The 256,913-nt window shown below is 43.0% G+C and overlaps 9 protein-coding genes, 1 long non-coding RNA gene and 2 other non-coding genes across 18 annotated transcripts in view; 3 read left to right on the forward strand and 9 right to left on the reverse strand.

Moving 5' to 3' along the window:
- Nucleotides 1-15,844, reverse strand: part of LOC114661698 (fructose-bisphosphate aldolase A-like) — a 16,297-nt gene extending 453 nt beyond the window's left edge. Inside the window, exons 1-8 of the mRNA XM_028814858.2 lie at nucleotides 15,700-15,844; nucleotides 1,656-1,774; nucleotides 1,340-1,551; nucleotides 1,081-1,135; nucleotides 821-981; nucleotides 638-721; nucleotides 380-554; nucleotides 84-283 (exon numbers count right to left, since the gene is read on the reverse strand). Coding sequence (XP_028670691.1) covers nucleotides 84-283; nucleotides 380-554; nucleotides 638-721; nucleotides 821-981; nucleotides 1,081-1,135; nucleotides 1,340-1,551; nucleotides 1,656-1,767 — 999 coding nt within the window. The 5' untranslated portion in view covers nucleotides 1,768-1,774; nucleotides 15,700-15,844. The remainder of the gene's footprint in view (nucleotides 1-83; nucleotides 284-379; nucleotides 555-637; nucleotides 722-820; nucleotides 982-1,080; nucleotides 1,136-1,339; nucleotides 1,552-1,655; nucleotides 1,775-15,699) is intronic.
- Nucleotides 6,733-6,804, reverse strand: trnag-ucc (transfer RNA glycine (anticodon UCC)). Its single transcript has one exon. It is a non-coding gene; the product is annotated as a tRNA-Gly (tRNA).
- A 6,869-nt stretch (nucleotides 15,845-22,713) lies between the features above and the next one.
- trnak-uuu (transfer RNA lysine (anticodon UUU)) lies at nucleotides 22,714-22,786 on the reverse strand. Its single transcript has one exon. It is a non-coding gene; the product is annotated as a tRNA-Lys (tRNA).
- A 6,739-nt stretch (nucleotides 22,787-29,525) lies between these two features.
- On the forward strand, nucleotides 29,526-63,844 carry LOC114661700 (serine/threonine-protein phosphatase 4 catalytic subunit B). Its single transcript, XM_028814862.2, has 9 exons — nucleotides 29,526-29,654; nucleotides 33,298-33,512; nucleotides 48,185-48,236; nucleotides 55,151-55,201; nucleotides 55,290-55,391; nucleotides 55,477-55,650; nucleotides 59,515-59,641; nucleotides 59,726-59,915; nucleotides 62,500-63,844. Exons 2-9 carry the CDS (start codon nucleotides 33,415-33,417, stop codon nucleotides 62,627-62,629), a joined length of 924 nt encoding a protein of 307 aa, XP_028670695.1. The 5' UTR covers nucleotides 29,526-29,654; nucleotides 33,298-33,414; the 3' UTR covers nucleotides 62,630-63,844.
- Nucleotides 63,845-67,082: 3,238 nt separating this feature from the next.
- On the reverse strand, nucleotides 67,083-74,880 carry tbx6 (T-box transcription factor 6). The gene is made up of 7 exons (XM_051935161.1): nucleotides 74,387-74,880; nucleotides 72,737-73,004; nucleotides 72,480-72,626; nucleotides 70,510-70,580; nucleotides 70,348-70,424; nucleotides 70,016-70,262; nucleotides 67,083-68,413 (listed from the first exon to the last, which is right to left on the reverse strand). Exons 1-7 carry the CDS (start codon nucleotides 74,554-74,556, stop codon nucleotides 68,026-68,028), a joined length of 1,368 nt encoding a protein of 455 aa, XP_051791121.1. The 5' UTR covers nucleotides 74,557-74,880; the 3' UTR covers nucleotides 67,083-68,025.
- A 5,844-nt stretch (nucleotides 74,881-80,724) lies between these two features.
- On the reverse strand, nucleotides 80,725-90,433 carry nudt9 (nudix (nucleoside diphosphate linked moiety X)-type motif 9). Its single transcript, XM_028814861.2, has 8 exons — nucleotides 90,088-90,433; nucleotides 84,097-84,336; nucleotides 82,895-82,984; nucleotides 82,698-82,784; nucleotides 82,372-82,483; nucleotides 82,116-82,262; nucleotides 81,534-81,618; nucleotides 80,725-81,422 (listed from the first exon to the last, which is right to left on the reverse strand). Exons 1-8 carry the CDS (start codon nucleotides 90,414-90,416, stop codon nucleotides 81,274-81,276), a joined length of 1,239 nt encoding a protein of 412 aa, XP_028670694.2. The 5' UTR covers nucleotides 90,417-90,433; the 3' UTR covers nucleotides 80,725-81,273.
- A 9,064-nt stretch (nucleotides 90,434-99,497) lies between these two features.
- Nucleotides 99,498-113,079, reverse strand: prodh2 (proline dehydrogenase 2). Its single transcript, XM_028814865.2, has 10 exons — nucleotides 112,730-113,079; nucleotides 106,627-106,820; nucleotides 106,352-106,478; nucleotides 105,822-105,908; nucleotides 105,646-105,726; nucleotides 105,383-105,529; nucleotides 105,104-105,270; nucleotides 104,883-104,993; nucleotides 104,715-104,803; nucleotides 99,498-99,808 (listed from the first exon to the last, which is right to left on the reverse strand). Exons 1-10 carry the CDS (start codon nucleotides 112,934-112,936, stop codon nucleotides 99,639-99,641), a joined length of 1,380 nt encoding a protein of 459 aa, XP_028670698.1. The 5' UTR covers nucleotides 112,937-113,079; the 3' UTR covers nucleotides 99,498-99,638.
- A 3,401-nt stretch (nucleotides 113,080-116,480) lies between these two features.
- On the reverse strand, nucleotides 116,481-130,799 carry eif3c (eukaryotic translation initiation factor 3, subunit C). The gene is made up of 22 exons (XM_028814866.2): nucleotides 130,634-130,799; nucleotides 130,019-130,123; nucleotides 127,348-127,413; nucleotides 127,070-127,259; nucleotides 126,805-126,930; nucleotides 126,191-126,245; nucleotides 124,498-124,622; nucleotides 124,293-124,417; nucleotides 124,047-124,215; nucleotides 123,866-123,969; nucleotides 123,002-123,143; nucleotides 122,780-122,905; nucleotides 122,602-122,695; nucleotides 122,126-122,316; nucleotides 118,708-118,932; nucleotides 118,263-118,626; nucleotides 118,013-118,172; nucleotides 117,865-117,930; nucleotides 117,674-117,761; nucleotides 116,913-117,078; nucleotides 116,748-116,789; nucleotides 116,481-116,650 (listed from the first exon to the last, which is right to left on the reverse strand). The coding sequence occupies exons 2-22, from the start codon at nucleotides 130,117-130,119 to the stop codon at nucleotides 116,574-116,576; spliced, it is 2,802 nt and encodes a 933-aa protein (XP_028670699.1). The 5' UTR covers nucleotides 130,120-130,123; nucleotides 130,634-130,799; the 3' UTR covers nucleotides 116,481-116,573.
- Nucleotides 124,546-127,802, forward strand: LOC114661705 (uncharacterized). The gene is made up of 2 exons (XR_003717900.2): nucleotides 124,546-124,687; nucleotides 126,931-127,802. It is a non-coding gene; the product is annotated as an uncharacterized LOC114661705 (long non-coding RNA).
- Nucleotides 130,800-136,797: 5,998 nt separating the features above from the next.
- si:ch211-180a12.2 (cell adhesion molecule 4) lies at nucleotides 136,798-213,555 on the forward strand. Of its 7 annotated transcripts, none has more exons than XR_007936339.1 (8): nucleotides 136,798-137,055; nucleotides 142,581-142,919; nucleotides 149,343-149,642; nucleotides 149,770-150,060; nucleotides 153,529-153,624; nucleotides 153,849-154,232; nucleotides 163,653-165,733; nucleotides 213,452-213,555. XR_007936339.1 is itself a non-coding variant. In XM_051934411.1 (8 exons), the coding sequence occupies exons 1-8, from the start codon at nucleotides 137,004-137,006 to the stop codon at nucleotides 211,571-211,573; spliced, it is 1,479 nt and encodes a 492-aa protein (XP_051790371.1). In that variant the 5' UTR covers nucleotides 136,806-137,003; the 3' UTR covers nucleotides 211,574-212,112. The 7 variants fall into 7 exon arrangements, 6 of the variants coding, with proteins under 6 accessions (XP_051790372.1, XP_051790373.1, XP_051790371.1 ...); XM_051934411.1 differs by lacking the exons at nucleotides 153,529-153,624; nucleotides 153,849-154,232; nucleotides 163,653-165,733; nucleotides 213,452-213,555 and adding exons at nucleotides 208,616-208,688; nucleotides 209,675-209,770; nucleotides 209,983-210,366; nucleotides 211,557-212,112 and having other exon boundaries at nucleotides 136,806-137,055; nucleotides 149,770-149,987; XM_051934412.1 differs by lacking the exons at nucleotides 153,849-154,232; nucleotides 163,653-165,733; nucleotides 213,452-213,555 and adding exons at nucleotides 209,983-210,366; nucleotides 211,557-212,112 and having other exon boundaries at nucleotides 136,801-137,055.
- Nucleotides 201,740-221,300, reverse strand: LOC114661708 (uncharacterized). The gene is made up of 7 exons (XM_028814869.2): nucleotides 220,834-221,300; nucleotides 214,612-214,680; nucleotides 213,463-213,798; nucleotides 212,141-212,291; nucleotides 202,905-203,095; nucleotides 202,290-202,404; nucleotides 201,740-202,199 (listed from the first exon to the last, which is right to left on the reverse strand). Exons 1-7 carry the CDS (start codon nucleotides 220,868-220,870, stop codon nucleotides 201,854-201,856), a joined length of 1,245 nt encoding a protein of 414 aa, XP_028670702.2. The 5' UTR covers nucleotides 220,871-221,300; the 3' UTR covers nucleotides 201,740-201,853.
- Nucleotides 221,301-228,475: 7,175 nt separating this feature from the next.
- On the reverse strand, nucleotides 228,476-240,919 carry LOC114661709 (kinesin-like protein KIF22). The gene is made up of 5 exons (XM_028814870.2): nucleotides 240,456-240,919; nucleotides 240,163-240,266; nucleotides 236,010-236,210; nucleotides 235,700-235,759; nucleotides 228,476-229,440 (listed from the first exon to the last, which is right to left on the reverse strand). The coding sequence occupies exons 1-5, from the start codon at nucleotides 240,772-240,774 to the stop codon at nucleotides 229,369-229,371; spliced, it is 756 nt and encodes a 251-aa protein (XP_028670703.2). The 5' UTR covers nucleotides 240,775-240,919; the 3' UTR covers nucleotides 228,476-229,368.
- Between the last annotated feature and the right edge of the window lie 15,994 nt (nucleotides 240,920-256,913).

Below are 256,913 nucleotides of genomic sequence, written 5' to 3' on the forward strand. Positions count from 1 at the left end.
GGAAAAGAAAAAGCGAGAGGAGCAGAGATGAGAAGGGGGTGCAAGCCGACTGGGCATGGTGGGGTGGTTTGGCGGAGTCTTACCATGGCCCTCTTCATGTACTCTTCCTGTGCCGCTTTAGCGTTCTCCTTCTTGCCACTCCAGGCTTTGAGCGCGGAGGCCTGCAGGGCACGGCCATAAGAGAAGGTCAAGGCCCAGGGCTTGTGCAGGGGGCACTGGTTGATGGCACTCAAGTTCATGGAGGCTTCCTCCTCGCTCTGACCTCCAGACAGGAAAGTGACTCCTATTGAAGAACAAACAACAAGAGGAAGTGGGACAATTGGAAAGGAGCAAGGGGCCAAGCTGGCAGTAAAATGCTCACCACTATGGGACATCTAACCTGGCACTGCTGGTGGAACAGTGCGGCGCAGAGCAGTCACTGTTGCCATGGCGATCTCCTGAGGGGCATACTTATGGGTGCAGGCATGGCCAGCGGTCACCATGTTGGGTTTGAGCAGGGTGCCCTCCAGGTAGACATGGTGGTCACTCAGAGCTTTGTACACTGCAGCCAGAACCTACATAGGCAAGACAATAGTGGGTAAACGTGGCAAATGGGGCTAAAAAGATACTGCCAACCATATGGCACTTTAGACCTCACCTTCTCGGTGACATACTGGCAGCGCTTCAAGTCATGATCTCCATCGGGCAGGATCTCGGGTTCAACAATGGGGACGATGCCATTCTAAGAAGAAAAAAAAAAAAAAAGGGGACAGGGTATCAGCTAACCATCCCCTCTGCCATAGTGGTGTACATCTGGTGGCACTCACGCCATGTCACTTACCTGCTGGCAGATGCTGGCATAGCGAGCCAAGACATTGGCATTCTCAATGATGGCCAGGTTGGAAGGTGTGGTGGGGGTGATCTTCAGCACACAGCGCCACTTGGCAAAGTCTGCCCCATCCTTCTTGTACTGGGCGCACCTTTCAGAGAGCCCATCCAGACCTGAAGGATCCAAACGATGGGGAAGAAAAAATACAATTATAAAAAAACGGTAATACTAGATAGAGTGGCAAAAAATCAGAGTCAGGTGGGCATTCTCACCTTGGGTGGTGGTTTCACCATTGGTGCCAGCCAGGGGGACGACACCTTTGTCAACCTGCAAGACAGAGAAAGTGAAGAAAATAAGAGTCACTGGCAACAAAGGCAATTGGTACCAGTGACCGGCAACTCCCCTGAAAATAAAAGGAGGAGGTCCTGTGCCAAGCAAGATGGCTTCTTCACCATTCAATGTCCAAACTCCACCCGAAAAGGCTCTGTACAAAAAGTTAGGAGTGCCCTGCATAAAGCTTACTGGACCTACCTTGATGCCCACAACAATGCCCTTGTCCTTGATGACCTTAGGGAAGAGCTGCCCAGCGTCGTTCTTCTGGTAGAGGGTCTCGTGGAAAAAGATGACTCCTCCGATGCAGCCCTTCATGCGGTCGTCGGCAGAGAAGAGGATCTGGCGGTAGAAACGGCGGTTCTCCTCGGTGTTCTCCACGTTGATCTGCTGCATGCGCTTGGCCATACTGCCTGCAAGTCAAAGAGGGCAAGCGAGAGAATAGAGGGTGAGAGGAGCGGGTTAGAGCTCTGCCAACACCTGCCTCCCAGTGGCGAGATTCCAGGACGATCCTTACCGGTGGACTCATCGGCTGCCAGGATCCCCTTTCCGGGGGCGACGATCTTCTGGGCAATTTCTGAGAGCTCCTTCTTCTGCTCTGGGGACAACGCTGGGTATTCGTGTGGCATTTTGACGCTGCAAAGCAACAAGTCTATCAGATAGATGTCTCCTCAACTCTCTGACCCATCTATTTGTCAATTACCCTTCAGGACATTCTGGGTGTGGGCCCAGGGGCTATTAATGGCAAGGGGTCTTTTCACCAATACAAAGCTCAGTGAAATAGACGACCAAAGGGGACCACCTGAGAAAGTGATTTGAGTCCCAAGGCGAAGAAGAAAAAAGAAATCACGTACTGCATCCAACAACCCAGGACTCCGTGAGCTGCACTGGTAAGAGTACAATCAAATCTCTAAAGAGGAGAAGTCATCCAGGGGTCTGTGGGGGTCTGGCATAAGCAAGCTGAGTAACTGCTCAGGGCACTTTGTAACGAGACCTGCTTCTAGCCAATTTCCAAAGAGTGCCATGTGACCCGGACCTGTCCCCCACAACCTAAATGAGGCCACACAGCAGAGGTGCCAACTTCCTGCTCAGTGTCACCCACACTTACGGCGCTACTGTGTTGATAATTGGGGGTGGCAAAACTGGGCAGTCCTTGCAAATTGGCACAACCCACCTAGGGAGACGGAGGAAATCCGAGATGACCAAGCAAGAGAATTAATAAGAGGAGGAGGACGTGGCTGCAGATGCGCTGGAGGGGTCTGCGGTGTCAAAGAATGCCCTTTGCCAAGGTCACCTGGGCCTAATAAAGCACAAGTGTGAAGGGCTATGGAAAAACTGGGCATCAAGGGAGAGGACCAAGAAAGAGGTGGTGGCGGAGGACACGCTAGGTAGAGACCAGCAACGATCAGAATACCAGTAGAGACCAGTATGTGGTGCTAAAAGGGAAGGAGGCAAAACTGGGAGGTCAGAAACAAATCAGCTATTACAGCGAGGAGATGTGGTGAAGTCAACTCAGTAGCTCAGAACTCCACAATGTGTGCAGACCTGAATGAGGAGACAGGCGGTGATCTAATCGGCTGCACCACAACTTTCACCATTTTTTATTAATTTCAAGCGGCACTCCTTCACTTTAGAGAGTTTGAGTGGCTCAAATGTGAAGAAGTTTGTCCAGACGGAGATTAATGGGTTTTAGCGAGCGAACGAGCGAGTGAAACGGGAGTGGAGACGAGGCCAACGGGGAGAATTAGGAGATGTCAGCTCAATTTCACGGTTCACTGTGGAGATGCAGACAGGGGAGATCACTTCGTTGATAACGTCCGGAGCAGACCCAAGACTACCCCCCCCCCCCCCCCCCATTGTCCATCCACAATTGAACAACGAAAATGGGGCAACAAGTGACGATGTGGAATGCGCCTGAGAGAAGTCAACTGCGGTACTCCACCGGACCCGTAACCTTCAGAACCGTTTAATACGCAACTTCCATCAAAAACGGTGGATTTTTAGGACGAAGCGGCGTAACCGTTTGGGGGTGGGGGGGCGAATCTTCCCAAAGAGAGACACTGCGTCACAAACCGAGCCGTGGGTGTCGCACTCGTGTCAAGCCGCGTGTTGTCGGGGGGTAGCTTTGGTATGGTGGGGGGGGAGCGCACAGGAGCCACAAGTGCGGCACGGACGCAGCAGCAAGACAGACAGGTGGCAGCTGTCATTAACTGTTCATAAACCCCAACCTCCCTCCACACCACCCCATTCCAACGGACCGGCATCTTGAACCTTCAATCTAATCGCGACCCCCCCCCCCCCGTTCTCGGATTCCCACCTCTTTTCCTCGCTTTCTCTAACACGCCACGGAGGGGCCGGCCGGGTGCCGCGTAACCCGATCCCTCCGCTCTCACCTAACTGTCGCCCTTGCGCCTTCAGTGACCTTGCCGAGGATGAGCAGGAAGCTGCGGCGACTTAGACGAGAAAGGCAGAGCGGGATGAATTCTCACCTACTGAGGGATAACGCCGGAGTTCTGGAGCGAAATGAAGCGCGCTGCGATGTCAGCGAAAGGTCCAAAAGTGGTCCTCAACCGGAGATGTTGCAATGAGGAAGGAAGGCGAAGAGGAGGAGGAGGAAAAGCAGTAGGGCGGAGGGGTGGGGCTGATGATGAGAGGCTACGACGTCAGGGGGCGTGGACGTGAGTCAGGCAGAGCGGGATAGGCCGGTGGGCGGGGCAGTCAGGATGAGTGGGCGGGAGCAGAGGACGAGTCCCTGTCTCTTCAAGGACACGACGTGAAGTGCGAATGTCGCAAAAATCAGCGACACCTCGACGTCAGACAGAGAACGGGCACAATCTGTTCAATGCGGGACTTCAGAAATTCAAATCAAACCTCTAAATGACACAAACTGCGGTCCAGCTATGTGATGCTTTTCACTCGCCAGTCCTGCTGGTCCATCGGGAAAACTCAAAATTTCATACACAGTTAAAAATGTATTAGCGTGGCGCATTTTATAACATAATCCAGTAGTATGGAAAGGATTTGGGAAATCTCCATACTTCACTGCCATTTACTTTCACTCATTTATTTAACCCTGAGGCCCTTGCCAGCGTTAACATCCCTGTGATTTATAATCATCTGATGGATCCGAGTTGTATTCTTCAATGCTTTGTGAAGGAAGGCCTGCTTGATGGATGAAGATGAACGAACTTTTTATTTCTTGCATGTCTGTTCAGAACACAATTGACAAGAATACAATGAAATAAGAGACAGGACCAGCCAGAATTTGAAAGTCTAGTTGGAGGTGTCCAGAACCCACACGTCTGATGCCCAACTAATGACAAGGCCCCTAGACCTGTGAACATCTCCGATATCAGCATTATTGCATTTTGACCATTTGAGTGAACATCGTGCAAAACCATCCTGGGCTGCACATCAGACTGTAAAGAATAAGGGCGCAGGTTCACCGCGAGTTAATATGGCCAATTCACAGAAGACAGGTAGAAAATCATGGATACAAAGTATTTGGTGTAGTTGGCAGGACGAGAGACAGACAGAGGTGCTGTCATAATTGAGATAGCAAATACTCCATATATTATATAGACAGAGCGTGTGCTACTCTATAACAGATGGCATTATATAAATTAATAGGTAAATAGATGTGAAAGGCACTATACAATATAACAGACTGCAAAAACTAATAGAGGTGCTGCCGCCTAATGGGCACTATATAATTAATAGATGGATGTGAAAGGCACTATGACAGATAACTGGAGAGCACTGTATACAAGCTAGACAGACATGAAGGACATTTTATTGTTTATATTGTATATGCATAACATTAAATAAAGGAAACCGATAGAAATAAGACTAACGCAGAGATAAATGAAAGGCACTATATAAGAGATGGAGGCCAATAGTGATGGACAGATGTGAAAGGCACTATGACAGATTTTCCTTTCATCCATCCATCGATTATCCAACCCGCTTTATCCTAACTACAGGGTCACGGGGGTCTGCTGGTGTTACTATCATGGTTATTGCTATTAAGATACATAGCTAAACGGATAGAGGAGCTTCTGTAAAATCAAGAGATGGCAAAGGCACTACAGACAGACAGAGACAGACAGATGTGCTTCTATACAATAGATAACAAGGTCACTGTATAATAGACAGATGCAAAAAAAAAAAAGCACTATACACTAGGCGGATATGAAAGATGCTACATGCTACACTGAAAGGTAAATAGATGTGAAAGGCACTATATGATAGAATGACGTGTAGGGCACCATATACTAGAAAAATGCCTTTCTAATACATGCTGCCTTTCATGGCTATTGGTGCGGTCATTGAGACAGATGTGGACTTTTTAAGGCTACTCTGCATTTCTTGCACCCGAGCCTTTTGAACTCGTATATGCCGATAACGGTCACCAATAAAATGTGCGCTTATCCGGTTTTCAGAAGTGCAGTGGATTTACACGATTGAGTTTAAAGGGTTTGTTGGGGAGTCCTTTACGATATACTCGCTCTCCGGCTGTGAGAAGTTAGGAAAAAAACAAAATAGGGAAAAAATCATCTTCAATTCGTCAGGTGTGACGCACCGATGAATAAAATTCTGATTAGGATTTTCCTTCTGCAGATGCGCAGATGAGACAGACCAGTCGTCGCGTCTCTGATTATCTTTTCTATTGCCTTCCAGTGGGGTATCATCTTGATCTACTTTTCGCTATTGGCCCTCCGCATGCTTCCTTCGATCGGTGTTGGGGAAAAAAAAAAAAGAAAAAATTGTATTTAACCACGTGTACAGATATACATATAGATTTATATAAAAGTTACAACTTTCTTCATACGGCATCCCAGATATCCGTAAAGAAGGCGAGCGGGCCGGGCGGGAGCAGCATCATCATTCTGCATCCTTTGCGGTAAATGGAGGCGTGGCTACGCGGGTATGGGGCGGTCCTGTCGTGTGGGCGTGGTGTCTTCCGCGGACGTGACTGCCTGCACCGCTGCACCACTTGATGCTGTTCCGTGCAGTAACCGCAGAATGGAAGCACATCCGTGGCAGTGATGCGTTTTACATCCGCACGACTCTGACCCGGAGTCTGACGTGTTGTAGGCGCTTAGTCACAAAGGCTCTCTGCTGCGCATGGGGCGGAGGATGTGCGTATGCAAAGCACCGAAGGAGCTTCCTTTACCTGACCGAGAGAGAGGAATGGAGGCTCAGGCCGCTCCTCTTCATGCGCGCTCTTGGTCGCCTGGTCTTGTAGCGACTTGCACAAAGGCCTTAGTCACGCTGCTGCAGTGTTTGCCAAGAGGCTTGTCTGTTTTCCGGTCCCAACAAAAAAGGCAGTGTTTAAGCAAAGCAAATAATCTTTGTTTATAGCATTAAGCGTCTTCCACCGTGGACACTGTTGCATTTCGCTTTACCAACACAAGATTTTATAAAAGCGAGCCGAGAAGCTCGACAGACTAAGGAGATCAAAAAAATAGGACTATTCCTTCCGCAAGTTTTTATTTCAAATGAAATCCCCCATTCTGTGGAGACTCCATCCAATATTTAAGTATAAAAATATATTTTTAGATATGTTAAATAAAAAAATAAAAAAAAACACTTGCGTTGGCCGGGAATCGAACCCGGGTCAACTGCTTGGAAGGCAGCTATGCTAACCACTATACCACCAACGCTCGCTGGAATGATGTCTGAAACTTAACTATACAAAGGACATATCAGTACAGTAGTATTGTATAGTATAGTCGTTACTAGTAGTGTTATGGATACGGCTTTGTAAACAATACACAAACTACGTCACGTCACAAGCACGGTTGCCAGTCGTCCCGTTTTGAGCGGGATTGTCCCGAGTCCAGACAAATCGAGTCCCGCATTGCCACTGAAAACCGAATGAATAAAACGCGTGTAGAAAAAAAATCTTAATACGAATTTCTATAATGAATATTAAGTGCATTGTTAAATTTTTGTAGATAGCCTGGCGTACCACCTTTTACGAATAAAATCTAACTGAACTCAATCCGAGTGTTTGACTCGCGCGCATTCGTATCGTCGTGCGTTTCTTGTGCTCGCGAGTAATTCGTTTTGAAAGTGAAGCGACACTGATTAAGACTTCGACTAACAAGGTATCTACAAATGTGCTTTATTATATATGTCGTATTATATGAAACACGTTACAAGTTATATCAAACATACCCGTATCTGTGTTGAAAGAAAAATAACTGGAGGTTAAATACAAACTGCGCAAAATGTTTACCGCATAATCGTGTTAGTTTAGTATGCATTGAAATATTGCATTAGTACTCGTACTAAGTGCTTGTGTAAGTAAACCAAGTAAAAAAAAAAATCAAGATTAATCTATTTTATACGTTCTCTTCTATATATGAATTATTTACATACATGTATCTATAATTATAATTTCATTTTTGTCTACCTTTGTTCCTTAACATCTTTTTGTGGTCGCTCGAAATGGTGGCTGTGATTTTGGAAATCTGGCAGCCCTGGCCGTAGTTAACGCTTGCAACAAATCAAATGGATTTTGTATACAATGGAAGAATATAGTTCATTACTTAATTTGAAATCGTACGTGTGCTAAAGTATTATATCGTCATCTACAGGGTCCCTGGAATAAAACAAATGTGACCTATGGTAACAAGTCGACGGATCTTCTACAACCCCCGACGACTTTGTGCAGTGCCCCTCATAGCTAAAGGTGCATTAAATCAAGGATCTGACGGGTGATCAAACTTAACGTGGACAGTTTCGAGCTGTGCCCTCGTTTTTGTGACAATCGCCGACATGCGCAGCTCAAGCTCTTTTGTCCGCGGGCCAAGTGACGTCGGTGCGCGTGCACGGCCGCGGTGTCAGCACCAAGTCCGGCGTTCCCGGTTAGAAACGAGCACTGCAACGCTAACACGCTAATTCTTAAATGGATTATTTGAAAATTGATCTCAAAACACGTTCGGCTAGGCCTCATAAGAGCCCAGGGTAGCCGGCTACGGCACAAGTGTGTCTTTTGAACGGCGGTTGGGCAAATTCTGGCTCCACGCTCCTTTTAAACTTCCATTAAGTCATTAGAAAAATCAAAGATGGAAATGTAAGTGATACAAAATGAAAGGTGCTGGCAGACTGGCCAAGTGCCAACCTGTAAATTGCTGCTCTTGCTCCAGTACTTCCTAAGTGCTTTGTAGATATCACCGAGGCTGCCAAGCTCATCGATCCTTCACTTTTCTCCTTTTGCTTTTGTCCATTTCTCCTTCAGTTCCAGCCGACCCCCTAACCCCCCCTGCAAAGTTCCTCTCTTATTCCCGTCGAGCTGTGTATGAAGGTCATGTCTAAATTTAGGAACCCATTACATTTTTGGAACAGCTGCACCCGGCTATCAGCTCGCCTCTGGTTGTCGGAGCTCCTCACTCCTCATCAGGCCAAGGCCAACAGCCGGGCTTACAGTTCTGTGATGTGTCACAAGTGATAGCAGTGACCGCCGAGTAGAGGGAGAGGCGACAGGACAAAATAAATAATAATTAGCAAATCAGACTGGTTTATAACCTGCAGAATACAAAACACACGAGCAACTGCAACAACACTCGCTCATGCCAGGCAAAATGCCACGAGCTTGATCAGTGACACTTGACGGATTTCAAAACTTGCCCATGTTACTGTCGTGCCATCCTGATTAATCTTGAAGCATCTGGAAACGCCACATGCGCACCGAGCAATGACAGACGGTCTACGCAGAGGAAGCCAATCGGGGTTGAGGACTTGTGGCATCAAGATATTAGATTATGGGTGAATTGGAAAATGCCCATCATGCCAGCTTTAAAGGGTTAAGAAGCTGCATGCCCAAGTTAGGAGACAAATGTGGCCAAATAATTTTGAAGTGGGTCTGCCAGGCAACTCCTGAGCATTCCACTTGAGAAATTCAAGACAAAATGTCACTGGAAGCTCCTTGGACTTCAAGAGGGTCTTATTTTCATTCCAACCAAATTCTGTCAGAGTCTTGGCTTCAGTCTCATTTCAGAAATGATCTCCTCAGTATCTCATGTTTGGAACTTTAAAACCAGATACAAATAAAATATTCAGGGCAATGAAGCTGCGATCAACAAACCTAGCTCACAGCTCCAGGAATCCGAGTCTAACTGTCATCTCCGCAGGGTCTGCACGTTCTCCCCATGGCCGGGTGCTCCACCAGAGTACTTGAGGTTTCATTGCCTGCTGTGATTGTGTTAATGGAGACTCTGGACAAGTGAGGGCATCCTGGAATGGACAAGCATGAAGTGCAGCCCGCCGGTGGGGAGACATGGGCTCCTCACCACCACTCCAAGCCTGAACTCAACCATGACAATAACAGTGCATTATAATAATGCATATATAAATAAAATGCATTATCATCATTGAGCCCACCTTTCCCATGTAGCGTCTCCACAAAACACAAATGTTTGATATTAGTTTGTAACCAGTGTTACTCATTTGATCTTTTTTTGTGTTAATATTCCTTTCGTACCCGTTTCCATATTTGTGAAGAGAGTCAAGTTTGAGAAAAACACACACACACACACACACACACACACACACACACACACACACACACTATCCACCTTAATAAAAGGATGCGTGTCTGCGTGTCCATTCCAGCTGATATGTCTGTCATTCAAAAAGTTGGTGCATAACAAATATTTTTAGTAATAAATCACATTTGCCATTTCAGCAGATGGTGCAAACATCCTTAAGAAAAATGTCTGGCATTTGTCAATCCAACAGATGGCGCATCACAAAAAAAAAAAAAAAAAATCCAAGAAAATCTCACATTACTTGTGTTTGGGGACTGTGAGCATATGCCTTGTGTGGATTATGTGACATTTTTATTAATATATTGTTAAATATAATAAAAGGATACATTATGTGTCTGTGTGTCCATCCAAGTGTTGTGTCCGTCATCCCAAAAGATGGTACATAAAACCATTTAAGTAATAAAATGCACCACATTTTCATTGCCAACAGATGGCACAAACATTTGTAATTAAATGCATTACTACACACGTATGATGCACCATCTGTTAGAATGGCAGGGACATCACAACCAGATGAATACAGGTACCTTTTATTAATGTGGACTAGCTGTGCTACTCGTCTACAATGGTTTGAAATCTAAATAAATCAATGTAGACCTCCATGCATTCAATGTTAACATTTGCAGTGCACCATCTGTTGAAATGTATTTTATAATGCATGAGGTAATAATTTCTCATTCCAACAGATGGCACATAAACATTAACACTACTTTTACAAACCCCATACCAAATGGCATATAACCAACACTCACTACTCAAGTAGTTAAGCCTAAATCAATATACTCCTAAAATTGTACAATGGTAAGAACTTTCATCCGGACTGAAATTTTTCATTTTTATGTGCTATTGTTCTCAACACATTCTTACGCGCACACACAACGGGTAATGAGATAAGCAGACAGAAATGGCTCCAAAAGTACTCAAATCATATTCAAAAGGAGCCTGAAACATTACATCATCAGTTTAAATGAAACCTTGAAGCTGAAAATTGGACCTGATCCATATCAAAAATATAAATCGCACACATTTTTGTGAAGATTTGAAGACAGAAATTACTTGGAATGAAAGCCAAGCTTTTTTTCATGCAGGTAAAGAAACAGCATCACCCTCACCATGCAGTCAGTACTTTTTTACATTTTTAAAATTTCCTTTTCAGAAGATGCCACCACATGTGTCCGTTACACTATTAAATATCAAGGTGCCAAAGCGGTTCTTCAGAGTGATGTGTAGATGCCATAATGGGTGTGCAGAAATCTTAACTGGGATGAAGAACTAAAATCTTACCTGGCCCAGAGACCACAATGGAAGGACAGCATGGATGGAGGTACAACCCGACCAGCATGACATCTAATTGTGATCCCAGTAGGGGATAAAGACTAATGCATGGACAGGGGACTTCATCTACTGAAGACAAGTCACACCCCATAGGACAGGTGGCAGTGCCTCTCTGGCATGGTCCCAGGTTGGGCACCTGTAGTTTTGAAGAGCAACCCTGTTGGATTCCTTGGGTGCCACCAGAGGGCGCTGCTGGCAGAAGTTCTCCACGTTTTGGGGAGCTTCCACGTGACCGAGAACTGCTTCTGTGGTGCAAGGCTACGACTCTTGGGTCCAAAAAATCAAAGATGCCACCTCACCTTGATCAGGGAGTCAGCATCGAGAGGCAGAGGAGGAGTGAGGTTTGTGGTACTTCATTTCTGCTTACCTGTGTATTAAGTTACTGTGATTGATGAACGGGACAATATTTGAACCTGCAACTGAGTTGGGTGGGATTGTGTCTGAGGTTTGGGGCTCAGTGGTGCCCCCTACTGGTTACAGAGGCCGTAATCGAGCCATTTTTGGTTCTCAAAAGTTTTTGAAGGTTCTAGGAGGAACTTATTTACATACACAACAGGTTCCATTAATAGGTAGGAAAAGATACATTTATGAAACCTCAAAAGGGTTCCCGATTTTCAAAGGACCCTTGATGCATACAATCATACAGGCTCGGTTCAGATGCTCTTGATTTGTTAGTATCCTGCCTACTACACATTAAAATAAGACTTCTATTTTGTTCACACATTAGAAACTTTCACAAAGCCCCAAGAACCAACTACGTATGTAAAGAAGTCTTAACAGAATGAAGCAGATCTTTTTCACGCAAAGGCTCTAGCAACTGTACAACCCAGTAAGAGGCCATTAGAGAACCAGGATTTAATTAAGAGTGTAATTCTGCATGCGGCGATTGGCTAAATCAGTGACACGAAACTCTGCGGCATCTCGAATATAATCTGGATGTACAAAATCAAATGTTTATCTGTTGGTTTGTCTGCTCCTTATACAATCCAGTTGACCCATCTGCACCAAATTTTGCATAGTTGCCCTTCAGGATCATACGGGTGGGTAGATAGACGACTTTGGGACCCAAAATTTTGATTCTTGGAGGCCCAGTGTTGTTCTCTCTTGTGTGCTGCAAAGCACTGCCACCTGCTGGCTCAGAGCGGGTGAGACATCCAGACAGACAGAGCTGGACAGGACATACCCGGACAACCCCGTGCGCTGCGTCCGTCCGATCTGCTGACAGAGGGTGTTGGGTGATGCTAATCGACAACACAAAGGAGAAATCAAAGGATCGTTGTATAATTCCTGCTTGGTCGGCTTTGTTGAGGTTTATTTGGAATTTGAGCACTGCGAACTGGCCATCTTGAACTAAGGGGACGAGTCAGGCATTTATGGTTAAAACTAAACAAGGAGTTACAGCAATTCTGCAATCCAATCGGACCCAAAAAACAAAAAGTTCTTGACTCACGAGAGCAGATACATTACTTGAGAGGCAGGGTGGATAGGAGAGCAAGCAAAAAGAGGGTCACCTTTTAAAAACGGTGCATCATATTCTTAACCCATTCTGCAAATAAACTCCGATAAGTGACGATAGATCGAGTAGGGGGCTTTGCTCCATGCTCACTTCACTTAACCACACGCACTAAGCGTCTCTGCCTCTCGCGTTGTGAAGCACTCCTCCGAAACCCCCTCTTAAACGGTGATACAATGGGAAACATACATTTTTTAACCTCCTCTCTCAATATCTATCTATCTATCCACACATCAGAAGAATAATTGAAATAGCCAACATGGTGCATCACCGATGCGTCAACGGCGTGGACTGTTCACGTTCTCTCTGTGCACGAGTGGCGTTTCCAACCCACATCAAGGACATGCGCGTTACCTGCCGTGCGCGAGGTGAAATCAGATTTGCGCGCGTGCACGTGTGGTCAGTACAGTGCTCTTTGTGGTCACTGCAGGCAGGGCCGGCGTTTCTTTTTTTGCGTCCATATAGGCTATAAGCTTGTTAGTGCGCCATGCACCGGCTATTCTATAGCTTATAACCCGTGCGGCTGGATCCCCACCCCAACCAACCCCTCGAATGCCTTATCCGTCTTAATGGTTTCCCCGCACCATCCCGAGCTGATTCTTGCATCTCTGTGCCCAATGCTGTCCCACACCGGTTATGCCGAACAGACAAGGACACCCCGTGAGAAGTGACGCGTTTAACAAGTCGATAGCGGGGGTGCGATAGTCCTGTCCACAAACCTAAAACTGAAGGGGCGGTCGCGACCCGTACTACGACCTCTGCCGTCGTTGTTGTTCTTGACATTTGCTGGTTGCTCCAGGGCGGCTCAGCTTGCAAGCGCGCCCATCAGCAGCTGAAAGGCAAGCCGTAGTTGGCAGAGCTCCCCTCGGGTGCAAATCAAATTATTTTAAGCCTGCGTGGAATCGGAGGCGAAAGAAGGGGTATGGAAATTGGACCAAGATTTAGAAGAGCCCGACGCCAAAATAGTTAACCAAAAAAAAAAAAAAAATTCATTTTTAATAGTTAGTGGTTGCACGATTCATGTAAGTGAACGTTTTTTGTTTTATTTGCCAGCTGTTTAGAGTCACTACAACTATTTGAGTAGTTTGTTCCGCAATTGCAACTTTACACTTACGGATTATTAACGGTTAATGAAAAGCCCCCCGTTACTGGGCTCGAGTTTTCATTCTCACATTTAATTTCTGTCCGTCTCTGGGTGTGGATTGGGGCTTTAGTGTGGTTTACGATTACCAATCTTAATTGTTTCTGTGATAGAAGGGATCCATTCTGATTAAAACAATAACATTTGTAAAGTGTTCACTGAAAGTGAAGTCTTATATTCAAACTTCTAGGCGGGGTCCACGGATGCATTAAATAAATCTTCGATAAAAGTTTCCTCAGTTTGTTAATAGTTAATGAATGCAATAAGGACTCAAAACACAAACATTTTGTACATCAATTACGGATTGGTTTGCAGTTTTATAAGCATCTTATTAGAGACCACTCCATCTTCTACATTTTGCATTCACGGTTTTACTCTTTAACAGGTCTTATAAGCGCGCCTGTCTGTAAAAGTGGCCCTCAAACGGCCACTTAAACGGGTGCAAAGACGCGCGCGTGCCCGCGTCGTGAATGCGCCGCTAGCCCAAAACCAACCGCAAAAGTGAGGAGGTCTGAACCGCAGACGGATCGCCATGGCAAAATCTCTCTTTGATGAAGTAAATAAGGAAAAAAAAAATGATAAAATTCTGCAACTTTACGATCCAAATCCATCTATTTTATAAATGCGTGTATTCAGAGCAAGAACGCAAGGAAGTTGGAGCCAAACCTTGCGAGATAGAAGTAACACCTGGGCTGGCGTCGGGAGGTGAACACACACACACCGGAGCCAGTTTGATATTGACAGCCCACCTGCACGTGTTCTAGAATACCTAAATATTTCGCCATGCTGATAAATACATATCTTGTTTAAAAATAACCCCATTTATTTTGCCATAAGTACAATAAGCAGACAGGGGGAAACATTTCAGTATCATTAATGGAACTTTGTCATGAAGGACACTACAGGTTGATAACTTGTGTACTTTTTCGTAACTTCAAAGTGTTAAATCCTTAGATTATGCTATAATAGAGACTGAAAGGCACTATATATTAGATGATCTGTGTACTTTTTCATAATTTCAAAGTTGTAAACCTATTATTGTACATGAGAACTAGGTTATACTATGAACAATTTATGTAATTTGGGATTTAATATAAATATCCAACAGTACAGTTAAGACTAAAAAAAAAAAATAAATGGCTTGTCAGGATCACCCAAGCAGTGCCGGTCGAAGCCTGTAGGTGGGGTAAACGGACGTCCCCCTCGATGTCCGGCGCTCGCGCTCCTTCGTGTATACTCCATGAACTTTAAGGAGCGCGCGCCTCTTGGTGTACGGACCGCGCGCGCACACACTTATTTTCATAAACTGTGCCCAAACAGAGTTCGACGACCAGGAGTCGGAGTTAGGGGATGGTCCCCCTTGGTGCCTGCAGCAGGTACCCCATAACTTTCATTAAATGGCCCCCCACAGATTATGCCGTTTAATGGATTAACCGGCCCTAACCCCAGCCTTAGAGTCAAACTCCGCCCATGCATAGAACGCACATATTTGGTATAAGAGGTTGGGAGCATGCGCCGATTTGAAATCAATACAACATAATTGTAATAAAAAAAATAAAATTCAATTAAACCCGTGTGACACGTGGTCTTAGACGTTGTAATCATCAGTTTAGACGAGAGATTCGTTTCCGTTTACTTACCCGTTTTAGAGTTACTGCCACGCAGTTTCTTCCATTTTTATAAGGTGCTGTGGACTCCATTTACACATTTTTTAAAACGAGCCCCTATAATGCCAAATGTTCTCCCCGGGGACTAATAATGTTCTCTCTCGAGATGCTACAATATTCCCATTCCAGGAGCAGAAATTAAAAAAATAAAGCTGTGCACTACCGGGGCATATTAATTTAGCAGACCTTAGACCCCAAAATTCCGTTACAAAAGTGGGAATAGAGTTTAGTTTAAATCGGCATATAAATCCTCGAATGGCCTACTTCTCCCCTTTTTTTCTTAATTATACTTATTTAATAATTGTATATTAGCGCCGTTCCCATTATCCCATCTATCATCCCCTTACCTGAGTGTGCAGGAGGCGGACGAGCGGCGGATATCCCGAGTGAGCTGTGTGCCGGAGACGGGGCGAGCTGGGCTGGTGCTGCTCTTTTAAAGGGGGGGCGGGCACAAGGTGCTGGGTACGACTGCCGGACACGTCTATATTTAAGCGGGCCGGTTGACCCTTAGCATTTGAAGTGCACTGCTAAATATACGAGGTGTGTAATGTGAGCCCGCGTGACATTACACGGATGAGGCTGCTGGGTTCAAACTAGGCTTTGAGCAAAGGGCAAGGGGCTTCTGGCCCACACTGCAACTCTGATTTTTTTTTTTTTTTGGACGGGCTCATGGATCTTCACATAAATTCATCCCACTAATGTGACTTTCAGATTATCAATTTGCGGGGTGAGCAGGAGTCTGCCTTAAGTGCGGACGGCAGACGTTAGCAGTCATTAACTTAGAGAAGTGTTCAATTAAAAGTGAGAATTGGGGTTTAACGCGGTGATTACGAGAACCAGCGGCCATAGGTACCCTGACTGACAACAAGACACCTCTGGTAGTTCTCAATTAAACAACGGGCCTGCGTGAAACTTTCATGATGGACGCAGCCCTCACATGTCTCTTTAAACGCTGATTACTTCGTTTATTCCTCCCACTGATAGATAAGAACATGGGAGTCACTTGTTGGACGCCGACTTGCTTTGTGCCCTTTAGCGTGGCATCTCCGTGACCCGGCTGTCACCTCGGGTCAGCGACACGTCTAGAAATACACGCACGTAAAAACTGGCAAGACTGAGGGACTGCAACCAACAAATAAACAAACAAATAAACATAGACATAAATAAATTAGCAAATAAATCAACTGTGCTGTGGGGTGTGTGTTATGTGCACAGACCGTGGACTTGCGCTGATACGGTTTGTTATTTCGCACTGTGGCTTCAAGGTTTGTGTCGCTTTGCAGAAAGGACTTCCTCCTCCAAGGTCAATAAAGTACATCTAGATAGCCGTCTGTGTTATACAGTAGTGACTTTATCATCCAGCTAGCTATCTCTGTGACTATCACACAGGGCACTCTCCGTCAACTGTGTACTGCGCATGTCCTGTATCTCTCTGCCTTCGATATAATGCCTTTCATTGCCATCCATGTTTTTGTGAAATACATAGTGCCTGTCCTATCTGTATCAGCTACAGTACATCTGTCTATCTATCTATTATATAGTGATTTTTATATCTATTTCTAACTATCTAGACAGTTATACAGTGCCTTTCATATTCATCACTCTACTATATATTGTCTTTCACATATCTTTCTATTTGAATGTTATATAGTGACTTTCATAAATATATATTACATATAGTGCCTTTCACATTTAGAATAATGCCTTTCTATATCTATGATATAATTGTCATTAACTTCCATCGATCTCTCCATGTTTCTAGTGTGTATCCATTCATCCTATACAGTGCCTTTTATATACTGTAGTTATTAATGAATATTATTTTACATATAGCTATTATATAAAGCCCTTCATATTTATTATCTATCTATGACACAGTGTCTTTTCTACAGACACATCTATTAATAGCGTCTTTCACATCTATCTATCTATCTATCTATCTATCTATCTATCTATCTATCTATCTATCTATAAAAAAGAAACTGAAGTGATTTCAGAGCATTCAGAACTAATTGTTAGGATCACAATATGCGAGCACAGTTGGAAACCCATTAAGTGTAAATTTTACACAAAGGTTAGGAGGTTTTCTTTGCACAAAGAACCACAGACACATGGAATAAGTTACAAAGTAGTGTGGTGGAGTGTAGGACTTTAGAGACCTTCAAACTTTGACTTGATGTTACTTTGGAAAATCTTGGGTATACTAGCATGTTGGGCTGTATGTGCTACTGTCTGCAGTTAGTATATCCTATAGGAAATTAAAGAAACAGAAGACACCTTACGTAAAATGTATAATAAATGAACAGATCTCGAGTCATTACAAAAATGAAATTTGAGCAGCAATAGCTTCTCATGGCCTTGAGAAATGGATTACTATGGGGTGCTCTCCAGACCTGCTGGAGGTAGTGGTGAGTCGATCTATGTAATTTTATGTTTCTGTCAACTATACCAAGGTTAATATCTATCTATCTATCTATCTATCTATCTATCTATCTATCTATCTATCTATCTATCTATCTATCTATCTATCATATAGTGCCCTTCACATCTATCTATCTATCTATCTATCTATCTATCTATCTATCTATCTATCTATCTATCTATCTATCTATCTATCTATCATATAGTGCCCTTCACATCTATCTATCTATCTATCTATCTATCTATCTATCTATCTATCTATCTATCTATCTATCTATCTATCTATCTATCTATCTATCTATCTATTTTATAATTATATAGTCCCCTTACTATCTTATTATATAGCAGCACCTCTGTCTGTATGCCTGTCTATCAGTGATTTTGCCAACTCTTTATTATATAGCAGAATCTGTTTATTAATCTATCATATAGTGCCTTTCACATATATCTATCCATCTTTCTATTGCACAGTATATATATATCTGACAGTTATATGCTGTCTTTCATAACTATATATCAATAATAAAATGTCTTTATCATCTGTCTGTCTGAAAGTTATATAGAGTCTGCCCTAACTATCTTTTATATAGTGTCTTTTACCTTTATCAGTCTTTCTATCAATCTAACCATTATATAGTGCCTTTCCTCTCTATCCATGATTCTATGATATAGTGCCTAGCCACTCATCATATTTACAAACTTTTATTTCTATAGTTATTACATAGTATTTTTCAGATCTAGCTATTCTGTAGTGCCTTTCACATTTATTTATCTATTTATTTTATAGCCCCTTCCAGATATTTCTGATAATTATACAGTGACTTTCACATCTACTTGTCTATCTACCTGACAGTTATATAGTGTAAGGTGGAGTGTTGGCACTGAGGCTAAAGATCAGTGCCAGCAGTCAGAAGATTGCCAGTCTGAATCCTGTAAATACCAGATGTGACTTTACTCCGTTGAGCCCTTGAGTAAGGCCCTTACCCTGCAGTTGCTTTGTCCTGGGTATGCTGTTAACCTTCATCCAGGCCTACAAGCAGGTCCTCCAACTTGCAGGGAACACTTGGGGGACTGGTGGCAGGATTGGCACTCCAGCCACTGTAAAGAAACCTCATAGTGTCCCAGTATGGTGCTGAGGTGTCACCCACTGCACTCAGGTCCCAATCAAGGTGGCTCATCATGTGCTGGGTGCACAGGCTCTCAACCTCCTCTCTCTCTCTCTCTCTCTCTCTCTCTCTCTCTCTCTCTCTCTATCTATCTATATAGTGTACTTTCATATCTATCTGTTCATTATATTGTGCCTTACACATCTATCTGAAAGTTATATACTGTAGTGTCTTTCATAACTGTCTATTATATTGTGCCTTTCACATGTATTAATATTTCTTCCTAAATGACACTATATAGTGCCTTTTCTTTTTTCTCTCTCCATGATATAATGCTTCTCATTTCCATCTATCTGTCCTTATTTCCTTGATATCCATTCATCCTATATAGTGGTATTTTTTATATAGCATTTTTTACATCTAGCTATCTATCTTATATTGCCTCCCATACAACAAATATGCATTATATAGTGCCTTTCATCTTGCTATAAGTAACTATAGAATGTATCGAAGAAAGGCAATATATAGCAGATATACTGACAGAAGTGAATATATATACTGTACTTTTATGGATATAAACTGTTTTAATCCGGAAGTATTTTTTTTATATATGCTTCATTAATCCTTTGAAGCTTTGGGGTCAGAGTGCAGGGTCAGCCATTCCACAGCGTCCCTTGCTTGAAAAATAGCATGTGTGTGTGTGTGTGTGTGTGTGTGTGTGTGTGTGTGTGTGTGTGTGTGTGTGTGTGTGTGTGTGCGGTATGGAGGAGAAGTTCATGTAAATAAAGGCGCAGACGTCGACTTGCCCGGGCAGTTCAAGCAGGCACCGTTTTGCGTGTCCTTTTCTTGTCTTAACTTGTTCGGTTGGTCCAAATTTGGCTACTGTTCATAGGCCATGGCGCCCTCTGCTGGACAACAGGACTGCGCCCGAATCTTGAGAGACGATCTTTCACAAATTATGTCACGGACAGAGGTTCGAATCCCGCTCGCGGCACATTGCTGAACGGAAGAAAATATCTCTAAAATAAAAATAAAAAAAACTTTCTTGTCAACGGAATGCTGCTTTGAGTCCTGCATCGCAGGTGTAGTTGTTTAGTTTTCTTTTTGATTAAACAAAACCCTTTACTGAATGATTGATTTGTCAAAGGAACACCTGAACAGCAAGCACAGTTAAACATTACACTTAAACAAACTGCCTGCCTATTTATTCTATTGAAGCAGGATTACAACAAATAATACTGTAATGCATTTCACTTACTTATATAGCACCTTCACCGAGCTCTCAGATGGCTGCACGGATAATCAAAAGGGGTACAATAAAAATGAAAGCACAATCAGAATGAATAAATTATAGCGCACAGTCTTGTCTTTGTATGTATTTATAAAATTTGGGAAGTAATATTTTGTAGCTGATGTTGAAAATAATTATTTGGAAATGTTGCAAATGTATTTTATAATTACATAGCACTTCATATTATAATTATTATTTTTTTTAAGATTATCCTGTAAAATGAAACTATGATTAAGCAATTCACCAACGTTTATTATATTTGTACATTATTTTATCTTTGTTTACACATTTGCACATATATTTAATAACTGTGATAAACTGCACCAAGAATAAAAAAAAATCATTTAAAAAAATGTGTATATGCGTTTATAATCCATTTAAACTACCAGATTACAAACAAAACGTCACATTGATAATATATGAAAGGGTGGCAAAACAACAATAATCAATACATTTATGAAACCTTCAACAAAATTAAATAAATATACAAATAAATAAATAAATAAATAATTGATAGATAGATATATAAATATGGGTATTTATCTCCACAAACCGAGACTCGTGAATAACATTTTTAGAAAGTTCAAAAAATTTTGGTAGCCGACATGAGCCACGATTGGCCAATTCTTGGTAGCCTACCGAGACGTCATTGGCCGAGTCTTGGTAGCCGAAACGGGTTGTGAATGGTCAAATTTTGGCCCGAGCGTTCAATTCTTGATAGAATCGTGGTAGTGAAAAGGGACCTGATTGAAAATATATACTGTATATACTATATATATATATATATATATATATATATATATATATATATATATATATATCTATACTTCTTCTTTCGGTTGCTCCCGTTAGGGGTTGCCACAGCGGATCATCTTATATATATATATATATATATATATATATATATATATATATATATATATATATATATATATATATATACATACTGTTCTACAGCACGATTAGAATCGTCTGCGTCTGAGTATTAAAGGTGTAGGTCTATTTTATAAGCATATTTTATAACATCAATGTTAATATAGAGTAGGCCTATAACTATAATTATTATTCTGTATTAGCATTGATATGAACGATTTGTGAAATTAGTGTTAAGTATAAAAAATGAAACAATGATTATACAATTCAATGTTTATTATATTTATACATTATTATATCTGTCTTTACACGTTTTGCACACATATTTAATAAATGTAACAAACTGCACCAAGAATGGTTAAAAAATCATTTAAAAATGTGTACGTGAATATAAATATATCTGCACAAACCGACACTCGTGAGCAGGGCCGGATTTTCCTATAGGCTAACTAGGCTTCAGCCTAGGGCCTCAAGATCAAGAGGGGCCTACATTCAAATTGTTAGCAAAATTTTATTATCTCTCATGTAATTTACAAACTTAAAAATGGAAGGTGAAAGGGCCTCATAAGTGGAATAGCCTAGGGCCTCTTTTCATATAAATCCGGTCCTGCTCGTGAGTAACATTTTTAGACAGTTCAAAAAGAAACGCAAATCGCAACACGTCTGTTTGCAGACTCGAACAAGCTTTTGCAGAATACATTACTGTAACTGACAAGAGGCTGGCCCGCCCTTTCTGAGTTTTGGTAGCCAACACGAGCCGTGATTCGCCAATTCTTGGTAGCCGACCTAGCCATTATTGACCAATTCTTGGTTGCCGAACCGGGTTGTGAATGGTCAATTCTTGGTAGCCGATACGGGCCGCGATTGGCCCGAGCTTTTAATTCTTGGTAGAATCTTGGTAGCAGAAAGCGATCTGATTGGTTTTCGCTACCCAGAATTACCTCGACTCATGGCTGCTCGGAGGCGCCAGCCGCGAGTGTTTTAAAGTCATTTACTACAAAAAGACTCGGATTAAGTTCGAATCCCACTCGGACCAGACTAGTTTGTTGCTTTTAAGAAATTGAATATAAGTATTTAAGTATAAGTAAAAAAATCATTATTCGTTATAGGCGCTTCATATTAAAAAGTGAACCCTAAGTGAAAATGTGTTTTTAATATATATCCTCGTTTAATGCAAAAGTGTAGATTTGTAAAATAATGACAGGATTATGCATTATACATGATACTCATTGCATGCACAAGGATATGGAAAAAAGATGATCCGCTGTGGCAACTCCTAACGGTAGCAGCCGAAAGAAGAAGAAGATGCACAAGGATAGTCTTAAATGTATATTATGATTAAAAAAAATAAATAAATACCTAAAGAATTACAATAAGCGTAAAGTTGACGGAAGAAAACGTTGACAGCCACGAAGATCATTCATTTGGTTTCTTGCTACAACAATTACTTCGATTCATCGCTGCTTGTTCGTGGCGCTCGTGTGTCTTATGAGGCCGCCGACTTCTGTAAATCGCTGCAGGACAGTCTATGAGAGCCACGTGCGGCCTTTTACTGCAGATGTAAAGTTCAGTTTACTCATTCTCTGCAGAGTAGCGTTTTGTGTCGATATAATTAACGTTAACAAGTCAAATAAATGTTTCATTAAAAAAAAAAAATCAAAAATCTTAACCGCCCGAACAGGGACTTGAACCCTGGACCCTCAGATTAAAAGTCTGATGCTCTACCGACTGAGCTATCCGGGCTCTGAGAGTTATAATAATTCATTGTCTATAAAAAGGTTTTCAAAACACTACTTTCGTTTTTTTATTGGATTGTTTTAATTTTTGCTTTAGTAAATTATTTCCACACTTACAAATGGATTATTAAATATTTCCGTACTTTCCGCAGTCTGCTTCCTCTTCTCTGTCAGTCTGCTTAACTGAGCGGTGGTGTCGCATTTTCGGATCCCGGAATGACGCGGGTCTCCAGGCTTTCATCGTAGACTCGCTGAGACAGACGAGTGATAAAAATGTCTGGAGACAACCAGGGATTGAATTTAACGTTGTGCAGCCCATCGTTACTGACTTCACATCCAACTCAGCTCGAAACACTGCAGAAGGGGCTGAAGGAGGCTCAGAATACGACTAATCGGGACGCACACAGCACTCTGTGTCCCTTAATAGCCGCATTGACAATAATGAAGAATAAAAGACAGCAGATTATATATGGCGACCCTCATTTTTTCCCCCTAATTAGCAGGACAATTTGAATTGATTAATATTAAATTCTACATGTATCGCTTCTCATTTTATATGGCAGTGAGTTAAGTATGATAGATTGATTTATCACCCCCCCCCCCCACACACACACACACACATACACACTAAAATGGCATTTTTTGTACAATAAAAACGAAATCAAGATAAATCTTGTCAGAAACTGTTCCACGTTAATTAAAAAATTGCAATCTATACAAAGAAGGGGATTGGCTCCAGCAGACTCCCGTGACCCTGTGTTAGGATATAGCGGGTTGGGTAATGACTGACAAAGAAGGGGAAAACAAATCAGAAACGGTTTAGTGAAAAAGGAAACATAAAATCCTATAAAACCTGGTGGCATTTTTAATACACAAAATCTGCAGTTTTGGCAGAGGTGTGTAGACGTTTTATATCCCCTGCAGATAGGTAGACACTTTTATCTGTCCATATAATGTATATATCGTGTATCTAGATAAATAATAAATAGATTGAAAGATAAGAGAGTGAAAGATACTATATAATTGTAAAACTGATTAAGAGTGAAAGGCACTATATGATGGATAAAGACAGTGAATGGCACTATAGATAGATAGATAGATAGATAGATAGATAGATAGATAGATAGATAGATAGATAGATAGATAGATAGAATAACGTATTTAATAACAGTTCTAAATTATTTGTTTACATGTACCTTTTTTTTTCGTGTCCTTAACATTCTGCATGTATGACGCGTGCGGTTATTCCTAAATTTAGAACATTCACCGGTATGCTACATTGGTTCGACCTGCTTACGAGCTACTTTAAGTTAGCTCGCCAGCTTATTCCCCTCTGATGCCCACTGCACTTGTTCTCAATCCGCCCCTCAGCTACGGACTGCACCGCTCTGGTCTCTTCCCGCGCCCAATTCACATTTTCTGTGATCGTCGCGCCTCCATTAGGACGCAAGCGCTACGTCACGATGATTGACAACCAGCGGGTCGCACCCACGTGTTCCAGGCGCGACCTCATACATCGGCGTTGCGCAGCGCGCCCCCAGAGCGGAAGTTGCATTTTTTTCTCTCCGGGATTAAGACGGAGAGATGTTTTATTTTATATCTGTCACGCCTCTGTCGTTTCATATTGGGTGAAGAGTTGGCGTTGTCTATCATTTTTTACTACTGCAGAACTTGCTGCTGAAAACATCGTAGCTTTCCAGATGCTTAGTAGATCCCGTCCACCAAATGTAAACTTCGTGTAATCTTTAAATTACAATTTGCAGTAATCAGAAAGCAGCTTTCTGCTATTAGCCCTGATTTGCAGTTAATGTTAAAGATGTGGCTTGTGTCAGAATGGGTGCCTTCATTACAAAACTAGCATAGAATACACAGAAAACTCTAGCAGATCCCAGAGGCCCAGCTGCGCACTGTTGCTTTGCACCTGCCCACTTGTTTGGATAGCGTGCCATGGGGCAAAGCTACGGCCCAGAAGCCATGCCCCCCCAAAATGCTTCTATGTGATTATTGTTAATCGTTAATTGTGAATCATTTGAGGTCCTCACCACTAAGGGGACCAAACCACAAACTAACTTGTGCTCCACTAAAAGTTTAGAAATTAAAAGTGGCTTGCCCACCCAATTGTTTCCCAAACCTCTCCACTTTGCAATTCCTGCCGTCACTGCTGCTGTACCATCTTGACTATCTGTAGGTACCACCACAGCCCCCTCTCCCTTCTCATCTCTTGCCTCTCTCTCTCTTTCTCTGACTTTGTAGACCCTCCTAATTCACTTTCAGATTTCAGGATCTGTTTCCCACTGGCCTGACAAGACTTTAAACCCAATCCCAGGGTCACTTCAGGGGTGTGGGTTGGGGCACCATTTTCTTTGGAGCGGACCCCATGATTTTGCACTAATCACTGTTCTGAGACACTCTATGTAAATGTTTGCGCTTGTTTCAGCGGCCTTCTTCTTAGGGGCTTTCTGTTTTGAAACATGCCATCATTTTTGGTTGAACCTTTCCTGCAGTTTAGTGGCCGAGTTTTCCAGTACAATTAGATTGTCGGCATATAGCTAGAACTTCTCTTCAGACAAATGCACTGGCTGCATCCATGTTAATTATTAAAGATTAATATACCGAGACAAACCCCCAGATGTGTAACAATATGGGTTTCAAAAGATTTCCACTTCTAACTGATGTTTGAGCTCCTTCATAGATCTGACAACCCGCCTTAATTTTTCTGAAATTTCTTTTCTACTTAGACCCCACCACCTCTCTTGGTATTTGGTTGAAAGCTTTCTCTAAATCAACAAAGGTCCAAAATCCATCCATCCATTTTCCAACCCACTGAATCCGAACACAGTGTCACGGGGGTCTGCTGGAGCCAATCCCAGCCAACACAGGGCACAAGGCAGGAACCAATCCTGGGCAGGGTGCCAACCCACCGCAGGACACACACACACACCAAGCACACACTAGGGCCAATTTAGAATCGCCAATCCACCTAACCTGCATATCTTTGGACTGTGGGAGGAAACCGGAGCACCTGGAGGAAACCCACACAGACACGGGGAGAACATGCAAACTCCATGCAGGGAGGACCCGGGAAGCGAACCCAGGTCCCCAGGTCTCCCAACTGCGAGGCAGCAGCGCTACCCACTGCACCACCATGCCACCCAGGTCCAAAACCGCTTATTATTATTATCATTGTTATTCCCTTCCAGTATTCTCCCCGCCTCAAAATGAAAATGGCGCCAGTTTCATTCCAATCTTGCACTCTGCTCTGTTACCTTTCATTTCCTGCTTTAGGATTCTGGCAGGATGAACCACGAGGTGGGAAGTGGGAAACCACCCTAGATGGGATTACAGTGCATTGCATGGAGCAGTGAGCACTCATTCATACAAGTCAGTGTCACCCATTAAGCTAATATGAGGGCGGTTCCCCAAGAGGCGGGGCCACCTGCCAATCATCGTCAGGAACTGCCCATCGCCCTATAAATCCAGAGGGTCTTCCACAGTTCAGTTCACTTCATTTTGATTGTGCTATGGAGTTGTTGAGTTTACTTGTGTTTCTTTGGTTTATAGGATTTCTGAATTTGTGAACCTTATTGCTCTGTTTTTGACTTTCTTACTGTAATTTGGACTTTGTTTGCATTGCACTGCCTTAATGTTTTTAGGCAATTCCTTTGTTTCTTGTTATTGAAGAGCATTTTGTGAAAACAAACGTCTTATTTTATAAAGATTCAGTGCTTGCCCCCTATTACTAGCTGGGGTTTGCCGGTGATGTTCCCCTCTAGTGGGCAATTTTTTTTTTGGAACTTATTGGGATTTAGGTGCTTTGAGACTCCCAGTTCATGACATACTGTGTCCTCCAGTTCAATTTAGTATTCAAATTGAGCTTAACAGCAGTGCTTGAAGTAGTACCGGCACCTCTTCCTATTTCTACTTAAGAGTGTTGTATTTCAGCCAGTGTTCCTCCTCAGACTGGGGTGCAAATGCCATATTTAGGTCTATTACGTCTTATTATTTAGTGTCTTTATGTCTAAGCATCTTTTTTTATGTTCCATGGGTTCTGTGGATGGTCCCTCAAGAGGGGGGGGGGGCACCTGACCATCACCTTCAAGGGTTTACCCTCAGCCCTAAAAAGGCGGGTTCAACCCTCAGTCCCTTGCGGTTCATTGTGAATTCACTCGTGGAGTGGTGAGTTCCACTGTGATTTTTCTAAGTACTTTGTGAACCTGTGCACTTTGCCTCTTGGATTTTGCGTCAAGACTTTCTTCACCTTTTGTGCTCTTTGGGAAATCATTTTACCACAAACCATTTTTGTGCAAATAGATCTGTTTATTCTATAAAGGGTTTTCATTGTCTTTTATTTCTTTTTCTAGCCAAGGATTTTTGGTAATCCCCTCCCTCCCATGTGGTATTTCTGAGTCATTATTTGGTACTTGATAACCTGCAATGTTTCTGTGCATACCCACCCACAGGGGACCCTTATTTGATCGAATGTTAATCAAAAAGTGAACTGTGAGGCTCATTCTACATCTCGGTTCATTGAAATTATAACTATAACTTGGATCTTAATTGTTACCTAAAAACTTAGAAATGACTTCTCTGAATGATACCCCAAGCTCTCGTTCCAGGTCGTTTATCACACCATCAAATTCTGCATCACAAATCATTTTTCTAATGTCAGGGTTGGCAAAAATACCCACTTTCAATTTAATCTCAAACAAACCCAGAAACCGTCGGGACAAATCCATAAAACATTCTCCATCTTTTAATACGGCTGTGACAAACTGCCAACCTAAATATGAAGGGGTGGCAGAGGCACTTGATCTGGATTCTGGATCTTGTTTCCTTTTCTGGTGTCCTTTTGGTGGTGGCGCATCTACTCAAAGCACCGTGATGTTCCAACAGTGATGGATTAAAAGCCAGAAGTCTGCATGACCATCATCATGAAGTCCTTCTGTGAGAACCCTAAATACAAAGAGGACTATTTCATTTATGTTAGGTAGAATGCCCAGAGGGGACTGGGTTGTCTCATGGCCTGGAACCCCTGCAGATTTTATTTTTTTCTCCAGCCGTCTGGAGTTTTTTTTTGTTTTTCTGTCCCCCCTGGCCATCAGACCTTACTCTTTTTCTATGTTAACTAATGTTGTCTTATTTTAATTTCTTATTTTGTCTTTTATTTTTCTTTTCTTTATTATGTAAAGCACTTTGAGCTACTTTTTTATGTATGAAAATGTGCTATAGAAATAAATGTTGTTGTTGTTGGATCCACCATGCGAGGTCTGAAGATGTTTTTGGCATTGGCCATTCCTTTTGAACCCAGTGTCAATTCTTGGCTTTGCTATCCAACATGTAGATAAAAGCCAAGCAAAATGACCCCTTTTATTGGCTAACTAAAAAGATTAAAATATGCAGGCTTTCAAGGAAACTCAGGCCCCTTCTTCAGGCAAAATCCTGAGTTGCCTTGAAAGCCTGCATATTGTAATCTTCTTAGTTACAACAATAAAAGGTGTTGTTTTGCTTGGCTTTTCTCTACATTCATAATGGCTAACATGGTACAACACCCTAGTACTACTATCCAACATGGAAATTCTGATTTGATTTACTTTCGTATTTATGTAAGAACTCGCAGAATTGAGTAAAAAAACGTATTCTTGCTTTGAGAAAAACTGTACCAGGAAAATATGATAAAATGATGCAAATATTTCCAGACCCCAAACACAGAAGACATGTTTTCTTTTGCGGCTTCAACAGTTAACATGTTTAGATTTCAATGTTCTGGTGGCACCTTGTGCCTCGTAAGGTTGCATTATAAAATAGTACTTTATTTTAATTAATAGAAAAGGCTTAACTTTAGAACACAATTTCACCTGGCAAATTCATATATACCATGTTTGAGGAAAAATAAATTAACTTATACCATATATACCAAACGTATCCTTTGATAAATCTAAAGGGTTCAAGAATATGTCCTCTTTCCGGGTCTTTGTGGTGATTTTTTAATAATACTTTACTTTGTAAAATTTCAAAAAAATTTTAGACGTTAAGAATAGTTTTGAATTATGCAAAAACTATAATCTGATTACACAAATGTTTAATTTATCACATCTGGATGTAATTAATATAGGCTCTCGGTTATTTTGTGAAATTTCAGTTTGCATTTGTTCTCTTTTTTTGTTTGTGGGTTTATTTAAAGCTTTGAAAAATTCCTTATAAGTAATAAAATGATGCAAAAAAAAAATAAGATTATGGCCATCAGTATTATATATACTTAATGCCCTAACTCAATCAACCAATATAGGCCAACTCTGATCACCAGGTCTAAATAGAGTAGAAATAAGAGGTAAATCACCTGTTCCACCTTACGAGAAAAACTGACCTTTCAGGGGGTTCAAAATCCTTACCAGAGCACCCGGATTCAGCCAAAAACTCAGCTGGGTTTATTTTCTGAGCTTTAGGCCTTTTCGGGGAGCCATCTGTGGGTCTTACACACTTCAGGACCTTTCTTAGGAGAGCAGGGACAACTAAATTTTTGTCGCTCTATCTATCGAATATTCAACACTTTAAAGTTGTTTTGCTGTGAAAAAGTAAAAGTATATTAATAACACAATGCTGTCATGAACACAAAATGACTAAAAAACCAAAATGAAGAATAGCTTACGCAGAAGAGTCGCGAATGATTTTCAAGTCGTGCATGACGTGCGTCACGATGACTCGTGCCCAATGGCTCCGCCTTGACGGTGACGTGCGCGCCCCCACGCCTGCCGTACGCGCGGCCTAATATTGGTATCGTGCGGCGCGCTTCCACAGCGGAAGCTGGGGCTTCTCAGAGTCGTTGTCGTCGAAGTGGCGGTGAGTGCGGACTCCGAGAAAGTTTCCTTATTTCAGAGGTAAATATTTAAAGAAATCCAAAAAACGGCTTCGAGAATGTAGCGGTGCGGGAATGCATATTGTGATTCCGGCCCGTGGTGCGACGGTGTGGAGATAGTGGGACTGCGCTTGAGCTGGGTTTTGTTCCAGGGGCCGGTCGGTTAGTCGACAGAGCGCTCGACTCTTCCTGTCGTTGCGCAGTAAGCGTTTTGTCTGAGGGTCCTAACCCCCCTCCCCAACCCCCATTTGTTTGTCACTTTTTTTCTGCTCAAGCCGAGCTCGTCGGAGGGAGAGAAGGGCTGCGTTCTTGAGTCGCGTTAGTTTGAGCCCGGGCTTTACACATAAAGAAAGAGCCTTTCAGCCCACTTTTCGAGGCGCCGTTTGGCGGGACGAGACAGTCAAAATCTTCTTCTGCCAGGTGCAGCGAATCCTTAAAGTTACAGGCGAAGAATCCGTAATTCGAAGGACGTTGACACGTCTGTTGTCGAAATTGGGGTGGGGGGGTCAGCCGCTTTTCCGCGCTTCTCGCGACATTCTCTCATTCAACTAGGAGGTCATTGGCACACGAGGACGGGCGTCCCATCCAGGATTAGTACCAAGAAAGGTGATCGTCCGTGACTCGCGGTGACACAAGTTCAGAAATATCAAAGAACTTTTAGTCGTGTTCATTGAGGAGCCATCGTATAAGATTAGAGCTGTAAATGAGTCCACTGGCCTCTTTAAGTACAAGCCTAAATGTTCAGTTTGAGGTCACTCTTTCTTTCAATAGCAAGGTTGCTTGTATTTCTAAGACATTTTTCCATCACCTTACTAATCTATCCAAACTGAGATCATCCATGTCAGTGCAAGCTGCTGGTTCATGCTGTTATTATCCCTTTAAACCCTCTTGTTTCTTGGTCTCCCAAAAAGACCACCTGGAATAGAAGTTACAGTACGTCCTAAATCGGGCTGCATGTGTACTCATTAATGCACGAAAATATTCACACACGTTTTTTTTTTGTTCCCCCTACATCAGTTTCCAATTAAGCTGGGGGTCCGATACAAGTTTCTGCTTCCCATGTACAAGTGTCTTGCTGTCACAGCACCCACATGCCTTCAGGACCTACTTACTCCAATGGCTTCTGCCATCTGTCTTTGGGCTGCACCTGCTAATAACCTGATTGTCCTGTGGATAGACCCTTGTACAGTGGCAGATCGAGCCCTCTGCTCCATTGGTCCATGGCTATGACATAATTCTGGGGTCTCGCCAGCAGGGAGTCTTTTTTAAAAGATTGAAAACGTATCTTATTCAGTATGCTTTTTCTAATTTATATATATGTATGTATATATATGTGTGTATGTGTTGTACCTTTTCAAGTTTGATATGTTATTTCACTCTTTTTTGCCTCTTTTCTATATTTTAATATAAAGCACTCTTTTTAATGATGACATTGTTTATACTATGTGCTTTATAAATACAATGTTTTGTTGTTGGGGCTGATTTTTAGGATATACTTCTACCTTCAGTGATCCTGCACAGGGAGAAATACGTGAATTGATATTTTTGATAAATCTTGAATGTGGCAATTTTCATTACACACACTTCACCCCTGCATCCAATTTAATTTTGCTAGTTGAAAGGTCCTCCTTCAGGTATTTGTTCAAAGTCAGATTTTACATGAATGCAGTAATTGCCACTGATAATTTCTTCATTTCCTATAAGACCTGTATTATCTGTTCTTTATTTGTCTTTTGTTTATGGCACCATCAGAAGGTGCTTTACAAGGCTCACAGGTATACAGCACTCATTACAGGGAGATAAGCTGAGTTTGAGTTGAGCCCCTTTTGTCTCGACAGATCTCATATTTTACTGTGGTGTACAGGGAGTTGACACCTGTAGGCTGCCATGGTGCCAGGGTGTATACTTTAAACTGCCTTTTATACCTGCAGAGCAAAGCGTCATTTAGTGGCTGCTACAAAACTGTGTTAGTTTTACTTGGGGTATTCACTTTGAAGACCTGAGCATGGAGCTGGTATTGTACAGTATGTAGTAGTTGATCCAATCAGCTTAGAAGTTTAAGGCAAAATTCAAGACAAAAGTGTGTGCCACATTCTCCAAGCTTGGTGGGAACGATCTGTAGTTATTTGCGTTCCTAAGACAAGTGTGTGTCTTTAAAAAAAAATAAATATTGTTAGAGTATGAGTAACTCTTCAGTTTAAGTTCTGCAAAAATGCATCTTTTGCTCTTAAACAGTATAACGAAATGAAGAAAGGCTTCTTTTGATCTTCATAACACTTATAATACATCAGCCGGTAAGTTATTCTCTGTGCTCTCTGACATATTGATATGGTGGTAAAATTACTTGTTAATATGAAGGATTCACAGGTTCTATGCTAAATATGTAATAGCAAGAGAAGTATGTCTCAGTTAAGCCACCTCTGACCACTGCAGAGATGAATTAACACTTTACTGATGCTTTACAAGTGTTATGAGGAACCAAAGAAGTGTACATTAAGGTCTAGTTTCATAATACTAAATGAGGAATGGGTACATTTTTGCAGTAGCTAACCTGGAGCATTTCCAAAGCATGTGTCTTTGGGCACACACACACATATTCACCTGTAACAGCGCACTGCAAATACACTTGACTTATAGTTTAGCATTCGTTTGCTCAGAGGTTGATGCGCTTGCTGTTCCTGAGCAGCTCTTCTTTTCACCACCCTAGCAGCCCGCTTCTTCTCTTCTTTCGTCGGCATCTTCGCGTTAAACTTGATTACGTCAGTGTTTGTGTTACAGTTACTTAGTGCGTTTTCTTTCATTTTTCGCTTAAGCTGACATTTAAGTCTTCAACCTGCCTGAAGAATGATTTAAGATATGAAGAGTTAGGGGAAGTGACAGCGAAGGTGGTGATAATGAGAATGGCACCCGTACGTATGCACTGCACGGCAGTCCTGCTGACCGCTGCCGAGAGTTGATTCTACAATAAAATAAAAAGAGGAATAACCTTGGAGAGGTCAATCATCACCCTGAAAGCGGACAGTAGATGTCACGTAGTATATGTGTACCAAATTTCAGGTCAATAGGTCAAACGGTTTGTGTGTTTATTTTTTTTTTGTTCTTTATTTCGCCTTATACAATTTCTTGTATTAGGAATTTGTTAGTTTTCGCATACCCCTTGGGGTCATAGCGCAGGGTCAGCCATTGTACAGCGCCCCTGGAGCAATTACATGTTAAGGGTCTTGCTCAAGGGCCTAGCACAGTAGGATCTCTTTTGGCAGTGATGGGGATTCGAACCAGCAACCTTCTGGATACGAGCACAGATCTTTAGCCTAAGAGCCACCACTCCGCCCCAAAATTATTATATGTATATAAAGATATATTTTGATTTGATGCACTTTAATTTCTGAAGGGAAACTGTCTTTTTGCATTTCCATTTTACAGTACCCCTGGTGCAATTTTCATACAGTCCCATCTTGGGATGTCCGAAGCTAACTATTGTTCCAGAAACAATCGCCTTGACCTGTGGTCTTGATCAAAGTTGAGGCTTTCACAGGTTGCATCTGATTGCTTATTTATGATCCGCCTGTGTCAAGCATTTCCTGTTTACTTTTGTCATTTGCAATTGTTTCCTGGAAATATTTACCCTTCTCTCCTTGTTTTTTTGTCTCCCTCTTCCTTAACAGAGGTCTCCCAATTTTCTACTTGCTCCTGTTTTCCTCACTGCCTTTTCTCCCCCCCTCCCCCCTTCCTTTTGTACTTTTCTGCTCCATCTTCACTTGGACACATCCGTCCCAGCAGCCATGGCGGATGTCAGCGACCTGGACAGACAAATTGAGCAACTCCGCCGATGTGAACTAATCAAAGAAAACGAAGTTAAGGCCCTCTGCGCTAAAGCCAGGTGAGGAGCAAATTAATGCAGTGCTGTCATAAACACGAACACTTTTAACCCATCCTTCCAGTTTTGAGACCCCCTGCAGCTATTGTGTGCAGGAAGACTGCTAGCTTGTGTGTTGACTGTCTCTTAGTAATTTACTGTTCACAAACATTGAACTCTGGAGTGGCAAGGCAGCAACATTCAAGGCTGAGGGAAGTGCATCAGCAAATTAGGAGACTGTTAAGAAAGAGCGAGAGAAGTTTGGACAGTGAAAGTGACTGGTGTGACAAGTTTCTAAGTGTTGGGTGAAAGGCACTGGGTCATGAAGTATACAACACACATAGGAAATGCAACAGTGTGGAAATGTGGAGTACCGGCTGATTTGATTTTTTTTTTTTGGTATTGCATGGATTTCTGTTCTTTAATTTCAATGTACCTTTGAAAGTCCGAGAGCTCAAGGCCGCTTTAATGTGTGGTAATGATGGTGGTGCCAATTTTGTGTGATCCCAAGTGAAAGATTGTGTGGTGTTTTTGTGTATGTGGCTGTAAGATTAGATGCCTGAGGCATGCACGTCTGTCCACTTGTCACTGCATTTTCTGTGTGCTCCTCACCTAGTGATGCACCTGACTGGTTTGGAAAGTAAGGCACACTTTGTGTCGGACTGTTTATTTGGAGCTAAAGGATTTTGGTTTTTTTAGTAGTTAGTAAAGCTTGCCTTCTACAAACCACATCATTTTTCTTGTGGAGTGGATAACACAGTTTACAGTTTTCATGATGGTAGATGCTGGTGTTTCAATTGGTGCTAAAATTTTGACTTCAGCATGTGGAACCTAGGGAACGGCACCAAAGTGTATTGTTGGATGAGAAACAAAATTAAGCAGCAACAGCAACAAAAAAGTGTCAAGGGCTCGGTCTTCAAGAACTCTGCTCAAGATGGAGTTCTGGTTAAAACTGACCCTGCTGTTGTGGTATTGTCAACTTTGGTAGCGGTGGAAGGCAGAAGGGGAGGAGTTGATGATCAGAAACGGGAAGTGACGTCTCTTCCCGCAGGAGTAAACTCCTCCATTCTAAGGAGATGGGAAATTGTGGTGTTCTGTGTGTCACATCAGTTGTCTTCCCCATATCCTTTTTATTCGGACCCGAATTTTTTTATATATATAAAATTTTGTGTGTGTCTATTGATATGGATAGGGTTAAATTTTCAGCTTCAAAACTTTAGATACATTTCTTTTCATGCTCCCTTGAACTGTGTTTGACTGCTTCTTGGAGTGATTTCTGTGTGTGTGTCTGTATATGTGTGTATTTCTGTTGACGGAACGTGAACTATAGTAACAATAACACAAACAATGAAAACTTTCAGTGCAGTTTACTCTAGAAGCCTATTTCATTTAGAGTTCCTCATAAGTATTGTATGTGCCTATAGTGAGGACTCGAGCAAAATGACCCCTTTTATTGGCTAACTAAAAAGATTACAATATGCAAGCTTTTGAGCTTTTTACATTACATCTTGCCTGAAGAAGGGGCCTGAGTTGCCTCGAAAGCCTGCATATTGTAGTCTTTTTAGTTAGCCAATAAAATGTGTCATATTGCATGACTTCTCACTACATTCATTTTGGTTAACACGATACAACACCCTAGTACTACAGACATATGTGCCTATGAAAAGGAAAAGTGTTGTGATGGGTGAAAATCTCATAATCGCAACTTATGTTGAGAAGTTGTGCTGAACTCCGCAGACTTTCTCCACTTACACATGCAACCTGTGCAGATATGGTAAGACATGGTATAATTAGTAAGACACCTGCAGATCTGTGAAAAACAATGTTCACAAATATTAAGATGCAGAGTGCTGCAGCTAGTAGACGTTTAAACATTTGATTTATTTTATGAGTTGTAATGCAGTAACAGCCCTGATGGAATTGATGGCCTCACTTTTGTGTTGTGAATGAGAGTGGACCCCGTGTCTGTGTGGGTTTCCTCCGGGCGCTCCGGTTTCCTCCCACAGTCCAAAGACATGCAGTTTAGGTGGATTGGCGATTCTAAATTGGCCCTAGTGTGTGCTTGGTGTGTGGGTGTGGGTGTGTTTGTGTGTGTCCTGCGGTGGGTTGGCACCCTGCCCGGAATTGGTTCGTGCCTTGTGCCCTGTATTGGCTGGGATTGGCTTCAGCAGACCCCCGTGACCCTGTGTTCGGATTCAGCGGGTTGGAAAATGGATGGATGGATGGATGAGAGTGGAAGTGAGCACCTATTGTTTACGGTTCAGATAAAATCCAAAGTTCAGAATTCTGATAAAGTGAAACAGCGATGGGACAAGTGCATGGGCATAGTGTTGAAAAGCCGTGGGTGGTCGTCCGTCCACAAGTGTCGTCTTCTCTTACAGTGTAGATTTACTAATATGGCCTTGTACATAAATCTGGCCCTTGACAGAAATAAGATTGCATGCAAAAAGGATGTCATTAGTCTGTTGCTATAAACAAGTAGGCCGGTGTTTGTTCATTCCAGATGTCAAGCTGCTGCTTATATCTGCTTGTCTTTTACTCTAGCAAGCAAAGGTCTTGTGATATTAAGATAACGTTCACACTAGGATATCACTGTCTAATACAGTGGCCCAGTGGTTTTTAAGGTACTTTCAAATGTTAATGTTTATCTGTTTTTGTATAATGAAACTTGATTTTGCATCAGAAATCCAAGCTTTAGGGGCCACGTGCTCACTTTAGATGGCTTGTCAAACGTAATCTCTCAGATCTTGAATACAGTTTTGGAGCAGTTATTCTTCACCGACTGGGCTAAATACTGTATGTCTGGATCCTGTCCTGTTTTAAAAGATAGAGAGGTTGTGACAGGAGGGTTCAGTAAGCTTTACTTAATAAGGATTTTTATTATTTTGGAACAATATTTTAAAATATTGTAATGGTATTAGCAGTTATAATAACTTGAAGTCAACTACAAATCTTTGGGCCTTATTAAATTAGGGATGGGGTTCCCTCAGTCACCTTAATATTTTTTTTTCAGCAGCTCTGAGCTAATCAGCAGTTAAACAACTTTGGGACAGTTTTGACGAGTACGGGCCATTTGGTCCAGCAGGTCTTGACAATCTCGCATCTACTGTTTGGATGTTCTTATTTTTTAGTTGAAGCTGTAGTTTTTCATCACACTTTGCTTGCTCCCTGCTTTGAATTTTATTCACAATTTCTTGTCTACTTTTAAAAATCATTAAAATTTCAAATGTAATGGTTTGTTATTGCACAGTACTTGGAATAAAGGTGTCTGCCTTTTAAATCCTAATAATGCCAGTTGGATGGAATGCTGACTTTGCAGCGCTGCAGTGCTCATGCTGTATGCGTGCTGTTTGCTTTACGTGGTTTTTGAGAGCTTTGCACTTTAACCAGACTTTATTTCTGTCTGCCTGATAATGGGTTGTGCTGAATTCTCGTACAATTGGGCATCTGTACAGATTAACGGTGTTCCTCGTCTTTGGTCGTTCAGGCTTTATTTTGAATGGCACCCATTAACAGTACAGTTTTTGCAGTGTAGTGGCTTTATGTCTCTCAGTTGCTGTTTTTTACAGCTCACTTCACTGACTAAGTTGAACTGGCATAAAAATACAAGCTTAATGAAAGAGAATATTTGTTATCTAAGGGATTTGCATTGTCGACATCATGAAGGTTAAAAAAAAAAAAAAAAATCCCGTACAGACTAAAGGGGGACTTAACCCTGGCCTAATATAGGCTTGGCAATCACGGGGCTACCAGCTGCACAACCAGAAAAGCAACACAGATGTGCTCTTTTTTTTTTCCTCCTCTGTGTAAAATATCGTAAAAAGCAATAGGGCAATACTATCTCGTGAATTTACACATTGTCCGAGTCTTACAAATAACCATTTAAACACTTGCAGCTTCATCAGTAAGTTATTACTGTAGGCTTTAATTTTCTGGTAGTGCCCCCTGCGCCTATAGCCTCCATTGTAAAGCACCAGTGCAGACAAAATATATATATTTTTTTAAATTTATAGGCAACTCTCAACTTAAGAACACAATTTCATATGGCAAATACATATATACCGTGTTTATGAAGAAATTACTTGAATAATACCAGGCTTACCCTTCAACATTTCTCTTGTCGGTCAAATTGAATTTTATATAATTATATTAGGGGGCTTCACTTGCCAAACCCTGTGTTTGGTTAATTGGATATACAATTTCAAAAGCTTTTTTTTTTTCTTTGGAATTGTTTGTTTCATTATTTGCACTTTTACTTTAAAGCTTCATTAAAAACAATATTTGGAATTTATCTTTTCTTCAAGATCGCATTGAATTTTGATTCCGTTTTTGGAGACACATTGTGACAACGCAACGTATAACTGCCCGTGAGTGAATATTGTTTCTGTTTCTCTAATAAATGTTTTCTAATGCTTGTCCCTATGATTTGTTAATTGTCGTAGCAAAAGCACTTCTCACGGTAAACTGTAAACATTTTAATATGAATGGCATATCACAATCTCCTTTGGTGTCTAATATTATTTGCGGAATATATACATCACCTTTCTTGTCTCCTGTTAAAATTTACATCGCTTCTCCGTGATCATAAATCTACACCTAACCAAATTGTGTATTCTTTGAAATTAAATTTGTCGTTACTTTAACTGGTGCGGGACCACAAATTCTCATAGAGTATGGTCCATTATTGTGTAAATCCACGTTTTGTGCATTGAATGATGCAAAGGTGAAAAGATTTTTTTTTTCCGACTCTTTGCCTTTTATTTCTGACCTCAATTTGTCCTGCTATTTTTTCAATTACACCTGGTTCTGATGATTAATTACCTTTTGTTTGCGCTAATGTGATCTTTACTATGTTTTGTTTTTTTTTTTTTTTTTTGATACTGTAGCGACTGACATAATAAAGTGTCACAAAAGTTTTACTTGAACAATCGCCGACTTCATAACCCCAAACACAACTGTCTAGCACCCTCTCCAACCCCTCCTCTCCCGGGTCTCACCCCCCTTTACCGCATCAATCAATACCCCGCTATCAGTCTTCTGTGCTGTACTCAGTCCTCCCTTCAATTGAACCTAACAGCCAATTAAAACAAAAAAGGCTTCAACCTGGCAGGGACGCTACAATACTTTCGAATTTTACTGCTTTCATATTCTGTACCTTTCTCTGTGTGTGTATCGCGCCATCGTTTGTTTGAGCCTTTCGAATTCCACTGCTTTCATAATCTCTTGTCTGCCTTTTTTTCTCCAACGCTTTTGGGCCTCTTTTCTCTGCGCTGCTCTTTCTTCTTTGTTTGGTCATTAACGTTTCATCTAGAACGTATTGTCCTTATACGCTTTATGTGCTGAGAGCACAGGATCTGTGTGTGCTACGTGCTTGGGACAATCTCTTGGCACCAAGTCTCATGTTAACGGTCCCCACAAGACGCTCCGTGGCCAGTGTTTTATCTCGCGCGTCTTTTAAGTGTCTTCTGAGAAGATCACGTCTCATCACCCTGCTTTTCCTTTCCAGGATTTTTTTTTATAATGGAGTGATATAATTTATATAGCAGACTTTAACAGTAGTAGTTGTTGTTGTCCCAAAACAACTTTATAGATTTCTGCCCACAAAGCAGATCTAACATGTCAGTGTCAAGGAAAGGGGTTAAAAAATAAAAATAATACAATTAAAAAAAAAAAAAAAATAGACCATCAGGTGTTAGCACTGCTGCCTCTCAGTAAGGAGACCAGGGTTTATGTTGTGGTCCTCACTGTGTGGAGTTTGCATGTTCTCCCTTTGTCTGTGTGGGTTTCCTCCTACAGTCCAAAGACATGCAGGTTAGGCGAGTTGGCGACCCTAAATTGGCCCATGTGTGTGCTTGTTCTGCAATGGACCAGCAACATCTCCAGGATTTGTTCCTGCTCTGCACCCTATACAAGCTGGGATTGGCTCTAGCAGATCCCTGTGACCCTGCTCAGGACTAAGTGGTTTAGAAAATGACCGACTAACTTACAGGTCTGACTAAACAAACTTTATTTAGCTGAAAGTGTGTCTGAATCACAAACCTCTGTAGAAAGGGTTACTCTATAAATTGGGTGCTTCATACGTCAAAGCTTTATTACCCGCTGTGGCTTTTTCAATTCTAGGGACCACATGGTATGCTGATCCTTGTGATCGGAGCAGGTGGGTGGGATTGTAAAGAATTAAAAGGTTAGTCAAATATTGAGGTCCAAAACCATGCAAAGCTTTTATATCAAAGAGCTATTCCGAGTGATACAGAACAAAATGAACAGAAGGAAGACATGACGGCTTGACGACACACTGGTGCCATCTTGGTCATCATGTTGGCTATTATTGGATGTGTCTCAGTTGTGGTTATAACTTAAGTGGCATCGTGCCTTTGTAGCAGCTTACCCCACAGTGTCAGAGCTGCTCCTTTTCCTGTTTTTTGAATCGAGACTCGACGCACACCTTTTTTTTTTTTTTCTTCATTAGTTTTTGGGTCCATCTTCATGTATGTTTTTATACTTTTGCTTTTTTTGTCTTAAGGTATCTGTGCTCATAATGACGTCTGAAAGTTTGTTTTCCCTATGTTTTAGCTTTTCATACGTGCAGTACTTTGAATAACACATTGTTTGTAATTCTGCTTTATTAATAAAATTTGCTTGATTGCAATATCTTCTGATCAGCGCAAAAATTTACAGGAAGCCAAAGTAAACACAAAAGGTTAATATGTACATACAGTGTTTTCTGATTCTGATGAGCACTCTAGCTGCTGCATTCAGATCTAACTGATGTCCTTTAAGGGACACTGAAGTGTAGCCAACCAAGCAAAGTGTTACAGCCATCCAGTCAAGTAGTAATCACTGCATGGATACGTTTTTTGGCCACATGGAATGGTGGCACACTTTTAGGTTTTATAATATTTCTGAAGTGAAAAGTTTATTTTAGAAATATTTTTTACTTGGATTTTAAATAAAAGATCAGAGAGTCTATAGAGATACTGAAGTTTCCTACTGTACTGGGAATAACCTACAGAGAGTCTAACGACAGATGGGGATTGTACCGATGGCAGGTTTTTAGTGGCTTTTGAGCCGAGCAGCAGCACCTCTGTTTTGTCCAAATTCAACAAAAGAAAACTGTAGCACTTCGCAGAAACAGGGGTGAGGAGAATGTCGGGTAAGCCGATTTATTACAGTCTAATCTCGTTTGCGGTGTCTAGTGCCATGATGATGTGCTTAATGCTTGCATCTGCAAGTATGAATTTCACTATACTCTATACACATGACAATATTAATACTTCAAAGTTACTAGAAATAGTAGAAGTGCCAGATGTTAGAGCGTTACAGTAATCAAGACCAGAAGTGACAACGGCATGAACAGCTATGCACTGCGTAATGTCCATTCAGGCAACCTCTAACTGCATGTTCGTCTATCATCTTCTTAGGTTATAACAGTTCAGAAATCCCAATCGGAGAACGGGACATACTATGTTTCTCTGAAAATGAGACCGGGTCTTATATTAATTTTTACTCCAAAAGATGCACTAGGGCTTATTTTCAGGGGACGTCTTAAGTATTGTCATAACTCCATATTCCAACCTTGAATTCCAGCCTGAATTTCTTGCTACTCCAGCCGCTTTTAGGATTTTCCCGGATCGATGCGCGTGCTTCGATGTTTGATGAATGGTTCGATGTGGTGAAGCGAAATGCATTCGTGGTGCTTTTATATTCAAGCGTCGCATAATCCCCATTGTAATGACACGATACGTTTTAAAAGTCTCACATACCATCTTCTGAGCCGTCTTTTTTTTTTTCTACCTTCACAATAGCATCAGAATGTATTTAAGCCACAGAGAAAAAAAGAACATGGTGAAATTGTCTGTTTATATTCTACTGACTTCAAAGAAGACAACACACAATCTAATGCATTTCCGGATACATTACAGATACCACAAATAGATACTTTTATTGTAGAGGAATTGGATAAACCTCTGGCGCGATCAGAATTACTAGATGCTATAAAGTCACTTCAGAAAGGGAAAGCAGCAGGCCCTGATGGCTACCCTGTCGAATTTTATAAGAAATTCTCCACTCTGCTAGCTCCCCTCTTATTGGCAACATTTACAGAAGCTAGAGACAATCAAATTCTACCTCAAACTTTTCGCCTAGCATTAATCATCTTTCCAAAACAAAACAAAGACTTATCACAATGTGCATCATACAGACCAATTTCACTTCTGAATGATGATATTAAGATTCTCTCCAAAATCCTAGCTACAAGGATGGAGAAAGTGCTGCCTTCGGTAATATCACAAGATCAAACTGGATTTATTAAAGCCTGACACTTAGCTTCCAATCTCCGACGCCTGTTCAATGTAATATATTCATCTGCAAAGACAAATGCCCTGGAGATATTATCGCTGGATGCAGAAAAAGCATTTGATATGATTGAATGGAACTACCTTTTCACTACATTAAAGAAATTTGGGTTTGGCCCGAATATTTGTGCATGGATCAAACTACTGTGTACCAATCCAGAAGTTTCAGTTTGTATTAACAACATTTGCTCAGACTACCTTAAACTAGAACGTGGTACCAGACAAGGATGCCCCTTGTCACCACTGCTATTTGCAATCACCATTGAACCACTGGCAGTTCACTGTCGAAATGCTTATCAGATAAAGGGGATTATCAGAGAAGGACTGGAACAGAAAATTTCTCTATATGCAGATGATATGGTACTGTATATATCGGACCTACAAAATACTATGCCTGCAGTCATAACGGCACTAACGGAATTTCAAAAGGTCTCTGGTCTCAGAATTTGAATAAAAGTGTGCTCTTTCCAGTGAATTCTCAAGCATACAATATTAGATTGGACACTTTCCCTTTTATTATTGCAGATCAGTTTAAATACCTAGGGGTAAATATCACAAGTAAACGTATATCTCTTTATCAATAAAATTTCGCCGTCTGTATGGAAAAAAATTAAGCAAGACTTGCATAGATGGTCAACCCTCCACCTCACTTTAGCAGGAAGAATTAACGTTGTTAAGATGAATATCCTTCCTAAGCTTCTCTTTTTATTTGAAAACATTGCAATATACATCAATAAATCATTCTTTAAGCAATTCGATTCAACCATAACGTCATTTATTTGGAACCTAAAACATCCACATATCCAAAGAGCGACCCTACAAAGACCTAAGACAGAAGGTGGCATGGCTCTGCCTAACTTTAAGTTTTATTACTGGGCAGCAAACATACAAGCTATAAAAACCTGGACACAAATAGATGAACATACACAGGCTTGGTCAGCAATAGAAGTAAAATCCTGCAGTACTTCTTTATATTCCCTGCTTTGTTCCCCAATAAACCAGACAAGGATGCCCCTTGTCACCACTGCTATTTGCAATCGCCATTGAACCACTGGCAGTTCACTGTTCAGTTCAGCAATATACTAATAACCCAATTGTGCTTCACTCACTCAGAATATGGAACCAATGTAGAAAGCATTTTAAGATGGAGAATCTTTTATCTGTAGCACCTCTGCATGAGAACCACCCTTTTCAGCCTTCGCAAACATATGCAGTTTTTAATATCTGGAAAACATTTGGGATTAAATTGCTTAGAGATCTTTATATAGACAACATCTTTGCATCCTATAAACAATTACATTCCAAACTGAATTTTCCAGCAACACATTTCTTTCACTATCTTGAAATTAGAAGCTTTGTCAAACAGAACCTGCCCGATTTTTCCCCATCTCCCACCTTCCTCTATGCTGTAAAAAATATTGCTCAGTCTTGAGGACTGCATGAGGCCAGCATTTCTGCAATATATAAAAATATTTTACAGTCCCTCCCTTTCAAACATCCAAGAGGACAATGAGAAAAGGATCTCTCACTCAACATATCAGAAAAGGAGTGGAAGGTAGCAATGCAGAGAATTAATTCGAACTCCATATGCGCAAAACATACAATTATTCAGCTCAAAATTATATATCGAGCACATCTGTCTCACTTGAAATTGTCCAAAATGTTTCCAGGGCAAGATCCAACTTGTGAACGCTGCAATCAAGCTCCAGCCTCACTGGGTCGCATGTTCTGGGCCTGCACCAAATTAACATCATTCTGGACTAGAAATGTTTAAGTGCCTTTCAGACAGCCTTGGTGTCCCAATCCCTCCTAACCCACTAACAGCTGTGTTTGGTGTCCTTCCAGATGGGCTTAAAGTGGAGAAGGACAAACAAACTGTGATTGCCTTCACTACAGTATTGGCACGCAGACTTATTTTGTTAAAGTGGAAGAATCCTAACTCTCTTCTTTTAAGTCAGCGGGTAACTGATGTTTTATATTATTTGAAATTGGAAAAAATCAAATTCTCACTTAGAGGATCTGTGCAGAACTTCTTCAAAACCTGGCAGGATCTAATTTATTATATTTTAGAATAAGCTCTTAAAGCACTGAGGAAGTAGAAGTAGATTCTCTCCCTATTTCTTCTCCATTTATCTGTATCTGCCTATTACTCTTCAAATTATTTATTTTTACTATTGTTAAGTTTTAGTCCGTTGGAAATGCTCTTTCTCAGGGGTGGATTTGTTTTCAAATTAGTTTGTAAATATTGATCTATTGGTATGGAATGATAACAATAAAATTAAAAAAAAAAAAAATTGTTTTGTTATTAAAGTGGAAATTTCCACTTGAACCTCAATGTCCACTTTAACCTCATAGTTTATTTTCTCATTAAAGCAGACCGTCGTAGATGTCATCTTCAGACCAACCCAGTTGTTAAACACTATGTGCTTCTGAGGCTTCCTCCTGAGCTAACAGCAGCACTTGCCACACGGAACACATGACATTTATAATATTCCAGCTCTCTGCACATTTAGAATCCTTAGATTTGTACTTGATACCACTTTCATGATGAAATGCATTAGTTACATATGTTACATTTTACAGATAAATCGTTAACTTTGTTTAAATAATAAATACTGTTAATAGCTACACATGTGGGGATGACACAGTGACAGAGCGGTAACGCTTCTGTCTCGCAGCGAGTCACGTCCTTAAGGAGTTTGCATGTTTTCCTGGTGTATTTCCACAGTGTGCTCCATTTTCCATCCAAAGACATGAAGGTTTGGGGATTTGGTGACGCTAAAATGACACGAGTGTATGTGTGTGCTTGTGTTCGCCTTGCGATGAGCTGATGTCCCGTCCAGGGAATTTGTTTCTGTATTGCGCCCGATGCTTGCTGGAATGGGCGCATCCCTGGATTGATGGAGGTAATCCTTAAACATCCTTTTCAGAGATATTTTGGCAAGGTGTCCTCAGAATTTAATGGGTGTTTCAGGCACACATGTCACATCACATGAAGTATCAACCCAGCCTTAGGCGCCTTGCTTTTCAGCTGCCGATCTTGAGTAGGTCTTATTTTCGGGGAAACATGGTAGCGGACGTAACCAGTCGCAGTGAATTCGACACATGTATCTCAAGTAAGTTGTATACAAAGTGATTGGACCGCCAGTACCGTACTGTACTTTCTATTGTTATATTAATGTGACCTTTCCCTACTTACAACTATACACTGTTATATGGTGACTTTTTATGCTTCAACTCCTAGGCGGCAGCAGCACTCAGTCTCGCATATTGTACATGTTTGGAGCGTTTTTGTGTTCTCTGTGTTTAGTCAAACCAGCTACACTACTCTATCCCATACAGCTTTTAAGTACTGTATATAATGTGGTGTTCACAGAATGTAACATGGACGTTAAGCAGTACAGACCTGTATGTCCTTAAGAAGCATGGTCTGTAAAGAAAGGTCTTAATTGCGTTGCCGTGCTTTGTATTTTAGGAATGTAAATGGACAATATTAAGAGGTTATTCTAAGTTTCTGGTGCAACTGGGGAAAAGCAAACCGTGTTCTGCTTCACCTGTGCAAAATTGGTGGGTCTTGATGTACCCCAAAGTGACTGAAGTGTTAAATTTTATCACTTTTATGGGCATTTGTGCAGAAACAAATCTGTGATTTGTGATGGCCAGCTTGCTGTACGGTGCACATCCTCTACATGTGGCTCTGAATACTCCAGTATTTCTCTCTCTTAATGGTAACGTTGTAATGCAAGACACAAGGCCTGGTTTATGTTATCTGCAAGTCCAGGTTGCTAGGATACCCGTGCTTGTGCTCATGGCAACTTCATCACCTTGCTGCAAAATTTGCTGCATTTATTGAAAGGGTAACAATTAAAATGGAGCTGGCAAGCAAACGAAGTCGAATGGGTAAGTTTCTCTAAAGTTTGAATGTTGACTGGAGTGCGTGCCAACATGCTGTGTAGGCGCAGAAATGAAAATCGGCCTGCAGTAGGCCCAGGTGCCATTGAGGTGACAGATGTTTGAAGCACAAAGTGGCTGTTGCTGCCGCCCATGTTCAGTAAACCCAGGGGAGTCTTAACAGTGCCAGCCAACACACACAGACACACACGCACACACTGCTCATGTACGTGGGGGGCGAACTCTAGAGAATAAAGTCAGCCATACAGAGAAGGTAAGGTGCAGCAATATTGAGTGAAGGTTGCATGTGGTGTCCTTGGAGTGCACCATGTCAAGTGAGGAATGATGACAATAGTAGTGCTCATTGGTGAGAGCTTTTTGATTTAATCCTCACAATTTAAATTATGTTGGCAAGTAAATGCTTTTATCCGCAAACAGGGGTGACCAAGTGCTACATTACCGATAAAATGTTCATGTAATCCCACATAGTAGGTACACAACAATGATGTGGGCTGTGAAGTGCTTCTTTTGACAGATTGGATGAAATTCTTCTAATAGTGTGGATATTTGACGACGTGGCGTGGGGGGAGTTGTACCGGTATAATGAAGATTAGCTGCTGTTCTAGAATATTCTTCTAGTTTATCAAACCTTTGAATTTTCTTCATCTATCACTATTTGTTTGCCTTAAACTTTTATCAGGATTCATTTATCGCATTTCATTCCCCACTCATTGATGTAAAGACCTTTAGATAGATAGATACTTTATTAATCCCAAGGGGAAATGCACATACTCCAGCAGCATACTGATAAAAAACAATAAATTAAAGAGTGATAAAAATGCAGGTATAACAGACAATAACTTTGTATAATGTTAACGTTTAACCCCACACCCCCCCCCCCCCGGGGTGGAATTGAAGAGTCGCATAGTGTGGGGGAGGAACGATGATCTCAGTTTGTCAGTGGAGCAGGACGGTGACAGCAGTCTGTCGTTGAAGCTGCTCCTCTATCTGGAGATGATCCTGTTTAGTGGATCCAGCGGATTCTCCATGATTGACGGGAGCCTGCTCAGTGCCCGTTACTCTGCCATGGATGTCAAACTGTCCAGCTCCATGCATTTAAGCATTTTTGTATAAATACCAGCAGTCCAGCAAGCTGGTGTGAGCATGGCAAGGCCAAGTATGGGTGGTGGTTTCAAGTAAAACTCATAATTAATTTGACTGAAATTACAGGACATCGATAGGGGAATTCCTGTACAAGTGCCATACACAAATACTTTTGTCTTGAATTTTAATATACCTTTATATTCCCTATAAAAATACCTTATAAAAATCTTGCTTCCATTGGACTCCGTAGTGGTGGAAACGCATTCTCTGGAATGATGTATCAGACTTCACTATCTGGCCGTCTGATGTACGAATCTGGGTTTGGTGGGCACCAGGAGAACACGACCTCCAGGACAGCATAGTGCCTACTGTAAAGTTTGTAGGAATAATATTGCAGGGTTTGTGCTCACCCTCTTGGTTCTAGTGAAGGTTACTGTTAATCTTACAGCAGGCAAAACGATTTTAGTCAATCGTGCTCTTCCAGCTTTGTGGGAATAGTTTGGCAAAGGCTCATGTCGGTTCTAGCTTGACTCTGCTGCTCTGCACAGAGCCCAGATCTCAATCCTGTTTAACACCTTTGGACTGAGTTGGAATGCAGATTGTGAGACACGTCTTCTCGTCTTAACCTCGGTACCTGTCCTCATAAATGCTCTTTTGGTTGAATGGGCACAAATTCTTACGGACACACTCCAAAATATTGTGGAAAGCCATCCAAGAAGAATGGAAGCTGTTAATGGTCGGTGTCAACACCACAGTAGTCGCCATTGGTTTTGGAATGGAATTTCCAACAAGATTCATACAGGTGTGATGGTCAGGTGATCACAAAGTGTTGGCCGCATAGTGTGAGTTGGTTCAGTGATGTTACCAGATGTACTTCTGAGGTGACGGTATTGAGTAACTGTAAAAGGCATTCCTAAATCATTCTGCGTGATTCCATGGTAAAAGTTACCAGTGTTGTATGGTAACATTAACCTTAATGATGATATTGTGTCCTATCTAAATAGGGCTTATGTATGGCTGTGGCCTCATGTTTATTCAGTTTAAGTTTATTAACATTGTGTATTTAGTAGATGTCATTGCTCCAAGTGATGTACTAGCTCAGGATTCGTCACATTTATATGTACATCCTGTCCCTGGTGACTGTACAATGGAAGAAATGGTTTGGAGTGGACAATAATAAGCATGAGACTGTGCTTGTTGATTGGTGATGACCTGAAGTTTGCAGGTTGCTCATTTCTTTCTGAAGTTAAACCCCCTCTTGGTCTCTTCAGATTGGCACAAAACAATTTACATCTTCACCTGACTCGCATCCTTTTCTTAATTTAATTTTTCTGTTCTGTTTTTCAGAGAGATTTTAGTTGAAGAAAGTAACGTTCAGAGGGTGGACTCCCCTGTAACGGTAAGTGATTTACGGAGGACATTTGCCATTCTGGGTGGAACTGTAACACATTTTACTTTGAGGGATTGGATAAGAACAAAGATGGCAGCAGCCATGCTGTTCCTGCCTCTGGCACCACTTCTAGTGAAGGAAATGGAAATACTTTGAAAGTTTTACAGTAGCAGCAATGCATTCTGTTTGTTTTTTTTCCCCTGGCAGAAGTGTTGGACTTTCCAATTAGTGCAGTTTTATGAAGGCATTTGTGGAGAGTTTGAAGTAAATTTTTATGAACTCCATCTAGGATTTTGACCGCCGCATTTTCAGGCGCAGATTATGTTATCATTTCCATTTGTTTACCTGAGTTTTGTGGAGCATCCACATCACATATTAAAGCTTTTTTTCCAATAACATTTTATTTATTCATAGGTGCCTTTCTATACACCCAAAAACACCAAACAAATCGGACAGAGTGATTGTAATCAAAGAGAGAAAACAGTCTTAAACAGAAGTTTTAAGTTTAGATTTGAAAAGTGAAAATTAATCAATATTTCTAAGCTCTGATGGTAATGAGTTCCAGAACTCGGGAGCAGAGCAACTGGATGCTCTGCTCCCCGTGGTGGTAAAATGGACGAAGGGGACAGTCAAGTGGATGAAGTAAGAGGATCTACAGGTGTGTGAGGGCATGGCAACATGAAGGAGGTCAGCCAAATATGGAGGGGCAAGGTTGTGGATAGCCTGAAATGTTAACTGGAGAATTTTGAAATCAATGCAGACTTAACCAGAAACCAGTGAAGTTGCTGCCAAGATGGGACTCATATGGTGAATAAGAGGGGCTTCTAGTAGTAATTCAGGCAGCTGAGTTTTGGACCAGTTGAAGCTTATAGAGGAATTAGCGAGAGAGTCCAAAAAAGAGGGAATTGCAATAATCCAGGCGTGAAGTGACACGGGTTATGAACAAGGATAGCAGCGTTGTGGGGAGTGAGTGATGGGTGAATACGATTAATGTTAATGCAGGTGGAAATATGCAGACCGGGAGATGTTATTGATGTGGGACTGAAAAGATAGAGTACTATCAAGGATGTCACCCAGACTCTTGACCTGTGGGGAAGGTGAGACGGAGGAATTGTCAATAATGATGCATCCTGTGAAATAGGCCATTACATGACTTGGACACTATGTAAACACAATGTTACTTTATATACAGTACTTAGCAAAGCTGTAAGTTTACCTGTATTGACTGAATAGCCAGGACGCTGTACGCATTCGGTACTCTAGTTCAACTATGGGAGCCATGATGCACTTTACTGTAATATTTTTGAAAGAAAATTAGAGAGAACACTGCAACAATCAATGATATACAAGATTGGGTGCTGCTGCCTTTGAGTTGAAGCATACAGTGTTATACAGTAAACATTACTTGTAAGTAGGGAAAGTTTACATTAAAATGATAGTACACTGCATACATAAACCAGTAAAGTAAGCATTCATTATGACCATAAAGACATACCCTGTATGTATTATAGGTTATATCTGCCAGGTGTAAAATGATATCTATATAATATACTGTATATGTGTATGTATGTATATTAGTGCTGGGCGGTATACCGGTTCATACCGAAAACCGTTTTTTAATTTTTTTTATGATATGGATTTTTCTTGTACCGCAACACCGGTTTAAATTGCCTTAACGACGTTCGGAACGTGGCGCAACGGGAAACTGTTCAAGTGGGGACCTTTTTCACTGCTACACCGCTAAACACAGATTTGTTGCACTAGGGCTCTTTTTCACTGCTACACCACCAAATAGTGCCGCGCGGTGAAAATGGACAGAGAGCCGAAAAAAAATTAGTCACGTCTGTCGCCTGGAGATGCTTTAGTTTTAAAAGGTCAGATGTGTAAATACTGTTTCTATACTACTGGATAATACTGCAAGCCAAGTTGTACTTTTTTATTTGTTTTCAATACAGTGTAATGTACCTGGGTACTGTGTAATAGTGTGACGACATTTTGACTTTATTCTCGACATTTCCACTTTAATCTTGACGCTTATGACGAGAATGTATTCTTTTGACTTTATTCTCGTAATTTGTCATTAAAGTAGAACATCGTAAACTAAACTTCATCGTAAAATGAATATTTAATTTACTAGATTTTCTCAAACCCCGTCATAAGTTATATAGCACGTTAAATGCTTTGTGTTAAGTGATTCGTTCAGAGATGGGCACAACTCTGAATGGAGGGCATAATTTAACATGTATAACGAAGATATTTTTAAAGTTCTGAACACTCCGTGGGCTAAGTTTATAACTAGTTTTAATTTCACAAAGACGTTTATCGTGTGGTGATTGGTTATGTGGTGAAAGAAAAAGGAAGGATAGGAACTGGGGTTTTGGTAGCCTACGTCAGATAGAGATAGCATGCATGCAATAAAGATAGCCCGCATAGAAGAACATGCACTGAATTCTGTGTTCGTGTCTCCGACCAGCAGATCACAAACCCAACATTTACACAATATTTCAGTTAAACCTGTGCGATAGCTATTCATACATCCAGTTTTTTGGAGCCTCGTCACACCTGCCATGAAGTTCTCTACACTGAACGTACACCTGGGGACCCCTTACTGCGAAGGAGCAGCACTACTGCCTCACTACCGTGCATGTGTAATACCTGCTTTAATGCATTTCATCATGAAAATGATATCAAGTATTTATCTTAGCATTCTAAATTTTCAGAAAGCAGGAATATCATGAAGTGAATGGATTCTGTATGGTGATCGCTTAAGAAGCGTAGTGATTAACCACTGGGTCGGGGAATGTAACACAAAGCATTTAATGTGCTGCATTAATTTATGACGGGGCAAATTAAGTAATTGATTAAACATTGATTTTAGGAAGAAGTTTAGTTTACGACATTCTACTTTAATTATGAAGTAAACTATGAGAATAAAGTGGAAATGTCGACTTTAATCTCGACATATAGTTTGTTTTTTTTCTTCCCAGTATAGCTTAGCTTGAAGCAAGGTCCATATTAATGCAGTTTGCCTAAATGATGGTTCAGCTGGTAAAGATGTCATCACCAAGTTGCACTTGTTGTATTTTATTTTAATTTGGTGAATACTGTGTAATGCACCTGGGCTTGAAGTCTTGAAGTAATAGTGCAACTATCAGTAATAATACTATTATTTATTAGTTTAAATATTATGCAGTTTAATGATGATAGTTGTTTAAAAAGTCACTGTAACGTGTCAGTGGACAGAGATTAACATTAACAGAAAGTATAGTTGGTTTACAAAAAATATTTACTATTTATTCCTTTTCTAAGACATATTCAGTGTAATACAATTTTTGACAAGCACTTCTGGATATTTTACTAAGTCTAAATGCCTCTTTGTATGGTTGAAAATATGTTGTCAAAATTATAGTTTGTTTTTGCAAAATTTGTTCAATAAAAAGGTTCTATATTTTGACTGCATCTGTCATGCAATGTATAAATGTAATGAATTATTATTATTATTATTATTATTAGTGCCACCCCCTTGAAAACTATCACTTTATGGGGCAATGCAAAACTGTATTAATACTTGTGTGCACATTAAAATGTTTTTTTTTTTTTTTTGTACAATGTACAATACTCTTGACAGTGGAATAGGTTATTCTTAGCCAGTAATTGCAGTGGAAAATGTGGTTAACATCCACTCATGCATGGGGAAAAAAATACCGTTGAATACCGTGAAACCGGGATAATTTAGAAAAATACCGTGATATAGAATTTTGGTCATACCGCCCACCCCTAATGTATATATGTGTATATATAATATCGAAATGCCACTGACTCACTCATCACGAAATCTCATGAGCCATGAGGACTTGAAATTTGGAATGTAGGTTACCCTTGGCTCATAGGTGCTTGCTAAGAAACAGTTTTAAAAATTTTGTGGCCCAAGTGCAAAATTTTATATACTTTTTTTTTTTTAGACCTGTTTGTATGTCTGTCCGCTTTTCACGACAGAACTACTTAATGGATTTAGATCGGGTTTTTCTCAATAATTTGAACATTCCGTTAATTTTGCAACTTTTTCATTGTGCTGAGTATCATAGTTTGCTTGTGGTACCAATTTATTAGCGCAAATCCAAGAGAGACTCATCGGGCGGCAGGGCGGGCCCTCCTCGCTCGCACGTCTGCCTCAGGGCATAACCTTAACTCTGCTTAGTTAGCGAATGAGAGAACTACTTGATGGATTTAGATCTTTTTTTTTTATTATTATTTTCTATAATTTGCTTGAACGTTCCGGTTGATTTTTGCAACCTCTCTCATTGTACTAAGAATCATACTTCGCTTGCAGGAGCGATATATTTGCGCTAATCCAAGACGGAGGCTGCGGGCCAAGGGGAGAGGGAGGTGAGACGTCGGGAGTGGGCGGGGCCTCCTCACTGTCCTGTTTCACTACTACGTGGGTGAAGCCACAGGGGATGGCTAGTTGCTTTATATGCAAGAGATACCTGTGCAGCATTCAGGAAGCTGTTGCATTTGCTATATCTGGTTAGATCTTCTACGTCCAGTTCTCTGATTGGGATTTCTGAACTCTTAATATAACCTTATGGGGCCATGGGCATTGCCCAAATAGACACCATGTGGTGCATGCCTCTCCATTATATTTTATCATATGTCTTATAAAGTGCATAGAATTCTGCAAAGGCAGGCCACTAAATTGAGGATTTACTGTATCAGGGTGGTTTAATTTTAATGCACTTCCCATTTTTCTCCACTAGGTGTTATTGAGTGTGTGATTCTTTATTCAGCCCCAGAATTTTGAAAGGGGTGTACTATAGTGGTTTTCAAGCTCCTTACCGAAGACATCTGTCACTGCAGGGTTCCCCCAACCATTATTTGGGTCTTTTTCACTCAAATTGACCTCCATGTTTCCTTGTTTGATTAGCTTTCTTTTTTTCCCCCTCTTACTACATAGTAGCATGGCATCCAGACATTTCTAAATTCCTTATAAATGCATAATACTGCATTCATTTCAAATGCCTAATGCTTTTGTCTTTATTTCCATTAACTCACTTTTTGGCTTTGGAGATTACGACCTTAGTCACACCCTAATAATGACAATAAATGACAACCATAGTAGATACGTTGCCAACAATAATGAATGCTGAATCCTGTAACTTCCACAGTATCGGACCCAGGTGCGCGGCTATCTGGAAACGACGACTTAAATCACCAGAACACCTTAGAAAGAGGAATGAAAATCATGGTGAGGATGATGAAAACCTTAAAAATAAAAACCATACAAGTTTACTAAACAAAGTTTTAGAATTTTTAGATTGGTACCAAAGTGCAGAGGCCTGGGGAAAAAACAGCAATAATAACCTTAGTTAATTCAAGTAGGAGTCCAGTTAAAAGAGGACAAAACCTGCAGCTCCAGGGACCTCCAGTACTGAACTTGAGAAGCAGTGACATAGGGGCTTGAGGATGTTATTTATGCTGTGTTGACTTTATTGGTGACTCGTGTTTGATCTCCACGTAGCCTTCTCGATTCAAAGCCGGTGTGGTTCAGTTCACTTTACTAGTCAGAGCACCCAAGTTTTCTTTTTTCTGAATTTTATGTAGTGCGTCCCCTGCACACCATGCACAAGAGAAATTTAGGGTTTTTTATAGTCTAAAAAGGGCTTCACTTCCTTGCACTGAACTGTGAACGTCATGACCACTTTAGTGCACACTTGAACATTCAGCCAAGGTTCTTGAGTATCCGTATTATTTTATCTTATTGTGTTTCTTGTAACTGGTTCACCAGTAAATGCATTTGCAAACTTTGCAAAATAACCCACAAAGATTTGTTTAAACAAACCGGTATTAATAACAGTTTTGATCCATATGACATAAATGGTACCCAACAATATCAGTCCATTAACATTATCATTGACAGCAAGGAAAAGGGAAAACTCCAGTCAGCAACATCCTTGGAGAAAAGTAAACGTCTGGTTATTCATGGTCCGTCATTACAGAGAATGTCCGTCCGTGTTGGGCTGTTCAATATGACAACCGTATCTTTACATCTGACGATTCCAAGGCTCTTCCCATATCTCGGGTTTTTCTTCTCCAAGTGCAGGAAGACATTTGGGAAGTAAAGTGGTGGCAGTGATGCTGAATTCCTTTTGAACCAGGAAGTTGGAGTTTTTAACTGGAACGTTCCCACAAGTCCGATTTCCTATTTGGAAACTCTGGTATGATGTGTCAAGTTTGAATTTCTGACTTCAGATCATAATGTCAATCCAAAATGGCAATGTACACCGTGAACTTGAGTGAAAGCTGTAGTATCGTACTGTTTATTAGCACTTCGGTCAATGGGTGTGTCTCATTAAATCGTCCATCTTCTACCTGTGTTTGGCAGAGCCTGAGCTATTTAAGGCTTTATATTCATAGTAGGAGGATTTTGAAATCTTCTTAAGCTTGACTGGAAGCCAGTGAAACAGTGCTAGGGTAGGGGTTACTGTATTTTGATGGGATTGTGGTTCTACTTGTGAAGTTTGGCAGTAGACTCTTGAATTAGCTAAAAGCTGCATAAAAAAATCATGGGACCAGCCAGTGAGTAACTCATTTGCAGTAGTCCGTCTTTCTAGAAACAGATGCATGTATTGCTTTTTCGGTATAATCTTTATCCTCTGTGTCCTCCTTTTGTATATTCCATTTCTTCAGTGAGCACCATTCCAGGTTTGACTGTAAAATTAACTACTTTTCAGTTTATTTTGACACATTAGTTTACATTTCTCAGTGACTTTCCCAGGTTCACACTGTAAGGTGAAAGCAGGTACTGAGCTGGCCACTTTTTAGGTTAAAGTCTTACCAGCATAGGCACTGGGCCATATTGGCCCTGTAAAGGCAATATAAGAAAATTACCAGTCTGGCTAATGTCTGCTTTTCCTCTCTTTTAGGTATGTGGAGACATTCATGGACAGTTTTATGATCTGAAGGAGTTGTTCAGAGTAAGCATCTCTGTGTCTTTTGAGCGATTGTAACACGGTGTTTAGGGGACTATTAAATCTTAACACTGATGTGTTTTTTGACATGTAGGTAGGGGGAGATGTTCCAGAGACTAATTACCTCTTCATGGGAGACTTTGTGGACCGAGGGTTTTATAGCGTGGAAACATTCCTGTTGCTGCTTGCACTCAAGGTAGGTCCATAAGTGCCTCTTGCCAAATCTGTGGATGACAAGATTTTGAAAGGCTTGCTTTGACACGTGGCTTACTCTGTTGCAGGTGCGATATCCAGACAGAATCACACTTATCCGTGGTAACCACGAATCCCGGCAAATCACACAAGTTTATGGCTTCTATGATGAGTGTCTGAGGAAATACGGTTCAGTCACTGTATGGAGATACTGCACGGAAATATTTGACTATCTCAGTTTGTCAGCTATTATCGACGGAAAGGTATGGCTATGGTCACTTTCTGTCAGTCCTCATGCAGCTAAAGTCTTTCATAGAGATACACTACTTAGTCATTTTAGATCTCTCTCTTCTTTCTCTGTGTGTGTGTGTGTGTGTGTATCTATCTCTCTATATCGATATCTATCTATATATCTATATATCTAGAAGGATGGATGGATGTCCATGTCAGCCACAATAGGTGCAGGTTTTTGTTCAACCTAGATCAGTTTTTAATTGGAACTCTTATTTACAGAATGACACAATGTCTTTATCGGAGTTAAAAAAACAAAAAAATTCCAAATCTTAAGATTTTACTGTGTCCTCCTGAAATATTATTTAATTACCTGCTAATAATTTCATGAGTAAAATAGATTCTTTTTAGCACAGGGTTTCTTAAACGTTTTCTTGTCGCAACCCATTCTTACCCCTTTTTTAGTGTCTATGAGATCCATTCCTTGTTGAAAGCCCAAACGATTGTCCATGACGAATCTTGGATCATCATCAGACCGTGTAGTATGGATATGGTGTCGAGCATGCTTCCCCCTTGAGTAATTGTGCATGAGCATTAGACACCTGGTTGTGAGTGCCCCCCTTTGAGTATTGGGAATGGTTGCCCGGGATGATAAGCAATTGACATTGCTCCGACTATTGTCCTTGATTAACTGTTTCAGGGCGAATGTCGATTTTTGTCAACATAACGGGTTGAGGGCGGATGTTGACCATGAGTAGAGGGAAATGATCAGCTGTTAACATTGACAAGAGTCACCCTTAGGTTATTGGTAGACCCTCTTTGCTTGGAGGACTGTTAGACTTGTTGACTTGACGTCAAGTACGTGCGTGTACATGTGTAGCAGAGAGTAAACAATATCTAGAATGTCATCGACATCTGGCAAGAGAGTGAAGCAAATGCGCAAAGAAAAACACTTGATGACGTTTTGCGTATATTATTTTGAATTTGACGTGACTTATCGGACTCTGATTTTGGTGCAAGTGATCTGGAGGTGAAGATCTAAAACACAAGTGAGGTATTGGCATCAGCTGAACAGTCCCCAGCTAATCCGTCATCACCGCTGTTGCCCTGGCAGCCAGAGACCTCTAACATGTGGCACCAGGGCACTGCATGCAGCAACAGGCGTTTTTATGTTGATTTAATGTGAGAAACTGTTGCTTTGTATGCTTTTCAAAAAACTTCCTGACAGCAGCTCGCCGCTTGCTGCCTCCCCAGCACTGCCGCTGCAGCAGTCAGAGATCTATGAAACACACATCGACCGCGCACCGCATGCAGCAGCAAACATTTTATGTTGATTTATGTGAGAAACAATTGCTTTTTGGGAAAACTTTTTTTTTTTTTTTTTTTTTTTTTTTTTTTTTTTAGAAAAATATTCAGCCCTGGGAGAAAATTAAAAAATCAACATTCAGAGTTAATTGACCCGTGGTGATCCACTTACAGTTGTGCTTGAAAGTTTGTGAACCCTTTAGAATTTTCTATATTTCTGCATAAATATGACCTAAAACATCGTCAGATTTTCACTCAAGTCCTAAAAGTAGATAAAGAGAAACCAGTTAAACAAATGAGACAAAAATATTATACACGGTCATTTATTTATTGAGGAAAATGATCGAATATTACATCTTTGAGTGGCAAAAGTATGTGAACCTTTGCTTTCAGTATCTGGTGTGACCCCCCCTTTGCAGCAATAACTGCAACTAAACGTTTCCGGTGACTGTTGATCAGTCCTGAATTTTCGCCCATTCCTCCATACAGAACAGCTTCAACTCTGGGATGTTGGTGGGTTTCCTCACATTTACTGCTCGCTTCAGGTCCTTCCACAACATTTCGATTGGATTAAGGTCAGGACTTTGACTTGGCCATTCCAAAACATTAACTTTATTCTTCTTTAACCATTCTTTGGTAGAACGACTTGTGTGCTTAGGGTCATTGTCTTGCTGCATGACCCACCTTCTCTTGAGATTCAGTTCATGGACAGAATGTCCTGACATTTTCCTTTAGAATTCTCTGATATAATTCGGAATTCATTGTCAATGAAGGCAAGCCGTCCTGGCCCAGATGCAGCAAAACAGGCCCAAACCATGATACTACCACCACCAGGTTTCACAGATGGGATAAGGTTCTTAAGCTGGAATGCAGCGTTTTCCTTTCTCCAAACATAACGCTTTTCATTTAAACCAAAAAGTTCTATTTTGGTCTCCTCCGTCCACAAAACATTCTTCCAATAGCCTTCTGGTGTGTCCATGTGATCTTTAGCAAACTGCAGACAAGCAGCAATGTTTTTTTTGGAGAGCGGTGGCTTTCTCCTTGCACCCCTGCCACGTACACCATTGTTGTTCAGTGTTCTCCTGATGGTGGACTCATGAACATGAACATTAGCCAATGTGAGCGAGGCCTTCAGTTACTTAGAAGTTACCCTGAAGTCCTTTGTGACCTCGCCGACTATTACACGCCTCGTTCTTGGAGTGATCATTGTTGGTCGACCACTCCTGGGGAGGGTAACGATGGTCTTGAATTTCCTCCATTTGTACACAATCTGTCTGACTGTGGATTGGTGGAGTCCAAACTCTTTAGAGATGGGTTTGTAACCTTTTCCAGCCTGATGAGCATCAACAACTCTCTTTTTCGGAGGTCCTCAGAAGTCTCCTTTGTCCGTGCCATGATACACTTCCACAAACGTGTTGTGAAGAGCAGACTTTGATAGATCCCCGTTCTTTAAATAACACAGGGTGCCCACTCACCTGATTGTCATCCCATTGATTGAAAACACACTTCAAACTAACTGCTAATCTTAGAGCTTCACATACTTTTGCCAGTCACAAATATGTAATATTTGATCATTTTCCTCAATAAATAAATGACCAAGTATAATATTTTTTGTCTCATTCGTTTAACTGGTTTCTCTTTATCTACTTTTAGGACTTGAGTGAAAATCTGATGATGTTTTAGGTCATATTTACGAAGAAATATAGAAAATTCTACAGGGTTCACAAACTTTCAAGCACAACTGTAGTAAAACATCTGGGACCCATTAAATACAAGAGTAACTCGCAACTGACCCACAGTTTGACAAACTGCTTTAGCATTTGCTGCCTGAGATTCTGTTCTCTCGCATAGTAGACAGATAAAGCACAATAAGGAAAACGTTAATGTATATTAAAAAGGAAAAGCAAACCATATTAGAGGGAAGTAAACAGAAAAAGATGTCCATGAAAGACGTGATCAGCAGTTTATGCAAAAGCTCATCGGACGCACCAACTCCTATAATCGGACTTCACTGCTGTCACATTTGTAGCGTGCTTGGGACACTTTAAGCTGGTTGCCCATTACATGGTTTCTAATTTGAGGGGATGACAAACTCGACAAGTGCAGTTGCAGAATCTTGTGACTGTCAGGATTTTGGACTGCACAGCTAGGAATTGCAGCTGGATGACATCTGTTGTGATATGTTAAACATGAGCCCAGCCTCTCTCCTGTTTGACGTGGTCCTCGTTTCCTCACGACCACATCGTATGTCGTTATACTTACGGCTGAAGTGCATGTTGTTTCAGGTAATGCAAGCACAAGCTGTCCCTAAGACTTGAGACCAAATCCAACCTATTTTTAATTTGTCAGGGCGAGTCGCAGAGCAATGTGGCTGGTGGTTTAGGGAACCTGTAGCAACTGCCCTGTACTCGCGAAGATCAAGTCGATGAAGTCAGTGACTGAAAATCGCTGGAAAAGTCATGTAGTTTCACGGGGGCTTAAGTGTAATTAGGCTTACGTGGCTTGAGGCACCTTAAAGCTTTGCTAATCCAATGGTACAGTTTGGGTTCCTGCCCTTTAGTCTTAGCCTCTTTTCCTTTTTGTTTTAACAGATCTTTTGTGTACACGGTGGCTTGTCCCCCTCAATCCAGACCCTTGATCAGATCCGAACAATAGACCGGAAGCAGGAGGTGCCCCACGATGGACCAATGTGTGACTTGCTTTGGTCTGACCCTGAAGGTGAGTTGCTTGTTTTGAGAGTCCCCATATGTCTCTGCCATCTGCTTTCTCCTGCTCACTTGGCATTTTTTTTGTCTCTTTCAGATACGACTGGGTGGGGTGTGAGCCCCCGCGGTGCCGGCTACCTGTTTGGAAGTGACGTCGTTGCGCAGTTCAATGCTGCCAATGACATAGACATGATCTGTCGAGCTCACCAGCTTGTCATGGAAGGCTACAAATGGCACTTCAATGAGACGGTGCTCACTGTCTGGTCAGCACCCAACTACTGCTACAGGTAGGGTGACAACCGGGTGTTCCTGACCCCAGCATGAGACTTTTGAGGGGCTTTGGGGTGGTGCTTGTTTGGGCGTATTCTCAACTTGTGGCTCCTTCTTGTACTGCTAATCCTGTAGTAATATATCATGAGTACAGTAAAGCCTGTGTCATGATGGTGGTAGCTGTAAACTGGGTACCCCATTGTAAAATCCTTCTGCTTTAAACCCTAAAAGCTGGATGGGCTATGAAGCTCGGCTTTTCACATCCATACTCCAAATGAAAATTGGGCCCTTCTGCTCCACAAGAGGGTTTTGTGCACCCTGATCCCACCTGAAGCTAAGCGTGTTGGGTCACTGCTGGCAAAGGTGTTGGTGAGGCCAGCCAGGGGTTGCTTACCCAATGGTCTGAATGTGAACCCCAGTGAAGTGATGCTGTAAAAATGGCACAGGCCGTCACATGAGATGTTAAGCCGAGGTCCTGACTCTCTGTGGTCATAAAAGAAAGCCCGGGCATCCATCGTAAAGAGGAAGAGTGTATCCCGATGTCCTGGCTAAGCTGCCCTCCATGGCCTGGACATTCCGGACCCCTTAATCATTCCATCTCTAATTCTCTCTCTCTCTCACCAATTCACCACCTAATGGCTCCTATGTGGTGAGCACACTGGCACAAAAATGGCTGCCGTCACATCATCCAGGTGGATGCTACACATCGGTGCGTGAAGTGGCTCCCCAACTCCCTACAAAACGCTATACAGTGAGGAACATAAGTATTTGAACACCCTGCGATTTTGCAAGTTCTCCCACTTAGAAATCATGGAGGGGTCTGAAATTCCCATTGTAGGTGTATTCCCACTGTGAGAGACAGAATGTAAAAAATAAATTCAGGAAATCCCATTGTATGATTTGTACAGAATTTATTTGTATTGCACTGCTGCACATAAGTATTTGAACACCTGAGAAAATCAGTGTTAATATTTGGTGCAGAAGCCTTTGTTTGCAATTACTGAGGTCAAACGTTTCCCGTAGTTCTTGTCCAGGTTTGCACACACACTGCAACAGGGATTTTGGCCCACTCCTCCACACAGATCTCCTCTAGATCTGTCAGGTTCCGGGGCTGGCAGTGAGCAACACGGAGTTTCTGCTCCCTCCAAAGATTTTCGATTGGATTTAGGTCTGGAGACTGGCTAGGCCACTCCAGAACCTTGATATGCTTCTTACGGAGCCACTCCTTGGTTATCCTGGCTGTGTGCTTCGGGTCATTGTCATGTTGGAAGACCCAGCCACGACCCATCTTCAGTGCTCTGACTGAGGGAAGGAGGTTGTTGCTCAAAATCTCACAATACATGGCCCCATTCATCCTCTCCTTAATACAGTGCAGTCGTCCTGTCCCCTTCGCAGAAAAGCACCCCCAAATCATGATGTTTCCACCCCCATGCTTCACAGTAGGGATGGTGTTCTTGGGATGCAACTCCTCCTTCTTTTTCCTCCAAACACGGCGAGTGAAGTTTAGACCAAAAAGTTCTATTTTGGTCTCATCTGACCACATGACTTTCTCCCATGCCTCCTCTGGATCATCCAGATGGTCATTGGCAAACTTCAGAAGGGCCTGGACATGTGATGACTTGAGCAGGGGAACCTTCTGTGCAATGCGTGATTTGAAACCATGATGGCATAGTGTTCTACCGACAGTGACCTTTGAAACTGTGGTCCCAGCTCTCTTCATGTCATTGACCAGCTCCTCCTGTGTAGTTCTGGGCTGATTCCTCACCTTTCTTATCATCTGTGATACCCCACGAGGTGAGATCTTGCATGGAACCCCAGTCTGAGGGAGACTGACAGTCGTCTTTAGCCTTTTCCATTTTCTGACAATTGCTCCAACAGCTGATCTATTTTCATTGCTGATTGGCAATTGCCCCGTAGCCCTTTCCAGCCTTGTGGAAGTCCACAATTTTGTCTCTGGTGTCTTTTGACAGCTCTGTGGTCTTGCCCATGGTAGTAGTTGGAGTCTGACTGACTGTAGGGTGGACAGGTGTCTTTAAAGAGCTCAGACAGGTGCTACTAATTAAGATTACTAAGTGGAGTAGAGGTGGACTTCTTAAAGGCAGAGTAACAGGTCTCTGAGAGCCAGAATTCTTGCTGATTGCCAGGTGTTCAAATACTTCTGTGCAGCAGTGCAATACAAATCAATTCTGTACAAATCATACAATGGGATTTCCTGAATTTATTTTTTACATTCTGTCTCTTCACAGTGGGAATGACACCTACAATGGGAATCTCAGACCCCTCCATGATTTCTAAGTGGGAGAACTTGCAAAATCGCAGGGTGTTCAAATACTTATGTTCCTCACTGTATCAGTGTAAAGAATTATTATTAAAGCGTCAATTTGAGTAAACATTTATAAAGTCACAGGCGTCCTGCTCATTTTCAGATTCACGGTGGCCGATGGTGACGTTTTTAACTTTTGTGCAGTTTAATGACAAAGGAGAACCCCAGAAGATGTGGAGGAGGTTGTTCACCTTAGCCCTGGAGGTGTGTGTGTGTGTGTGTCTCTCGATGTTAACGCACTCAGTGTTTGCCTCCTATGTTCTTGCTCTTCTCTACAGATGTGGCAACGTGGCGGCCATCTTGGAGCTGGATGAGCACTTGCAGAAGGAGTTCATCATCTTTGAAGCTGCCCCACAGGAGACCAGGGGCATTCCTTCCAAGAAGCCAGTGGCGGACTATTTCCTATGATGTGCTGAGCCAACCCCCCTCAAGCCCCCTAACTCCCACCACCGACCCTTTATCCTTCCATCCTTGAGTCATCTCTCCAGACGCTGCACAAGTCTCGCGTGACGGGGACCACCATTGCCCCCCTTCTGAACTTTCCTCAGAAAAGTGACCACACAGACCTCTCTCTTTCTCTTTCTTTTTGGTCCAGAGCTGGGAAGTGGCACCCTGGACCCCCCATCCCCAGCTGTACCTCACTTGCCCTACTAGTTTTTATACTCCTTTTGTATTGGTGTCACAGACGCACACACCCTTGTGGTTCCCCTTTGAAGCCCCTCTCTGTCATCCCTATAGAGCCCCCATGTATAGGGGTGGTGGGGGGGGGGGGTTAGTAGGCTCGGGCGCTTGTCTTATTTAATTAAACGCCAGGCCTGGGATGCACTGATGCAGCGGCTCATGTTCAAACACGTCAGTTGATGGTACTTTCCGGAAGGGGCCGTGGTAGAGCCCGTCCGTGACTCTCGTGGTGCCCCTCGCCCGCCATCATGTTGGTTTGACTCTCGACGAGCCTCGGCTTCTGATTCAGGTTGGTCAGTTCTTCTCGACACTTGGTTTTGATGTGAACATTTTGATCACAGAGCCTGGAGGGGGTGGTCGAGACGACTTGATGTGAACGGAGCTTCTGCAGGGTCTCGGCGCGCCTCTCTTACGAAGCGCGTGGCCGCCATCGTCACTCCTCACCGCTCTTTTTATGGAAATGGCGACTTGTAGTTTTCCACGTGCCTGCTGTTCAAGTAAACGCCTGTCGAGCAGTTATGGACCAAGTTGGTGGCACTGGTGAAGGTGCCCTAGCTGTTTTGTGATCATCTGCCCCTCCTTGTGACCCCTGAGGGGTAACTGGCCACCTTTCAGTTTTTAATAGAACCCCCCCACACACACACGCAAAACACCCTGTTTTTTTTTTTCCTCCTCCTCATATCCAGCAGAGGGCGCCTTCATTGTTTGAAGCTGACCAAAGGAAAGCAAGTCAGTCGGATGAGAGGATCTCGAGTCCCCCCTTTGGACCACCCTGGTCTCTAATTTTATATATAAAGTCCATTCTTCTTTTCTATAACACCAAAACTTGTGGTTCTTGGTCTTTTTTTGACCTCGTTTTGGCTGTGATTTCCTCCCACTAGAGGCTACCTCTGCCGTGTAGGATGTTTGTCTGTCTTTTTATATATAAATATGTTGAAGTCTGTTGAGTGTCGTCTTGGTTTTTTTTTTTTTTTTTGGTGGGATGTTGGGGTGGGGACAGAAAATGCCATTAGAAAGATCCCCCAACCCCACCATCTCTAAAACAGATTCTCCTCCCCTGCTCGGGCTCATTTTGTTTAATGCTGTTCTGTCCCCTGTGTCCGTGCGCAGGTTGCGCTGGTGTTAAAGGTTAGCACTGGAGGGGGGGGGTTCAGGGTTAATTTTCACAGAATAAAAGCAACTTTGAATTTTTATTTTTTTTTTTTTTTTTATATATTTTGTACATTCGATGGCTGTTTACATGTAGTGCGTCTCCTCCTGTGGGCAGCAGAGGGCGCCGTTGTGCGGGTGTAGGTCTTTGTGCGCGTGCGCTCTCTCTCGCTCGCTCTCTCTCTCGTCTGTGTTGTTTTCTTTGGTCCTTTTGTAGAGCGGGTGGGCAGCTGGGTGGAGGTTGTCATGGTAACCCCCCGTTTTCATTCCTTGCCCCCATCCCTCAGTGTGATGTTTCAGATTGCCACCTCCAAACCCGAATATTTCTGGTGGTCTTCCTTTACCCTTATGAAAATGTGCTGTAAAGGGGGTGTCTTTATGGTAGTCTGGTCTGGAAGGGGTTCGCTGGTGCGTGTGTACCAGTCTACCCAGTATCTCGGTTTCAGACAGTCCAGTCTTCCCCAATTACTAGCAGTTACTATTGAGAGAGTAAGAGAATGCAAACTGGACAGCAGAGTGTGGACCGCGAGTGTGTACCAGTTAGCCCAGTATCTCGATACCAGACAATCCAGTCTCAGTTTGGTAACTGGGGTTAAACTGGGCCAGTGGTGGGCACTGAGAGCGTAGGAGAGTTCAGACTGGATTTCAGGACGTTGATGTAGGAGTTGGTTATGGACAGCGAGTGTATACCAGTCAGGCCAGTGTGCCCAGCATCCCCTTATCAAAGGGTCTTGTTTCCCCAGTTAACTTGGCGGTGACTTGACTACTGGCTGTCGAGATGGTATGTGGTCTCTGAATGCTGGTTTGGTACCCTGGACGAGAGGGTGTGGGCATAAAAGTAGGCTGGAGTCTGTTACGGGTACCAGGAGTACACCAGTCAGTCCAGTGTCACCCAGTAGTAGGGCAGTAACTTGACCAGTGGATATCGAGGGCATACTGGAGAGCTGGATTGGCAGGGTCTGGTAGTTGCAGTAAACTGGGGGTCTATTATGGACAGCTTGTGTGTTTACAAGAAAGTCCCAGTTTATCCAACATCACTCCAGTCTCCCATTCCTATTGTTTTAACTTGACTGGTGGACATGGACAGCGTTGACCAGTTTACCCAGTTTCTCAATATCCATGTCCAATCTCCTCTCTTAGTTTGATCTCAGCTAGGCAGACTGGACCCCTGGAGAATGAGAACTGGACAGTGGGCATTGGCTGTTAGACAGAGTGAGCCCAGTTAAACCAGTATCTCAAAATGAAGACAATCCAGTCTACTCCAGTTCCCAGTGGTGGGCACTGAGAGTAGGAGAATGCAAACTGGATTTCAGGATGGCGATGTAGCAGCTCCAGTCTGGTATGGACAGTGAGTTGGCACCAGTCAGTCCAGTTTCCCCAGTGTCTCCTTATCAACAGAGTCTTGCCTTCCCAGTTAGCACGGCAGTGACTTGAGCACTGGGATGATGTGTGGACTCAGAATGCTGTCTGGATGGTAAGTTGGGGCTGACTGGTGCACTCTGGGTGCCCAGTTTGCCCAGCATTTCCAGTCTCTCGAGTTTGTAAGGTGACGAGTGAATGTTGAGAGTAGAAGCAGCTTGTAAATCTCGGAGGCCAACTGGATACCCTGAGTGGCAGGGTGGGCAGTTAGTGTACCAGTCAGACCAGTATGTCCAGTGGCGGAGAGTCCCCAGTGCGTGTGGCAGCGGTTTGACTGGTGCCTATTGAGATGGCTGGCAGACTTTAAATCCTGACTGCTCTGCACACTGGACGTCCTGGATGGGAACTGAAATGGAAACCAACTGGCCCAATGGGCAATGGGAGAGCTGGACGCTGGTTACTGGACAGAGTGGTCTGAGTCTGTGGTGGATGGGGTGCAGTCAAAAGTCCAGTTTACGTGGCATCGCCTTAACTTGACGGACAGCAGGAGCCTGCAGCTCCTGGATGGCAGGTCATGGGCACAACCTGAAGCTGGCACGGGCAGACTGGGTTAGGTGGCATCAGTCCAGTTCTCCTCTCTTGATATTGTCGTAACTTGACCAGTGCAGATGGAGTTAGAAGCCTGCAACGCTAGAAGGTCAGATGGCACAATGTGCACAGAGGCTCGAATGGATGGTGCGTACCACCACAAGGTCCAGTTTTCCCAGTAGTTCAGGACCAGGCTGTCCAGTCTCCTCTGTTGTTGTCCAACCCTGGTCCAGTCTACTTGGCTAAGATCAAACCAAGAGAAGGAGAATACAAACTGGACACCAGGCTGCGGTTAAGTGTGTACCAGAAGGCCCAGTTTATGCAGGTAGTTGGGTACCTGGGTAGACTGGACCAGTGGGTTTCATGCTCACTTGACAGCCGTGTGTGTGGAAAGAATTTGTTGCCTGAACTGGACAAGGTGACAGGTATGCTGGCCAAGCAGGTGCGCTTCAGCTAATGTCAGTGGGCACCAACCAGGAGGATGGACAGGTGGTCCAGTACCAGCCAAGAAAGGTAGAGGACCACCAAATGGGCCCAGTATGGACAGACCACTCAGCATGGAAACTCTGCTACCAAGGTTCTCTGTTCTCTGGCACAAAGACAATGGGAGGGTAAAGCCTGTATGGAGTTGGCTAGTTATGTGGTGGCACTGGGGGCACCACCGGGTGCCTCCTTTCAAATTCCATCCCTGTTTGCATATGCCCTTGGCATCGTGTAGAGGGGGGATTACATTGGGTCAGTAGATGACTGAAAGGGTGGGTTACCCTCTAAGCCTCGTCCGCTGGTGGTGCTCGGCCCACCCTACTGTACAGACCCCCCACCCATCAGGAAAGTATTTTTCCACAATATGCCATCTCTCCTTACAACATGGCATTCATTCTTTGATGGATGAGTGCCAAGCAAGTCTGGCTGTCTAGCTGTGCCATGACGCTGGTCACCGGGGTTATTCAGATGCCACTTGTCCTTCAACTTTGTTTCACACCCCCAGGCTGCCAGTTCAGTTCTCACCTCTGCTGCACGGAGGGACCCTGAGTGCCTCACTTGACTTGTGCTCAAATCCAGCTGTGCCCATTTAGACCCCCCCTTCCACAAAGACGGTCAAGCCAACTATAAAGTGGTGATGACAGACCACCTAACCCTGGCTGGCCTGCCAGTCTGGCAGTGGGCACCCACAGATGAAAGGAACATTTTCCAGCCTTTAGTGTTCTTGGTATGTGTAACCCACTGTGAGCAGCCAGGTGCCATTTAATATGCCACCCTGCTGCTTTACCACACATTAACATGGGGTCTGCCAACCCACCCAGAGCAAGGCAGCCTGGCAGCTGTGCCCACCAACACTGATACTGCTCAAACAAGCGCATTGTGAGAACACCATTTATTGTATATAGCGCCTTTTACAGTACACACCCACCCAGAAGCATTTTATATAAAAGCATTTATTATACAGGGCACAAATGTGCCCAATGCCCCACCCTTCATGTCAGACATCTTGGTTTTATTTTTATGAAAGTCCTTAATAGAATTAAGACCACTGGTCATCCGTGCCCATCTCATGATGTCCGTCTCCATTTGCACTCTGTCCCAAATGGCATTAATCCACATTGGCATGGCGCTGTGCCACTCCACATGAGGCTGAGCTGTGGGGGTGACGGGTGTGTGCCTGAGCAAACTGGGATATTCAAAGCCCCCCTGGCCGCCCCACCAGGTGCAGTGCCTGCCCTCGACATTTGCTGGCATGTAGGTGCTAAAATCCTCGGCTCCCTTTATTGACCACTTAATTGAGTCACTTGAAGAGACAAATGGCACCCGGAGGTGACAAAGTGGGGCTTCAGCTGTCAAAACACGAGGCCTTACCTCCCCTCTGGTCGGGGGTCTGCCTTCTCATCCCTTGGAGTGACCCACCTCAGATTTGTAGATGATGCGTTTTTGCCACCAGCCCAAGTGGCAGGGCAGAGTGGCATCTTATTTTAGTCCTAAGTGGCCCCCATTGAAGGTCCCGGCAGGTTTGGGGTCCGGGGTCTCTAATCTCAGAACATGGGCCTGCTGACGTCGAGATAGGGCGCAGTGGGTGGGGTGTAGAGGTGCCTGAAGGGCAAAGAGAAGTCCTGGTAGAAGGGCCTCGGGTGCGCATGTGCCGAGTAGCGCAGGTCGGCATAGCTGGCAAACGGCTCATGGTGCAGTCGGGGGGTGGCATCGTACCCCTGAAACATAAACTGGGGGCCGCCACCCGGCCTGAATCCTGATAGGTCTGCGGCGGGGAGCTCCTGTGGGCTGGAGCCGGGGTACGCTGGCATCACTTCGGCGGTCACTTGCTGCGACTCAGCTGTGTAGCTGTCAAAAGAGGACGGCAGCATGGCTAACTGGCAGGGCGCGGGGTCAGCAAGAAGTTTGGGGTCCGCCTCGGCCTGAGAGGAGCTGAAATGATAAAAGGAAAGGAACGTGTTAGACGCGCTCAGAAGTGAAAGCCCACCTCGCTGTAAGCTGGACGTCCAGGACACGCAGGCACTCCCTCGGTAGACGGTGCCCAACTTCAGCTGCCAAAGTCCAGTCTGGCCACTGGAGCGGAGCTGTCCGCTTTCACACCAGTAGGCTAGGTGGTCACTCAAGTTCACCAGACCAGGGTGGCCACTTATTTGAGAAGACCACACTAGATGGCCCACTCTACCCAGAGGACTTTTACGATTTTCAGTTCACTACTCTCTCTACTGTCCTGTCCAGTTAAACCAGTTCTCCATACCCAGTATCTCACTGGTGGCCTATATGTCAAATGGTCACTTTGGCCAGTCAGCATACTGGGCTGTTCACCCAGTAACTGTGTGCCCAATTAACCATAACAGGCTGCCCAATATGGCCCGTTCAAACCAGTCCACTTTAGTCAGGGTCTTAATGGTGGGTTTTACTATTGTGGCCATACTGGGCTGCCCATTCAGGTCAGCTGACATACCAAATCTCCTGCTTTCACAGTGCCAGGCCCATCCAGTTAACCTAGCCAGTTGGCACACTAGATTGTTCATCTTTAACATTCTCAGTTGACCAGGTGCCCAGTTGGCATTCTGATTTCTGGTTTGCTACACCAAATACTGCCTTGGCCAGTCCCAGTTCACCCTGTCCTCTTTTCCTTTTCCTCCCAGTAGTGGACTTTCCAGTTAATGTTTGTCTCCAAACCAAGCTGTCCATTCAGGTCAGTTGGCATGCTGGAGTTCCTGTCTGCCCACTTGTCACAGCACCCCATCAATCCAATTCCCCTGTCCAGCTGGCATACTAGGCAGTTCACCAACACATTCTCAGAAACGGGGTGTCCAGTAAAGCCAAGGTAACCCCAATAAACTCTCCGGTTGGCATTCTACATTTCCAGCACTGCCCTGTCTGCTCATATCAGTCCACTTCGCCAACATGTCAATCTGACGATCTCCAGTTTACTGTTGTGCCCAAACCAGGCTGTCCACTCTGATCAGCTGGCAAATCACATTTCAAGTATAACCAGGTCAGTCCAGTTAATCTTACCAGCTGGCAAGTTCACAGCAGTTGTCTGTCCAGTTCTAAATGATTCTCAGTGTGCCCAGTGAGTCCAGTTATCCAGCTTGCCTTTTGCATTAAAACTAAGATGTCCGTTCAGTCCAGTTGGCATATTATTGCTCTTGGCGCTGGCCTGCCCACCTTCCTAGTATCAAATTAGTGGCTTACTATGGTTTTACATCCAATGATTTTCACAGTGGCAGACTACCTGGTGATTATAGCATGGCAGGCAGTCCAGTCTACCCAGCTGGCATACCCGGGCATCAATGTGCTTTCTAGACGGATTTCCCAGTAAGGGGGTCTCCATTCAGCCAGTTAACCTTCCTAGGGTGCCCACTTTATGTTCACTCCTGCTGTTCTTGGCCTTTCCAGTCAAACCAGTTAACATACCAGAGATTTCAGTACCTCACCACCCTCAGTGGTAAACTTCTCACAAACGTTTGGGTCGTCCACCTACAAACCAGGATGACCCTTCTCATCCCCCTGTGGACCCCGACTCACCCTGTCAGTAGGTTGGTGGTCTCCGCTGACTGGACATCCAGGAACCCAGCATTGATGTCGGTTGGCTGCGGAGAGACGTAGGGCTGCTCGGCCCCCGTGGTCAGAAGATCCAGGGTCCCGGCTGCTCCCGGAGCAGAAGTGTAGGAGTCTGTGGGCGGCAAGTCACTGAGGCCCAGGGTGGGCAGCACAGGAGGGTCCAGGATTCCGGTCGAGTCACACGGGTCACCCCTGGACATCTGTTTGCAGACTAGACAGACAGAGAGAAAGATGCCAACATGAGAGAAGTTCTGGGCAGATGGACACCTGAGGAGCGACACTTGGCAGAGGCTTACCGGGATCAAACAGGGATTCCGTCTCGGTGTCCGACTCGGGGGTCTTCGTCTTTCTTTTGAGTCGAGCTTCACGCTCCCTGGAGACAAATGTTTGAGAGTGAGAAGGCAGAGTTAAGAAGGTGAGTGGACGTTCGGCACGGACACAATGGACACACCACCTACTTCTTGCTGTTCATGCCGTGTTCTCGGAATCCTTTAGCAAATGGATTACTTTGGATCTTGAGCTGAGTGACCTGAAAAAGAAGGACAAACCTTTCAAAATTGAGAGGAGGAGGAGGACGGTGGACTGGTGACCACTGTGTGATGGTGAACATGGTGATTTATGAAATAATGTTAGGGAGGATTAGGGTGGGATACAGGAGACAATCCAGCAGAAAGAGTGGACAAGAGAAAGGAAAATGGACAAGGTCTGGGTGCAAGTGGACAGATGAGAAAGAGAAGTGGAATGGGCTGGAGGACTGGACAAGCAGATCATGGACAGAGTGGACCACCCATGAACCAGAAAGGATATTGGGACAAACAAATGGAACACGTAAAGGGAATGGAGTGAGACGTAGGACACAAAGTGGGCTGATGGACCAGACGTGATTCATAAAGGACAATCAAGAAACTGAAAGAGGAGACTGGGTGGGCAGAGAGGACTCAACACGGTGGGGAACGTGGTCAGTGAGGGGTGAGGCGGGACAAGTGGAGTCAAGATGGAGACGTTGGCTGGAAAGGGAGAGTGTGGTGGAGCCAACAGAAATAACTCACTGGACGTGTCCCTTAGGGCTGATGAGCCAAAGTAGTGGTGGACCAGGGGAGGTGTGAGTGGCCAGGGTGGTCTCAGCATAAAAAGCATAAAGGGACACGGTCAGCTGGGATAAGAAACGTGATGTGGGCAAGATGATGATGATGGTGGAAATTCCAGATTGGTCAGAAAGGGAGAATGTGTGGCAAGATGGACTAAAGAAGGGGGTGGGTGAGGCGTGGTGGGCTGGTGAGGGGGAACGGCCAAAAAGAACTCGTGAGAAATGAGAGTGGGACCATGAGCTGAGGTGGACTGGACGTGTGAACTCACCAGAGTGGGACAAAAGGAGTGACGATGTGAAGTGTAGGAGACACGGTCAGTGGGATTGGACAAACTGGTGTGTCAGGGTTAAGGCCAAGTGGACAAGAGAAGGAAAGATGGCGCTGGACAGAAAGGGAGAAAGTGCCATGAGGTGGCGTGATGGGCCAGTGTGAGGGAACGGGGCTGGGGACAATCTGAAGATGTGGATGATGTGAGACAACTCCCAAGAAACGTCCCACATAGTGCTGGTAGGACGAGGAGCAGGATGGACTAGAAAGGGTATCAGGACCCTGTGCTGATACGACATGTCGCTGCACCCACCACGTGACAAACTCCTTCAGGATTCCAGATTAGCACCCGAGTGGACAGCCAGCCATGTGACAGGTGGCACCTCAGCACCCCACCACAGTACTGCCAATGGAATGAGACAGTGGGAGGGTTTTTTTATGGTGGTAGGAGTGCCAATCCTGCCACCAGCCCCCAAGTTTTCCCTGCAGGTTGGAGGGCACTACTTGCAGAGGTGGGTGCAGGTTAATGTCATACCCCAGGAGGTTAAGGGGGCCCAACACAGTAGAGACACTTCTGGGGTTTACAGTATTTGAACCGGCAACCTTGCGATGGTCTGCACAGACCCCCGGCCTCAGAGCCACCACTCTGCCCACTTTAGAAAGAAAACAGAAGAACTGGTTTAGGGGTCAGGGGTCAGGGTGTTAGCAGACCAGCAGACACCATGGACAAGACCAGAAAGTATGAGGCATGGTGGACTTGGACGGGTGGGCCAAAGTGGAGTGACAATCTGAAGTGACAGAAGTGAGGGAGGTGACACTGCGCTGCTAAAGAGTGGACTGGACTGAGATGGGGACGGGGGACTCTGATCAGGGTGGGCTGGACAAATAAAATGGAGAGGAGCAAGAAAGGGGATACAAGACAGAGTGGGCCAAAATGAAGGGGCGTGAAAGAGAACAACGCTGGACACGCATTAGGAGAACAGTGGGGGCCGGGATAAAGAGAAGGACAGGACAGAACGGACCCCCATCACCATTAGAGAGAGAGGGGGGCCAAGCTGAGGAGGGACGCTCACCTTCTCGTTCTGGTAGGCTGTCACCGTGACAAACGTCGTCTCTGGGAAGCTGAAGGAGGAATGACCGCCCCACCGGCGGCTGTAGAGGTCACTGGCCTGGACGACGTGGAAGCGCGCCTTGTAGCGGTGAAGGGAGTGCAGGATTATCTGTAGACGGGAGCCAAACGGGCAGGTCAACATGGCGGTTCACGGCTTTGGCGACATCCCCTTAGCAACCCGAGACCACCCCATAAACCCCCCTCCAACATTAAACTTACGTGGCCTTGCGAGTCCAGCGTGTTGTTGGTCAGCTTGACCCGGTGGAAGGACACGCTGCGGCTCATCCAGTGGCTCCCGGACGCCGGCGAGTCGGGGTGAATGTAGATGCGGTCCGGCAGACGGGGCTCGGCTTTGCCCACCGCCTCCCACCTGTCCCCCTGCCAGCGGTAGCGGGAGCTGTCCACCGGGACCACGTCCATCAGCAGCAGGTATTTAGAGTTGGGGTCCAGGCCAGAGATGGTGATTTTACACTGGGGGAACATGCGCCTGGTGGGACGAAAGAGAGAAGGGGGGGTCACGAACTGGTCATGTGTGTCCTTGTCCTTTGGCCAGTTTAAGGGCTGGTCCTTCAATTACTGACCAGTCTAACGTTGGCTAAACACTCACCACCCTGAATCACTGGCCAGGGTCACCCAGCTTACCGTCCAGTCTAAAGTACATCCATTGTCCAGCTGGTCATTCCAGACTAATGCCGACCCAGTGGTCAGCAGCAGGTCCATAACCCTAACCCTACTCTGCTCACCAGCTCGCCATACCAGTTCAGTGCCCACTTTATAATACCCCTGGCATCATCGACTGACTGGTTTAATACTCACTTAGGCTTCATAAAGTGACCACTGGGTCACACTTGTACTTAATGGACAGTGTGTGACACCTCCACCCTTACCACTGACCAGCCCAGCAGCGGCTGACCAATCCATACTGTCCAGTCTACAGTAGCATTAGCTGCTGGCCAATCAGCTGTCTACTGACCAGTCATGACATTACATTTCTGTCCACTGCCATGCCTGCCATCCCACCCGGACTCAAGTCCAGTGCAGCAATGGCAGATTGGGTCCATCCTGCACCCAGTGGCCAGTCCCAGCAGTCCAGTGCCCAGTTCATCAGCAATGGCTGACCAGTGAGTCACACTTGCCCAGTTTCAGCACACCAGTCAGTCACCTGCAGTTGTAGCCCACCAGTCACTGTCCAGTGTAAGCCGAGGTCCATTCAGGTGTGACACTTCATTATCAGTCGCTGACCACTCTGCACCGTCCAGTGTCATTCATGCCCAGCGCCCGCCTGGTAGTTACCAACCAGTCAGTAATATTAGCCATCATGGCTCACCTGCACACGCTGGAATACCACAGCATCACTAACTGACCAGTCAGTGGCCCGATGACCAGCTCACCAGTGACGTGCCACCCATTTTCACAGGGCGCCCACTCCTAAGTCGTCCATTAAACAAACCCGCACACGTCCTTAACATTAAGAGCAGAGGACAGTGGTGGTTAGTGATGCTGTGGTCACCACTGGGATGTGGAAAATAAAAGAGTTTGACCCCCAAAGACATGCAGTCACAGCACTGACCGCTGTGCCACCAGGCTGCCCACTTTACATTCAGGCTGGAGGACAGCACTGGCACCGACTGCTCAAATGCCAGTCCAGATCTCCCTGGTCAGTTGAATGGCTTACACTGAGGCCTTCTGGACAGACCTGTCACCTGGTCACCACTGGGTCACCACCTGACCAGCAGCAGATAGTGGGCACCTTTCAGTATAATGACAACGTCGGTCAGCTGGCTTGACCTGTCCAGCTCTTACTGACCAGCCTCCAAACACTCGCTTTGGGCGCTCCTCACCACGGCCCAACTTTAGGCGGTCACTCACCGGCCAGACTTGGTGATTATCATCTCCGTCCCGACGCTGCTGAACTGCTTCCAAAGCTCCAGGTTGTCCAGCTGCACCTTGACCGTGCCAGGCAGGCGCCCAGATTCTGCCGTCATCGACCCTGGAGGCTTCAGAGCCAACGACACCGCTGGGGGGGGCGGCCCGAACATGGCAGCAGCTGCGGCAGGTGTGGGGGGCTCACACTGGGCCGGGAAGAGGGGCTCGAAACGGGGCAGCGACGGGGCAGGCTCCAGATCTGCACGCAAACAGAGAAAGAAATGAAATGGTGGGCACTGCCAGGCTGACCGCAGTGATGGGGGCCACTAGACGGGTTGCAGTACTCACCTGTGTGATATCTGTAGTGCTCTGGGACCACCGTCGCTGAGTAGGGGGTTAGCGTAGCCCCCCGCAGAGCTGGCCTCACCCCAAAGGGGCTGCCAAACTGGGTGTAGAAGTCGGGCTGGAACATGGCACTGAGGTCCACTCCTGATGTCCGGTGGAGGTCTGGCCGTCTGGGAGCTCTTGTCGTCTCTCTTGCTGTCCGTCTGAGTGTCCTCTAATGTCCTGCTTGCCCTCTGGAATGTCCGTCTGTCCACTTGTCCTTCAGTGTCCCCTCTGTGGCTACACTTGGTTGCTTTTTCACTCCTTGCCTGTCTGTCTGTCTGTCTGGCTGACCGTCTGTAGCTTGGAGTTCCTGCTCACCCTTTGTCTGTCTGTCCACTCATCAGTCTGGGTCACCTCTGTGGTCCAGCGCGGTGTGAATGTCCGTCTGTGTCTCCTCCGAGTTCCTGCTGCTTGCCCGTCTGGGTGTCCTTGGAGGTCTTGGTCACTCTCCTATTGTCTGCCCGTGTGTCCTCAGGGGTCTCCGCTTGCTCTCTGACCCTCTGTCTGCCTTTCCCTCTGTGGTTCCCACTCGCCCTGTCCCAGACTTCTCAGAGGCGTTGCTCGTTCTCCTCTTGTCTGTCCTGCTGGACCCTCGGAGTCTCCCCTGTGGTTGTGCTCAGCCTGTCCACTCGTCTGTCCGAGTCTCTCCTGCGGTCACTCTCTCTTTCTCTCTTGCTCTCTGACTCTTCGTCTGTCTCTTCTTCAGGTCTGCTGTGCCTTTATAGGTGACGGCCGCCTTTTGAAGTCTCCCCCAAACTGTTCACACTTCCCCTCTGCCCACCCCCGTTGCTGCCCCTCTCTCTCTCTCTTTAGTGACTTTATGGCCCGCCCCAAACTGGGCTCAAGATGACCTTTAATGGAGCGGCCAGGTGCTAATGTGTTGATGAGCTAGAAAAACAAGGAGCTCAGGGTGCAGGACCACGAGGAGCCATGAGGAGCTCCAGTGTCTGACTGCTCGGGACGCACTGGAGTAACGGGGAGGAGGAGCGACTAGTGAACTGGAGCCACTGGTGTGATGGGGAGTGCAAGATAAACTGGGGATACTCGCACCAGCAGCTTAGTGGTCCTTGAAGGGGTCACTGGGGGCTGCAGCAGGACTGCTCCGTGCCGTAGGTGGGGGTACAGAGAATATTAATAGGGTTCTGGACATACAGGGAGTGATGCACTGGTTACACTGGGAGTGGCAGCAGCAGGATGGCTGGGTTGGGGGGTACTGGTGAACTAGACAATATGGATTTGCAGGTCTGTGGCCCCTGAAGAAGCCGTAGTGGGCTGCAGCAGAAATTAAAGGGTGTACTGGAACTGCAAGCAGATACACACTGGTTACACTGGTACAACGGGGAACAGCAAGTGTAGAGAAGCAGCAGTGGGATGGCAGGGCACACTATAAACTAAGGGGAGTACTGGACCCAGTTGGAGCCACTGCACTGGTTAGACTGGTGGAACTGGGAGTGGCAGCAGCAGAACGGCTGGGCTTGGGAGGCTCAGAATCAACTGGGGATACTGGTGGACTGGGCCAGCAGGCTGCAGCAGCTTAGTGGTCCTTGAGGAACTTGCACGGTGTTGTAACAGAACTTCTCAGTGCAGTAGAAATTAAGAATGCATTGGTTGCACTGGTGTAATTGGGATGGCAAGGTAGGGGGTACAGGATAAACTTGATTTACTGGTAAACTGGACCAGCAGAGAGCAGTGGTTACTGAACTGGATACACTGGTGTAATGAGGAGTGACAGTTGGGTTTGGGGGTCCAGGATAAACTGGAGATACTGGTGAACTGGACCAGTAGGCTGTAGCCGCTTGAAGGAGTCCTAGGAGGCTGCAGCAGAAATGAACAGGATTCTGTACCCACAGGGAGCTGTGGTCACACTGGTATAACTGGGAGAGGCAGCAGCAGGATGGCTGGGTTGGGGGGTACTGGTGAACTGGAGCAGCAGGCTGCTGCCCCGAGGGTCCTAAATGAGACAGAGGGAGGCGGCCCAGCGTCAGGGAGACTTGTGAATCCATGTGTTTGGTCAAGAAGGGCAGGGGTCACACATGATGGCTTATTGAAGTGACAAGTGTGACGAGGTGTGAGGGACAGCGGGGGTTTAGAGATTCTAATGAAGAACACGGTAGAGCGCCCAAGTGCCAGAGGGTGAGATCAGGTACGGCTAGAAAAGCAGCTCCTCCATACATGGCATGCCTGCTTACGTACGTTCATACAAGAGTGGTCTTAGGTACCAAGATTAGTGGGCCTTTGGAAAACTCCGCCACCTCCATACGAAGCTGTGCACAATACGACAGAAAGCACAAAGGGCCGACACTAAAAGGCACTTTCTACAGGATGAGCGAGGGCCGGTCGTGTGCCGATTAGCAGAACGCAAGTAAGAAGTTCACAGGCGACGATGACGAGCCCCTGAACAAGTCGGCACCGCTCTGCTGTTAGTTAGGCTCGTTTTTACCACTACTTATATAAATAAATAAATAAATAAATAAATAAACAGTATTACATACACTGATAAATCAAAGACATTTTTAAAAAAAGGTCTATTTCAGGCAGAAAAAAAATAAATTAAGAAAGCATCAAAAATGAAATGGAACACCAACAGCTTTATACACATCAGCATGGCAGGGACGTTCACCGTCAGCCATCTACACTCTCATCCAATGCCAGTTACATTTGGATACAACTGGTCAGACCACCATAGGGGGCACACAGTGACACTGGTGGGATTTGAACCCACAACCTTAACCACTACACTCCTCTGCCTTCTTGATTGACCAGCCACCCCAAACCTTCCATCTTTGTACCCCTCTAATCCAGGGGCAGGGGCGGCCCATCCCAGGGCAGACACACCACCAGGACAGGCCAGCCGTCCATCACAGGCAGTTCACAGACAGCAGCACTGCAGCCGGCCATGTGAGCCGTCTGAACTTGGATCATTTCAGTCACGACAAGAGCTGCAGACACACCAAGTGAAGTTTGGACTTTATCTGGTTTGTAAAAATGAGGGCTGGGGTGGGCAGATCGGTAGGGGGCGGCCAGATGCTGGGAGGAAACGGCCATTTTTGTGTTTTTGTTTTCTTTCTAAACATTTCACATTTGGACAGAAGATGAAAGTTGCAGGCTGAGGTGTGACCCCCTACCAAAGCAATGAAGAGGAGGAAAAAAAGGGGGTGGGGGGGCACTAAAAGAAGGCCAGACTGGGGTCAACGCTGACTAACTGGGGGTAGGCTGCACAGCAGAATGAAATTGTGTTACCCACCTGACCCAAGCTAGGCTGCACAGTCAATGATTGTAAATACGGTACCAAAGTAGAGCCCAGGGCAGTGGACCACCAGGGTCAGGGGAGACCGCGATTACGAGGGTGGAATGTTTACGTATGGATTAAGAAATTCAATAATGGTCAGGCAAGTGTTAAGCAAGAAGGATGAGTGGGACCCACAATATCACTGAGGGAGTCTGTCCGTACCCTGATGCTGCCACATCAACAGGGATTTCAACCCCTGGTACACCTTCAGACCACAGAAGCATTTCCCAGGTCATGGGGAAGATGAATGAGCAACATAAACAAAACTATTGAATTACTATCATCTAAAATTCTCTGCCATTGACAGGGTGCTTAGGTGTGAGAAGAACGCTATCCTTACTGAGTGCGATGACAAAACAGGCAAAGGGATATTCTCGAAAACTAAGCATGCTGGATAATGTTTGATAGCACACATTGCTTTTGTTCCAAGGACAGAACATGAAAAAAATTATATATATTCATATATATACACTGTGTGTGTATTTGTACATATACACTGTATAGGGTGGCCCAGATCTAATTATGCAACTTGTGATGCAATGTAGGAAAACAATGCAAGACAAAAGAATTGTTTGAAATATCTTGTAATAAACAAATGCAGGGCAGGTACTGCCATCTGTCAGCAACAAAAATAAGTTTATTACATAGAGAATTCACAAAAAATTAAGTTATATAGCGTAATGAAAATTGCATAATTAGATGTGGACCCTGCGGTGGGTTGGCACCCTGCCCGGGATTGTTTCCTGCCTTGTGCCCTGTGTTGGCTGGGATTGGCTCCAGCAGACCCCCGTGACCCTGTGTTCGGATTCAGCGGGTTGGAAAATGGATGGATGGATGGATAGATGTGGACCACGGTGTGTGTGTGTATACACACACAAACCTTGTAATACCACTTTTCTTTTTTGTATATATATAACAAAAATGTATGACTATCTGCACTGGAGAAATGTTAAACATTCAGAATTGGGTTCCGATGCCAGGTCTTTAGTGTAAGGAACTATAAAACCACACAGCCCTCCTTTACTGGCACACTTATTGCTGGGCCCAGAATTGTTTAAATCAAAGAAATAAACCAAAAAAGGTCGGAAGAGGAAAAAAAAAAAAAAAAGAAAGAAACCCCCCCCCCCCCCCCCCCCAAGAGGACTACATGTAAACATTAAAGGGGACAGCTGTGTGCACATTGCTATTAAACAGAAGGGTCTGGCTGGGGCTGGCGGACTCCTAATAACACATGCTGCATGCGGTATTACAAGTTTATCTACATTTTCACTAGTTTTTCTTTTAAAGATGTTTTGTATGTCAACATTTGGAATCAAAACAAATTACATTACAATTTCTGAAGACAGATATCTGTAAAGCGAAGTAAAGATCTCCCATCAAGTGTTGTCATACTCTTGAGCTCCACCAGGAGAAAGAGCCATTAGAAGCATTTGGTTACCCTTCACAGTGCCTCGGGGTCCTGTGTTTGAAATCACTAACAGTGGTCTACATTTGTTTTGGACGAAACTTTCGTTTTTCTACATTCACCTCAATTAAGAAACAGATTAAAAAACGAAAATATTTACCTTGTCATTTTTTAGGGTCATTTTTGACATTTTTTTTGTGATCAATTCAGTAAGCACAAAACAATTATTGCAAGGGTGGGGGGGGGGACGACACCACAATCACTACCCATGTCAAGGTACACCCCCTGCCACATCATCTTCCTATTATCAATCTGTACAAGGGGTCCACATACAGTGGGATTAAAACGTGTGTGGACTGAAGAGAGAAGCCCAACCTGAAAGGTTAAGGATTAAGTTTAGCAGCACAGCACAGACCCCCAGCCAACCAGCTTCCCCACTGGTTGATGATTTTATTCATCATTTACTGTAATTTGTTCACAAATAAAAATAAAAAAGTGCACATCCTAAATGCCATCTTTTCAGACCGGAAACGTGTACAGGCTTTTAGGAAAGTGCATGAATTTTCCAAAACGTTATCAAAATGCCACATTTAGCACAGTTGCCAACTTGCCACATATTTTGAATGCTGCTATGCCCTTCCGCTTAATTTTACCCCAATAGCTACTTCAATGTGTGCTTTGTTGTTTCACAACCCCTAAAAACATCCTGAATGTCATCTCTTCCAATAGTTAATGGCTAATCAATATAAAATACATCTGGGGTGAAAGATCTGACATTCAGGGCACCTAAGCAGGGCTCTTAAAATGGGGTCCAAAAAAAGACCCATGAGACACAGCATTGAGAGCCAGCATTTGAGGGTACAAAAGAAAAACTTCACATTCAATGCAATTTCTTTAGTCCACGGTACTCCAATGTGTACCCTACAGTAAGCACAGCACCAAATTCTCTCAGGGACAGTGAAATACATGTTTATACTTGGCGAGCACAAGGAAAAAGACCTTCCCCACTAACTAAAGGCAACTCCGATTAAAAAACCAACAAAGCACCAGCACACTGATTAAAATAAAAGTTTACCAGTAGATATCACGCCTTCTACACAGAAGACTTTTAGCTTCTGTATTCATTAATTCACCCTAGTAATTACCTAAAACTCTTCTAATCCACACTCCACTCCCTCCATCTATGAATTATAAAATCTGCAGTAAGAGCCCTCAAAAGTTCCGAGGACGTCAGAGGGAACTGAAACATCAAGGCTTGGATGAGAGGAGAGAAGAAGTTTATTGCCTGCCATTTGTTGTTGAAAAAGTAAACAAATAAAACATTTAAAACTTACAGAACAACATACATCTTTCCTCCTTGTGTTACACTGAAGTCATACAAAATAATTTAAGAAAGGTAAAAATTCAGATAAAAAAGCATACAATAATCACAAAAGCTAAAAAAGAAAACCCTCTTGACAATCTCTATCTGATTTATCTTGTAACATCATCTTCAGATTTAAAGGAAATTACAAAAAAAAAAAAAAATAGTAACAGACTGGTTTAAAAAGGAAAAAAAAAAAAAAAACACACTAAAAACCAATAAGAACCAATTCAAGAAGGCTCCCACCAGTAAACCAAATCTTCCTTCATTCATACAGCTTGCATTCGTCACTCTTTCAGCCTGGCACCCCTGTGTGTTCTACAGCAATTATGCAGCATGGCAGATAATTGACTCCCCTATCTATGTGTAGTCGTGACATGCCAGTTACATGGTGTTGCTCTAAAAATCAAAAGACGTGTAGATTCTAGTAAGTCCTAGCAGTTCTGTCAGTGCCAGTGGGCATGATGATGAAGGGCAGTGGCCTTGATGAATTCTAAGTGGCTTGCATATAAATGAAGAGAACCATCAATGTCCACCCATTTCACCTTGCCTGCATCATCGCCAGCCTCCAGAGGAATCTGGTCCATACAAGAACCTACAAGAAAGAAACAAAAACTCAACCACGGGATCCAAGACTTCCACTTTCCACCATTCCCCTCTCTGCTCCTATTAAGTACACCACCCCACCCCCCAAAGCCAGCCTCACCAGAATCATCATGGAAATTCATTGCAACGGTCTCCATCCAAGCATTATCTGTGTTCCTGGGATCATCTACATAGCCTTCATACACCTAAATAAAACAAAAAGGTATTGAACTGAGCCACAACTCCCAAAATAAGAATCTCAAGTGTTTGTTTATTCAAATCTCTTGGTTGCTAGACTGGATATCTCAAGGGATTCCTCATAAAAATCTCATCGTGTATCGGGAACAACAAGGCTTGTTCAGAAATGGTGCATTCAAGGACAAAGTCTGCTGTAGACCACAGTAGCCAGAGCGCAAAAAAAAAAAAAAAAAAAGAAGATATATATAGTTTAATAACTTTACACTAAGTGCAAGTGCACTTAAGAACAGTGTGCCGGACTCATAATTAGCCTTTTTAAAACAAACGAACCTAACACAACATATTCAAACATATCAATATAGTGGAGTAAAATCCAAACTCCCAATATACTACATCAAATGCATTGTAAAAATGATCATTCCATATGTAAACAACTGCAATTTGATTTAGGAAGAAGACAACTGAAAACAGGCCCGTCATTCTGCTCCGGTTTCTGAAATGTTACCTTAAAGGCTGGCTTGCTGAAGAGCTCCCTGAGTTGCTCTTTTAGCTTCTTTCTCTCCTCACCAGATTTTTGAAGCAGATTCAAAGCCTCCTCTCCAAATTCACGCCGCAGTGTGATAGAGACCTTCTCGCCTGCATCCACCATTCCCTGTAAAAAGGGGGCAGCTACAGTTAAGCATCAAAAGCAAGCCACGCATGTAACTGGTATTCCAAACGGGTGTGGACAAAACCTAGCAGAAGAGTGAAAATGCACTCACTCCAGGGATAGCCCACTCTCCACAGTCTTTCCGCCGGATTGACACAAACTGCAAGATTGGTTTGCCAGAATGAGAGTGTAGAACCTTCATACTGTCTCGGTCTCTCTTCCATCTGCCAAGAAAAGAAGGGGGAAAGTTCAGAACCCCATCACAATTTTTTAAAGTTTTAATGTCCAGCCTGTTACTTGATCTTTGATGCAATTTACATTTGTCAGGCTTTGGACCTGGCACCTCCAAAATAAGACATACTCTTCTATTTTAGGAATCAATAATTCTAATACTTTGGCCAAAAACAAAAAACCACACATGGTATAAGAGTAACTCACCTGGTAATAATGGGGTCACCTGCATGATTGGGACCCCAACGGCCCAGTAAACCTCTACCTGTTATCCCAGTTCGTCCATGAGGGTTCCTGTTGGAAGCCAAAGGGAAATAACGAGCTGTTGAGTATACAATTGCAATCCTGCAAAAAACATAAGCTGACCTCTCTCCTTGGGTGTCATTAGGTTTTGAATGGCATACCTGGGATAGCCTTTCTCAGTCTGATACTGCCCCTCGTAACTTTGCCTATCCACTTTCCCATCCAAATGGTTGAACTTTGGGCTGAATTCTCTGTGGGGGCAAACACAGTATAAGCAAGTCACCTGACATAACCAGGTTATCAGAGGACAAAGTGATGAAAGAGTAAATAAATCTCAAACTAAACAAGTGTAGCAGTTCCTATAGTTGATTCTGTTAAAAAAAAACATGTTCTCTCTACTTTCCATAAAAAGAACAGTTCAAGAATTTAATTCATGCAAAGTAGTGGCAATAATACAGAGAATGAGGAAAACTGGAATAGAGCTGGGGCAGAAAAAAATAAAAGGAAGCTTTAGGTCAAGCAGTGTAAGCTATTGAAGGCCATATCATAAAGCACAATACAGTACACAGCAAACAACAAGATTATTCAATGAGTAGATTTCAGAAAAACTAGTGTTTCTTTTAAACTACATTTACCTAATTTTCACTTTTAAATAATGTGAAAATTAGCTGCAATAAATTTAGAATCTATATTCATAGGAAATGAAATGCACATCCTGCGGTGGGCTGGCGCCTTGCCCGGGGTTTGTTTCCTGCCTTGCACCCTGTGTTGGCTGGGACTGGCTCCAGCAGACCCCCCACCGTGATCCTGTAGTTAGGATATAGCAGGTTGGATAATGGATGGATGGATGAAATGCACATCCCAGGGTCACACTAGTGTCACTATATTTATTCAATGAGTTTATCTTTGTATAGTGTTCTTCACAGCGTGCAGGCTCAGAGCACTGTAACATTTTCAAAGGTAAAATGTGATTACAAACTTTACAAATTACTCATGACATAATGTATTAGCAAAGATAATGCTTTGTTTAAATATTCAGTACATCAAAGCAGTTCCAGATTGATTAACATAATGGAGGCTGACAACATCTTTCCACTAACATCATTAAACTTTGGCCAGGTGACAACAAAGGAAAACAAATGCTAGTCAGTGGGGATAGCGGGGAAAATAAACCTCTGGGGGATCCATAAAGTCACAGCCAAAGTTCGACACAGTCACTGTCCTACATCTTCCTGAAGCTGCTCATAAAGCTTTCTCATCATTGTGTTAAGAGAACACATCTCATATCTTATAGTAAAGGATCTCTCGCTGTGTGGTTCAGCTGGTAGACGCCGCTCCATCTATAAAACGAACCATTACTCACCCAATTTCAGGGTCAGCCCATACAGGTCTTTTCTTCACTGTTTCGTCTGTGTGTGGTATGGGTTTGTAGTCCACAAATGCCACCTTCCAGTTAACCTTCTCATCAGGAACTGGGAAGCGCCTTATATCTGACCCTGGGTATACTGGGCAGCGTGCCTTAACGTGAGGTGGTGACATGGCACAGGTGTTGGCTGATGTGGATTGGTGGAGCCACGTGCTTAACTGCACACACGCTGAATGCCTATGAAGCAAACAAAGATGGGAGTGATCAAGCTAGAAAAGCCAGTCTGACGTATTTTTAACCAACCCCAAAATATTTAGGCCATATGTGCTGGAGAGAAGGCTGTGTCATACCCAAATTCTCCTGTCAGCTATATGCATTATGAAAATATTGCTAAATAGCAAGAGATGCCTAAAGTATGTTAGTTCAACATAATTAGTTATGGTAATGTAACAAGAAGAAATCCCTTTAACACAGGAAAAAAATCTCTAGCAGCTGAAACAAACATTAACCTTAAAAGAGAGGACTTTACTAATTTATTCCTTTAGACCAGGGGTCCTCAATCACGGTCCTGGAGGGCCGCAGTGGCTGGAGGTTTTTGCTCCAACCCACATGTTTAATAAGAAACACTTACTGCTCAAGTAACACTTCTGCTTCACTTTAGTTGTCTCACTCATTAAGATTTTGAACCCTTATTGCTTATTTTAGTCTCAAACAGCTGTATTCTCTGTTTTTAACTGCTCCTAATTAGCAATAACATGCAAATGACAAGAGACCAGCATTTCTCCATTTACCTTGTTACCATTTACACCTGTGTGTATTTATCATGCACTATTGGGTTTAATTAAATACTTGGAAGGAAAGTGAAGAGAAAAAATTGAAAGACTGAGAATTACTCATCCATTTTAGCTTTCATATCATTAGGATGATATCCTTAGAAAGCGGAACAAAATCCAGGATATGAGAATTACCTGTCAGAGCAAAGTTAATTTCATGGCTTTTTAGTGCTTTAAATTATTGGCAAGAATTGCTTTCTAATGAAGCAACCAGGTTAGAACAAAACTCTGCAGCCACTGCGGCCCTCCAGGACTGAGATTGAGGACCCCTGCTTTAGAATGATATGAATAAGAATATGTACTGGCAATATACAGAATGGATGGACAACCAGTTCCCAAGATCATGGAGTTAAAAATCTTATCTTTACTTTTATTATGTAAATTAACAATTTAATTTCTGCATTCAGTAAGTAAGAACTTCTCTGAAGAAAGGTGAGTAAACAAACACGGGGAAAGCTTTTTGTGGTTTTCTCCGATAGTTAAACCCAAATGTTTAATAATTTTGTATACTTGTGCTGTGTAATGTTTTAGACTACTTTCCCTACACAAGAAGTCATAAGGCAACTGGGCACCAAATGCATTTTGCTGCAACAACCTAGAATATCTCAAACACAACTCACTAATACTACTTTTCTGTAACCCAATAGCCGATTAAGCTCATTTATTTACACATTCTTCCATCAATTTTCTATGCTCACGTATCATATAACAACTCAGTAAAGGCAGAAATGAACCCTACGTGGCGTGCCAGGTCGGCACACTCAGACACACACCTGCACTTACTCATACAAAGCCAAGTTTTGTGGTACTCTAGTTAACCCAACATGCAAACCTTTGCGATGTGTCAAAAGCAAATTTGAGGGAAACAACAAAACAACACACACACACACACACACACACACACATATCCACCCGATACCCTGTGTACTCCCAATGGTAGAACAACAGTGCTGGCTCTCTCTGCAAAGCATTACATCATAGAGGGGTTGCAGAAGTGTTTTGTGAAAAGGAAAGAGTCATGATGAAACACATATCCCTTTGCAGAAAGTGTGTTACCACAAGCACGTTACATTATATTTTTACTTCCCACTGATACATCAGGAGTAAAAGTAAGCCCAGTCAACAGAACAGCACAATGGTTAGAGGGGCTGCCTCACAGTTCAAGAGTGTTCAGTTCAGACTTTGGCTTTGTTTTAATGATTTCCTTCTGAATGCATGGGCTTTCTCCAGATATTGCGGTGTTGCTTCCATGCCACAGACATAAGCGTGTCAGGCAATCTGACATCACTAAAGCTGGGCCTGAATAGCAGTTGTGCAATGAAAGTGGCCAGGGTTGTTTTCTGTCTTGCCATTGTTGTTGAAGTTCTTTAGACTTGCTATAACAATAACATTTAGTTCCTTTTCCCCAGCCACACTTACCAACTCATACTGTGGAATCCCAAGGCATCCCAAGGCCATTTGGGAAATACAATCCTCCCAATGAGCCCTAGGTCTTCCCCAAGGTCTCCTCCCAGCTGGTAGTGCCCGTAAAACTTCCACAGGGAGGCATCCACATCAGATGCCCGAACCACCTCAATTAGCTCCTCTTGATACAATGGTCAGCGGCTCTGCTCCAAGCCTCTCCTGGATGGCTGCCCTTCTCACCCCATCTCTAAGGGAGAACTCAGCCATGCTGCGGAGAAGGCTCATTTTAGCCGCTTGTACCCACAATCTCATTCTTTCAGTTATTACCCAAAGCTCACGACTATAGGTGGGGGTGGGGATGTAGACTGGCTGGTAAAGCGAGAGCTTTGCCTTCTGACTCCGTTCCTTCTTCACAACAACAGATCAATAAGTCTAATGTTATCTTCAGATTGTCAGGGACCACAGAAAAATGAAAACTCCAGCTGGCTGGAGAAAATAAACCTGCAGAGGTTTCAACTTTCAAGGGCAAATAACTGCCCAGCCCTAACTGCGCATTCACCAAACCTGATTGTTACTGATTTGATGCTCATGTCCTAGAAGACTTGATGTAGCCCCACAATTTCATTTAAAACAGGGATCTCAAACTCCAGTACAGGAGGGCCTCAGTGGCTACAGGTTTTCATCCTAACCCTTTTCTTAATTAGTGACTTGTTTTTGGTGCTAATTTACTTCTTTTGAATTAATTTTAATTGACTTGCTTTTTAAGATTTGTTCCTGAACTTCTTCATCCTTCTTCTGATTTGCTTTATTTCCTTCCTTGAATGGCACCCAAATAGAAATGAAATGAGAAGTGAGGGAGCCAACAGAAGACCAACTAAGTCAGGTCCTCAAACTCCAACCAGTTCCTTAAGATAGATAGATAGATAGATAGATACTTTATTAATCCCAATAATTAGACGGCGATTGTTGTTGTTAATTAAACTCGTTCTTTAATTCCGTGACTTGCTTCTGCTCTTATTGTGTAATAGCAGACATTTCTGAAATTATTGATTTTCTCTTTTCTATGAGCACTGGGGACCTGAGCAGATCAACATTCCAGAGACCTTCACCTTTCTTTATTTTCAGATATCGCATGATGGACACAGTTTGTTGGTCATGTTTTGGCTCATTTTGTATCTCATTATTGTTTAGCATCTAATTAAGGATAAAGAAACAATTAAGGGGTCAGAGTCTTCAAGAGCAAGTCAATTACAATTAATTCAAAAGAAGTGAATTAGCAGCAAAAACAGGTCACTAATTAAGAAAAGCGTTAAGATGAAAACCTGCAGCCACTGAGGCCCTCCAGGACTGCAGTTTGAGATACTGGAATTAAAAATAACTTACAGCTAACGTAACATCCTGCTAATCGAGTTAAGGGTCATTGTGGGTCCAGAGACTATTCTAGGAGCATCTGATGCCAGCCAACACAGATTAGTTGCGTATTCTAAACAAATTCCAAAATTCACATCACTAGGATGTACCCAGGTGTGGGGGGTAATGGGTTAGGGGTTGAACTAAATTGGCAAAGAGGAGAACATACAAAGTCTGCACAAAAAACAGGGCATGGGAGTCAAATTCAAGATGCTAGCTTTTTGAGAAAGCAGTGCTAAAAACTGTACCACCCTATAGCCAGTACCTAGTTATTTATAAGGACCATCTTCTTGTTCTTCTTCTTTCGGCTACTCCCGTTAGGGGTTGCCACAGCGAATCATATTGTCCGCATAATGAGTTGCCCTTCCTGATGTTACCCTCCCCACCATATGGCTCCAAATAAAAAAAATTTAAGAATAAATGTTAAGAGTATGTAACAATAATGAAGAGCAGACCAAACCACCACTCTTTAAAAAAGCATCACAGTTGTCCAAACCTCAGCGTAACAAGAGGCAAAGCAGGGCAGGGCAGTTCAAGGCAGTAGAAGTAAACATGAGAGGCTTTTAAAATATTCAAACATCACAAGGGCACAGAGAAGGGAAGCAATAAGGTATTAAAAAAATCAAGTTGGTGTCAATTCTGATTGACACTGCAAACAAAAAATAAAGTCGCAGGAAAATCTTCAGCTTTAATTGAAAAATAAAAATGGCAGCATGTGAAGATACTTGAAATTTTAAGGACTTGAAGCACACTGTAGTTTTTCATAAGTTGCAAACTTCTGTATGAGAGTTGGAACTGCAGCAAAGGTAAGCAGTAAGCAATACGTTATGTTTTAACACTTAGAGGGTCAATTACTGTCCCGTGTACGGAGTCCAGTGAAATTCTTGCTCGTTTGTGATAAAAGACAGCAGTAGTCAGGCTGCTTTGCAACAAGGAGACCAGGGTTCACGTTCCCATGTTCTCCCGGTGGGTTTTCTCTCACATTATAAAGAGGAGTACTTTAGCTGAACTGGAGCTGTTCAAACTGATCCTACCCCGAGTGTGTGTAAGTGTTTTCACCCTGTGAAGCACTGGTACTCTGGTCAGGTATTGTTCTCGTCCCTGTCTTGCACCCTGCGACTACTGAGATCGCCTGCCCCAGAGCCCTGTCCTGGATCAGTGGGTTAAGGAGATGAACGGTATTAAACAATGAACAACAGCAGCTGCAGCTTCAGTTTAGGGGAGAGAGACCACCTCCTCTCACCCCCTGACTGTAAAACAGTACTGTGGTTTTCGAGCATCTCTGAAGTTGAACATTACATCTGGATGGATACAAATGGCATGGGCTTCCTCCCACACTTTAAAGATGTGCACCCTACTTGAACTGGAGTTATTAAAACTGTGCTACTTTTCAGTTGTTTTTAATGATATTTTGAGGCTTTCATTCCAACCAATACCTGACAATCCTGTGGCCGGCCAGACTGCGGTTGTCCCCCTGAGCTGATCACACACATAATCCAGACAGAGGAGCAGCTTCAGCGACAGACTGCTGTCACCGTCCTGCTCCACTGACAGATTGAGGAGATCGTTCCTCCCCCAAACTATGCGACTGTTTAATTCCATCCGGGGGGGTAAACGTTAACATTTAACATTATACATAGTTATTGTCTGTTTTTCACCTGCATTATTATCATTCTTTAATATTATTTATTGTATCAGTATGCTGCTGCTGAAGAATGTGAATTTCCCATTGGGATTAATAAAGTATCTATCTATCTATCAACAATGAAACTGCTTTGTTTCGAGGTCTTTCTGAGTGAACTCGTTGAATGGGAAAACCGAAACCGAGAAGGAAACTGCAACTCTCAGGGACACAAAAGTGTTGGTCTCCGAGCAACTAAACTCCCACACTGACATGAAGACACACATCACGGCCGATGAGATGATACGCGGCTTCACGTCAAGGGAGCGGAGCTCGGCTTCTCTTTACGGTTGGTGTGTTTTTATGATCTCAATCACCAACGCCATATCAACTCTACGCTGCACTTTGACACACCTTGCGAAACGTGCAAATTCGGGCGTACGGGTATCAGACACCTCTGTGCACACCGTCCACCACATTAAACAATTGTTCAAATTTAAAGAGGAATTGTATCGTGAAGTGCAGAGTCCATCATTCGGATGCTGTATGGACCAGGAACTCCCACGGGCTGTCATCAAGGAGACTTCCTCAGTACGAAACAAGCGAGGATCGTCAGTGACTCCTTTGTGCTAATCTCACCTCTAAACCGCCCCCCACCCAACACGAAGCCGGGGCTGATCGTTTTTTAAAAAAACTCTCTCGATCCACGGTGACACTCACCTGTTGTCTTTGGCCCAGCAGGATCCCAACACACTAAGCGTTAAGCCGAGAACGTAACCCGACTTCGTCCTCCTCATAACCCAGGGCGTGCCCAGTATCCAAGAGACACCGCCAAACACCAGCGGAGGGCGGCGCGTAACTGCAAGAAATCGATAAGAATCAACATGGGATCCGCCCGCGGCAGCTCTCAAGGAAGGCGCGTGGACAGCCCGCCAAAGCCGTGTGCAGCAGCGCCATGTTGGGTGAGGGCGAGCGAGAGGCGGTCTGAGCCAGCTGTGGGGAGTGAGGCGCACGCGCACGCGCACCGCGGCCATGTCGAGTAAGGGCATGACACAGGCGGCTCGGGACGTCCGCTGTTGAGATGTCAGGCGTCACGTGGGAGGCCTTTTAGCATTTAATCACCTTGATTCAAATGAAAATCCAAACTGCTAAAGAAACGATTCATGCCTTTAGAAATTTCGCAATCAAAACAGGCTGAGTAAATGTTAAAACGGCTTGTCATTATGATTAAGGGTTTTTGAAGCCAAGTAAACGGAATCTATTTCACGTCATCCACACGTAATCTTTATGCAGCATCGCTATGAGCAATTGAAGGCCTGATTTTGCTTTTCCAGCTCAATTAAACAAATACAACTTGTTCAGCAAGACTTGTTGGCCATCTCTATTGTTTTTCAGAAACTGGTTAATGAAAATTATCTTTGTGGCATTGTAAACAGTGAAATAAATGATCTATCTATCTATCTATCTATCTATCTATCTATCTATCTATCTATCTATCTATCTATCTATCTATCTATCTATCTATCTATCTAATCCTGCCTAATATACCTAAATCTATCTATCTATCTATCTATCTATCTATCTATCTATCTATCTATCTATCTAGTGCTAAAGTTGAGTACAAAAACTTATTTTTAAATGTTCAATTTCGGCTGTTAATTTGACTGCAATTATGTACTAATTGTTAATAAAGGTCTATTCAAAATTTAAAATTATCTATCTATCTATCTATCTATCTATCTATCTATCTATCAATTATATAGTGCCTTTCACATCTCTATGTTTTGCATGCAGCGGCCTGGCCCCATTTCCTTTCACTTGCTTGCTCAATCTCCAGTATGATGTAATGGAAGTCGAGATAGTATGCAATGCGATAAAACAAGCAGGCCATTGTTTTAGAAATGCAGCTGATTAAGATGTTAACTTTGAGAGATGTTTATTTGAGTACAATCGAGTAAGTTCCATTTTTGAGCGGTGGGTCTTCCTGACTTTGATCTTATAATTGATCAATGAACAAGTTTCGGTGAAATGATGGAGACACCTGCTCAGTCTATGAAGTAATGACGGCCAGTTTTCAGTCCATTGATGGACATTACAGTATGTAATGGTGGGGAGAACTGATAGTGTTTTGTGTAGATGGTAAGAGATGTAATATGAACTGATGCACTTCCCGGTTTGGACACTTGCACTGTGGTCAGGTCTCTTTGTTTTACTGCGGTGGAATAAAGACTTTTCTGCACTTCCATCTGGGCTCTGAGACTGCCTTCTGTCAATAGTCAATCAGCCCCTGAGAGCACTCAGATTTAATTATTAATGGAGCCCATTTTTCTGTTTTCCCTTGGATCTGTCACTGACCTTGTAGAGCACTGCAAAGAGGCCTTGCAGCAGACGATATTTCTTAGTATCGCTGTATTTGGGCTGGCATCTTTGTACAAATTGGTCACATACGTGTGCCTTTCTTAGGGACGCACATTGAGTTGGGGACAGGAATTGGTGGGAGTTGCAATTTTATTGTCACGTGTGGAGAGTGAAATCTTTACCTGCACCTTCACCCACCATATAATCAGTCAACATTTCATTTTCTGGAAGAGAGAACACAAGTTGGCTTGGCTGATGGTGTGATTTAAACAGCACAATCGAGTAACAGTAATATTAATTCTTCACTATATCATTTTTAGATTTGGATTGGCTCCAGGCCCTGGTGTATGGAGTAAGATTGCTGTCAAAAATAACTCCATCATTCCACCATTGTGGCACATGTGTAGTAACAAAACTCGATTGTTTCTTCTTCGATAATGAATGCCTCCTGCATCCAATGATTGATAGATAGATAGATAGATAGCAAAGGTGCATACACCCGATGAGCCGCAATTAGGGTGAAATACATGTCATGTACTCTTTGTATTATTTGGCAGGTACTGTATAGTCACATGTGTGATCATTGGGGCAAAGTTGTTTCCCGCCAGAACACAAGAGGGCGCTGTTGTCTTACACCTTATCTCTTTCTACTTCTGCAGACAGGAGGACTGACAGCTTCAACATCTATGACATCACTTCTGGTGTTATACTGCCTGGAACCTCCTGCCAGAAGTCCTTATCAACGGGAGCCCCATCATCCTACAGGTGCCCCAACTCTTCTAGATAGATAGATATGAAAGGCACTATATAATAGATAGATAGATAGATAGAAGTGAAAGGCACTGTATAATAGATAGATAGATGGAAGTGAAAGGCACTATATAATAGATAGATAGATAGAAGTGAAAGGCACTATATAATAGATAGATAGATAGATAGATAGATACTTTATTAATCCCAATGGGAAATTCACATTCTCCAGCAGCAGCATACTGATACAATAAATAATATTAAATTAAAGAATGATAATAATGCAGGTGAAAAACAGACAATAACTTTGTATAATGTTAAATGTTAATGTTTACCCCCCCGGGTGGAATTGAAGAGTCGCATAGTTTGGGGGAGGAACGATCTCCTCAATCTGTCAGTGGAGCAGGACAGTGATGACGTATTTTTGATAGTTTGTTCACTCTTGAGAACTGAAGCAAGCATCATTTTCAGAATCAATTGTAATTTTCTAAAGTGCAAGCCTAATTTTCACGTGTGAAATGTAAATTTGACTTAAATTATTACGAGTTATTTTTTTCACAGTGATCTTACTCCATACTGGTGACTCCAAATTGAATGACGTCACCTCGTGTTTTCTAGTAATAAAGTTTCTGAGTGGGTTTGGAGTTGGCTGTCCTCTTTTATCTTCGAGGTTTGCCTTTACAGGTTTTTCCTGGTGCCGCTGTTACATAACAAAATGGACGGCTTTGAAAGCCCCTGGTCAGGACATTTTCCACCTCTCCAGGTTAGACTGGAACTGCAGGTTTTGTTTGTTTCCAAAAATGCTGCTGTTACCTCAGAGACTTGGCGCATCAGGCGATTTTTTGATTTTTTTTTTAGTCAACTAGGATTGGGTTATGTTGCCTTCATGTTCTATTGGACAGATGGGAAATGCCACACTAGCGTCCAACAGATCTGCAGCTCCAAAAATTTGGAACAAGCAAAGAGACCCGAATTCTCAGAGTTGGGACGTAACTCTGATTTGCACCTTGGTTAATTTTGTCAAATAAAAAATAATAACCTGGTCAGCCTGAAGTGCCACTTTTATGGTTACATTGCATTTGTCATTTGGCCTGTTATTGCAGACCATCTAACAAATTAACAATGAAGCTTGCATCTCTCTGGAAATTCACACAAACACACTGAAGTGGGAAGGTGAAACATCACAAAAACTCTGATAGCACATGAGAGTAGCATTAGAGCACAGAGAAATGATTCTAACGTATGACCTTATTACTACATCAGTCTGTTTTGTGTAAGCACGCAGTCCAGGGGTGTCCAGCTCTGATCCTGGAGGGCCACAATGGCTGCAGGTTTCCATTCTAACCCTTTTTAAATAAATGACCATTTTTGCTGCTAATTAACTCCTTTTGCATTCATTTTAATTGACTTGCTTATTTAAGACTTTAACCCCTTTTTTGTTTCTTTTCTTCCTTAATTAGCAACCAAAAAATACATCAGATACAAAATACATGACCAGCTAACCCGTGTCCATCATACAACATCTGAAAATAAAGAAAGGCGAAGGTCTCAGTAAAGCTGATCTGCTCAGGTCCACTAAACACTTTCCTGTGGTCGAAAGAGAGCACCAGCAAGCCATGGAATTCAAAAAACGAGTTCAACGAACGTCAAGAATCAACTTCTAATTAAGAAAATGGATGGAGTTTGAGGCCCCCAACTTAGCTGGTTATCCGTTGGCTCACTTCACATCTCCTTCTTTTAAACGAAAACAAGAAGCAATTCTGAGAAGTGTTAAATAATAAAGGCAATCAAGCTGAAAGGAAAAGAAGTCAATTAATAGCAGGGATTGCTTACTGATTAAGAAAGTCGCAGGAAGGAAAATCTGCAGCCACCGCAGCCCTCCAGGATCGGAGTTGGACACCCCTGGCTTAGTCCAAAACAAGTTTGCAGGGAGCCCAAGCCTGGCATGACGCAGGACCCTGCTGTGGTTGGGCTGCCATTCTACTGTATTGCCGTGTCCATTAATGTGCACTCCTTCATTCATTAACCACTTTAGAGATGCCACTTTGCCATTTTTGGGATGGAAGCGGAAATCAGAGAACCTGTAAGTCAGGGGTGTCCAACATCCGGTCCTGGAGGGCTACTGTGGCTGCAGGTTTTCATTCAAACCCTTTTCTTCATTAGTGGCCAGTTTCTCCTGCTAATTTACTTCTTTTGTTTTAATTTTAATTGTCGTACTATTTAAGACTCGGACCCTTCAGTTATTTCTTTTTATTTTCTTAATTAGTAGCCAAACGATAATGAGATACAAAACGAGCCAGCTAACCTGTGTCCATCATTCAATAGCTGAAAATGAAGAATGCTGATGGTGTCAGTAATGTTGATCTGCTCAGGTCTGCAAAACATTTGATAATGTTCTTAGAAAAAGGAAATCAACAGTTTGGGAAATACTAATAACAAGTTTAATTAACAAGAATTGGCTTCTTATTAAGAAAGTGCTTGGAGTTTGGGTTCTCGGCTGGTCATCTGTTCGCTCACTTCATATCTCATCTTGTTTTGGTGCCATTTATTGCATAAGAAAATAAGCAATTCGGAGGACTGAAACCTGAAACAACAAGTCCATTAAAATGAAGGTAAAAGAAGTTAATTAGCAGCAAAAACGGGTCACTACTAAGGAAGAGGATGAGAATGAAAACCTGCAGCTGCAGTAGCCCTCCAGCACTGGAGCTGGAGACCCTTCCTGTAGGTGGTCTCAGATAGGGGCTGCGGATGAAAGTCATGAGGCAGCAGCACAGACGACTTTTGGTAAGTTTAAGTTTCTGGAGTTTTTAAACCCTAAATTGTATTTCACCTTCATGGGTGACATGGTGGTTAGCACTGCTGCCTCAAGACCCGAGGGATATGAGTTAATTTCTCGTAACTCATATGGTGCCAGGTTTCTCCAGCTAATGTGATGTGCCCATTAGTCTGCTGTCGATATGGGCATACAGTATGTGTGTCTCCTGCTACCGTTGTTCCAAAAGAGACTTTGGCACCTTTCCATCTTGTAATGCACCGAGTGGGCCCAAAAATGAATGGAAGAATTAGACATCAAGCGTACATGTATCGGGAGTGTTGTTTCTTTGTCTTCTACTTTGGTTTTTCTTGAGATGATAAAGGCTGGGTTAGGACACACAGAGCGGTCTCATGGAGGACCCAAATATGTAACCACTGTGGAAGGTTAGCCTGGACACGAACAGGCGGACTCAGAATGTTCCAAAACACACACACTTTATTTGCAAAAGTCCAGCACACAACACAGTGCCCTGCACCAAACACCCTAGTCCAGTCCGTATCTCTCTCTTTCGGACGTCTCCTGCCACCTTTACTTCTCTCCTTGGAAGCTTTATCATCTTCCTCCCGACTCCGGCTTCCATACTTGAGGTAGGTGGACTCGTTTATAGCCACCCGAATGTGACCCAGGTGCTCCGTGAGGGTCACACTTCCTGGTGTGGCAGAAGTGCCGCATGAGTACCCAGAAGCACTCCGGGTGTCCCTGGAATTCCTTCCGGCAGCACTTCAGGGTGTGGTGGAAGTGCTGATATCCAGGGCTCCACAATCCTCTGGGCGCCCCGCTGTGGTGTCCACATGCCCCAGTAGGGTTGAGCTTCCTGTGGCTCCCATACAGACCAGGGTGGCTGCCCTCTCGTGGTCTGTGGGAGGTGTAGCCCCTTTCCCAGTCCTTCCAGGTGTCCTGAAATAACCCCCGGCTGTCCGCCACATCACAAAAGTGGAACTTCGGTAACAGAATGTCTGACCATTGCTGGGCCCACCTGATCAATTGAGATGTGCCAGTCTCCATCTGTTGGCAGGTCTTCAGGCTGTCAGAAGTATCTTCTAGGGAGAAGAAGTTTGTCCTGGTGGACCAGATCTACAATTTTTGAACTAATGCATGCCTATATTGTCATTATATTTTGTTGAACCTAACTGACAGTACCAGTAATCTGTCACTTTATAACATCTGTTTTTATGGATTGCCTCAGGATGTGCTGATTTTCTTATTATTTGGAGTGGGTGTGGTGGGCAGTGCATACTACCAACCTTGGAAAAACTGAATTTTGACAGCCAGCCAATCAAAGGTGTGTAATATCCCATGTCACGGAGCCCCACGCAAAATTTGAATATAAATATGGCTTGTCTGATGAGAGGAGGAGAGGGCAACAGTGAAGACAAAAAGGACATCAGAAGAGGGCTAAGGTGACGTCAGAAAAGGAGACCGAGAGACGTGCGACCGTTTCATCTGAACGTCGGCGACGACATCTTATGAATGACACTGACTGCCAGATCAAATCCTTCCAATCCTTGACATTTTTCATAAGCTTTTTCTAAAGACTATATATATCCAGACTTTGCTATCTATGTTTTCTTTTATACTCTCTTCTACTGGTTTTATTTTTCTTTAATAAATACTACATTGCTGTTAAATTTCTAAGCTTTGTCTTTATATGGCGAGTGGTTGAGGTGATAAAGTGAATATTGAGAGCACCTGGAGCAGTAGGAAGTTTACCGTACGCTCTGATCCACGAGGTTTTGCAGGCTGAGGAGGGGAGCGCCATCCAATATGGAACGCTACGGTAAAAGTACAACATCGTTGGTTGATAAATGGCCTATAGCCATGTTACGCCTTTGCATGTTTAAATATATTCTTGGAGACCAAAATAACATTTAAGTCTGAGTTATATCTAAGATGTGATACGTTGTTCATGCCAATGATAAGCAAGTCTCTTGAAGTGCTAAGGCAGGGGTGTCGAACTCCAGTCCTGGAGGGCTGCAATGACTACAGGTTTTCATTCTAACCAACTTCTCAATTAGTGACTTCTTTTGCTTTAGATTTAATTAACTCGACTCAGACCCCTTAGTTCTTTCTATTTCCTTGAATTAGAAGCCAAACAATAATGAGACACAAAATGAGAAAACAGGTGACCAGCTAACCACATTATCTGAACATAAAGAAGGTGAGCGTCTCGGTAAGGTTGATTTCTCAGGTCAATAATCAGAAATAGAAAATCAACACATTGGAAAATGTCTGCTGTAGCAGAATGAGAGCAGCAGCAAGCTATGAAATTAAGTAACGGGTTTAATTAACAGCAAGAATTGGCTTCTCATTAAGAAACTGGTTGGAGTTTGATGTTGAAGTTTAGCTGGTCATCTGTTGACTCGTTTCATGTCTCATTTCTGTTTGGTTGCCATTTAATGAAGAAACAAATCAATTCAGAGGCCGGAATCCTTAAAAACTGGGCTATTAAAAGGAAGGGAAAAGGAGTTAATTAGCAGTGAAAACTGGTCACTGATTAGGAAAAGGGTGAGAAGGAAAACCTGCAGCCACTGCGGCCCTCCAGGACTGGAGTTGGACACCTGTGTGCTAAGGAGTGACAGGCAGTGCATGTGTTATTCATACAGCACTTATGTGGATGTGTATACCTACAGTATGTGTGTACACTATATTGCCAAAAGTATTGGGGCCCCCCCCCCCCCCCAAATCATTGAATTCAGCTGTTCCAATCTCTTCCATGGCCACAGGTGTATAACATCGAGCACCTCGGCATACAGACGGCTTCTACAAACATTTGTGAAAGAATGGGTCGCTCTCAGGAGCTCAGTTAATTCAAACGTGGTACTGTGATAGGATGCCACCTGTGCCATTCCTCGCTACTAAATATCCCACAGTCAACTGTGTGGAAGCAATTGGGAACAACAGCAACACAGCCACGAAGTGGTAGGCCACGTCAAGTCACAGAGCGGGGACAGCGCATGCTGAGTCCTTCTGCAGAGTCAATAGCTACAGACCCCCAAAAGCTCAAGAACAGTGCAGCGTAGAGAGAGAGCTTCATGGAATGAATGGGTCTCCATGGCCGAGCCTGACATCACCAAGTGCAATGCAAAGCGTCGGATGCAGTGGTGTAAAGCCCACCACCCACCACTGGACTCTAGAGCAGTGCAGACAGGTCCTCTGGAGTGACGAGTCTGGGTTTGGAGCTTGTCAGGAGAACGGGACTTGCCTGATTGCATTGTGCCAAGTGTAAAGTTTGGATTATGGTGTGGGGTTGTGTTTCAGGGGTTGGGCTTGGCCCCTTAGTTCCAGTGAAAGGAACTCTTAATGCTTCAGCATATGAAGCCATTTTGGACAATTTCAGGCTCCCAACGTTGTGGGAACAGTTTGGGGATGGCAACATGACTGTACACACGCACCAGTGCACAAAGCAAGGTCTATAAAGAAATGGAGGAGCGAGTTTGGTGTGGCTTCACAGAGCCCTGACCTCAACCCGACAGAACACCTTTGGGATGAATTCGAGTGGAGCCAGGCCTTCTCATCCAACATGAGTGCCTGACCTCACCAATGCTCTCCTGGTCACAAATTCCCATCAACACGCTCCTACACCCTTGTGGAAAAGCCTTCCCAGAAGAGTTAAAGCTGCAAAGGGTGGGCCGACTTCATATTAAAGCCTATGTGTTAAGAGTGAGGTGTCATTAAAGTTCATGTGTGGGTAAAGGCAGCTGTCCCAATACTTTTGGCGATTATACTGTATGAGTTAATCTTAAGGTGCGAGTGTAACGTATTTGGGTAGTTTGAGGGTAGTAGTACGATAATACACAAGTTAAATGAGTATGAAAGGCAGCAGCTCATCTCGCTTTGTTATTTTGCCACCATTTTCTAAATGCTTGAGTGTTGATCCCAAATGTACACCAATGCTTTGTTGTGGTAGCAGCCAGTAGACATAGTGTCCCAATGCCTGAGCGTGATCTTCATCCAACCAGGACACGTTATAAGTTAAATCACCATTCCCAAAAATGAAATGCAATCATAGCAGTGAAATGGATGGGGGCAGGAAACACACATTGGCTTCATATGCCAGTGAAAAGGGTGCCAGGTGACCCATCAGCTGCCCTTTCATTTCTCTGATTCTGTTTTTATCTGACGGATGAACACCACACACCATGAAAGCTTCTGAATTCACTTGCTTACTAGAGTTGAAGCAATATATGGCAGATACATTGTTGCTTGCTCATTTTTATTATTTTTATTATTTTTATTTTATTATAAACATGGCCATCATTTCTTGTAGTTTACATCCAAATGTCCCAAAAGAAGAAGATGGAAAGGGAAAGAAAACAGCAGAACACCCCCAGTCTGCTCCCGAGTGGTCTTAGGTGCGTTTCAGCAGCCGCCTCCACAGCTCCCTCCTCAGCAGGTCTCTCTCCTTGCGTATCCCCTGCAGCACGGTCCGGTTCTCCTGCGCACGTCTCACCAGGTAAGGCAGGACATCATTTATGGGGCCATAAGGGATAGACTTGTAGATAGCAAATCCGTGTTGACCTGCAGTGTGGTTAATAAAAAATGGATAAAACAGAATTGGCCTCACTCCTCTGGACACTACTGTGAATCGAAATGTAGTCAACAGGCAGAAGATGGCGGAGCAGAGAAGGGAACAAGTGTGATGGAAGAGACTCCTGAAGGAGGACTGGCTCCCCCCAAAGTCTCCTGGGATTAATAATAATCATAATTCTTTATGTTGGTATAGCACTTTTCTTACTACTCAAAGTGTTTTTACATGAGGAGCCACTTCAACCACAACTAATGTGCGGCATCCACCTGAATGATGTGGAAGAATAATTGTAGGGTTAGCATAGCATTCATCTTAAATTGCGTAAAGGATTAATAAATGTCAGAAACCTTTGCAGGAATATCAGGAAAACAGATAAAGGACAAGTAAACAACAACATGTACCAAAAGATGACTAAGAAATCAGCAGATGTCCTGTAAACCAGAATGGACAGTCGTGATATGCACAGAAATGTCAAGGGTGGTGGCGCAACTGAAAGGTATAAGAAGAACCAGAATCTTAATACATAATTCGCCTGCCTCCTCACTCACTCACTCACTCACTCACTCACTCACTCACTCACTCACTCACTCACTCACTCACTCACGTCCGTCCGAAGCCGAATGCGCAGTCGCCTTCTGCGCAGCTACCCGAAAAACCTTACGAGACCGACATCCAACCCCAACATCGCGGCAGGAGGCGGATTTACGGCCGCAAAAATTCAAAGAGAAAGGCGACTTTGATTAAAGCTCTAGAGGCCTGGAAGGCGATTTCGACTACAGCTCGAGGCCTAATTACGCATTCATTCAATACACCTATATCAGGTTTGTGGTGCTTATACTTATTAGTATTCCATATTGTACTGGAACATTCATCATTCAATATTATACTATAGGCCTGGAAAATTCATCAACTAACAGTACAAGCCTGTACAGTAATGAGTAAAGCGGACTATTATCATTACAAAACAACTTCTTTGTTACTTATCATTTGTTCTTCATACACTGCTGACACAAACTCGTGCCCATTTCATCTTACGTTGTCGAAACAGGCTCTTTGTCTAGTAGAATATAATAGACTTTTATTTTATAGAAGTCATTTGAGTGTAAACCAACAAACCAAGCAGAGTAAATGTATACATTGATTGGCATTGTATGTAAATTCAATTGTATAAAACATGAACTTCTATTCTTTGTTTCTCTGACCAGGCTGTAACAGACTTGCTTCTGATGAACGATCCCTCTGAGGCATTTTGCCAAGGAGTAATTAAAAGACACCATGAAGAGCTCTGCTCCTGCCTGGTGACTGATTTGTCCTGTTAGGGGATGTTTCTTTCTATAATAAGATGTTACATTTCTACCACAATGATGCGACAGCAGCCATTTTATTCCAGCCCGTTCACCACACATTAGCTGGTGAAGGGGTGAGAGATAGTTAGCCAGTCAGAGACAGGGGGTGATTAAGGGGGCCAGAATGATTAGGATGTGATGGGCAATTTAGCCAGGACATCGGGATACACCCTACTCTTTATGATGGGTGCTCCGGGACCTTTTATGACTGCAGACAGTCTGGACCTCGGTTGTATGTCTCATCCCAAGGACAGTGCCAGATTTACAGATTTTCACAGTGTCTAAGTCACTGGGGCATTGAGATCCACACATTCAGACCACAGGGTAAGTGCCCCCCTTGCTGACCTCATTAACACCTCTTCCAGCACCAGCCCAAGTTTTTCCAGCTTGGTCTGAACGTGCTGAGCTTCAGGTGGGTGACGTCTTCTGATCTGTGGATTGGCCAGTAAGGGGGAAGGCAGCTTGTTGGCCGAGGTCTCCAGGACTCTGAACAAATCTGAATCCTCATATGTGATATCATCTATTCTGGCGCTTAGCTTCATAGCTTCTACTATTACATTGTATTCCCGAGGTGGCCAGGACAGACTGACCATCTCGAGCTGTGTAGAGGAACACTTATGTTCTGTTTCGTGTGTTGTATTTACCCCATTTTTTGACATCCATTGCACGCCTAATCTACTGTACCTGGAAGGGGGTCTCTGTCTTTCTCTCTCCCTCTCTGAATTGCCTTTCCCAAGATTTCTTCCATTTTGTTCCCTACAAGGTTTTTTTTTTTCTTGTCTTCTTAGAAAGTCAATTGGGAGGGGTTGGGGGGGGATTATGCTGTCAAAAGCAGGACCTGTTAAAGCCCACTGCAGCACTCCTTGTGTGATTTTGGGCTATATGTGAATTTCCTCTTGGGGATTAATACAGTATCTATCTATCTATCTATCTATCTATCTATCTATCTATCTATCTATCTATCTATCTATCTATCTATCTATCTATCTATCTATCTATCTATCTATCTAATCCTGCCAACTATACCAAAATCTATCTATCTATCTATCTATCTATCTATCTATCTATCTATCTATCTATCTATCTATCTATCTATCTATCTATCTATCTATCTATCTATACAAATATATAATAAATTGTTGTTGCTGTTGAAGTGCATGTGGTATGGCTGCAGGAGGTAACTAGAAAGGCAGGATCTGACGATAATGTTCTACATCTATAAGGTACCAGTGGCCACTGAAGCTCTGAGGCTGCGCTGGAAGCCTTTCCACAGTGAGACTCCCTGCATGGAGTTCATCCCTTCTGAGGAGCTGGCGCTCTCTGCTGGACACAACTGCAATGACATTGGTTTCAGGTACAGAGGACGTGAGTTTCTAGGTGAGATACTGTTGACATGTTACATATTGATCAACACATTAAAGTAAGAATCTCACTGTTTTCTGTTCATGTGATGATAATGACAATCCTATAAAATCACGATTGTGTAAGACGTGGGAGGCAGGAAGTGGATTGGACTCCCTTCCCGTGTCTGGCTGGGAGGCACAGGAAAACAACGGACCTGAAAAGAGGCAGGAGGTCCTCTGCATACACAGAGATTGGGACATAAGACACCAAAAAAGGAAATGGTACACTGGCATTCTGGCAGGAACCAACAGAGGAACATTACCCGACTGGGAAGCCCGCATGAAGGAAGGACAGAAAGAGCAGAATGATTACATAGTCTCCCAAACTGCTAGATGGCAGCATCCCTGGGGACGGGTACACCCATGGATAACCACAGGGTATGCTGTGGGTTGTAGTGCTGTAGAGCAATCCTGTGGAGTTCCCTGGGTGCCACCAGGGGGTGCTATCTCAAGCTATGCTCCATGGTCTCTGGGACTTCTGATCGACCCAGAAGTGTTTCCATCGGGAACTGGACGTACTCTCAGGTCCTGCCACATCCAGGTAAGTCGGAGTCGGGAAGGAGAAGGACAACACTCACCTGGATGTGGAGGAGAGCATGAACAAGTGAGAAAGAAGTACCGTGTGCATTGGAGACCATCTGTGGGGATTATTGTATAATAATGACATATTTAAACCTAAGACTTCTGTTTGTGGCTGGCGCAGTGGGTAGTGCTGCTGCCTCGCAGTTAGGAGTCCCGGGTTCCCTGCGTGGAGTTTGCATGTTCTCCCCGTGTCTGGGTGGGTTTCCTCCCACAGTCCAAAGACATACAGGTTAGGTGCATTGGCGATTCTAAATTGTCCCTAGTGTGTGCTTGGTGTGTGTGTGTGTGTGTGTGTGTGTGTGTGCCCTGTGGTGGGCTGGCGCCCTGCCCAGGGTTTGTTTCCTGCCTTGTGCCCTGTGTTGGCTGGGATTGGCTCCAGCAGACCCCCGTGACCCTGTAGTTAGGATTTAGTGGGTTGGATACTAGATGGATGGATGGACTTGTGTTTGTGTGGTCGTCTCCAGTGTTGTGCATGAACGAGTTCCAAAGATGGCCTTCATTGACCAAGCTCATTCTTCTAAGAACTGAGAACTTAACGTAACGTATTTGTGAGTGAAGAACTTGAACGTGAGCTCAGTTCAGTTTTCAGTGACATTCTGGATCTGGTTTAGGTCCTGATTAAACGTTTTACCTTACCCTGCAATGTAGGGGTGGAGCCGAATCCAAATACGGTTTTCTGATAAGCACAAATAGTGGATTTTTATGAATATTTATTTCATTCAAATTTTTTGCCATTTATTCGTATTCGGAAAAAAATAACGTCAAATCAAATTGGTGCTGTTTGTGTCTGCCGCTGACACGAGCACGCGGTGAAGCTCTGCTTTCGCTTTTAGGAAATCGCTTGACTCCGCGAGGCCACTTTAGATTTTCCCCATTGAACATGCAATGTGTGACATGAATTTTGACCGGCAGCGTAATCAGTTAGCTCACCTACGCGCAGGTCACGGTTTGTGTCACGCGGTTGGTAATTTCTATGTATACGTGCATCTATTTCATTTCTTTTTTGACCGGGATGGTATTAGCATATATGGTTATACGTGTTTGTTGCTGGGTATAACTCAGTAAAGTGTATTTAAATACAAATGTCTACATAATTATTGTATTTTATTGAAGAACACTGTGACAGTCTAATATAAGGCATGCATGAACTAGTTCAAAATTGAAATTGTGAACTGTGAACGTGATTTTATTCATTTGAATCGGTGTGAACTGAACTTTGAGTGAGTTCTTGTGAGGTGTGAACTTACACAATGTTGGTTGTCTCTGAGGTTTGCAGCACTGCAGCGCCCTCTACAGTCCACAAGTGCTACACAATGAATGAGGCAAATGGCAAGAACATGTGTGGGCTGACAGTCCACACCCGGGTACCTTCACACAAAGTCCCTCCCTCATTTTAAAATGGCCTATCAGCCTGACCTGGATGGAAAGCATAGCACCCTGAGGAATCCCACCGACGGATCTCAGGAGCTTTGAACCGCTTGTGTCACCATAGCAAAGGCGTTCGGTGAGTAACCTTGGAGCCGAAACACTTCACAACATTCAAACCCCCGCACGATGTGGCTTACCTAAAGTCAAAGAGACGTGGTCACACATTCCCAGCAGCTGTCCAAAGCAAACCGAGCTAGCATCCTTCGAGATGCCCAGAGCTTTCATCCTAGAAGAGGACTGATGTTAGTTACCAGGGATCTGGTTACACGCATACTGGAACCTTCCGCAAGGTGTCCGACACTGACCTATCAATGGCGTGCTTGACAGACTCCTCGTTGTGAGTGGCCACGATTAAATTGTACCACTTCCCGTCTTGAGCCGCCATCTCAAGCATCCTGTTCAGGGATTTGTGGTAGCTACAACAGACAGAAGCAGGTCCCCTCAGTCCACTTCCATTCACAAGTTGTCCGTGAGAAGCAAAAAACGGTGAAAGGAAGAATGGAAATGTAAAGCAGTGGAGCCCCACCTCCGATTGGTGTCTTCCCACGATTTGTGGACAGGATCTGGGTAGCCCTGCTCTTTGGCGAGTTTCCTTTCTTTGTCCATGTAGGCCCCTCTAACCAACTTCACCCCGAAAGCAAATCCCTCTTGGGCTGCAAGGTCCAGATCTTGAGACAGCAGTGAGAAGGAGTCCTGTGGGTGAGGGTAGAAGACGCGTTAGCTGGTGACCTGTCTAGTATTACTCACCTGAGGCCCATTCTCAACATCGAGGAAATTCCTCTCCCCGCGTCACTTTTCTCAAGACCTTTAGATAGCACTGATAGGTGTTCCAGATCCAGGGCTCCGACCGGTTAAACTTCTTCATCATGGCTAAGGTCACCAACGTCAGGGTGGGGTTAATGTAAGTGTATTCAGCGTCCACTAGCACTCGGACCTTGTGCTCTCTGGCATACTAAAGAGGAGGTAGAGAAGAGTTTCTGTTTGTCCTAGAACAGACCACCTGAAGGGAGATGCAGCCGACATAGCTGACCATCCTCGATGGGTGGTCTCCGTGCCATTCCCTCTCACCTCTCCAACACGATTCAGCCGCCTCATGGCACACAGGAAGTGCTGCGTCTCACCCTCACTCAGACTTGGGAAGTTGACGTCCTACGATGAAGGAGGACAGCAAATCAGGCCTGGAGGCTTCCGGGATATTCAACCTGATGGGATCACCCTTAAAAAATGAAATGATTGCAGCCTACCTGGCCCTCCAGAGCACGGACGATGCAGTCCAACCCAAAGTGCTTCTCCCGGAGTTGGCTGTCAGTGAGGAGCATGGTGATCTTGGTCTGGAGAAAGACAGAAGGAGACGGAAATGTCCATGGAGTCGAGAGGAGCTCTCTGGAGGTCCACATAATGGAGGGATGCCCTAAAACCATCTCATAATGACTCCAATTTATCATTAGTAGACCACACAGTGGTCCCTTATAGGGACAGAAACAGTCCACACCTGAAGACTTCCTTTGAAACCCGTCCCCATCCCACACATTCACTTTAGTTCAACTGGGGTCAGCTTCACAGACCAGCAACTCAAACCAAACAAACCCGCCATACCCTAATGGAGGTCTTACAGCTATGAGTTGGCACCACCAAAGAGTGGAGAGTTCCTTGTAGGCCAACTCCCAGGAACAGACCCACACGTCTCAAACTTCCTTGAAATCATTCAGCCGAGAGTTGCATCCGTAGCTTTGCATGAAAACACAACAAGCTCCCCACATGGCGTAGCACTTACACACAGTTCAGCACTTAGCAGGGCCGTGACCTTCAGCTGCATCATGGGATACGTAACCTTGGAGCCACTGTGCGAGATCTTCACACATTCAAGCATGGTCTCCAAATTCTGGTTGTACTGCGACTCCCTGAAAGTAAGCGGCAAGAAGCAAAGAGGAGGAACACAAAGAAATGATGGAAAACCTCAAACCAGACGCATGTCCCTTTAGATACTAGTTCACAAAAATATAAAAAATAAATAATACAATGTCAATAGATGAGCGTGGAGTGTCCTACCCTGTCTTCATTTCGCCGAGGTCCTCCTCAATAGGCACGGCCAGCATTGGCCTCATTCCCATCATGCTCAGCTTCTCCATTGTGAAGCGAATCTCTGGCATGGTCTCTCCAGCTACAAACTGACCATAAGCTGTGGACTTCATGAGGAGTGCGAACAAGCGCTGTCTCAGGAGTAATCGAGACACCTCCATCAGCTGGGCGAGACATGAAGAGTAAAAGAGGAAGAGAGAAAACCAGGATGAGCGTTGGGCGTTACTGCAGACAACCCACAAGTGAAAGGGTCAAAATACCCATAGCTGGGACAATGGATAGAACGGGACCAGAATGTGGAAGGAAAGGTCATCAGGACCTGCAGTGGTTAATGTTGAAGGTGGTAGGAGTAGTGCAGGCCTCCAGGGGAACACAGATCCAAGACTACCATTTCAACCATTAAGAAGGATATCAGGGAGGCTAAAAGTCAGTTGGAGAGGAATAGAGCAGATAAGGTGAAGACGACCTTAAGAGATTCTTTAAATAGTTAGAGAACAGTCAAGGAGGAGGTGAAGTGCTTCAGAAATACTAAAGGGGAATTAAAAGATACAGACAGTGAAATAGCGGATGCCCTAAACTTGCATTTTTCTGGGGTCTTCACAAGTGAGCAAGTGGATAACCTCAGAGCAGTAACAGGGACTACTAAGGAGGAACTGAGGGATTTGGAAATTGTAAAGAGAGAAGAGCTGCTCAGATTAAATAAGCTGAAGTCAAACAAATCACCAGGAGCAGATCATATTTATCCTCAAGTTCTTAAGGAGCTGAGCGAGTGCAGATATTTGGCACATATGTTTAGGAAGTCACTGCGCACTGGAGGGGACTGGAAAATGGCAAAGTTCATCCCGTTATATAAAAAGGGTGAGTGGGCAGGTCCAAGCAGCTATAGGCCAGTAAGCTTAACATGAAACATCACAGGAAAATGAATGGAAGGAATTATTAAGGAGGAGATTGAGCAACACCTGGCAAGGACAGGACAGTCAGTGTGGGGTCAGAAGAGGGAGGTCGTGTTTTACTGACAGGCTGGAATTCTATGAGGAAGAAACAAAGGAATAAATCAAAGTGGAGCAGATGAGATTATTGATGTGGACTTTCAGAAAGCATTTGATGAGGTGCCACATGAGAGGGTGGGCATCAAACTAAAGGAATTGGCAGGTCAGGGTGTAGGTGGGTGCAGAATTGGCTCAGACACAGGAAGCAGAGGGTGATGGTGTGAGGAACGTCATCAGAATTGGTAGATGTTAAGAGTGGTGACCAGCAGGGGGCAGTGCTGGGGCCGCTGCTATTTTTAATATATAGAAATGATTTAGATAGGAATAGAAGTAACAAGCTGGTGAAGTTTGCAGATGATACCAAGACAGATGGATTAGCAGATCATTTGGAATCCGTTATATCATCACAGAAGGACTTGGATAGCAGACAGGCTTGGGCAGATTTGTGGACGATGAAATTTAATGTCAGTAAATGTAAAGAATTACACATAGGAAGCAAAAATGTGAGGTCTGAATACACAAAGGGAGGTCAGAAAATCGAGAGTCCACCTTATGAGAAGGATTTAGGAGTCGTAGTGGACTCTAAGCTATCGACTTCCAGACAGAAGCCATTAAGAAGGCTCACAGAATGTCATGTTATATAGCACCTTGATGTGTGGAGTGCAAGTCACAGGAGGTTCTGCTCATCTTTATAACACACTGGTGAAGCCTCAGCTGGAGTCCTGGATGCAGTTTTGGTCTCCAGGCTACAAAAAGGACATAGCAGCACCAGAGAAGGTCCACAGAAGAGCAACTAGACTGATTCAGGGCTACAGAGGATGAATGATGAGGAAAGATTAAAAGAGCTGAGCCTTAAGGATATGAAGAGGAGACCTGAGTGAAGTGTTTAAAATGATGAAGGGAATTAGTCCAGTGGATCGAGAAGGTGACTTTAAAATGAGTTCATCAAGAACACGGGGACACAGTTGGAAACTTGTGAAGAGTAAATGTCGCACAAACATTAAGAAGTTTTTCTTTACACAAAGAATGACAGACACTTGGAATAAGCGACCCAATAGCGAGGTAGACAGTAAGACGTTAGGGACTTTCAAAACTCGACTTGATGTTTTTTTAGAAGAAATAAGTGGACAGGACTGGTGAGCTTTATTGGGCTGAATCGGCCTGTTCTTGTCCAGAGTGTTCTGAAGACTCGCATGACAGAACAAAGCAAGATCATCCATCTGTTTTCAGGACTCGCTTCACCTGTTTCAGAGATGCAGGGAGTTGACATCTCTCAGAGTAGCGTCGGGTGTAAGGCAGAGACCAACAGTGGATGGGACGCAAGGCGATTCGAGGGAAGCCCCTCACGTTGGGCCCATTTACAACCATTGACCGATCTTTGAGATTAAATTGGAGTTCCAAGAGAGGACCGAGCAGAACAGGGAAGAACGCGCAGGCACTGCACAGATAATGGAGGGGCTGAGAAGCAAATCGTTTTTAGCTCCTGTGAACGATCAGCCCCCCTACACACACATAGGCACAGAGACACACGTGTAACACACACCCTTTTGAATTCTTCTCTTTCTCTCTATTTTCTCCTCCGTGTAACTCTGTCCACCACCTCCCGACTCCAGCTCCTGGAATGGACTCTTTTATGGATGCACTCTGATCTTTTTCTGGCAGTACACCCAGGTGTGGTGGAAGTGCTGCAGTCCATGGCGCCCCCTGGAGGTGACCACGTGCCCCAACAGGGTTGAGCCTCCCTGCTCCAAGCCCGTGTCCCCGATGCAATCCAGGTAGGCTGCCCTCTCGCGTCCCGGTGGAGGTAATGTTGTGGATATGTTCTCTCCTTTGGTCCTTCCATCATCGAGGCTTTCCGGCCTGGCGAGGGTCCCAGCCGTCTGCCACACTACACATCGCGTCATTAGATGTTGGCGAGTTTGCATATTTTTTATTATTATGAATGATGAAAAGAGGAAACATTTAATGGGACGTGCACTTGTCTGGAGAGGGTGGTGCAGGGTGTTGTCGCTCTGGCAGTGACATGGGTACACGTGTTGGCATACAATTCTCCAAGGGCGTGAGTGGGGTTTGGATATGGCATTTCATGGGTAGAATGGGAGGGTCAGGGTTGAACATTACCCTCCATGCACCTGTATCTTATTTTATTGCAAGTCTACAACACTACTACATTCATTATTTTATTTTCTTATGTTGTAATCCATATAAGTAAAATGGGTTGTGTCCGTCTGTCACAAGATTGTGTTGCAATTACACATGAGCCACTTGGGTCAGAACCCTGATTTTGATCTTAGTCAAAAGCTTATGATATGATAAACGCAAACCATCACAAAGTTATCAGAGTTTGTGTCTTTCCTGTGCCAAAGTGCACAGGCAAACTGATTGAGAAGGTTGCATGGTGAAAAAATAAAGAGAATCATATGCAGCTGCTGAGTGTAAAGCAAATTGCAGAAGCCGATTTCATGACTAGAAGAAGCACAATGACAGCCCTGGCATCGGTTGCACGCAACTTGCAGTTACTAATGAAATGTGGCTGGTGGCAACCTCACGTAAGTTCTGGGAGTTGGCGTCTTTCTTACAGCAAAAACTGCATAGGAAAATGGATTGATGGGTGACATCTGCGAAGCGTGAAGCAAATTGCAAAAGCTGATTACGTGGTAGGAAGAAAGAAGAATGACAGTCCTGGCATCGGCAGCACGCAACTTGCCGTTACTCATCAAATGTAGCTGGTGGCAGCCTAATGGAAGGTCTCGGGTTTGGCATGTTTCTTATGGAAAACTGCATTGGCAAACTGATTCAGAAGGTGAGGTGGCAGAGAGAAAGAGAAGAGTAGTGACATCTGCTGAGTGTGAAGCAAATTACAGAAGCCGATTACGTGACAGGAAGAAGAAGAAGGACGGAAGCCCTGGAATCAGCTGTGCGCAACCTGCTGCTACTTATGAAATGCTGCGGGTTGGCAACCATTGCAAAGTTCTCGGGATTTCTGTCCTTCTAATGATAAACTGATTGAGAAGGTGACATGGTGGAGAGAAAGAGAAGAGCAGTGACATCTGCTGAGTGTGAAGCAAATTGCAGAAGCCGATTACATGACAGGAAGAAGAAGAAGGATGGAAGCCCTGGAATCAGCTGTGCGCAACCTGCTGCTACTTATGAAATGTGGCAGGTTGGCAACCATTGCAAAGTTCTCGGGATTTCTGTCCTTCTAATGATAAACTGATTGAGAAGGTGACATGGTGGAGAGAAAGAGAAGAGCAGTGACATTTGCTGAGTGTGAAGCAAATTGCAGAAGCCAATTTCATGACTAGAAGAAGAACAATGACAGCCCTGGCATCGGTTGCACGCAATTTGCAGTTACTCATGAAATGTGGCTGGTGGCAACCTCACAGAAGTTCTGGGGGTCGGCGTCTTTCTTACAGCAAAAACTGCATAGGAAAATGGATTGATGTGTGACATCTGCGAAGTGTGAAGCAAATTGCAAAAGATGATTACGTGGTAGAAAGAAAGAAGAATGACAGCCCTGGCATCGGCTGCACGCAACTTGCTGTTACTCATCAAATGTAGCTGGTGGCAGCCTAATGGACGTTCTCGGGTTTGGCATGTTTCTTATGGAAAACGGCATTGGCAAACTGAATGAAAATGTGAAATGGCAGAGAGAAAGAGAAGAGCAGTGACATCTGCTGAGCATGAAGACAAATTACAGAAGCCGATTACGTGATAGGAAGAAGAAGAAGAATGGAAGCCCTGGAATCAGCTGTGCGCAACCTGCTGACACTTATGAAATGTGGCTGGTTGGCAACCATTGCAAAGTTCTCGGGATTTCTGTCCTTCTAATGGTAAACTGATTGAGAAAGTGACATGATGGAGAGAAAGAGAAGAGCAGTGACATCTGCTGAGTGTGAAGCAAATTGTAGAAACCGATTATGTGACAGGAAGAAGAAGAAGGACGGCCCCTCCATCGGCTTGGTGTAACCCCGCTGGTCCTCGCAGATGGCTGGGGCTAGAACATTAATCTTGGGTGGACCGAAGGTCTCCATGTTTCCGAGTTAACTTTGAGGTTGCATGTGCATGGAGTGTAATGTTTCATACCACTTGCCCAGTGTTTTACGTTGATTGTTAGTTTAGTCAACCTGCATGTTCCTATTAAAAGGTGGGCCGGTGGTCTGCGTATTTTCTAGTATTTTATTAGTTATATTAGGTTGAAACCAATTATCCCTGAAAAACACCAGGCCTGTTTTACAAAGTATGTGGCATGAAACGTTACACTTCATGCCCATGTCATTGATTGTTCCGTAACTAAATTACGCATCCACGTGTCATAGTGACACTTAAGCCAATCTCAGCAAGCACTGGGCACAATGCAGGAACAATCCCTGGATGGGACGCCAGTCAATCAGAGAGGGTGAACACACACACACACACACACCGGGGCCGATTTAACATCAGCACACCACCAAACCTGCATGTCTTTAGGCTGTTGGAGCAAATCTGAGCACCCAGATACGGAGAGAACATGCAAACTCCACACAGGGAGGACCGGAGACTTGAACCCTGGCCTCCCGTTACATTAAAACCAACACTCCCTGCACAAGTCTGCATACGTATGTGATACCAAACCTTCCACCGCGTACATTTTACTGATGCCGTACCAGAACAAGATTCAAAGACCTCCTTGCATTTCGCTCCCACACCACTGCACCACTCACACCTGGCACCTGCCATCTTATAAATGGAAGGCCCTGAGGATTTCACTGAGGATCTCTTCAGCCTTCCAGCAGTCTAAGTGCCAGCCACTCTTCCTCACCTATGGGCAGCTGATGCCCACTGAGATCAGACAAGAGGGGATTTCATTTCATTGCAGGGCCCCTCTGATGGGCCATTCACGCCTAGTGAGCTCACCTCAGGTGGGTTTGCTCTGATCATTCACACCTAGTGACTCTCCCAGGTTTAAGGTTGGGCTCCACACGCCGAGTGCATCAGGCACTGACGGGGTCACCATTTCTCTAGAGACAGCTGTCCCCTACCTCTGCAGATCCCTAATGTAACCATCCCTTCCTCGTGTAACTCCCCACCTGCTGCCACCTTACCTTCATGGAGTTGTTGACCAGGAAAGGGAAGGAGCACATCCTGAAGACCGCCAGCGCCCGCAGGATCTCCCGGGTCTGCTTCAGGCGAAAGGCATGGCCGTCCTCAAAGCTCATACTGACGGCCGCCTCACCGCTGAGTGTGCGGAGGCAGAGTGGCGCAAGCCGGGAGGAGAGTGCCCTCCACGATGACACCGAAAGCAAGTGCATCTCGTCCACTCGTCAGCGTGAATTTGGGCTCCGGTCTCAGCTCAAATGACAAAAATGAGGCAGGAGTGGCGTCGAGCTGAACAGGAGGGGCAGGTGCCTCTGGGACGGTCCCAAAGGGCAGGAGAGAGAGTGCGAAAAAGAGAGAAAGAGTGAGAGTGGCCTCGGGGTGATGGCCTCGGTGGCCGGGTTAATGAGTGAGCGATTAAGCAAGTGGAGACCAAGTGAATATTTGATGGAGAGAACGCATTGTGAAACTGTCTGTCCCATCTTGAAATGAAGACGCAGGGCTCACTTCACTCTCGTGGATTGTGCGGTCAAGTCCGAGGCGAGCGAGATGTCCATCGGCTGACCGGCAGGTTGACGGTTTTTAAACTCTTTATTTGAAAGTGCCTGTAAGACAGATGTGCTGGGGATTAATATTTAATGCTTTGATAATTGGTTGTAATATTGTCCTTTGAGAATTACAGAGTGACATAAGGAAAGAAACAACTTTCTTTAAACAAGTCTTCATCAGCTCCCTCCCAGGGCTTTAGGGGCCCTGTAACCGGTCTGGCAGGGGTGCTTTGTGACGAGTCTGTGCAGGACATTCGACGATCCATAAACTGGCCAGGCAAGTCTGAGATGAAAGGGCAGTCCACCGAAACAGGATGGAGTGGAGTGGAGTGTTGAGGTCCTGAGGTCAAGTCACGTCAAGTGGCTTCAGTGTCATACCATCCAGCATGCAGCAGATGGTGGAACAAAACAACAGGACCGTGGTGCAACCAACACAGGACAGGTACAGAAAATAAATAAATAATAGCTAAGTGAACAGAGAGTAATACTTGAAATAGATAGCAATACATAAATAATAAAACAACAATAGTAACAATCGGCGTGGGCCACTCTGTACCATGATGCACCATCTATTGGAATGCATTGTGTAATGCATGTAGTAATCAAATGTATTACATTTTGCATTCCAACACATGGTGCCTGAAATAGTTGTAGTGATAAAATGCATTGCCCTTTTCATTCCAACAGATGGTGCATCGCACACATTCCTAGTATTGCACTCTTCATTCTAACAGATGGCTCATCACAGACATGAGATAAAATGCATCACATTTTTCATTTCAAAATATTACTACAGCTGTTTGTGATGTACCAAAGTGCATTGCATTTTTTTCATTCCAACACATGGTGCATCACAAATGTTCCTAGTAACAAAAAATAAATCCATTGCCTGTTTCATTCCATCAGATGGTGCATCAAAAACATTCAAAGTAAGAAAATGCATTAAATGTTTCGCCCCAAGATATGGCACACGACAAACATTTGTAGTAATAAAATGCATTGCATTGTTCTTTCCAGCAGCTGCAGCATCACAAACATTTGTAGTAATCAAATGCATTGCATGTTTCTTTCCAACAAATGGTGCATCAAAAACATTTGTAGTCAGAAAATGCATAGAATTTTTCGCTCCAACATATGGCACATGACAAACATTTGTAGTAATAAAATGCATTGCATTTTTCTTTCCAATAGGTGGCGCATCACACACATTCCTAGTACTGCACTCTTCATTCCAACAGATGGCTCATCACAAACATTTGTTGAGGTAAAATGCATCATACTTTTCATTTCAAAATGGCACATCAAACAGCTGTAGTAATAAAATGCATTGCATTTTTTTCCATTCTAACACATGGCGCATCACAAATGTTTATAGTAACAAAAATAAATCCATTGCCTGTTTCATTCCATCAGATGGTGCATCAAAAACATTCATAGTAAGAAAATGCATTGAATTTTTCGCTCCAACATATGGCACATGACAAACATTTGTAGTAATAAAATGTATTGCATTTTTCTTTCCAACAGATGGCGCATCACAAACATTGTAGTACTAAAATGTCCACAAGAGGGTGGGAATGTCCAATAAACAAAGGCAAGTGGCCAGTGTAAAATTACAGTAAACTGTGCAGCGTATGGCCATGTTATTGGGAGTGTCACATCGGCTGCCATCCACAAGGCTGGAGAGATGTAAGGCATATCTGGTAAGCAGAGGTTCGTAAAAGCTGACACAATCAAAGCAGATGGACCTATCAATGCAACATAAGTCCATTTTAGTAGACGGCCATTTTGCTCAGCTGGTTAAATTGTATTATAATAAGTCAAAACAACCAATCGCTACAAGACATCGGGCCCTGAGCATGTGGCATTAAACATTACCCTTCATAACGCATAACTTATTGTTGAAAGGTTAATTAGATCACTATTACTACACTATGCTACGTCAAGCCTGTTTAATGATTTTCATGGTCAGGGTACCAAGGGCCAACTGAAGTCTGGAGAGTTTCCAGTTTGGAGCTGCGCCTCTGCAGTTTGTAGAAGTTGTCTTCCGGTGTACACTGGAGCAGTTTACAGCCAGTGTCAATATGGGGAGGACAATCAGCACTTCAAAATCTGGCATCATAGTCCTCTGGTGGAAAACAGCACCAGACTCCTATAGCTCAGGGCCGAGGAGCTGCTCAAGATGGAGGTCTTCAAGCACCCTGGAGTCTTGATGCCAACCAACCAATTAAAATGGAGCAGCCAGTTTTGCACACAGGAGCAGATCACATTGGTGAAGTGAGAGTCAAGTTCACATATCCCATTACTCACCTATGGAACAGAGGTCTGTGTAGTGACCTAAAAGAGAGAGCTGGTGGGCACAAGGGGCCAAACTGCAGTTCCTGGGCTCAACCCCCAAATGACAGAGCGATGAGCTCAACAAAGCGAGAGGGTCTTCAAGTGGAACCACAGCTGGTCTCCGTTGTCATGGGACCATCTGCGCTATAATAAACTTCAGGGTGGACCCTCGCCAGGCAAAGCTAAATGAAAATAAGAATTACACTGAAAGCGTTTTAATGGCAAAACAAGCAATCCCTCTCGTAGATGTCATTTACATTAGAATTGGGATCTTTCAACATGCCAGTCTACCCTGTGGTGGGCTGTCTAGGGCTTGTTCTTGTACCAGGTTGGGCACGTATGTTGGTATTGCATAGTGCCATTCACAGCAGGAACGACTCCAGGCACTTTACAGGGAAGTTCAGTAACAGATCATAGTCATGGCTGCCCCTCATGCCACTGCTGAAGATCCCATTGAAGTTATTTCTTCCACACAAATCCCCCCCCCCCCCAGTTGATCTCACAGAAGCAGCCTGCCTTAACCTTTATTCCCAAAGCTGGCGGCGTCACCTACATCTGTGACAAATCCAGCAGAGAGGAATGAGGGGGTTGGGATGTGGGCACAGAGGCCTGAGAACCAAGCAGGTGGTCAAACAAGCAACTGATAAGATGACCATACAGAGTCAACTGGGGGAACCCGGGGTGGTTGTGTGTTGATTCACTTTATACTGGAAGGTCTGCCATATAATGCCAGCTCAACCCTCCTTTTTCTTTGAATGGGGTGGCAGTTACATCATTGGTTTGGTGAAGCCCAGCACAATGGCAGTTGCTCTTCAGGAAGCATCCATTTAGAAACTGTTGGTAAACAGCAGCAAGGAAAACAAAAGGCAACTGCGACGTTGTGACATCTTTATTAATACAGTGAAAGCAAGAATCTGTGAAAGGTGAAAGAAGATCAGCTCACGACCTGGTAGCCACTCGGTAAGATTCATCTGTAACTACGCTGGTAATCTCGCTGGTAGTCTCTCTGGTAGCCCTGCTTCTGCTGGTATCCACCTTTTTGATCTGCAGGCAAAACAAATCCATTAATACAAAGTTCTTAAGCAGGGTAGACAATAGAACATCAAGAAATATGGTGAGGTGGGCACTGCCAAGGACTCACCTCTCTGGTACGACTGCTTCTGCTGATAGCCTCCTTTTTGATCTGAGAAGAAGGAGAGTATTGAAAACCATTAGCAGGCTGGTCTCACATTTTACCCAAATCCAAGTTCTGAGCTGCATGTTCACAAAGCAGTGGGCTGCCCTTCTTTTGAGGACCATGACCTACCCCTGCTGAAGTATCCTCCATAGATGCCCTGCTTGAGGTCAAACACTCGCTCATTGTTCTCCACAAGCCCACCGAGCTTCTCGGCCAGCTGTAAGGCCATATTTTGCAGTGATGTGGGCTCCGTGCGGTGCATGACGACGGTCTGAGTGGGCTGGTCCAGGGAGGCCTACAAGCAGAAGCGGAACAAACCATTGGATTACAAAGTCCAGTATTAAAGATGCTGTAGGATATGAACACCCCTAACAGTAAAGGGGAGTTGAAACTCCAAAAGCTGTGAATGGAGACAGAGGATACGCACTGTGCGCCCTTTGAATGTGTCCAGGTTGTGTCTCGCACATGTGCAGTGAATATGTGTACTCTGGACCATACATGTCCATGCAACTCGACTACTCACAAAATTAACATCACGCAACCCTCAAAAAGTATAAACCGGCATTAAGCACCAAGCAAGGGTTATGTCACTAGACAACTTCTAGGTGGAGGGGATGCCAAACTTGACAACTGCCGTCTGCCAATTTACACAATTAGATATCTCCAATTAGTCCACCCCTGCACCTTAAGAAAAAATAAATAAAACTTGGGAGTCACTGGGAGTGTCACAGGTGGTTATGGTGACGTGCTGTGACAGTTTCTGACTTGGTAAGGTTATGTAAATGATGGCAACAACTGAAAACTTGATGGAAAAGTAATGTAATGTGACATGGGCTGAAGCAGAACTGCAGGCTCTGAAGGCGTCACAAACTAACAAGGCATTTTCATACCATGAGCTCCTCATTGATGATCATCTTGCTGATGATGCTGTGCACGGTGTGTAGCTCCAGATGGAACATGTCTGCCAATATCTCCATACTGCACATAAAGACAACAAAAAGAAATTCAAACATATTCTAGATCCTCCTAGTGGGCCCCACTTCCCAGTGTGAGTTTCAACTGTTCATGGTCCCCCATTTACCTTATGGAATCATAGACACTGCTGTAGGTGAAGAGATATGTACGTAGAGATTCTTCCTGGATCTTCCTGCAGAAACAGAAAGAAAAGGATGATGCCGAGGAATTTAGGAAAAGGTAGCTTCTCGCGAGATCAGGATGTGGACACCTACCTGACCAGCATCTCACGGACACGCTGTGCCTCAGGGAAGAGGTCCCACACTTTGCCGTTCATTTTTTCGTTGATGATGTAAGAGTGGCAGATCTTCCAGTCACCCATTTTCATTGCCTTAGAAGCAGCCACGACATGTTCCCTCATGCTTTCTGGGGGTCCTGAGAAAGAATTTGGAGAACAGAACTGTAGTGGGCCCCTGGTGCTCATGAAGCCACCAAATCGGACTTGACACTAGGCTGAAAACTCACCGAGCAGAGGCTGGCGCTCGCCTACTCGCAGCTGGTGGTGGAACTGCTTGCTGATCATACGTCGGCGAGCATCAAACTCATGAGCGGCCATATAAGGGATCTCCAGCAGCATCGCAGACACCAAATAGACACATTCTAGCAGTTCTAGGTTGATGTGCATATGGAAGGGCACCTGACGCCGCTTTTCAATCTTCTCCTGCTCTGGGTTTCTCTCCTGCATGTTGCGCATCAAGAGGCCTTGGCCCAGCAGTTCTTTTGCACGTCCACTGGACTGGATGTCCAACAGAGCATTGTGGGCATCCTTGATCATGCCCTGTCGAAAGGCACAGATGCCCAGTTGTACCATGGTGCGATTATATAGTATCTGCAAGGACAAGAAACTGGGAGTTAGAGGGGGGGAAAAACTGAAATGAACAAACAGCCAGCACTGTGACCCTTTACTCACCTGGACAGGTGGGTCAGCATGCTGAATATTGTCCTGCAGGTGAGACATGAGCATTAAGTCTCGAGCCTGGTACCAGCGGTTGTGCAGAGCATGATGGTATATGTGACACAAGATGGCGCAGGTGCGGATTCGATCTGTACGGTCTTTGGCATAGATGAACTTGCAGAGCCTGTCCATCAGAATAGAACTGTCCTCCCCTTCATTCTCCGCCTGGTCCTGTTCGGACTGCAAATCAGTGGTGGTGGTGGTGGGGAAAGCAGAGAAGACCTCAATTAAAGAAGTACAACTATAGCGCCTTAATTAGCAAATCAAGAAACCATCCAGAATAATACAGCTGCTGGAAAAAAGGAATGTGCAAGTGAAGACAAAAAATAAATAAATAAAATGAGGACCTCAAACACACACCCCCACCAGTAAATAAATCTTCCTAATTCGTACAGCAGGATGTCCTAGTGGAATTAAATTCTTTTATCACGAGATGCCAAGAGTTAATCTTGTTCTTTTTCAGTTGGTGTATCCAAGTTTTTGAGTGACTGTTATGTATTATTTTGCCCCATTTAGGATTATTTCTGGCACCGTGCAATTTGCCTACAGTACTACCAATTTAAATGCAGACTTTTTCTGCAGTTTCTAAAAACTACTTGAAGACCAGTTAAAGAGGATCAGCCAAGACCTCTTCCTATATATACTTTCTGAAGCATGCATCTAAATTCTAACACGGCAAACGCTGTAAACTTACCCTTTTCTAATCAAAGAGGCCCTTTTTTTAGTCAAGAACAATATGTATAAAAGGCATTAATCTGTAATTTCAATTTCTACCAATGTGACACTGCTTATTGTTTGCTGACTCTTATTGGTACAGCATGTGACGGTCCAGGTTAGCTGCATATGCCGTTGTGCCCGGGAAGCCTCTTGAACCAGACTGTCACAGAGCACCTTACCATAAATAGGTATGACTTACAACATAAAATACAGCAACAGTATATGACATGTTGTATGCTGCACTATCAGTCAAATGTTTGCGGAAACATGTTCAGGTTTATGATAGAAATACACCTTTTTTAAATCAAGATACATTTAAATTGGCGGTCATAATGTTGCAACAGCTATTAATGCCTGAAATGATTTGATTTTTAAGTTATTATTCAAATATCACTGCAATGTCCCATTTCCAGCAGCCACTCCAAGACCATTAACTTCTCCTCAAGGCCATGTCACATTATGAAATTTTTCCAGCAACTATCAAATGTAGTATTTATTTACATAATCTTGGCAAATCAGAGGCAATTGTTAGCACACTCCCGTGAAACCAGTCGCCTAATGTGATAGACCCATTGACTTACTCCAACTACCTTATAGTGTGCAACTTGCTCCGATACAACTAAAGACAATATTGGGCCCATTTGATTGTAGGGGCAGGCTCAGTGTGACAGAGCTGCCAACCAAGGAACACTCATCCAGGAATAAAATGCATAAAACTGAGCAATGAAGAATAAGAAGTGTGGTTGTTTTAGACCTCTCAAGGTTGATATTTTATGTTTTGCATACTATGACAAAATTGGGCAGAGATTGAAACAACTTGCTGCAGCCATTAACCTTTCATAGAGCACTGGCTCCATCAGGAAGCACACTACTGGATATCAGAAAAAGGGACAAGTACAACTGCTCTAGTACGTCAGCACTTGTCTGCAAATGTGACATGGGCAGCAACACAATAACCAACTGCTGCCAGCAAATCTGACATACCGAGACAAGAAGTTGCATAATGTGAAACTGGCTTTAATTAGTCATGTATAAATGGTAGTTGGTTATCAGAAAAACTTTGAAGTCGAACTGAAACCTGTTATTCTGGTTCACATCCTATTGCCATTTACAATGGACAAAATGAAACAGCTAAAGGAGTTGACTATTAGGACACTGAAGAAATGGCTGCTGAAAATGGAGCTTTGCCGTGTGAATATTACATTTAAAAAATTTAATGAATAAAGTACTGGCTGTAACACTGAAGGGGTATAGCTTAAAAAAAATTTCATTACTGTGCTTTTCATCAATCAAGTTATATCTGTGATCCTGTAGTTAGGATATAGCAGGTTGGATAATGGATGGAGTTTTTATATATATTTGTATAGTTTATTATGTACGTGTTCTTCTTAAGTTGGCATATGCTGGATTTATGTCCAAGTGTCTGTTGATGGCGTTTTCATCCGATAGCCAAGATTCGGCCAACTCTCTGGCACTTTTAGTACTGGCCTTAAATTTTACTTTTACATTGTCCCAGTTGAATGTGTGTCCTGTCGATTTAGTATGTGCATAGATCAACGATAGTGCGCCCTTTCTTCTGACGGCGTTGCGATGTTCCTGTACACGTGTTGAGCTTCTTTTTGACGTTTGTCCTATGTATACCGCTGAGCAAGAATTGCATGGAATACTATACACTGTGTTTCGTGTTTCGGCTGTCGATTTCTTGTTTTTAGCATTAAAGAGGACTGTGCGCAGATTGTTCGTGGGTTTGTGTGCTATTCTGATGCCCCACTTGGTCAGGATGCGCGCTGTGCCTTCTGACACATTGTGGTGATAAGGGAGTGAGTGCCAGGTGGGGTGGGGGTTCTGATTTAAGTCGATTGTTTGCCGATTCATCTGGCGTCTGCTGTGTAGGCTCCGATTAATGAATGTTTTTGAGTATCCGTTTGAGGTGAAAAGGTGGAAGAGATAGCGTCTCTCATTAATTTTTGTTTCCTTAGTATTACAATGAGTGTGGACTCGTTTGAATAGGGTTTTCACGCAGCTCCATTTATGAGATACCGGGTGGTTGCTGGAGAAGTGTAGAATCTTGTCTGCGTAGCACTGTTTGCGGTAAACACTTGTGGTCAGGGTGGCGTCACTATTTCTTTTGATGTAAATGTCCAGGAAGCTGATGTGTCGGTTCATTTCTTTTTCCATTGTGAACTGGACTGCAGGGAATATTGTGTTATGATTGTAGAACTCATTCAGCTGGTTCTTTCTTAGTATGACGAATGTGTCGTCTACATAACATATCCAAATTTTGGGTGTAATCTGGGATAAAGCTATGTTTTCAAATCGTTGTATTACCAGTTCCGCTAGGAGTCCTGATAACGGTGATCCCATTGGCATGCCTTCTTTCTGAGTGGAATACTTGCCGTTGAAATGAAAGTGAGTTTTTTTGGCAAAGTGATATTAGGGGTTGTAAGCTCAGGAATAAAAACTATTTTATGATACGTGATTCTTTTTTCTCCCTTCATGGATCTCCAGCTGCAAATATGCAAACCGTATCACAGACCTTCTCTTCCATATATAAATAAATGAATACAGCTACCATCCCAAATTCACATGGTAAAGTGTTTATAAAAGGTCCACAATCTTTAATTCTCCATCACCCTGTGAGGCTCCACTGACATACCTTGGACTCCCCCTTCTGGCCAGCAAGGGCCCTGTTGTGTGCTTTGTAGTCAAACTTGTAGTATGTATGCATGATGCGGCGTAGGTACACTCGGCAAATCTCCTCTGTGCTCCCCTTCAGCTCCAGGTACTTGAGTAGCCTGTCAATTATTTGACAGACCCGAGATTCATCCTTCAGGTTGTCCACATACTCTGAGGGGGAGGAAGTGACAGTGACAAGACCGCATAAATGAACTCCAAGCCAATTTGCATCAACTTTTTACCTCATCATTTATTTTTTCTGTTGTAAAATTAAGGAAATATGCTCTCTTCTCACTGATAAATGGCTGTATATCTAGTTATACTACATGTTTGCACACTTTTACAGTATAATAAATTACTAGCAATAAAAAGGGTTGCAAACTTTTTTGTGCAACTCTCCTGTAGTATAGTTTACAATGACATACAACTTAGTATATTAAACTCAGAAGATCTCACCTTGAGAATGAGGGTCAGTGTTCTGCATTATTTTTGTGAATTCTTCATCCATCCTTTCCACAAGAGTTAGAATACATCCCCGAACTCTGAATGGCTATAGAATTAGTGGAAAATGTTGGGGTTAACAAGCAGACCAGTGGTGGCTGCAGGAATAACTTGGGTGTGGTAGAAGACTTACTTGGTCAGAAACGGCAAGACTCTCACTGTCCTCAGCAATGTTCTCACCAATGAAGATGTTTGAGTTGTCAAAGAGGATGTCCAGCAGTTCATTGATGCAGTCCAAGCATTTCCCCCACATTTCCGGCTACATAACAAGAAGTAGGTTGCAAATTAGTGTGTCGTTAGAGCTGCCCCTAACCTTCTCTCACTGATAGATGCACATACAGCACAGAGTCTCTACCTTCATGTATGCTGCCAGGTTGGGATTGTAGTCATAAAGAGAAGCAATGATGTTAAACCTGATTTTAACCAGAATTCCCTCCCCAAGGTTGTTCTCTGCAGCAATGGCTGCAAGGCAATGAAGGAGTTCAATCTGAGCAGCTCTGAAAAACAAAATAAAAACACATAGCTTTTAACCTGGCAAGGATTAAGACGTCTGTGTGACTGAAGTTCTGGAATCAGGAAATATTTACACTGAACCTTAAAAAGGGTAGACTCAATGCATTAAAAGAGGACAACACAAACTAAGTGAATGGTTGGATTTTGAGTTGCAAACTACAAAACCCCACCACAGCTTTTGGACAATGATGGGAACACAAAAAGAAAGAAAAATGTCAACTCCAGTCAAAATTATGTGCGTTTGTATATGACAGACTGGGACTAGGCTTTTGCTCTTACCATGGCTTTCTAGGATCACTGGATTCTTCACAGGATTCCATTCAGTCTTAATTTAGGGGGTTTGAAAGATACAAACACCATTTAGTGAGAGGGCACATTTCTCCCAAGGGGTAGGTCCCATAACATATGGCAAAAAAATTTTCATTTTCAAATTTTCCTGTATGACACACTTCACAGGATGCACTCTTGTAAATGTACAATATTAAACCCCATATCTATACATTAACACATTAACTTGGTAAACACTCAAAATAAGTACATTAATTGCATATTAAGCTCTGCCTGAGGAGGAGGAGGAGGAAACAAAAGTCGATTTTGAAGAGTAAGGAGAGGAGTCTGGAGATACCCTCAACATTTAACAGAGTTCAGGGACAAAAGTGTACTTGACGTGTACCATTATTTTTTACTCGATGAAGAGCAGCTTTACCTGTCAGTCCCCTTTTTCCCTCTGGCCTGCAGGATTTCATTGAGCTTCTTCAGAACCACTGGAATGTTGATCTCCGTTCCCTTTGCAAACATATTGCGCTTCTCCTACAAACAGGACAAGCAAAGATCAGATCCACCAAACTGACGGTCCACAACAGACCCTCAACAATTCCCTAGCTTACCTTAACCAGGGGGGCACCTCCCTCAACTTTCTTCCACTCGCCTTCACCTTCTCCTTCCATGCCCTCCTCATCGTCTTCCTCTACCCTCCTCAGCTTGCGGTCCTGCTTTTTCTTTACTTTGTCCTCCTTCTTCTTCTCTATCTGCCGCCTATCCTCATCAGTGGTAGTCCTGTGAAAGATGGAGACAAGTTGAGGAAGGCAACTTCCACCGATGGCTACACACAAAAGGCAAAGGAGGAAACTTACTTCTTAAGGAAGCGCGAGGCTAACGATGTATGCTTGCCTTCATCATCATCACTCTCAGAGTCTGAGTCATCGCTGTCTGAGCCCCAATCTTCATCATCATCCGAGTCTTCCTCATCCTCCTCATCCTGCAGAAAAACACCACTCCTTAGATGTTGGCAAAAAATTCTACTGACTGTGCATAAAACCAAGAAGTTTCTTTTATTACCTCAATTTTCTTCTTTCTTAGGTCAAGGGCAGGCTCGGCTCGTTGTTTTTTGAGGAACGCACTAGGAGACATTCCAACATCATCGTCATCATCATCTTCCTTATCATCCTCACTTTCATCAGACTCTGAAGACAAAGTACAGGAGTATCTTTGTATCACCAAACTGTGGCATGCCACGGGCACACAGAAGGTAAAGGTAAACTTTATCATTTATCAGCTTACAGTGGATTCACTTGAAATTGCAGAAAGCTGCAAGTCACTAGGTGGGATGATATCTAAATCAGCACTGAGATTTTCCAACACTTTTATAAATGTAACAATACTGTGCATAAAAAGCGCCCTTCACATTGGAGTCTCTCTCTCTTCCCATCTGAAGCCTCACTTCAAGATAATAAAGCCACTTACCCAGGGCAAGTACTTTAGTGAAAACTATTGTTAAACTAATGTTGTAACATCCTGCTGGAATCCAGGAAAACTTGACTATATTGAAATTAAAGAACTGTTGTTCTGTTACAGCGCATGTTCATGTTTGTGGGATCTTCCTGCTGCAGTGCACTCGACTTAGCTGGTATATATTTTTAACACTGATGTTTTGCAGTAGCTCCACCATGTGCCGACCAGCACTTCATTGCAACTATGCACCTTTCAGAGTAAAGTAGGTTTTAATATGCAGCTGAGTGAAAAAAAACGAAGACATGAGCTACAAAGAGTTTTCAAATAATTAGTAGTAGATATGGTCTGTTCTCCGGTTTCACACATGGACTCAGACTGATAGTGTTTGTGATACTGAACATAATGTGCACGGTTACGACTACTTTTTGATAAGTAATAGGTTATTATTACTACTACATTTAACATTACTTTTTCTATGAGAACAGCAGCTCATTAATACTGCTAGTTAGTCAACAAACCCTATGCATCTGAGACACAATGTAGTGTAGGACAGGGCTATTGACGTTTGTAACTTAGCAAACAGTTTACAGCATATGGTTGGTTTTTTACCTTTTTAGTAAAAGAACCATAGGAGAGTCAAAAACTACACTGTTGGATATGGCTACTCTGTTAATCAAGTTCACATCAATAAACCATGGTATGAATGTATAAAGATAATGATTTTCACCTTGGCAGAAATTTATATTCATCAGCTGTCCACTCAACCTCTCTCTTTTGGATTATTTTTTTTTCCAAATGTATGTGTAGATAAAAAAAAAAGCTCATTTACTCCTTCAGAAAGGTTTTTTTAAGCTTTGCTAATTTAGTGGGCCTCTAGTGATGTTCAAGTGGTATTCTGCCAGTGCACAGATAACCATACTGTTATACTATAAAATAATTACCGTTTTGGACTTCCTGCAACATTCAAGGTTGACTGAACTTCTTCTTGCCTGGGTATATATTCAGTGTCACTATCTTGTCCACTATTTACAACTTATTGGGATGTGAATCTACTAGTCCTAAATGGAGAGCAGCTGCTCTAGAGTAAAAACTGGATTCTGTCCTACCATGCAGGCCCTTTCTAAATAGTCCATCACCTCTCCACAGAGTATTCCTGCTGCATTGTCCGTTTCATTTTTAGGGATTCACTACTATACTGTGAATGTCCTGGATCAAACTGGGGGGAGTTTTCACTTCGGTGGATACTAGCACTTATGATTAACTTATTACTGCCTCTGAAGTGTAATTTTCAGACACGTACCGTCAGAGTCATCTTCATCACGTTCCTCTTCCTCATCAGCTGACTGCTCTGGATTCTGAGGGTAATAAACAAAGTAGAGTTAGGCCCAAGCATGACAGGCGTTCTTCCTTCCAAGTCCACAACCACTCATGTCCGAGAGGATTTTATCGCGTTTGTAATCAGAGGCAATACTTGGGACTAGATGTTCAGGGTGAAGAAACATGTAGAAATTTACCACCAAATAACTGGGTAACACAGTAGCAAGAACCAACCTTCAAAAATGTCTTGCTAGCCACTCTGGGCTCAGACTAATTTTATAAATTTAAACATATATTGGACTAAAAAATACATAATTATGGCAGAGAATCTTAAACCATAAAGATCCAAACCAAAAATACTTCTTGTTACCATGAAAATTGAATATTTCTGTTGCCTGGCAACAAAGTTTAAATTCAGTTCTCGATTGTGTAACACGTTATTTGGAGGTTTCTAAGATAATATGCACAGCCCTGCTAAAAGGACGGGCTACATGCTACTACAAGTGTTTGCAGGATCTTGACCGTTCAAACAATATGACTCATGGTTTTAGCATAACCTATGAGAAACTGGTTATGCTCTGCTTAAACTACTCTTACCTCTTTGTAGCGCACAATTTCAGCTTCATAATCTCGATTATACTTTCTGATTTTTTGCCGCAGTGTACTGAGTGCCTTGGCATTGTTCTTGTTCATTTTCTTTTTTCCTTCTTTGTCTTCCCACAGCTGACAAACGACACAAGCAAAGAAAAATCATAATGAGAGAAAGTGGAAAGGCAGGTGGTGGCGGCCCTCTGATTGTAAGTATAATCACAACTTGCCATCAGAGGGCCTACTTTCTGCAGGAAAAAAAGGAGGTCCTCACCTCATTGAGGTAATCTTCCAGGTCTGCCAGCAGTCGAATGTAAAATGTTGGAACACCCTCCTTATCCACAACTGTTTTGGATTTCAGGAAGGCCTTACACAGCTGCTCAAACTCCTCCAAACATTTTGACACATCCCGAATTTTCATTGCATTCCGAATAGTTTTGATGATGTTAGTGAGTTCCTCAAACCTGAAAGACAAACAAATCAATTCCAAAAAATTCTCATTTAAGGGCAATGGAGCGATAAGTGCAGGACATGGTGTTTTATCTCATTTACCTCTTATCTTTAGTGCTGCGGACCACCCTTTTCGTATCCTCCTCATCATCACTCAGCAGCACAGGCCTGCAATGCAGAGATCATTGTAATATAAGAACAATACTTCATTACCTAGCTCTTTTCAGAAATAGTATAAGGCACAAACATATAGAAGTAAAAGTCAAGACAAACTAAATTCAAATAAAGATGGTGTCAAGCAGGACTGGGCAATATATTGAATCATTTTTTATCTGATTTGAGATTTAATAAAAATCAATATGAAGAGGTCAATATCTTGATGGACAACTTCTTCTGAACATTAAATAAAATCTGCAGACGCCACCGCATTTTCTAAGTGTGTCTACATCAATTCTGCTGTTGTTTGTCTTGGGGGTGATGGGCGTGAAAAAAAAAAAAAAAATAGAGCGAGGATCAGAAGAAATAAGTGTTAGATGGTTAGCTCGACTGTTTGCAAATGGTTTGGTTTTTACCCCCAATGACTCTTTATGCAATACAAACATCTGAATGCAGAACACACATAATGAGCCATAATACAACATATGTGTGAATTATCCAATGGATGTGTACGGTGTAAACAATATTACAGATCATTTTAATTTTGATTTGAATTTTTATTTAACACGTGAACTGATCTTCCTAATTACAATAATGGATATTCAACAAATAGTGCATTAACTCTGCACTAAACATTTACACTTTTGAACCCGCTATGATTATTCACAGAAGTCAAATATACAACCATATTAGTTTCTGAGAAAAGCTTAGTAATATTGTTTTTTGTCAGTATGCTGCTGCTGGAGTATGTGAATTTCCCCTTGGGATTAATAAAGTATCTAATCAAAACTTAAAAGAAGTGGTGAGGCGGGTGACCTTCTGCTGTTATGCACCTAAAATCTGGAATAGCCTGCCAGTAGGAATTCGCCAGGCTAATACAGTGGAGCACTTTAAAAAACTACTGAAAACACATTATTTTAACATGGCCTTCTCATAACTTCACTGTAATTTAATCCTGATACTCTGTACATCTAATTCATTATAATAACTATTCATTCAAAATCCGTACTAACCCCTACTCTCTCTTCTGTTTCCTTTTCCGGTGTCCTGTTGGTGGTGGCGTGCGCCACCACCATCTACCCAAAGCACCATGATGTTCCAACAATGATGGATGGATTAAAAGCCAGAAGTCTGTATGACCATCAGCATCAAGTGACTCCGTGAAAAACCCGAACTACCAAGAGGACTATTTCATTTATGTTAGGTAGAATGCCCAAAGGGGACTGGGTGGTCTCGTGGCCTGGAACCCCTACAGATTTTATTTTTTTCTCCAGCCTTCTGGAGTTTTTTTTTGTTTTTTCTGTCCACCCTGGCCATCGGACCTTACTCCTTTCTATGTTAATTAATGTTGTCTTATTTTAATTTCTTATTTTGTCTTTTATTTTTCTTCTCTTCATTATGTAAAGCACTTTGAGCTACTTTTTGTATGAAAATGTGCTACATAAATAAATGTTGTTGTTGTTGTTAATAAAATACCAATTAAATAAAAACCTAGAGGATTTTATAATCCCTAATTTTAACAGGAAGATGTTACTTCTCTGATCATTGGGACTGAAAGCAAAGCAAAAGTAGCTGAAATGTCTAATTTTTCACTGAAATACCATCTCCCTCCTCAGAATTTCAAACACCCCCTTACAGATTCTTCCTTGGTGTTGACTGTGTAAAGCACCAAACTATACCTCAGGGAAATAAGGATTCAAAAAGCTGCAAGAACACAGAGTCTGGGCACAAATACAGTACTTGCTATGGTGTTAATGGATAAAAAATAAAATACACCTGCATGCATCATTCAGATTATTATAAGAAAGAAAAAGGACACTTATGCAAATACATAATTTAGCACCATTACAAACAATATCATAAAACAATGTGTACATAATAAACACAAGCATTGTGATCTGTGAGGGAGTAAATCAGAAGCTTGGTCTTTCTTTACAAAACGGTCAGAAAGTGAGAGCACAATGTTCGCCGATAGAAAGAGACGGCAGCAAGGTACTCAAGGTGTTGATGAATGAAATACATGGAACATACTGTATATACTGTACAATGGAAACTCACGACTAACTACAGTAGATATAAAACAAAAAGGGGGCGATTAGGTTTCTTTGAGGCATAGCATTTCATGAAATTGTTCAATCTTGGAGAAAATTGGTCTCATTTGCCAACATTTCATTTTATTATGATGAGCAAATGTAACATATTTTGTCCTCCATATAGAAAACATGTATATACATGTTCATGCAGTGCTATATTTTAATTTTTATGGTACTGAATAACATTTTTGGTCAAAATAATTACAATATCAAATTTTGCCCAGCCCAATATTCCATAACTTCTTCCGAATGTTAAATTCATACAAGACCCATCAAAGCTCACCAATGCTGTACTGTAAGAGTAAACGGGTGTCATGATGGTTAATCTAGAGACCTGAGCAAAGCTGAATTGATGAATATCAAGATTGCATTTCACTGGACGGACAGACCGGTGTCATTGATAACGAAACAAAATGCAATGTCTGGAAGTTGACAAAGAGGAGAAGCCGAAAAAGCAAATTAACAAGACTAACATCCCCACAGTCTACACCGACCCCCGGTCTGATGGCCCCCTGTAAACTTACTGCTTAGCGAAGGTGGTCCCCACTTGCTTCGGAATGACTTCATCTCCTGACGAGGTCTCCTCAGACTCGCTGTCAGAGCCGGTGGCGAAAAATCGCGACATTATTCTGTCAAGACAAGAAACAGTTAAATGTTACATACACATCCTTTTGACGTTGAAACGTCTTTACCTGAGAAACATTTGCTGAAAATAATAAAATCGTAAAGGGAGATGAGAGTCTTCAACGGTTTCTTCTTTAAACGTACAAAAACATACAAATTGCTGAATTGTATTTTTTCTGTGTTTTATCACAGACCCGAGGCCGTTTATTTTTTATTCACAAACAGAACTACCTACAGTATGTTATAAAAAGGCAACGATAGTTTGGCACATATTTTGTTAATAGTAAGTAAATTTGGTTTAGATGCTGGATGTAATACAAACATATGGCATTAACAGACTACAAATAACAACGGTGCCTGCCCCCTATTTTTCTGACACGTTTTCTGAGACAGGCCGCACTCGCATCCAGCCGCTCGCCTCCAGTCCAACTCAGGAAGGAAGCTTCACAGCAAGCAAAACAAAACTGCTAACCATACAGCAGATACAAAATCCCAAACACAAGCTATGCTCTCACCCTTTCCTTGCAGCTTCTGTTCACTCCAGGATTTAAAAATGCGTTAACGTCGCAAATAAAACTTCAACGCCACAATGAGTGTGGCTCTCCCGGCTTTGGACGACGGGCTTGAAAGGGCGGCTATCGTGAAGCACCCTGGGAAATGTTTTCTGATACGCGCATTAGTCGTAATCACAAAGAGCTGTATGAGGGTAGCAAACGGCAACAACCAGAATGCATCTCGGTTTCCGCTATGAGGTTTCACTTTCTGAAGGTTCGCTATCTCAAGACGAGAGGCTCTGCGGTCAGAACTGCTGCTCATAGTGTCAGACTTCTGGATACAAATTTGTCTGTGAGGAATTTGGATAATCTTCCTGTTTTTATGTGGGGTTTCCATTTTTAATTGTTATCTATATGTTGTGATATTGAACATTGATTTTTACACCGACTGCTGTTAAAGTTCAAGTTACAACAGACTGGTTTAAGGTTTATTGTTTGTGTGTTACCCATAATCAGATTTGAGAATGCACTGTTATTCTTCTTCTTCTTCTTCTTCTTATTATTAGTCAGCCAGTTAATCAGTCAGTCATCATCCAACCCGCTATATCCTAACACAGGGTGACGGGGGGGTCTGCTGGAGTAATCCCAGCCAGCACAGGGGACAAGGCAGGAACAGATCCCAGGCAGGGCGCCAGTCCACCACAGGACACACACAAACCCACATACCAAGCACACACTAGGTACAATTTAGGATCTCCAACGCACCTAACCTTCATGTCTTTGGACTGTGGGAGGAAATCAGAGTACCCGAAGGAAACCCACGCAGACATGGGGAGAACATGTAAACTCCACGCAGGGAGGACCTGGGAAGCAAACCCAGGTCTCCTTACTGTGAGGCAGCAGTGCTACCACTGTGCCACCGTTATTATTGTTATTTTGCATTTTCTTGCACTGCTGGAAAGCCAGCTTCTTGATCAATCTAATTTCTCTGATTTCTGAAAAAAGCATGCAGTCTAAATCTTTGGTGTAGCCAGGCTGATTACTGCGTTACATACTCCAGACATTTTGAATTTTTGCATCTTGCTATTGTTTCAAGACAAAGACAATACTACAAGTGCAAATGCAGAATTCTTAAGTCACTGTGATATCAATTTTTAAAAGTATAGGGTGTTTAAGTGCATTTTGTGACAGCTGAGCCCATGCATCCTGGAGGACTGAGGACCAAGTTGTTGTGTTGTGTTGAGTTTCTGAACACCTCCAGAATATCAGGTGTCTATAACACAAATGATACACCCGGGGACACTGTTGATGTTAAAAAAATATAATAATAACATAACATCTCATCTTCCAAACCCACTTATCCAGTGTCTTCTATCCAAGCAAGCATTTGGCAGAAGGCACGGGCAACAGTTGGCGAGGGTGCCAGTCCATCAGAGGGTGAATTCACACACTAGAGCCAATTTACCTAACCTGAATGCCTTTGGATGGTGGCCAACAAAACACAAACACACACATGTAGAACGTGTAAACTCCAGGCAGGGAGCACCTGAGACCTGAACCCGTGTCTCCTTGTTGTGAAGTGGCATCACTATCACTGTACCACCATACCTCCCATCTTGAAGGCCATATAGTCCAGCTGAAGCTCACGGGTACTACAGCCTATCACAGCAGCATTAGCTGGACAGAAAGACAGAGTGCTGGTCCATCTCCGGGTCTACTCATACACACGTCCACACTCACATGAAGTTAGAGATGCCGGTAAATCTAATTTACGTTCATTCTGTCAATATTATCACTTGTACAGAGCAGACGCAGTGCCAGTATTAGGCCTGTGTAGGCCTTTGCCCACACGCTTCTCTCATTGGCCCATCCTGGTTTGTAACTTAACCTTAACTTTATTTAAATAAATTTCTTTAACAAATGCAAATTAGTCTATACTGCATACATGCATTTTAAAATATATCTCCACAGATTTAAATATCAATTAATTAAAAACCAACACAGCAAAGCTGCCAGTGTTACTTTATTACTGTAAGAATGAATTTAACTCTTTTAAAAAGTTTTTGGAAAGTACACACAGTACATGGAAAGGCATTTTAACTGCATATGTTTACCTAACAAAAATAAGACAGGACTTTAAATTTTGGGTGGTATGGTGGTGCAGTGGTTAGTGCAGCAGTAAGGAGACCAAGGTTCACAGCCCGGGTCCTCCCTGTGTGGAGTTTGGACAGTTGGAGGAAACTCACACAGACACACGGAGAACATGCAAAGACAAGCAGGTGAACTGGTGACCCTCAATTGGCCTGTGTGTGTGTTTGCCTTGTCCAGGGTTTGGTCCTTCTTATGCTTGCTGGGATAGGCTCCAGCCCCCTCTCCGCAACTCCCGTCTGAAATAAGCGGGTAAGGAGGTGACTTTAAATTTTATCAGTCACAACATCTGACAGTAGCAAGAGGCTATCAGCTCGCACCTTACTGAACTTAGTAGTTGTGCAGTTATGGCCTGTTGGAGGGAAGTGTGAAGAAGTAAAGATAAACGTCAGTGATGTCTCTGACAAGCAACCCTTTAACTTTTATAATGTAATGAAGTGTCTGATGTTGTCCAATGAATTCATTGCCAATCCACATGCCATCTGCTGGCATGCTCCAGCCTCAGGATCAATGAGTATTACTACTTTACCTTGAGACTTCTGTCTTCCTTACTCCAAATCCTCTGGCTTCTTACCTGAAATGTGGGGATGTGATGGTGGGCTCAGTGTGAGGTGGTCCTTTGAGTGCCTGAACAGCTCACTGAGCCACACAGACAATGACAGAACAAGGAGAATAAACCCACAACACCTTATCCGTGATGTGCCAGAGCTTTTCACACCCCCATAATATACACATATCTCATTCTCAAACCTGTTTAATCCAGCTCAGGGGATTCTTTATAAGTGGAGGGGGGGGGGGGGTATCTGGGGTGTCATTGAAAACATCTGCAAAGAATTCCAGCTGCTCAGTAGGAATTTAAGAATGTTTTATTGGGTGTGTGCCAGTGCCGTTACCCAGCTGGGATGCCTCCGTAATGGAAGGACCAGGGGGAGATGGCTTATGAAGGGTGCTACCTCCCCCGAGCAGCCCGGGGGGGGGGTGAAATGGCTCCTAAGATTCCTACAGGACTATATGGAACTTGGGATTTGTGGGCTCAGCCCTGTTGGGTTCCGGGGGTACTGCCAGGGGGTGCTGCAAGAACTACAGAGCCCTATTTCATCAGGGTGCCGCCACACCTGGGAAGACTTCAGGATCTCGCTAACGTGCCAGCTGGAGTACACCCAGGTACAGCGTAAAAAGTGCCACCGGCCTTCATTCGAGGAGCGGGAGGACAACACTTGCAGGGCCATCTTAACGTATGGGCACGCTGGGCAGATCCCCACGAGCATAGGGGCCCCATGCTAATCTATCTATGTATGTCCACAGTGCACTGCTTTGCACCGGTGGACTATAATGCTGTTAAGATGTCCCTGAATGCTTGCGTGGAGAAGAGAAGAGAAGAGTAACAAAGCCAAGGGCCTCGGCGCGCTGTGCTGTGTGTATACTGTGGACTGTGCTGCAGGTGTGGAAAACTTGAGTAACGTTTCCCACGCTAAAATAAACTCGTGCTATGCAACACTTGTGCCTGTGTCCGGGGTCTTCACGTGTTTGGATCGACTGGAGCGCCCTGCTGGTCACAGGTGGTAGATCTAAAGAACAACATTTATTTCTATGGCACATTTTCCTATAAGCAGTGCAGCTCAGAGCGCTTTACATCACGTCAAAGAGAAAGTTACAAGAAAAGAAAAAAAAACTAATAGGATTAAGTGAGATGAAAGAACATACAGAGATGTGTTTAGATTTACAGAAGCAACAGAATACGCGTGTGATCTGCAAATAAACAAATACAGGACACAGAAAAAAAAAAGAGCAAACTACAAGTTAGGCCACTAGAGGTCAGTGTTGCATTACAAACGTGTTAAAGTAAAGGAAAGCGCAAACTCAAAGTAAATAAAGCTTTAGATCAGGGGTCGCCATGTCCGGTCCTGGAGGACCACCGTGGCTGCAGGTTTTCATTCTAACCCTTTTCTTAATTAGTGACCAGTTTTTGCTGCTAATTAACTTGTTCTGCCTTAGTTTTAATTAACTTGACTCAGACCCCCTTAGTTCTTTCTTTTTCCTTAATTAGCAGCCAAACAATAATGAGACACAAAACGAGCAAACAGGTGACCAGCTAACCACGTTATCTGAACATAAAGAAAGGTGATGGCCTTGGTAAGGTTGATCTGTCAGGTATATAATCAGAAACAGAAAAATCAACAGTTTGGGAAATGTCTACTGTAGCAGAATAAGGGCAGCAGCAAGCCGTGGAATTAAGTAACGGGTTTAATTAACAGCAAGAATCGGCTTCTCATTAAGGAACTGGTTGGAGTGAAATTGGCTGGAGTTTGAACCCCCAATTTAGCTGGTCATCTGTTGGTTCGTTTCATGTCTCGTTTCTGTTTGGCTGCCATTTAATGAAGAAAAGAACGAATTCAGAGGACTGAATCCTTAAAAACAGTTAATTAGCAGTGAAAACAGGGCACTCATTAAGAAAAGGGTTAGAATGAAAACCTGCAGCCAGGACCCCTGCTCTATATGACCTCTTAACCTGTAAAAACTGCTGATACAAACGTTATTATCTGCACCTAACACTAAGGCGAACATCATTTCTTTATACTGAAATGCTAACATTACATTTTAAGGAACGTAATCTTTAAATGTGTAACAGATAGGCAATACCAGAATGCAAAATTTCACTTCCTTGCTTTCATTCATCGCACACTTTCTGATAGATTGACGCAGCAATGGCAGGTCCATTAAAGCCACGGCCATATTTAGTTCTTTGTCGCTGATCCCTCACAATGACTGCTTGAGGTCTGCGATTCATGGACATCAACAAGTGCTGAGGGTCTTTTCTGGTGATGCTCTGCCAAGCCTCTGACGCAGCCATCTTCAGTTCCTGCTTGTTTCGGGGTGCTTCTCTCCTTAAGTTTTCTCTCATATGGAAGACTTGCTAAATTGGATTTCATTTAGGCGGCTAGCTTGGACATTTAAGAATTTTCCATTTCCTAGCTTTGCTGTATTGCCTCAGCTGTATGTTTAGGTCTTGTGTAGGATGAAGTGCTGTCCAATGAGTTTGGAGGCCTTTACTGAACCTCCAGCAGATCAGATGTTTCTCTACGCCTCAGAATTCATTGAGCCAATGCTGTTGGCAGTTCCATCATCAATGAAGAGAAGTGTGCCAGGACCTGCCATAACACCCCCAGCACTGCCATGTTTAACAGATGAGGTGGTCTGCTTTGGATCTTGGCCTGTTCCTTCTCATCTGCACATCACTCTGTTGAGGTTCATCTTTGTCTCGTCTGTCCACAAGAACTTCTTCCAGAATTTTGCAGGCCCTCTGAAGTCCTTTTTCACAAACTGCAATCTGGCCCTCCTTCTTTTGTGGTTTGCATCTTGCAGTGTGTCCTCTGTGTTTTTGTTCATGAAGTCTTCAGCTGTTAGTCATCTCTGACACACACACACACATTAGCTCCCTGAAGACTGTTTCTGATCTGTCAAAGAGACGTTTGGGGCTTTTTCTTGACTATAGTGAGGATTCTTCTGTTATCAGCATTGGAGATCTTCTTGGCTAACCCCTTGGTGGTCTCATCTCACCCCTTGGTCCCTTATCTTAACCAGAGGGTAACTGGGCAGAGGTTTTGGGGGTCTTCAGCTAGAATCTATCCCATTAGAGTTAACACCATGCAGGTACTTGGAGCACCAGGATGGAGGCGTCAGACTGTCTCTCTGCAGCTGGACTCAATTGGAATAACTGGGTTACTCACAGAGAAATTTTCGGGTGTTATCTCTGCTTCTCTAAGGGTCTACTAGTGGAAAGCAATCGATTATTTGGTTGATATGTTTTTAAAAATGACCCAATGAAACCGGGACAAAATGAAAGGCACCCCGCGCAGATGCATCACATTGTAGTTGAGTTGGACTTCATTTAATTTTAGCCCGACACATCTTCCGTAGTGCCCAGTGACGGGTGAAGCTGCGCGATGTTGCATGGAGATATCCCTTTAAGAGCCTCTGCAGACCTCCGGCTGGAATGGAAAGAAACACAAACCCCACCCGACCCTCTAATCTCAGTTTCGTATTCCCCGTCTTGGGAAAAGAAGAGTACGGAGTGACATGTTTCGGTAAACCCCGGTGCCCAGGAGTGCTTTACTCTCTAACTGCGCGACCACATAACGTTCACCGTGACGCGCTGAGAGAACCCAGAAGCAGCGGCTTCCTTTTGTTCCTGAAAATTACTCGTAGGAGTGCAAAGTAAAACAAAAACTAAAAAATAATCTGAATGGCGGCACGAGCAGCTGAGCTGGTGGGACTGCTGACTGTCCTTTTTGAAGGTAAGTTTCAAGTGGCAAGTCCAGCAGTCCAGGCGCGGCTTAAAGGCGTGCTAGCTGGGAAATCCGCGGGGAGAAGCGGTCGCCCCTGGCGGTATTGATAACAAGTCGATCGATCGATGGTTGGAGTGGCGTGGGCGTGGGGGTCAACGTAAACATTTGCTCGAGCCCCTGGGCCCTGAAAAACAAAAACCCAAAACAGCGTCGGTAACATCTGCGTGCGGCAACACAACGGAATGCATGAGGACTGCATTTGTTATTCAAATCAGCTCTCTGCTTCAAGTCTCCCACTGCCCGCCACATGCAAGATAGAAGCGGCCTCCGACCTCAGCCAAGTTTCACTTACTCTTCAGTGGTGGAAACGGACGGTCCTTTAAAAGATATGGCGGCCTGCAATGTGCGATCCGTGCGAAACGACTTACTTATAGGTGCACCGATGAACCAAAACGAGACCGAAAGAACTGTCTGGCGAACTTGGCCACCGAATGGAAGCTTCAGCTTGGGGGTGTCATTAAGAACTTTGCAAAACGGCAAAATAAGCGGGACAATAGCATCGCCCAATGTACGATGTCCAGCCACTATAATACCACACACTGAAATACATTCCTCAAAGCTGTTTTAATTGTTCTCTTCAAAGTCAAATTCAATTACTCAACCAGCGAAACTGTTGAAGTAGCTGTCATATACAGTAGATGGGTGGTAAAGAATGATTTCTTCTTCTGCTTCTCCTCCTCCTCCTTCTTCTTCACTGTAAAAAATGTTTTGTTGGATCAACCTAAATAAATTACTTCACAAGGTAACAAGCAATGTAATTGATTTCTTTCAAATTTTAAAAAGTATCTGAGTAAACTTAATTCATTTGAGTTTGTTTTAACCTTTTCAAAAACTTGAATAAAAGCAAAAAATGTATTTAGCTCAAACCAAATTACTTTAAAAACTCAAATTAACTGCGGTGGGCTGGCGCCCTGCCTGGGGTTTGTTTCCTGCCTTGCGCTCTGTGATGGCTGGGATTGGCTCCAGCAGACCCCCGTCACCCTGTAGTTAGGATAGCGGGTTGGATAATGGATGGATGAACTCAAATTAAAATTTTGTCCATTATTGTATTCACTGTAATGCCAACTTAAATTCTTAATTGGACTCAACTAAATATGTTCTTTATATGGTGTTGAATTCACTGTTTGTTAGGGTGAAATTGTTTTTAATAAAACAAACCACAACAATGTTTTGCTTTAAACAATGGAAACAAATTTATTTTAAAATTAGTGCTACATTTTGTACAGTGCCTTCAAACATGAAACATGTTTTTAAACTGATTCAATGGTGGTGAATGTTACTGAACCAGCTATAGCAAAACTCTTTTAGATTTATTACTGAAAATTTGCAATACACAAATCAATTTTTTGCTCATTCCTTGAACATGTTTTTTCTGTAAATATTCAGAACAAACATTTCACAAAAAATACATATATATACATACATATTAAATACACAATATATTTTATAAGCTTTTCACAAAAAATGTTTATAAATTATACATAAAATATCTATTTGAAATAATTTATATATACATATATTAAATACACTTTATATTTTGAACATTACGTAACATTATATAGTATACATAAAATATATATATATATATATATATATATATATATATATATATATATATATATATATATATATATATATATATATATATATATATATATCACAAATTCGAGGCAGAGTCATATAGAGGTTTGGGGCAGCCACCCGTATAATTTGTTTTCCTGTCTGCAAAGTTGTTTCTTTTCAAAATCAAACAGCACTGATGCGCACAAAACTGAGTCCAAACAGAACTGAGGGAACAGGGAAAAGGTGGAGGCTTTTAAAGGGGGGAGACAGGAAATGAAGTCAAAGGGGTCGGGCTCATGTAGGTCTTCTGCCATTGGTGCGGCCCGGACGTGACATCACAAGGGTCGGAGCTGGCAAGGTCTCCAAAGCAATTTTTTGCTTTAGACTAAATAGAAGAAGTTACATTAAGCGACAGCAAGGTTTTTCAATTTGAAGTAAGGCAAAAAGTTACGTTAGGTGAACAAACATATTAATATAGTTCATTACAACTACTAAAATTATCTTAAATCAAAAAGAGCTCTTTTTCTCTTTTTAGAGTGTGCTTCTCCTCCTTCTTCTTCTTCTGCTTCTCCTCCTGCTACTCCTTCTATTTCTTCTTCTTCTTCTTCTTCTACTTCTTCTTCTGCTTCTCCTCCTCCTTCTCCTTCTTCTTTCTTCTGCTTCTCCTCCTCCTCCTTCTTCTTCTTCTACTCCTTCTCCTTCTGCTTCTTCTCCTCCTCCTCCTTCTTCTTCTGCTTCTCCTCCTTCTTCTTCTGCTTCTCCTCCTGCTACTCCTTCTATTTCTTCTTCTTCTTCTTCTGCTTCTACTCCTCCTCGTCCTCCTTCTTCTTCTTCATCTGCTTCTTGCCACTTGAACACTCACTGTGGAGGATACACAACAAGTTTTGGTAAATTTGATGACAACAACAGAAAATTGGGTTGTGAAACTACACACCACAAGACAGCCGAATGAAATTTCTGACTTGACAAGATGCAATCGGGCATCACAGCCCTCCTCATGCTACATTTGAAATGACAAGCAGATGAAGCTGAACTTTTGGGAATTTTAAAGACGGCGACTTTAAAATGAGTTCATCAAGAACACGGGGACACAGTGGAGAACTTGTTAAAGAGTAAATGTCACTGTGACTTTGGGAAGTTTTTCTTGACACAGAGAAGCACAGACACTCAGAATAAGCAGCCAAGTAGAGTGGTAGAAAAGGAGGAATTTAGGGACCTTTGAAACTCAACTTGATGTCACTTTAGAAGAATTAAGTGGACAGGACTGGTGAGCTTTATTGGGCTAATATTCTTCTAATATTCTCATGAACTGTTACAGCCTCTGAAGTACGTCTTTCACGCTGACGTTTAGCCACTTTGAGTTTGGGAAGAGTTTCTTGACACAGAGAAGCACAGACACTCGGAATAAGTGACCAAGTAGAGTGGTAGACAGGAGGACTTTCAAAACTCGACTTGGGGGCTCCGCCACGGCTCCCTTCGCTAGCCAAACCCCAGGTTTGATTAATCAGATGTACAATTTAAAGGGATTGTTATTTTCATGGGAATTGTTACGTATGCATTATTTTCACTTTTACTTTTAAACTTCAGTTAAAACAATATTTGGAATTAACTTTTCCTCAAGATTGTATTGAATTTTGATTGCGTGTTTGGAATTTCATCATGACAACGCAACATATAGCTTCCCGTGAGTGAATATCGTTTCTTTCTCTCTAATAAATAAACTGAATTTTTTGAATGTTTGTCCCTGTGATTTGTTAATTGTCATAGCAAAAGCTATTCTAACAGGAAACTGTAAACGTTTTAATACGAATAGCATATCACGATCTCCTTTGGTGTCTAATGTTATCCCCTGAAGATTTACTACATTACCTTTCTTGTTGACTGTTAAAATTTTACATATTAGAATTGTTCAACCAATTTTGATTTCCACTAATCTTGTCCCATTGCACAGCCCATTGCTACAACATAAATTACGAAATAATATTACGATTGATCCTTCTTTCAACAGTAATTCAAGGATAGAAGACCAGATGGTGTTAACGGTTGTAGATATTCTTCATGATATTGAAAGTTGATGTTTTTTGTCTTCCGTACCATCACCACCAACTTTTTCAGTACAGTCTATTGATACACATTTAATTAATTTGCTGTGTAACCAATCAAAAAATTTCTCGTTAATTCGTTTGACTTCATCGTTTCTTTAGATGAATTGGTGATTCTAAACTGCATCTTCGTAAGTGTGTGTGTGTTCATGTTCATAAGTAAGCCCTTTAATGGATTGGTGTCTGTCCAGCTTAAGTGCCAGAATGCACCTGATGACCGTGGTCTTGTTTGAAAATAGTTGTAAGTATGGTGTGTCATGAAAGAATCTCATGGCCAAAGTCTCAGTCTCGCGGGACTCCTTCCAGAAAGTCTCTTCCAAAAGTCACGTCTCGTCCCTTGATTTATTTATTATAATAGAGAGAAATAAGTGAATAGGACTGGCGAGCTTTGTTGGGCTGAATGGCCAGCTCTCGTCCAGATTGATCTAATGTTCTAATGTTCTAACTCATGATCATCCAGTTGATTCTGACATGGCTTAAATGAATTGGTGACCCAATAGGTTTGCACCGTGAAGACGCGATGCTCAGTAATGTACACCACCATCCTGATGAGAACTCGAGTGACTGAGTGAAGGGGTCCGGGCAGTAGGCACCCAGAAATTGCAAATGGAGTTTAAATGTCGTGACGGCTGTCTGGCGCTTACTTCATCGCTCTAACGCAGGGCTATCCCTGCTTGTTCGAAGCTCCGTACACTGAGGAGCACATTGCACGTTGTTTCGTTCAGATTGCTTCTTTCTAGCGAGAGGTATTTCAGAATATTCAGGGCATCTTTCGAGTGCATCTCCCTGTATTTTTACTGAAATGTTACATAATCCACGTGGATGATGTTTAGCATTTGGTTTGTAATGTTACAGAATACACGTGGATGATGTTCAGGTAATAACTAATGCGTTGTGAGGCTGAGGATAAGTAGGGGCCTGTCAGTACAGTTCTGTCCCGGGCCCTGACGTGCACAGAGGTAAGTCAACAGTTATCCCCACTTTTGTGATCATTTTATTTGCTTTCCCCGTATACACGTGGAGGTATGGTGTGCCTGTGGTGACAGTGATAACGTTCCAGTCCGTTTCTGTTGTTGTTTTTTAGGAGTAAACACGGCCATTTGCACCAAAGTTGAGCAGAGTGCAGTGATCCACTGAAGATGGATGGATAGACGACTCTCTGCACCATATGGACGCAGTGTTTTACCACAGTGGACTGGTGAAGAATGGATCGAGGAGTTCAAAAATGGTCAGACAAGTGTGAAGTACAGAGAAGGAGCGGGACACCGGTCCATGTCCGCTACACATGATTCCGACTGACTGACGAGGATTTCAGCTCTGTGGATCATCTGCTTGTTGCTCTTCTGTGGTGCCAAGGGAGAGAGGAGCGGCCATGTTTACTCTTAGAAAACATAAAAGGCAGGCTGACTGGTCAAAGTCCAAACGTTACCAAATAACAGTAACACGGCAGCAGGAGAATCGACCGCCATTAGCAAAGGGAATGTGTGCGGCCAGGGCACAGACACTACAGCTATCATCCGTGTCATAGCGTCATTCAGACCACGACCAGTACATAAATTGTTACTCGACATCTTTTGTTAAATTATTTGCAATGACTATCATAGAGCAAATGTTCACGTGGAATAGCAAGCCTTACATTTACATTTATTTACTTGTCCAAAGCGACTTACAGTGCAAAAGAGTTTGTAATAATTGGATAACCTTCATAGATGTATATGGTGTCTTTCAAGGTAGTCTTCATTCCCAGCGTGCAGTCAGAATGTGGTGCCAGCCCAGACTAATTGTTGGCTCCTTGTCCTCTTGTTTCAGTTCACAGAAGCTTGGAGCTGCAAGTGTCTACCGTGTCTCCGGTGGAGGCCCTTCTTCATTCGGATGTTGTGCTGCCTTGCACCTTCTCACACGGCAGCAGCACGCTTAGGATGGACCTGCTGGCGGTCATCTGGAGATGGGGTGGCACTGTGGTGGCCAGCTATGGACTGAAAGATGATCTGTCCACGCCCAGGGCACGCCTGTCTGACGCTGAGCTGCGCCATGGGAATGCGTCCCTCCTTCTCAGCAACATCACCATTGCTGACCAGGGCCTGTACGAGTGCAGCATCATCTACCCCCCCGATCAATCAAATGGCATTGTGGAGCTCAAGGCTATGAGTAAGTAGAGTCCCTCATGCCAGCCTACCTAACCTCTAGCTAGCTCCATTGGCCCTGCAGTGTCCTCGGTTTACTCTTAGCTGTGGGTGCGCATGTGCAGCCTGAACTTACCAGTTTAGTGTTGGAAAATGAGGCCAGCCTTTATTTTAATTTTATTTCTTTAAATCAAGCATTTTCACGTCATGCCTTTTCCCAGTTGAGACCGTGCATCACATGCTAGCAAAGGGGCAAGAAAAGACCAGGACTGTTCTTTCCATTAAAGTTAGCCTCAATAATTTGAAAGAAAAAAAGGAAAAATATCAATATGAGGAAATTATCGAGCATAAGACATTACGCAACATCTTGACCTGATCTGACGGTGGTTAGAGCTACTGGTGGACCCGCAGTGTGCAGTTGAAGTTGTGCAGTGTGTGCGTGTACGTCGTCTCCATGTTCCGCCCTTGTGCTTCCTGTTGCTCACTCAGTCCTTGAGTCTCACAAACTGGTGGTCTGCCTGACAGAGAGTCCATCATCAGGACACCACAGGCTCATCCACCTTCACATATCTCAGCTGACCCCTTAACTGGGATGGCTGGATGGTATTGAAAGCACATGAGAAATCAAAAAAACATGCCCATAACATGTCCCGGTGAGAAGAAGCCTCATACAGCCGACAGACCATTCCACCCTCCACTCCAATCTTCATCTGATAGGCAAACCGTAGTGGGTCCAGGTGTTCTACCACAAGAAGACTCATATAGTCCAAGAGCAGCCTCTCAAAGGTCTCCATGATGTGAGACATAGTCATTAGGGGAAGAGGTGCCTGCCTTCTTTGGAACAGGAACAATGCAGGATGTTTTCCACAGCAGCGACACTTTCTGGAGCCTTAGTAAGGAGCGAGGGGCAGCATAAAGCTGATCGAGCACAGGCCTGAAGATCTCGAGGCCTGACTCCATCTGGTCCCACACAGCTTGTCCTGTCTGTCGCTTCCTCAGGTGTCTCCTTATTTGGTCTTCAGCTACAGACAATCCACTCAGAAGGTCAGAGGCGAACTCATCATTGGCCATTCCAGTTGAATGTGTCCAGACTGGAGCCAAACCAGAGGAGCACTGCGTCCCTCTCATACCAGGGGATGTAATGTTCAGAATCCCCAGTCTGCCCCAGCCCATCCATTATTCTTTTACCTCGACTTGCATAGAAATCAATAAACATCCCGGCCAGGTAGGGCCTCCTGTCCCGTTGTCCTTCTTAACCCGGCAAGAGTTCACCCTCAATCGAGATGGGGACACTAGTCCATCTAACATGGCACTTTCTCTGGAAAATTCTGGTATGACGCCTCCAGAATGTTCATGCTAAAAATGCCACTGGACCCTGATTTTCAGAATTACTATGGCGGACCCTCACTGTTATTGTATAATAAGTTCATGGAGACACAGAGGGAAACAGGTTAAGGGAAACCTTTACACTAATACTTGAATGTTTTGTTCTTCACACAGAGCTCTTTGGACATTAGTGATCAAGCAGTAGTGTAGATGGTGGGATTTTAGGGGCCTTCGATTTGATGCAACCTTAGAAGAAATGAAGTGAATAGGACTGGTGAGCTCATTGGACTGAACAAACCGTTCTCGGGAAAATTGTTAAGTGTCAGCGTGTGTTCAGGTGGTCTCAGGAAGGCCCAAATTGCTGCCCTCAAATGTTGAAGGAGAAGATCAGACACCAGCTAATGGGGAGTCTCGTTCTGGCATTTCCTTTGAATGGTTTTGCCTTTTGAAACTTTACCTTTAAATAAAGATGAAGTGACCTCAGCACACAATAGCTAACAGCCCTCTGAGTGAGTTCCTCATTTCCCACCCATCAGAGTTCATTTTTCTTTGTAAGCATTTAACAGTTTGGAAGTTCTGAAATTGCTGAATTATGTTATCTATGACAAAATTTTACAGAACTGATACTTTGATGTCAGTTGATAAGTGAGGTTTGCATCAACCGACACCCGGCACATGGAAAAACAATCCGATCAACAGTTGTGGACACTAGGGGGCACTGCTATGACACTTTAGACAAGTCCCAAGTTACAAAATGTCAGGACTCAAGATTCAATACAAATACCTTCAAACGGGCTTTTTTCTTTTACATTATTTAAATCTTTTGATCCTCCTCCTCCATGTCTGGTGAGACGGATGCAGTTTCCTTTTCAGAAAGGACCAGGAAGCACTTCCAGAAATCACTTCCAGTGAAGTGAAAGTCTTAATATAACTCTGACCATGTTACTGTGCAATCCAATGTCATGGAAATAACTTGTCACCTTATATAGGGGGCTTGCCTTGTTTAGATTATTTAGAAAACATGGTCATAGCGAATAGCACTGTCCCTTAAGGCCATGTTGGATTCAATGACTTTTGCAATGATTTTGAGCCACAGCCTTCATTTACATAATCTTAGTGAGTTGGTCTTGTGCTCCCGTGAAGGCCACTCGCATAGTCCAACACCTCCAGTGACTCGCTCCCACCAGTTCACAACTCACTTGGACAGTCATAGGGGGTGTTGTTACAACTGGCAGTCCCAAAGCGTCAAGTCCCATTAAAAGCACTTCCAAAAATGACCACTAGAGGGGGATATATGATCAAGAAACAGCTAGTAACAACGCATGGGTTGGGTGAATGCGCTGATCCACTGCCGTCGGAGGTGACGTTTCACTAATTATGGACATCAGGCCACGTCCAGTTATGCTGGAAGCAGTGGCGTAGCCGGGTGGGGGGGGGAGGGTCGAGGGGGGACATCTGTCCCCGGGCGCAGCATCCAGGGGGCGCCAAATTTCCCTTCCCCATTAGGCAAACAGGAGGTGGGCGCGAAATTTTCAGTTGTCTCCAGGCGCTGAAAACCCTAGCTACGCCTCTGGCTTGAAGTCCTCTGCATGACGGAACACATTTCAAGCAAATAACGTTTATAAAAATGTTCTGTTCTTCTGTTATTGTTTAAATAAAGACTTATTGATCCTTTGATTTGAAATTAATGTTTTAGCATTAAAATTTGAACTGTTTTGTTACCAGAGGAGGTAACACTGGACATATTCCTGTTTGTATAACTAGGGGTCTTCACCCCCTGCTCACTTCGATCTCAAACCCCCCGGCCTGTGCTACGTGCCTGACAATTCTCGTCTCTGCCGCTCGCGTATGTGAATTTCACTTTCACTAAACAACAAATCTAATAATCCTCGCGGATACGCCTCTTCATTGGGAAGAAACACTACTTTTCCTGATGGCAACACGAATTAAACGATGTACAAGTTTAAATCCGAACAATATATTCAATCTCTTTTCACAGTTCCATTATTTCACAGAGTAATAATTTCCGTTTGTTTGCACTAATGCGATCTTTACTATCAGTTTTTTGAGACTTTTGAATTTTCGTACTTCCATTATCTCTAACCTGCTGTGCATGTGTATCACGTCAACGTTTTTGAATTCTTTACGACGTTCTGCTTTGTCTTCTACTCTTTGTCTTTTATTTTAGGCCCCAGGCCTGGTTAAATCTCTCGACACAAAGACTCATATCTCTCTGAAGTCTCCAGTCACAGAGAAAGCCCACCTTGTCTGACAAACGGGGTAAAGTGGCGTTCAGCCTTCACCTTTTGCTAAGCACAGCATGGTGTGACCTTTGCACAGTCTCACTTGCCCACCAGTTAACAAAAAAAAAAAAGAAGCTGGACAAAAGTTACCGGGTGCCTCGGTTTGACATTTCCTTTAGTTCTTTGTCTTTTGACCGTTTCAAGAAGGTTATTTTGAGGTGGCCACCGTGGCACAGTTATGGTTAGTGCCATCCGCCTCACAGATGCAGCATTCTGCTTCAAATCCTGCCCTGATGTGCCATCTTCTTGAGGCGGTGTGAGCTCTGAGAAGGACTTGTGAGACATTACAGGGTTGTGCCCAATGCTGAGGGGGTAGGCTCTGATCCCCTGAGCCCCTGAAATGGATGGAGCAGGCTTGGAAATGTTACGACCTGATAGATCTTTTTCAGCACCACCTGTTGGATTAGCTTTAGTATTGTTTCTCAGATTAATGGAGGGGCATGGTTTTGCTCACACTTATAATATAACATAACATGACATGACATAACATCCATCCGTCTATCTCCTATTCCCACTTATCCGGGGCAGGGTCCCTACAGCTAATCCGGACAATCATTGATCGCACACTTGGACAGGGTGAACACACACGGGCCAGTATAGCAATGCCATCCCCCCTACGTAGAGTGTCTTTGGACTGTTGGGGGGCAACTCGAGTACTCAGTGGACATGCGAGCTCCACACAGGATGCAAACCCCATAATTTCATGTTGCTAGAGAGCAGCACTGCCAGTGCACCATCATGCTGTCCTAATGGTAGTATTGACGTTGTCCAGTGAACTGCTTACTTCCATGTCTGACCTTCATGTTGTGTTATGGCCAAGATTTGTTGATTTTCCTTTATGGCACCTTCTTTGTTTGTTTTAGCCGTACCACCGTGTGATGTATCCTGATGCCTTATGAGCCTTAACTCATTTAAAAGTCCTTCTTATGTCAGGTACAGAGCAAAGAAAGATGAATTGTCTGGTGCTGCAGGCAATCGAATGGCAGACTGGTTTGTGGTCACCATGAACTCTGAAAGGTGAAATGAAGATGATATTCAATTATGAGTCAGTAAGCTCCCCCAATACCTGGCAGAATCTGTGAAGATTTAATGAGGTGCCACATGAGAGGTTGGGTATCAGGGTATGATATGTAGATGAGTGCAGAATTGGCTCAGACACCGGAAGCAGAGGGTGATGGTGTGAGGAACCTCATCAGAATTGGCCGAGTGGTGACCAGCAGGGGTCAGTGCGGGAACCGCTGCTGTTTTTAATATATAAAAATGATTGGGATAGGAAAATAAAGAATAAGCTGGTTAAGTTTGCAGATGATACCAAGACAAGTGGACTGGCAGTTAATCAAGAATCCATTGAATCATCATCATCACAGAGGGTCTTGGACATCAGACAGGCTTGAGCAGATTTGTGGACGATGGAATTTACTGTCAGTAAATGTAAAGAATTACATGAAGGAACTAAAGATGTGAAGTCTGGATACACGATGGGAGGTCTGAAAATTGGGAGTCCACCTTATGAGAAGGATTTAGGAGTCATAGTGGACTCTAAGCTACCAATGTACAGACAGTGTTCAGAAGCCATGAAGAAGGCTGACAGAATGTCAGGTTATATAGCGCCTTGACGTGTGGAGTACAAGTCACAGGAGGTTCTGCTCAAGTGTTACAACACACTGGTGAGACCTCATCCGGAGTCCTGGGTGCAGTTTTGGGCCCACCAGACATAGCAGCACTAGAGAAGGTCCTGAGAAGAGCAACTAGGCTGAATCAGGGCTACAGGGGATGAGTGATGAAGAAAGATTAAAAGAGCTGAGCCTTTACAGAGATGAAGAGCAGACCTGCCTGAAGTGTTTAAAATGATGAAGGCAATTATTAGTGCAGTGGATTGAGACGATGACTTTAAAATGAGTTCACCAAGAACACGGGGACAGAGTGGGGAACTTGTTAAAGAGTAAATTTCGCGCAGACATTGAGAAGTTTTTCTTGACACAGAGAAGCACAGATACTCAGAATAAGCAACCAAGTAGTGCGGTAGACCAGCAGGAACCTTCGAAGCACAACTTGACGTCATTTTAGAAGAATTAAGTGGACAGGACTGGCGAGCTTTGTTGGGCCGAGTGGCCTGTCCTCGTCCAGATTGTTCTAATATTCGTCATGAACTGTTACGGCCTCTGAAGTACGTCTGACGTTTAGTCACTTTGATTATTTTTTCGGAGTTTGTGTCTGCATTTCTTGTTGGTTTTCGTTTGCTTGTTTTGAATTACATTGCAAATCCTGAGGTTCACTCTGCAGCTCCATGGTAAATAACAACACTTTAAAATACTTTATTTTATTTAATCAGAGACACAAATCAGGTGACCTGAAGTGCACTTTACTCCATAACATCATAACATTCTCAACGTCACTTAATCCATCCCTGGATCATAGGGAGCTGGATAGCATTGGGCGCAGGACAGGAAACAGCCCAGGATATGACACCCACACATCCGGAGGTCTCATTGACACACACACCCATAATCACACTGGGGCCAGTTGGGAATCGGCATATCCTTAGGAATTTTGAAGGAATACTGGAAAACCCAGAGGAACACTCACATAGACACAGGGAGAACTTGAACGCTCCAGAAGGAGTGGTTTTCAAACCTTGGATGCCAGCTACATTACTGTCTGATTGAGCGTTCATGTTCATGTCAGGCCCACACTGTGCACTGATGTGAGCGTCTCTTCATGTCGTATCTTGACAATGTCAGCTGTGAGCAAGTGTGAATGTCCATACGTGAGCACCTGTGTGTGTTTGTCTTTGTTGATCTCCACTCTTAACATTTCAGAGCCTCCAAAGATTTCTATCAAGTCACGGCTTGTCACCCCCAACACCACCAACACCCTGCAGTGCACCTGCTCCGACTTCTACCCTGGCACCATTAAAATCTCATGGCAAAGAATGGAAGAAGTGATCAGGGCACCGAGGGAGGAGCTGGCCGAACCAACTGAGAACAGAACCTTCACAGCAACCAGTTACCTCCTCTTCACCCCGAGCTCCAAGGATGCCAACGTTACCTTCTCCTGTGTGGCACATCATGTGGCAATGAAGCAACATGAGAGAGCCGATTTTCAGTTGGAATTCCGAAGTAAGACTTTCCGATGGCTTATTATTGCAGAAGGATCTCGTGGTGTGAGTCTCTCCTGCCTTCATACCACTCTGCGCGCACATTTTCAGTCTCTGAGGACTGTCCCGCTCTGTTTGTGTCTCCACAGGGCGCCCGCAAATCAGAATCACCCCGTCCATTTTAACTCCTGATAAAGAACAAACGCTGACCTGTGATGTGGATGGCTTTTACCCAGAAGGCATTGCAGTGAGCTGGGTCGTCAAAGGAGAGGAGATCTCATCTAGTAAAGTGAGACGCAAAGCCGACGGCAACTACCGAATGGCCGAGCACTACGTCCTGACACCGGGCGAGACGGACGCGGGGCAGGTGCTCAGCTGTAAAATATGGCAGGAAGGCTTTGAGTATCCACTGATCCAGGAGTTCACCGTCAGACTTGAAGGTGAGTGACCTTCCTCTTTAACACCCCGGGACACAAAGTTCAGCAGACACATTACAGGGGGGCTCATTTTAGTGTGTCATGGCTTATCACGTTTACAGCTCTCAAAGTTGTGTCCTGTTCATCAGGGTCTCTTTAGCTAAGAAGAAATTTTTATGAACCCCATCTTGTCTCTTTCCCCATGTATGGGGTGCTGTTTATTAGTTTTTTCTTATTTTTTTGCAGCCTCATTTGTTTAACATTTAAAGGAGGCCATCTTAAAAAACATACACTTCATTTAAATGTGTGTTTTATTTGATATGTAACATGACAAACGTCAAACTTATATGACAAATGTTAGGTGTAAATGACAAATATTCAAGTTGTGTGTCAAATATCCACCTTAAGTGGCAAATGTGTCAATTAAATCTAAAATATTTATCTTAAATGGCAAATCTCCAGGTTATATGGCAATATGTTGAATTTACACCAAATATCAACATCAAATGTGAAATATCCAATTCAAATATCAAAGATCTCACTTAAGTGTCAAATATCCAGTTTGTATGGCAAATGTCTTTCAATGTGTCAGATACTTAGATTATCTGTTAACTGTCATCTTATATATTTAATGTTTTACTTATATGTCAAAAATCCATCTTAATGTCAAGTATCCATCTTAAATGGTAAATGTCTCCCTCTTATGTCACCTGTCCAGCATCAATGCAAATATCCAGTCAATATGACAATATCTTGATTAGACATCATGTCAGTCAGTCATTCTCCCACCCGCTATATCCTAACTACTGGGTCACGGGGGTCTGCTGGAGCCAATCCCACCCAGCACAGGGCGCAAGTCAGGAACAAATCCCTGGGCAGGGCGCCAGCCCACCGCAGGACACACCTACACACGGGACAATTTAGGACCACCAATGCACCTAACATGCATGTCTTTGGACTGTGGGAGGAAACCCACACAGACACGGAGAGAACATGCAAACTCCACGCAGGGAGGACCTGGGAAGCAAACCCGGGTCTCCTTACTGCAAGGCAAAACATCACGTATCTTTATGAAATATGACGTATCCAGTTTAAATGTTAAATATCTCACTTATCTGCCAAATATCCATCTGAAACGTCAACTACCCATCTAAAATACCAATATCCATCTTACATGGTAAACGTCTCACTTATATGTCAGTTATCCACCATGAATGTCAAATATCAAGTTGTATCTTGATTAAACACCAACTAACTATATAAAATGTCAAATATCCATCTTAAATGTCAAATATACAGTTGATATGGCAAATGTCTTATATGTCATATGTGTAGATTAACTGCTAAGTATCCATCTTACATGGCAAATGTTTTGTTTATATGTCAAATACCCAGCATAAATGGAATATATTCAGGTTACATAGTAAATTTTACATTTTTACATCAAATATCCATTTTAAATATCAAAAATTTAGCTTATGAGGCAAATGTCTCTCTTATATACCAATATGACTTTATATGGCAAATGTATTAATTGTATGTCAAATGTCATAATGCATTTGCCAGTTTTAGGCCAAATGTCCAACTTACTCAGTAAATGTTTTACTTATAACTCAGATATGCAACATAAATGTAAAATGCTAAGTATAGATACAGTATATACTGTATATATATTGTGAAATGGGTGCTGCATAGCACCAGACCCGGCACAAACTGATACTGAGGTACATATAAAATCACAAAGGACTTTTATTTTCTTCAGCTGGATGGCACGTCTTCCCCGTGAACCCCCCAGCCACAACACAGTCCAAGTACACACCAATCACAACCACAAATACACTCTTCAGGCACCACCACTCCTCCCTTGAAGCTTCTTCTTCTTCTCTCGACTCTGGCCACTGAGTGGTGGTGGCTGTCCCCTTTTATAGCCCAAACCGGAAGTGTTTCAGGTGCTTGACCACCTGGTTCCAATTGCACTTCTGGGTGGGGCTGAAGACTCGTCCAGCCGGGCTGTGGAACCCACGCAGCACCCCCTAGCGGCCACCCCAGCTCCCAGCCGGGCTGTGGAGGACTCCATCTCCCATGGAGCCCTGCGGGAGGTTGGGGAATTACCGGCGGCCAGGGAGGCTGTTACCAAGTGTCCCGGGGAAGGTATTGAGCTGCCCATGGTTGCTTCCATATGCAGCAGGGGCGTCCCGGCCGCCCGTCACAATATATATAAGAAATGTCTCATTTGCACTTGAAATAGTCATCTTAAATGTCAATACATCTTAAGCAGATAATGTCTCACCTGCATGTCAGATATCCTGCTTATGTGACAATTGTCTTGCTTATATGTCAAAAATTTGACTTATTTTTGATTTGCTATATTTTTATTAATCCCTGATGAGAAATTGTCTTTTTCCATGAGCTTTGGAGGTGAGAGCACAGGGTCAGCCATTTGTATTTCAAATATCCAATGTAAGTGTAACATTTTTAGTTTATATGGCAAATTTTACACTTACATGTCAAATATCCATCTTAAATGTCAAATATTCAGCTTATATGGCAAATGTGTCAATTGTATGTCAAATATCCATCTTAAATGTAGCTTTGCTTGGCAAGTGTGTCACTTAAACAGAAAGTTGTCACATAACCAGCTTACATGGCAAATGTTGAACATGTCAAAGAGCAAACTGAAAGGGAAGATCATATCTCTGTGGTGTGTGTCCCATTTAAATGGCAAATGTCCTGTGTAAAAGGTAAAAGTTGCCCCTATAAATGTATAATAATTCCTATTAATTTTAATATTAAATTAATATTAATTCATTCCTATTTAATTTTACTGTTAGTTCAAATGTTATATGAATTGCAAATGACAAACAGAAGACATGAATCTGCAAGACCACATGCAACATCTAAACAATGAGCCGGAAAAAATCAACTTGTGGTTTCACGGGAACGAGTTCTGCCCCCTGACGTCAGCGTCGGTATTCTGCTATCTCAGGCAGTTCCCCCTGAATGTGTGCACAAGCTTCAGTTAGCAGACCCCAGATTGTGTATCGTGTTTAACGTCGACGTTAACTTCAGCTAACAGTGACTTCTTTTTAGTATTTTGAGATTGAGATAGAACATTTGGCCTCCCTACATTGCTCTCTACTGTATTCTGGTGTTCTTTTGCGTCCTGAGTTGTCATTTCTAGGCTGCTTTATCAGCTGTGACTTTAGGCTCATCTCATATATGATTTATGATCTGGTCATGGTCTGTCTGCGCCTTTCAAACCCACAAATATTTTTTTTTATAAGCAGTAAATCTGTCAAAGGCAGCTCCCATTATAAGCTCAAAGTGCGGATATCATGAAGGTGATGATCTGAAGATTCTGAGGCTCAGCAGTGTTTAGTTGAGTTGTGCAGTTGTGGTCCTCATGTGAACCTCAGTGTCCTCTCACTTCTGTTATGTTCTCCTCATGCTGCCTCGACATGTAATTGTCAGTTGTGTTGTGTTTTACAACAGATAAAAGTTCATTTCTGCCGGCACTGATTGGGGCGATGTCTGCTGTAATAATACTGGCGCTTGCTTCTGGGATTGGATATCTTATATGGAAAACTGGTAAGTAAGAAATCATCAGCTAGTGCTGCATGGGAAAAGGGACACCAGACTGCCCAGGTATGCCTCAGTCCAGGTGTCTCTCTTAGGCTCCTGAGTGTGACTCCCATGTCATTGCAGGCCAGGGAGTGTGAATACAAGGCGCTATAGTCAATACTAATGTATGCATTGCTCGAGTTTTCATGGCCTTTGACTGTCACACCTACCTTCACTTTGTTCTCCTACAGTGCAGAAGCAGAAACTGATTCTCTCAGACATCATTGTACCCTCCAAGATCAAGCTGGGGAAGAAAGTGTGCCTGACCTGCTCCATCGAAGGGTCCGACCTCAAAGGCACGGCGGCAAAGTGGTTTGTGAATGACGCCCTCATTTCAGAAGAGGTTTACCGTGCCGAGATGGACAACGCCGACCAGACGATTCTGCTGCCTGCAGGATACAAGACTGAGATGCAAACGATTAATTTTGCGGAGCGGGGCGGGAAAGAACAATTTCTGAGTTTCCTTCACTTTGTTGCCAGCATCCAGGAGCACCAGGGAGCCGAGTTCAAGTGCCAGGTGTCAAAGCCAGACAAGAAAATGTCCGTCGAGAAGAAAACGAATGTGCACCTCACAGGTGAGTTACCCAAAGTGAGAGCTAGGAGTTGGGTGACACATTTCCTTTTGCCTCCAATTTTTGTTTCTTTCTGGTGACTAGTGGATGTTGCGCTGGTGATCATCTCTTGCTCAAGGCAACATCTGCTTTGTACCACTGGCAAATGGAGCCTTCCCAATGCATTCCTTCTGGCAGAGAGTACTGCCTCCTGGTGGCCCATCCCATTCCTGCATCCCATATCCAGTTTTGGCAGGCACATTAGTGTTTGTGCTCTTGTCACACCACCCATTCCTTTGTGGAAGTAAAACAACTCAAATGGATATACGGACTCCTTATGTCCACTGTATGGATGCTTACTACATATAATGAGACTGCTGCATCCTGATTGGTTTTACTGGCCTAGCTTTTCAAATGTGAGGCTTATTGTCGTGGGGTCAGTGTTCATTATGGGCTGGCCAACTTCTGCACCCTATGCTTAGGACACACACGGACCCTACCCACTTAAGCACTGGTGTGAAGTGAGTACACTTCTCTAGTGATGTAACGAGACTTCGTCTCCGGGGATTATTGCAAGTGAAAATGAGCTGGAGATGGAAATGCGCTCCTGAATCACAGCAAAAAGGAAAGCGACCACTGACGATTTCGAGGGATGCCGCTAGATGAAACTGTGGACGTTTTTATAGGTTAGAGTCTTCTACATAATGGGAACAACTGACATGGTCACATGATACACTTCCCGTGTTTGATAAACACATAATGAAAATAAAAATTTAATTTTTAAAATTAAATCAAAATGAGAAAAACTACTAAAAATATATTCATTATTTAAAAAAAAATCAACTCAATAAACGCATACAGTCACGTTATAATTATGACAAGTGAAGAGGATATACGCCACTAAAAGAAATCCACAAACAAAACTTATCCCAGGCAGCCTGAGCCCAAACCTCCATAGGCTGGCATTGGCCTACACCAGCCTAAAAGGGGCCTAGGCTTTCACAATATGCCACAAAATACAGAAAAAAAAATGTCAATCTTAGGAAATAAACCATCAAACACTTTGTCTAGGATGGACAAGACCACAAAGTAATCTTTAAACCAGGGGTCTCCAATCTCCACTCCTGGATAGCTACATGTGGCTGCAGGTTTTCATTCTAACCCTTTTCTTAATTAGTGAACAGATTTTTCTGCTAGTTGACTCTTTGCCTTAATTTTAATTGATGCACAACTTAAGACTTGTCCCCCTTAATTATTTATTTTTTCCTTAATTAGCAACCAAACAATATTAAGACACAAAATGAACCAACACTTAAACAACCACCTGTGTCCATCACACAATATCTGAAAATCAAGAAAGGTGAAGGCCTCAATAATGTTGATCTGCTCAGGTCCACAAAACATTCTGACAGCCAGCACTCTTAAAAAAGAAAATCAACATTTTTGGAAATGTCTGCCATGACAGAATGAGCGCCAAGGAATGAAATAACGGGTTTAATTAGGAACGAGAACTGGCTTCAAGTTAAGAAACTGAATGAAGGTTGGAGTTTGAGGACCCAACTTAGTTGGTCATCTGTTGGCTCACTTCACATCAAATTTATGTTTAGGTGCCGTTTAAGGAAAAAAGAACCAATTCAGTGGTCAGAGTCTCAAGAAACGTCAATTAAAATAAAGGGAAATAGTTCATTAGCATCAAAAACTGGTCACTACTTAAGAAAAGAGTTCGAATGTAAACTTGAAGCCACTGCGGTCCTCCAGGACTGGAGTCGGAGACCCCTGCTTTAAACAAACAAAAAAGAGCATAAATAAGGCAAAAACAGTTTGCCTCAAAGGGCATCCAAGAGCAAAAAAGTCGCAATACAGAATTCAACAGTCAAATCCCAAGAACAGAAGCAAAATAATACAGAGCCAGCTAAAACAGTCCCAACAGTTACACGCACTCTAAGAACGTCAATGAACCACCACCACAAGTGAAGTCAAAGCAGCAGAATACGGACAAAGACAAGGCTGAGATTAAAGGGTCCAAAAGAGCGGCGAGCTCAGCACTGACCCCTACAGGACGCCACTCTTTAACATCACCTACTTCTGGAAACGTTCCCCTCACCATAACCCTTAGCTTCCTGTGTTTGAGCTTACAGACCCATATCCTGAACTCCCACTCGATCAGTACCCTTTCATGCTTGACCTACAGAAAATTGAGATAAATCGTTTGATATGCACCCCTCTCATCATCTGCTTCTGCTGCTTCCTCACAGAATTCCAGCATTTTAGTAACACACAATCTTCCCCCCAGTTAAGCCATGCCCGCTGTTCACTAACACGCCTGTCCTTGACCTGTTTTGCTTGATATTTCCCTTAATATCTCCTTCCATGAACTTACCCATGATGCTTACTGGCCCGTAGTTGCTTGGATCTCCCCCTTTTTACACAACAAGATAATGTCTGCTAGCCGCCAGTGTGCAGAGATTTTCAAAAAATAAGTGCCAAGGGTTTGTGCGTCAATCACCTCCTTAGGTGCTCAGGGGTAGGTGATTTATGAGAAGTGACATGAGGTGTGAGAACCAGCAGAGAACCTTCTACTCGTCTCTTAGCACAGGAAGAACAGTAGTGGTTACCTGGAAGGGACTTGTGTCCGCCATTCTAGAATTTTTGAAATATGTAAAGAAATATGCATCTGGCGTGTTTGAAGACTGCTTTGAAAGTCAGTCAGTCAGTCAGTCATTCTCCAACATGCTATATCCTAACAAAGGGTCACGAGGCGTCTGCTGGAGCCAATCCCAGCCAGCAAGGCAGGAGCCAATCCTGGGAAGGGTGCCAACCCACCGCAAGACACACACACACACCAAGTACAATACAATACAATACAATACAGTTTATTTTTGTATAGCCCAAAATCACACAGGAAGTGCAGCAATGGGCTTTAACAGGCCCTGCCTCTTGACAGCCCCCCAGCCTTGACTCTCTAAGAAGACAAGGAAAAACTCCCAAAAAAACCTTGTAGGGAAAAATAAAAGAAACCTTGGGAAAGGCAGTTCAGAGAGAGACCCCTTTCCAGGTAGATTGGGCGTGCAGTGGGTGTCAAAAGAAGGGGGTCAATACAATACAATACAGTACAGTACACAGAACAATTTCTGAATATAGTAAGAAATAAAAAAAAAAATATATATAAATTTTAGAAGTACAGAGCAGAATTTAACAGTAGATGATATATCCCATAATAAGATTTGTATTTGTATAGAGTCCTGGAGACCTCATCCTTCAAGCTGCCTCCCCCATTTGGCCATTCCACAGCTGAAACAGTGCTGGGCCAGCCAATCCGATGAAAGGACCCCTCTCTCCCACGATTCCTGCGATCCTCCATCAGAGATGACTTTTCCTTAGGCAGGCAAAACAACTTGGCGGGTGGGCCGTGGCACCAAGTGCCACATTTGAATACCGAGAAGAAAAACAGAATAAGTGAGGGTTAGTATACAATTATAACTGTCAAGTTACTTATGTTTAAGTGCTAATGACTAACAACAGAGATGCAGTCTGTACAGTTAATCAGCAGCTCTAGTCAGGATATGCTAAACTGAAGTAGTGAGTCTTCAGCCGGGATTTAAAAGCTGAGACCGAAGGGGCATCTCTTATAGTAGCAGGCAGACCAGTCCACAGTTTAGGGGCCCTGTAACTAAAAGCTCGACCCCCCACTGTTATTTTATTAATCCTTGGAATCATAAGCAGACCGGCATCTTGAGATCTTAATGTGCTCTGGTTTGTAAGTCATGATAAGTTCAGACAAGTAAGCCGGACCTCGACCATTTAATGATTTATATGTTAAAAGAAGGATTTTGAAATCTGCCCTGAACTTAACCGGGAGCCAGTGTAAGAATTTAAGAACTGGAGTTATGTGTTCGTATTTTCTTGTTCTTGTAATAATTCTTGCAGCCGCATTTTGGATTAACTGGAGGCAGCATAAAGAACAGTTTGAACATCCAGTGAATACCGCATTGCAGTAGTCAATCCTACTAGAGATAAATGCATGAATTAGTTTCTCAGAATCCTGTTTATTTAAAAAGCGCCTTAATTTCCTAACATTTTTAAGATGGAAGAAACATGTTTTGGACAACTTTGTAATATGCGCTTTAAATGACATGCTAGAGTCAAAGATAACTCCTAGATTGCGGGCTGATTCAGTAAAATTGACTGGGATTCCCATTGAGTTAAATGATGACAAAATATTATTGTGATCAGCATCATTCCCTCCAACAATTAACATCTCTGTTTTATCTGTATTTAAAGACAAGTAGTTCTTATTCATCCACTCCTTTAATTCACTAACACAACTAATTAAAGACCACATTGGAGAAACTTCATTTGATTTAAATGAAAGGTATAACTGGGTGTCATCTGCATACGAGTGAAAATTAACATTATGTTTCCTAATGATAGATCCCAGTGGAAGCATGTACAGTGAAAACAGTAAAGGTCCCAGTACTGAGCCCTGCAGGACACCATATTGAACTTCTGTGTATAATGATGGAGTCCTGTCAGCACATTTCTGTACATATTGGAATCGATTTGATAAGTAAGAACTAAACCAAGCGAGCACGGTGCCTGTAAGCCCAACATCATTTTCTAGCCTGTGCAGTAAAATAGAATGGTCGATGGTGTCAAACGCTGCACTTAAGTCCAACAACATAATTACAGTTGAGTTTCCTTCATCAGAGGATATCAGAATGTCATTTACAACCCGTGTTAGTGCCGTTTCTGTACTATGACCAGTGCGAAAACCAGACTGGAATTTCTCAAATAAATTGTAATGCGTAAGGTGTGTCTGAAGCTGACTGGCGACTACTTTTTCTAGTATTTTAGAGAGAAACGGTAAATTTGAAATAGGCCTATAATTATTAAGTATGTGTGGGTCAAGGTCTGACTTTTTAAGTAATGGTTTAATGACTGATTCTTTTAGTGCATCTGGTACTGTGCCATGCAATAATGAACTATTGATAATGTTTAGGATAGGCGCTGCAAGAACATCCATTGCACTTTTTACTAGTTTTGTTGGCACTGGATCAGGGAACAAGTAGTGGGCTTCATTTTAGAAATTAAACTTAAGACTTCCTGCTCAGTTACAGGATTAAAATTACTAAAGTGCTGAGTGCAATGTGAGACAGGGTCTGCTAAGCTAGTATTTGGTTTGTACTGTGATGCAGAGATCTGGGATCTTATATTTTTAATTTTCTCATTGAAGAAGTTAATAAAGTCTGTACTGCTAATGTCTGTTGGTATTTTGCACTGTTGATCTGAATTTCCATTTGTTAATTTAGCCACTGTTCTAAACAGTGCCCGAGGATTTTTATTATTGCTATCTATTAATGTAGAATAATATTCTGACCGAGCTTTAAAGAGGGCTTTTTTATATTTATTAACACTCTCTGTCCATGCAATTTGAAAGACCTGTAGCTTTGTTGTTCTCCATCTGCGTTCCAGTTTTCGACACTCTAATTTAAGAGCTCGAGTGTTTTCATTAAACCAGGGAGAGTTTCTATGTGCTTTGATCACTTTTGTTTTAAGGGGAGCCACTGTGTCCAGAGCATCTCTCAAGGTCACATTATAATGTGATGTTAGCTCATCTAAATTGTTTTCCGTGTTTACATTTGATGTTAACTGATCTAAATGGTTTTCCACAATTACACTCGACTTACTCAAAGTATCTATAAATTTTGAAGCAGAATTACAATCTAGATGCCGCACTGTCTTTGTTTTAATCTGGGAGTGTGTTGGCAAGGGCAGGACTAAATCAAATGTAATTAAGTAGTGATCAGAAATAACTTCATTTAATGGAGTAATAATTAAATTTTGAATTTCAACTTTGTAAGTTATAATTAAATCTAATGTGTGGTTATGATTATGAGTTGGACCTCTGACATTCTGACAAAATCCTACTGAATTTAACAAATAAGTAAAACATTTGCTAAAAGTGTCAGTTTCCACATCAATGTGTACATTAAAATCTCCCATCAGTACTACGTGATCATAATTTATAGCCAAGTCAGATAAAAGGTTGCTAAATTCAGACATGAACAATGAATACGGCCCTGGTGGTCTATAGACTAGCACTATAATTGTGTTGGAATTTGTTTTAATATTTAAAATGAATGCTTCAAAGGATGTAAAGTTGCCTAAATTTTTAGAAGTGATTTGCATTTTGTTACAATGAATTATTCCAAGGCCCCCTCCTCGACCTGAATCTCTAGACTTATGAAGGAATGAGTATCCATCTGGTGACGCCTCAGCTAGGGGTACAGTGTCAAGTACACACTAGGGACAATTGAGAATCGCCAATACACCTAACCTGCATGTCTTTGGACCATAAGAGGTAACCGTAGCACCTGGAGGAAACCCATGCAGACTCGGGGAGAACATCCAGGAAGCGAATCCAGGTCTCCTTATTGCGAGGCGGCAGTGTTACCACTGCTCCACCATGCCACCCTGCTTTGAAAGTTTAAAATGTTATTTATTTATGGTACTTCATCAAAGAGACAGATATAACACATTTTGTCTTATTAATGTTTATTCTAATAATAAGTCATATTCAACAATAGCAATAATAATTGAATGGAGTAATATAGTCCATAAAATCCACATCTTCTAATTGTTGTCATTCTAGTGGCTCCAAGGCTTTCACAGACAGCTGACTACATTTGCAAGGATGTAAAACCAGCATTGATTGTTGTCCTACTGTTAGCTGATAGCTGTTGGGGCATCCATGACTAATCTGTGTCAATGTGCAGCTTACATGCATACAAACGGCTGACAGTATAAGAGCACTGAAGCTCAGTAGATAGGGGAGTGTGAGGTTCAGTGGTGGGGTACGCAAGAATATGGGAGCGTGAGGACCAGGAATGAATTATGGGTGAGCAAACTCCAATAGAAATGTGAGGCAGTAGATAAGGAAAAAGGGAGGCTTAGTATGAGAGTTAAGGGAGAGTGAGGCCTAAATTAAAGTCATGGGAGTATGGACTCCAGTAGTGGGATAAGGGAACGCAAGTACAAAAAGAACCATAAAGGAAATTAAGAGGTGCTTATGCTATATGGCACATAAAACAATACACTACTCCACAGCACTAAAGGAAGCACAATGGAGAGTGAGGCTCAGTAGATAAAAGGTGTGTGAGGACCAGTAGTGGGATAAGCAAGATAATGGAGAGTGAGCTGCAGAAGCGGAATAAAAGTGAGTAAAGATACAGAAGAGAAAGTTCCAATAGTGGAATACGGTAGAATAAGGAACGAGGGAAGCATAAAGAAGGTTTGTGGTTGAATTGATAAGGGAGGGTGAGGCTGGGTGGCAGGGTGAATGAATGAGGGTATGGGAGAATGAGGTCCAGAACACAGGGCTGTATGAGGGTCAGTAGTGGGATAAGTTAGATAGCAGCAGTGGGGTAAGGTAGAGTAGAGGTACGGGAGAGAACGTTCCAAGAGTGTGGGATAGCAGAGAAGGAGGACTAAGGAAAGCATAAAGAAGAATGGTGCTCAACTAATAAGGAAGTGTAAGGGAATGTGAGGCTTAGTGGTGGGATGGACAAGGATATGGGAGAGTGAGGTCAGGTAGATAAGGTTATATGAGGGTCAGTAGTGGGATAAGCAAGATAATGGAGTGGAAGCTGCAGCATGGGGGTTAAGGGACAGCAAAGATGCAGGAGAGAATGTTTAGAGAAGGAGGACTAAAGGACGCCCAATGGGGAGAGGGGCTCAGTAGATAAGGGTGTAGAAGGCCTGGAAGTGGGATAAGCAAGGTCATGAATGATGAGATGCAGCAGTGGATTAAGGAAGAGTTAGGATATAGCAGAGAAAGTTCCAACAAAGGAATAAGGCAAAATGGCACCTTTTGAAAGTATAAGAGGCTGTGGCTCAATAGATAAGGGAGTGTGGAGTTCAGTGATGAGAGTGATGAGGTTGAGTCAAAAAGACTATATGAGGGTCAGTAGCAGAGTAAAAAAGGTTATGGAGAGTGGGACAAGCAAGGCAGATGTCTAAGAGATGTGTAAGTATGGGAGAAAAGTTACAAAAGTGGACTAAGGGTACATGTGGTGTTTTGACAATACAAGGGAGAGCAATTCTCAATTTCTAAGAGTGTGTGAGGCCCAGTGGTGCTAAAAGGGGATATGCAGTCTAAAGGAAATATAAACTAAAGTGAGGCCAACTAGACAAGGAGGTTTAGATCCAGTGTTAGGATAAAGGAGAGTGAATCTTAATGGAAAGATTAGGGAGTGCAATGATGTTATACCCTAGGTGTCTAAGGATAGGCTGCCATCTTGCATAGATGGTGGATCATACCTCAAAATGTCACGGGTGACTAGCAAACAAAATGGCAGTGGCCTTGCAGAAATTCAAAATGGTGAAAAATTATACTGCGGTGAAATCATAAGTTGTGGATATCTATGGAAAAGGACGAGTCCTGGTGCATCCTGTTTGTGAGATATGGACGCTATCCAGTGACCTGAGATGGAGACTGGCCTCCTTCATGTGTGTCTCTTTGGAGAATCCTTGGGTCCCACTGGTTTGACTTTGTGTTGCTCACGGAGTCCCGAATGAGACACATGACCTGCACTATGAGGGAGTGTCAGTTACGGCATGACGGCCATGCGGCGCAATTCCCAGAAGGTGACCCAGCTCACAGGACCCTTATTGTTGAGGACCTGAGTGTCTGGACCAGGCCAAGGGGACACCCACGTAACACCTGGCACATAGATGGTCATTTTCGGAGGGTGGGACTGGATCATGTGTTTGCCTGGGGCTTGCCAATCAGAATTCCAAGCTGTTTCGTCGTGTGGTGGGTGCGGCGATGTGCTGTATCAGTGCCTGCTCCCCAACCTGACCTGACCTGACCTCATAAATAAGAGGGTAAGATATTTTCATAATCATAAAATTAGGACCAGTCTAAAAAAATAATGCACAGGATTTCTTGAACAGGGTATAAAGTCCCACAGCATGGAAAGTGTGATGGAGTGAGTGAGAAGCCAAAAAAAGAGAGAGAGACCCTGAGAGTATGGGTCACAGGGGTAAGGTCTTCGAGTAAGAGAACAGAGGGTGAAACATTTGGGAAAGTAGGCACATCATTAGAGGAGGAGAATGTGAAGGAGTGAAGCCCAGAGGAAGGACCAATGAATGTGAAATGTGCAATTAGGTTAAAGAAGGGTACAGCCCATTGTGATGGTTAGTGGATATGTGAGAAAGAAACTAGAAAGTGGAGTCAAATAGCTTGGTAAAGGTGAGGAAAAAGTGTGTTTTGTAAGGCAAGAGATTGCTGTGAAGGGAACAGATGGAAGAACGCTAGGGAGAATAAGAGAGATAAAGAAGGCCTGAGCACAGAATAAGTAAGATGGTTGGTGGTCAAGATCTAAAGACATGCAGCAGGTGACATTTAATACTAGAAGGCCCTAAACTGAGTTTTCTCTACAGGTTCCTCGACTTGCTGACGGCGGCACCCGATGGTTGGACTGGGACGCCACGCATTGAACAAGCTACTGGCTGAGGATTGTCTCGTGAATTTAGAAAGTGAAGACTTAGGGCAGAGCTGAACAGCTTGGATCTCAAACTCTTCCATCTCGGTTTGGAAGCCTGACCTTGGAGTCTGTTATCAAAGTGTCACCTCATCACAGCCATCTGGGTGGTCAGATTTCAGCATCCAGTAAGCTCACGCCAGACTGTCCCTTGGGCCCCTAGTGGACTTCCACTCCTTTTTGTCACCTGCAGAGTCCGGTGATTCTCTGCCAGCAAGAGGTCAGCATTTTCGTTATCTGATTTGCTGGAAATAGAAATGATGGCTGACACTGAAAGTTCATCAGTAGTTGCAAAACCAAACAGGCCAGTTTCTGTGGACCCCTTGGGACTCAGGAATTATAAACTCTACTCAAACAGCATCTTCCTTTGTACTTAAACAGGAAATAAAGTTTGACATTCAAATTTTCAATGTGCAATCTCCAAGCTCTGCCCTCTCCGAAATGAAAAGATGAGCTTTTGGATTCCATCTCACCCACGTGCCTGTCACCAAAGTGCCCGTGTACTGTGGTCACGGCAGCACTGTAGAATCACCAGTATCTGCAGAATGACGTCCACCAGGACCAGCAGACTGACCACAGTCCAGTTGAACCACTGACTCTGCAGCCATCCAGACTGAGTCATAGCTGTGAGGAGAAGAACACAATGGGATTAACAGTGAGCAGATTCGACAGTGACAGGTCCAATGGCCTCGTTGATATAAAGCCCTCAAATCTGAAATCTGCAATATGGCCACCAATCAAGAGTCAGACTCCAAATTTGAGCCTTCAGTTTGAAAATCCTGACATTTACTTTAAACATTAAAGTGGAGACCCCTTGGGGTCGGATCTGAATATTGCATCTGAGCCTGTTCTGGAGTCAGATTTGAACTTTGTAGTAAAGATTCCCTGAGACCAAACTCTAAGGCCGAGACCCCCTGTTTTTCCAGCTGAGCGTCTGAGTCTGATTTTAGGCCGTCAAAGTCAGATTCCATTTTTGCAGTAAGACATGACCGCTGAGCTTGAACGTTTGGGACAGATTTGGCTCAGTAACCCCAACAGGTTGAATTTAAACTCCACATTTGAGCATTCCCAAGGGTGAGATTTCAACTTTCCAGAGACGTCCACAGGGTTACATTTAAAATTTATAGTAATGAGCTGTAAGGTGTGTAACCTCTTCCTGGTGGTCCAGTTTGATCTCTGGATCATTTGCAATTGTGGACTGTAAAGTGGAGACCCCTGCACCTCTGGTCAGATTGGACCTATACTGCGAAACCACCAAGAGGGTCAGATTCGACCTTTACATCTGAGCCCTCCAAGGGTCAAATCTGAAATCACCAAGTCACCAAATAAGATTTGACTTCTGAGTTTGAACTTCCTGGTCAAATCTAAATTCCTCAGCCAATCCACCACCAAAACAGTCCAATTCTAAACCCCACAAATTGAAAATCCTCCCAGAATCAGATCTGAACTTTTGTATCAAGTCCTCAAGGTCAAATTTAGCCTTTTTAGTAAAGAACTCTAAAGTGTAACCATCCCCTTGTACTCCAGTTTAGATGAAAACCCCTTAAAAATATCTGGGAGATCAAATCTAAAAGGTGAACTTGAGCTCTCTAGGGGTTGTTGACCTTTGAAGTTAAATATACCTTAAGATCAAATTTGACCAGTAAGGTGGAGCACCCAAGGTCAAATCTGAACGATGCACTAAAGACCACCGAAGAGAATTAGTGGAATTGAACTCTCTGGTGATTAGAGTTCAAACCACTACAGAAGGAGTCGGATTAGATTTATGGACTCCATAGTAATACTTCACAAAACCTTCCCTCAAGAGTGTGAGGTAATCAAACTGAGTTTTCAAATCCCAAATAAAATATTCATGTAGAGAAGTTAAATACTCAGAGGATTTAGGCCAACCTCAGAAAGAGACCCATAACTGTAGTACACACACCCATCACTTCTTCAAGGACCCCCTCATCTTTGAATCCCCATTAAAGCAGTACCCAGGTGTCACTCACGTAGCACGGTCAGCAGCGTCCCATTGCCCTTCTTGGTATTCTGAGCCATCACTTCCTGGATTTGACAGACGTAGACCCCGCTGTCAGCCAGCGACGCGTTGAGGATGGTGATGGTGGCCTCGCCATTCATGCGGAATGCCTCACTGTCCAGTTGGACCCTGTCTTTGTACCGTGGATTTGAGTTTGAGGGGTACACCCGCTCCTTTCCATCCTGTGTTACTCGAAACCAAGAGACTGTACCCTTGAAGAACACAGTGGAGGTGGAGCAGTTGAGGATGGCAGCCTGTCTCTCCGTCACCACCAGCAAGGGGAGCTGGTTAATATTTTGGGTGAAGACTTGAAGGTCAAAGAGAAAAGGAAAAGTGGAATCAGAAGAACTTATTAGCATTGTCTCAAGCCTCTGGCCAGCTAATTGTTAGATGTTTTACTCCTGCTTCCTAATGTGACCCACTGAGTAGACTGACCACTCATCCCACCTCTTGCACTGGACATTAAACAGTATGGCCTCTCTTCACTATCTCCAGTGGTCCCATAGCTATCTGATCCTGTATGTTTACCTCTACTACTGACACTGAAGGATTGCCCACCAAAGAGTTTGACCTCACCTGAAGTGTTATAGTAGACAATGAGGGGTGTCACTTGTCACTGCTCTCTTCTCTGTACAAAAAACGTCTGATTTCTTACACATGTTTCTAATAAAGGACACCCAATTGTTGTCTCTCTCTCCCCTACCTCTAACTGGACAGTCTGCAGTTTGGCCTCTCACGCTCATCTCCAGTGATGGACACTAATAGAGATCTCTGGGTCCTGTGGTGGGACCAATTCAGCTCTGCTTCTCAGCAATGTGATCTCTGGCCTCCACAGAGAGATAGACCCTTGGATCTTCTCACTAGCACAGACTGACCTCACCTTACCTGGGTGGGTCATTCAGGCTGACGCTGGCAGTGGCCATAGGTCGAGTTGTAGTACTAGTACTTCACAGGCCCACCATGGCCTCATACCCTTTTCAGAAGACCTAATGGCCTTTGCAGAGACTGATAGGAAGCTGCAAAGCGCCCAAACTTCATGACATTTTTGTTTCTGGTATTAAAGGTGACTGGTCAGTGGGTGGGAGGAGAGGATCATTGGCTAATTATTTAAACATTTATAATTGCATTGTATTTACCTGGATAGACAGGCAGGATCATCCAAGGCAGCAACCAGCGGATCAAGCAGCCTGAGCTGAGCACCAAATCTGAAATGAAAAGGTGACGTTAGAGACGTGGTGTGCCACCCAAACACACTGGGGCACGTGGACCCCCAAATCACCTTATCATCATGGCAACTCACCACCTGAGTACCTCAGGTACAACACGCCTACCTTACTATAGCTCAGGTATCACTTGAAAATGTCATTCAGCACCCCTATCTCCCCACCCCATCACTTGACCCTCTAAAAGAGGACACACACCCACCTTAACCACTCACCCCCATATATCTCAGTAAGGCATCCCCTGAAAATCTCAGTCAGCACACCACTCGCCCCACCCCTATCACCTGGAGATCTCAATATAGAGAATACCCCAAGCCCACCTCACTCCAGCCACCACACCACACCATCGTCATCAAAGCATCTCAAGGGGAAACACACCTTCTCAACTCCCATCACCAGAATGTTTCCAGCACCCAGCCTAATTGGCGCAGGGATTTCCCGATTGCTGTGCCACGTCCCAGTTTTAAAAGGGAAGTGCGAGTGCGAGAGGAAAAGAAACAAGCAGATCGGAGGTCGAGAGGAAAACCGACTGGCCAGTGACGGAGAAAGAGAAAGGAACGAGGTTAAAAGGAAATGGAAGACGCAGAGACAGAGAGCGAGAGTGCCCAAGCTTAATGGAGTGAGGCAGGTGGTCAGGAGTGAGCCTCGGTGAAGCTGTGAAAGGAGCGCACCTACTGAGTGGTTTTTTTGGAGAAGCCCGATTGGCGGCATCTCCCTGCCAGGACCGAAGGTGAGAGGCGTGTGGGGCTCGTCGACTTGCGGCAGGAAACGGCGCCCAGCTGAGAAGGTTGACGCCACCTGTTGGTGGGCATCTCGTCCCACTGCAAGGCCCAAATAGGATAAGGGGAGGGAACACCAAGCAAGAAGGGCAGCATTGGGGCTTGTGTGTTTTTTTAAAAGACTAGGAATGTTTATTTATTGGATTTTAACCTCCACATGGGCACTGTGTTCTTTTTATTAGATTATTTATTTATTAACCTTTTTTGTTTGTTGGTTTTTAATAAAAGCACAGTTCACTTTTGCACCTACTCCCTGCGATGTATTGTGTGTTTCGCCAGGCTCATCTGGTCATGACGATTGACGGTGTTGGGTTCAAGAGACTCTCAGCGTTTAAATGGGAGAGCATGGAGCTGACCCGCACCATTCCAATACCCCTTAGGGAATGGCAACTGTGGGCACAGCATATCACTGAGTCGGTCTTTGTTCATAATTTAGTTATCTAGCAAGCCCATACTTTTTAATATGCAGTAAGGTTTCCTGTCAGCAATGGACGTAAGTTGGTAGCCATCCCTGGAGGGGATGCCCATTCATTACAGATATGGAAGGTTTAGTTGTCAAGTTAGAATAGCTGATGTAGGCCTGAACATTATTAAACAAGTAAAGGAAGAAAATGTAAATACGAAAGCAAAAGTGTGAGCCATTGTAAGTGAAACTAAAACAAGGAAGTGTGAAAGTCAAAAGTTATAATGTGTTAAAAGTTATAAGTAATGTGCATTAAAATGAGACAAAAAAGTGGAAGCTTTCTCGACTTTGACCTTATGAAGCTCTGACTCAAATGACTAGATGGAGTGAAATAAAGCAGATCAGGGCCAGGGCAGTCAAAGGGTTAAGCGGTGCCATGGAGCCACTGGCACATCCGACAAACTCGCTGATGTGGAGGCCTACAGCCCACTCCACAGCCTGAGGAGGCAAATTTGATTTTGATAGAACACAAACAGATCTGGTCCATAATGTCCACTCTCTGTCCACTCCACTCGTGTCCACTCTCTGCTCATCAAATATACAATGACCCTAAATTAGTGCACACCCTGTCTATAATGACCGCTCTGTATGGTGTTACTTATTGATGCCCTGTCATGCTGTACTTCTAGTATGTAGTGACTGCTCTTCATGATGTTCATCTGCCGTATAGTGACCGCTCTCTTTACTGCTCAGCGTGTTTACGTCGCCACTTCAGATAGCGTACATCTGGTCTGTAGTGACCACTTTCTGTACAGTTTAGCACGTATACAGAGGCCATGTCACATATTCTACAGTACATTTTGTCTATAGTGACAGCTTTCTGTGCTGCTCATCTTGTATGCTGTCTGATACTTTGTGTTATGTGTTATCTGGAGACCATTCATGATGTAAACCATGACCAGCATATAGTGGTCACCTCACCAGTGTGTATAGAATGCATATAGTTACCACATAAAAAAGTTTTCATCTTAACTACAGTGACAGCCCTCCATACTCTTTAGCATGTACACATATTGTCCACCTGACCACCGTTTTACCTTCTGCACATTTTCTCTATGTAGGTCAATGAGCTTTGAGTGGAGAAGCACCAAAACACCGGGGGTTTTACTAAAACATCTCCTGATATCCTTAAAGCAGCCATTAAAGTTAATACAAATCTTTACATGGCCACCTTATCTGAACTAAACGTTAAGTGAGGTGGCCACCTCATCTCTGGAGCACAAAGTTTCATTGTATACCAGATGACTGGCATGCAGAACTGCCTCTTTCAGCATGCTGTTCTTTTACGGGTGATGACCATTATGTCCAGTGGTCAGTCTTTCTACCCTGATCAATCAAATAGTGGATTGCTGAACGACGACCTGAACCACTGACCTTCTGTAAAGACCACTACCAGCCTTTCGTTTTTCACATGTCAGCAGCTCAATGACAGGAAATGCCGGCCATGAAGACAGTTGGTCTGTATATAGTGCCAGTATTTTAAAAACATCTTGATGTGTAACCATTGTGTCAGAGATTCTCTGACATGCTAAAGGGTTTGTTAGAAATTATTTAAAAATAGACACAAAAAAACATTTCGAACAGCCCGGGGTTGCGAAAAAGCTCAGATTTCAAAATGAGGTCACAAACCAAAAAAGCTTATGGGGTTCGATTACTGCCAGCTTTGTATTAAATGAACTTCCAACTGAATACGTATGAATTGTTCAAATGTACTAAACCAAAAGAACCACCAAAGCCATTGTGTGACCTCAAAACGTGGCTATCTTGCATCTGAACAGACCACTTCTGTAAGTACGTAGACGTGTGCAGCCACCCTGCAGTCCACCATATGGTGGGCTATCCCTGCTATGTGTGGCATTGGCTCTGTGTCTAATGGCCGTTCTGAACCTGTCCCCTCCATCCAGACTTACCTTTTATCAGACGCTCCTTGATGTCGGTTATGGGCTGCTGTCCTCCTCCCCGGCCGTCCATGGCGGTGTGCTGTGACTGCTGGTCCGGTGGTTTCCTTCTGAGCATCGCGCACGGCTCTGACTGTTAGAACAGGAAGCTCTCGAGTGATTTATAAGGTGGTGGTGCTGTGGTGCTAGCAGTTGTGGATGTTTGTAACACTGCAGGCTTTGCTGACCACACTGACTGTGTCTTTACCCTAGAGGGTCTCCCAGGCTTGAGGGACCCCCTTATGGCCACTTCAGAGTGACCACATTTGGCTTTATCTTCTCATCCCCATTTTGGCATTCATGGGGTTTTCTTCAGAATTTGTCATCTTTTTTCAAGGGGACATCCTAATCATGGAGTGCATATGCAGCAACTAGTAGGACCCGAGTTCACACGCCAGACTGGGACCCTTAATCGTAACGATGAAGACCTGGCTCTGCCAGATTCTGCCCCAGTTATGAGTCATCAGATGGGAGCGAGAAACCCGTCTTGTGCAGAAGAGGCTCGTTTTGGGAACAGTAGGGCCCCTCACACTCAGGTCAGTTCCTCGTTCAGCTGATTTGCATACAGAGAGGACTTCCTGTGTGAAACCCAAAGCAAACCTCCGAAATGTAACATTTTAGAAAATCACCTTCTTGAGGACAGGATAGGTGGGACGGAGTGACAGGGAAAGTGAGGAAAGGGCAACATCAAAGGGTGCACTAGAGCCAAAGTCTAGTGACACATTAGACTTGTGACTTGTGAGACCCCCGACTCGGTGTGCTCGGCCCACTTCTGTTCACTTTGCTGACTTACAACTGTATGACGGCGTGCAGCTCTATCACCATCATTGAGTTTTCTGACAACACGATAGTGGTGGGTCTCATCAACGATGGGGGGGAGTCATCTTACAGAATAGAGATTGTGGACGCTAGAGGGCACTGTTGCTCCTCAAACCCCACAACCAGACACTGAGCACCAACAACTTAGCACTGTTTTGACAGCCTGAGTGACACTTGGGTCTAACACTAAGGAGGTTAATAGATGTTCCCTCCCACTGCCACCTTCTTGTAATGACCAGTCTTCCCACACCATCTCTACTACATCAACCACTCTGGAGCATCAGTGTGGACTATCCATAACTGAAGACCTCACAGCAAGCGTTGTTCCCTTCTACCCTACTCTGGCTCGCTTCTGTCAGGTCTGTCCAGATCTTTTATATTGACTAACCCGGAAGTACTTCTGTGTTTCTGCTTATCTGACCTGCCCATACATCCGGGTTAAGGGAACACATTGTCTACCATGGTCCTTCCACAGCACCCCCTGGCAGAACCCACAGCACCCAACAGGGCTGAGATACCAAACTCCAAGCCCCAGGATGCCCTGCTACACTCCAGGGGAGCTGCCATCTAGCGTCTTGGGGGAGTCAGTGTCCTAAAAAAAGCTGCCTTCCCCCATTCTTCCATATTAGGGGCGTCCTGGCCGGGTTGAGCTGGTGGACTGGTGCGACAATCTGTCTCTTAATGCGGACAAGATGAGAGAGATGACATCAGGAAGGCCCATGCTGTCCACAGCCCATTGCACATCAAGGGTTCTGCGGTAGAATTGGTCAAGACCACCGAATTCCTTGGTGAGCGCCTGACAGCTGACCTTACATGGTTTGTTAACACCATCTCCACAGCCAAAAAGGTGCAGCAGCATCTTTATATCTTTCCGAGGCTGAGGTTAGCAAGCCTGAAATTCTCGCCACATTCTACTGAAACACCCTTGAGCTTTTTCTGAGAAGCTGCATCATCACCTGGTTTGGGAACTGCGGTGTCTCACACCATAAGGTCCTACAATGGATAGGGCACCCAGCGGAAAAGATCTCTGGGACCGCTCTGCCATCCATTAAAGGCATTGTGAAGGACCTCTGTCACCCCACTCATGGTCTCTTTGTCCCAGTTCTATCTGGCAGAAGGTACTTTAGCATCCAAATCGGTTCTGGAAGGTTGTGCAGCAGCTTCTACTCCTTCTACCAATCTTCTTCTTCCCAAGATTCCTTGCTATTTTCTTTTTTAACTTCAAGCCAGGGTTCTCCCTCTAGCAAAGTATTTTTGCTGTTTTCAGAATTTTAAATTATATATTGAACTCTAAATACTCTGAATTTCCCATTGGGATTAATAAAGTATCTATCTATCTATCTATCTATCTATCTATCTATCTATCTATCTATCTATCTATCTATCTATCTATCTATCTATCTATCTATCTATCTATCTATCTATCTATCTATCTATCTATCTATCAGCTTGTTTCGCCATTTTTAGGGGTGGTCAGATTGGAGCCTGCAGGTAGTTTTTGGGGTCACACTAGCCTGGGCTAAGCCTCTTCTGGGGTTGGCCAGTGAAGGCCCTGGCCTGCTTTGTAGATATTTGTGGAGGCCTCAAACCCTTTTGACTATGTCTTTGACCCCACTTTACACTCACTCGGCATTTTATCGCATATTTTTCTGGTGGGAAATATAACACTAAGCAGGTTAAAAAAATGCTAAGGTCAGAAATGAAATCTTCATATTAAAAAACGAAAACCAGACAAAAATTTTATTGACATATAAGGCTGTCCACAGACACGATAAAGAGACAAACACATTAGGTTCTGTACAGGAGCAGGCAGGAGCGGGATGATGCAGGTGTTATAGAATTTAAATAAAATAGAAATTAAAATGTATATTTCTTCCCCAAGAGCAAAATAATAAATGTACTCATCAAGAGTTGTTCTTGAACAAGTTGAACATTTTTTTTCCATTCATTTAAATGAGTTCTCTTTGTCTAGTTTTAGGACTTGCGTAAAAATCATATCACGTATTTAGGTCATATTTTTGCAGGAAAAGATAGATTAGAGTTCAAAAGGGTTCACAGACCTTCTAGATTCATAGTACGTTCAGCATTTTTAAGGTTATTTTTGTTCACCATCATAGCAAAGATTCATTTGTTTATGAATTTAAAATGTGCTTCTCTCCCATTGGCTCATGGTTGTGGCACCAAAAGAAACGTCAAAGTCACCCAGATGAAGAAAACGTGACATGGCAGTGGCTAAGCAGGAGAGACCTACACAGATCTACCATTTCCTTATGTAGGGTTGCTATTGTGTCAGATACCTGACTTTCTGATCCATCACTGGGCAGTGAGGGGAGACGCTCATCGGGCACGGTTTTCTTTTCCTTGGAGTTCTCTTCCTGTTTGGAATCACCTATCAAACAAACTCATAACCTTCATTGATTGTAAATGCGGCAAATGGGAATTTCCATCCTCCAGACATCTGCTGCAGCCTGACGAGAAACTTGTGCAACACGCATACGCAGTTCATGTGCTAAGACGCATTGGCACAGATAAGAGCTCTCAGCTTACCGCTCCCAGGCACAGCGAGTCTCTCATGGCATGACCGGCTTTTTCCACGAGCACATTGGAGCAGATTTCTTGCTTCATTGTTAAAACAACACCGTTTGAGGACAGCGACCATTACATGGACCACCTTGGCTTCAGTGCAGTAACGGATGAGCAGGTCTGCCAAGCTGTCTCTGTCTTCAATTGCTACACGAGGAATTTTGGAGCCATCTGTCAGCTCATGGTCGCTCATCCTGCCTTTGAAGCTCCTCAGGTGCGACATCTCGAATTCATTGAGCGACTGTAGGAGGAGGTCCCGGACGGTGGGTGCCATGGATAAAATCCTAACGTGCTCTTCTTGATTGTCCCGTCGCTTAGCTCAGAGTGCCAGTCTCTATTCAAATCTTGGCAGTACTGGAGGTTTGTTTAGTCAAATTAAAAAAAGCGACCAATCAGATACCCCACCCTTTTTTGAGCCAATAAGCGTGCAGGAAGTCTTGCCTTGTCCCACCCCCTGAGTAATTACGGTTTGGGTTTGGAGCAGAAGGAGGCAGGGAGTTAGGAGAGGATTACTAGGAACCCACTGGAGGAGGAAAACAAGAGGGAAAATGGCAGACCTTGAATGAGTGGGACGGCTTTGGAGGATGTCAATCACACAGCAAAATTGAGCTGGGGGGGTGCCTGGAAGGATGAAGAACATGGGGAGAACGCACAGGTGAACCACATGTACATGTACAGCATCCAAAGACCAGCCTGGGAGAAGGTGCAGCAGTGAACAGGGCAGTGGTGCCCACTCTGGAGTGACAGTGTGTGAAAGTAGCAAGAAGCAACTGCCACCACGAGTCACACTTTCACCTACCCACAAACCCCCTGGAGATGTAGAAATAAACAGAATGTATTTTCACTGTGTTCTTTGAAACCACATCCTGATAGATCAAAATCTGGGACGGCAAAACGTTCATCTTTAAAATGTCACAAATAAACAACATGTGGAGAAGGAGTGGGAGGGATGAGGATCACCAGACAATCGACGCACTCAGACGCTCGCACTTTAGACGGCTTGTTTACAGTCAAGAGGGCAGCAGGTTCATCTGAGCAGAAGAAGGTCATTCTGATGAAGGTGGCTTTGGTCATCAGACATGAGACAGAGCACCTGAAAATCAGAATAATGAGCCGAGTCTGTCTTCTACTGCTCTAGACCTTCTAGATGGGGTCATAAGATGTTGAGATGGTGCAGACATTTGGAGGAGACGTGCTGGGTACATAGGCCGGGACAAATTCAGGATTTAAAAACACAATTCAACGTAACCCTTGGAGGAGCCCAAAAATGGTATCTTTATAAGTTACATAGCCTGTGTGGTTTGTCATGACGACTGAGAAAACATTTTCATGAAGAGAGAAGATAACAAAATTTCCCATAGAACAGTAGCCTAAGATTACAGAAGATGGCAGCATTTTGCGCATGCATGGAGTTTGACGAGGTTAAGCTTAATTAAAACAATTAAAATCAGTTTCTGTTGTTCTACAACAGAGTAAATTTGAGTTATCCGAATAAATTCTATTAACTTACAGAGCCTGTCCTTAAAGCTCACAGACCAACCTGTCACTCTCAGTGCTTTATGTGGAAAATTCTGGAAGGTTGTATCAGTTTGTCAGGTTCTGGCCTGCTCAGCTCACCAGTCAGGTCTGGAGGAGACACAAAGCTGATCTGCTTCCTTGATTTACTCGTGACAAGCTTTTTCAGGAAAATGAAGGTAACCCGGCTCAGTGATTTAGACGAGTTTATATTCATCGATTTGGAGTCAGTGGACAGCGGTGGTACCTCATTCAGGCTTCCCTGGACTCTTGTTTATGGACCAACATGGAAGATCATGATCCTATACTTTTATTTTACAGGGGGAACCATGGAGAGCGTTCTGACAAACTGCATCACCGTCTGGTTTGGGAACTGTGGTGTCTCTGACCGTAAGGTCCTACAATGGCCAGCACATGCTGCCGAGAAGGTCCTTGGGTCCTCAATGCCCGCTATTTCAGACATCTTTACAAAGTGTTGTATCAGCAAAGCCTACAGCTTTATGACGGACCACTACTACACCACCCATGGTCTGCTCATCCCACTTCCACCTGGTAGAAAGTTCTGAACCAGTTCTGCCAGGTACTACAGCAGCTTCTACCCCTCGGCTGTCCGGACTGCCACCCCTATCCTCAGATCTGCTCCTAGTTGCGTATTTATTTGCCATATATTTGTTACTATGGCTGCATTTTGTTATTAGTTATTATTATTTAGTTATTATTATCTATTTTAAATTATCACTCTCTATGTACTTACCTAGTATTTATTTATTAATTTATTTATTTATAGTATAGTATTGTCTTCTTTTCCTGCCTTGCACTCATCCTGTGTTTGTTTGCAGAGCGGTCCTGTATTTCCATGCCACTGTATGCTGCAATATGGTGTATGGATGGTGTGACCACTAGGGGGCATTGAAACACCCCAAACCTGCACAAGTCCTGGGCTCAAATTTATGTTATATTGTATAAAGTATCTTACAAAAAGGCTTCTTTAATCTGCACAAGCCCATATAATTCCCCTTCTTCTCTCTATAATCTCTCCTTCCACTCCTCCAGCTGAGCTTTGTCCTTCTTCTACCCGACTCCAACTTGCCAGGATGTGGTCGAGCGGCTTCTTTTAAGTTGAACCTGGGAGTACTTCTAGTGCTGGGCTAGAGTCCGGTGGAAGCATTTCTGGGTCAATTGAAGTGCCTTAAAGTAGGGATGATGAATTCCTGCAGTGCCCCCTGGCTGCACCTACAGCACCCAAGATGGCTGCCCAATGGGACTACAGTTATCAGGGTGCCTTACAGGTGTCAGCACAGGGAGCGTCAGCGAGGGAGGCTGCCACTTTGGGTGGTGGAGGAGCATGTAGTCCATGTTCTTTTGTCCAACTGCCGGGATACCAGTGTACCCACTGCCACACTGCCATCTTCTGCCTCTCTTCTAGCTGAGGCAGGGCAATCTTCACCCTGTTTATTAGCCATTAAAGGGCTGGCCTCCTGTCCAGGTAAGGAACCTTGCCCCATCCCGACCAGGACACCCCTTGCAACATCAATCACAACAGTATGACAATAAAGCCACTTGACTTGACACCTGACTCATCTTCTTCTGATCTTCATTCATCCAGTTATGGTGGTGTGGTGATTGGCTTACTGCTTTACAAAATGTCATGTGCTACAACTATGAGATTGAGTTTTAAGGCGACTGGTGGGTATTATGGACTGGGAGTCCCACACTGTACCTCCAAAAAAATAATCACTAATGCCTTTTGTGCCCACCACTACAGTGTTTATAAGGATCATTTACTGTTAAGCAGAAAATGGGTCAGTAACTGAACGCCAAAGCACACCCTTTAAAATAAGTTCCTGTAGGAAACTCATCAAGCAAACATGTGTGACAAATACTACGTAAGTGCCACCTCTACTGTTTCCTACTTCAACCACAGCCTGTACTACTTCAGGGGGGAGAGAATTTCAAAAATGACCGCTCATCGTAAATTAGTGGTTCTGGCACCAATGCCATGTTATGGGCATAGAACAGTGTGCATAATGGCAGGCATGGCAAATATATTAACACTGTTATTGACTGATGCTGGCTCATGAAAGCAAACTGTGAAAAAAGGTCAACCGAGGGGCTCTCTGTCCTCTCACCACTGGGTGGCAGCATTTCACGTTACAGATTTTCTCAGTTGCTTTTATTTCTTCAATTCTCCAAAGACAGTTAAGGACTTGTAATGGAGCCCTGAAATAGATGGCCTGTTTATTATCTCAATAACAGAATTGAGCGTCGACTCCTCAGGTCTTCATTCCTCACTCCAGGCACATGGGGTCTCTGTATGAGCGCAGCAGGCAAGTGCCCACTTCAATGAGCTCATGTGCCAGGGAACAAACTCTGTCTGGGGATTCTTCAGACTCAGCTCCCATCATTTCTTGAGCTGTTAGGTGTACTTTGTTATTTTTAAAGGTTGTTGAATTTTGGCTGTTAATTTAACTGCAATTATGTACTAATTGTTAATAAATGTATATTTAAAATTAAAAATGATCTATCTATCTATCTATCTATCTATCTATCTATCTATCTATCTATCTATCTATCTATCTATCTATCTATCTATCTATCTATCTATCTATCTATCTATCTATTTTATAGTGCCTTTCACATCTATCTATCTATCTATTGAAGGATTCTCAGACAGTCCACTCTTTCACCTGAACCATACAGAACCAAAAACCAAACAGAACACAAACCCAAATCGACAGATCTAAAACCTTCTCCTGTTGTGCATGTGTAAAAAAAAAACAATAACGTGGGCCACCTCTAATGCTGTTGGGATTGGTATTTTTCCCAGGGGGCACTGAAGACACCACGGTGCCTGCTTAAGAGATAACACGGGCAAGCTCAGAGTTGGTGAGCTCATTTAAAACACGTCACTATAGGAGCCCCAAAATCCACGTGAATGTGCAGGTCGGAGACAGGAGTCAGAGCCCATTTCAGTGATCTGATGTAACCGGTAGATTTGTACGCTGTAGGCTGTGTAACGTAACTTGCTGATTTATTTATTTTCACACCATATCCCTTTCAAACGCCATCTTTCCCTTTTTGTTCTGTAACTAATGTTCTGTTTACCCTTCAGTTCTCTGCTATTCTAAAGGGTGATATGTACTACCAGGTCCCGTTCTAGCAGCTCATTTAGTCACGCTAAGCCACACCACCCCCTCCCATCCCTAGCAAATTAAATATCAAATTCCCCTTACCATGCTGCCTTATTCACTTGTTGGGGTGTTCATGTACTATCACATTATGCCCACCCATTTGCCTCCAAAGGCAATCCGAAGCGTTTTGTCCGAACGTTTCCAGCCTGCTGGGCTCACGTTGCCCTGGCTGTGTTTCTAGCACTGAGTTTCTGTCCTCTGTTAGGCACTCGGTGACACCGACTCTCTGAAATCACAAATGAACACGTCTGGAGATCCACCTGTCACGAAAGACGCCAACACCTCGAACAAAAACGTGTCGTCTCATTCACTGAAGATGAAGGTGACCACATTGTCACAGAAGAAAACAGATGACTTTGAGTTTATCCCAGAAACAGGACACTGTCTGGGAATCCATCTTAAGAACCTGCACGAGACCAGAGTGTTTAAAAAGTGGTAAAGAAAAATCAATCAATCAATCAGCTTTCTTCAGCACTAAATAAATCCCTTTTTATTTCAAAAATACAAACTGACACAAGAGATACACACACACATAAATGAGTTTAATTTATTTAGTTTATTTTTCCACTCTGCACATTTGTCTAATCTGCACAGCATTAGTGGACTTGAATGTCCAGGTCTCATCCCACTCACAGCTCAGGGTGTTTCTTTCCTGCTGCAGATGAAGACGGCACCCCTGAGGAAAACGTCGACAAGTCGAACCAGTGCCACCGCGAAGTTCCTTCTATCAGTGAAATAAAATGTGAAGAACTCCATGAGAGCACTGAAGACATCGACGACCCAAAGTGCCCGGGCGGCAGTGGGGTTCATAGTTTGAATTTCCTTCAGACTGGTATGGGCATTCTCCATCATCTTGGAAGCAAGTCGGTCGAGACCCCTGATGATGACGTTTGACTCGTCCAACATGAAGGTGGAAATCAGTATGTAGATGAAACATCCGATCAGCGAAAAGAACTGCGGATGGAAGCCTTCAAAGACGGCTCCTGTCCCTTAGGCTTGGGGTCCATCTCAACCACCGTCTCAGTGGACTTGCATAGTGGATGGCCCATCGAACCGGGGGTCTCGGTGCCAGTGCTCATTTCAAAGAGCTCATGTGCTGCAGGGGAGCAAAGTCCCTTCGGAGATTCGTCAGTCAAAGCCGGCATCATTTATTTAGTAATTACGGTTCTCTTTGGATTTTCCTTTCCGGTATCTCTTCAGAAATCTTCCCGGTGTGTTCTACTGACAGAGCAGCTCGTCTTGTCTTTTATACTTTATGTGTGTGTATACTCGTGGGAGTCCACATACACCGTGGATTTTGGTACTCTAACGAGGGGTCTTACTAACTTTGAGCCGGTTCTGTTTGGACCTGCTCAGTTCAGGGCCCCCAGAGCATACTGCCTATCTATCTATCTATCTATCTATCTATCTATCTATCTATCTATCTATCTACAGTGGTGTGAAAAACTATTTGCCCCCTTCCTGATTTCTTATTCTTTTGCATGTTTGTCACACAAAATGTTTCTGATCATCAAACACATTTAACCATTAGTCAAATATAACACAAGTAAACACAAAATGCAGTTTTTAAATGATGGTTTTTATTATTTAGGGAGAAAAAAAATCCAAACCTACATGGCCCTGTGTGAAAAAGTAATTGCCCCCTTGTTAAAAAATAACCTAACTGTGGTGTATCACACCTGAGTTCAATTTCCGTAGCCACCCCCAGGCCTGATTACTGCCACACCTGTTTCAATCAAGAAATCACTGAAATAAGAGCTGCCTGACACAGAGAAGTAGACCAAAAGCACCTCAAAAGCTAGACATCATGCCAAGATCCAAAGAAATTCAGGAACAAATGAGAACAGAAGTAATTGAGATCTATCAGTCTGGTAAAGGTTATAAAGCCATTTCTAAAGCTTTGGGACTCCAGCGAACCACAGTGAGAGCCATTATCCACAAATGGCAAAAACATGGAACAGTGGTGAACCTTCCCAGGAGTGGCCGGCCGACAAAAATTACCCCAAGAGCGCAGAGACGACTCATCCAAGAGGTCACAAAAGACCCCAGGACAACGTCTAAAGAACTGCAGGCCTCACTTGCCTCAATTAAGGTCAGTGTTCACGACTCCACCATAAGAAAGAGACTGGGCAAAAACGGCCTGCATGGCAGATTTCCAAGACGCAAACCACTGTTAAGCAAAAAGAACATTAGGGCTCGTCTCAATTTTGCTAAGAAACATCTCAATGATTGTCAAGACTTTTGGGAAAATACCTTGTGGACTGATGAGTCAAAAGTTGAACTTTTTGGAAGGCAAATGTCCCGTTACATCTGGCGTAAAAGGAACACAGCATTTCAGAAAAAGAACATCATACCAACAGTAAAACATGGTGGTGGTAGTGTGATGGTCTGGGGTTGTTTTGCTGCTTCAGGATCTGGAAGGCTTGCTGTGATAGATGGAACCATGAATTCTACTGTCTACCAAAAAATCCTGAAGGAGAATGTCCGGCCATCTGTTTGTCAACTCAAGCTGAAGCGATCTTGGGTGCTGCAACAGGACAATGACCCAAAACACACCAGCAAATCCACCTCTGAATGGCTGAAGAAAAACAAAATGAAGACTTTGGAGTGGCCTAGTCAAAGTCCTGACCTGAATCCAATTGAGATGCTATGGCATGACCTTAAAAAGGCGGTTCATGCTAGAAAACCCTCAAATAAAGCTGAATTACAACAATTTTGCAAAGATGAGTGGGCCAAAATTCCACCAGAGCGCTGTAAAAGACTCATTGCAAGTTATCGCAAACGCTTGATTGCAGTTATTGCTGCTAAGGGTGGCCAAACCAGTTATTAGGTTCAGGGGGCAATTACTTTTTCACACACGGCCATGTAGGTTTGGATTTTTTTTTCTCCCTAAATAATAAAAACCACCATTTACAAACTGCATTTTGTGTTTACTTGTGTTATATTTGACTAATAGTTAAATGTGTTTGATGATCAGAAACATTTTGTGTGACAAACATGCAAAAGAATAAGAAATCAGGAAGGGGGCAAATAATTTTTCACACCACTCTATCTATCTATCTATCTATCTATCTATCTATCTATCTATCTATCTAACCTAGGGTTCGACGCACATTAAGATGACTGCACGAGTGTCGCACAACCGCCACGAGTGCGGCACGAGTGCGGCGTGCCACGAGTACCGCCGCGGCGGTACTCGTGCCGCACTCGTGCCGCACGAGACTTTCAAATGTCTGATGTGCGACATCACCCGGAGAGATGGCAATCAGATCCCGACTGGCAAGGTGAACGCGGCGACTACGACTTGTTCTCTGGCCAGGTTGCTCATCGAGCACTACACCAGGGAAATCGCACCCACCGAGACCCTGCGAATACTGAGAGCGATGAACAAGAACGAGCAGGCGAAGCAGCTGGAGGCGGAGCTGAACGAGCAAGGTGAGTGTGCGACCTCACATGACAGGCAGGCGGACGGTGAGGGCGGTGCGAGGTAGTAATGGAAAAGACCTGTCGTTCGTTTATTTTCAGTGTTTTTCTTTGCTTTTTAAACGAGCCTTACGTTTAATGTGCATTCTCTGCTTTTTGTTTATTTAGAAATAGATTTTCTCCTTGAAGAAGCTCCATGTTCTCAGTGTGCAAAGAAAAATAGACAACTGAGAAACATCTTGGCGAAGACGGGAGCGGTCCTGAGTCTCCAGAGCAGCCGTCCAGAGGAGACGATAAGACAGAAAGAGGACGAAATCTGTGATCTGAGATTAGAGATGGCTGTGCTGGTGTACACCTCATGCATCATCACCTGTTTGTGCCTTTTAAAACGTTTGACGGATATTAGGTTCCTCTTCAATAAAGACTTATGTTAAACAACAGCCTCCAGTTTGTTTTCTCATTAGTCCGCCAAAAAGAAAGTGTTTAATACCAGAAACTGAAAAATGCATTCAAATAAATTCTGAATTTTTAATTTGTTTCCATATGCGCGATGGATGGACATATCAAAGCATTCATTCACACGGCCTCCTCACGGGCTCTGATACCGTCCTGACAAAGAGACAGTCTGAGGCCCATTGTCTGGACCCCAAGACAGGCTGGAGCCCACTGGCCGTCCCAAAAGACAGGCTGGGGCCCATTGTCCAGACCCCAAAGACAGGCTTAGACCAGTAGTTTTGACCTAAAGACAGGCTGAGGCCCATGGTCTGGACCCCAAAGTCAGGCTGGAGCCCACTGGCCGGACCCAAAGACAGGCTGAGGCCTGTGTTCTGTACCTAGCGACAGGCTGGGGCCCACACACCAGACCCACACAAAGGGCAGTGAGAGTGTCGTGCTGACATGGGGCCAGGCATTGGAGTTTGCAGTGCCGGGATGGCCCTCTGGGCTCAGGCAGCGATGGAAGGGGAGAGGGAAAGGGGTAAAGGGTGAGAACACTGAGGCCAAAGAGCCAGGGGACAGCGCGGCCTACAGGTAAGTGGGTGCTGAGCCGGCTGTTTTGGAGAGCTATGGGGCCCGTGACAGGACGTGAACTACGCAGCCTGGCCTGAGGACATTAGTGGATGAGGGCGGCTAAAGGGGATGAGCCATGAAGTCTGCCCCTCCCCACCAGCTCCGACAGTGAGACGCACAAGCTGCACGCAGGGCACGTGACAAGTGACTCATCTGAAGGCTTGGCCGTTTGCTCCTTTTGCTCATTCGTTTGCTTGATTGCTACTGCCACATCTGACAAGAGGGCTGGACCCAAAGTCAGTCCGGAGCCCATGGTCCGGACCCAACGACAGGCTGAGGCCCATGGTTCAGACCCAGACTGTATGAGTTTCAGGTGCTTAGCCCCCCGCCCAGCCCTCGAGTCATGGCACTTTGTCTTAGTGTTTCTATCTATCTATCTATCTATCTATCTATCTATCTATCTATCTATCTATCTATCTATCTATCTATCTATCTATCTATCTATCTATCTTTTATATAGTGCCTTTCACATACATCTATCTATTTTATAGTGCCTTTCACATCTATCTATCTATTGAAGGATTCTCAGACAGTCCACTCTTTCACCTGAACCATACAGAACCCAAAACCAAACAGAACACAAACCCAAATTGACAGATTTAAAACCTTCTCCTGTTGTGCATGTGTAAAAAACAACAATAACGTGGGCCACCTCTAATGCTGTTGGGATTGGTATTTTTCCCCGGGGGCACTGAAGACAGCACGGTGCCTGCTTAAGACATAACACGGGCCAGCTCTGAGTTGGTGAGCTCATTTAAAACACGTCACTATAGGAGCCCCAAAATCCACGTGAATGTGCAGGTCGGAGACAGGAGTCAGAGCCCATTTCAGTGATCTGATGTAACCGGTAGATGTGTACGCTGTTGGCTGTGTAACGTAACTTGCTGATTTATTTATTTTCACACCATATCCCTTTCAAACTCCACCTTTCCCATTTTGTACACAAATGTTTACCCTCCAGTTCTTCTTTACGATACCCTATCGGCTTCTCGGCTATTCTAAATGGTAATATGTACCACCAGGTCACGTTCTAGGGGCTCGTTTAGTCACGCTAAGCCACACCACCCATCCCCCGCAAATTTCATATCAAATTCCTCTAGCCATGCTGCCATATTTACTTGTTGGAGTGTTCATATACTATCACATTATGCCCACCCTACTGTTTCAGACGCCCCCTACCCACTTTGGTCTGGAGCCGAGGTTGTGTAGCACATCGTACTGCGATCCATAAAGAGACGATGTGAACCCTACGACTAATAAACAAGAATGAGCAGGTGAATCAGTGGGAGAAGAGCGGAGGGAGGAGCCGAGCAATCGAGGTGGGTGTGGCTTATCAGGAGTGGCTGCGGGACAGTAATTGACAGGCAGGTGGGAGGAGCGCGCGGTGTGGAGTTCTGAGGGAAGACAGACCTGCAGTTCCTTTAAGATGGCATTTTAAATTAAAACAGAATTTTATCAGAATGTTTGCCTTCGTTAATAGAAAAAAAAGCTACGATCACATAGATGAAGAGATATATTTAAGTGCAGCTCACCAGTTAACACATTTAAGAGCACCCTTCGCCCATACAGATGGCAGACTGGTCCCATTGAGTACTCCAGTCCTGAGGTGTCTGTGCTTTGCTTGACAACTGAAGCGGCAGATGAGGACTGCGACTGTCCCGTCCAGGGTTGGTCCCTGCCTTTTCCTTACCTTTGTCCCATTCTATCAGAATCGCTCTGTGTAGAAAATGTAAGAAATGAAAAAAGAAAAAAAGAGAGAAATGACACAGAAGAAACCTGCCCAAGTCCCCTTCTATTTCTTTTTATTTACTGATTTGTATTTCGCTCCAAAGGCAATCCGAAGCGTTTTGTCCGAACGTTTCCAGCCTGATAGGCGCACGTTGCCCTGGCTGTGCTTCTAGCACTGAGTTTCTGTCCTCTGTTGGGCACTCGGTGACACCGACACTCTGAAATCAGAAATGAACACGTCAGGAGATCCACCTGTCACCAGAGACGCCAACACCTCGAACAAAAACGTGTCGCCTCAATCACAAATACCGCAGCACTGCTATGTAAGTCCGCTGTCCTGTAAAGATCATTCGAGAAGACCGGAGACGCTGACTCTTTGGCTGCCCCACCAGAGAGGTGTCTGCGGTCTCTCAGCCGGTTGTAGTGCGGAGGTATTGTATGGACAGCCATTCTTCACTTTCAGCTGCCCTCATTTCTTGAGCTGTTCAGTTTATTTGTTGTTATTTTTCACTCGTCTCTCATGTTTTCTCCCACGGTGTCCTAGTGTGATGACTGAGCCTTCTGCTCTTTAATTCTTATTGTGTGTCGCCCTGTGCGCTCACAGTCACCGTGAAGTTAGAGTTGCCTCCAAGGGGCACTAAAATGAACCTCAGCAAATCTGTTCTGTCTTAAGTGGGATTTGCTCAATTCAGTTGATTTTATAGCAGTTCTCATCTTCATTTTGTTACTTGTTTTTATATAATTTTTCCTTAAATATTAACCATTGCTAACAATTTCTAATTATTTAGAAACTGAAAATAATGTACATTAAACCTCAATGTTATTTAAACGATAAGGAAAATATAGAAAATTAAGGAAATGATTGCGGATCCATTTTTCAGCACCACCCCACACCACCCGCCTGCCGGTCATTTGAAGTCCTCAGCCACCTTCCTCTGTCAGCTCGTTTTTGTTCATCATTCGCAGGGTCTCGTTGGGTGCCTTTGACTTGATGTAGTTCTCCTCAAAAACAGTTCTTTACTGCCACTGTAGGGTTCTTTACTGGGTCGTGAGGTTCCTCAGAGCCATTGCCTGACAAAGCTCCATTTCGTTCTTGACAGGGTTCTCTGCACATGAAGTTGTTTTTTTGGTGCTTTGGAAAACTATATATTGACATATAGCCTCTACTGGTTATATAATATATATATCTAGCAAACTTGTATTAGAAATGAATATTGATAATAAGAGTGTGAATATTTTTATTTGTTTCATTTTCACAGTAACATGTTGCAAAAGAAATAAACAGGCAGCTAAATTATTTAATTGAAAGTACAAAGTTACAGGTCTGTCACCAACAGCTAATGTAATATTTGATCCTGATGTCTTTATGTCATTAAAGTTTGTCTGTTAAAAGAAAATGATGCAAGTATCTATCTATCTATCTATCTATCTATCTATCTATCTATCTATCTATCTATCTATCTATCTATCTATCTATCATATAGTGCCTTTCACATCTATCTATCTATCTATCTATCTATCTATCTATCTATCTATCTATCTATCTATCTATCTATCTATCTATCTATCTATCTATCTATCTATCTATCTATCTATCATATAGTGCCTTTCACATCTATCTATCTATCTATCTATCTATCTATCTATCTATCTATCTATCTATCATATAGTGCCTTTCACATCTATCTATCTATCTATCTATCTATCTATCTATCTATCTATCTATCTATCTATCTATCTATCTATCTATCATATAGTGCCTTTCACATCTATCTATCTATCTATCTATCTATCTATCTATCTATCTATCTATCTATCTATCTATCTATCTATCTATCTATCTATCTATCTATCTATCTATCATATTGTGCCTTTTACATCTATCTATCTATCTATCTATCTATCTATCTATCTATCTATCTATCTATCTATCTATCTATCTATCTATCTATCTATCTATCTATCTATCATATAGTGCCTTTCACATCTATCTATCTATCTATCTATCTATCTATCTATCTATCTATCTATCTATCTATCTATCTATCTATCTATCTATCTATCATATAGTGCCTTTCACATCTATCTATCTATCTATCTATCTATCTATCTATCTATCTATCTATCTATCTATCTATCTATCTATCTATCTATCTATCATATAGTGCCTTTCACATCTATCTATCTATCTATCTATCTATCTATCTATCTATCTATCTATCTATCTATCTATCTATCTATCTATCTATCTATCTATCTATCTATCTATCTATCATATAGTGCCTTTCACATCTATCTATCTATCTATCTATCTATCTATCTATCTATCTATCTATCTATCTATCTATCATATAGTCCCTTTCACATCTATCTATCTATCTATCTATCTATCTATCTATCTATCTATCTATCTATCTATCTATCTATCTATCTATCTATCTATCTATCTATCTATCATATAGTGCCTTTCACATCTATCTATCTATCTATCTATCTATCTATCTATCTATCTATCTATCTATCTATCTATCTATCTATCTATCTATCTATCTATCTATCTATCTATCTGTTTCTTGAAGTGAGGGTACTCAGTCCTTACAATGGACGCCTGTTTCTGTTTCGCTTGTTTTGTAAGGTATGTTTGCAATCAAAGACACTGAGTAGTGTTAGTTGGTCAGTCCAGCGCCAACTGCCCGGTGAATCTACAGTGCTCCACTTTTACACCGAGTTTAGTGCACTGATGTCCTTTATAGGTGCCAGGAAGAAAGGACAGGCATCCCGGCCTGGGATAAAGAAAAGATTTTTGACTAGCCAGGAGGCCATAATGGATGGACCGAATGAGAACAATGTATTCCTCTAAATGAATAGTGGCAGTGTTCCTCAGGGCTAAACCTGATCAAGAGGGTGGAATGGCAGCTGGAATCTGGAAACAAAGCCCTGTTGGGATCTTTGGATGCCACCAGAGGGCGCTGTCGATGGGGGCTCATAGGTTTCTGCATGACCTGGAAATGCTCTGGAGGACATGAGCATGAGACCAGAAGCAGTTCATGGAAAGCCCACCACCTCACTTAGAGGATTCAGAGTTGTGAGGCAGTGTACTAAGCTCTCATGGAGGTGGAAGGAAAATTGTTATTGTATGTAGTTCATCAGAGTGATGCCATAAGCAAATAATTTTTGGTTACCCAAAGAACCATCCACATCAAGGTTCCAGAAAGAATGTTTTAAGTTCTGATATCCATAATGGGTTCTATAAATAGCCATGGACAGATGATAATAGATTAATGAAAATCCCAATGGATTCCTGATTTTAAAATGGCTACAATCACACAGACTAAGCTCAGGATTTCTTGATCTATAGTATCCTGTGCGATTGATGGCATGCATGGGCAGGCATCCCTGTCAGTATGGGTTTCAATCCCTTACCTGGCCAGGAGGCTATGATAGTGAGTGGACAGAAGGGCAGGATGTTCTCTGCTCTTGCCAGAAAACTGACAAAAGATTCTAATATGCAAGTAGATATATAGGCATGGTGGCAGGGTTGGACTGAAGACCCTTACCCAGGGTAACCGAAGGTAACCTGTTTGGGTTGTTTACTTCCCCAACACGATAGATGGAAGCATCACTGGATTGGAATATCTACATACAGTAGATACCCATAAGGCATGCTAGGAGCTGTTGTCCCATGAGGATCCCATGTAAGTTCCATGGGTGCCACCAGTATGGGTTCCTCAGAGATTAGCAATCTCTCATTTGTTGGATTTCAGCAACAACTCAGAAGTCTTCCAACAGACCACATCCTAGCACTTCTGGGTCTTAGATAAAAAGAGCTGCTCTGCCTCACCTGGGAAGTTGGAGTCATCTGGAAAGGAATGAAGGTTACCCGAGAAGAGTGGAGGAAAAGAGAAGGCATGGTGTGTTTGTGCTTGTGGTTATTACAGAGTTATTACAGAGTGGCCTTTGCCAAGGTAATTAATTAATAAACCATGCATTTGAAACCAGAACATGTGTCTGTGCTGTTGTGTCTGGGATGTGAGTGTGCTGCAACTCCCCCTACAGGTCACACCTGCTACAGGTAGCTAACCGGACATTAAGGATTTCTGTTTTGTCCACATATTTGGAACTTTTTCAAAAGCCAAAGAACCAACTTCACGAGGAAGGCACTATTTGCAGAATAAAATGTTTCTTTGCCATGCGATGATTCAATTAGGAACCATACAACCCATCCATCCATCCATCCATCCATTATCCAACCCGCTATATCCTAATACAGGGTCCAGGGGGTCTGCTGGAGCCAATCCCAGCCAACACAGGGCGCAAGGCAGGAAACAAACCCCGGGCAGGGCGCCAGCCCACCACAGCCATACAACCCAGTGAAGCACCATTAAAGAACCGTTATTTTTAATCGTGTAAAGCAGAGAGATCCTGATCTCACCGAATTCTTATCTCGAAAAGAGAGTTTCAAATTAACTTTACGCTCAGCTTCAGTAAGACTGACTGGGATGTTTCCTGGAGGATGTGGTGGGCGTATCGAAATGTTTGTGGGCGTGTCGAGTTGTAAAACACAAAGTAAGGTCATGAATGGCGACTTGGCGGCGAGCGGTTAGCTTGCTCTTGTGTATCGTTCTCATCGAGGGTAAGTTTGCCAAAGCGCCAATGAGTGGCAAATCTAAACTTAGAGGCTCGAGTGAACGGACGCCTTTGGAACTTAATGACGGCTTGTTTGTTTCGGGGGTAAGGTGAAATTGGGATGTTAGCTGGGGAAACGGTTGGGGTGGGGGGCGTTGTGGGGTTTGGACTGGCTGGTTTTCTATGAAAACGTTCCTTTTGGGTTCCGTGACGTTACGCTCCCAGCCCGAAAACGCGATTCTACGACGGCCCGTGAAAATCACAGTGAGCCAGTGACTGAGGGGTCCAGCTTTGGTTGCTCCCTTGCTATCGTAGGGATTTTATTTTTTTAATCTTTCTCTGTACACAAAATATATAAATATATATTATTTTTTGTGTGTTTGTGTTAATAACGGCAATAATTATTATAGCCCATGCTTTTTTCTTTATGACATAGTAAACAGGAGCTTACCTGCAGCTTTAATGTTGCTTGGCGCTGCTTTGTGCACATGCGCGCTCTGCAGCAATCAGTAACACAGGGTACAGTAGTTTTATGTGCTGTGATGTTTTATGGCATCGTATCTGTGTCAAGGAATCACTATGTGACAAGTATTTCAAATGGCTGCTTTCCATAGTTTTTGTCTATTTATTAATTTATAAGTCGTGTCTGCAGACTTTTATGTGGAGTGTGTGGGCTGCACCAGTCGTGGGTACAATAGGCACAATGATCATCTTCTTTTACTCGCATGGGTATTTTTAAGTTGTCTGTGTGTTTGGTACGGCCGTGTGAATAATATCTGTTGGTTTATCTGGTTTGTTTCCCAGTGTTTTGTCTGTCAATATACAGTCTTATTTATGGGTTCCGTTTTCTAGTTCTTCTGGTCTGGTTTGAACATGTCTGCTGGTTTCTGTCGTAGTGCCAGTTTTTGATGTTTGCCAAAAGATTATGTCTGTGCATGTCATCTGTCTATGTTAGTGGTTTACAGCCTGATGTGATGTGTTGGATTGTTTCTAGTTCCTTGTGGCAGTATATATATACGGCTCAAAAAAATTAAAGGCGCCTTTTTGAATGCGAGTATGGCATCAAGTCAATGAACCTTCTGGGCTGGTGATCTGCTCAGTTAAGTAGCAGAGGGGCTTGTTCATCAGTTTCAGCTGCTTTGGTGTACTAGAGGGGCAACAATGAGACGAACCACAAAACAGGATTGAATGGGTTAACAGGTGGAGGCGACTGACATTTTTCCCTCCTCATCTGTTTTGTCACTTGTTTTGCATTTGACTATGGTCAGTGTCGCTACTGGTAGCATGAGGCCATACCTGGACCTTACAGAGCTGGCACAGGTAGTCCAACTTCTTCATTGATACGTGGCATTGGCAGAAGGTTTCCCAGCACAGTCTCAAGGGCATGGAGGAGATTTCAGGAGACAGACAGGCAGTTCCTCTAGGAGACCTCATAGAAGGTCCTTAACCCATCAGCAGGACCCACTGGAGGAAGAGGATGAGCACTGGCAGAGCCTACAAAATGTCCTCCAGCAGGCAGGCAGGCCACTGGTGTGAACGTCTCTGACCAAACAATCAGAAACAGACTTCATGAGGGTGGCCTGAGGGCCCAACGTCCCCTAGTGGGCACCATGGAGCTCGATTGGCATTTGCCATAGAATACCAGAATTGGCAGGTCCACCACTGGCACCCTATGCCTTTCACAGATGAGAGCAGGTTCACCCTGAGCAGTTTATAACTATTCCATACTTCCCCTGATAGGTTATTAAAGTGGCAGCTCAATCGTTGTGGGTTTCTAACTGCCATTTGCTCTGCCTGTTTGTTCTTTCCTACTTTGCTTTTGTGAGTTTCTGAACTGTAACAATGCAGATGGCGTCATCTGATGTTCAGTATGTTGACAAGATCAGATAACAAATGCAACTTTTCACTTTACTATATATGGTGCCTTACAAGGTAGTCTTTACTCTTCATTCCCAGCGTGCATTCAGAATGTTCTGTCAACCCTGGCTAATTGTTGGCTCCTTGTCCTCTTGTTTCAGTTCACAGAAGCTTGGAGCTGCAAGTGTCCACTATGTCTCTGGTGGAGGCCCATCTTCATTCGGATGTCGTGCTGCCTTGCACCTTCTCACACGGCAGCAGTACACTTAGGCTGGACCTGCTGGCAGTCATCTGGAGATGGGGTGGCACTGTGGTGGCCAGCTATGGACTGAAAGAGGATCTGTCCACGCCCAGGGCACGCCTGTCTGATGTTGAGCTGCGCCATGGGAATGCGTCCCTCCTTCTCAGCAACATCACCATCGCTGACCAGGGCCTGTACGAGTGCAGCATCATCTACCCACCTGATCAATCAAATGGCATCGTGGAGCTCAAGGCTATGAGTAAGTAGAGTCCCTCATGCCAGCCTGTCAATGACATCTCTCTGAGCCAACTCAACTTCTGTGAACAAGTTCAAGTGCAAGTGTGCAGGAGCCTCCACGCTGATTTTCAAAAGGCTTTTGATAAGGTGGCACATGTGTGGCTTCTGATGAAGCTGTTTGGTTTTTGGACATTATTATATTCATTATTGAATGATGTTTCATTGTTATGTATTGCCCTTTTGATTTAATTAATTGTAATTGTTACCACAATGATGTCATCTGGCTCCTAATCTGATGGACAAATCTCCAAATATTCTGAGGATGAGCCTCAACTCCAACTTCAAGAAGAAGGCTTTTGACCTACACAGGCTCGATAATGGGACAAAGTCTTTAAAGTCTCCAAATATAATATTTCCTTTCACTTTTATGCAGACAACCAACAGCTGTATTTCTCATTTAAATCTATCGAGTCTTTACAGCTTTGTCTTACAGGATATTAAAGGCTAAATGGACGGTAAGTTTCCCAGCTCAATAATGATACAACGCCGGTTATCTCTTTTAGCCACTCCAAGTCCAGTAAACATGCTTTTAGAAATGGAGGTAATTTTGCCTCTTGTGGGTCATCTCATGCCATGATTTCTGACTCCCCATTTATTCTGACCAACAAATTGGTTGTTAAAAGTAGTTCTGTAACCAGTTAGGAGCTATTTCTAGAATTAAATCAATTTGGTCTTGTCAGGAAAGAGTCTTTAATGCATTCATAATGATTTGACTCGTGTAATTCTTAATATCTTGGTCTCCCATGATCACTGTTTGGTCATTTACAAACTGTCCAGAATGCTGCTGCACATCTTTTGACTGGCATTAAAAACCGGGAGCACATTACTCCAGTCCCGGCAGTTCAGTATCAAATTCAATTTAAAATATTATTGATTGTTTTTTAAACTTTAAAATGGATGGCCCCGTCTTATATTTCAGATATTCTCTGCCCTTATTTAGATCCCAGGTCTCTTAGATCCTCAACCAAACACATGTGTTGAGAAAATATTAAAAAAAAGAGGTAACTGAGCATATTCTACAAAAATGTCAATAGACATGATGGTCTACTGGGGAACAAGTTAAGTCCACACTTGGCCTCAGGAGCCTTTTAGCAGAAATGACTTCTTGTAAGCATCTTGCATGACTGCCTACCGGTCTCTGACATTGACTCCACTCCTCCATTCAAACTTCCTTCATGTTTGTGGATTTCCTTACATGTGTGACGGATGGTGGGGTCCCGACTGGGACGGCCCTGCTGCATAAGTTCTGGGGGAGCAGCCATGGGCTCCTCAGGACCTCCCCCGGGACGCTTGGTGGCAGCCTCCCTGGTCAGTTTCTCGCAGGGTTCCATGGGAGATGGAGTTCTCCACAACCCTGTTGGGATCTGGGGTGGCCACCAGGGGGTGCTGCATGGGTCCTGGAGCCAACTTGGACACCTCTACAGCCCCGCCCAGAAGTGCAATTAGCAAGAGGTGATCAAGCACCTGGAGCACTTCTGGGTGGGCTATAAAAAGGGCCAGCAACCACCACTCAGGAGCCAGAATTGGGAGGAAGAGGATGAGGTTGCCTGGGTGGAATAGTGGTGCCAGAGGAAGGATTGGATTGTGTTGTGTTGTTGGTTTTAAGTGCTTTGGGACTGTGTTGTGGCTGGGGGGTTCACTGGGAAGTCCTCTTGTGTTTTACACATGCTTCAGTCTGAGTCTGTGCCAGGTCGGGCGCTATATAGCATCCCTTTTACACATGTTTTGACTAATTCATATCCCCCCACATTATTTCAAAGGGGTTTAAGTCAGAGCTTTGAATAGGCCAGCCCATAACCCTCCTTTTTTGTTGAGACATTTTTTGACGTGTTTGCTAGTGTGCTTTGGATCATTATCATATAAGGTCTATTTCCAGTTCAACTCACTTGAACTGCTTCAGCTTCCAGACAGGTGGCCTCACATTCTCCTCAAGCCCACTTTGGTATGATGCAGAGTTCACAGTTGACTCGCTGACAGCAAGCTGTCCAGGCCCCGAGGCAGTAAAACTGTAAAGCAGATCACGAGCACCTCCATTCTTCACAGTTGGTTTGAGGTTCTTCTCCTGAAATGCTGTCTTTGTGTTGTGCCAGACACCTCTGTCTTTGATTCGTCTGTGCAGAGCACATTGTTCCAGAAAGCCTGGTCTTTGCCTAGATGTTCAACTATTGTTTTCTTCTGATACTCTATTTGATGTGCCATGTGTTGAAGTACTGTAGATCACTTTTATCTGTAGGCATGTTTGTTTGTTCAGATATGCTGAAAAAATCAATTTCCATGGGGTGTATTTAAATTTTCACATGACTTTACAGTATGTGCCAATGAAGCTTGATGGTACCTGAATGTTCATGTCTGACTGACCTGAGCATCAGTGAGTGGACTCTTGCATATGTTTGGGATGAAGGCCTGATGTAATTGTGTGTACTGGTGGCATACAGGAGGGCCCAAAGTGGTGCAACTAATAGTGATGGAAGGAAATTAGTCAGCAACTAACGAGACTCCCACTCAGGCATTTCCTTCATCTTACATTTTAAAAGAGAAGAAGTGACCTCCATACACAATAGACAACAGCAATTTGAGTAATTTCTTCATTCCCTTCCAGAATTAGATCTATTTTTTAAGCATATAATATGAGAAGTTTGGCAATATGGCAGTTTTGTGAATTTCCCCTTGGGATTAATAAAGTATCTATCTATCTATCTATCTATCTATCTATCTATCTATCTATCTATCTACAGTGGTGTGAAAAACTATTTGCCCCCTTCCTGATTTCTTATTCTTTTGCATGTTTGTCACACAAAATGTTTCTGATCATCAAACACATTTAACCATTAGTCAAATATAACACAAGTAAACACAAAATGCAGTTTGTAAATGATGGTTTTTATTATTTAGGGAGAAAAAAAAATCCACCCTTAGCAGCAATAACTGCAATCAAGCGTTTGCGATAACTTGCAATGAGTCTTTTACAGCGCTCTGGAGGAATTTTGGCCCACTCATCTTTGCAAAATTGTTGTAATTCAGCTTTATTTGAGGGTTTTCTAGCATGAACCGCCTTTTTAAGGTCATGCCATAGCATCTCAATTGGATTCAGGTCAGGACTTTGACTAGGCCACTCCAAAGTCTTCAGTTTGTTTTTCTTCAGCCATTCAGAGGTGGATTTGCTGGTGTGTTTTGGGTCATTGTCCTGTTGCAGCACCCAAGATCGCTTCAGCTTGAGTTGACGAACAGATGGCTGGACATTCTCCTTCAGGATTTTTTGGTAGACAGTAGAATTCATGGTTCCATCTATCACAGCAAGCCTTCCAGGTCCTGAAGCAGCAAAACAACCCCAGACCATCACACTACCACCACCATATTTTACTGTTGGTATGATGTTCTTTTTCTGAAATGCTGTGTTCCTTTTACGCCAGATGTAACGGGACATTTGCCTTCCAAAAAGTTCAACTTTTGACTCATCAGTCCACAAGGTATTTTCCCAAAAGTCTTGACAATCATTGAGATGTTTCTTAGCAAAATTGAGACGAGCCCTAATGTTCTTTTTGCTTAACAGTGGTTTGCGTCTTGGAAATCTGCCATGCAGGCCGTTTTTGCCCAGTCTCTTTCTTATGGTGGAGTCGTGAACACTGACCTTAATTGAGGCAAGTGAGGCCTGCAGTTCTTTAGACGTTGTCCTGGGGTCTTTTGTGACCTCTCGGATGAGTCGTCTCTGCGCTCTTGGGGTAATTTTGGTCGGCCGGCCACTCCTGGGAAGGTTCACCACTGTTCCATGTTTTTGCCATTTGTGGAAAATGGCTCTCACTGTGGTTCGCTGGAGTCCCAAAGCTTTAGAAATGGCTTTATAACCTTTACCAGACTGATAGATCTCAATTACTTCTGTTCTCATTTGTTCCTGAATTTCTTTGGATCTTGGCATGATGTCTAGCTTTTGAGGTGCTTTTGGTCTACTTCTCTGTGTCAGGCAGCTCCTATTTAAGTGATTTCTTGATTGAAACAGGTGTGGCAGTAATCAGGCCTGGGGGTGGCTACGGAAATTGAACTCAGGTGTGATACACCACAGTTAGGTTATTTTTTAACAAGGGGGCAATTACTTTTTCACACAGGGCCATGTAGGTTTGGATTTTTTTTCTCCCTAAATAATAAACACCATCATTTAAAAACTGCATTTTGTGTTTACTTGTGTTATATTTGACTAATGGTTAAATGTGTTTGATGATCAGAAACATTTTGTGTGACAAACATGCAAAAGAATAAGAAATCAGGAAGGGGGCAAATAGTTTTTCACACCACTGTATCTATCTATCTATCTATCTATCTATCTATCTATCTATCTATCTATCTATCTATCTATCTATCCTCATCTTGCTCAATTATTCCTAGCAATCTCATAGAGTAGTCTGACTGACCTGAGTGAGGTGGAGCAGCTCCTTTTGGGCAAGACCAGGGAGTTTGACCAGTGTAATGAAATGGCCTCCAAGGTTAGGAGCGACCTATACAGAACAAGGGAGCCTCCCTCTGGTGGCGCCCAAAGAACCCAGCAGGGCTGCCCACTGGAACCACAGCTCCCATGTAACCCTGCTGGGTATCTAAATGGGAGCCCCATCAGAGTGTACTGAAGGGACACATGATGATAACAAGCCATACTGAGGATGGTCTTAATGAATGATCAAACCAACTGTGGTGAACTGTGAATTGTACTTTAAAGAAAACAAAAATACAATAAAATAAGACTGATGAATAGGTTGCAAGCAAAACAAGCTACACTGAACCATGACCTGTGGCATTTAAACAAGCAGGTTTAGAAATGGTTAATTTTGGACTCCTCCTGTTGCAAACTCCACGCAAGGAGGACCCAGGAAGCTACCACTGCACCACCATGCCGCCCAACCATATTATGTCATATTATATTTGTAGGCAAAAGGACGCCCTTCTATTAACTTGAATAAAAATGCTAAAGCTAATCCAATAGGTCAGGGTTGTCCAACTCCAGTCCTGGAGGGCCGCAGTGGCTGCAGGTTTTCATTCTCACCATTTTCTTAATCAGTTTTCACTGCTAATTAACTCCTTTCCCCTTCATTTTAATAGCCCAGTTTTTAAGGATTCAGTCCTCTCAATTTATTCATTTCTTCATTAAATGTGAGCCAATCAGAAATGAGATGTGAGACGAGCCAACAGAGGACCACCTAAATTGGAACATCAAACTCCAGCCAGTTTCTTAATGAGAAGCCAATTCTTGCTGTTATTTAATTCCATGGCTTGTTGCTGCTCTCATTCTGCCATAGCAGACATTTACAAAACTGTTGATTTTCCATTTTTTCTAAGGACACCGTCAAGATGTGTTGGTGACCTGAGCAAATTAATCTTACTGAGACCTTCACCTTACTTTATTTTCAGATTCTGTGGTGAGCTGGTCATGTGGTGGCTTGTTTTGTGTCTAATTATTGTTTGGCTGCTCATTATAAGGAAAAAGGAACAACTAAGTTACATAAAACTAAGGCAAAAAAGTTAATTAGCAGCAAAAACTGATCTCTAATGGAGACGATGATTAGAATGAAAACCTGCAGCCACTGTGGCCCACCAGGACTGGAGTTGGACAACCCTGACCTATTGGATTAGCTTTAGTATTTTTCTTCAAGTTAATAGAAGGGCGATCTTTTGCCTACAAATAAAATATAACATAACATGTTTGGGCGGCATGGTGGTGCAGTGGTAGCTTCCTGGGTCCTCCCTGCTTGGAGTTTGCATGTTCTCCCCGTGTCTGCGTGGGTTTCCTCCGGGTGCTCCGGTTTCCTCCCACAGTCCAAAGACATGCAGGTTAGGTGCATTGGCAATTCTAAATTGGCCAAAGTGTGTGTGTGTGTGTACTGCAGTGGGTTGGCGCCCTGGCCGGGATTGGTTCCTGCCTTGTGCTCTGTCTTGGCTGGGATTGGCTCCAGCAGACCCCCGTGACCCTGTGTTCGGATTTGGCGGGTTGAAAAATGGTTGTAGTAGCATTGTCACGTGTACAGAGTAGGGTGAACATCTCTAGCCTATAAATATGAATGTGTCAAAATTCAGAACTTGTTTTCATTTAATTGAAAACACAAAGCATCATACCTGATTAACTCTTTCCTTCATAAAATGACATAACCCAATTAATCCAATTCAGGATTACGGGAAACTGAAATCTGTTTTGGCAGCTTTGGGATGAGGACAGGAGACCACCTAGGACACAGCCCATTCACACACAAACTGGGGTCAGTGTGGAGTCACCATTTAAACAAATCTTCATATCTTCAGGGATGTGGAAGGAAAATTGGAATACCACGAAGAAAACACATGTAAACATGGTGAGAACATGAGAACTTCACAAGAATCAGGATTGTTTTGTTCAAACCCTGAATATAAAACAGCAGCACTAACCGCTACATGACTATGTCGCCCACCTGCATCTTGGATTCAGAACTGATATTAGGTCCACTATATGCAATCATACTATTGATACTGTCTGCGTGATTTCATGCTGCATCAGTGAATGTTTCTGTGTTTTTGTGCAAATGCATCTCAACTGTGAGCAAGTGTGAATGTGTATATACTGTATGAGTGTGCCCAGACAGCAAATGGACACAGTTACAGATATGGCCCGGATATACTATAACATCAGGACCAGATCTGGCATACAGACCTGGTCCAGTGTCTTTTTGCACAACGGCCCAATACCGGCACAGATCAGGATTTTTTACCTGGGCCAGATTTAAGCCAGAGCTGGACCAGCATCAAATAATTTTGTTAAAATCCGGGCCTTTTCTGGCACACATCCGTTACAGCCCCAGACTGACTCTGTGCCAGATCTGGCCCCTTTAGAGCCAAGTTCTTAAAATTACCTGAGCTTCTAATCTGGATAAGGCAAATACTGTAGGGCTAACCTCTGCTGAAATGTTGAAAAAATGTAGATGAAATGAAATGATGATCTTGCCTTAATGAATGAGTAATACAGGGTCATCCTTCTAATATTTAATTATACCTAATTATGCCTTGGTCTATAAGAACAGCCTCAGGAAATCAAGGAATGGGCTAATCAAGGTCTCAAAAGCGTTCTACAGAGATGCTAGCTTACTTCAACTCCAGTTGCGTTGGTGAGAGTATACATTTGTTGGTGGCACTTTCCAAACACATAGCATGAAAAAAAAAAAAGAAAAAAAAAAAAACTGCAACTCATGACATCCTTAATTTGTAGCAATATCACCTACATGCCCTGTTGAGTTAAATAGTATTTTCTTGTCCATATTCCTTCCTACATAGAATTTAAGTGTCTAGTATTAAAAGTTAAGAGAAAAATAACTGAATGACAACTTTCAGTATATAACTGGTTTATTTATTGTCATGTTATATAAACTCAATGCGTTGCATGGATCAAAAGATGTCAACATACACTACAATTCCAAACAAACATAATATATTAATATATTGAGTATTTTAACAGTTCAAAAATCCAGTAACATGGTTAAAATATAAATATAAAATGAGCACATTTGCAGATAAGTGTAGGATGCAAGTACAAAAATGAAAAAATCTACCCAAAACAGTAAAACAGCAATAAACTTTACTACTAAATTGTGTTTACATCAGTCCTGATTCAGAAGGCACTGCTGCCTGCACTCTCCTGCAGCGCTCCTTGCGACCACCACCACGGTCAGATGCCAAATTGAACCACCTAATGACAAATTTATTAATGTCCACATCTGTAGCTTTGGCTGCCACATGACTCTGGCGAACTGCACCTACAGGCAAATACAGAAAAATAATTATCAGAAACATTAAATGGCAAACAGTTGCTTTAAGGCATTTCCCACTAATAGAAATGGTGAAATAAGGATTGGCACTTGCACTACTGCAGAATGACCACACAGCAAAGCTTTTTGAATACAGGAGAGGCAAAAGTTTTACTAATGATATGAAATCATTTATGCTTGATTTTAGTGAACTTTTTTAATACTGATCAATAAAGGCTATGTACAGATTGTGGACTGACCTACATACACCTTCAAGATTTTTTTTGTGGAGCAAGTGTAAAAATAATTAATATAGAAAAATTCACAACAGTTCAATTGTAAGGTTGAATTAATTTTGCAGTTTTTCTTATTCTTTACTTATTATTATTTGGGGTTGTGGATAAAAATAGTACAATTAACTCATTTTAAATACATGACTCTGTTTTAAATAAATGCGTAAAAACCAGAAACCCTCTCCTAATGATCTTTCTTAATATAGAGGAAACTCCAAGTACTCCTAAGAATGTGGCAGGAGTTTCAGGAGGAGCAGAAGGTGTTAGAGAGAGACCAGGAAAATTCTTTTATTTAATAATTGCTATTTTCCAGAAATCTGTAATATTTAGGGTCTATCTTAAAATAATATGTCATGTCATTTTCTAACCTGCTTAATTCAGACCAGGGTCAGGGAGGGCTGGAGCCTTCCCAGCTAGCTTTGGGGCACATTCAGGAACAAACCCTGGACAGGACACCAGTCCATCGCAGGGTGAACACACACAAAGGCCATTTTACAATATACTGAACCTGTATGCCTTTGGACAGTGGGTGGAAACCAGAGCAGACACAGGAAGAACATGCAAACTCTATACAGAGAGGACCCAGGAGGCAAACCCTGGTCTCCTTACTGCAAGGCAGCAGCACTACCACTGAGCCAACAAAGGCATAAAATGTAATATCTTAATACAATTAGACTAATTTCATATAATTGGATTTGTTGATACTTACGCATAATTAGAGTTTTGGTTGCCATTTGACTGAAGGCCCGTTTTTCATTCACTCCCTTCCAGTTTATCTTTTTTGCAACATCATCTCCAAAAATATGTGAAAGAATATTCCAAGTGACACGCTTGGTATCTTGTCCTCCAATAGATGCCAGTACAGAAATCTACAAGGACAAAAGATAATATACAAGCAGTGGCTTTAGAATTTAAACACTAAAATATATGCAGAAACGGCATCAATTCTCACTCTGAAGCACATGTCTTTTGACTTTGATGTGATGATTGGCATTCTGACAAATATTGTTCAAAAGTTACACTTTCCAAATTAAAGTTAATGTTAACCATAATATTAACTGTAATTCAATCCAGTAGACATTAATTTTGTAATAATAAGAATATAACAAAGGAAGCACAAAATTCATGGATTGTAATGTTCAGAAAGCTCAAATGACATAATTTATATTTGCAACTCTTGTTATTGTACAAGGAAGTTTTCTTGTAACTGTAGAGCTATTAAATATTTTGCTAAACATAGTCCCTTACACAATAAACATCCTGTAACAGATAACCCACCTAACAGCTAAAACAACTATATTACTGCAAATTTGGGATGACACTTATATAAATACTACAGCTTTATGCAAGCAATGGTTAAACTGTTCTTCTTGTATTTTAAATATATATATATATATATATATATATTTTTTTCAGACTTCACATGGGCATTGTGTGCAAAATACACAGTACTCCCCTGAGAAAAATAATTACTAAAGAAAAAAAAAGAAAATGCAGACTTATTTCAGACATTCTACCCATGTCGTGTCATACTTTAAAACTAGTTTATTTAGAAACAAAATATTTTTCCATTGAGAAGTAACTTTGATTTGACAGTTTCTCATGTTGCCTATGATTAGCATATAATGTGAAGATTTGGTCTCGTCCTATTATGTACAAAAAAAATTAGCAATTGTTTAAAATTATGACACAAAATGCAAGTGAATATTTTAAATTAAACAAAATCAGAAAGAGAACAAAGTCTAGCTTTACAGTCCATACCATGTTCTTTTTCTTCAAAGCATTGGTTGGTTGTTTCAACCAGGCTTCAAAATCATCCACTTCCTCCAATGATTGTAAAGGAAACTGGACCTCCTCAGGCATATCAGCTGAGCATTCAAGGTTTAGCCGCCCAGATAGTGAACTAATCATGACAGCCAATTGTGACAGCTGGTGCTTCACATGTTCAAGCAATGTGAGGATATGAAGATCTGCAGCTGAAAAATAAATACCAACAAAATATAAAAATGATACTTTTCATTTGAATACTTAGTTCTTTATTGGAAAATGCAATGAATCCTACCCCTGCACTTTGGAGCAAACACAACTCTCATACACGTTAAAAGCACATCCTTTGGAACATATAAAATTTGACATTTTAAAAACCAAAACACTAAAAATTAAGGAATATACTGGCACAAAATGAACATGACAACAAATACCATAACATATCTAATAACTTGTTGACTTATGCTCCGATATGTTCAAAAGGTTGTTGAATATGTGAAACAAGTACAATCAATAGTCCGATCATAACTTACCAGTGCAAGGTATTGGTTCTGTTCCACATCGACCCACTCTGTAAGTAGGCCCGAAGAGTTCAGAAGTGTTTTGCATTTTTGGAAGGTTCCTGGAAATTTGTTGAGATGTATTTTCAGAGAGCAATAGTGACTGGTAAGGAGGTGGCACCTGAAGCGAAGAATGTGGTGGTGAGCGACAAGGTAAAGGTGGTGATGGTACCTGAGGTGCAGAATGTGGGGATAATGTGCGAGGTCCAGTTGACTGTTGAGGTTTTGAAGATCTTGTCAAGGGAACTTTTGTTTTCTTAGCCAAGTCTTCATGTTCACTTTCATAGTCAGTGTCACCATAGTAGTGGCTGTTTACAGAAGATTGAATGTGCATATATTACTCAAAACAAAGGTTTCATACATTCAACAAAACACAGGTGAAGTTGAATCAAACTTACATTGGTTTAGTTGCTCTTTTCATGCTGCCTATATCCTCCTCACCATCTGTATCCAATTCTGAAGTTTGACAAATCAAAGACTTCTTCATCCCTTGCCATGCAGACATGTAATCTCCTAAAAGCATTTCAAAAAGTTAATGTCAGGTGATGTAAACAATGTGCAATATAACATTATCACTTCTGTGATTTTTTTAAATCACTACTACCTAGGCCCCATTTACACCTAGCATTCACATATTTTCTTTTTTTGTAATCGCATCACAATTTGATAGCATTTAACCACCAAAGTGAAACTAGGAAAAATTGTAAAGAGACCTACATGAGAAAGTAAGATTGAGTTTCAATTTGGATAAATGCAATCACTAGAGATGCATGTTAATGAAAGGTGTGAATTGGGCCCTGATTTCTCATGAACACTAGTATGAAGGTTGTTGGAAAAGAGGCCTGGAGACAGCGAAAAATCACATGATTACAACATGAAAATAAGACTTTAGACAAATGTTTGTTGCTTTTCTATATAAAAAAAAAATGAACATCAAGAAACTAATATTTTACAGCAATATTTCTCTGGTGAAAGGGATTAAGTTGGGGACATATCTTGAACATTTCAATTACCGTAGGACTTTAGTACTCTAACATCGTGCTTGGTCCAGTCTGGGCCTGGTTCCTCAGCATATCTTGCTGCTTTGTTGAGTCTTTGATCGCTCTTATAATTTGGCCAAAAGGTTGTGCCATCACTGTACCAATTCTGTGGTATAACAGACACAGATTTTTGTTCATCTATAAACTGAACTACCAGAAACATCCTGCAGAAGAAAAAAAAGACAGTGTTCAAAATAAACATAATATTTACATGTTGCACACAAAATGCATTACCCAAACAGCAGGTGAAACCACCTAGCACATCCTCACCCCTGATTTTAATAAAAACAAGAATGCTTTTTTGACTATTGATGAAAGGTAAGCTTTATTTGGTAGTTTGCAATGTGCCGCAAGTTTATCCATTAGCCACTGAAAAAAATTGTTTATACACAAATGAAAATGATATATAACAAAGTACAATGTGAAGCGTATAAATGCATCAACAGTAGAGTGAAAAAGGGCTCAACGTACTTACAAAATGTAATCGTGATTCCATCTGTGCTGACTAATGAACAAGTAGAACAATCAAACATGCTATTTACATAAAATAACTCTGATTTAATATTTTTGAGAATGAAGTAAAGGTATCGCCACAGAACCTCCTCTGTGGGGCAGAACTATGCACTTTTGACTGATGGCGGACACATTTTCATACTTGATTGTTTCAGATATCTGAGAAATGCAATATATATTTAGGAAATCTGACTTAAATGGGTAGGTAAAAAAGACAGACTTCTTTAAGAACACCTTGTACACAACATAGACATCTTCACTGGATTCAACAATATTGTATATCATGCACACATCATCGCCTATCATGAAGACATTATCTGCTGTTGAAACTTTAATAACCCATTGTTCACAACGCATTTGACGGTACTGTCCAAGTACAAAAAGTCCATCTGGAACTGGTCCAACATAATGGGGTTTTTCCAAAGACTTTGACACCAGACCAGTGGGTGTGCAAGCAGTTTGCTCAGACAGTCTTCGGACAATCTGAGCAAGTGGACGTTCAGGCTTTCTCACAAGTTTCTTAAGTTTTTGAAGGTGGTTTTCATAAGGGAAAGATGAAAAGCAGTCTAAAGAACCATGCCGCTGTACATCCAGAGGAAGATGGACTAAACAATGTACATTGTATACAAGCTGATCTTTGCCATAAATCTCACCAAAATGGTTCACAAACGTTTGAAGCAATGTTTGAGCATACTGACAGTAGAATGAAGAAAGCACTGGACTGACTAAAATTAAGATGGCAGAGAACAACAGCATGAAGTTGTTATACATCCTGTTATCCAGGAATGAACACAGAACAACAGGGCCCGTGTAAAGTAGAAGCAGTCTAAATTCTGTTGCTTTCCAGCGGTCAATTTCTCTCAGTGTCCGGGGTTTCCGGGCAAATTCCACTGGTATACAAGGTCGCAAGTCATTTAAACGGTCAGATAATCTACTAATAATGTTTGCAGGTAATCGAAAATTTAGAGGACCTCTGAACCAAATATTTAACAATTTCCTGACAACCCCCAAACAAACCAAATGCATGTAATCAACTGGAAACTGTGATACCATGCCAATGCTTGTTCCTTGAAAAGCATGCAAGCCAAATAGATGATGTTCTTCATCAAGTTTTTGTGAAAAAGATTCATCTGTTCTGAGTGTGTATTCAGTTAAAGGAAAAGTCATCCTGTTGTTGACATACTGCCCTCGCTGTGCACATTTGTCGCATCCATGATATCCATTATGTGCTTTTGTGTTCTTTAAAAAAGCCCTGGCAGGTGTGTCACACACAACAGAATCTACCTTCAGAAAGAGCAGTTTGCCATTAAAAGAAAAACCATTTTCTAATTCCCTTAACTCGGTAACAAAATCTTTCATAAACTCCTCAGATGACTTTGGTTTGTTTGGTCCACAAAATAGTCCAATAACAACAGGCATTTTCATAGGAAGGTTGAGGAGAAGTCCCAAAATAGGCCAAAGCTGAATGCTAGTGCTTTTAAATAAGGGCAACCCATCCACATTGATCTGCAACTTCAAGGTAAAGCCTTCTGTGACTGAGCTTATGGTATCTGAAAGAATTTTACTGATTGAAGCAAGGATACCAAAATAGTAATAATGGCCACCAACCTTATTCTGAATAGAATACCCACTCTTAGTATTGAGGAGAGTTCTTGCATCTTTTGGGAATTCAGGATGATAAAGTCTCAACAACCCTAAAAGTGCTGTTAGAGCAACAAGAGATATTCCAAAGGTTAAAGCCCAGTTACAAATACTGTCACTGAGGCTACATGGCTCTTCTAAATTCTCATTAGAATGCAGATCCAAATCAGACTCATCCTCAGAAAAGTCTGCTGACTGAGGACACACAAAAATGTCTGCTGTGTTGTCTATATAAATGCCCTCATTCCCAACATCCTCATTCTCCACTTCACTTCCATTTTCAAAGTCATTTTGCTCCACTCTCTCCTCATTTCTAAGATCACCTTCCTCCATCCTTTCCCCATTCCTAATTCCAAATGCAAAGTTAAATCTGCAGTTCTCCCTCATTTGCTGAAGTCTCCTATCAACATCTCTGCGTGCTCTTCGTCTGAGGGTTGAACCCGATACCACAGAATCAGCCATTTCTCACTGCTGACTATCACCATGCACGAACTGCAGGTCAAAAATATACACAGAAAGAAATATAAGTATGGTTTAACATGTTACCGTAAAATATTGTGTGTGTAACTTTGTGTACACATTGCCTACTGGTAAGCAAATATGTAAATAATGTTTGATCTAGCTAAACAACAAGCTTACAGTATTTAATTCAAATATAAACCAGCAACAGTATTTTTTTTGTTAAATTTAAGCTTGGGCTGCACACCAATCCCACTGAATAGCATGCTACAAAATATACATGTCTTAAAAACAAAATATGATTTTTACTGTCTTTTTGCTAAAAAATAAAAATCTTTCAAGTGATGTCTCCAGATCTGCATTGGAATTCCACATTTTAATTTATACCAAAAAAAAAAAATACAAACATTAAATGCTGTTATTTTTACTGTAGACATTAAAACACAAATGGCCCTGGTGCCCTGTCCTGGATTTGTTCCTGCCTTTGGCCCAATGCTAACTGGAATAGGATCCGGCAGCTAAAGCAACCCTTGTTTGCATTAAGTGAGTTAGAAAATGACTGACTGACAAAAATAGCTACTACCTATCAGCAGTAATGCAACAGGGAACTACTGCAGATGATCCTTGCTTAAATAAAACAGATCTACAAACACATTTAATTAACAGCATTTTAAATGTGTACCAAGATAAGACAAAAGTCACCAAAAGAAAAATAATAAATGAAATCATCACTGACAGGTAAATGCCTCCATATCACTTAAATTGTCAGTCATTTTCTAACAACCTGAGTAGTGTTGTAGGGGTTGCTGGAGCCTATCCCAGCTAGTATTGGGTGCAAGGCAGGAAGAAACCCTGGATAGGGTGCCAGTGCATCACAGGGTGAACAAACATACAAAGCACACACTAGGGTCAATTTATTTTATCCACCTAATCTGCATGTCTTTGGACCGTGGGAAGAAACCGGAGCACCCAGTGGAAACCCACGTAGACATGGGGAGAACATGCAAACTCCACGCCGTGAAGACCTGGGATGTGAACCCTGCGGTCTCCTTAATGCGAGGCAGCACTGCTGCCATGCCACCCTCACTTAAATTGTAACCTATATTGCTTAAATTGTAATATGACAAAAAAGACACTAATTAATTTACAAAGATTTTTTTTATTATTTAGCAGAAGCCAAAGCTACCATATACGTGAATATATATTTACCATTCTAATTTGAATATTCACAACCATTCACTTTTAAAGGACAGAGAAAATACATGTAATGTACAGATTATGCTTGTGAAATGTTGCTAAAGTATATATCACCATCAGGATTCTACTAAAATATTTAAAATAACAACACATTAATGTTACTACTTTTTTATCTACATTTAACAAATCCTTTATATATGTTTATCATGTAATTTTTGTACAAATTAGGAGTGCAACCTGAATCCTATTGGCACTTTATTAAAGCGAAGAACTAAGAAGAGACTAAATTGTATAAGCTTCCATAAAATAAACCGACACTGAAAAAGTTTCTAAAGCAAAACAAACTACCACAGGCGTAAGTTCGTTCAATGCAAAGTGTTTTGTGACCGGCGGGTCGCCTAAACCACATTTCCCCGTATTCGCTGGGCGAACATGCACCCAACCCTCTTTTCCCCGCTCTGACGGCAGGTCGCGCTCGATTCGGCGGTCCTCTGACATTGCCCCTGCTTTCACGATTCACCAACGCAACCCTCTCCAGCGGTCGCGAAGCAACTTACAATGAAACACAAAAAGGTTAGACCACTTTTTTTTCTATAGCGTATCTGAAATAAGCCCACGTTCAACACAAAACGTTTAAGAAAATAATTTTGAGCACAGCGCCAACTAACTCTTATTTGGTGGAGGCTAAAATAAACTGCATAGGAATTTAACATCGTGGCCTAATATGTACAAATACTAAAAATTATTACAGTGAGATGCTAATATAATTCATTACATTTCACTTTAACCTGCTATGATGGCGACACATATATAAAAAGCTGCTGAACTTCTCATAACTTTTAAAAATGAATTTTTGACTCACTTCCTCCCAGAACAATTCCGTTCTCTTTGTAAATGTTTTCAGACTGCTCGTTGTGGCGCGAAAATTTGAGCGCGAACTCAAAACATAAGCGTGTTATGCTCACGTTAACTTAAGCTCTCGCGGAAAGAGATTGAACTGTCAATTACTATACATGACGAAATGTGGGCGGATCCATTTGTCCCTCCCTCAGAAGCACGAACTGAGCTTGCCGGAATACAGACGAATCTGTTACGGAGTCAAAAAAAGAATGTGACTGCTATACGACTTTGCCATGTTGTGGCCGGATCTGTTCCTGAGTCAGCTGCTGTCGGGGTGGGTATGTTTGTGGCACATTCATCTTTGTTGATCTCCACTCTTATCATTTCAGATCCACCAAAGATTTCTATCAAGTCACGGCTTGTCACCCCCAACACCACCAACACCCTGCAGTGCACCTGCTCCGACTTCTACCCTGGCACCATTAAAATCTCATGGCAAAGAGCAGAAGAAGTGATCAAGGGACCGAGGGAGGAACTGGCCGAACCAACTGAGAACAGAGCCTTCACAGCGACCAGTTACCTCCTCTTCACCCCGAGCTCCAAGGATGCCAACGTTACCTTCTCCTGTGTGGCACATCATGTGGCAATGAAGCAACCCGAGAGAGCCGACTTTCAGTTGGAATTCCGAAGTAAGACTTTCCGATGGCTTATTGTTGCAGTAGGCTCCTGTACTGTGAGTCTCTCCTGCGTTCCTGCCACTCTGTGCGCACATCTTCAGTCTCTGAGGACTGTCCCTGTCTGTTTGTGTCTCCGCAGGGCGCCCGCAAATCAGAATCACCCCGTCCATTTTAACTCCTGATAAAGAACAAACGCTGACCTGTGATGTGGATGGCTTTTACCCAGAAGGCATTGCAGTGAGCTGGGTCGTCAAAGGAGAGGAGATCTCATCTAGTAAAGTGAGACGCAAAGCCGACGGCAACTACCGAATGGCCGAACACTACGTCCTGACACCGGGCGAGACGGATGCGGGGCAGGTGCTTAGCTGTAAAATATGGCAGGAAGGCTTTGAGTACCCACTGATCCAGGAGTTCACCGTCAGACTTGAAGGTGAGTGACCTTCGTCTTTAACACCCCGGGACACAAAGTTCAGCAGACAGAGTGCAGCAGGGGCTCATATTAGTGTGTCAGGGCTGTGCCATCTTATTACAAATACTGGTGCTCTCAAAGCCATGTCCCCTTTATCAGAGTCATTAGATCTCTTTAGTTAATGAGATGTTTGATGGGCATCAGCTTGTCTCTTTCATCACGCGTGGTAAGCAGTGTTATTTGCAGAGTTATTTTTTCTACATTTAGAAGATGTCAGTGTAAAAACAGACTGGCTTTTTATACATGTGTTTAGCTTGCTATGTAAAATGTAAAATAGCTTATGTGACAAATGTTATACTCACAGGACAAATGTTCAATGTAAATGTCAAATATATTTCCTAAATGACAAGTATCTTTTTCATATATCAACTATCCATCTGTGTCAAATAAAAGTTTAATTGACAAATATCTTATTTATACTGTGTGTCAAATATCCATCTTAAATGTCAAGTATCCCATACATATGACAATATCTTGATTATACGTCAAGTATCCATATTGCACGTACAAGAATATCCTGTTTGTAAGATGGGGGACAAAAGGTCTACTTGTCTCTTGTTCATCCGTTATTTGATCATCCCAACTGGGACAGAAATAGAGGACCATCCTAGCTAAGTTGTGTCTACAATTGTGGACTCCATCCATAACGGCCTCCTGGCCAGGCAGGTAGTCATTCCTGATCCCAGTCAGGATGCCAGTCCATTATTTCCAACATTTACATCATTTATGGCCTTGTCATGGTCTGTCTAATTCTTTGTACCTCTTTTCACAAACTCAAAGTGCAGATATCATGAAGGTGATGATCTGAAGATTCTGAGGCTCAGCAGCGTTTAGTTGAGTTGTGCAGTTGTGGTCCTCATGTGAGCCTCAGTGTCCTGTCACTTCTGTTATGTTCTCCTCATGCTGCCGTGACATGTAATTGTCAGTTGTGTTGTGTTTTACCACAGATAAAAGTTCATTTCTGCCGGCACTGATTGGGGCGATGTCTGCTGTAATAATACTGGCACTTGCCTCTGGGATTGGATATCTTATATGGAAAACTGGTAAGTAAGAAATCATCATCTAGTGCTGAATGGGAAAAGGGACACCAGACTGCCCAGGTATGCTTCAGTCCAGGCGGTCCTCTCAGGCTCCTGAGTGTGACTCTCATGTCATTGCAGGCCAGGGAGTGTGAATACAAGGCGCTATAGTCAATACTAATGTATGCATTGCTCGAGTTTTCATGGCCTTTGACTCTCACTTTGTTTTCCTACAGTGCAGAAGCAGAAACTGATTGTCTCAGAAATCATTGTACCCACCAAGATCAAGGCGGGGAAGAAAGTGTGCCTGACCTGCTTCATCGAAGGGTCCGACCTCAAAGGCGTGACAGTAAAGTGGTTGGTGAATGACAACCTGATTTCAGACGAACTTCACTGCGACAGACAAGATGACTTTAACTTGTCCCTGCTGTCTAACAAAGACACACAGTACAGGACTGAGATGCGAAACATTGATTCCCATGGCAGGAAACAAGTCCTGAGTTTCCTTCACTTTGAAGTCAGCCTCCAGGAGCATAAAGGAGCCGAGTTCAAGTGCCAGGTGTCACAGGAGGGAAAGATAACGTGCATAGAGAAGAAGACAACAATAGCACATCTGACAGGTAAGTCAACAAAAAAGAAAGACCTTGGAGGTGGCTGACACGTTTCTTTTTTCCCTAATTTTCATTTCTTTTTGATGATATTTCCCTAGTGGGTAGTGCGCTGATGATTTGATACACTTTATTTATCCCTGAGGGGAAACTGTATTTTCACATTCCATTGTACAACACCCCTGCAGCGATTTTCAGGTTAAGGGTCTTGCTCAAGGTTCCATTAGGCAGTGACAAGATCCTTAGCTGCAGGGCCACCACTCCACCCCAGCATGTCTTGCTTAACTCTTCGAGGGCTGAATATTTTTCCAAAGAAACATAGTTTCTGAAAAGCAATGGGGTGTTATAGAAATCAACATTAAACGTCTGTTGCTGCATACTGCTGCATTATTAGGGAAAAAGTTTAAAATAAGTATCCAGGTAAACAAAAGAAAGGTGAATGTTAAAATCGATTTAATATTGAAAGTCAAAGAGGTATTTAAGAAGTGGTTTAAAATTAGAGCTGGATGGGTTGGTGGGGGGGGGGAGGGGGGGCATTGGTGGGTATTTTTGGTGTTTCCTTCTTTTTTTCTCTCTGTTGTTATCCATCCATCCATTATCCAACCCGCTATATCCTAACTACAGGGTCATGGGGGTCTGCTGGAGCCAATCCCAGCCAGCACAGGGCACCAGGCAGGAAACAAACCTCAGTGGAGGGCAAGGTAGATTGAACAAAGGTTATAAGGTCAAAATTAGGGAGTAAGAGGTTCACTAGTCCAAGGAGCAAAGCCAGTAGAACCTGAGTGGAAGGATCAAAAGGGTGAAGAAAGAAGAACAGAGTGTAAAATATTTAGGAAAGGAACCAAGTCATAAAAGGAGGAGAAAGTGAAAGAGTGAAGAATCAGTGAATATGAAATCTTAAATGGATATATGGGAGAGAAAGCGAAAAGAAGGGTCAAATATAGAAACGCATCATGTAGGTGGATAGGCCATCAGAGTGAGGTAAAGGTGTGGAAGAATTATATGATTTAAGGCTGGAGACCATTGTGGAGGGAACAGGCAGAGGAACGCTAGAGAGAACCAGGGAGAAAAGACGTCAGACAAGAAGGAAAGCAGGGCATGAATACAGAGTAAGTAATAAAGATAGGTGGGGTCTGAGGTCTAGAGACATGAGGCAGGTACCATTTTATATATGACGATCTGAAGTTGTTTTTCCTTTACAGACTCCTCAGATTGTTGATGGTGGCACCCTGTGGTTTGAATTGGAGCATCAACCATAGAACAAGCTGATGGCTGAGTATTGTCATGTGACTCTTGAAGATGGAGGCTCAATGCAGGACCAAACAGGCTAGCTCACCAGATGATCTTAACCTCCTCAATCTTCTTGATTTGGAGACTTTGACCTTACCAACCATTTGGAGTCCTTTATTCAAGTGACACCTCAGCATAGCCATCTGGATTGTCAGATCCTCATTAATTTCATCAGCCGGTAAGCCATCACTGTGGTGTGTACCTTTAGTCTTGTAGTGGACATCCATGCTGCTGTGTCACCTTGCAGAGCCCGGTCACTTTCTGGGTGTGGGAGTTGGATAATAGTGATCAGCTTTTTCATAATCCAATGTGCTGCAATGTAAATGATGGCTGACATTAAGGGTTCATTTATAATTGCAAAATCAAAGAGGCCAGATTTTGTGGACACCACAGGACATTGAAATTGAAAATTCGACACAACTAAACCTTTGGTTTTGTACTTTGACTAAAAATAAAGAATAACATTCTAATAACATTCCTGCATGTATTGACTCACCTACGTGCCTGCCTCCGGAGTGCCCATGTACTGTGCTTACGGCGGCACCTCAAAACCAACAGTAACTGCAGAATGATATCCACCAGGACCAGCAGACTGACGACAGTCCAGTTGAACCACTGACTCTGCAGCCATCCAGACTGAGTCATGGCTATGAGAAGGAGAACGCAATGCAGTTAACAGCAAGCACTGTCACCACCAAGCCCTCAAAAAGTCAAATTAGAACACTGCATTAAATCCTCCCACTCCCCAGAAAAGGATCCAACTCCACATTTGAGCCCTCAATTTGAACTTCTCATTAAAAAATACTGACATCAAATTTAAAGTCACAAATAGTGACCCCCTGTGGTCAGATCTGAGCATTTAAGTCAGATTTCAAATCATCAAAGTCAGGTTTGCTGATTTCAGTACATTTGACCACTGAGACTGAACTTCTGGGTCAGGTGTGTCTCAGAAGATCTCAAAGGCGTAACCCCTCCTCGTGGTCATATTTAGTTTCTGGATTAGAAGGCCTACACACACCGTGGGGATCAGTTCTGAATTTTGCAAGTATGAACTCTAAGGTGAACCCCTGCATGGTTAGATCTGAACTGTGCAGCAAAACCACCCAAGTGATTCAGATTTGAACATTGTATTTCAGCCATCCAGGAGTAAGATTTTTAATACTGAACCTCAAAGTAAAATTAGATCTTTGCAGAAGATTTGACCTCTGAGTTTGTAACTTGTGGTGAGATTTGAACTTGGCAGCAAATTCCACTCAGAATGCTTATGTTCAAATCCCGTGGGTCACATTTAACCAATGTAGTAAAGTACTTTAAAGTGCAAGTCTCACTTGTGGTCAAGTTTGAATTCTGAATTAGGAGGGTCCAACCACCATCACCATAAATACACCTGGGAGATCGAATTTGAAATATGCATTTCAGGTCTCCAGTAGTCAGAGTTGACCTTTGTAGTTAAACAAACCTCAAGATTAAATTTGACCAGTAAGGTGAAGCAATACTGTGGTCAAATTTGAACCATGTCATAAAACCAGCTAGAGGAGTCAGATTTGAATATTATATTTGAACTCTCTGGGAATCATAGTTCATCCCTGCAAAAAATGGGGCAAGATTAGATGATTGCAGTAGATTTTTGTACCCCAGGTCAGAGCACAGAGCAGTTTTTCAAATCCTAAATGAAACCTTCAGGTAGAGATGTTAAATACCTAAAGTCAAAGGCTGGTCTTATAAGAAGCCCCAAATTTGCAGGTGACCACTTTTCTGTGCCTAAGGATCCCCATTTTAGATCCCACTCACTAAAAGCAGTACCCAGGTGTCACTCACGTAGCACAGTCAGCAGAGTCCCATTGCCCTTCTGGATATTCTGAGCCATAACTTCCTGGATTTGGCAGACATAGACCCCGCTGTCAGCCAGGGACGCGTTGAGGATGGTGATGGTGGCCTTGCCATTCGTTCGGAATGCCTCACTGTCCAGGTGGACCCTGTCTTTGTACCGTAGATTTGAGTTTGAGGGGTACACCTGCTCCTTTCCATCCTGTGTTACTCGAAACCAAGAGACTGTACCCTTGAAGAACACGGTGGAGGTGGAGCAGTTGAGGATGGCAGTCTGCCTCTCTGTCACTACCAGATGGGAGGGCTGGTTGACATTCTGGGCAAAAACTAGAGGGTCAAAGAGAAAAGGAAAAGTGAAGTCAGAAGAACATAGTAGCTTGAGCATCTGGCATTGGCTCTAGCATCTGGTCACTAGCACTGGCCAGCTAATCATCTGACCCTTTACAACTGATATTTTGAGTAGAATGACCTCTCCAACCATTTCTTGTACTGGATATTAAACAGTGTGACCTCTCCTCTCTGTCTCCACTTGACATGTGTCTATCTGGTCTCCTACATCTGCAACTAGCACAAGACACTTTAACTTCTCATCAACATCTGTAGGATTGCCCACCAAGTAGTTTGATCTCACCCTGTGTGTTGTGGCGGGCAGTCAGCAGTTTGACATCTCACTTCTTTGTTCTCTGCAGAGCAAACCTCTGATGTCTTGCACATGTATCTAATTATGGAGTCCCAGCTGCTGGACCCCTCTTCTGTCTCAAACACTGGACAGTCTGCTGTTTGGCCCCTCACACTTTTCTCACAGGTAGCCCATCTCTGTGTCTTGTAGTGGGACCTTTCACCTCTACTTCTCAAAACTATGACTATCACCTTCCCTAAGTGGGTCATTAAGGGTGACGCTAGCAGTGTTCAGAAGCCTGTTTTTGATCTCCTTGAGATAATCATGTCTGTGATTTTTGCTCGAGTACTTTGCAGGCTTGCCTTGGTCTCATCATCTTCTCAGAAGCCCTAACGGCCTTTGCAGACGCTGACCATATTGTGTGACATTTCTCTTTATGTGTTTGAAGGTGACTGTTAGGAGGTGGGCATTGTTTAATTGTATAAACATTTAAAATTATCATCAAGTTCTTCTGTATTTACCGGGATAGATGGGCAGGATCATCCAAAGCAGCAACCAGCAGATCAAGCAGCCTGAGTTAGACATCAAGTCTGAAAAGAAAAGGGGACATTAGAGCCACAGTGTGTTACTAAAAAGCACTGGGTAACAGAAGGCCTCTTGAACTCATGAATCATCTCATCATCATAGCATCCCACCACCTCCATTACCCGAATACCTCAGACACTCCCTGCCTCTCTCCATCACCCGAACATCTCTTGGGGAAAACACCCACTCAGACCATAGCCTTCCATATATCTCAGGTATCACCCAGAATCTCAGTCTTCATTCCCCCATCACCTGAATGTCTTGGGGTGGGACACACACCCACCCTAACCACACAGCCCCATATATCTCAGTCAGGTATCAGCGCCTCCTTCACCTCACCCCCATTACCTGACCAACTCACTTACTGAATCTCCACCCTTGCCCAAGAAACGCCATCAACAAAGCAACTTTCGAGTAACACCATCTGGCCTAACGGCCATTACCTGAACATGTTAGTCAGTATCCCCCGTCCCACTTCCATCACCCAGGCATGTCAGGGAGGACACATGTACCCTGCCCTCATATATCTCAGGCTGCACCTCAGTACTGTCACCTAAACATCTCAGACAGCAACCAGCCCCACATCATCAACCAATCATCTTAAGAGTGACACCCACTACACCACCTACTTAGGAAAGACATTTCCACTCTACTCTCAGCTCCCACTGAACTCAAACAGAACCCCACCCTTAATCCCCTTACCATCTCAAGTAGATCTCCCCCATTCTAACCCCTGTGTCCTGAATATCTCAGCCACAACCACCACCCTATCACCCAAACATCTCAGAGAAGACATGTCTGTATATCTCTGGGGGAACTGCCCCTACCCAGCCCCCCCATCAGCAAACATCTCATTCATTACACCCCAGACACCACCCCCTTGCCTGCACAGCTCAAGCAGAACATCTACACCCCATCTTCATCACAAGAGAGTCTCAGGAAGGACACCCTTGCCTTGCCACAGTGCATCATCTCCATATTTCAGGCAGAACATCCAACAAGGCTGACCATCACAGGAAGAACCCACACACCACACAAGTAGAACAACCCCCCCCCCCCGCTTACCCACATATCTCAAGCAGAGCCCCCCACCCCATCATCACAATCCCAGATGTAGGAACCTTTCTCTGATGTTTCCAAAATTCGGCAGCTACCAGAAAGGTTCAAGCTTTGGGTGTGATGCATACAAAAGAAATTCCACAGTCTGAGTATCCATTCATCCATCCATCATCCAACCTGCTATATCCTAACTATAGGGTCACGGGGGTCTGCAGGAGCCAATCCCAGCCAACACAGGGCGCAAAAGGCAGGAAACAAACCCTGGGCAGGGCGCCAGCCCACCACAAATCTGAGTATCTTAGTCTTTAAAAGTTTAGTGAAATTCAAAGTGAAAACAATAATAAAAAAAAAAGATAATACACACAAACTATAACTTCGTGATTTTCATGTTTTGGTTTGAAGCTTACATCTTTGTTACACTTCTTTAAATAACTGCATGGGTTTCTGTATTAGCACAACATGTGGTTACAAAGCTGCCTGCCTCAGTAGCTCCATCTGCAAACAAATGCTCTTTCTAGCTGAGCTTATTCTACTCTTGTGTCAGAGTAAGTAATGGCGAATGTTTGGAATGGTCCCTTAGTTTATAGGGGATGAAACAGAATCTTGAATTATCTACGTGGCTTTGTGAAACTAACGTTCTGTTTCACGTAAGCAAAATTTTACATTATTGTTCTTTAACATTAGCTTCCTAGAACTGGCTCTTATAATGGGCAGAACCCCCAATGCCTTTACCCAAAATCTATGAGAACACTTACCACCTAACACACATCACTAGAATTTCTGAGGCAGAACATCATCTGAACCAGCAACATGTCTTCTATGTCTGAGCTAGAACACCTCCCCACCGACACCTCCATCACAAGTTTCTTTTAATGTCCTCTGTGGTAACAGATGGCCCTCTGAATCTCTCTAAATAAAATGGTAAGAGTGTTGTCTGTCTGCTACATGGTTATTTGTAAACTGATGGAGTTAGAACTTTTATCTTGGTCTTGGTTAACAGTGTATGAACTCATCTGTTCTGGTAATTCAAATAATTTGAAGTAGCAGCAACTTCAGAAAAATGACCTGTGCTTGTGTGTTTCTTATGGCAAAGTGCTAGGCAAAAGATATAGGTAGAAAGAAATAGAAGCCTAGCAATATCTGCTGAGTTTCAAGCAAATTAAGAAGAAGAAGAAGAAGAAGAAGAAGAAGAAGAAGAAGAAGAAGAAGAAGAAGAAGAAGAAGAAGAAGAAGAAGAAGAAGAAGAAGAAGAAGAGGAGGAGGAGGAGGAGGAGGAGGAGGAGGAGGAGCAGCAGCAGCAGCATGTGTTTCACTAGTTATCTAATAATATTGGCCTCCATGACAGTCACATTATCTGAGTGAGCGGCAACCACCAGGCAGTGGAGTCAAGTAAAACACCAAAGTGGTAACCCACATAGGAGAAGCAGTGAATGCACACCAGCAATCAGGTTTGTCCATAATGTCATCCTCTGATTGCCAGGCTATCCTCCTGTTCTGGATGTGACCCTCTCAGACTAGGTCACCCTGAGCAGGTCTACCCCAGATGTATGATTTCCACTTGATCCAGCAGGTAGTGCTAGAGTTCTGGCCAGTAAGTAAATCTCCAGAACGTGATGGCCAGCAGATGCTCACCAACTCTACAGAGTTAAGTATGGTGGGGCACAGATTTTCAGAGATGGGGAAAGTATGAATTTAATAACATGTCTGTATCATACCTAGCAGATGTGATACCCATTAGACAATTGCAACAGTGGGCGACAGAATATCACTGAGTTATTTTCTCTTAATAACCAGTTCATTTTAACATCAGATTGCCCAGCAGCAATGAGTGCAAGTCGGTAACCAACCTTGAAGGGGATGCCCATTCATAATAGATTTGGCAGGTAGAATAGAATGATGTAGACATGGACATTATTAAACAGGTAAGTAAAAGAAGAAAACGTAAATACGAAACCAAATGGCACTCAGCAAGTGCAAGTCACCACAAGTAAAACTGAAACAAGAAAGCATGAAAGTCATAAGTTGAATGTAAATGAGGATGATAAAAGTGGAAGATCCCTCGACTTTGGGTTTCAAAGGGGTCTTATGAACTCCTGGCTCAAATGACCAGACAGAGATAGATAAAACGGCTCAAGGTCAGACACAGGAAAAGGAAAGCAAGCCAAACTGAAGAGGTGCCATGGAGCCACTGGCATGTCTGGCACCTTACTGGTTTAGGAACTACGGCCCACTTAACAACCTCTTCAACTGAGTGGAAAATGTGATTCTGAAAGAACATGAATGCCATCAGTTCCTCTTTTGGAACAAAGTATGGCCATCACATAAGAGGTGACCATGTTATGCTGCACAAAGTGGTATAGAGGACCCTCACTGCCAACCCCTAGATGTACACCAAGGACAGATTTTAGGAGACCCTCTCACGTTTGCTGTCTCTTTGAAGGACTGTCCCTGCACTGCAGAAATGAGTTGCTTAGAAGTGGTTGTCAGCATTAAAGTCACTATATAAAAAGCCAATGGTCAGCCAAATCTGGCACTCCAGTTGATTCCTCCTGTGTGTGTGGTGACCACCCTCAAGATCATTTGACTCGCGAACTATGTAGTGAAGACCTTGTGTGCCATTCCTCCTGTAATGAGTCAACCCAGTTCATGTTCAGCTCATATCAAGTGTCCTTTGTGTGCATACCATTCAGATCACACATACTGTAGTGACCAGTCTGGATATGCTCGGATTGTCCAGACTGTCCAGCTGCTTTGAATATGACAACACTGTCCAATATTCATTTTATGACCTGTGGCCACTGTACATAATATAAGCTTTTAAACAGCACATCCATTGTGTGCAATGTTCAGATTCTTCATAGTGACCAAACAAAATAGTGTGTGCTGTAGAGAGTGACCTCTCTCAATTGCACATCATCTTATCTAAAGTGACCCATATGTCTACAGATAATCTGGTCTGTAATGACCACCCTGTATATTGTTCAACTTGTACAGTGACCCTCTCCTGTGATGTTCATGTCGCCTACAGCAGTCATTCAGAAGGCTTTTCAGCTTTTATACAGTTGTCAGTTTCTGCATTGACCATTCTGAAGTTACTGCATCTCGTGCTGCTTCTCTGGTCAAGAGTAACCACTGCATATACTGATCACGTTTTACAGAGTGACCACCAAATATGTTGTTCATAAGATGTATAGTGACCATTTGAACTACTCTTTATCTTGTGTACAGTATTCTGACTTCCTCATCTGGTCCATACTGATCATCCTTTATAGTACTCAGTGGTCACAGTGACCACCACACAAATGGAGCCTGTGGTCTATAGGGGACGTTCTGTATACTTTTTGTTCATACCATCACACAGTCTGTAATGACCAGGTTCATCTTAAATACCTCAAACACTTCACATTCTGCTCTACTGACCTATAGTGGTCATTCTTTAGGGTTATTCAGTTTATTGACAATGACTACCTGTATAATCTGGACTGTGATGACCAATCTGTAGACTGTTTATCTTCTATACACTGACCACTTCCCCTACTGATAATCTGGTTTACAGTGACTGCTCTGTGCACTCTTCATCTGGCCTGTACTGAGTAATAGGCTTGTAATGTGTGGTCATCTGATTTACAATGTACATTATTTAGCTTGTATATATTGACCATCTCACATGCTTTACACCTGTCTATAGTGACCACTCTCCATACTAAATTTATACAATAAAAATTCTTATCCTGGACATCTGGTATAGAGTGACCACTCTCCATAATGCTCATCTAATATACAACGACCCTGTTTATAATGACCACTCTGTATGGTGTTTAGGATTTGTGCTGTGATGACCTGTCATACTGTCACCTGTATATAGTGACCACTTTTCATGCTCTTCATCTTGTATATGGTGCACCATTCTCAATACTGTTCAGTGTGTTTACAAAGACCACTTTAGATAGTCTACAACTGGTCTATGGTGACCACATTCTGCTGTGATCCTGTCATATACAGACTATGTGGTATCTAGTGACTATTTAGAATGTAAACAATGACCAACACATAGTGGTCACCTCAGTGGGTAACCCCTGCACATTGTATTTTGATTGGATATAGTCCATCCATCCATCCATCCATCCATTTTCCAACCCACTGAATCCGAACACAGGGTCACGAGGGTCTGCTGGAGCCAATCCCAGCCAACACAGGGCACAAGGCAGGAATCAATCCCGGGCAAGGTGCCAACCCACTGCAGATTGGATATAGTGACCACATAAAAAAAAGTATTTATCTTAACTATAGTGACCACCCTCCATACTCTTTTGCCCATGTTCTCTATGCTGGTCAGTGAAGTTTGACTGATTAAGCACATAGACTGGACTGGAGGCTTTACTGAAAATCTAATATCCCCCAAAGTGACCCCCAAAGTTGGATAAAATGGAACTAAATGTAAAGTAAGGTGACTACCTGATCACCAGGACGCAAAGTTTCATTGTATATCCGCATGATTGGCATGCAGAACTGCATCTTCTGCACTTTGTTCGTTTACGTGTGATGACCATTATGCCCAGTGGTCAATCTCTCTATGTTTATCATTCAAAGAGTCAATTTGACCTAAACCCCTGGTCATCTATAAAGACCACCACCAGCTTTATCCTTTCCAGACTTTTTTGCCTTTGAGTAGCTCAATGACAGGTAATGCCGGCATGAAGACAGCTAGTCTATACTGTATATAGTGCCAGTATTTTGAAATGCCTTGATGTGACCATTAAGTCTAACGAATGCCAGCTTCGTCTTAAGTGAATTCACAACTGAATATGCGTCAATTGTTTAAACTTTGCTAAAACACACACACACACACACACACACACACACACACACACACACACACACACACACAGAAAGCATTTTGTGACCTTGAATATGTGTCTATCATGTATCCGAACGCACCACTTCTGTAGAGTACTCAGATGTGTGCAGCCACCCTCAAGTCCTCCCTTTGGTTGACTATCTCTGCTATGTGACATATTTGTTATACACCTGATTACCATTCTGAATCCCTGAATCTGCCCACACACGGACCAAGTACAGCCCTCGCCATTCAAGCTTACCTTCCATGGGCTGCTGTCCTCCTCCCTGGCTGTCCATGGTCGTGTGACTGCTGGTCTGGTGGTTTCCTTCTGAGTGTTGCGCACGGCTGTGACTGATAGAACAGGAAGCTGATGAGTGAGTATAGGGTGGTGGCAGTGGCACTGCATTTCTTGCTGACCACACTGACTATGTCTTTGCCCTAGAGGGTCTCCCAGGTATTAGGCTCCCCTCTTATGGCCTCTTCAGAGTGACCACCTTTGGCTGCATCTCCTTTTCTCCATCTGCTGCTCATGGAGCTTTCTTTGGATTTTGCCATCTATTTCAGGAGGGCATCCTAATCATGGGACTGCATATGTGGCAGACACCAAGGACTCAAGTTCACATTTCAGAATGGGCCCATATCAGCCCTGTCAGAATCTGCCCAAGTTATGAGTAATTGGATGGGAGCGAGAAACCCGTCTTGCGCAGAAGAGGCTCGTTTTGGGAACAGCAGGGCCCCTCACACTCAGGTCAGTTCCTCGTTCAGTTGATTTGCATACAGAGAGGACTTCCTGTGTGAAACCCAAAGCAAACCTCAGAAATGTAACATCTTACACAATCAGTACAGGGACAGGGAAATTCTTTAATGGGGCATCAGGGGCCAGCACTGGAACCTAACAGCTAATGTCAAGTAATACATTAAACTTGTGACTGTCATGGCTACAGAAAAGTAGGATTAATAAAGGGAGGAATAAAGTGAGCGTACAGAATATGTTGTCAGCTGTGACAGTGGTGCAAGCAGGACAATGCAGATAGGAGGTGCAATTACACTAAAACAACAACAGCAACATTTATTTATTTAGCACATTTACATACAAACAATGTTGTGCAAAGTGTGTTACATGATGAAGAAAGAAAAAAAGAGAAAATAAATAATTAAAATTAGGGAACACTAATTAACATAGAATAAAAGTAAGGTCCAATGGCCAGGGAGGACAGAAAAAACAAAGAGAAACTCCAGATGGCTGGAGAAAAAAATAAAATCTGCAGGGGTTCAGAGGCCACGACCACCTGACCAGCCCTGAACTGTTACCTGAACTGTGATAATAATAATAATAATAATAATAATAATACATTTTATTTATATAGCACCTTTCCCATGCTCAAGGCACTTGATCCCCTTCAGTTTCAAGACATTTGGGACCCCTTTGTGTTATATGCAAGGTTGGAGATCTGTTGTATTTGAAGCCATTTATTATTGTTTCCTAAAATGTTCTTATCTTCCATGTTCATTGTGGGCGGGGCCCCTGGAGGTGGGGCCACCCTGATGTCACTGCTATGGGATTCCCCTATTGGCTATGAAAGGCAGAGAGCTGGTGAGATTCAGAAGTGGTGCACTGAAGTGTGTTGGAGTCTCAGGTACGTATTGTGTCCTTTGCTGATTGCTGGTTGATGGAGTTTTCTGCCAGTGTATTTGATTTACTCGTTGGATTAGTGTTTTTTTTGGATTGCCTTTTTGCTTGGTGGATCATTTTTGTTACTTTATTTTTATTTAAAAAAAATCATTATTTTTAAAACTTCCTTGTCTTTTTTAGTCTGCAAGCCAGAGTTTTCATGGTTTCTCCCTCTTGCAAGGCATTTTTGATATTTTTCAAAGTATTAAAGTAAATTTTAAACTCTAAACTCATTTTTAGGGTCAGTCAGTCCTGCAGCTAGTTGTTGGGGGCAAGCTGGTCCAGTGTGGGCCTGTTCTGGGTTGCCCTGTGACAGTATTGGCCTGTTTTGTGGCTGGTGTTGGAGGCCTCATTCTGTTTTGTTGTTCGTGACTACAACTTATAACACTTTGGAAGTGGTAATTCCTCCTAAAAGTGTGGTCTTATCTTCAATTAAGTCTCAATAATAGGCAAAAACAATCTGCTTAAACCAATACCACCCAAACAATTCAACAAAAGTGCTATGAACTGCGCTCTTTTTAAATTGACTTTGGTTTTGATTCAAACATTATGAACAAATTCAATTGCAATCAGTTATTCTCTTTAGCCTCCAATTTCATTGTTTCTTTTCACATCTTTACACGCTCATGGCTTATCATTACACCACATTGATTTTGATTGTTATGGACATGATAAGTGTGCCCAAGGATTATCACGAGCAAAGGGAGACCAGAGGCCTCATGCATAAAACCTTTGTGATAGCTCAATGTGGCAGCTCAATCTGGTCGGGACGTCCCAGAACGGGAAGAATGGAGAAGGGCAACCATTCTAGGACACTGCCTCCACAAGGATGCTAGGTGGCAGCTCCCCTGGACAGTAACTGTGCCCCGGTTTCCCTCAGGGCATCATGGGACATGGAGTCCATTTTCTCAGCCTTGTTGGGTGCCACCAGAAGGAGCTAATAAAAGACCTGGGGACTCCTATTTTCCCTACAACAAAGAAATACTTCGGAGTCATGAGGACAGAAGCCCACAGTACTTCCGGGATGCTTGAGAACTGATGATGTGGCATTTGACCCAGAAAAAGAGAAGGAGCACATCTGGGTCATGGACTATTTAAAGAAGACTTAGCAAGCAGAGCCGGAGTTGGGAGGTTGGGTGACGAATCTGCTGGGAGTGGAGGTTTGTTATTGTTGAATTATTATTATTAATTATTGTTATTGGAGAATTGTGGAGTGTGTGGTGCTTTGTGCACTTTATTGAAGAAATTATTAAAAAAAATCTTCTTGATGTTTTTACACGTGTGTCCTGGACGTCTGTCTGTGGGGTTTCACGGGGTAACAGCGCCTCTAACATCCACATCGTACTTATTTCTAAAATTCTGCTTATGCTAGAAAGGCAAAAATCCTTGTACTCACAAAAAAGCAGATTAATAAAACTGCACATACGCCATGTCCCACAGTGTTAGAATTTCAAGTATCTGTTATTGTTTTTTGTGTTATTTCAATGACATTTGGGGAATTTTGATAGCTATGTTGTGTATCAGTTGTTAGACAAATGACAAAAGAAGTCATGTGTTTACACTTCTGAGGTCAAACGTATAAAATCCATCCATCCATTATCCATCCATCCATCTATTATCCAACCTGCTATATCCTCACTACAGGGTCACGAGGGTCTGCTGGAGCCAATCCAGGGCGGCAAGGCAGGAAACAAACCCCAGGCAGGGTGCCAGCCCAGCCGAGCAAATGTATAAAGTTCCCCTCAAGTTGTTTGTTCACTATTTGACTTTATCAATAAATTTAAAGAATCCATTTTGCTATTTTGTTTCTGACCCCTCTTCTCATTCTTAGACTTGGTTAGCATTTTGGTACTTATGAAAAGTAGGATGAACTTTTGGTTTTGATTTTTGTTTTTTTCATAATTTTTCATAATTTATCCCACTAATAAACCACAATACATATCAAGTTCCTTTATAAATGGCAAACCAACTTAAAACTATGCCCTCTTGCAGGTGCACTTAGTACTGCCTCGTCACCTCCAGCCAGTGACCGTGTATGGCTTAACAAAAACCTTTTATGAATATTCATGACCTAACCACCACATAAATTTGGCCATATTCTTGATGACATCTTTACTTTCAAATCATGGGAGAGCACAGAACATAAAATGTCAGTGAATGTGAACATGAGGCATTACTGACATGTTGGCAGATTGGATGCACTACGTTACTGTTATATCTCAGCGAGGGTTCTTCTCCTGGCTGGAGTTCACAGTCTGTTTTTATGTCCCTTTTGTTCTTGTTTGAGCCATTTATCCATATTAATGTTACTTTTGTTAATTATCTGCTGTTTTTTTATTGTCTTTGTTGTGTACCATATGTTTTGTGGAAGGTCCCCCAAGAGATGAGGGCACTCGTCCATAAGAGGCAGAGAAATACTCTGCACAGAGATTGGGTTACTGTTGTAGATTTACAGTAGCTAGTGAGAGGTTATTTCAACATGACTACTTTGTATTTAGTATTTTTCTTTTTAACACTTTCGATAGACACTGATATTCCTTGAAAATCAGCAACAAGTAATTGAAACATACGATTTCTGTGTGGCTGCGGCTTATGCCTGCCTGCACAAACGGCGGTGCGGCAGTCTGATGAAATTTGCATCACATGTCCTGCATACTAAATATTAAAAAAAAACACAAAAATGTGACATTTGTCTCCTTGATGAAGCAAATAAATAACAGAAAGTGGTCCACCTTTTAAATCCATTAATTAAGTCCCACCTGAATGTTATGTACATTCATGTGTACATAAGAAAGTGCTTATTTTGCAACAATTGGAATATAATACAGTAGAGTCTCGCTTATCCGACATAAACGGGCCAGCAGAACGTCGGATCAGCGAAAATGTCAGATAATGAGAGGTGTTAAGAAAAAGCCTATTAAACGTCAAACTATGTTATAATTTTACACATTACGAACCTAATAATCATGTTTTACAACAAAACAACAGAAAAAATTAACTGAAAAAATGAACTTAGCAACAAAAAATAGACTATGATCACAATTTACAGTTCTTGTTGCCGATTGATGCGTTTTTTTTTTTTGCAGTGGGATGTCAGATAATACAGAATGTCGGATAAGTGAGACGCTACTGTAATAATTCTTTACATTTATATAGCGCTTTTCTCACTACTCAAAGCACTCAGCAATTGCAGGTTAAGGGCCCAACAGAGCAGAGTCCCTATTTACGGGATTCGAACCAACAATCTTCCGATTGCCAGTGCAGATCCCTAGCCTCAGAGCCACCACTCCACCATATGTAGACACAAAACTTAAAAACACCATGCTTTGTGCCGTTGAAATATTGTTAATAGTGTTTCTGTCCTTTTTTTGTAACAAGGACTGACTTTTAAGTTGTTTCAGATGTCCTAATGCCGTCCTCTTGGAGTAGTGTGCTGAATTGAAGCTGACACTACAGAGGCCATCATGCAGAAAGCACGCAATCCCTGTTCTGTTGCAGGTTTAGACCAAGGATGGATGATGGTGAGAATGTGACTGACGTGTCATTGAACAATGCAATGAAACATGATGTTCGGTTCACTTCATTGTTATACTGCCTGGAATTGCTTAAATATCAACACCAAAAAAGCCTGCATGGGACTCATGGATGCTTCAAAACATTTCAAAATGTTAAGCCAAAATCCACGCCAAGTTAGAGTGTTATACAGTAAATCCTGAATTTTGCTTAAGAAATGACGTTTGCAGACATAAGAAAGTTTTATACATGAGGCCCCTGGAGATGACAAAGACAAAGTTGAGATGATCCATGGTCAAAGCCAGGAAGACAATTAGACAAACAAAACCAAAGGGCAAAGACAAAACTGGAAGTCAGAAACATAGCCGGTCAAGCCCAAAATCGTAGACGATGATCCAAGACAGGATCCTTATGGAGACTTGCTAGTGGCCATGACTTTAGCAGCTGAGAAGCATCTCTAAAGGGCTCTCCATCCGCACCCCTCTGCACAGGCTCCCATCACGACCAGGTGTCCCAATCCAATGATTCTGCTATGTGCCATTTCTGTTCTTACTCGTCTATCCTCTTTACAATCTGCATTGTAGTTTGTAAAGATACTTTTTAACATTTTAAGAAATAACTTCAATACGCATGAAACAAATAACACATACTGTACATTCTACAGCAAACATAATGACAACAGCAGACAGTGCAGCAGAGCACATCGGTACCTTGGATGTTTCTTTGATGCCACAATTGTAACTTAAATGGGGGAATCATTTTTATGTTGAATTACAGCTGAACACTTCACAATCACTTCAGTTTCTTTTGGTCCAACACCTTCTGGCACAAACATACAAGAAAACCCTCACCTATGATGTGCTATTGCACTTATCTTGTTGTCTAGTTCTGCAAGATGTTTCTGAAGATGCTCCCTATTTTTGGTCCTCTAGACCCCCCGCCCAAAAAAACACATCATTTTGTGCAGGACATGACACCCCTTTGATAAAGAGAGAGAAACCAGTAGGTGTCTTCAGCAAAGAAGGACTTAACTCTTTGAGGGCTGAATATTTTTTTCCAAAAAGCTCACTTTTCTGAAGAGCACACAATGCACTGGTTTTACACGTAAATCAACATAAAATGTCAGGTGCTACGTGCTGTGGCTGCTGTTGGCGCCTGTTTGGCATCTCTGGCAGCAGTGGCTGTGCAAGGGTGGCTCCATAGCCAGCAGGAATGCATGGTGGGCCGGCTACCTCTGTGCCTTCACACAGCAGGTGGGCGACAGTGGCCATCACTATGTGACACAATATGGTTTGTACCTCTTGTCATCGTAAGTGGTGGACCACGTAAGCGAATGCTGCTGTAAGTGTATCGGTTACACGAATGCATTCAGCACCACGACCATCTCCAGATCACTTGCATCAAACTCAGAGTCCGAAAAGTCAAAGTCTGATTCAGTGATAATATAGAAAACGTCCTTGGAGTATTTTGCTTTGCACGTTTGCTTTAGTCTCACCAGATGCTGATGCCATTTGAGGCTGTTTTGCTCTTCGCTACTCCTGCACGCGCAGGGAATCGAGCTCAAATCAACAAAGGTGCCTAACTTTCCTTCAAGCAAAGAGAGTCGAACTAAAAAGTAAGGGCGAGTTTTGTCTCAGTTCACAGCTGATTACCGTCCTCTACCCCTGAAGTCAACACCAGCCCTGAAAGAGTTAAAGTTGTACATCAGCCGACTCCCTAATGAGATATGAGGGGTCACAGTTACTCTTTTTCACAAAACTGTGAAAAAATGGGTATCAGTAATAAAAGCACGTGGAGCGTCATTTTATGTTATTTCGAGGTTGCTCGTTATGAATATGGTTGTATCTTTGGTATTTGGTTCTTTACCGGTGGTCCTAGCCCTCTAAGGTTAAAAATGACAAATTTCAAACATAAGCATGTGGGGTATCCTTTCAGACTATTTCAATGTCACCAGTTATAAATGATGTTATTTTCATTTTTTGTTCCTTTTCTCAGGGTCTAACTCCCTTTGGACTTCTGTCAGAGGGTGAGAAGCAATACGTTTCTGTTATAATTGAAAATATTTAGATTTGAAACATTTACATTGAGGCACATATTTAAATATTTTAAATATCCGACCCAAATCTATCTATCAATTCTTGTTTATTATGTATCATGACATTTCTTAATAATTTATGTTAATTCAGACACTGTTTTTTTTTTAAATTTTCTCTTTTGACCTATCAAATACTATTTTTCAACCTCATGATGTTTAGTATTCCTCTAAGTCAGAATTACTGTACTTACAATGCCCTTATTTAATCATTTTGCCCATTACTTTAGTTTTTTTTTAATTTGTTTTTTTGTAAAATGTTCATTTTGAGCCAGAATCAGAAAGTCTCTGAAGTGACACTACCCATCATCTCAGTTGCTAAGCTTAGTCTTCTTCTTGTCAAACCTGAACAGAACAAAAATATGTGAGCAAAAATGAGGGGGCACATCCTTCATCCATCAAACAGAGAAAGAGAAACATTACAAGTGGACCACGAGTTATGCAGTGTGAGCACTAGAGGGCACCGTCGCTCCTCCAACCCAACAGACAGACAGACACCGAGGACTCAGGTTTAAAGTGCCAGGAGCGTCTTTATTTGTGTCAGGCTCTTTCTAAAGCTCTCTAGCACCACAGCCACAAGTAAACAGGGAACTCTGCCCCCAGTTAGTCTCTTTATTCTCTCTCTCTTCTTTCTTTTCTTTTCTTCTCCACACCTCCCAGCTAGTGTTGTCCACCTTCCATCCAACTCTGGTTTTCCAAGTGGTGCCTGCTAGCCCCTTTAATAAGGCAGTGCTCTAAGCGGTCGTTGATGTATTTTCGGCAGCACCTCCGGGTGTGGCAGAAGAGCCCACGGATCCCAACAGGGCAGTGTCCAACTACAACTCCCATGGGGCCCTGCGGGAGTCAGACGCACCGCTGCAACCCGGGGGAGGGCTGCCACCTAGCGCTCTGGTGAAGGTATTACACTGCCTACGCTTCCTCCCTGGATCCTTCCAGCGCCCTAGCCGTCCGCTACACCAGCAAAGGGAAACTAAAAGATGGCGCTTAACAATGTCACAGTTAACAAAAATAAAACTGAAAAAGAAAAAGAAAACACAAAAAACAGCCAACATCCTGGTGCCCTTGGCACTCACTGCACCCTTCACTTCACACAGTTGTCACTTGTATTTAAAGCTGCACCCTTGATGACCTCCTGTGTGACCCTGATGATCCTTTCTTTATAGATGTGCCAGATTTGTGTTGTGCAGCACGGTTTAGTGGCAGGTCATCAGAACTCAGTCCAGGTAATTCTCCTTATTCTTATATCATCCTAGTGGGTGCTTACCAGCTTGTGACCCACAGGTTCATCTATGCTGTGTTTGGCAACACCAACACAAGATGAACTTGAAAGGTTAACCTGCAGCAGCTGACTAATGTCCTTCTCTGTCACAATTTCAGGTAGACTCCAAGAGATTGCTGGGTATCCACGTTCAGCTCTGTGAGGACCTTTTAGGGACCCGTCGGTCGAAACAAGCGGGTCCAGTCATATCCTTTTGGTCTCCCATGTCTCTGGCATCGAGAAGACTTTGATTGAAGATTCAGTCCTTGAGCTTCAAGTTTTCAAACTCCTCCAAGTGGTCCTCTTTGCCGTATAAATGTATCAGGTTAACCTAAGGAAGCATAAAGAAAGTTATTATATACTGGACATGCAGGCAGGAAGGTGAGTGGCACTCTATAAAAAAATTCAATTCATTTCAATAAAAAAAAGAAAAGAAAGGTTTTGAACAGAAGGAATCTCTTCAGCCGTGTTCACCTGATGTACCGACCTACAATTTTCTTTATAAAACATCAGTATAATAAATGCTGGGCCAAAATGGAATACACCACCTAAAAATGGCCGTGTCTGTATCTGTTACTTATGTGTTGTTTATGGTGGATCTCATATTTTCATGGAAGATGAAGATAACAAAATTAATTCCTTTTTTATTTTGCATTTATATAGCACTTTTCTCAGTACTCAAAGCGCTCAGCAATTGTAGGTTAAGGGTCTTGCTCAAGGGCCCAACAGAGCAGAGTCCCTTTTGGATTCAAACGTGCAGCTCCCTAGCCTCAGAGCCACCACATAATCAACCTGACATAAGGAGCTTGAATGAAATTAAAAACAATATCAATGAAAAAAATCTCACATTACTCGTGTCACGTAATCCACATGTCAAGTATCCAGGGATATGCTCACAATTATCTAAACACATTTAGGTGGCTAAAATATTTTGAAACAAATAAACTCTGAAAAATCATCTTGTGAATGACAGGGAAGCCCATCAACAAGACTGAGCCACTAAACTGAAGACCTGCGTCCTTCCTAACTGTGGACTGGCAGTAGTGGCGGTGGTGGTGGGAGTCACGATGTCACGATGTCACATCTGCAGTGCACACTGAAATTCTTACTTGCGTATCCAACCAACATGAAACCTATTACAGTTATACAAGATGAAAGATAATAATTCTTTACATTTATATATCACTTTTCTCACTACTCAAAGTGCTCTCCACACAGGGAAGCGAACCCACAATCTCCTTACTGCAAAGCAGCAGCACTACCACTGTGCCGATACTTGTTAGCTAGGGTGGCCAGATTTAAGTTTGTGAAAATGAGGTCGAGGGGGCACCATGGCCATGTGAATGCATACCAATGTGTGCACAGTCATGGCTGCTAGGCTATAGTGTGATAATTAACTTTATTGGCCTTTAACAAGAACACCAATACCACTATAAGCAAGAGTGGTCCATAGGCCTATTTTGCACTGAACGTTTGAACTTTTTACTGAATCTTGCACTAAACTATAACTTGTCATATTTCTTTTTATGGCCAAAGATTAAAATAAAGTGTAAAGTTGCAAAAACAAACAACAACAACAAGAAAACTTCCATTTCCTTGGCATTCAGTCCTGTGCTTCAGGGGCCTTCAGTCCACTTTCAGTGGTGTGGTGCTCTTAATGTACCTCCAGAAGATAACTTCTGGTCAAATGACAATTCTTTCTGTTCAATGTTTGGCTCTAAATAAGGCAATAATAATAAAATAAAATAAATAAAATCAAAACATTTAGCATACCTCAACAATATTTTTTAAAAGGCCACCGAATAAAATAAGATAAATTAAAAAGTCAGCCATTTCACTTGACGTGTAGTCCTCCTGATGTGGTTGGGAGACCTTTTCAGCAGACTGCATCTTTCTCAGCAGTCGACGATTACTCATCAGGTGGGCCTGAAAGTCCTTGCAGGTCATGTGTTTAAAATTGTACTGGGCACACAGAATCCCCTTCAGTGAATCAACAGACAGCTATCGAGGTGTAGACTGGCCAATGCTGGCATGAAGAGTGAGTGCGACCGACCAATGGCGGTAATTCCCTTTCCGAAACTATTACTTCGCTCCTGCCCTACTTTCACTCGATTTATGGAGTAAGGCTATCAAAAGTGAGTGGAAGTGACTATGGGGAGGGCAAAAGAACTCGTTTTGGGAAAGCGACAGGGAAATGCAACCCAAATCCATTGTAAGAATGTCTGAGGCTGAGGTAGAATGAAATCCCGGACGATTTTAGAATCCTGGCCAGACACATTTTTAAGTCTTAAAAGAGAGGACACGTCCGGGGAAAAGAGGATGTCTGGTCACCCTATTGTTACCAAGATTATTGTTTTTTTCATTTATTGGGCTCCTTTCTAAACACCCAAGGTCACCCTACAAAGACATCCTGTAATGCTGTCGAATGATCAAAGGATGGTCGAAAGTACAAGTACACCTTACAAGGAATAAAACAATAATAAAATAGAAATAGAAACAGATAAAGATAAAATCAACAGCAATACAGCAAGAAACATATTCATTGACAAATACTGACTCATATTTGATATGTCAGTTTGAAGAGGTGTATTTTAAAAATAGTTTGAAATTTTCTTAATTGTTGAATGAAGTTGATGAATCTGAGCAGGGAGAGAATTCCGGAGTGGCGGAGCGCCGTAAGAGAAAGCTCAGGACCTCATAGAACAAAGCTGAATGTGTGGCACAGAAAGTAAAGATGTGGATCGGGAGTGCGGGAAGGGATAGAAGTCAGTAAACGATCACCAAGATGTGGAGAAGCAAGACTGCGGAGAGCTTGAAATATTAAGAGCAGTATTTGATAGTGTATACGGTAGTAGACAGGGAGCCAATGAAGGTGGAAGAGAACCGGTGTGATACGCTCAGTGGACTTAGAACAAGTGACTATCCTAGCAGCATAATGTTGTATAACTTGGAAACAATGGGTACGTTATTTAGGAATGCCAGACAAAATGGCATTATGTGTGAGGTAACTAAGGTGTTAACCAAAACCTCAGTGCTATGTTTTGTCAAAACTGGACGAAGTCTAGAAATATCTCGAGGATGAAAAAAGGCAATCCTAGAAACATTATTTATGTCTCTATTATAAAAGCTTTCGCTTTTAGAAAACGTTGGACTTTAGGAGGCCATTTTGTATTTTTCCCCTTTGGACATGCAATATGTGACGCGAATTTTGACTGGCAACGTAAAAAGGTTAGTTCACCTACACGAGGGGTTCCACAGTCACCATTTGTGTCACATGGTTGGAAGGCTTGGAAGGAGACGATACGTGATCAATGTCCCGCGAGACAAGGCAGTAAGACAAAAGGACAGCTGCTGTATGGGCTGTTAAATGATCGACGCACAGTGCGACAAGCAGAACACACAGCTCAGCAGCAGCAGCAGAAAGGCAGCAGCTGATCCAACCGCAACTCTTTAGCGTGCGTTCGGCTCCAACCCTTCATAACGCAAGCAGCAGAAGCGTGAAGTGGCTGGAGTGTAGAGCGTCCCGGGAGGGGGTGAGGGGTTGGTGAGCGAAGTGACCAGGGTGCAAACCCTCCTAGTGAGATTAAAAGGAAGGCTACTATCCAGAAAGTCACCCAGACTCTTCAGCTGTATGTGTTGTTTATCAAAACTGGAGAATTGTTAGCCTTAGTGTTATGGTGTATAAAATCTGTACATTTTGGTTTCCATTATATTTTGTTTGAGACAAGACAACAGATGAACTAAGACAGATCAAAGCAGGTTTCCTTACACCTCACTTTCAAACAGCTGTTTCCTACATTGAAAGGAAGACATTCTATTTTACAACCTGGGAAAGGATGCCTAGCTGACACCTCAAGCTATTGATTACTTTATGGATGGACATCTATGGCCTGGGAAAGGGAAACAGGCAATATCAAAGAACTTTATTATCTGGGAAAGAGTTTGAGCAAAATTCATCAATCACATTGACAGCCAGCCAATCAGGTTCATGTGTTGTGAAACCAAGGCATGATATTTCATAATAAATATGCCTTGGTTTGGAAGAGGAGCAGAAAGAGGAGCAGGAGAAGGAAGAGCAGGAGGGAGAAGGAGAAGAGGAGGAAGGAGAAGAAGCAAAGAGATAGATAGATAGATAGATCTTTATTGTCATTGTCACTTTTACAAAGGAACAACGAAATTGAAGGAGGAGAAGAAGAGGAACAGACGAAGACGACATTGGTCGTCAGAAAGGCATCATGAACATCCATTGCTAAATCAAACGCCTCCCTGGGACATTCATCCTTGTCATTTCAACTTTTTCGTAAGCTTTTCCTAAAGACTATATATATTCAGACTTTCCTATCAGTACTTATTTTCTATTCTTTGTTCCAGTGGTATTATTATTATTCTTGTAATAAATACCATGCTGCTTTTAACTTTCTATGCTTTGTCTTAATGTCTAGAGTGATTGAATTAATAAGTTAGATTTCTTTGAGCACCTGGGGTAGCCAGATTATTTGCCATTATTTCTGTGCTGCAAGGTTTATAAGGCTGAGGGTGAGAGCTCCACTCAAAAGAAGGGAGAGTACGATAAAAAGAAGGTATTCTTGGCTGATAAATGGCCGATAGTCAAGAGTGCTGAGTCTTTGTATGTTTAAATGTATTCTTGTAGACCAAAAGTAATATTTAGGTCTGAGATATCACTAAAACATCGTATGTTGTTAGTGCCGATAATAAGTAAGTCTCTTGAAGTGCTGAGTGACAGGCCGATGTGTGATTTAAAGTGCTAAGGGTTAATCAGCGTGTGTGTGTCATTCATGGGGCACTGTTGTGGTTAGGGTCTGTGTGTGTGTGTTTATCTGTGTGTGTGTGTGTTCATTTTAAAGTGCAACAGTAGACCAACCCGATAACGAACCTGACGAGAACATTTACCCTTGAGAGAACAGGTAAAGGGTAAGTAGAGGGAAATACTACGATAATACACTTAGCAAGTACAGATTTAGAACCAACAAGGAGTACTTCTGCTTTATTACTGTCTAATTGAGGAAAAATATGGGTCATCCATAACTTTTTGTCCCGGAGACATGCAGTAAGAATATTAGAAGGAAGAACAGAAGTAGATTCATTGGATAAGTAAAGCCGTGTGTCATCAGCGTAATAGTGAAACTGAATCCCATGGTGCAGAAATATATTACCTATAGGAAAAATATAAATAAGGTAAAGTAGAGGCCCCAGCACTGGGCCCTGTGTTACTCCCTGTGTAATCACCATACTCTTCGACCTTAAACCCTTCGCCTGAACAAACTGTCTTCTATCAGTAAGATAAGAGGAAAACCAAGTCCACAAACTCCAAAACTAGCTAAACATTCCAAAAGTATCTAACAGGACATACTGTAGCATCAAATGCAGATCTGAGAACCAGAAGTACAAGAATTGTTAAAAGTCCCATGTCTGCCGCCTGGAGAAGATCATTTATAATTTGTCATTAACCATGAGGACTGATTGAGAGCATTTATGTTAGGTAGAATCCCTATTGGGGGCTGAGGGGTCTTGTGGCCTGGAACCCCTGCAGATTTTGTTTTTTTTTCTCCAGCCGTTTGGATTTTTTTGTTGTTTTTTTCTGTCCTCCCTGGACATCGGACCTTACTTTTATTCTAATATTGCCTAATTTTATTTTTATATTTTTTCTTTTTATTCTCTTTCTTCATCTTGTACAGCACTCTGAGCTCCATCATTTGTATGAAAGCGTGCTGAGAAATAAATGTTGTTGTTTTTGTAATTTTGACCAAAGCAGTTTACATGCTATGTTGTGAATGAATGCCATATTGAAACTATTTAAACTTTAAATTTTTTGAAAGGTGGGACTGAAGTTAAGTAGCAACTATCTTTTCAAGAATTTTTGTTATAAATGGAAGATTAGATTTAGATTGGTAATTACAAAAATTTTCAGGGCCCAAACCAGGTCATTTCAAACTTGGTGAATATGAAGCCATTTTTAATGAAAGAGGAACCATGCCAATGGTAAGGGAAGAGTTAATTATAGAGGATATCAAAGGAGAAATATAAGGCAGTCCGTGACGAGCAGTGACGTGTAGTGACCGTAAGAACGAGATCGCGAATACAAGCGGCTGAAATGAGTTTCCTCTGCAGGGTGTCTGGGCTCTCCCTTAAAGATAGGGTGAGAAGCTCAGAGTAGAGAGGAGGCCCCAGGGAAGACCCAGGACACGCTGGAGGGACTATGTCTCCTGGCTGGCCTGGGAACACCTTGGGATTCTCCCAGAAGAGCTAGAAGAAGTGGCCGGGGAGAGGGAAGTCTGGGCATCTCTGCTCAGTCTGCTGCCCCCGCGACCGGACCTCGGATAAGCGGAAGAGGATGGATGGATGGATGGATGAAATATAAGGCAAGCAAGACGTAACAGGACTAGCAGGTATTGGATCCAGCCGACAAGTAGAGGAATTGGATTTGTTATAAGCTCAGAAATATCACATTCAGTTGGCTCCATATATAAACTGAGCCCAGTGCATGTGGGGTGTGAGCCTGTGTGGCCTCGTGCCAACACCACTGTGGGCTCCCCTCAAGTCCCATTCCCATCTTCCCCATTTATCTTTACCTTCTTAAATGTTTGGATCATGTTGGCAGAGATGACGTTGGCTGTCACCAGATCCTCCACCTGTCAGAGAGACACAATTGCATACAGGGGTATCATAATGTATCATAATCCACACTACTTGGTCACTTGTATGGTTTTCTATGTGAAGAAAAACATTCTAATGTTTGTGTGAAACTTCGCCTTACCAAATTTCTATTTGTGCCCCTGTGTTCTTGTTGAAAGCCCCATTTAATAGTAACAGGTAGGATCCACCACCCTCTATCCCTTTAATCATGTCACCTCTTAATCTCCATTTGAAGAGGCTAGTCACCTTAGTGTATTGGGTCAACATCTTCCTGCCACCCAAAATTAGCGAAACCTTCTTTTCCCCAATTAGTTGCAGAGACTTTAGCTCTCTTTCTGTTCCGGTGTTGAGGATGTGTAGGAGTTTCTCCTCCAGTCTTTTCAGAACTTCCTTATCCAGTGGTAATAGATCCTGGTCTTCTGATGCCTGAGACTCGAGGCTCAGGTTCTGGAGAACAGAAAGTAGAAAATCAGTCTGGGCCTCCATACCTGAAAGGGTTCACAGGGGTAACCTATCATCCCACCACACCCCCCTAGATCATCTACATCACCTAGAACTGAGAAAGATCGTACCATGAAGAAGTGGATAAGTTTAATATTGAGGCCACACACTGGATTACTGGATAAAGACGGTGAGAGTCGTCCTCAATGTGGGTGAACACCTAACAAGTTACATCATCACTTAGATGGCTTCATAGATCATCTCTGTCACTTGCATTGCTTCCTCAACTGTTTTCACATCACTAATGTAAAAACAGGAAAGAAAATGATTCGGACTGAAGGCTTTCATTTTTGTGGGAGCCGCAGTGCTTTGTAGTACTTGCAGGGGTGGACTAAGGGGAACGGTGCTCCTGTGCTTGAACCCTTGTTAGATCCTCACCTTGGAAAAGCTAGCGTGTAATGTCAAAGCTTAAGAGGCACCTAAACCTAAATAGGTGCTACACAAGAAGAGCAAAAAGTGTGAGAATATTTAATAGAAGTATGGAGAAAAGCTCCAAAACTACATCTGAGAGTGCGACCGATAAAGAGAAAGACAGCATATGGAACATTAAATCTTGGACTTCTAATTGATAGCCATCAGCGCAGGGGGTGTCACGTCAAAAATGAAATGAAGAGAGAATCTGAGCCTTCAGCTGTCTGAGAAGGAGGAAAGGAAGAAAGAATATTCAGAAACTCTGTAGGCCTAGCTCTCTAACTCATGGGTGAGGGTTGATTTTTGTTAAACTTGACTCGTTTGTATAGAATGCTATTAGATATTAATACAATCAATAAAACGTTTAAAAAAAACCCTGTGATTCTAACACCCAATTATTTTCGCAATATCATGTATGTAGTGACAAAATGTTCTTCACTAGAGATAGAGCTAGCTCAGTAATTGGTAAGATGTCCACTTCACCATCAAATGATCTTTCCAAACCATCTCAACTGTTACAATAACTCTCTAAGCAGCTATCGTCACGTACTGGGCAGGTCCTTAGTACAAAGTCCTATTAAATGTTACAGAAAGCCCCTCAAAAGGACCGGGCCGTTAGCATTTAGCTTCTAAAGCATAAATGCCGGATGAAGAATTTTCTAAAATAAATTATTTATCTTCAAAAATGCTCCGCAGCACAAGAAGCTCCAAAGTAAACGAAAGTCCCCACAAGAAGTTGCCCTAACACAATAAAAGCAATCCAAGGTGAGCAAGTCCCAAAATTTCAAATTCAGTGGGCAAAGTGAAAAACAGAGCATAGAGGTCAAATAAATACCAATACATTTACAAATTCACAATAATAACAAAGGAATTCACCGACACAACCAAGCACATTTAATGAACCGCAAGGGACTGTGTGCTCACTCAGCTTTCATAGGGGTGAGCCCAATCCCTCGATGGTGATGGACAGATGGTTCCACCGGTTGGTAAGTGTGGTGCATGAACTAGTTAGTTCAAAAGATCACCTTCATTGAACAAACTTATTTTGCTAAGAATGGTGAGCTTAACGTAACGTATTTGTGAGCGAAGAACTTGAACGTGAGCGAGTTCAGTTTAGGGTGACTTTCTGGATCTGGTTTAGGTCCTGATTAAACGTTTTGCCTTAACCTGTAATGTAGGGGTGGAGCTGAATCTGAATACGGTATACAGATAAGCACAAATAGTGGATTTTTACGAATATTTATTTCATACAAATGTTTTGTCATTTATTTTTAATTGGAAAATATAACGTAAAATCAAACCGCGGTGTCTGTGTCTACCTGCTTGTGCTTAAGCTGCAGCCCCACTGACACGAGCACGTGGTGAAGCTCCGCTTTTGCTTTTAGGAAAACGCTGGACTTTGTGAGGCCTCTTTAGATTTTTCCCCATTGGACAAGCAATATGTGACACAAATTTTGAATGGCAACATAAAAAGGTTAGTTCACCTACACAAGGGTTCCACAGTCACCATTTGTGTCACACGGTTGGTAATTTGTATGTATACTTGCATCTGTTTAATTTCTTTTTTGACCGGGAGGGTATTAGCGTATATGGTTATACGTGTTTGTTGCTGGGTAGAACCCAATAAAGTGTATTTAAATCCAAAAGTCTTCATAATTATTGTATTTTATTCAAGAGCACTGTAATAGCTAAATTTAAGGCAAGCAAAATTGAAAAAAATAAACTCATGGCTCATTAAAAAAATACAAAATTAACTGAACAATAAGAAGTTCAAAATTGAAATGGTGAACTATGAACGTGAATTTATTCATTTTAATCGGTGTGAACTAAACTTTGAGCAAGTTCTTGTGAGGTGTGAACTTACACACCACTGCTGTTGGGGAACCACTCACAAAACACAAGGAACATGATAACACCAGCATGGATACATACAAAACTCAAAAGAAAATGACAGAATATTGCAAATGATTCACAAAAGTGGCCACATTAACAGAAACAAATGAATCAAACATGAGCAAAAAAGACACAAAAACTGAATTTGAAGACCAGCCAGAGGAGGAGCCCCCTGGCATAAATATAACAGGTATGTCATGTGGACAGAATGGCGGCCAAGTGACAGGTATGTTGTTGTTAACATAATGCAGACACTCGAGAAGTAAGCGGAGACATTGTGCCCTCACGTTTCATATCCAGGATGGTTATAAACACAGGGTTTGTTGACCAGCATCAATATGGTGTCTTGTTAATCCTAAAAGTACTGGCAGTAGATGTAAGTGTACTGCTGCTTGTTCACATCTGATGTGCATTATGTGATGCAAGTAACATGAGATTTTTTTTCGCAGACATTTTTGAAAGTGTTTGCTGATGTTCACTGTTGATCATCATAGACACCTGCTATGTCGCCGGTTCTCAACCTGTGGTGGCGCATCCCAGTAACAAAAAAGGGGGCGTGAAGATGTGAAAAAAAGAAAACAAGAATCGAAACTATGAAAAATCCATCTATTGAAACCAAAACAAATTAACTTAAACTACATTCTGATACTAGAAAAATAAATATCGAGTTAGATAAATGTCGATAAAAGTTAAGTAGGTATAATAAAACTTTTAGCGGTGTATCGGCAGCAAAAAATATAGGAATAAATTTTATTAGGGTTTCAAAAAAACGTTAGGGGGGCGCGATTAAAACTGTTATGAAAACTCAGGTCGCAAATACTTAAATGTTGAGAAACGCTGTGCTATGTCACAAACTTTGTTAACTTCTTTAATGACAATCTCTTCCTCTCTTCCTCTACGCATACTACCAGTCCAGGGAAATGATAAGTCAAATTCACCCAGTGTGGGCCGCTATTATCACATCCATTCTTAGAGGGCTAAAACTACAGGTAAAGAATCAAATATCAAAAATACAATTATATTTGCGGTTAGCAACCTCAAAATAGAATTAAACGACACTTCACATCCCTTTATTATCAATCTCCATTTTATCAAAGTTTTGGAAAAGGAGGAGGAAGGAAACTTTGACCCCTAAAACCCGCCTGAGGACAGTTCACGTGGCCAACACAACTTTAAGTCCTTCAGATCTTTGACGCCCATTGTATTACTTTTTATGACAAGGATGTCATTTTCTGCAGAAAAAGTGGTCCAATAATGGCCTAAAAATGAGGACTTGTCGAGTCTGGAGGGCCTAAAATAAGGTGGGTGTTTTGACGTGTTGAATGGGATATCATATGTGGGTTTTTTTCTTGTACTGGTAAGTCAGGAGATGCTGGACAAGAAACACTGAACAGATTTTAGAGCATTCGGCTGTAATTCTTATGAACACAAATGTGCTTCTCCCCCATTGAGTTACAGTTGTGGCACCAAAGAAACGTCCAAGAGTGCCCAGATGTTAAAATGAGGGACATGGTAGTGATTATGAAGAAGAGACTAACATGGACACGGGGAGATCTACCATTTCCTTATGTAATGTAGCTATCGCTTCAGATACCTGAATTTCGGATCCATCCTGGAGCAGTGAGGGGGGACACTCACTGGGGACGGTTTCCTCTTTCTTGGAGTTCTCTTCGTTTCCTGAGGAGCTTTTGGAGTCACCTGTCAAACAAAAACACAACCGTTACTTACTGTAAAAGACAACAAGCGAGAAGTTCCACCATTAAGACATAAGCTGAGGCCTAACGAGAAGAGAATCCTGGGCACTGCACAACATGCCGGCACACACACAAGTCATGTGCTAACAGGCGTTGCTGCAGATGAGCACATAAATGAAGGCCCTCCGCTTACCAGCCCTGGGCACAGGGAGTTTCTGACGCTGTAGCTGTCTGTTTTCATGAGCGTGCTGAAGCAGTTTTTCGGCCTCATTGTTAAAACAACACCGTTTGAGGACAGCGACCATTACGTGGACCGCCTTGGCTTCAGTGCAGTAGCGGATGAGCAGGTCTGCCAGGCTGTCTCTGTCTTCCGCTTCCTCAATCGCCGCACGAGGAATTTTGGCGCCGTTTTTCAGCTCATGGTCGCTCAGCCTGCCTCTGAAGCTCCTCAGGTGTGAGGTCTCCAGTTCACTGAGCGACTGCAGGAGGAGGTCCCGGACGGTAGATGCCATGCTGGCTCCTGGGCTGTGCGGTTGTATAAAATCCTAATGTGAACCATTAGATTGGCTCGCTGGTGTGACACTGATCTCTGTTCAAAACCCACTAGTCTATGAGGTTTGTTTGGTCACATTGAAAAATCAACCAATAAGATTCCCCAAAATGTTTTGAACCAATGAGCTTGCAGGATGTCCTGCATGCTAAATAACGTGCTTGGGGCTTGGAGAAGAAGTCCCTCCTTGTACGTGGCGTCAGTAGGTGGAGGCAGGGAGATGTAGTTTTTAAGGGCACGGAGGAAAGAATTACAAGGAAATAACCGGAAGGGGAGAATAAGAAGGAATGGCAGCACTTGAGGAGAAGTGGGAAGGCTTTGGAGGTTGTGACTCACACAGCAAAAGTACCAGGGAGGTTTGGAAGGTTGGAGAACCTGGTGAGAAAGCAAAAGGAGCGTGGAGTGGAGGTGAACCACATGAACGTTAACATGCGTAAACCAGCCTGGGTGAAGGTGCAGAGGAGCAGGGCAGTGGGCCCAACCTGGACTGGCAGTGTGTAAAAGTAGCAAGAAGAGGCTGCCACCACAACTCACCCTTTCACCTACTCCAAAACCCCAGGGACGTGTGAAAATTCACAGAAAGGGTTTTCATTTTTAAAAGCAGATGACACGCTTTTACTGCCATCTTTGAAACAACAACCTGATAGATCACAATCTGGGACGGCAAAACCTTCATCTCTTAAACCTCATGAATAAACAACATGTGGTGAAGGAGGGACAGTTATTAGAATCAGAAGACCCCGACACACTCAGACACTCACACTTTAGATGGCACATTTACAGCTAAGAGGACGTCAGGTTGAACATCCCGTTTATCTGAGCAGAAGAAAGCAATTCAGATGAAGGTGGCTTTGGTCATCAGACACCGTGCTGCCCAGGCTGCATTTGAGACAAGATTGGTGAGATGACAGGACACCTCAAAATCAGTCAGTCATATAAATACAATACATTTAGAAATTCACAATAATAATCACAAGAACTCACCAACACAACCAAGAGCATTCAATGAACCGCAAGGGACTTTGTGCTCACTCAGCCTTTAGAGGGGATGGGCCCATCCCCTTGACGATGATGGACATGGCCATAAGTAGTGCACATGCTAAGAGTGGAGCAGATGTAGACCCTACAGATGATGCCTAACATCACTGGGATTTAGGAGAGCCCCATGAGCTGATCAAATTCACTAAGAGGTGCCAGAGCATGGCGTTCAGGCAGAGATTGGCACGCAAATTCAAGGAAAGGAAGTGTTGGACAACCATAGATTCATAAAGAAGATATCAATTTGCCAGAGGTGGAATAATAATTGAATCAAATCTTGCGTGTTATGTGATTGCTCCATCGATGCAAAGAAGCCACACTCTTAAAAATAAAACTGCCCGAGCCATTCTTCAGATTGATGCCATAGGGAAACCGTTTTTGGTTCACAAAAGACACATCCACATGAAGGTTCCAGAAAGAGCCTTCCTTTTATTTATTAAGATCTGTGCAGGCTCCATACTGTAAGGTTCTCTTAATTCGTGCCCTGCTAGGCAGCTGTTATCCAGCAGGGGGCGCACACTCCCTGGGAATGTGTTAGAGATTGCAGCTTTTATTACAGCAAAACAAAATTATTTCAAATTAAATATTATATCTTCCCTAGTGGTATTTGGCAGCGATTATAAGATAAAGAAAGAAAAAATAACCATAAAGGAAGATTGTACTTAGCTTCTTTTTAATTTGAGCAGAATACTCACAATAATACAATATTTGAAGGAGAGCTAATGGCGTAAGTGTGATGCAGTTGTGGGGTTTCCTGCAGTCGTCTGGGTCCCCTTTGACAGACTGCACAAGGCATATTCTCTTGGTGTTGGCAGCAGTGATGTCTTCCATCCACGGGTAGGTGAGCTCTAATCTTCAGTGCAGTTGCCAGGGGTTTATTATACTTTTTCAGGTTCCTAAATATGAACATGCATTTACAAAACGTGAGATTTTTGAAAGGGACAGTCAAAACAGCAGACAGTGGCCCCCTGGCCATATATTGATTATCTCCAACCAGAAATCACGAGCCAACATACGACCAGCTAAACTGGGGCCTCAAACTCCAAACATTTCACTCCAACCAGTTTCATAATTCAAAACCAATTCTTGCTGTTAATTGTTGAATTCTATGGATTGCCGCTGCTCTCATTTTGCCACAGCAAACATCTCCAGAAGTGTTGATTTTCTGTTTTCTAAGAGCACCTTCAAAATGTTTTGTACATTTGTGTGGATTAGCGTTACTGAAACCATTCCCCTTTGTTTATTTTCAGATATTGTATGATGGACAGAGTCAAGTCAAGTCAAGGCTACTTATTTATAAAGGTTAGCTGGTCGTGTGTTGGCTCGTTTTGTGTCTCATTTTTCTTTGGCTACAAATTAAGGAAAAAAGGAAACAATTCAAGTGTCTGAATCTTAAACAGCAAGTCAATTAAAATGAAAGCAAAAGAGGTCAATTAGCAGCAAAAACTCTTCACGAATTAAGAAAAGGGTTAGAATGACAGCATGCAGCCAGTGCAGCACTGCATGGAGTTGGAGACCCCTGCTCTGGTACATCTCATGGGGCCTTTGTCTCCATCCCCACCTAGTGGCATAAGAGTCGAACACAACAGAGCCCTAAAAAGCTTTTAAATGCAAGACCAGTGCCCATACTTATCAAACATCTCAGAGTAGTAAACGGTCCTGCAATCTCAGAGTGAAGCAATTGTGGTCCTGTCCTTAGGAGGAGAAGTAAAGCATTTCACCAGTTTACCTCATTTAGGAAACTCCTCCTAACATCACCGGGATTTACGAGAGCCCCATGAGCTGTTCAGATTCACTAAGAGGTGCCAGAAGATGACGCTCAGGCAGAGATCGGCACACAAATCCTAGGAAAGGAGGAACATTTTGGAAACGTAGGACAACCACAGATTATTAAAAAAAGATATCAGTTTTCCAGAGTTGGAATAATATTTGAAACAAATCTTGTGTGTTATGTGATTGTTGCATTGATACAAAGAAGCCACACTCTTAAAAATAAAACTGCCAAAGCGGTTCTTCAGATCGATGCCAAAGGGGAACTGGTTATGGTTCCCAAAAGAAACATCCACGTGAAGTTTACAGAAAGAACCTTTTATTTATTAAGATCTTTAACAGGCTCCATACTGCAAGGTTTAATTACTGTAATCATAATCTGTTAGAGTCCTGCTAGGCAGCTGTATCCAGCAGGGGGCGCACACTCCCTTAGAATATGTTTGTTAGAGATTGCAGCTTTTACTACTCGGAAAGTACATATATATATATATACACATACATATATATATATATATATATATATATATATATATATATATATATATATATATATATATACACACATACATATACACACATACATATACTGTATACACATACATATATATACACACACACATATATATATATATATATAAACATATATATACACACATACATATATATACATACATATATATATATACACACACATATATATACACATATATACACATACATATATATACATATATATACACACACATATATATACACATACATATATACACATACATATATATACATACATATATATACACACACACATATATATACAAGCCAACAGATGACCAGCTAAACTGGAACGTCAAACTCCAGCCAATTTCAACCAGTTTCTTAATAAGAAGCCAATTCTTGCTGTTAATTAAAGCCGTTCTTTAATTCCACACCTTGTTGCTGCTCTCATTCTGCCGCAGCAGACACTTCCAGAACTGTTGATTTTCTGTTTTTTTTTTTTGGTTTGGTGACCTGAGAGATCAACCTGACCGAGACCTTTATCCTTTCTTTATTTGCAGGTTAGCTGTTCGTGTGACGGCTTGTTTTGTGTCTCATTATTGTTTGGGTGCTCATTAAGGAAAAGAGACAACTAATGGGGCCTGAGTAAAGTTAATTAAAATGAAAGCAAAAGAAATTAATTAGCAGCAAAAACTGGTCACTAATGAAGAAGATGTTTAGAATGAAAACCTGCAGCCACTGCGGCCCTCCAGGACTGGAGTTGGACACCCCTACTCTATGGCATCGCTCAGAAGAACAAGTCTGGGACCTTCATTTTTAAGAGTGAGGAATTCAAACCTTCCGCACTGCATAGCCTGTCCCTCTCTCCATTTATCATTCATTTTTGTTTTAGGTGGTTCTTGCTATCCACACACCTACCACATACTCGCATACCACTTTCTTCATAAGTTTAGCTTACGAAAATACAAACACATCATTCCAGTTGTTAAATCCTTACACTGGCTCCTGGTTAAGTTTAGGGCAGATTTCAAAATCCTCTTTTTAACATATAAAGCATTAAATGGCTGCGGTCCGGCTTACTTGATACTAACCCTCACCAATTCTGTTTCTCTTCTCGGTACTCAAATGTGCCACTTAGTGCCACGGCCCACCTGTCAAGTTGTTTTGCCTGCCTAAGGTAAAGTCATCCCTGATGGAGGATCGCAGGAATCGTGGGAAAGAGGGGTCCTTTCATCGGATTGGCTGGCCCAACACTGGCAAAATGGGGGAGGCAGCTTGATGGATGAGGTCTCCAGGAGTCTAAAATTATCCAAATCTTATTATGTGATATCATCTACTGTTAAATTCTGCTCCGTACTTCTAAAATTTTTTTTTTTTTACTTCTTAAAAAAAAAAAACACTTTTAGTTTATATTGTATTGAGGATTTGTTGTGTTCTGTGTATTGTATTGTATTGTATTGACCCCCTTCTTTTGACACCCACTACACGCCCAATCTACCTGGAAAGGGGTCTCTCTTTGAACTGCCTTTCCCAAGGTTTCTTCCATTTTTCCCTACAAGGTTTTTTTTTTTGGGAGTTTTTCTTTGTCTTCTTAGAGAGTCAAGGCTGGGGGGCTGTCAAGAAGCACTTCCTGTGTGATTTTGGGCTATACAAAAAATAAACTGTATTGTATTGTATTGTACTTGTTGGAGTGTTCATATACTATCACATTATGCCCACCCTACTGTTTCAGACGCCCCCTACCCACTTTGGTCTGGAGCCGAGGTTGTGTAGCACATCGTACTGCGGTCCATAAAGAGACGATGTGAACCCTACGACTGACGAACAAGAATGAGCAGGTGAATCAGCGGGAGAAGAGCGGAGGGAGGAGCCGAGCAATCAAGGTGGGTGGGGCTTATCAGGAGTGGCTGTGGGACAGTAATTGACAGGCAGGTGGGAGGAGCGCGCGGTGTGGAGTTCTGAGGGAAGACAGACCTGCAGTTCCTTTAAGATGGCATTTTAAATTAAAAGACGATTTTATCAGAATGCTTGCCTTCGTTAATTGAGCAAAACAACAAAAGCTACGATCACATAGATAGACAGATATATGCAGCACACACCAGTTAACACACTTTGGAGCACCATTCGCCCGTACAGATGGCAGACTGGTGCCAGTGAGCACTCCAGTCCTGATGTGTCGGCGTTTTGTTTGACAACTGAAGCAGCAGATGAGGAATGCGACTGTCCCACTGTATCAGAATCGCTCTGTGTAGAAAATGTAAGAAATGAAAAAAAGTAAAAGAAAAAAGAGAGAAATGACACAGTAGAAACCTGCCCACGTCCCCTTCTATTTCTTTTTATTTACTGATTTTGTCTTTGGCTCCACTGACAATCTGAAGCATTTTGTCCGAACGTTTCCAGCCTGATGGGCTCACGTTGTCCTGGCTGTGCTTCTGTCGGTATCGTCCTCTGTTAGGCACTCGGTGACACCGACTCTCAATAAATCACAAATGAACACGTCTGGAGATCCACCTGTCACCAGAGATGAAAACACTTCGAACAAAAACATGTCGTCTCATTCACAAAAGATGAAGGTGACCACATCGTCACAGAAGAAAACAGATGACTTTGAGTTTATCCCTGAAACAGGACACTGTCTGGGAATTCATGTTAAGAACCTGCACGAGTCCAGAGTGTTTAAAAAGCGGTCAAGAAAAATCAATCAATCAATCAATCAGCTTTCTTCAGCACTAAATAAATCCCTTTTTTATTTCAAAAATACAAAATGACCGGAAACCGATGTTTTATATTATTTGAAATTGGAAAAAATCAAATTCTCAGTTAGAGGATCTGTACAAAATTTTTTCAAAACCTGGCAGGATTTAATTAATATTATTTTAGAATAAGAGAAATAACTATTACCGCATTTAACTCCCTTCTCCATCTCTTATTTACATATATATTTATTTCTCCCTTTCTTTTGTTTAATGTTGCCTTATTAAAAAGCCTTAAGCAATTTTCCTTTAGGTAAGCTCTCCTTCTCAGGGGTGGGGTTTGATTTGTCTTCAATTTTGTTGGGTTATAAATTGATCTGTTTGTATGGAATGATTACAATGAAAATTAATAAAATAAAAATATAAAAAAAAATACAAACTGACACAAGAGATACACACACACATAAATGAGTTTAATGTATTTAGTTTATTTTTCCACTCTGCACAGCAGTAGAGGGACTTGAATGTCCAGGTCTCATCCCGCCCACAGCTCAGGGTGTTTCTTTCCTGCCGCAGATGAAGACGGCACCCCTGAGGGAAACGTCGACAAGTCGAACCAGCGCCACCACGAAGCTCCTTCTATCAGTGAAATAAAATGTGAAGAACTCCATGACAGCACTGAAGACATCGACGACCCAAAGTGCCCGGGCGGCGGTGGGGTTCATAGATTGAATTTCCTCTGCCAGAATTTCCTTCAGACTGGTATGGACATTCTCCATCATCGTAGAAGCAAGTCGGTCGAGACCCCTGATGATGACGTTTGACTCATCCAACATGAAGGTGGAAATCAGTATGTAGATGAAACATCTGATCAGCGAAAAGAACTGCGGATGGAAGACCTTCAAAGACGGTTGCTGTCCCTTAGGCTTGGGGTCCATCTCAACCACCGTCTCAGTGGACTTGCATAGTAGATGGCCCATCGAGCCGGGGGTCTCGGTGCCAGTGCTCATTTCAAAGAGCTCATGTGCTGCAGGGGAGCAAATTCTCTATTCGGGGATTTGTCTGTTAAAGCTGGCATCATTTATTTAGTAGTTCGGTTCTCTTTCAAATTGCATTTCCGGTATCTCTTCAGAAATCGCCCCGGTGTGTTCTACTGACAGAGCAGCTTGTTTTGTCTTTTATACTTTATGTGTGTGTATACTCGTGGGAGTCCACATACACCGTGGATTTTAGTACTCTAACGAAGGGTCTTACTAACTTAGAGCTGGTTCTGTTTGGACCTGCTCAGTTCAGGGCCCCCAGGGCACAATGCCTATCTATCTATCTATCTATCTATCTATCTATCTATCTATCTATCTATCTATCTATCTATCTATCTATCTATCTATCTATCAAGGGATTTTCAGACAGTGCACCCTTCCACCTGAAACATACAGAACCGAACACCTAATGGAACAAAAAAGCAAATCAGCAGATAAAACCTTCTCTTGTTGTGTGTGTGTTAAAAAAATAAAACATAAAAAAGGCAGCTATAGGGATGGGCATTGTGCCCAGCTGTGGGCCGTGAATTGAGCAGGTCCTGGTTAAGACAGTACAAGGCCCTCTCGTAGTTGGTGAGCTCATTTAAGACATTTTATTCTCATTGTACGGCCAGACCTGTCATTTTAAAGTGGAGCCGAGGTTGTGTAACATCATAAATTCCATACACTCGGGCTCAGCATGGCCATGCAGGCTGTCGTGCTCTTCTCAAGTTTCTGCTACTCAGTCATAAGGCCCACAGAACACGAATGTGTCACCTTTCTGTTCACGAACGGCTGAGCTGTTCACTTTGAGAATCCGTCCTAATCAGTTAGACCAGTCAGGTCTCTCCAGTGAAGTTCAGCAATCAGGAGACTGCACTAGAAATCTTTAATCTGACACATGAGAAGGTGCTGCTTGTCGACGCTTTGAGTTTTGTCACTTGTGTGTTTTTGTTGTTCCTATTTTTCGGTGTTGTATTTTAACACACCACTGTTTTAGTTTGTTTCTCAGCCATATTAAATGTGCACAGTCAGTCAAGAAGACATTATTCAGTTACACCAGTAAGCAGACTTTAACTTTAACACAAACCCAGCTTCGAGTCTCAATGTCCTCACACCAAGTCTGTACAAGGCAGCGTTTCTCAGCCATGGGGTCAGGTCTCTGGTTGCTGCCGGTGCCAAATGTGCCAAACCAATGAGAGAGGATATCTCTGGATCTCAGAGCCTCTCGTCTGGAACTGCAAGTTGGTGAAGTTGACTCTCTTGACAGCCATCATTATCTGAGTTTAACTTAACCTTAGAGACACTGCACTCTTGAATACACCGGTGCTTTCATATCACTATATGGTTCATTACCAGGTTGTGTGGTTCCTGGTAGACCTTTTGCTTGGCCAAGCACCATTTCATTCTGGGAAGGGTTCATTGTATATGAAGATGTTTCTTTGTGCTTAGTCAGTATGTCCTCAACACAGCATTTTTAGTTATTCATTTTTCATTGAAGCTTCTTTACGGAGACCAACATTTTCTAATTAAATAAAACTTCAGTATACAGCACAGCAGTGCTTGAAGAGGACAGTAAGGGCACCTCCTCCAATCTGAACACCTCTCTTTACTGCACCTTTTCGTGAATGTTTACAGTGACACCACCACTTTCTTCTGCTTTTAAATGTTTTTCTTTTGGTCCGACTGTACCTTTGGGGATGTGGTGATCTACAGTGTTCATAATGTCCATGCAGTGTGCGCTGTCTGACATCACTCTGAACTTTTGAGCGGCTCACACAGTTCATTTCAGAGCACCAGAAACGACGATCAGACCAAACGAGCAAGAAACTCAACTAAGCCTTTACGATTTTTAAAAACGTCTGATTTTATGCTCTTCTTTAAAAGAGACCAGTTTTAATAGATAGCTTCCAATCTGTATTTGCATTAGCCTATTAAGAAAAAATTCATTAATGTCAGAACAAGTAAATTATGTTAAATTAAATTGTTTAATATTATTTATTTATTTCACTCATGAGGTATAGACGATCTGTGGCATTTGCGGACCTCAGGCTCCGGGTGCTGTGCGACGTGTCCTGGGTCTGTCCTAACACTGGCCTGATATACCTGCCTTTCACCAATAAAATTATTGAGAGTTTATTTAGAATTTATTAAGTTGCCAGAAGGTAACATGAAAAGTCTCAGTTCCCAAATGTTAAAGATTTCATCAAACAACTGGAAGCGACAACAGGAAACAATTAGTCTTCGAAACGTTACTTTTTTTTTAGCACTCTTTCTTTTTTTATCTTCTCTCCCTCCACCTAGTTGCCCAAATACAGAACATAACATAGTTTAAAAGAACAATAGATGAAATCATTTCAGACAGTCATATTAATTATGTTTTCTGTTTTTTTGTATTTATAATTTATATCATCCCGTCCCGTGCTTTGTGTTTGATGCCTTATCCAAACCCTCGCCGTCTCTCCCTGATTGTCACAGCCGCACAGGCTCAGGATGCCCATGCAAGGCGTGTTGCTCTTCTCAGGTTTCTGCTGCTCCATCATAAGGTGCACAGAACAAGAATGTGTCACGTCTCTGTTGAGGAATAGTCACCTGAAACTGTTTACTGTTTGAGAATCCATCGTAACCAGTTACACCAACCCCTCTCAGTTGAAGTTCTCAAAAACAACAAGCAGGAGAACGTGCTAGAAACCTTTAATCTGACACATGAGAAAGTGCTGCTTGTCGATGTCTTATGCTTTGTCACTTCTTTGTTTGTGCTGGTTATTTTGTCAGGTGTTATATTTGAAAATAACAATGTTTTAATCTTCTTGTCGGCCATATTAGTTGCGTACATTAAGTCAAGAAGACATTCATTCTGATGCAGATCTGAGAAAGTCTGAGCCGTAATTGCACACAGACTTCAAACCCCAAGCTCTGAAGTGACTAGTATTGGGTTTCAACAACAGGAACAGACAGAACAAGTTTAACAACTTATTGTTATTGTAGCCTTCACACTTTTGTGTTTCTCTAAATTTGGATTCTTCTCTAGTGTTTTGCATACAAGTTTGCGTACTGTGTCCGTGTACAGAAAAGGCGTTCTAATAGTGTGAGAAGTGAAAGACCACAACACTGGACTTTCATAAGACAGCAGTCTTAACAAAATGAATTCCTGGAATTGTACAGTAGCAGCTGACCTAGTGGTTAAATGTCTGTTTACGGTGGAGTGGTGGGCTTGTGTTATTCTGGCATTGGCAGCCCTAGACGTTTACTATCCTCCAGCTGGAGGAGTTTTAATTCTCCTCTCCTGCAAGCAATGCTATTCATGTTGTGAAGATGCAACTGTCTTCATGACAGTTTATGTTTATATGTATCCTCACCTTTTGTAGGTCAATATACTTAACTGTGTCCTGTTAGTCCTCAGCATTAGAAATAAAGATCAGAGGAATGGCCCATACCCACATCATTTCAGGTGTACATGAAGAGATGTAGGACAGTGTTAGCGGCCAAAGGATGACGTGTCTCTGAAGGATGTTGGACAGCATTGTGGGTATCCCTAATTGAAGGAGATGGGTTCAACTGCAGACCTGGGCAACTCCGCTATTTAGAAAATCTACTAGACAGCCAATTAAATTGCTGATTTTTGTCACATGGTTTACTTGACTTGAGTCAGATAACCCTTCCCTTCCCTAATATTAACCAAAATGTAACCAGGTGTTATCAATCACGTGAAATGTAAAGCGACAACATCCTCCCTGATGTGAAGATGTGGAGGTCCACAGCCAGACTCTATTGAATGGAGGGACAGTTGTATTGGCAGCTGAAATGTCCAGTTTTTTTGGAGTTGCTTGGTTGCTTTCACTGGTTTGGAAGAGGCAAGGCCAGAAAATGCAGTAAATGAAAGAGAAAGGCACACAAGGGCAAATGTAAGTGATTAAAGCTCAGGGAGCGGTGAAAGGGGAGAGGGAAAGGAGTAAAAGGTAAGTCCACCGAGGACACGAGGGGACAGCGATGGCTGCAGGTGAGTGGGAGTTGAGCGGGCTGTTTCGGTGTGCGCTGGCACTCGCCTGTGCCGGGACTGGAAGCGCACAGCCCAGCGTAAGAACGAGAGTGGATGAGGGCCGCTGAAGGGGATGAGCCACCAGGATGGCCCATCTCACCACCACCAACGACGACGAGGTCCACGAGCCGCGCGCAGGGCTTGTTCAAGCCTGTGAAAGACCTGTTGGCTTGGGGCTTTGTTCCTTCTGTTCGTTGGTTTGCTTGCTTGCTGCCGCCGCCACGTCTCACAGGCCCACCGGACCTTAAGACGGGCTTTAGCCTGGCACTCTTCTCGCACTTCATTCGGCCTGGGCCGACACGCGCAAACACAGGACAGGTAAAGGCACGCGAGGGCATATGTGAGCGACTCGGTGCTTCATTCTATTATGAGCAGCGTTGGCCACACCCACTGATGAGCTGACCAATAGTGGTGGAGGAGGAGGAGGACGAATGTCTGTAACAGCTTCTGGTTGGTCAGAAAAAAATGAGGCCATATACGGGAAATTAGGTGATGGGACTTGTCAGCCATTGATTGGTCGAGCAGTGAGACGTGGCAACTGGAGAGGCGTGCTTTAGAAGTGGGTTGTCCTGGTGTGCTCAGGCGCCTGTGCTGGGACGCAAAACTGGCGTGAGGACAGGAGTGGATGAGGGCGGCTGAAGGGGATTGAGACACCAGGATGGCCCATCCCACCACCAACGACGGCGAGGCACACGAGCCACGCGCAGGGCTTGTTCAAGCCTGTGAAAGACCTGTTGGCTTGGGGCTTTGCTCCTTCTGTTCGTTGGTTTGCTTGCTTGCTGCCGCCGCCACGTCTGACAAGCAGACCGGAGTCTAAGACAGACTGGGGCCCGCAGACCCAATGACAGCTTCGGCTGCCCAGACTCCCGCCCGGCCCTAGGGTCATGGCACTTTGTCTCGGTACTTAATTCCTTCTCGACAGACAAGCACAGACACAGGACAGAAAGAAGCACACGAGGGCGTATGTGAGTGATTAAAGCTTTATTCGATGACAGCGTAAGTCCAGGGGTCCGACAGCAAGACCCTTCCATGCAGAGAAGATTGCAGCAGAAGAGCTGTCCTGTCCCAGAGGCAGCGTCTACCGGTGGGTCAGGCTGCCGTCCGTGTTAGCCGAGCTGCCTGCGCCTAGCCAGATGATCGCCACAGGCGATCTTTGGCTCCTTCCACTCGCGGCTGCCCAGTCGCCTGCGGGCCGGCTAGGGACACCCTCCCGGGCTGGCTTGGCTCTGCGTGGTGGCGGACCTCGCGACCTCCACGTTGAAGCGGGTGCACACAGGGGTGGTAACAACGTTAACGACGGAGACCGGACGAGCAGTGGACCCTGCAGACAGTGACTCTCGATCGTCGGGCACCCTACACAGCAGGGCTGGGAGGGCCACCCCATAGCTTCTCCCAGGCGTACATGCACAGGCATGCAAACTCCAGGAATAGAAGGTGGGCGAATCGAGACAGAGCCTTCAGAACGAAGGGCTCCTCGTCGGGGTCGTAGCAAGCGGAGAGCGCCCATTCCGTGAGATCAGCGAGGTTGTCTGTCAGCAGGGTTGCCCAGGGCCAGGGAGCCGTGGCAACCCCCAGTCGCTGGTGCAGATATTTCTTCAGAGAGCGATAGGCGCGCTCCATCACCCAGTCCACGAGCCGAAAGAAATGTGGGTTGACGCGGGTGTGCGAGTCGCCACGGACAGGCGTGGCCCACAAGATGTACGTCCCACATGCGATCAGACTGAAGAGCGGGAGAGCCCAACGCAGACAGGCCAACGCCCGTCCCTGGGCCCCACGGCCAGCCTCGAGCCCCGAGGATGGCTGCTGGCCCGGGAGAGGAGCGGTGACGCCAGGCCGGAAAAGTTCCGGTTCAGTGTCGGCGAGCACGTGTGCCAGCACAGGCTGCAGGCGAGTGGGAGTTGAGCGGGCTGTTTCGGTGTGCGCTGGCACCCGCCTGTGCCGAGAATGGAAGCGCACAGCCCAGCGTAAGAACGGGAGTGGATGAGGGCCGCTGAAGGGGATGAGCCACCAGGATGGCCCATCTCCCCACCACCAACGACGACGAGGTCCACGAGCCGCGCGCAGGGCTTGTTCAAGCCTGTGAAAGACCTGTTGGCTTGGGGCTTTGTTCCTTCTGTTCGTTGGTTTGCTTGCTTGCTGCCGCCGCCACGTCTCACAGGCCCACCGGACTTTAAGACGGGCTTTAGCCCGCGGACCCAGGCTTCGGCTGCCTAGGCGCCCCCCTGGCACTACAGTCCTGGCACTTTTCTCGCACTTCATTCGGCCTGGGCCGATACGCGCAAACACAGGACAGGTAAAGGCACGCGAGGGCATATGTGAGCGACTCGGTGCTTCATTCTATTATGAGCAGCGTTGGCCACACCCACTGATGAGCTGACCAATAGTGGTGGAGGAGGAGGAGGACGAATGTCTGTAACAGCTTCTGGTTGGTCAGAAAAAAATGAGGCCATATACGGGAAATTAGGTGATGGGACTTGTCAGCCATTGATTGGTCGAGCAGTGAGACGTGGCAACTGGAGAGGCGTGCTTTAGAAGTGGGTTGTCCTGGTGTGCTCAGGCGCCTGTGCTGGGACGCAAAACTGGCGTGAGGACAGGAGTGGATGAGGGCGGCTGAAGGGGATTGAGACACCAGGATGGCCCATCCCACCACCAACGACGGCGAGGCACACGAGCCACGCGCAGGGCTTGTTCAAGCCTGTGAAAGACCTGTTGGCTTGGGGCTTTGCTCCTTCTGTTCGTTGGTTTGCTTGCTTGCTGCCGCCGCCACGTCTGACAAGCAGACCGGAGTCTAAGACAGACTGGGGCCCGCAGACCCAATGACAGCTTCGGCTGCCCAGACTCCCGCCCGGCCCTAGGGTCATGGCACTTTGTCTCGGTACTTAATTCCTTCTCGACAGACAAGCACAGACACAGGACAGAAAGAGGCACACAAGGGCATATGTGAATAACTTAGAGTTACAGATTTTGCCTTTTAGGGTTCCATTTCTTTAACAAATCTGTAACGTCTAAATAGGTTAAAATTGTGTTTTTTGATGTGTTGAAATACGATCCCTGGGGAATGATTCTGGATGCCATCCATAGTCTTTTATAGAGTGTGTCAATGTAGGCATTGTTTAACTGTTTCCTGTGTTAACATTAATAAAATAAAATTGTTTTCATTAACTGTTGCACAGGGTATAAAAGGCGGGCTATATCAGTTACTAGACTTTGTTTGGGTATTTTGAGTCGCGCTCAACCTCTACTGGCCGGTCCTGTTTGCTGCTTTCATTTTTATTGTGTTCAGAAACGTTTTCTGAATGCTGTTCACTAATTTAATTTCATTCTCATAGCTTGCAGACACTGGGGTTGTATTAGTAGTTTGTTAAAAAATTGAAAACATCGGAGATTCCAGAAAAAGGTAGCCGATTTGAATGTTAACCACCTTTTTGTCCAAGTGAGATGTTGCTAGATGGTTATATGGGTTTTTGCAACTTCTAAAACCACTTTATTAAAAAAAATATGAATGACACTAAAAAAAATGTAAATACATGAACAAATGAAGCAATGAAAGTAACACTTAAAAAGTAGAATTTCAATAAAACGTGACTAAACAATGTTTAAAAACAAACCAATAAGACCTTGATGGGAATATGTTAAAAAAAAGGAAGGAAAGAATGGATGGATCAATGAATAGGTGGGTGAAATAACGTGCTGGTCAAATTCTTTTTCTGATTGTGTATATTCTGCAGTTTCGTAAAAGTGAAGTCCTTTGACTTTCAACAAGAATTTGTGAAGAAACAGAAAAGCAGATGAAGCCTAAGGGGCAGAAGTGACATTGTGTTGATCATTTCAAGCTACAATTTTTGAGTTATCAGATGGAGAGAACACTGGCTGTCGACAACCTAAACGCTGATTAGACTGAGTGATCTTGTTTAACACATTTGTTTCTGTCTCATATAAAGAAATAAAAGTTTAAAAAGTGCCCCGTTAGCCTTTGTTAAAGCTGACTGCTTTACCTGCCCGGAAAAGTATATAGTGCCCCCTATGTGTCCTCAAAACGAAAAGACCACATTTGACTGCAATGTTGATAGTTTACACACACATTATGGTTTCCTATAAAATGATGAAAATGCATTTCACTCTCCTGAAATCAGCAAGGTCATCATATTCTGTTATTTACACACAAACACACACACAGTATAATGTTTAAGACTGATATGCAGAGCTTAAATATAACAGCAGGTCATATTACTTTCAGGAATTCTCAGATTATTCTGCACTTATGGGGCGCATTGATAAAGAGGATGAGACGGAGGAGAGGAGTCAGGGGGACGGAGGGGAGTTGTTTTTGTTTTTGTTGCAGAAAGAATCGTCTGAAACTTAACATTAGCAAAACCAAGGAATTGTTTATTGACTTTCACCACACCACAGAGCCTCTATGTCCGATCACTGTTCAGGGAGTGGATGTCCACTCCTACAAATATGTGGGGGACTACATTAATGACAGGTTGGACTTGCCTAATCACACTGAGGAACTGGAGAAGAAAGGACAGAGCAGAGTCTTCTTCCTTAGGAGACTGCATTTCTTTAATGTGGGAAGTGACATCCTACACATCTTCTACAACTCTGTGATGGCCAGTGGGGTGGTCTGGACCCATGGCATCACTTCCCAACAAGCTAAATAAAAGATTGGGCTCCGTTATGGGACACACTCTGGACTCCCTGGGGGTAGTGGTGGCGAAGAGAAAAATGTCAAACTAATTGCCAATATGAACAACACTGCACATCCTCTCTGTGACACACCAACACTGAGGACTTTCAGTAACAAATTATTAAACAGTGCCTTTCATACCTTTTTATTAAGTATGTAGTGCTTTTCATGCCTATCTAGTGCCTTCAATGTATCTTATCTGTCATATAGTGCCTTTAAAATCTATCTATCTAGTGCCTTTCATCCATCCATCCATGATTAAATGTTCCCTCACTCATCAGAGGTTCTACCATTCTTATTCAACACCATCATTAACATAACTATTTTGTAATTTATGGAGTAACACAAGAAAACACA

Source organism: Erpetoichthys calabaricus, chromosome 12, assembly GCF_900747795.2.
Source record: "Erpetoichthys calabaricus chromosome 12, fErpCal1.3, whole genome shotgun sequence".
Lineage (NCBI taxonomy): Eukaryota > Metazoa > Chordata > Cladistia > Polypteriformes > Polypteridae > Erpetoichthys > Erpetoichthys calabaricus.

Excerpts from the sequence above, each read along its gene's own strand:
- LOC114661708 (XM_028814869.2), bottom strand. The coding sequence starts at position 220,870 with ATGGACAGCCAGGGAGGAGGACAGCAGCCCATGGAAG. Across the intron at positions 203,096-212,140 it reads CTCCGGAGGCAGGCACGTAG|GATGTTTCTGGTAGTTCAGT; the intron begins GTGAGTCAATAC and ends TTTCTTCTGCAG. Across the intron at positions 202,200-202,289 it reads AAAAGAGCAACTAAACCAAT|CCACTACTATGGTGACACTG; the intron begins GTAAGTTTGATT and ends TTCTGTAAACAG.
- LOC114661709 (XM_028814870.2), bottom strand. The coding sequence starts at position 240,774 with ATGGCATCTACCGTCCGGGACCTCCTCCTGCAGTCGCTCAGTGAACTG. Across the intron at positions 236,211-240,162 it reads AGGATGGATCCGAAATTCAG|AACCTGAGCCTCGAGTCTCA; the intron begins GTATCTGAAGCG and ends TCTGTTCTCCAG. Across the intron at positions 235,760-236,009 it reads TGTTGACCCAATACACTAAG|GTGGAGGATCTGGTGACAGC; the intron begins GTGACTAGCCTC and ends TCTCTCTGACAG.
- si:ch211-180a12.2 (XM_051934408.1), top strand. The coding sequence starts at position 189,081 with ATGGCGACTTGGCGGCGAGCGGTTAGCTTGCTCTTGTGTATCGTTCTC. Across the intron at positions 189,136-191,146 it reads GTGTATCGTTCTCATCGAGG|TTCACAGAAGCTTGGAGCTG; the intron begins GTAAGTTTGCCA and ends CTCTTGTTTCAG. Across the intron at positions 208,689-209,674 it reads GTTCACCGTCAGACTTGAAG|ATAAAAGTTCATTTCTGCCG; the intron begins GTGAGTGACCTT and ends GTTTTACCACAG.
- LOC114661700 (XM_028814862.2), top strand. The coding sequence starts at position 33,415 with ATGGCGGATGTCAGCGACCTGGACAGACAAATTGAGCAACTCCGCCGA. Across the intron at positions 55,202-55,289 it reads ATCTGAAGGAGTTGTTCAGA|GTAGGGGGAGATGTTCCAGA; the intron begins GTAAGCATCTCT and ends TTTGACATGTAG. Across the intron at positions 55,392-55,476 it reads TGTTGCTGCTTGCACTCAAG|GTGCGATATCCAGACAGAAT; the intron begins GTAGGTCCATAA and ends ACTCTGTTGCAG.
- nudt9 (XM_028814861.2), bottom strand. The coding sequence starts at position 90,416 with ATGCCCTTACTCGACATGGCCGCGGTGCGCGTGCGCGTGCGCCTCACT. Across the intron at positions 82,985-84,096 it reads TGGGCTGACCCTGAAATTGG|AGAATTCAGCCCAAAGTTCA; the intron begins GTGAGTAATGGT and ends TTGCCCCCACAG. Across the intron at positions 82,785-82,894 it reads ACTGAGAAAGGCTATCCCAG|GAACCCTCATGGACGAACTG; the intron begins GTATGCCATTCA and ends GGCTTCCAACAG.
- tbx6 (XM_051935161.1), bottom strand. The coding sequence starts at position 74,556 with ATGTTCGGGCCGCCCCCCCCAGCGGTGTCGTTGGCTCTGAAGCCTCCA. Across the intron at positions 70,581-72,479 it reads CAGCCTACCAGAACGAGAAG|GTCACTCAGCTCAAGATCCA; the intron begins GTGAGCGTCCCT and ends CTTCTTTTTCAG. Across the intron at positions 70,263-70,347 it reads GGAATCCCTGTTTGATCCCG|TCTGCAAACAGATGTCCAGG; the intron begins GTAAGCCTCTGC and ends CTGTCTGTCTAG.
- prodh2 (XM_028814865.2), bottom strand. The coding sequence starts at position 112,936 with ATGCACTTGCTTTCGGTGTCATCGTGGAGGGCACTCTCCTCCCGGCTT. Across the intron at positions 106,821-112,729 it reads TGGTCAACAACTCCATGAAG|CTGATGGAGGTGTCTCGATT; the intron begins GTAAGGTGGCAG and ends TGTCTCGCCCAG. Across the intron at positions 104,804-104,882 it reads GTCAAGCACGCCATTGATAG|GATGAAAGCTCTGGGCATCT; the intron begins GTCAGTGTCGGA and ends GTCCTCTTCTAG.
- eif3c (XM_028814866.2), bottom strand. The coding sequence starts at position 130,119 with ATGTCGCGATTTTTCGCCACCGGCTCTGACAGCGAGTCTGAGGAGACC. Across the intron at positions 127,414-130,018 it reads GGGACCACCTTCGCTAAGCA|GCCTGTGCTGCTGAGTGATG; the intron begins GTAAGTTTACAG and ends TCTGCATTGCAG. Across the intron at positions 122,906-123,001 it reads ACCTGGCAGCATACATGAAG|CCGGAAATGTGGGGGAAATG; the intron begins GTAGAGACTCTG and ends CTTGTTATGTAG.